The 274,952-nt window shown below is 41.0% G+C and overlaps 12 protein-coding genes across 15 annotated transcripts; 7 read left to right on the top strand and 5 right to left on the bottom strand.

Annotated features, from left to right (window-relative positions):
* Window positions 1-14,026: 14,026 nt before the first annotated feature.
* On the bottom strand, window positions 14,027-48,877 carry CIB2 (calcium and integrin binding family member 2). Of its 2 annotated transcripts, XM_054516283.1 has the most exons (7): window positions 48,498-48,877; window positions 38,934-38,968; window positions 29,305-29,416; window positions 21,948-22,095; window positions 21,664-21,859; window positions 20,904-20,963; window positions 14,027-15,171 (listed from the first exon to the last, which is right to left on the bottom strand). In XM_054516283.1, exons 1-7 carry the CDS (start codon window positions 48,546-48,548, stop codon window positions 15,150-15,152), a joined length of 624 nt encoding a protein of 207 aa, XP_054372258.1. In that variant the 5' UTR covers window positions 48,549-48,877; the 3' UTR covers window positions 14,027-15,149. The 2 variants fall into 2 exon arrangements, with proteins under 2 accessions (XP_054372258.1, XP_036245651.1); XM_036389758.2 differs by lacking the exon at window positions 20,904-20,963.
* Window positions 48,878-54,310: 5,433 nt separating this feature from the next.
* IDH3A (isocitrate dehydrogenase (NAD(+)) 3 catalytic subunit alpha) lies at window positions 54,311-67,132 on the top strand. Its single transcript, XM_036389757.2, has 11 exons — window positions 54,311-54,438; window positions 56,555-56,617; window positions 58,325-58,408; window positions 59,544-59,658; window positions 60,190-60,377; window positions 61,198-61,331; window positions 61,918-62,020; window positions 62,107-62,171; window positions 64,274-64,358; window positions 64,847-64,999; window positions 66,892-67,132. The coding sequence occupies exons 1-11, from the start codon at window positions 54,412-54,414 to the stop codon at window positions 66,973-66,975; spliced, it is 1,101 nt and encodes a 366-aa protein (XP_036245650.1). The 5' UTR covers window positions 54,311-54,411; the 3' UTR covers window positions 66,976-67,132.
* A 200-nt stretch (window positions 67,133-67,332) lies between these two features.
* Window positions 67,333-102,561, bottom strand: ACSBG1 (acyl-CoA synthetase bubblegum family member 1). The gene is given in 15 exon segments (XM_036389756.1): window positions 67,333-69,727; window positions 70,796-71,042; window positions 72,040-72,179; window positions 73,956-74,173; window positions 74,736-74,969; window positions 75,581-75,762; window positions 76,246-76,422; window positions 78,795-78,944; window positions 81,392-81,472; window positions 83,251-83,371; window positions 84,184-84,272; window positions 84,913-84,948; window positions 84,950-85,131; window positions 93,529-93,611; window positions 102,414-102,561. Coding segments are annotated over 15 exon segments (2,097 nt in total). The 5' UTR covers window positions 102,494-102,561; the 3' UTR covers window positions 67,333-69,650.
* A 6,917-nt stretch (window positions 102,562-109,478) lies between these two features.
* DNAJA4 (DnaJ heat shock protein family (Hsp40) member A4) lies at window positions 109,479-115,980 on the top strand. The gene is made up of 8 exons (XM_036389332.1): window positions 109,479-109,605; window positions 109,693-109,833; window positions 111,757-111,937; window positions 112,826-112,930; window positions 113,666-113,893; window positions 113,983-114,213; window positions 114,704-114,804; window positions 114,889-115,980. Exons 2-8 carry the CDS (start codon window positions 109,702-109,704, stop codon window positions 115,105-115,107), a joined length of 1,197 nt encoding a protein of 398 aa, XP_036245225.1. The 5' UTR covers window positions 109,479-109,605; window positions 109,693-109,701; the 3' UTR covers window positions 115,108-115,980.
* A 363-nt stretch (window positions 115,981-116,343) lies between these two features.
* SKIC8 (SKI8 subunit of superkiller complex) lies at window positions 116,344-123,530 on the bottom strand. The gene is made up of 10 exons (XM_036389333.2): window positions 123,426-123,530; window positions 123,282-123,309; window positions 122,819-122,924; window positions 121,856-122,028; window positions 120,650-120,798; window positions 120,236-120,329; window positions 119,385-119,478; window positions 118,655-118,747; window positions 117,979-118,057; window positions 116,344-116,614 (listed from the first exon to the last, which is right to left on the bottom strand). The coding sequence occupies exons 1-10, from the start codon at window positions 123,435-123,437 to the stop codon at window positions 116,525-116,527; spliced, it is 918 nt and encodes a 305-aa protein (XP_036245226.1). The 5' UTR covers window positions 123,438-123,530; the 3' UTR covers window positions 116,344-116,524.
* A 25,049-nt stretch (window positions 123,531-148,579) lies between these two features.
* CRABP1 (cellular retinoic acid binding protein 1) lies at window positions 148,580-161,813 on the top strand. Its single transcript, XM_036389587.2, has 4 exons — window positions 148,580-148,727; window positions 149,186-149,364; window positions 152,038-152,151; window positions 161,485-161,813. The coding sequence occupies exons 1-4, from the start codon at window positions 148,658-148,660 to the stop codon at window positions 161,533-161,535; spliced, it is 414 nt and encodes a 137-aa protein (XP_036245480.2). The 5' UTR covers window positions 148,580-148,657; the 3' UTR covers window positions 161,536-161,813.
* Window positions 161,814-182,364: 20,551 nt separating this feature from the next.
* Window positions 182,365-205,770, top strand: IREB2 (iron responsive element binding protein 2). The gene is made up of 22 exons (XM_036389470.2): window positions 182,365-182,447; window positions 183,053-183,142; window positions 186,365-186,530; window positions 187,652-187,789; window positions 189,835-190,056; window positions 191,618-191,687; window positions 192,629-192,812; window positions 193,388-193,527; window positions 193,888-194,059; window positions 195,106-195,206; window positions 195,646-195,762; window positions 196,888-197,047; window positions 197,850-197,985; window positions 198,548-198,632; window positions 199,236-199,392; window positions 199,674-199,798; window positions 200,098-200,202; window positions 200,473-200,615; window positions 201,045-201,192; window positions 201,282-201,404; window positions 201,928-202,113; window positions 202,650-205,770. Exons 1-22 carry the CDS (start codon window positions 182,429-182,431, stop codon window positions 202,758-202,760), a joined length of 2,898 nt encoding a protein of 965 aa, XP_036245363.1. The 5' UTR covers window positions 182,365-182,428; the 3' UTR covers window positions 202,761-205,770.
* A 1,972-nt stretch (window positions 205,771-207,742) lies between these two features.
* Window positions 207,743-212,750, top strand: HYKK (hydroxylysine kinase). The gene is made up of 6 exons (XM_036389292.2): window positions 207,743-207,930; window positions 208,039-208,118; window positions 208,404-208,741; window positions 209,449-209,591; window positions 211,420-211,603; window positions 212,213-212,750. Exons 3-6 carry the CDS (start codon window positions 208,411-208,413, stop codon window positions 212,674-212,676), a joined length of 1,122 nt encoding a protein of 373 aa, XP_036245185.1. The 5' UTR covers window positions 207,743-207,930; window positions 208,039-208,118; window positions 208,404-208,410; the 3' UTR covers window positions 212,677-212,750.
* A 548-nt stretch (window positions 212,751-213,298) lies between these two features.
* On the top strand, window positions 213,299-221,884 carry PSMA4 (proteasome 20S subunit alpha 4). Of its 2 annotated transcripts, XM_036389394.1 has the most exons (9): window positions 213,299-213,418; window positions 213,626-213,703; window positions 213,912-213,954; window positions 214,740-214,902; window positions 216,261-216,338; window positions 216,568-216,656; window positions 217,487-217,617; window positions 217,833-217,956; window positions 218,410-221,884. In XM_036389394.1, exons 2-9 carry the CDS (start codon window positions 213,701-213,703, stop codon window positions 218,562-218,564), a joined length of 786 nt encoding a protein of 261 aa, XP_036245287.1. In that variant the 5' UTR covers window positions 213,299-213,418; window positions 213,626-213,700; the 3' UTR covers window positions 218,565-221,884. The 2 variants fall into 2 exon arrangements, with proteins under 2 accessions (XP_036245287.1, XP_036245286.1); XM_036389393.2 differs by lacking the exons at window positions 213,299-213,418; window positions 213,626-213,703; window positions 213,912-213,954 and having other exon boundaries at window positions 214,522-214,902.
* Window positions 221,885-224,729: 2,845 nt separating this feature from the next.
* CHRNA5 (cholinergic receptor nicotinic alpha 5 subunit) lies at window positions 224,730-241,727 on the top strand. Of its 2 annotated transcripts, none has more exons than XM_036389536.1 (6): window positions 224,730-224,872; window positions 233,655-233,806; window positions 234,095-234,139; window positions 235,384-235,493; window positions 236,410-237,232; window positions 239,216-241,727. In XM_036389536.1, exons 1-6 carry the CDS (start codon window positions 224,767-224,769, stop codon window positions 239,375-239,377), a joined length of 1,398 nt encoding a protein of 465 aa, XP_036245429.1. In that variant the 5' UTR covers window positions 224,730-224,766; the 3' UTR covers window positions 239,378-241,727. The 2 variants fall into 2 exon arrangements, with proteins under 2 accessions (XP_036245429.1, XP_036245427.1); XM_036389534.1 differs by having other exon boundaries at window positions 236,410-237,241.
* Window positions 241,721-251,062, bottom strand: CHRNA3 (cholinergic receptor nicotinic alpha 3 subunit). The gene is made up of 6 exons (XM_036389533.2): window positions 250,574-251,062; window positions 247,838-247,977; window positions 247,726-247,770; window positions 246,466-246,575; window positions 244,367-245,378; window positions 241,721-242,919 (listed from the first exon to the last, which is right to left on the bottom strand). Exons 1-6 carry the CDS (start codon window positions 250,731-250,733, stop codon window positions 242,791-242,793), a joined length of 1,596 nt encoding a protein of 531 aa, XP_036245426.1. The 5' UTR covers window positions 250,734-251,062; the 3' UTR covers window positions 241,721-242,790.
* A 5,005-nt stretch (window positions 251,063-256,067) lies between these two features.
* Window positions 256,068-269,278, bottom strand: CHRNB4 (cholinergic receptor nicotinic beta 4 subunit). The gene is made up of 6 exons (XM_036389609.2): window positions 269,071-269,278; window positions 264,336-264,481; window positions 262,556-262,600; window positions 262,321-262,430; window positions 258,901-259,873; window positions 256,068-256,854 (listed from the first exon to the last, which is right to left on the bottom strand). The coding sequence occupies exons 1-6, from the start codon at window positions 269,123-269,125 to the stop codon at window positions 256,714-256,716; spliced, it is 1,470 nt and encodes a 489-aa protein (XP_036245502.1). The 5' UTR covers window positions 269,126-269,278; the 3' UTR covers window positions 256,068-256,713.
* Between the last annotated feature and the right edge of the window lie 5,674 nt (window positions 269,279-274,952).

Below are 274,952 nucleotides of genomic sequence, written 5' to 3'. Positions count from 1 at the left end.
AGGAAATCGGCCGCTGCTGACGTGGGACGGCGCTCCTCGCTCCGCGCGTCCCGGGCTCCCGTGCTCCGGCACTTTTCTGACCGAATCAAATACGGTTTTCCAAATCATACCTTGGCCTATGATCAGATTAAAACCCTTCTCTTGTAGTCTCCTGTAGTTTCCTATTCTGAATCCTATCCCTGCCCGGCATCGCAGCAGCAGCCAAAGGAGTGCGAAAATTATATGGAAAATGAAGGCACATCAGTGGGTAAAAAGCTGTATTTTACAGGGATTAGGCTTGTGAATGACTACAGACCAAACTCTTTTTTTTTTCTTTTTTTTTTTTTTTTTTTCCCTGAAACGCCTAGCACGCTTTGGGCTCTAGGGAACTTCTGGTGTTAATAATAAGGAACTTCTAACATAGGAAACGACTGTGAAGACATCAGGCTACCACAGGGAGGTACACAGAACTTCATTTCTCAGGGGTGTTTGGAGCACAGTATATGCGTGTTTCCTTTAAACATGCCTAATGCTCTGGCACTAATACAGAAAACAGTCTGATGTGGCATAAGCATCCAAAAATGGGAGGAGACTGTTCCATGGTTAATGACACACAGCTTTTCATTCTCACCCTTAAATACAGCAAGGAAGGTTTGCTGTCAAAATAGTTGTTGAAGCTGATATGTGCTATGGTGTTTTTATCAGTACAATGCTATTTATGAAATAGCATCTGGCTGAATTTTGACAGTTTGGAAGTTCCCATTATCCAGAAATCCTAAATTCTCCAGAGCTTCTCACTCTGTCCTCATTTCTAAATGCCTTCATGAATTTCTCATTAAAAAGTAACAGTCTCATCAGAAAATATTTTCATTCTATGGTAAAGCATATAAAGGATATAAAGCACCTGAGTATTTTTATGGTTGTCCACGAGTTCTACTTGGATGTTGGCACAAGGAACTGCAGCATTCCTCCCCTGTGGCTGTCACCTCTTGACCAGAAATGTGCCAAGTGAGGAGATAGCCAGTGTACTGCTGGCAGGAAAACATGAGTAATTTGTTACAGAAAATGAGGTGTGGAAGTTCCCTGCCCAGTCAACTCACATGACATAAGTGGGATCTACTGAAAGATTACACATTCCAAATTAAGGCTAGACATTTTTCTTTTGGGATTCTTTTAGTAAATGTGGACAGTAAGAAGGGTTGATCCTGCTTTAATACAGGTCAATAATGTTTCTTCCACATGTAGTGCTCAGTCTCTTCTTCCCCAAATACAAAGTATTCATCATGCTCTTTGTTGCCAAGTGTCATTTGCCAGAGCGTGAGTTACACAGGGGAAACACTGATTCCCTTTGGAAGCTGCCGCTTTCTTATCTCAGCCATTTAGACAAGTTGAAGTGCCCAGCACTTATCCCTGATCTGTTACATTATCTCATCAGTGTACTGAAGTGTGGCCTTGTTCTCTGTGAGCTGAGCACCCATGACTCCTGCTGGCTATCAGTGATTACATCCTGCAGCAAATCAAAGAATCACAGGATCCCAAATCCTCAAAACTTTTGCTGTCAGTACTTCTCTTTTAAAATTTTCTGTTTAGCTTCCTTACTACTCTCATAGCAGGAGAATCCCCTAATTTCACAGCTGATTCATGTAAGCATACAGTTCCCCTTGTTGGGAAATAAGTTCCTTATTTCATGTATGCACTTTTTCACAAACAGATCCAGATGTGGACTGGCAAATAACAGCAACTTATCTCTAAGTTGTTGTTGTGAATTAAATGAAAACAATACATTTACCTGCTTTTTCCTTTCATGTCCAGGATGCATAGATGACATTCTGTTGCTAACAAATGTCTAGAAAACAACCAAAAATAGCATATCACGAGGCAAGATTTCCCTCCTGGCCAGGGGCCAGGGTCAATGAAGCTTTTGGTGTGCACAAAACTCCTAAGCATAATGCAACAGGCAAGGCAATGTTACACACAGTGGGACAGTCATTATACTCCTAAAAGGACAACAAAGCTTGTCAAACATGAAAATACTCGAAATTCCCTTTTATTCTGCTGAGGTTTTCTCTCCTAAAAGTTAACTAGTATTTTAGTTATAGCACTTTTGGCATACAAGGCAAAAAACTCCACATAAAAAATAGAAATGTATTTACTCTCAAGAAGTTGAGACTGGTCTAACTTGTAATAAATGTAGTGACTTTATCTTATAATGAATATGGGCATTCATGGTTCCTGAGTAAGTCCACAGTTATTCTTGAAAAAAGGTAAATACCCAAGAAAAAGGAAGTCTGTCATCAATATGGAGGCAGAGATGATACAGCTTGTGTCTGTGCCAGGCTCATGCTGTCATGTTTACAGAATTGCAGGAAACATGCATAAATAAAACAGCATATCTGTACTGTGCTTTTGATTAAAGGGTGATCATAGCTCCAAAATTAGAGTGGCTGAGAGCATACACTGCTTCTTTCCACAATGCCTATATAACTTACATCAAAGTTACAAGAGTTATAACATATCAATATAACCTGATAGATTTATATAACTTGATATCAAAATAACCTAAATCATTACTTTTTATATATCTATATAACCTGAATTATAGCTTTTTATACCTGTATAACCTCAATCATAAATTGTACACCTATATAACCTGATATAAATAACTTTCTGTACAATGCAATGGTTAGTATAAAATTAACTCAGTTGCTTAATGCTGAATAGAAAAAAAAAATTGATAAAAAACTCACCAGGTGGATAGCTTTAGAGATAGATAAGTACAGTACTAAGGAGAAATTGCCAAATGTAAAGCAAATTAGCCACAAAACAAAGAATTTAGGCCCGTTCAGACCAGACAGACCTAGGAACACCATAACTGCTCATGCTCTGCAGGCAAAGTTGAGAAGTTCAGATGGGAAGAAGACCTTGGAAGCATTCATCAAAGACCCCCAAACTGGGGAGGAGCAAGCACAGTGCAAAATCTTATACCCATGAGATCATACTATATAAACTAGCTCCTGTGTGTATGTGATGAAGTTTTAGTGACACAGTAAGACTAAGAAATACTGACTGTATAAATATGCCACAGCATTTGGCAAGGGTGGCTGAGTTAGGTGGAGATATCCTCCTCACCACCAGCACTGCATTAAACAAATACCTGCTCTATAGACATTGGTCTATGGGGATTTATTTCCAGCCTATCCTTTGGGCATCACAGAAAGCAAAAATTACTGTCTCTTGTCTGATATCTTCTGACAAATAGGGATTCCATTAGAGATGAATCGCAGAGTTTTTCAGAGCTCACACAGAACATCCATTGGTCTTTTCTTTCCAGAGAAATGGAACTACAGACAACTGCCCCTCTCCATTCCTGTCCCACACAGTGTCAGCCCAAACCTGCATGCTGAGATGTGGGCTAAACTGTTACTTTTACTCCATTTTAACAAACACTTTGCAGGTTCCTGCAAAATGTTATCTATGACTGTCACTGCCAAGGTCAGTAATGTCACCCTGCTATAGCCTATGTACAGTACTTGCATATTCTATCACACATTATTTTGAAGGCTGAATGGTTTTGGCCTAGTATTATTTAAATTATTTGGAGGTGGAGAATGAGAAAAACTTTCCTAAGCTTTTTCTTTAACCAATAAACAGGCAAAGTATTTTTTCAAATGACTGTTTCTGATGCAGTCTGACATGTCATTCTACATCCCCCTGCCTCTCAGTCACCACACAGTCCATGAAGAACATCACAGTACTCACAGACTCTTTCCTTCTATGCAAGCAAGTCAGCCAAACAATTACATGGGCTGTTTTAAGTGCTAGCAATGTCTCATTTTCCAGCATTATTCTTTAAGCACTAGATGGTGCTCCATTCCTCTTGCACATTCACCATTTGTGTTCCCCTCTCAAAATGGAAAAAGATACAAGCTGTGGATAAGCAGGGAAGCTTAGCTGCACTTTCTGATTCAGTAGGAAAGATCCTATTTAACTTCAGTTAACTGTCTCATCTAACACCAGTTGACTACATGACAACATTAATACATGAGTTTACTCTTTTTTTGCTGTAATTGCACTGCATTTTAGCAAGTACTCTTCACTATGAAAAAGCAACAATATGCAATTCAGTGAATGGCAGTATTGATTTCTAGCTGGAAATCTGTAATCTGACATGTGAAGATATCCAGGCAAGTTGGTAGTTGTGTAGAAGAGAAAGAGTCAAACTAGACCCCTTATGAATAGAAAAGCAGGAATTACTTAACTGTGGCAAGAAGCTGAGCAATCCATATGCACATAGCCCTTGGCCTGTCAGCATCCATGTGGATCCCATGAAGAACTGCTACAGGGCTTGGCAGGTATGCTGAAGAGGAAAAGCAGAATTTTGAGTACTGTTATAGAGATTAAATGATTAATGGGTAAGAGATATAACCAAAGCTAATGACACAATTAATAAAACACTATTATTTCAGCAGCATACAGTGTAACTTACTTCCATTTATATAGATGTTTTCTTCATATTATTACATAAATGGATTTACTTCCATGTCATACTTCATTCCTTTGGAGAACCAAATATAAACATACAATGGGAGCTTACAGAAGTGTCCAGTAAAAAGAAAGATTCTGTGATCACCTGAATTTACTAGGTGATACTAGGTGATGCTAAATAGCAGTTATACAGCCCATTAGTGTCTTAAGTTGTGTTTACTTTCAGCACAACATTTCAGAGGCCCAGCCAGTTTTCTCACCTTTTTCCTGACTTTCTAACTCATTTCCTGGGACACTGTAGCCTGGCTTACACCCTTCCATTGTATTAACTGCAACCATGTAACTGCATATTTTCAGTAGCTCCTAAACTTCCTTCTTTCCATGTACAGTAGTTGTGGACCACTTCCCTCCCTCCATTTACACTGTAATAGAAACCTCTTCAATGAGAGGAAAGCTCATAGCTGAAGCTTAGTGCTGATATCAGATAACTGCTGTCATGGGAATATTGAGAAACTTTCACTGTCTTGTTCCAGTTGTTTTTCCCAGGAATTGCAGGTAGGAACAAGCCCAGACAATGTGTGTGCCTCAGTGAATGGTTCTGTACTTACAGCTACAGTTTACACACAACCCCCAGTGCCACCAGCACCCACTGTTTTAATTCTTATCCAAACATGCTCTTCTTATTTCTCACCATTTTACCTTTAGTTTGAATGTCCATCTCACTGAAAGCTGATTCCTCTCCCCAGTCTTTAGATATTTAACTGAGGCTTAATGCTGCAGTGGCAAATTCCATATAATCCACAGATGGAAGGTATATTGTGAGTGAGAAATCCATTCCCTCCAGTTTCCATCTAGTGTCAATGGGAAAGCAGCAGATGATGGAGAGAAAATTATTGCAGTGTTTGAACTTAAATGAAATGAATTCCAGCCTAAATTCTTTGGACTTTTGGTGTAGACCATGAACTGCTTAACATACTTAGAGGTGTGAGCTTAAAGTAACATCAAACAGTCACATCAGCTCTTTGCAAATAAGCTTTCTTCAAATCCTTCTAATTCTTGAATTCTTAACTGTATAACAAGTCTATTCATCACTTTTCAATAAATGAACCAAATATTCTAGTAAAGGTAATTGTATTTGTCAAAGATGAATGGGATTAAAAAACCCTGCAGATGGTTAACTGAAAGACACGTATTTTTAAAAATTGAAAAAGCTATAACAGATATAATCTGAACTAAAAATAGAGAGATTCAGCCAGACTATTTGGTCTAGAATCCAGGCTACATTTGTCACATGAAAATTATTTTGCAGGAAATATCTATTGCTATTTGTTTCCGTTCAAGACAAACATTACCAGAGCAGCTTTTCCTGTGGTTTTCTGTTTTGGAACTCCTGGTTTTGGCTTTGTAGAAAGACAGGAAGCAAATGGACAACTGAGGAAATACAGCTTCAAGAGTAAGTCACACCATTTAAACCTGGAGCCAAACTCATCCAAGTCCTGCCCCACTGAGGCAGATACTGAATAGCAGTGTTATCTCAGAAAAGGTGAGGAGAAAATTATGCCCTCATATCTAGAGAATTCTCTCCTGTATCCAATGTTACCAGAATCACGTATGCCAAGTTTGCAATTGTACTTGTCTGAAAACACTGTCCATGTGTGCTCAGTCTGAGGACTGTCAGTTTATACCACCAGCACTGCATTCTGTTGTCTTTTGGGGTACTGAGGAAGGTTTCACAAAGGTGAGGGAATGGACACCGATCCTATTCAAAGCAATTAACAGCTCTAGCAATCACTTTTGTTTGGAAACTTCAGAGGCCTTCACCAAGTTAACCTCAAGCATTTACCAGAACAGCTCCCCAGTCACAAGACTGCTGTGTACTGACATAACCCAGTTATTTCCTGCATGCAACCTCTACACAAAGAAGCAGAGCTTTTGGTGAGAAAAGGAGTATCTCAAGTATTGTATTCTGCCAAGAAAGTAGAAAGAGAGAGGGCTAACAGAAGGGTGTTAGAAGAAATGAAAGTAAGGAGTAATGAGGACAACCAAGATGGCTTATTTACTGTCAGTGCACTGAGTGTCAACCCAGACTCTTCAGTCCCAAATGAGACACAATTCCTGAAGGAGTGCTAAATTTACCTGAGGAAAAAGGGTAGGATATGGGCAGTTCTAGTGGAGAGCTCTAATACCAAGTGGATCAAGAGACAAGAAACATCTGTTAAGAATAAAACTAAGGGATCCACTGAACAATGCAGCCTGACATGGAAGCAGAAGCAGCTCTGGCCTGGTAGTTCTGCTACAATGTTTTGGCAGGGTAATTGTACCTAATTGTACAGGTACACAGTTTGCACCTGTACTGCACAGGTTGTGCTGCTGTGGCTGTACTGCTGGGACTGAGGATACCCTCAGCACTAAGGCTTTCTGCTGGTATTTTACACCAAGGTTTGATAGTTGTTATTTCTCTGTTCAGACCTCCTCAAGGTACTGTTAGACACTTGTGTTTACAGCTGAATAAACAAGCTTCCGTAAAAGAACAGAAATAACACCCCAAAACGACCATTTTTGGGGACAAACTTAATTACACTTTATTACACTTAATTACACTAATCTTAAAGCAGACAAAATAATCATACTTAAAATGGAATAACTCTTTAACTAAGAAAATACTCTTTCTCATAGTGTCTAGATATTCTCCTGTGCTTTTTGGCAGACTTTGGATACAAACTATACATCTTGTTCTAGTTCAGTGATGGACAAAATACAACCCTTCAGAATAAAAACACCTGCAATCATGCACCCATGAAAAAAAAATACTGGGTAACACAGCAGTTTGGGCTCATCTTCCATAATCTATCTAAAATTTTGACAAAAATATCTTGTATCTTCTTGTGAACTTCAGAAAAGCTCTATTAAAAAATCTACTAGTACTCTGCACTCTGGCATTTCAACTGGATTAAAGACAGAAATGCAATGAAGAGGAATTTCTATCCTCCAGATCCCAAAGTAATGTGAGTATTCCAGAAGCACGTGTAGCTATTTCCAGTCTCTTTATTTGCTTTCACTGACCATGTGCATTCAAAGAAGCATCAGGCCAAAATTCCATTCTCAGTGGTACAAGCATTTGAATACTTTTTTTTTTTTATTTAAACAAATTCTTTTTAGCAGCTCATTATGCCCATAGATAAAAGATCATAAGTCCCTGCTATGCATCACAGACAATTGTAAATCACAGCTGACAACAACCCCCCAAACTTCTATTGTAAGCTAACAAAAATCATTAAAGAAAGAATATAAATTGTTTCATGAGTTCCAAAAAGAAATAAAAAGATAATGTAGGCAGCCAGCAACTACTCCAGTGTCACTGTTAGTAGAAAAATATAAAAGAAGGATGGGTTTAAATAGAAAGGAAATCCCATTCACAAAAATGGAATCACCTATGAACTTGATTTAAAATTATTGCCAGGATTTTCTTTTCTTCCTGCCCCTATAATGGCCTTTTAAGATAAAACATTTAGAAATTGGCTACATCAGCAGTGGAGGTGATTGAAGATCGTGCCTGGGGGCAGAATAAATCATTAGATGTCCAGGGAAATGCCCTTGACTCTCTTTTCTTTGGCAAACCCTTCATTTCACCCCCTTTTAGTGAAATATAAAAGGAATTAAAGGCCACAAAGAATCACATTTGTAGATTATTGGATCAGACATCAATTAAATAATTCCACCTGTTTTAAATCTTAGATAAATAGGATAAGGAAAGGTAGAAGGTTTTGTAGGGTTCCAAATTCAGTTACTGAGTCAAGCTTCCTGTGTTTCATCAGCATGCATAACCCCCTCAGCTTCATTTTCCTAAGTCAAGGTTTTTGCTAGGCTCTTCTCAGATATCAGGCTCAATTTTCCCTGCATTGTTATTCTCCACCCTACAACAGGGGAACTGCAGAAACTGTGGGTGTTCTACCCCATCTCTGCTGAAGATATGAATAAGAGTGAATCTCCAAAGGACACACTGATATTTTCAAAAGGATATAACAAATATCAGGTTTCTTCCCAGAAGGAATTTGGGAAGAAATATGAAGATACTGTTCAAAGTATTTTCTCTGGCTTTACCAGAACTTACTCTGTGAAATGCTTACTCATAATGCCAAGGGCAGTGGCATTAGTGGGAAGTCTGCAGCCTCTTTGTGTACAGAATGTCCTCATTTCAAGGAAGCAAATGAGAGGCAATGATAGCTGAGTTCTGTACAATTTTAAAGGAAATAAAAATAGAGTGAGAACTCTAATGCCTGTGTTCTTTATGAGAACTCCAATGTTCTTTGTTTATTGTAGTAAAGCCCAGACTTTCAAATAAAATGTGTCAGACGCAGATGAAATGGCTAAGCAAGTTTTTTTTTGCATTTTTCAGTACTCTCAGATTAGCTATTCATGTTTTAATAAGCTCTTCAAAATCAAAGGGACATACTAAAGATAATTACAATTCCTCTTCACTTATCTGTCATACAAAATTTTAATGTTTTCTTCCATTTTACATACTGTCTAATAGAGAATGAGACAGTAAAAATACTTGCAGTAAATCTGTTTTCCATCTCTGCCTGCATATTAGTATTTCTTCAGGAACAGAATAATTTCTTATTTGCAGGTTTTCTTTTTTTTTTTTTATGCATTCTATGCTTGAATAACACAAAATATTATTTAAGGACCTGATCTGAAGCCTGCCTACTGAAGTGAGTAGGAGTCCTGTGGAGATCTGGCCCTCAAGGATATCTGCCTACTACAGAATTATCACAGTGAGAGAAAAACTCCTCCAAGCCAATCTGGGAGAGCGTGTGGCATTAATAACCCACTGTTTCACTTGGTGAGTTCCTCAGAATGAAAATACCTCAACACACATTAACGTCTCTGGATACCAATTATTGCCTCTGCTTTTTCAGTGAGAGGAGATAACTGGAAATGAAAAAATTACTGAGAATTAGTCATGTGGGACTAGGTCATTTCACTAGGAATATTTACAAGTAAATTCTGCAGAAAGCCAAATTTTAAAGACGTGTAGTAAGAGGGATTAGTGAATGCAAATTCTAATGCTACTGTCATTATGAGGATGGGCGAAATTACCATAAGGAATTTTTATATAATTCCTTATCATATTTGGTCGTAACATTAGAAGAACAATAGTTATTAAAATGGCCATACAAGAGATGAAAAATTTTAAACATATGAAAGGCCTCACTGAATTTCCAGGAATTGAATTTATTTCTGTGAACATATACATCAATTAACCTATTTGTTTAGGCAGAACAGTAACAGTCTTTCAGTTTCAAACTTCTTCTAGAGGGAATTCTCTCTGAATCTACAGCTTTTTGTATGCAGAACTTTTCATCTGTATAAAGAAAAAAAAAGCATCATCATTTTCAGGAAACCCAAAATACCATTTTGGTTAAAATATCAATATTCTTTTTCCTCTCAGGGCCTACTAGTCCACAATGACAGTGGCCACAGTGCCAAACCAGACAAAGCTGAAGCATTTGGAGCACACTCTCATGCACCTGGAGTGACTCTTGGGGTGTCCTGTGCAGGGCCAGGAGCTGGACTCAATGATCCTGACAGGTCAACTCAGCATCTTCTGTGATCCTCTGATTCTATAAGCAGATGTCTAAGTAAGAGATCATTTCCTTTCAGCTGGGATGGGGGGAAATCTGGTGAATATCAATTTATTTCTAAGTGCCATTGAAGTAACCCTGAATATTAGATTGCTAATAAAAGGTTACTAATGATCCACATGAATTCACTGTCTGTGAAGTGCTGCCTCCAGAGTGATGTGAGAAACAGCCCATAACACCCATAACCAAGGGGATTAGATGCCTACAAAAAAGCTGGATCTGACTTCTGGACAGATGAATACTTTCCCAGACTAAACTGTAAACCATTTCCACCAAGTAAACAGAGTTCTACATGAGGGACCAGACCAAAGTCTTCAATTACCACCCCTTCAGCCAGCAGCTACCAATTCCCAGAGCTTGTCAGTGTGCAGAGCACAGGGCAAGCCTGATCCCTGTTGAATGGCCCAAGCTGTGATTAAGCCCACAGCAACGAGTTGCCTTGCTCCTGGCAGGCTGCCACAGCCACTGATTTCAGTGAAGAAAAGTTACAGTTAGAAAAGGAGGAGGCTGGCCTGGTGCCCACAGCCCTCTTCAGCAGAGTTAAACCACTCTGGCCTACATTTGCAGGCACATGTGGCCCCAAGCTGCCTGAGCAGGAACTGGAGAGCAGGGTACAGATGGTGCCTTGTGCTGCAGGGCTCGTGAGCATGCACCCAACAGCCATGGAGCCTGTACCTGCAGAATGGCACAAGGCATTCAGGGCTTTGTGCATGAAAATATCTTAGCAGATCCTGACTGGAAAGAGCAGAGGGAAGGACTCTTCCACATTGCAACTGCAGAGCACCCAGGGCTGGCACAGCTGGGCTCCTCACTGCTCTTGCCAACATCAGGCAGTCAAAAGGAAAAGACAGTGGGGAATTTCACCTGGAGTTCAGATTGGAAAATGTCTTACAGACAAGGATGGCAGAACTTAGAGTTAAATAAAGGCACTGTTATCTTAAATGCTGATGCTCTTTGAATTCTACCAAGAACAGTCTCCTCCTTCTCTCCACCAAAGAGAATGTGATAGTCACTCAGTGTCACTAACATCTCTACAAGACACCCAAAACTGCAAAATTATACAGACAAAAGAGGAGAACATCTGTTCATGGGTTCTGTACTTCTGTCTCAGACACTCATCTTCCTAAGGACATGAACAATGATAATTTTATTATCTTTAATGTCTTCCTCATCAAATTTCACTCCATTGTCTGTCCCAGACAAGGTGTACTGGGCAATAACATTATAAACTCTTCTTAATCTTGCTGTTATTTCAGCCCAAATTGATTTACTGGGGATTCTGAGCTCACAAGCGTAATATTTCCCATCCACAACAAAAACTCTACTCTACTTTATATTCTGTTATTTTAGAATATAATCTTAACCAATTCAAATTTTTAGAATATGAGTTGTTTACAGTTTCAGCAAGAAAGTCCCTCTTTAATTTTTAATGTACATTTCAATTTTCAGGGACTTTATTAAAACACATTTTTTTTGATATGCTGTTGAGAAACACAAAACTTTCTCTGTAATTATGTACAGTTTTAAAATCAGTAATTAATCACAGTTTCATATTTTTGTTTGTGGCATCACAGATTCTATAGAGTATCCCCTATTTGAGGACATTTAAACTGTTAAATGGAGTTATGACTCGTTATGGTGGCATGGTGCCACCTTGTGAGGTTTCATCGTAAGTGCCTCTAACATGCACAAGGAGATAAAAATTAGTCCTAGGGAGAAAAGGAAAGGAGACTGTTCCTCTGTGACTGCAATAAATTGCAAGAGATTCCAACAGTGAGCTTGTTGACAAAGAAGAGCATGTGGTTATGGGTTAAGAAAAGAGCATTCAGCATATTAAGGTTACATTAAAGGGCATGAGAGGGCACAAAGAACTGCAGCAAAACCTCAAGTACTTTCCCCAACCCAGATCCAATTACAGACACGAGTTAATTCCACTGAAGTCAGCAGTTACTGGAGATTAATGTGGAAGTAATGCAAATCAGATTTTGGCCTGCAGGCTGTTGCAAATCTTGGCTTACAGTATTTCCTTAAAACAACCATCACTTAAAATAACCAAGTTATTTCTTACTTTTTGATAGTTTTATTTACTTTCACAACTCTTTTTTTGTCCCCAAGATGCTTTAACTGTATATAAATGAGAGATCACCCACACAGCTGTTTTGATTGAGGTTTTAGGTAATAGTTTTCATTTTTCTTTGTCCATTTTTGAAAAAATATAGTAATGTCTGTTTATTTTTAACACTTTTCTGCAATTCAAAATGTATATCCTCTTACTTTTGGGCCAAATCCAAAACTGTTTTAATCTAAACCTCTTTTACTGTTCCAGTTTCTTTCCACGTGCCCTGATAGTTCTTTTAGAGTAAGGCTGGTTGAGGAAACACTTGCTAGAGAATCTGCTAGATTGTGCCAATAATTGTACAACTGCCAAAGTCCAGCAGGTTTGGTACCTTTTGACAGGATTAAATTTGCATCCCACTGAACTACTCACTCAACAATCTTGCTGTAAGAAAACTGCTAGTTGCAAGACATCCAGCTACAGTTAACTGTGAAAGCACCAACACAAAGCTCTTCAGAAATCTATCCCTCACCTTTGCCATCAGGTGCTGGAAATACTCACCCACCACTAGGCAGTGCTGAAGGATTGAGTGCACAGACCGCTCTCAAACGCCAGGGACACACAACGTTGCTCTGGTTTTTGTTACAGGCCATGAATGTAAGTCAAAAAAATAAAGGCAGTTAGGACAGCTGCACACATCTGTATCTGTAGTATTTTGCTAGAACACATCTCTATGAACAGGAACATTTCTCCACAATGTGCCCCTGATTTATTTTTCTCTTTGTTTCTCAGCTCAGGTGGATGACTCCAAGGTCAAACGTCTGGCTGCAAGCTCCCATGTCTCCTAAGGGCTTTGTGGCATTTAGGTCAGAGAGGACCCAGGGAAACAAGACACTGAGCACTTCCAAGGCCACTCATCCTTTAAGAGCAGAGTATGATATAACCCAAGAATGACACACAGTGTCAGGAAAACAGGAATTTTAGCTAATAACAATCATAACACACAGAAGAATGTTGATGCCAAAAGGAACTGAGCTATGTCATCAGCACCAGATCCTTTTTATCTGGATAATCCGATCCCAAATCTTGCAACCTAGTATTTTACAAATACATCCTAATCATATCTTCCTACACACCTCACAAGGCTTCCAAGATTAAATGCCTGGTCTTGAAATAAATTTTTATAAATTAGGCTGATCCTTCAATTAAGAGGAAGTAACTTTAACATAATCTCTCTTAATGCCAATGTCTTGCAAATATTTTGAATCAGCTGATACACCTAACTTAATCTGCTCAAAATGAAAAACAGGCTTGAATCTCTTTTTACTCAATCAGAACTTAATATGAAAATTAATTTCTCTTAACTTTAACTTGGGTAAGGGAATTCAGGTTTTAATTTCTTTATCTAAACAGAAATCAGTAGGAGGAAGCATTAAAATGCTATAAACATCAATGACCATGATAGCTCTAAGATATGTATTACAAATAAATGTAAAAATTACTGTCATTTCCACTGTACAATCTTGGACATGTCTGTCCGGTATACTTTGAATATCCGAAATTTCCATTGAAACTTTTAATGTACACACATGCTGCTAGATAAATATTTCTTCTTTATTCATAGTGTGTAAATCTGAACAGCAAGCTACCCTGCAAGCTCACCACACAGAAGAGTTTCTGAGGTAGACAGGCATCACCACCCCTACAGAAATGATAAACAGGTTAGGTTCTCTATTTTAACAGTTTTCTATATAACACATTTCATTCTTTGAGAGATTTAACTTTACAGTAATTGGAATAATGATCAGAAAGGAAATTAGTATGTGGTCAGCCTAAAAATTCTCAAAGCACAACAGAATGCTTCAAAAGTTTTAATTGTGATGACCTTGATACAGAAGCCATGTAAGTGACAGAGCCCTTCTATTGACTGTTAGAACAATAATTAATACACATATGATTGTCTTCAGGTCCCAGTACCTAAACAATACTGGAAGTAAAAATTTAAAAAAAAAATTAAAAACCCCAAAACAACAACAACAACAAGAAAACCCAACAAAAAGATCTAGCTGATTTCCAGCTGGAGAGGAAAGGAAAAGATAGAACTGCATTCATGCATTTTATGGGAGAGATTGCATAGCTTGTTTCAAAAGAAAATATCTTTTCATGTCCTTAATAGTAGTTCTGTGCTTCTTCAACTTCTTCAGGAGTTACAGATGACCATGTTCCTCCATTCAAGAACATTATCAGCCCACAGAATGAGTAAAATGCAGGAGCCCCTTTGAGAATAAGGACACAGTTTTAACATTTATCTTGGGAAGAAATGAATCATGTACACAATTATCATATACAAAAGGCAAATATTTCAAGTTTTATAAGGACACAACAATCCATAAAATATTGGTTGAAGGTAAGGACCAAACCCAGCAGTTGCCATTTTAGTGGCTGAAAGGCAAACCTGGGCTGTGGCTGTCTTCAACACTGGGAGCTTGATCTTGACTGCAGTTCTTTCACCTCAGGTAATTTCCATGCAAGATCCCAGCTGTACAACACAGTGATAGAGGCATCTCATTATTTAAGGCCCGTGCTTTCTTTCAAATACTCTTGGAAAACACACCAAAGTTAATCTCTCAGTTTTTTTTGATTTTGGGTTTTTTCACTATTAAGAGCAGTATTAAATATTCATAAATATAAAAACTCTGTGGAAATACCTTTAATAATACTCTGATTCTGACTGTTAAAAAAAAGAGGGAAAAAAAGAAATACCACAATCCAACAACCAATCATCTTCGCCAGAGTGCTTGGCCAGCAGAGAAGATAAAAATGTGTCTGTTCCAAATATCCCGTAGATCACATGATGCTTCTGTCTCTTTGTGGACCAGAATTCTTTCTGTACTTTCTGCTGAGTTCTAGGAAGCCCTCACTAGAGGACAAAAATCCCTGGAGTGCCTGAGATTCAGAAAGGTTGGACTGCCAGAACATCTTCAGATTCTTATGTGGAAAGTACTGCAAAAGAAAGAAAAAGATTAAGACATACAAACACATTTGTCACTATGCAAAAAATTTTTCTTTAAGCACAAAAAGGAAGGTGTGTGAAAAAAAAATGACTTCCTTCTTTTGTGCTTTGAGAAGATTCAAATTTCATGGGAGAAAATTCCATCTTCTGAAAATAGCTCAGGGGCCAAGCTCAATACTGGATTAAATCAAGTCTAAATTGCCCAATTTATTGGCTGCAGAGCTGATGCCTTGGGAAGGCTGACCTATGTTGAGGTGTGTGGTTTTGATTGTAATTCAGTCCTAGTAGTCAGTTTTAGAACGCCCCTTATTTTGTATTGCTATGGCATATTTTATTATTAATGGATTGTTCCTTTCCCCCTGTGTTGTTGGTTTTTGCCCTACTTGTCCATCTCCCCAAAGACCTGCCCTTTTGTTCCCTGTTCCTCCTCCCATTGAATGTCAATCCCTCCCCAAGCCTGCCCCTTTCTCTAGAAACTTCCCTATCAGTTTTGTATCCTTCGAGGCCCCATTGGTTTAAGTTATTCTCCTCCCCTGTAGTCCCCTATTGGTTTAAACATTGTATTCCCTGCCTTGTGTTCCACCCCCAGTTTCTCCCAGTTGGTTAAAGATTGTATCCTCCCTCCCCTGGCACCTCTGCTCATTTATAAGTTGAGGTATGACTTTGAGTCAGTGTCTTTCTGTCCCTGACCCTCCAGGGAATAAACTCCTTTGAAAACATACACAAGACCTCTTCGTGTTCCTTGTCCCTGCCCTCAGTGCAGTCCTATCCCCAACACAGTCCACCTGTGCCCTAGAGCAGCTGTGCCCTAGAGCAGCTGTGCCCTAGAGCTGCACCCCAAGATTCCACAGCTCCATGGGGGCAGCCCACTCTCGCTGTCGGTGTCAGGAGCCAGTCAGGCTGAGGAAATCCGGCACCACGGCAGACCTAGGCCAGAGGCTAGCTAAAGGATAAAGTAGGGATTTACTAAAAGATCTCAAAAGATCCACCTTGAGCAGTACAAAAGCCCAGCCAGGGCTACACTAAAGATGAACCAAAATGGACAACTGGCCACAAGGTCTCTCACTTTTATAAGTCCTGCTCCATTTGCATATTGGGGTTAATTGTCCAGTTATAGCTCTAGGTTATGGAGTCCCATCCTCCTTGTTTTTCTCTCTTCAGTCAAAATTGTTTATGCTCTTGGGCCTGAGATTTGGATTGGTTGTCCTTGGCCCCAACCTAGAGAAGGAATTGTTTTATCTCCCTACTCTGTGAAGAGAGCTTACCATCCCATAATATGAAGCTCAGAACTACACACTAAAGTAGTAGAGAATCTGAAAAACAGAAAAACTAAAGCCTAAGGCATCAGAGCAGAGCTAAGTGTTTCCCGATGGTACTTTTGCTATGGCACAGTATTTGGGTCCTAACCAAGACAAATTAGGCAGGTAATTTTGTTTTTCTTGTTGAGCCAAAGAGATTCTGGTGGTTAGCCTCTATTTGTTCTTTAATACAGGCAAGCAGCATGGCTTACAACTGCCACCAGGCTTCAGAAGAGCTCCCAAGCATCTCAGCAGGACAGGGAGAGACAATTTTAAGAGGGTATGCTGAAACTCCTGACTGACTGAAAAGAGATTATTATGTATTTTTGTATGTAAATTCTGTAAGTTTGTTGCCTACACTGAAAGAAAACCTTTTTGGAAGATTTGAGAGGCTGCAGACTTTCTGGATGCACACTCTTTGGATTTTGTTTTACCAAAAGAATACTCCAACTTAATTACAGCTATTAGATTTGAATCAGAAATTCACTAAAGGAAGCTTGTGGCATGTATTTGGAGGAGATAACATTTCATATTCACCATGGTCGCTAGGAATCTTGTCTCCAGGAGTTTATTCAGTCTGGGTGACAATAAAAGATATGCTGTATAGCAGCCTGGCACACCAGCCTAAGCACTGTGACACAAAGCAGATAGTGATGCAAATATTTTACTGGCACTAAGGTTTTTTAAATAAAAGAATTATAAATATCTTGTTCACAATTCAAGAAATGTCTAGAGACTGTATAAATCCAAGCTGTTGAAAATTTAACTCCCATGCAGGTAATATCTAGGAGCTAAAAATCCATCACATTGTATGTGAAAACATTTGAGGCATGATTCCCCAAAAAAAATCCACCCAAATCCACCTAACTGGAAATCAATTTATTAGAAAAATTTCTGGTTTTATCAGAGTGTCATTTTGGCCTTTGAAGATTCAGCTGTTTACTAAGAAGCACCTAAAATACTCTGAAAAAATACTGGCAAAAATTATTCCCTTCCACTGTTTCTTTGTTAAGCATCTCTTGCCAATTAGTCACTAGCTCTAAAATTAGTCCTTAAGAACCAATTAATCTGCATGTTGGGACAGTCTTATGAGAGATGCATTTCCTATAAGAGAGCTTCCTTTACTTCAGCATTTGGTTGGATTGGGGTCACAGAATCAACTAGTGTCTGGGCAAAGGCCCACAACAGTTTCAGAAATACTGCATTTCCAATGTTTAATGTGTTGTTTCCCTGTCTGGTTCTGGCAGTTCCCAGGTATTACTAATGCCATATTCCTCTCAAACCCCATTATCTATTGTTACAGCAGGCTTCACCCTCAGGCATTCAAATAAGCTGAAACTTCCAGGATGATTTATAAAACAATTTCCTGTGGAAAACGTAACCAGTCTTGTAGAACAGAACACTTAGCTAGTGCCAGCTCAATCTGCCAATGCTTCCATTAAACTACAAGCAGCTTCTTAATGATAACAATTTTTAGTGAAATAAAACTATTGGGATCCAATTTTCTGAACTAGTAACTGTCATTATCATTTACAGCTTAGTTCAGCTTCTGGGATAACAGCCAACTACATAGATGTTCCCTGGTTAATGATTAACAGTGTTTTCTTCCAGTCTGGAAAAAATTCCTCAATGACAGCAGTGCAAATCAAGCAACAGACTTTACTGCATCTTCATTTGCCTGACAGCAGCACAAAGCTGGCAAAGGCTGTCTGTAGGAGATTAAACCTACACAGGGTCATTAAATAAAGGTTTGAGAAAGGAGTGATGAGATAAGGAAAATAAGTCAACCTAGAGTGGATGAACTTCAGCTCATAGCAGGTCAAAGCCTGGATCATGGTGTCAAAGTTAATACCTGCTGTGTATGTTAAGTAGGCGTGATAATGTGACAGCTTAAAAAAACCCCAACATGTGCTTCATAACCTGAGTGCATATTGCTACTAGAATCTGGCCTTCAAAGGTTTTCCACAGAGTAAAGAAGATATTCTTCCTCAGTAACTTCAAATCTTATGCTGCTGCTGCTGATCATTTGCAGCTGAATGAAAGTTCTCAAAGTTTGTCACAAGTCAGGTAAGCACTGGCCCCGCGTTAGAGAGCAGAGAGAAAAAAGTGTTCTATGGCTTTGTACAGATCACCTGCTCAAGCAATGGCAGAGCCAGGGGTAAAACCTAACTGCCTGGAATCCTACATTCCCCCTTTTATGATATGAAGAGGTGGGGACAAAAGGAAAAGAACAGAGTAAATCCTTTATTACAGATAAAAATCATCTGGGGCCTGTCAAGTTATTCAGCATTTTCAGAAGGCTCTCATACCACATTGCCAGGATGGTATTCTGGGATCAGATGTTCAGAATTACTGACTGCCCATGGCTTCACAGCAAAATCCCTACAAACTGCAGTTACCCAGCATCTGCAATTGCTCACTGGCAATCATTTTCAATGTGGCTATTGCTTTGGTTCCTAGGTGTTCCATTTTCACAGTTGCTGAGCACCTGGAAGTGTAAATCATTAGACTCTTGGGCTTCCTTGAATTTAAATTCTGGAATGCATTCAACTGTGCACAAAAAGTGGAGATAAGCAAAAGAAAATGAAATTGTGACTGCCTCTGGACATTGATGGATTGGTATTTCTTCCACGCGTCTGCTTAAGATTTCGAATGGCCAATTTATTTTAGATGAAAGCATGTTTTTATATATTTTTGTAATAGTAAGAAGCTAGTTCAGTTTTCCACTGGCATAGATGGTTGGTCATCTGCTATTCAGACACTTCCTGTGCTTTGCATGCTCTGTAGTAGATTACCCAGTGAAGCTGCACAGCCCTGCCTGCCCATAGCCCAAGGCTATCATTTAAGACAACCATTACAGCTGAAAACTCAGAAGAAAATGAGAGGCTAGAGACAGAGCTGGAGATGAATTCACAAAGATGCAAGAAAGCATTGTTTCAGTAAATGAATAGGTAATGTTTCCAAGACTGTTATGGCAAAAAGAACTGGGCTTTTTGTGGTGAGAGATCAGCTACAGGAATTGCATTCTTGTCCATGTCACAAAGTCTGTCACATGCTGGCAGGCACTGGCTCCTGCCAGAGCATTCTTGTTTAGGTTCAGTCCCAGTCAGACTTTGATGAAGCTATTGTGGCATTAAACTTAATGAATTCCATTCCAAAAGTCAAATCTCTCTTTAGAATGCAGTATTTACCCAGTATTTAAAAAATTAGAATAAGTTCCTCAGAACAGGAAGTTCAGTATTAACAAGTATGCCAGCCTGTGATGCAGTGCATACAGGAAAAATAGAACTAACAATGTCCTAAAAAAATAAAATACCTTTACAGACAAAAAGAACAGTAAACCACAGTAAGGCAGAGGTATCAAATCTTGCATGTAAATCAGTTTGGATAAAAGTAGTCTTATGACCCTGTCACTTTCTTTTCCTGCAGCTGTTAACTCTTAAAATTAAAATAGAAACCAAACTAGAGAACCTACACATTCTCAGCTCTGAGGCTTTTTTCCATTACATTCTCATTTTCCAATATAGCTTCAAAGACACATGTTGCTGAATCATAAGAAACATCAGATTCTTCAGAGGATTCTAATATCTTCTTTACATATATTTCCAGCTAAGAAATTGTTTTCTTTGTACTGTTTTCCCCACAGAAGCTGCTTTTATATAGCAACTGCCTGGGCAGAGGCTCTAAACCAGTGTTTTGGTTAGGAGGTGGAAGGAGACCCTTCTATATATCACCAGGAGCTCTTAGGCTTGAGGACTTCAGAGATGAATCCCATGACCCAGCTAAACTCCTGAACCTGAATGGAGGGGCAAGTCACGATTCCTCTGGAAGCCAGGGACGCCAAACATCAACCTTAAATATGCACATTGCCATCTTAAACCTGAAGGAGATATCTTGTCACAGACACAGATCCAAGTACATGTGTTTAAACTGAGCAACTGGACACTCAGTCTTTCAATACTTGGTAGCCTCGTCCTTTGATTTTATGGGTACTCTGCAATTTCTCTCACCTAATCTATAATACACATCCCACTTCATCCCACCTTTTACTCATCATCTTGCCCTGCTAAATAGCCAGCACTCAGTGATTTTCACTCATTTCCTCATCTTCCCAAAACATCACCTAACTGGAAAAGAAAAATAATTGTGACAGTCATTCCAATGGCTACACTGGCAAACATTCCTCTCTGCAACTTTCTCAGGAAATGACTGGACTGCACAGCATCCTCAGCTTGGAATTCTCAGTCAGCAGTTTGCAAGCCTCTACAACACAGCAGTAAAATCAGTCATGGCACAGGAAACTTCTGAAACTGCAGTTTCTACTGCATCTTCAGATCTGCCTTCAATTCTTCACATTTGATCACTGTTCTCTACCAGATTTGTAGGAGCAGCACAGCCTTTTGATTGATTAAAGGAAACCCTACCTGATCCCAGCAGCTTCTAGGATGGCAGTATAAAGATGATGTTTTCTTAGCTGGAAGTATCTGTAAACAAAATATTAGAATACCTACTGAGCTGAGCCTCACCATAATGATAATACATGTCTTGTTCTAAAGGGTTTCTGTTGATACACTTGATTAGTCAAGGAATACCTGAAATGTATAAAAGACATTCACATTGAATGTCTCCTCTCCAGAAGCTGATGTTTCTCAAGGTTCACTGGAATCATGTGCTTCTGCTTTATTGTTGAATCGCTTTTAACCGCTTTCCTCAGAAGTTTCATTCATGAAAGAAATACTATTCTGTGTTCTGCAGGACACTTTACAGTTCTTCAAAAAACACTTTCACAGCAAAGAAATCAATGTCTTTCTATGTATATTTGTAACATGTATACAGTATTTACACACATTCCTATGCAGACAGCTGGGATCCTTGCTATAGGCTTAATCCTGGCTTTAGGCTGAATTTGAGCTCATAATGGATCAAAGTATTTTCCTGAACTGCACCAAGACGGGTAGAGGAGCAGGAAAGGTGATAATTAAAAGTCATTGAGCTCTTAGTCTTAAATTAGGAGAGAACTGGAATATGCCCTGGAAAAGTAAACTGAGTTAGGTAAGAAGTCATCCCCTAGTGCGTTCTCTAGGAAAATACCTACATATGACACTTCTTGTATTAGACTGCACAGTGATATCCTAAAACATACCTGCAAGTATGCAAGAGACTCTGTTTTTCTTAAAATAATACCTGAGAAAGTCTGGTGCTTTGGAAATCATGTTTTCAAAATCTGCAAATCCTAATTTCCCATCACCATCCATGTCAGCTTCTTCTATCACCTTCTCACAAACCAGAGTGATTTCCTCCGCTGTCAGCTCTTCCCGGGTCAGCTTATTGAGGGTTTTTTCCAAGTCTGCTTTACAAATGAAGTTATCTGTGTTAAAATCTAAACAATAGAAGAACCAAAGATCACCAAGTGTACCACTCATTTACTCCAAACACGAAAAGCACACCAGAGCCCCTCCACACAGTACCATAAATCTTAAAGGCATAGATTGCTTTCAGCTCTCGGGGAGCCATTTCACTGAGCACGGAGAACATATCCACAAAGTCATTGAAGCTCAAGCTCCCCTCTCCATCTTCTGAGAAAGATGACACAATCCTTTCTTTGAAGGGATTCTCCTGTGAAAGACACACATAGACTGGAATTTGGAAGATGAAAAAATCTGCAGACTCCTTGATAGTGAATATTTAATTGCATAGTTGGCTCTTTAAAGACATTTTTTTTCTCCCCAAAAATGCATCAAAAAACTTACATTTGTATGCTTTAGCAGGAAGTTTCAGCAGTCCTTGCTGCTGCATAGTACCACTTCTGGCCTTTTACTTTCACTGACACATGTCAATGTCCAGCCTGTGGTTTGACTAAAAATTCCAGAAATGAAATATAATCACCACTGGAGATGATCCAGAAATCATTTCTAGCACCTTAGAATAAGACAATATTCTAAAACCATAAACACACAAGCAAGCATAAGAAAACCTGCTTTATCGCTATGAAATCCAAAACAAATGTTTTTACAGTAAAAACCCATTGTCTTTCTCAGAGCTTACAAAACCCCAACACTAATTTGTAGCTGTATCAATAAAACTTGGAAAATCAGTTCAATTTAGTTGAATATGAACAGAACACAAACATCACTTAGGCTGTGAGCAGCATCTCGTGAAACCTGTTATACAGATCTCATCTGAAGCCAAGACACTGATTAACATACTGATCCATAAATATATACAGCTGTGCTGGTGGCATATCAGGTTCACTATTTTTAATATGCATGCAGCATTTTGTTTGGCTTTTAAAGGAGCAGTACTGTGAAAGCTCAGAAGTTCAATCATATCTCCTTTTAATTTCTTTTTTTCCCCAGTAAATTTAATTACCTAACAGGTATTCATAAACCATCCTGTTATTTTAAATGAAATTTCAAAAACTAGCTATATTTGAGAGACAAATGACCAGAAAATGTTGTTTTTCAGTTTATTTGAATTTTTTCTTGATAATTCACACATAGAACATAAACATCTATAGAAGGCATTTTTGGCATAACTGTGGTGACTAAAACAGTAATGACCAGGCGGTTTGTATGGACAGATGAAGTAGGGACCACAGGGCCTTAGGCTCAAATGCCAGCCCAATAAAGTAGTCAATACTAAATACAAATTCTCCTGCAGGGTTGGATGACTGAAGGAATCCACAACTGGGAACAGGCCTACAGATTTCAAAGGATAGGAGATTAATGAGTTCACTGTTCAGATGAAGACAAAACCAGGGCAGATAAAACCAAATTAAATAGAATAGAAAAGAGGGATTCCTGAAAATAAAAAGCAGCCTCAAAAAACAAAAGGGTCACATCTCTCCAGAGCATGAGAATGAAAAATAACACCCCAGACCCAGGCAGATGGCTGAGAGAACCTCACTGTAAAAGGATATGGAGCGATCACTCCTGTCTCATGAATGATGTGTAGGTACAGCAGGTGTGCATCTGTGGGTACTGCTCAGGTTAAAGTACCTCACTTAAATGCCTGGAAATAGCCCTGGAGATATTAATGGAATACACATTTACCTGTTTGTGGGATTTCCCTGTGGTTATACACATACACCTGTTTGTGGGATATGCACACACAGACATGCACAGAGGAACAATTGTTCTATTGTTTCAAACTGCCAGTTTATAAATAGACCAAAGTAAGATTCATTTGGGCTGAAATATATGAAAAGGCCCACTTTCTTCCTAAAAGCACACCAAAAAATAGTGTGTTATATGTTTAATAATTGAGAATGCCAAACATCAGAATGGGCATCAAAACACATTAGAAATTTATTTTTCATTTCTAAAATTTTGTATAGCTTTCTTTGGAACAAACCTGACGAGAAGTAAGTGTCATGGTAACAGTAGTAAAACTGACATCTTAGAGGCAGCATTGGGTAACAAACCAGGAGCAGACAGATGCAAATATCCTTATCAGCAGTGAATATCAAACCCAGGACTTTGTGCTTTAGAAAGGCTGGGGCAGGATCTCACTGACTCAATAAGCATATTGCAGTTGCATAAGATGAGTTATTTATTTGGCATGTCAGAGGTCTTGAAAATACAGATCAATTAAGAATGAATTCAATGAACCTAAGCATACTTCTTAAGTAACTCTTTGCCAAATGGATCGCTAAAACCAAAATGAAAAATAAAATCTTTCCTCATATTGATTTCTTTCCTTTAACTTTCTCATATTATGTGACTTCAGGCAGTATATCTGTGGCTTACACAATGGAAAGTATTAGCTTACCTTCACAGATACTTTTCACATCCTTTCTGTAATTTCATTACCTCTACTCTAAAGAGCACAGATTAGGGTTCCATCATATTTAAAGGAAGAGCCATGGGGGAAGGGAGTAAAGGGGAAAATTATATTGTTTTTTCCTAGATTGCTTTCCCATAAGCACTAATTGTTGAAAAAAATATTCCTTTTAAAACTAGAAACTTACACTTGTCTTAAAAAGCTTTTTCTGTAATCTCATGATAAAAATGAGAGGGGAGACAGAAACAATAAAGAATCGCTAGAACCGAAAACCAACTCTGCTGTTTTGCAGATTGATGTTGTTGCTGTAGTGGCTCGAGAGAATCCTAAATGTGCAATCCATCTTTGCAAAGAACGCTTCTTTTACTCAGATAATTGTGTTTCTGTGCATTTTAAAACCTTACACAGCATCTATTCCAAAATTCATACCTTTAACAGCTTACAATAAAACACAACCATTAGTTTTCTAACAAACTGTTTGAGGGTTTACTCCTGGCATTGAGTCACCTGTTACATTCTTCTGTCCTCTGGTTTCCATCCCAGACTCTAGGAAAGTACTCTGGTGGCCTTTTGCCTTATCTGCTTTGTAGTTTGAAGAATTAATTTCAAGCATCCAATCCTATTCCCAAAGGCTGACTTCATTTTGGAGATAAGAGGTCGCAAATGAAGTTCAAAGATAGGTCAAGTTAATTAAGTTGGAGATACCGGAGAGTCATTACAAAATGCGGCTTAATTTTTATATCCACAGAAACACAATGATGACTTTCCCTTTTGTATTTGAACATAAGTCCCCTTTTGTATTTGAACATATATTTAAAAGCACAAAGCAGTCTATTTTGCAGACTATTGCAAGTTAGAATCCTTTTGGATGCTTTAATCAGGACTTTTTCAGCAATGGGAAAAACTAGCCTTTCTCAAATTTCAGGATTATTCCAAAACAGAGGGGGAAAAATTGCTATCAGACAAACATTAATATAAAAGTAGCTAAATTGTTAATTACAAAAGCTCCTTAGGAAAGACTGGTGCTTCAAAAGGGAAGCATAAGTGCGACAGCAAATTGTCCCTGGAGCAGAAAAAAGCATGTTTCTTTGCAGGGCTTTTTTCTTAATTTTCTTCTTCCTCAAAATCAATAACCTGGGTTTTATGTTTCTATGATTATATTAATGTCATCAAACTTCTCTGCAGTGCCTGCAGGGTACTATTTAAGAAATTCCTGCAGAAACCAAGGCTAAGACAGAGCTAAATTGGTACATTTATGTCTTAATGGAAAAGACCATTTTGTTCTGTCAGAAAGCAGAAGCATATTAAGTTCAACAATTACTCTTTACTGAAGTCACAACAACCAAAAAACCAAAGATTGAAGCTGTATACAGAATTGCTTAAATATTACAGAACCTACCAGCACCTCGTGGGAAGATAAGGCATTGTGACAAGAACTGATTCCTAACTATGACAGGGAAGTGTACAGACAAGGCTGCAGGGGAGGTGCAGGCCTGGGGTTTGATGCAGAGAAAACGGCCCTCTCCTAGGACACTTGATAAAGAGACTTCAGAGAAGCAAGGAGAGTGGTTGGAGTCAAGCTTTGCTCCTCCAAAGGGAGTAAAACATCCCCTCATAACCAGGAACAACTAACACAATGCAGCAAGGATGTTGAGATGAGCTGGAGGCAAAAACCGGCCAGAGCAGGGCTGGGGCTTGGGAAGATCACCCTGCCCTGGCATTACCCATTGCCCTTTACACAGAAGGCCCAGGTGTCATTGCTCAGTAAGCTCTGAACCTGAAGACTTGCTGAAATCCCATCTAAAACCTCCTCCCCAGTGCAGCTTACAACAAGGATCAGTGAAGTTCCTGTGTGAGCCAAAACGCAGGAGGCAAAAGACGGTAAAGTGAGTGAAACAAAAGTGGTTCCCCTCCAGCAGCCCTGTGCTGCCCAGCTCTGGAGAGAAGGATTGCTCTGCACTGCAGTGCCCACAGAGAGCTCACAATCTAGCAAAGAGGCAATCTGGGATGTGGGTAGGGACACCCACCACTGCTACCAACCACAGGGGTCTCTGACACCAGGTTACATTCCCATTGCAGCTCTGGGGCAATGACAGTGATAATGTGACTGAAATCAGTTTTAATTTGAAAATTAAACTTTTGCTTTCTCCCTGGTCCCACGCTGAGCAGTCCATACCATGGCTACAGTTTTGCTATGTTAGTTACTGCCATCTCACAGGTGTCCAGATGCCCCAAAGTTCATTTATTAGACTGGTGCCTGTGTAACCAAGATTGCGAAAATTAGAGAACAGAGACTGCAATGAAACTGATGGAGGAAAGTAGCTCTGTTAACTTCACTGTAATGGTAGACCTAATCACCTGAAAGTACCTTCCCCTTCTTTATTTATTTATTTCTTGTCCTAACTTTCAACTTTTCAGAATCAGGAGTTAGTGAATAATTCATTATCAATTAAAGAGAATGACCATCAGCATTTTTTTCCCTTGAAACACAAAACACCTGGCTCAAAGCTTTAATGCATGAGGTAAAGATCTTTCTTTATATTAGCAGAATCTAATTTAGAAAAGTGCATTATTGATTCTATCCGTTTGTCAGAACCTGCAGTGGCATTGAGCTCAACATTGCCAGTAACTAGAAATGTAATGTGTATATGAAAAAAGCCAGGTGCATTGAAATTAGCACTAATTTTATTAGAATTCAATAGACATTTAGGTCATTTATTTCTATTTTAAAAAGTAAACGTTGTCTTTGTCTTCACCTTGATGAAAATTTACCTAAGAAAACACCATCATGATTTGTTAGGCAGTCTGGTCAAGTTGCAAAGGTCAAAGATTTTTTTCTTAGTGTATGAGCTGAAGCTAGTACCTAGGTCGCTTCAAAAATAAACTCTTGATGAAAGCCTCTCTCCCCCTCACCCCCACCTGCACAGGTGCCCACAAGATGCTTCATGAGCAAGATGGACCCCAGTTTACAACAAAGATCCCAGGCATTTTAACACCTTTTAGTGTCAATGCTTTGAAAGACTTATGGAATATCACCTAGTCTCCTCCTGCTGGGATTTTACTGGAAACAAGCTCAGTAGCTATTGAAAGCACTTTTCTCTGTGAGCTCCCAGAATTCCTGAAATAAAATGAGTGGTTTGCAATCAGTATTTCTAAGGTTCTTCCACAGACTTATAAGACCTGAGAGAGAATTTGTATAAAATTCAACACTGAGTTTGTCCTATTACTTTCATAAAGTCAAGTTCCATTACCTAGAGACATCTTCTAAAGCAGGGTGAGAAAGCCTCTCAGACTTGTGGTGCCAGTAGATAGATTATGATCCATATATGATCCACACATGATTATGATCCATACATGGAAGCCTCTTGGAAGTCTGTCATTACCACCTAAGTTTGCTAAGCTAGCATGATACACTCCTGAATATCAATCTAAATATGATCCTGTATAAAATTCTGGTTTGTATGTCAGCTTCAGTACCAGGCCTTCCATCTCAAAAGTTCTCATAGAATGAGCTGTTCCTTAAGTGTTCAATCCTCTGTCACTGAAGCCAAAAAGACTCTGTGTGATCATAATTTCTCACTTCCTTTTCTAAGCTTAGCCTTGATTGGTCACAAAGCAACTCTCAGCTGTCTGGCAGCTAAAGTCTGAGGAGTCAAAGAACTGTGCCAAAGGATTCATGTTGTGCTATCAAGATCTCAGAGATGATAACATAAACCCTAAGGAATACTGATGCCATTAGAAAAAGCATAAATATATTTTGCTGAAGAAGCCCATGCTTACTGTGAAAAAGAATTCTAAATTATTTCTCAGCTTCTTCAGAAACCCAGGCTGTCCATAGGCATCTGCTAAATCAGAGTCTGAAGAATAATTGAAGGATAAAATTTTTCCCAAGGTTTTCTATTGAATTAAAGGCTTGCATGTGTTTATTGTTTCCATTTATATGAAATGCTGGTCGAATACTTTTTAACACACATGCTTTAACAAAAAATGGTTCTTGTTCAATAAATTATATTATCCCAGAATCAAACATACAGCAAGTGTGGTAGTAAAGGAACAAAGAGTTCTGTGACCTTCAACTTGAAATCTAATTCAAATGTTTTTCACTTCATGTTGACTTAGCATTCTCTACAACTGAATGTCTAAAGCATGGCTTCTGCTTGTAAAATACCAGATATTTGAAAAAAAATACAATACTAAGGAAGAATTTCTAGATCATTAAAATTAAGTGGAAAGCCATCAATTACAAGGTTTTTATAGCATTGCTCTTAAAAAGCTTAATAATGCTTCATGCAACTATCAGATTGAGCACACAATTGTTTCCACATTATAGTAATTTATAGACATCAGTCAACTAGCTTACATGAAAAATAGACTGTGTGACAAAAAACAACATAATTCAATGAACTGTTTAAAAATAAATGCTAAAAGTCCACATTTGTCCCATTAAAACCATAAATTATTGAATTGTTGAACTGAGAATAAAAACAAATAGTGTCTCAATTTTTTTTGCACTTATTGCCTTATACCCACTGCTTCTCTCATTTGCAGTTACATGGACTGTTTCTCCACTTCCTACCATGTAATGTCCCCATGAAAATGAAAACTCCTGATAATTAAGAAAAATAATATTTATTGTGCTTAGGTAGCTGAGAAAAAAAGGCAAAACCTTTACTTTTTATTAGCAATATTCTGCACATTGATAGCAAAATTCCTACACTGAGATAAGAACTTCAGATTTCTAACCAGCTCTTCATACAGAGATTCCTGTGGATACGTGGCTTCTGCAGGGCATATACACAAAAAGCAAAGATTGCTAAATTTATTTCCTATTCATTTCCTTTAACATCTACCCTAACTATCTCTGCAAGAAAGACATTCACCTGAATATTTTCCAGGGTCTGGAGCTGGTTTCACCCTTGAACAATAACAGGAAGGGGAAGACCTTAGCATGCCACAGCACTTCTGGATATCAATTTTTGAAAAAGGTCTGGCAGATGAGCTAGAGAAGTTAAGATACAGTTTACAAGCAGTCAAAAGTGATACCTTCAGCTCAGGCATGTTTATTATAAGCTGCATAGGTAGTTTAACATCTGGGTCCTTTGTATAGTCCATGGGCACAACATTTGGTGCCATTTCATAGTATCGGCCGTGCAACCTGTAAACAAACAGAAACAAACAGCCAATAATCAATTTGAAATAACCAATTCCATTCAGACAGTAATCACATACAAATTTGTCTTGCAGCTCTAATCATTGGTTTTAGTGCACAAGTCTGAGCCCACCAAATTGCCATCTTCCTGAAAACAAGAGGGCTTTGATGCAGCATCCAGCAGCCACATGTTTCCCGAGGTCTGTAGCTGAGCAGAGTTTCACACTGTGTGTATGCAACATTTAGGCACTGCCAGGTACGTGCACAGAAGGCCTGAACCAAGGCATGTACTGCAAAATGCAATTGTTATCATATGTGGAAGTTAAGTTTTACACCTAAACTTTTGCTTAGGACAGCAAGTGCCCCTTTGTCATGTCCTATGTATTAACACAGTGTATTCTGATCTCTCAGTAGGGCATATGTACTACTTGTATACATTATAAAGCTGTATCTTGTGACTTACTTTCCTTTTAACAAAAAGTCCTGCTTGCTCACTAGGCATACTAACAATTACCTATAGAGATTACTGTGTTTTAACAGCAGAATGTAAACAAAACAGTAATACAGGAAGAAATGCCTCAGCAACCCCTTCATTTCCCCAGCTTTACCTGCAGCAGATCCGCACCCAACTGAACTACTTCAGGTTCCTGTGTGTAAATAAACTCAAAAACTAGGGGAAAATAATCTACAGGCATCTGTTTTCTCGTTATTATGATGGGCCACAAAGAACACACAGAATGACACACAGAAACACATTTTTTCTGCATTATAGGAAACTGATGTCCTTATCCTGCACAGCAATATTTTATGCCATACCAGAAATTGGATATCCACTATCTCAGCACATTTCAGCTGCTTACCACAGCTCACCCTGACATTTCATAAATACTGTGTAATTCAAGATGCAATAGCCATTTCCCTCTCTAGCAATTGATCTCTCTGTTGTAAACAGCAGCTAAAAAGATGCTTCTAAATACAACAGAAAAAGCAACTTAAATGCACTTAAAAAGAAAAACTTAAAACAAAAATTTCAAGTCCAATGTCCATCTATGGGTTACCTACTTTTTTAAAAGCTGGAATACTGAAATGGCGTTCTAGTCTTCAAGAAAATGAAGCACTCCTTATTGGCAAAACTTGACCATTGTGGACAACATTCAGAAATTCAGGAGCTGACGATCCCTACTTATTTTAACTGTCAAGATTTCCTTCTTTACTTTGGCTAATATTAGACTTGCCTCTTTATAACATGCAGTATCAATGCAAAGTAAACCTACCACATCTTGCTGACAGAATTCACTATCTTGTCCACAGAAACTGCAATCTATTTATACTGAAGTTCAGCCATACCTTTTGGCAGCTGAAAGAAGGATACAGCTCCCAACTCTAGACTGACAGAAATGTCTGGAAGGCGGGTGCTGGACACAGAAACAAGCAGGTAACTAACTGCAGATTTCAGGGCAGCTCTCATACCCTGTTTTCCTCCCAACTAACTCTCCTGTTAATTCACCAAATCAGTCAAAGATCTGTGGATGTAAGAACTTTCTATCTGAGTGGATTTCACACTAAAGCATCCAAATGAGTCTGTAGGAAGTGGCTCTGATCTAACTCCTGCAAACTAAATTACAGCAATAAAACACATCTTCCACATGCTTTTATCTGCAAGGATCCAGCAACTCTATTTGTCATAGCCTTATCACATGGCATCATTAGCATTTAAGACCATGAAAAGGGCCATAAGATTTCCCTATACCAAACATGTAGTATATTGCACTTACTCCATTATCCTTCAAAATAATAAACAAAGAACCCCAACCAATAGAACAACCACAAAAGACAGTAACACCTTTTCCTTCTGTAAGATCTTGATGCTGGAAAGTTCTTCAGGGACACTAGGTACTGTTTTATAATCAACTGGATTGCCAGTGTCAAATACTGGATTTTGCAGAAAAAAACACAGACCTGCTTCAGCATCTCAAGAAAACCACCTGTCATAAGGAACACAGTCCTCTTTGCTGAAGGTCCACCAAAACTCCCGTTCAGTTGAATAACCTATGTTGCATTGGGAGAATACTTTTTGGCAAGGAAACAATACATGTCTGATCAATTACTCTGTAACATGATGTAAAGCTCAGTAGACATCAGGGTTCTTTACACCCATAGTCCTCCTGCCTGTATGCAGTAATTCACTACACCTTGCAGTGTTGAGCACTATGACAAATCAGTAATCACTTCCCAAATGCTGCTCTCATTACTGACTGTTCTCTCACATCTCTCAAAAACATTAATTTCTAACTACAAACAGAGAAGAAACAAAGCTCTGGTAAAGGCTCTGATATTTCTCCTGTTTTGGAGAAGCAGAAGGTTTTTCAGGTGACCTGAATACATCAGAGCAGTTGTGACCTAGAGGAAATAAATGCTTTTTGTCCTTTTACTCAGCATGCCCTTCACAAAAGTATGTCTGAAAACAACCTCAAACCTCTTTATCTGTCCTAGACACAGAAACACTTATGTCTTGTCAGGGAGGTAATGGAAGGTTTGCAGTGCTGTCTGAACAGACAGATTTGGAAAAGCTGCCATTATCATACAAAGACCATCCTGTACATTCAGAAGCCCAAGACCAGCCTCACTGTCTTTGTAGCAATAACTACTACAGCTGTATTTCCTTTAAAAGTTTCTTCTGCATGCATGCAGAAACATTTTCCTATTCCTGGATGTGCTCTCTTTGTCAGCAGGATTCCTTACTAACATTGCATGGAAGTAGAAATGAAAAATTGGCATTGTCTTCCCTTCCACAAATGAGAGTAGGAGGGAATGTGGTGATAAATTTAATGGCAGATTTCATTAACTGATGATGCTCTGTCCCCACAGGTACTGGTATATGTTTATACTTCATGTACAACATTCAAGGACCAAGGCTGTGATTCTGTATCATTTTAATCCAGTCTAAACCCAGACTGCTGATCTGCCCTTGCAGAAATGTGAAGCCCACCAGCTACTCATGTCCCTTGTATAAGCACTAACATTTAAGAATCTGCAGTGAGGTTCAGGAAACTGATGTGTTTGAAAATAAAGACGTTTTCACAGTTAGCTCCTTGAGGTTACTGAAGCAGTTGTGACAGCAGCAGAAGAAAATGGGGGTTTAATTCTTCTATTAAGGCAGAATAAGACTTACCCCTGTAGACAGCAGTAGTTTTAAAATCAGCTGCCCATCAACCAATGAAAACCAAAAGTGCTGTGTTCAGAAAAAAGCTCACAACACAGTTTTGTCCCCACAGCCTACTTTTGATTGATGATAACTTTCATTTTACTACTTTGGGTCTTTCACATGGCAAAAGGTAGGTCAGAGTCTGTTCCCACTTCTCAAGGGTGAAGCATCCCAGAGTCAGCAAGGATGACGCTGTGGGAATTCGCTGGATATAGTTTGGGATGTCTCCTACAACAGAGCCTCCTGCTCTACCTGAATAGATTCAAAAAAAGAGATTTCAAAGCTTACACCCTGCAGCAACCATTTAAATTCACTATTGAGCTTTGGGAGGGAGTCAGACTGTAGCCAAGGTCACCAGTGGGTGTGTTAAAACACAGAGCAGCCCTTGCTTAGCCTGGTGTACATTCATCTCCAGCATTAAATGTAGTGACAACACATTACAGCTGGCTGAGCTGCCCTTTTAACAGGAACTCTGCACTGAAGGAATGCTGAAAACAAAAGATAAAAGCTTGCAATGGCTCATTGATTAGAAATAAGCAGAGGCCTTAAAGTGGCCTTTAGAAATGAATAAACATCTTCCCAGTTTGGGTCCCACAGCAATAGTCACTTGATTTATGCTGTAAGGGGCAAACATTTTTATTCAGCAATAGATATCCTATTTATTCCTGAGTAAAAGGGATGCATTCAAAGACTTGTACATTACACTCAAGACCATCTCAAGGAGTAAATTCTAGATTGCTCAGCAGTGTTCTGCACTGTCAGAAAAAAAATAGCAAATGGCTTAACTAGAGCAATGAAAGCAGGCAGTGAGTGCTGATGGACAGTCCCACCATGGGTTCCCAGGAGCCATGGCATGACCTGACTATACACTCATTGTACAGGATGGAACAACCTGTGCCTGCAGCAAGACCAGAAGTGCACAGCTGCTGTTCAGTTGTACTTTTGGTTATTCACTCTGGAGTCCCATACTGTTGTTATCAGATTTCTAAAGTCCATACCTCCTTGGCGTATTCTTACAGCTGCAGATCTTCACAGCACAGACTCCTTCTTCTGCATGTTGTTCTCTCTCAGTTCAAGGCTCCTCCAAGGCTCTCCCTGACTGGCTAACCCTCCCCCTTTTATCCCAGTTATCTTCATTGGTCACAGCTGCAGCTCAATTAAGGACATCGCAGCTGCAGCCCATCAAGGACAACCGGGACCTCCTGGGCAAAGCCTCTATACAGATATTCAGGTACAATACATTTCCTCTACTATAATTCACCACAATCAGAGCTATAGGCTCCTGTCCAGATGCCAGAGCTGAATGGAACAGCTGGAGAAGGACTTTGTGTAATACACAGAGAAGAATTCACCACTCCAGAGACCAGCAGGAGAATTGACAAGTCAACATACAGCCCTGGAAAGAGCCAGGTCTCATCAATCAGCCCTTCCAAGCACCTGAGATGGCTGGAAGTAAAAGAAGCAGCAGCATTGAAGATGAGACTGCACAGAAAGCAGGACAGAATGCAGGACAGAATGCAGGACAGAATGCAGGACAGAATGCAGGACAGAATGCACTGATGGGAACTGATTTACAACCCTTGCTACAGAGGCTGTAGCCCTGTACTGATGCAAATCAGTGAACTGCACGTGCTCTCTTGTCCTGCAGTCCTCTAATGGACAGCTGGGGAACAGAGCCAGACAGACCAAAACCTGCAGGTCTGCCACACAGGGAGAAAAAGTTGCTGTAGCTCAAAAAGAAGGAGATTCTTTAATCTGGGGCCTTCAGGGCAACTGAAATAGCACTTGGAGGATCTCAGATTTATGCCATACTTGCACAAACTGTTTTTGCAACAATAAATGTTAAATGTTACACATGGTAATGGAGGCATAAATCCCCGCGCTGCACCAATTCCTCAGTGAATTATTGCTCCAAAGATTGCAAGAGGTTAGAACAGTCTATTAGAGAACGTGGTATACCATGTGAAGCTGAAACCAAAACGACAGGAAACATGATACAAGGAAATTCAGTCAGAAACTGAAACCACAACTCACTGAATTGCCACAGTTTGACAAACAGATAAAGAACAAAGGACAGTGAGAAACACAAGCAGAAAGAGTTGAAAGTTGAAGGAATTCTGCTACTGATATGCCTTTCCCCTTTTATGATTTCCAGTTGAAGTTATTTTCATTGTATCAATAAAATAGAATAACTGGGCACTGAAATCAGATTTATAAGAAGGCAGCATAGTAAGATGAGAAAAAGTGGATAGATGAGTCTTCTGCTAGTTTTTAGTTAGCATGTAAAGTATTTATTCATCTTTGCAATGCAAAATGAAGCAGCACAAATTAATTTAAGAGAATACTACAAAAATATCCTCCCAAATAATCTACAGTAAAATTAAAAAAATATTGTGAGAAATGTTTTTGGCAGACAATTTATAATACATTTATTCTAAATCCAGTTATAGTTATGAAAACTCTGACTTCCAATATATGTACCCCACTGTTCCCAGACCTACATGATGCATAGTGAGTATAGATAAGAACACTTTATAAAGTTTTTCCTTCCTTGAAGTGCCACTCAAACCCCTGCTCACAGGCATCTTTCTGCTGGTGATTCCAAGAATCACAGAGTGACTGAGATTGCGAGGAACTCCTGAGATGAATTGGTGCAACCTCCTGCCCAGCAAGGGCACCTGGAGCAGGCTGCCACATCCAGGTGGCTTTTGAGGATCTGCAAGGCTGGAGATTCCAAAACTTGTCTGGGCAGCCTGTTCCAGTGCTTGGTCACCCTCCCAGTGCTTTCCTGTGTTCAGCCAGAACCTCCTGTGTTTCTGTCTGTACCCACTGCCCCTTTTCCTGGCACGGGCCTCTGTCTCCTTCACAGCCTCCAGATCTCAGCTCTCTCAGCCTTTCCTCCTATGAGAGAGTCCTCAGTCCCCTATCCATCCCAATGGCCCTTTGCCAGGTGCTGGAGCAGCTGTACTGGGGAGCCCAGAACTGGACACACTACAGCAGCACTCTGGACTCCATGCAGATCAACACTGACAGGGATTCTCTCCTCTCAATCTGACTTAAATATAATACAGGAAAATTTTATGGTACAGAAATGCAGGGACTGCCTAAAGTCCTTTTTTTTTTTTCTTTTTCATTCATAGAAGATTCAGAAACATTTTTAACAACAAGAATGGTAACATAATTATCAAGAAGATCAAGAGTAGCTTCAGGATATATGTTCTTTGTGTATATAGTTTCTTGCCTAAAACTCAGGAAGATTCCTAAGGGTATAGAGCTACTAATTTCATTCTTTTGGCTGATGCCTTTTCCTCCAAAGCTGACAATAGGGCAATTCCCCTTTCTGCAAATAAAACTTCAAACTCTTGAAAAGAAAAACAGGAGTTGTTTTCTAACTCCTCCCTCCATTTGTGTAGCAACTTGCTCCACAGCAAGCTGCCTCCCAAGCAGTTTGCTGCATTTGCTCCCTTATAAGGAAGCTTTCCAGACACTTGAAGGGGCCACTGCTTAATTCTCTAGCAGATTTCTGATTTAAAATCCAACATTCAGCTGGATTGGCTAGAAGGGCTCCTGCCACCTCCCCTTTCACCCATCAAGAACACGCCATGAAACAGGCAGAGAGGAGAAGGCAACAGAAGAACTATTTTTCTTTTACCAAAAGGTTCATACGTTTGCTGATGTCCCAAATGGTGCCAGCTTGGTCATTTAGTGCCATATTCCCCTGGCAGTTGTCTAACTAGGTTGAGTTACTCTCAAGTAATACAACTTGAATTGACAATTTCTATGCTTTTTGGCTAGGACAGACATCCAAAACACCTGCATCTGAGTGCTTGTATGGGTGCCAAACTGCACCAGTCTACAGGGAGAAGCAGAAACAGATGGGCTGATGAACAGTTAAGCATTATTGCTAGAGTGAAAGCTTGTCTGCCAGAAAATCAGATTTGTAAAACTGACAAAGAGAAATAATGCCTTATGAGAGACAACTCAACCATTTGTTCCCACTTACAATCACAAGAGAGGCACGTTATACAAACAGATTCATTGCTATAACTAAAGTGGTTTTTCCAACTTTTCTTCAGATCATTTTTTTTTCTTTTTATTCCTGTTCCTCTCTACAGGATGTTTTCCAGGATAACAAATCTTTTTTAAATTGTGATGCCCAAAACTGGACAGTCTATTCCTACTGAGGTCGCAGTACTGCTAACTGGAATTCTCCCATTTTATAAACACTGCTGAGGCCAATACATTTTAGAAATGCATTTCTCTGTTTTTGCAAGAGCATTGTGGGGCTGGTGTTGTTAAAATGATGCTCACTTTGCTCAGATCACAACCCCCCAGCCCATTATTTTGATACACTCCATTCTGCACTTGCAAATTTTTTCTCAGTTCTTAGGACTTGAGTGTGTGAATTTTCTTTTGCTCACTTTGACTCCAGTAATTTCTCTAACATACTGAGTACTGTTGAAAAAGCTCATCTCGATCTTCATAGCATCTGCAACTCACTTCACCTCAATGTTTCTTACCATTCTCACGATTTTCTATATTCAGGAGTATTTTGACCAAGAGTTCAGTGCACTTACACAAGTAGAAAAGGACTACTACAAATTGGAATATGTAGAAGTCTTTACCAAAACAAAGACACGTTGCAGCTGCTTCTTTTCTCTGACTTACAAAAGCAGATACTCACAGGAAGATTTGCTTTTAACAAATCTGCAGTGGCTACCTCTGAGCATATATTAAGTTCTAGGCACTTAGAGATTGATTGTCTACCAGTGTGTTCTGGCATCTCTCCATGCAGAAAAGTTGTGTCCTGAAGCTACACACAGTGGTCTAAATTTCCACATTCTTCTTAAGAAAACTGGGGCATGTTTTCAAAGCCCTAACACCACCAAAGCAACCAGTAACAGCTCTAAAAATTTGTCAGCTGTTCTATTAATATTTTAGATAATGTTTTGAGTCTGTGATAACATAAATATGTCTACAATAACCAACATTCTTTAATATGTTCTTGCCCTGGGCCCATGACTGAATGCTCATAGCTGTGATCAGCACTTCCAAAAATTAACCATCTTTAATCAAGACTTAGGAGTGTATTTAGGTTTTCTGGTGATAAACAGCTACCAAACAGCAGTAGTGAGCTATGGTTTCTATTTTTCTCTTTCACCAGGCACACTTGCCTCTGCTGCAGTCTTACTTTATATTTTTTCCTAGATCCATTTTCAGCATTTTGTGTTAAACTTTTCTTCACTTTAAATTAATAAGTTATACTATTTTCTAATAATTTGCACATTATCCACAGTCAGATTACTAATCAAAAAATGTATCTTCAACCCCTCTGACCACAGCCTGTATTTATGTTGACACCAAAGCCTTGCACTCTAAAGTCAGTATGTAAGTCAATCTAACAGATTACTGGTAGGGAAATGCTCTCTTCATTTTCAGTTGCATTTGCTTGCTGTGTCTCTCATGCCAGCTTTGGCTCTCATCTGATCCTTCAGAGAGCTGATTCAGCTTATTATACCAGCAGAAAATAGATTTACTGTTGTTTGGGGTTTTGATGGGCTACTTTCCCTGTAGGGACAGATAAAAACACTTAGCCCATTTCACCTAATTGCAGTCTCACACTGGTTTACATCAGTTTATAGCAATCTAAATGGAAGCTGCCACATTCATTCCTTCATCCCCACCTACACAACAGTCATTAACAGCCATGCAAATGGATGGTGAGACAGACAGGGCTTTCTTTTTCTTCTTTCTATAAGGATGCTCCTTGTTGGATCATCTCACTGAAGTTGGCAGCTGCACAAGAAATTCAGTCAGCCTAAAGAGGACTCAACTTGCATTTCCTCCATATCAGCCCTGTGAGCATCCTGCAGGTAAATAAGTGCCCAGCAGTACCTGGGCACTTAAATGAGCCAGTACCTGGCTGCTTAAATCAGTAAGTACTAATTAACCAGGGAGTCATAACCCATTTTATTCCTGCTCACTAAAACTTCACCTCAGACATGTAGAAACACCTCTGCATTCTACACTGATTGCATGATGTGCCCTCACTGGTATCACTGAGCAGAAAAGCAGCAAATCCCTTTCATACAAGTCACTGGCTCAACCCTAAAACAGTCTATGATACTCACTTTAAGCTAATCACCACCTTATGACAATTATACATTATAAGTGTATCCTAAATCCAATCCTACTCTATTCTATACAATTAATGCCTGCAGAATAACAGGCTTTATCTGGTTTCCTCACAAGTCAGATAAAAACACTTAGCCCCTTCCACATGGATCACAAAGGAGAAATTTAAAAGAGTTTACTTACCGAAGGATTTCCTTCCGAGTGAAGAATGTGCAGTCCTGTTAAAGAAACAAAATATATCATTGTACTACAGAAATATTGAAAACAACTGCAAAGAGTTATTTCTCAACCCTTTGGAAGGAAACTCAGATCTGACAGAGAAACATTAAAGATGCTGTTTGGGTGCCATCTACATTTGACTCAGAAAGGAATATACAGTGTAAAATAGCAGAAATATTTCAAGGATAGGCCTATCAGTAAGAAGAAAGATAGTGATAGTGTGATAGTTCAGGAGGAAGAACCAGGTTGCTGAGATATTTCTCCAATGCTGAGATATTTCTCCAATGCTGAGATATTTCTCCAATTTCTGGAATGACCAGACTAGAAACAATAAAATCTAAAATAGAAGGTATATGCCAAAAGTATTCATTAAAAGAATATGGAAAACTACAAACAATAATCTGTTGTTGATGACAAAAACTGTCTTCTTACTTTAAGTATCCCCCTGCTGGAGACAACTGGAGACAATTCTTTATTTTAATAATAAAATTATGTGGTTATTTATCAGTTATTAACCCTTTTTGCTAACAATCAGTTTGCATTGTGGTCACTTTGCTGAAGGCTGCAAACTCCTCTCTTTTAGGAGCATGGATAAATGCATAGCCCCTGCCCTGAACAGCAGCAAACCATTCAGCTCTCCCTGTGCTATCACAGAACTAGAAATAACTAAAATGCAAAAGTAGAGCTTGCTGGACTTGAGAGAAGAGCATACAAGCATTCACTTGCATTCTAAATGGCTCTGTGATGTGACTGAATTGACATTGGTTTAATTCATTCAATAAATACCACTTCTATACTAGAATTCCAACACTTCACCAAAGAACCAGAATATGAGCAGTGGCAGAGTTTGCATTTCATGTCTTTCTACTTCAGTCACAAAAAAAAATATAACTCCAGGTGCTGTGAGGAAACAATAATCAGTCCCATCCCATTCAAAAACAATCCCTTAATCTCCACTCTTACCTAGTATGCATTTAATGGAAATTCTGCCCTGCATCCAAGACTAGGAACACTAGTGGTAATGAAATATTTGATAATCAGTTGAGAACACCATTCATCCATCGATTCAGAGAATATGTAAGTTGATCTTCAAGCCAGCTCCTGAGGGTGTATATATAGGGGACAAGCACCAACACAGAAAATTCTTCCTGATTACCCACTTCTCTCACAGGCCCATGTGATGTGGCAGGGCATTTGCCTAACCATTCAGCTCTTTGTAATTTCCCCCCCTTTAATGGTAAGATACTTAGAATATATCATCTTTGAAAATCAGCTTGTGACAAGACAACAGTATCAGACTTGATAAGTCATCCTTAAAGGGTACATACAGGTACTTTGTCTCTACAAGTCCTGCTCTTCAGTCAACCAGGGAAAAAGTATTTCTTTCTCAAGCTGAGACTCACTGGGGCTAAGTGCCTGCTTCTTCCAAGGAGGGGAGAAGCAAAGGATCCCTGCTGGCAGAAGCAAACAGCCCGTCTCGGGTGTCCAGGAACGCGATCGCTCCCGCAGGTATCAATTATTGACCTGCCTTGCTCTCCTCCATATGAGGTGCCCAGAGCAGCAGCTCTTCCTCCAGTGGATTGTGCAGTTACAAAGCCCAGGAGGAAGCACCTTGGGAGCTGCTGACACTGATGTCACATTGTCTGCAACTGCACAAAGTGACATTGGAGCCAGCTGCTCAAGTCTTCCTTAATTCCACACAATCAACACAGTCAAACTGTCACTTAAGGATGCTTCATTTACTAAGAAAGGGCAGGTGTAATCTCACAAATAACTGTAATGCCCTCAGCAGCAATCATCTGTAATTATACAGGCTGGGGAAAAAAGCAGCCACTTAACTAGAAAGCTGACAGGAAAGCCATATACAAATGGAGACAAATATTAAAAGGAAAAGTTACCCTTTACCTTGCAGAAGTCCTGAAAAAATGCTATTGGAAGACAAATTAGGTCAGATAATGAACCATTTTTGCTGACAGTCCACACATTTTTTATATTTTATTCTGAGTTGCATCATGATGTTGACAATAAACCCTGCTGCCTGCCTGTTTTTTGATCAACAAGTTTTTTACTAATGTAACCTAAACCTAAATCCCCAGAGGTTTTGCTACTGAAACCCTCTATAGCAGAAGCAGTTGCAACTATCTATCTGACCACTGTTACTGACAGCTCTATATCCATTACACCTGCCAATTGCATGGAATTGTCAGGGATGAAGGTTGCAAACAAAATTTAATGGTCTCACTCTTAAGAGAGATCTTAAAGCTACTCAGGTCAAAGCACCACAAACTCACTGTGACCTGGCCTATAGTCTTGATCCACCAGATGATACCAGCTATGAAACAATTTACCATAAAAAAGCCTGTCTGGTGTCAAATGGCAAGTGCAAAACCACAGCTCCATGTGACCTCTGATAGGGAAGTCCAGCCATCCCTCTTGCTTCCCCCACCCTTTTATTTCTGCCTGTTCCTTTATGCAGACTTCACCGTGATGAACAGAATAACTGCATCAGAGAACTCTGAAGGAAGGAACTAATGTGTTTGCAAATGAACCTAGCAATAATGGACACATTTTCAGCTTGGATCATTTTCTTCTAGTGACTTAGAACATAGCGTTGGCAGTGCTGGTACAAGAGACAAAGGTGAAACAAGTATCTATTGATGGCAGGAAAGGGGTGCAGGACTGGGCTAATTTTCCTTTTTTTTTGAAATCACAGCCCTCAGTTGGATTAAAATCATGATGGAAAAAAGGTCTAAATAACATAATTACATTTTATAGTTGCTGGAACTTCAGCAATTTAATTCCAATTTAATTAAAGACTTTTGGCCAAAGAAACACGGAGGTGAATCATCCAATTTTCTTCTGGCTACTTCATTCATACAGAAAAATACATAATGAAGGACAATAAATAGTAAATTAACATGTTAAATTCACTCTCTCATAAGGAAAGGTGAAGGTGGCTCTGGAAAGCATTTGTCATTAATGCACATGATAACTTTGATTTTCCTGCAAGCCAGAGATATCACGGAACACATTTGCTATTTTGTGGATTGTATTTGAGTTTACTAAGAGCACAAAAAGCAACCTGTCCTGTCTGGACACTAAGATGTCTGGGAGTCCTACTAGAAAAGCAGAAACTGAATACAAAACAAATATTACCAGAGTTTTCATAATTCTTATCAGTTCAACATTACAGCAAGAATTTATCCTGGGAATTATTGCCTTTATAGCTAGTGCTTCACAATGGCCTGAAAAACTTCTGCTAACAGCAGGCCCTCAGGGGCTTTAGCTTCTTGAGAACAGAGGCTTTGCCTTGACAGCTCACTGATTCCAGCCCCTGAGAACAAGCATGCACCTTTTCCAAGATCAACTCTCCTGCTCAGTCTGTCCTCATGCCCTTAATAATCCAGTAAATTACAAGTCCAACATGGGATCACTGATGGTTGTTTGGAGGTAAGATACCACTAAAACAAATCTGCAATTATCTACTTAGCATCTTGTGACAATGTGAATAAAACCAAGCAAACAGAAAATAAATTTCCCATTGATTTCCATGAGATCATGATCTTGTATAATGGGACTTGATTCTCAAATTTAGCATTTAGATGGCTTAACTACTTCTTAAAATACTTTGCAGATAGAAGAGGCAGACAGCTGGTGTATTTAGGTTCCATGGGTAGCTTGGCTCATGGCTGGTAATTGGACTTTCTGCAAGTCACTCAGCATTGCTTGTAAAGTGCAGTTAACAGTCTCTGCTCTTAAAACTTATTTTTTATAGCAGAGCAGCATGCACATGCTGTTAGTTTCATTCTTTTATTTCCTATGTCAGATGAATGCAGATTTATGACAGAACAGACTGAAATACAGTGATCCACCACCTTGTCCAGTCATCTGCAGGACTTGACTGCAAACTCCTTGGTTGGTTCTGCTTTGTATTGAGTTCTACAGTGATCTGAACAAAGCAAAAAAGGAGAGAGAGATGCTCTGACAATGCTGCTACTTAGCTGTCTGTAGAGTGTCCATCCAGCACACCAGGAGGTGTGGCTCCACTCAGCCCATGCCAGTTCCTGAGAGCAGCACACAGCTTATGAATGGCAACAGAGTCCAGTGAATGGGAGGTTACCAATCACCACTCCCAGAAACAAGTACTGTGCATATAGTACAGCTCTGGAACAAAGCTAACCTCAGGGCAGGATGCAAAACATTCCTCTACAGAACAAAAACTGGAGAAATGAACAACAGAATGGAAGAATAGAAATCTACAAATATGCTGTGAAACAGTATTTCTGAAAGCCATTAAATGCATATGTCTCTTCTAAGAAAATACATATATATTCTGCTTTGTATAGGTATAGTTTCATAAGGTCAGGTTTACTTTGATCCTGGAACAGCTTAATTGGGAACTTTTATAAATACAAAAATAATATTAATCAGTCTTCTAAAATCACTGCAAATTTAAAAAGCCCAGCTTCAAAGATAATGCAGACACTGTAGAGCATAGCTATCCCAGAGAGCAGCTCTTAAAAAATGCTGGCTATTAGATACTGCAGCACCTTAAAAGGTAATAGTTAAAGCAAATTACTGAAGAGGTTTCATTTTTAAAATTGCAAATGACATTTTGTACTGTGCCAAAGTACAAAATGTGTGTAAGAGCATTTAATCAAAACATCATCAAAATATCATCCTGTGAAGCAACCAAAAATCTGGTACCAGACAGAACAAATGAACTCTTATATAAGATCTATTATTAACTGTTCTAGCAATGTTTTACAAATGCAGTACTTTTGTTCTACATTCCACACGATTAAGACTGGCATGGAGTTGTGCAAGACTGAGTCTGCAAGATATTTATGTATTTTCATCACTGTTAGTGTATATAGAGTTAACAGAGTCAATGAGTTAAAAATGCTGTTTGCCTCAGAACACCAATGAAAATTTTACCACACAGCTCATCCTTACTTGTCATCATATATACTTCACAATTACACTCCAACCAACCAAACCACCCACTGAGTTCCAGAAGGAAAAAATCTGCATCTGTAAGAACCTGTTTACATATTCATATGGCAACAGGGGAGTAAAAACAAGTCAGACATTAGCAAGGACTGAAAAAAAGGAAACTGCCAACAAAAGTAATTTTGCTCAATCTACAGATGCACCAAATGGTAACATGAAACAAGAACCTGAGCAAAGGATATTTTCACAAAAAACTTGCTCCATTATTATGCTACTTTTACTTGCACAATAACAGCAATACTGTATCAAATGAAAAATACTTTTTACAGAAGATCCTGGGGAACCTATGAATGCACTTCTTGTATTCTTGCAAAGGATTAATTTTCCAAGACCCTGGATGAAGTCTGGATGGCTTTTTAAAAGACAGCTTGATGAACCTGTTTTACTTTACAAATGGTGTTTCTTGAGAGATCATAACAAAACTTGTTTAATCTGGTTTTGCATAATGCTCATGAAATATAGTTGAATTGCACTTTAAGGTCAATTTTGATAAAAGGAAAAAAGTGAGCTCTGGAATAGAGAAATTCTTGTGTAAAAGAAGAAAGTCATTACTTCACTGTACTATATTGTATTGCAATATTGCCTATAAGACTGCTAGACTGCATTAAATAATGCAGAGTAAATACCATTAATGAACAAATACAAATGGCTTGCAATAAAACCAGTAATATGCTTTATAATCTCCAGGTTCTAGAAGGGAAATAAAACAAACAAACAAACAAACAAACGGATCACTGAATTTGTACTGAATTACATCTCTTGATTCAAGTAATCCCAGAAAAGGAAATGAGATTGACTGAACAGTGTAGGAGTTTGTCCACAACCCAAGTACAGTTTCTCTGCATTTCCTACTCAATACAATTGTTTTACAGTTAGAAATGCTGTGCATCGAGGTCAATAAATGGCTCTGAATGAATAAATAAGTTGTTTTACAGCATACTTGTATTTTCCAGTGCTTCAAGCATCTGTACACACTCAAAACACCCTAAAATTTCAGTTAATTTTCTTTTCTCAATATGAGACTTGACCTTTAAAATCTTAATTTTTAAATGTTCTTTTATTGCAATGAAACCCATCTTTCTTGCCTATCAATACTTGCCTTTTCCCTCACCAGGACCTTGGTTAGATTTCACATCTTCTGTATTAAAAAGCCCTCAACAACCAAAAGCCCCATTCACAAAAAAACCCCCAAAAAACTAAAACCCACAGGCAGAAGTCTAAGGGCATAAGAATCATAAATCCCCAGTAAAATTCCTTTTCTTAGAAGGCCAGTATTTTAAATTATGTGAATCTCTATGAGCAACCCAGTGCTAGCAAAAGCCTAATTTGCAAAACATTTCACTAATCTTTTGAAAATATAAAGAGCTGCCAACAAGAACACTATCATAATAACAGGTAATATGATCTTAATAGCAGGTGTTAGGACAAGGTGTTAGCCTGGAAAGCTGAAAATTTATTTTCTTTACTTTGCCTCTACCTACTTGAATTTAAAAAACAAACAAACCAACCAACCTACCTGAATGGTTAAGTATTATCAAGTTCTATCACAGGTCTCTTGTACAAAGAGTTTCAACTGGCTACCAGTCTTAATGAAGAGCATCTAAAAATTGTCCATTGAAAACACTGAGGTGTATATATCCTGTGGGTGACCACAGATACAATTCTTGGATATAAAGTCAAAAGTTCTGCTAACAACTGGCTTTTCAATATGACAATTTACATGCCAAAAAGGTGCATACATCGGCTTTTCAGAAAGTTTTGGATAAATCAAACAATTTGATTTCTTTTATTTCATTAATATCACACTAATGACCTGAGATTTATGTATGCCAGCTTTTCAAGCAGGTGATTTTTCTGCAGCTTAATCTTCACTCTAAAGCTGAAGCCACTTGCATAGGTTTTACCATACTTTAGGCACATGAACTTCTCACTTTTTCACCTCATAGTGTATTTTATGGAACAAGCACATAAAACACAATGAATTTTTTTTAAATTATAAACATTTTCCACCTGAAACAATATTAGGTGCTATGAGCTCAAAGCAATTTGTACGAAAGACAGAAATAATAGAAGGTACAACCAGATAATACAATGTCCAGAAACAGATCTCAATAAGGAAATTGTAAGTCTAACCATGAGGTGAGTGAGGTTTTGAACAGTCTACCAATAGGAACTGTGAGGAAGTAAAAAAGTAAAAAAAAAAGAACAACCAAGATATATTTTACAAAAAAGATTGACACTTTTCCGTCTGAAGGCTGATACTATGAACACTGTACTACTGTTCATAGTATCACTGGACCACTGTTGTAAGGAGTACAGAACTAACTCACAGACACATAAATTCACAAGAAACTGCTTTAGGGGAAAAAAAAAAGACTCAATGATCAATTTATAAAAGCAATTTATATGTAGATGTCTTCCTGGCCACTGGGGTACAGATGTGCACAACAGACTGTTGCAAAGTGGACTGTGGTACACAGTGTTTTACTTTGGTCCATGGTTTAGAGGCCCTGGTAACTCAGCTGCTGGCTCAAGACATGAAAAACCTGCATGAAAAAAATTAAGGAAACATTGGCCCATTCTTCCTTTTGCTATTCTGAAGAAATTCCACAAATGAGAAGATGGCAGGTAAGACGGCAAATTCCAAGCCAAACAGCTCCAGGTACAAAGTGCCATCTCCCCCAGGATGGTGTGGAGAGGCAAGAGCTCTCTGTGTGGGTGGCTCCAGCAGTCAGCCCAGGATCTTTTTGTTTAAAAGATTCGAGAGAGATGCAAAACTAATAAATCAGAGGCAAAGCACCATCAAAATTATGTCTTTATCTGATTCTTCACAGCATGAGGCTAATGCTCCTTCCTGACAAATTCTGCAGGCTAGTTATTGTCCTGAAACCTGTTATTTTATGGTACTTGCCAAACGTAGTCAAAAATTGTCTAGCTCTACACTAATGAACTGCAAGTCTGCCTGTAACAGAGAAATCCCAAAGGCGACTCAATCCACTGGGCCAAACTCCTGCCAGGCTTTGAGATCAATTACCCAGCATTATGAAAGGCAGGGGCTGCAAAAGCCATTAGAGAGAGGCAATTTCTACATGAAGAGCACTGAATTAGGGATGACATTTCAGCTCTTGCATTTGCCAGTTTATGTCAAGAGGATAACATTAATTACATTTGGATTTTGTTTTGTTTCACTGCAGTTGTGCTCTGTTTTGTGTTCACTTCTATTGTTAGTAGGAAGACTTGTGCTTTACAGATCTTTGATTTCTCTCTCGCTTCTCCAGCAGGGATGCAAAAAAGCTTTTTTGGATCTTGGACTGTTAAGTCTAAGATCATTAATTTAGATTAATACATTACAGACTGCTGGGGAGAAGTGTGACAAAGTGGAAATTAAGAAGGTCCACTGTCACATTTCCTACAATGACAAAAAACCCCACTAGGTATTTATAAAAGCATTTAGTTTATGCCTTACTTTCAGTGTGGGATAACGGTTGAAAGCATTTTATCATTTACACCTGGCCTCACTCCATGGCTCAATATTTACACCTCTGACAAGTCCACGTTAGCAATGACTTGAAATAAAATTAGTGACTAAAATAATAGATTCTACTTCAATAGTTTTAATCAAAGATCACAAAGGTAAAATGTTATTAAGTTACCCAGTCCCTTAAGGGTCAGCATCTGTCCCTTGGTTATCACAAGATAAACTAAATCTTGATTTCCTGTGCTGCTAATTCAATGTCTATCACTTCATGTAGGAGAACAGAGCAATGCAGCCAGCCCTGTCTGCCTCTCTTAATAAGGGGTCAGCTGCCTCTTCTTGAGCACACTTCTACTCAATGCTTTGCTTCACTGTATTTTCAGAAACTTGTTCAAGATGCCCACTGTGCAGACAGCTTCCTGAAATCCATTTCAGTGAGATTTGCAGTGTGATGAAACATGACTAAAAATAGTGGATCCTTTTTTTTCTTTTTACCCTATTTAAAAGCAGTTTATGCAATGTTAAGTAAATAAACAAGTACCAAATTACCCCTGACATGAAATGCCCACTTACTTACGATAAGGTAAGAAACTGCTTTCCAGGAGTGGATACAAGTATAGCAACACCTATTCTGGAATTACACTAAGCATATTTCTCTGACTTATCCTTAGGAGAAGTGAATTTAGACAAAATCTATTTCATTCATTTCTGCTCTATTGTCAGCAAAAGGCATTAGGGAGAGAAGGGCTACACTATTGTCAAGCTAGTCACAATCTTTATTCTGCTTCCTAGTTCAGACACTGAGGATGTGACCGTTCTCCCTCTATACAGAGAGGGAATTAAATGAATATATTCAACAACCCAGCCTTAGAATATTACTACAGCTGCTGGAAGGAACAGTAAAATATATACATGCAGGTTAGAAAGAAAGTCTTCAATTATATTGGAAAAAACCACTCCCCAAACCAAACAAAAACCCAAATCATAAACATACGTAGATTAGTCCCTTTCATCCCCGAATGCAAACCAAGATATCTTACCTGGTAGGCATCTAGCTGTTCATCAGTAAATATTGTTTGCTTATTGCCCATCTTAAATGAGGAATTCTTCCTCTCGGCAAATGCATCCCATTAGAAGTAGCTGGATTCCTCTGTATTGTAGGCATTTAGAGCACGTATACTCCGTGAGTGTGCTGAAAAAATCCCAGAGCCTGCATTGAACTGGTTTGGATTGCACCTGCCCAGTGAGGAAGGACACAGTCTGGGAAATCTTTCCAAAGGCTTGACTGGAGTGTGCCAGGAAGGAAAGTGTTAAAATCACAGGCAGGTGTCGTGCAAAACCAGGGATACCAATCTGCCCCTTTTCAGATGCTTTTCTAAGAGGCATACGGAGCTTTTATAACCCAAGCCCCGAGCAGCCGCTCCCAGCAGAACGCAGCTCTCCTGCCTCGGGGTCTCGCTCAGGGCGCTCCTCACGGCACCTCCAGGTTTTGGAGCAGCTCTGCGTCAGCCGGTGGCGCTGGCCAGCGCAGCCGTGTTGCCGGGCTCCCCAGCCAGCCTGGGAACAGCGGAGCGCACGGGCAGAGCCCAGGCGGCTCCGAGAGCTGCCCTGCCTGCCCCGGGCTGCCCGGGGAGCGCGGCGCGGCCCCACCGAGTCCTCACGGCCCCGCTGCCGCGGGAAACACTCGTGTCTGCCCCGTGCCCAGCGAGGATGCGAGTTCACCCCCAAGGCACCAAACTGCCGGTTACAGCACTGAGCACAAGGACTCCTTCGCACAGGAACTACATTTTAAAAAGTCAGCAAGATTAAAGTAGTTAAACAGACGCCATCCTCCCTCCTTAGGCTCAAGCAAGCACAGCTGGGAAGGAAAAACCTCTACCACAGCCTAAAGCAACAGCAGAAAGTGCCAGTAGAGGGCTCTACCTCTGGTGTGTTTTAGCGCACCACAACCCTACTGACGGGAAAGTAAAAAAAATAAAAGAGTATCTATGAGAAGCAGACAGACAAAATCATATTATCTAACATCTGCAGAATGATAAGCTCTTATAACAACAGCAGGAAGAAGTCTGAGTGAGAAAGGATGGCAACGGGAAAGAAGGACCCATTATAAGCTCACTTTCCATTCAGGAACATTGGAACAGAACAGGCTAAAATTTCCAACTTCTCTATTTGTAGTCTGCCAATGGTCATTATTCCCTCATCAAGACAGCAAGTTTAATAAAAACACTCAGAGAATTATCGTGTGCTTTTCACTACAGCTTCTAATGATCCTGGCCTGATAGCAGGATTGGATAATAGGAGTTCACTTTACCTTGGCATGTAACAACATTTAAAAGTAATAGTGAAAGCTTGTAGATACAAGTAAAATATTGTATACATACTAAAAACATCCTATGAATTGTGTTGGATATGTAGTAAAAACATTCTAAAAAGTGCTGAACCACAGATTGTTGTAAGAGATAGCTTATTCAAATTATAAGATTTAGAAATGCAGGGTTTGATTAGCTGCAAACCAGCACTGCCCTGAGCAACAAAAATTACAAGGTATATCCCATATACAAAATAAATGCCTTGGGATGAGGATGTAGGCAATAAGACTTATTAGCAATAAGCAAACATCAGATTTGTAACATCAAAGAATGCATTCTAGCAATAGAGCATATTGCAGCAGAGTTTCAAAATAAGAAGGAAGAAGCTACAGTAGTAAGGAAAATACAAACAGAATGATTTACCATCAGACCAAGACAGCAGCAATCATCTGTTCAAATACCAGACAGTTGTACTGACTGTCACATGGCAAAACCAATCTCTGTTTTCCCAGCCACTAGTGCTTTTTTTCTCTTTTTCCCTGGTGTGTAGTGGCATTGGATTCCTATTCTGCTCCAAAAAGTTCTCCACAGGTAAGTCAGAATATTAAAAATTATTTTAAAAAATCTGCAAAATACAGGATTTCAATTTTTTTTAATAAAAAAAACAATCTATAAGGGCCCCTTGAGACTAAGAACTTGCACTGTTCTGAAAGTTCTTACCTGTCCTGAACTCTGAATGAGCTCCATCATTGGCTTTAGTGGTTATACATATAATTAAGCATGGTTAATATCTCTGATCTGGTGCTACTAAAATGCAAGAGATAACAGCTGCTCTCAATCAGACCAGGCCAATACTTAGGCAAGTGATTTGCATGAAATGGCATTCCATTCACAGCCACCTACTTCAAGCTGCCCATCTATGCAAATCAGATTAAGTATAAATGGCCAAATTACCTCTAATGTCATTATACAGAAGTTAATCATCAGCAGGGGTGGATATGGTTCAGTATCTTTTCATCTTGTGATTCTGTATGCTTAACAACATTCCTACAGTGAAAAGCTGACATCCCATCTCTTTGGTTTTCACCTGGTTTTATATCCCTGGCTGCTTCCCCTGTACCCTAGATGCCAAACACATCAGAAAGTCTCTATCTTTTGAATCAAAATAACAGCAGTAAAACAGCAGCAGAGCTTAATGGAAAGCATCAACCAGGTAAGGCTTACTTGTGGTTCCAGTGTAGGCCAGAGGATTCAGATAGAAGTGTTAACCAGCTAGCTCTTCTCAAGCCTATCACAGAGCTAACTACATCTCAATGCACAATTACCTTGCTGTGCCAATTGGGTAAAATTTAAAGACAGTATAATACACAAAGCCTTTTTCACTCCTATTTGTTTGTACGTGTCAAAGTTCAGATGATCTTCCAGTTTACTCTTCTGGACTTTTTCTATCTGTTCCTATTTATCAAAGATTAGCTTATTTGCCAGTTGAGTGTTAACCAAAGTTACTGCCAGCATGTTGCTGCAACAAATCTATCAGTTTTCAATGTGCACAGCAAGAACTGACCTTAAATACTACCAGCAGCACTACATTTCACTATATTTCAGTTTTTAAAAAACTGTTTGCCAAATTGAGTGGTTTTAAGCTATTAGAAATAGATAACAAACATCTTGCAATAGGTTGCAGATAAAGTTTTGTAAGGGGGACTATATCTAGAATAGTCTTGCCATGTTACTGCCCATTGTACCAGACACAATGGTTAAATAGCCCCTGCTCATTTGCTTTAGAAGTTTAAATCCCAGAGCAGGGAATACACTGTTACTCACACACCCCAGTGCAGAACTGGACAGCAAGATGTGTAGTATTGTCAGTGTAGTATTGCCAGCTGCCATGGCCTCAGCTGACCACAGCTGCAGGAGTTTGTTTCCACAGCCACAGCTCAGGCAGTGGGACGTGCCAGGCTGGCAGCTCCACACAGCCTTTGGGGCAAATTTCTCTGCTCTGAAGTGTTGCAAGCCCTGGCTGTCACAACAGGTGACTGATCTGATTTATTAGGAGAGGTGTAAGTTCAATGGCCTCCAACAGACAGGTCAGAGTACCTTAAGTTGCCTCTGTAAATTATGCAGTGAGAATGCAAAGGTGGTTTAAGTATAAACTCCAATCCTTCACCAAAGGAGGCTCAAGCTGCTCTGAACAGACCACTTTAGCACAAGAGGATCCACACAGAGTTTTAACAATCACATTGCATATCTGCTGCTTTCACTTATTGATTTGCTACAGCTTTTAGAAGGGGAGAAAGGAACCTAAGAAATTTCATGCCCATTACACCAAGTATTCCAACAACTTCCCTCTCACACAGATGTTTCCATGCAGAATAACTGTTCATAAAGAACAGTTACTCTGTTAGCAAAAACAACAGTTTTGATTCAGAGGGGCTGCCTGTACATTGATTCTGTTGTTACTTTGCACAAGTCCCTAGGGCCCAATGCAGGTGTGAGTAACTGTGATCACTGCGTGCAATGGGAGAAGTTCTATTCTCCACTGATGCTGTAAAAATCCCCCATGAGTCTTTGGGATTTGTTTTATTACTGGAAAGCTATTCAAAATTCTGTTTGCATAAAATAAAGAAAAAATAATAACACTCACCTTATACAGCTGCTGTGGAGCTAAAAAAAGGAAGTTCCTTAAAGATGCTACAGAGCCAGAAAACAATACAACTGCATGAACTATAAATAAAAAGTGAACTGTAAATACACAGTTATAAAAACCTAAAATATGTGTAAAATTACAGTTTTTGCTACTGCAATGGGTTAAAAAGTTGCTTTTCCAACACATGGTGGATGGGAGGATGCTCAGAGCTCTGTCTGAGGAATGAACAAACAGCTTGAGAAAAAGGCAAAACTCACGTCTCTCAAACAAGAGAAAGCTGCCGACTTTGCTATGAGGAGCAGGAACTTTCTAGGTAGTTTTAATGCTAAAGAAAGTAAACAAAAGGGAAAACCTTGTGTGAAAATGTCTTGGTTTTACGATCTTATCTATCTAGCTTAAAAATACCCCTCGTTAGAAAAGAGAGGTTTCTGAGTGCATTTTGTTAAGCCTAATTTATCCATAATAAATAGAAATTACCTTTGTTTTTTTTAAAGGTATTTTATGCAAGACAGTGTCTTGCCTCAGGGACAAAATAATAAATGAAATGGTTGCCTTAGCAGGCTAAATGTAATATAATGAATTTCCCCATAGGGAGTGACAATATAGTGATCACTAGGAGAAAGACAGTATTGTTGTCTCCTCACAGGCATTATTTTCATAAGCAAAATAACTACTTATGGGTTTATTATTGCCTCATGCATCCCTTCTCGGAACAGATCCAAACCAGCCACTGTTAACGCCTTATTACTGTAGCATTATTATAGTAACACCCACAAGACACAGACAAAAGGGTGTTGAAAATGTGTAAAAGAATTCTCCACAATAACGCCCCTTCCCCTACTTTTCAATCCAAGTGCAACTTAACAATGTAGATGCAGATACAGTCACAAACACAAGAAAGCAACATGAATATACCTGTTCGCTATGTATATAGTTACCAATACTGAGCCAAGTAACTGGAAAGGCTGCTAATAATCTTCTAATTCTATCACTAAAAACTGGTACGAAATTAGTCTGAGACAAACCTCAAATTTTAATGTTGCCGAGTTTAAAAAGGTAGACGTTTTTAAAAGCGGCCATTCCCAGAGGTACGAGCTCAAACTGCCTTACTAATTCTAGCCTTAGTTCTAGCTCGGTGCTTTGCTCTCCAGAAGGCCGCGGCTCTCCCGCCGCCCCCAGCGCGAGTGCCCGGCCCATGCGCCGCCCCGGGCGGGCCGGTCCCGCGGCTCCGTGAGGCGCCTCCGGGCCCCCGCCGCTCCTCCAACTGACACAGAATCAGCTTTTAAAAATAACGAAACAAGTTGTTATTATTATTAACCTCAGAAATGAGGGCAAAAAGAAGTCTTAAATTGTCGCGATTTCAACAGCTTTGTTTTTAACACTTTAAGTACATGGGCCTAGGAGGCTTCTGAAAAATCTGGCGTCTTTCTTAACAACTTTTTTCCCATAAACGACCCGCATCCTCCGGCGGCACCAGGCCGTCCGCCTCGGCGCCTCCCGCACCGGCAGCCCCCCGGCAGCACCTCCACCGGGCCGCGGGATAAGGGCCGGAGAGGAGGCTCGGACCGCCTCAGGCAGCGGCGGGCGAGAGCCGAGGGGCCGGAGAGGAGGCTCGGACCGCCTCAGGCAGCGGCGGGCGAGAGCCGAGGGGCCGGAGAGGAGGCTCGGACCGCCTCAGGCAGCGGCGGGCGAGAGCCGAGGGGCCGGAGAGGAGGCTCGGACCGCCTCAGGGGGCCGCGGGCAGGAGCCGAGGGGCCGGAGAGGAGGCTCGGACCGCCTCAGGGGGCCGCGGGCAGGAGCCGAGGAGCCGGAGAGGAGGCTCGGACCGCCTCAGGCGTCGGCGGGCAGGAGCTGAGGGGCCGCGTGGATGCCGCAGCGGCGGTCCCGGGGCGGGACTTCGCGGAGCGGGGCGGGGCCGCCGCTCCCCGCGCGCCGGTTCCGGTTTAGCGGCGGGCGCGGAGCTCTCGGGCCTTGGCAGCCGCGGTGCCCGGGAGCGTCATGGCCGCGGCCGCGTGGATGCCCACGGTAGGCAGGGGGACGGGCCGGACCCTAATCCGCGGCGCCCGACACGCGCCCGGAGCTTGGTGGCGCCTGAGGCGCGGCCGCCCGGCCGCAAGGTCGCAGTGCTGCCGGGCCCTGGCAGCGCTCCGAGGGGGAATGGCCGCGGGGCTCGGGCCGAATGGCGGCCCCGCGGCGCTCGCGGGTTCTCTCCTTCCTCCTCCCCCCTCCCCGGGACGGCGGCGGGAAGGGGCCGTGGGGGCCGTTATTCGAGCGGGCCGGGCCGGGGGGGCGCCGCACCATCCCTCGGAGCGGCCTGCGGAGAGGTCGCGCCGTAGAGGTCACAGCAGCGGCGGGACCACCGCGGCTGCGGGCAGCTCCCGATGCGCGCGGGGCAGACAGCACAGCCTGGAACGCCATTGCCGCAAAGAGCCCGCGGGACCGGGCACTGCAGAGCCGGCGGGGCAGAACTGTACCGGGCTCTGGCTGGCCACTTTCTGGTCCCCCCGCCTGTCCTCTGGGATTTCCAGCTCTGAACCATTCTGAAACGCAGGCCTTATCCCGGGGATGTCACGGAAATACGGGTTTTTGCCTTGAGTAAATGAAATTTATTTTGTACCTTTAAATAACAGCCTGCTTGAGTCAAAGTCATTGGGGCCGCCCCATTTAACCTTATCTGCTAAAGTAAGGAAGAACTCTCAAGAGCTAATCATGACACGTGACTTTAAGGTCGGAATGGATCAGTTTTCCTTGGGTGGATTCTTTGTTGGTGTTACCAATGTTGAACTTCAATATAATGTACTAGGCCCGTGATTTCTGACAAGACAGACTGTGCCCTTTCCAGGGCTACTCTGGAATGTGAATCCTGATTCTTTGTGCAGGAACTGTACCATGAGAACACCCTGTACAGTCAGCCTCACATTTTCATTTGATTGCTCTGCCTTCATCCTCAACCATAGGGCCTGCTTTGGTAAACTCTGCTTGCCTGTTGCAGTGACCTTGTACATCTCATGTGGGGCTACAAGTAAAAATAGATCTAGCTTAGATTACTTCTCCCCCAGTGTTCATTGCAATACGATAATTATATTATTTTATAATATATTAATTTATTATCGTTACAATATGAGAATTGTATTATTTCTAGTTGTTTCTCTTGGTGCCAACATAGTTTGTTCCTTTTGCAACACACCATTCTGTCAGTAAAGAAATAACAAATGCAGGTGGGACAGGAGAGGAATACAAATTGTCAAAGTCATTTCTAGCCTGATAGCTGCAGACAGCCTGCATATGTGAGTATGGCAGAATTGAAGTAGGGTGAGCAGTTAGAAGTCTTCTGGCTCTTAAGTCCCAGAGGCATCAATAATCCTAGAGAGGTTAAGATTGGGAGGCCGTGATTTTTCTGCAGAGTGGGGATTTTGTCCATGGTGCTCAGCTGGGCAAGAGCCCAAGCTTCGATACCATCCCAGTTTTGAAGCTTAATGCCAGTTCAGAATACTCAGAAAATGTAATTCTTTAACTGTGATGTGTAGACTTGTTGGTATGGTGAATTTTGTCTTCAATGTGCATTTCAGTTCCACTTTTAAAAAACCATCAGGCATGCAGAAGGCAACAGTACAACACCTACAGGTATAAAAGGTAGAAGAACAAAATTCACCACAGTTTGAATGGAAGAAGTGACACTAAAATGTAAAGTAGTTTTGGAAACATCACCTAAAATGTGTAAAGATACTGTCCAGTGAAGCGTTTGGTTTTTCACTTTGCTTTCCGCATGTCTTTGTCCTTAGCATATGATGTATTTAGTTAGAGTTGCTGCTTTCCTGCATGTTTGCTTCCAACATCATGTGTGAGAGGACTGCAGGTGGGGTGCAGGGGCCCCCAGGCAGGCCAGGAGCATGGGGCAAAGCACGGCTGTCCTGGGCTCACCTTGTGCTAAGAATACCCACAAGGCGTTGCTGCTCTGAGTGTTCGACTGCAACTTGGCAAAGCACTGGGTACTCTGGTTTCATTGGGATTTTTATACTAGTTTGAGATACGAGATTTAAAGCAATATCACTTTAAAAAGAAGATTTGCTGCAATGTTGGTAAACTTGTAAAATCCCGTTTGTGCAGTAAAAGAGCATCTTTTTGCTTTGGATTTTTGCAGGTTTCTCGATTGCTAGGTGCTTTCAAAAGCCAAAAAAAGGTGACCAGAAGTTTTGGTAATGCTGTGAGTATAATAGTCCCATTTTTTTCTTTTAAGAAGTTTCTCAATAAGCGGGTTTGGAAATTTTTAAGATCACTGTTGTTATTCTTACGTTTCCAAAAAATAAGGGTCAAACAAGTGAACATGCGTGCTCTTAATGCCATCCTGGATTTATATCAGTTAATCGTTGTCATTGGCAATTGTACATCAATGTGAGAATATAAAAGGCTCTAGCAAAAAATAGAAGTGGTGTGGAAAGTTTTCACAAAATACAGACATAAGTCAGTCTTCTGGAATTCATCTGGGAATGAGCAAATATATATTGGGCAAAGCAGAAAGATTGTTGAGAAGCTTCTCATTTTCTTTCTTTTGCAGACTTCCCTCTAGGCACTAGATTTACTTTACTGCTGCTTTTAGAACTCCTTGCATCTAAAATTCTGCCTTTTCAAGGTCCTCTTTAAACTATCTTAGACGTTGTGAATTTCCCTGTAGATGTTTTACCTTCTTCTTTGTGTATGTGTTTGAAGTGCCCATGGGCCTTCTTTTTGGTGAAGACAGGAGCAGGGCTCAGCACTCTTAAGCAGGACTTAATCTTAAAGAGGAACTGTGGCTTTTAGAGGAACTTATCTAACATGATAAGTTTTGTAGAACAGCCGGTACAAAGTTAGAAAAGAAACTGAAGGGTCACTTATACAGTATAAGAATCAGAATGTGAGGCACCCCTGGTTCTAGTGAAAACACAACAGTTTCAGGCTCAGGTGGAGCCCTGCAGTGCTGACAGACAGCACTATACTGTTCTCAAGGCATTTCATCAGTGACAGCTTGCTCAGCTGCAGTGTTCTTTTATCTGAAGCTCTGGTTTTTTTGTTGTGCACAGTGAATTTCTTTGGCTCAAAAGTTAAAAAATCAGTCTGTCAATACATACTGAAGTTCTGGCCTGTGAGTTGATTCTGCTGGGGGTTTTTCAAATAATGTATGTGAGCTGCCTTTTCTGTAGGTAATAATGAGCCCATAAAAGCTGTTGGATCTCTTTAAATAAAACAAAATGAGCTGGAGCACATACCCTTAGAACAGTGATCATAATTTATGTTTTCTTCAAAGAAGAATACATTCTTCTCCTTCTATTTTTTGAGCCTCAGCTGTGCATTCTTTTACTTGTTTGATAATGATAAAAGAAACAAAATTGAGGACATTATGAGAGGTAAATAAGTTGGTATTGTTTAAAACGGGTCTGAGATTTTTAGGAGGTCACTTGAGAAGTTTAGCTTGGCATGACCTTTTTTTTAAGTTGAATGTATCTTTTCATACGTGTAATCATTTCTAGCATGTGTCAGTATCATGCAGCATGTTGATAATATTGTAGACATATGTGGAAGAGCCATAACTAGGTAATACAACTTGCTCTCCAGATTTCCAGAGGAAAGCAAGCTATATTAATTAATTTCAAGTAGTACTGAGCAGGAATCTGCCTTTCACATTCAGCCTCTGTTGTGAAATAGGAATAGGTAGTAGGTGAATTTTTAAACATTTCTCTCAAAACATTTGTACACTCCCTTGGAAAGCAAGCCAGTCCTTCTCCTGTCCAGGACTGCTGTTCTTCATAGTGAATACTTGGTAAAGGAAAATTTATTTTGTTTTCTAATAGTTACTTGGTTCCTACAACACATGAAGATGTTTTCTATGTAGAAAACAAACATTCATTTGTTGTACTACTGATATTTCTTTACCTAGGTACAAACAGTAACTTTAATCCCAGGAGATGGCATAGGACCTGAGATTTCTGCTGCTGTCATGAAGATCTTTGATGCTGCCAAAGTAAGTCATATTTTCTTGCTATAAGCATTGCAAATTGAACTACAGCAAAAAAATATTAATTAGGCATATTTTAAAAAGCTTAAAATCTCTTTTAAGAGATTAAGTCATATTTAAGCTATTAAAACTTCTTTCCAATAGAAAGAGTTTGAAGCGTCAGCTAATAAATGACAGGAATGTGATAGCAAGGCACGCCTTGAAAGTGACACAGCTGACAGAGGAGTAAAGACTTGAGAGCAAATGCTGTGTTTGATTTTTGGAAACACGAACTCGGTGTCATGTGAAATCACCTTGTTGATGTAGTAATCCTGAGCAACTGACAGAGGATGTTCTTTCATTTATTATGACTCAAGTGCAGGTCAAAAGTGTGTGTGAAAGGATTGGCTCATTTTAGCAATCCAGTTGCTGTGCTGCCAAACACATTCACTTCAGCGAGATGAAAACTTACTGTATCCAACAACTTTCCCCTACCTATCTGAGAAACTTCACTAGAGCTTGTCAAGTTTCCTTGAAAGGAAATAGAGCTCTTCAGGCAAGATGCCTGTTAAATTGTTCCACATTAGTAACAGTATCCAGGCATATTCCCTTTGTATTACAACTATCCAACATGGATTTGAAAACGTGAAGTTTCTTTATTGATGTATCTTTTCTTTTGTGGTCGTTCCTGATGAAATGAACGGGTGGCAGCCTGTCTCCACTTAGAGTCCTGTGGTGAATGCAAATTCAGAAAGCATTGTGGAGCATGTGCAGATTTTCAGTGAGATAACAGATACATATCTATGTCATACACAGTCTTCCAGTCAGTGGGGATCATGAGTCCTCAATGAATTCAGCTTTAAAATGTTGTCCCTTGTATACAAGGAACTCAATAGCTCTGAAACCTTTAAAAAATAGCACTTGTGTATATGACATCTAGGGTGCCATTGTGGTATTCACATTTATGATGATTTGCTCACACTATTTAATTTCCACTTACTTAATTACATTTTTCAAAAATTACTTTAGTTCAAACCCTCACTCACCAGAGAAAATACTGTTTAGAAAGGCCTGGTCAAAATTCCTTACACACCTTCTTGTGATAGTTAAAACTTGAAGCAAAGTTATGACATGAAAGTTACCATAGATTGTGTGTGTTTAGGCACCTATTCAGTGGGAAGAGAGGAATGTTACGGCTATCCAAGGACCAGGAGGGAAGTGGATGATACCCCCAGAAGCCAAAGAATCCATGGATAAAAACAAAATGGGATTAAAAGGTATTTTAGGGGTTAATACACAGATATTAAATACTTTTGTGTTTCTCATGAGTTTGATGTAAAGCCAGAGTAGCACAATAAAATAGGGGAGAGCCTGGCAGGTGGTTGTCTGTAATCTTCGAGCAGTCCTCACAGGAAAGGTTCCTGCAATTTCCAAGCCGTTAGTTTGACAGTTATTGCAGTTGAAATTGGGTACATAACAACCTTTGGACTCTCTACAGAAGGCATTCCTAAGATACACAACAGTATGCAATAACTACATTACTAATGAACAGTACCTTTCTATGTTTTAATGAATACATTTTGTAAAATCTGTTCCATGTAAGGCTCACAGTTTGGCCTTTACCCCACTGATGAATGTGCCTGTGCAGTAGTTGACAGAACAGAGAATTCGCATGGCATTGCAGCATAAGGGTTAAACAGGAGTTTGGAGATCCTCTGTAGGAGTCCAACCTTACCTATAGTTTCCGCTCTCAGATCCATGGAGGGGTTTATTTTCTTGTTCATCCTCGTGTACCTTTTTTCCTCTAGGGCCTCTGAAGACCCCAATTGCTGCAGGGCACCCATCAATGAATCTGCTGCTGCGTAAAACCTTTGACCTCTACGCCAACGTGCGTCCGTGCGTGTCCATCGAGGGCTACAAGACGCCCTACACGGACGTGAACATCGTCACCATCCGCGAGAACACCGAGGGCGAGTACAGCGGCATCGAGCACGTGGTGGGTGCTGCCTCTGCTGCCGCTGTGCTTCAGCACTCTCAGGGCCTTTCTGGGTCACTGCCACCCTGAGATTGTTAAAAGTCTCTTTTCCCAGCCTGGGCGCTTGGAGAATGAGTCTGAGCTCTTCATTTCTCAGTCTCAAGGTTGTTTATTGTTTCTTATCTATAAAAAATTTTCTCCTGCCCTGCCGAGGTCAGTCCAGCAGGACAGTTCCAGGCACTCTGCCTGCCCCCAGGGTGGTGTTATGTCTTTATACTGAAAACTACGTGTACAATGCTTACAATCACTTCCAATACCCATCACCTATGTTAGACAGTGAGCTTCTACTCTAAACCAATCTGTGAGTGCCAACATCACAGCAGAAGATGGAGGCCAAGAAGAAGAAGGAGAAAGGCTGGACATGCCCAGTTCCCTCCATCTTGCCTCCTGAACCCCCATAACAGAAGCCCCAAAATCTACTTTTCCACTCCCTGATAACTTCACTAATATTCTACTTAAACTATTGTGACTTGCTGATCTTCATGTAAGGTTGGGTCATAATCAAACCCACAGGTGTTTTGGGCTCCATGCCAGGGCTTCTGAGCCCCCTGGCAGGGGTCCTGGCCGTCCTGGACAGCCAGAGGGATGTCCTGGGTTCCCACACAGAACTGATAACTTTGCCCATCTCACTGGGGTTCAGTAGGATTTTTTTTTTTTACATTTGGCACCCATAAAAAAGTTTCTCCATTGTGAAATGCATTCTGCCTCACTCAGAATTCTGCTGCTTGGTTCCAAATGGGAAGAATGAACTTGCACTGCTGATGCATTTCCTGTCTTTCAGATTGTTGATGGGGTTGTGCAAAGCATCAAGCTGATCACAGAGGAAGCCAGCAAGCGCATTGCAGAGTTTGCTTTTGAGTATGCCAGAAACAATCAGAGAAGCCACGTGACTGCTGTGCACAAGGCAAATATCATGTATGTTGACACTTACTTTGAGAAAAACAAAAAGAAAATCCGCAAAAATTTAATCATAAATAACTGCTTAAGTCTTATTCAAATGTGAAACTTCTGCTGATTACACTCGGAGTCAGTAAAACGGGAAAATTTCAAGTAAATGCCTCCTAAGAAAAATGGGCAATACTGATGCTTTGGTAATTGTGTACCAATGTTCTTATTAGCAAGTTTGTAGTAATCCTTCCTCCCAAACCTGTTATTTTAGAAACTTTTAAACAGCGAAAATTAATTTTAAAACTGAGGTTGAAAGTGGCTGGTGTCTTTTGCAGTTGCCACACCACTTAAAACTGACCTGAGTCATAACACATGTGATATTATGTAACATCACCTTCACAAATTCACTAAGCCTTTCATAAATGAATGTAAGTCCTTCTGAGAATTAATGTATGCTGTTAAAACTACTGATACAGAAATATTTTAGGAGGGATAAATAGTCACAAATCAAGTCTTTGAATTCTAATTAAACCCCTGTTGCATGCAGTTTTCTTTATCTCCAGTAATGCTTCCTTACAATAACTGCAATATTCTCTTGCTTGTCTAATTGCAGGAGAATGTCTGATGGGCTTTTCTTGAGAAAATGCAGGGAGGCAGCAGAAAACTGTAAAGATATTAAATTTAATGAAATGTATCTGGATACTGTATGTCTGAATGTGAGTATTTATGTTTTAGTTGTGATTATTTTTATTTTTTTTTTAGTTTAAATTCTTAACCTGAATGAAAATATACTTCCTTCTAGATGGTTCAAGATCCATCTCAATTTGATGTGCTTGTTATGCCAAACTTGTATGGTGACATCCTCAGGTATGGAGATTTTCCTTTAAACCCCCAACATGTAAAATACTGATACTTTCCCAACAATCACTGAGGTCATATGCAAGTCAGATCATCTTATGCACTTAGACTTCTTAACAGACATTAACTGCTTCAATTACTAATATACTAATGGGAGGGGGTTTTTGATGAGAATGTACTTTTTATTTTAAAAAATCTGTTTCTGCTTCTGGAGGCTGTGAATATTGTTCAGATGGTACAGACAGAAATTTCTCCAAATGTGTGAAGAATATAATGGCTTACATTGAAATAGAGAATGAATGCCTGGTTAGATATTGGAGAAAAACTTTCTCACCCTCAGCACTAATAAAGATTGTGTAGGGTTCTGTGGGACTATAATGTACACAGGCAGCTCATCATACATTTAAATCAGTCTGTATAGTCACTGAAGAACTAAATGTGTGGCCTCTTAATATTCTGCCAGCTCTTGCTTTATGTATTACTTTTTCTTACTGTCAAATTAAATTTTATATTTGAATAACATTAATACTAGAGGTTCTTTGTGTCTTGAAGGCAAAACCTATCAGCACACATTTTCCATCTGTAAAATTATTTGGTAAATTCCATTAAACACCTGTAAAATGAAGTGTTTAAATCTAGACTATTAAGTGTATTATGTAAAATAGTTTCTTCTCACACCTCTAAGGAGAGATTGAGAAAAGATCCTGAACTGGAATTTTTATTTACAAGTTTGACTATTCACATGTTAGAATCCATCTCCTGGTTTTGTACAGATAATAAATTTAAAGGTAACTTAAGTATAAGAAGAAATGGTTCTTAAGCTTCTCTTAAAACAGCACTCTCTCTGTGATAAGGCTGTGCATGCTAAGAAAAATCAGATTTCTGACTAATGCCTCTTGTTTTAAGAATTGGTGAGGTGTGCACAGGCCCCTCACAGCAGCTCTTACTGTGTATTAACTAAGAGAGATCAAATCAGAGGAGTGTCATCATCAATACCCTTTCAGACAGTTCATTATCAACCATTTTAAAGTTCTCATAGAAAGTCCATAAAAATTTCATCATTCTAAAAATTTTCAATAAATTTGAGTCTGTTCTTGAAGAGGACACTGCCACCACTGGGTGAGGTCTCACCTGCTGCTCTAAAAGTATGAACAAAATGCCAGGTATATTCCTTAGACTGAATAGGTAGAAGACAATCTCTTCTCTTTAAGCATTAAATATTTAGAGTGACAAATGCAGACTGTATTCAGTTTTTCCCCAGGCTCTTTGTAACTTAAGTGGTTTATTTTTAGCTTAAAATATTGTTCTGCAAAGTCATCCAAAATTTTCTCCTTGTTAGTCCTAAGCTAAGGACTAACTTAGCTTAGTTTGTAGGCAATAATTGGATGTGAATGGATGTGAAACAGAGTTTTAAGAGCTTTGTTAATCAGTGTGTTCAGCTTGGGGCTTACAGTATGATGACAACAGGCACAGTTGGTTTGTTGTTCCCCATGGTAATTCTGGTGGAAACCAAATGCAGATTGCTTATATCTGATGATCTGCTAATGGCAGACTTGTGACCTGCAGGCTGTTGAATAAAGAGGGGAAAAGCTAGTCTGGTGTCACTTGGAAAACGTTCCTTAGGCTGCACACAGTACACCACAAAACCACCAGTAATCCACCTACCTGAGCAAAATTCCTCCACATTTTTAGAAGGAATTTACATATGAAAAGTAGTTCTGGGCCCCTTCAGAGGAAGTAGGATTTTTGTATAGTTACAGGGAACTGTACATAATTAGTTTTTGAGACTTCTATACATATGCTGTGCTTCTAGTACTTCTTGTTTTGCCTGTGTCTTATCAGCTTTATTCTAGTATTTAGAATTTCCTTTTAGTTTTCCTTTATTACATTATCTTCTGCTAAGTTCTAAGAATTTTCCAATGTTCTGATGGGGTACAGGTGGCTAACAGCATCTGCTCTTTTTCCTTATTATTCTCAGACTGTACAGGTGTATAAATTAAGTTATAGTTGCAGTTGATTGATAAACAAAAATATTTTAATACCTTGCAGAGAGGAAACCATATATGGAAAAACTCATGGATTCTTTAATTTGGTGGTTGGTTTTTTTTCAGTGACTTGTGTGCTGGACTCATTGGGGGTCTTGGAGTAACACCCAGCGGAAACATTGGCGCCAACGGCGTGGCCATTTTTGAATCTGTAAGTTCTTGTTACACACAAAGGGAGATCAGTGATAGCTTTGTCTCAGCTTGAGAATCTAAACTTTTCCATGCCATACAATGTGGCTGACATTTATCTAACAAAGATCTTCCTAGAACTCTTTTTTACTGTGAAGATACTCAAGCTTTACCCTGAGAGACTGGTTTAGGTAAATATTCCATGTATGTTTTTTGCATATCCATTTTTGGCCGATACTTTATTTTCCCACTTTTTCATATGATAAATACATTCTATGAAATAGAACTTGATGGGCTCAACTTAAAGGTATTAGGTGACCTAGTTTTCCCTTTCTGACGTCTTTGAACTGAATTGTTTTGAGCCTTGGTATCTCCTTTCCACTGACTGTATCACAGCAAAGTAAGTCCTGTTTTAACATGAAGACCTGTGGCTGAGGTTGCTTGCATAATTGCCTAGGACATTTTAATCAGCCCTAATGACATAACAGATAGGTTTACTCTCATTTCTAGGTTCATGGAACAGCACCAGACATTGCAGGAAAAGACATGGCAAATCCAACTGCCCTCCTTCTGAGTGCTGTGATGATGCTGCGCCACATGGGAATGCACAAACACGCCTCCAAGATTGAGTCAGCTTGCTTCGATACAATTAAAGATGGAAAGGTAACGTGTGGGTGTGCAAATAAATGCACTGAATTAAAATCATATCCTATCAAAGCAAGAATTAACATGGAAGATTCACACCAGGGTGGGGGATGGCCTGCTGAGCTAGCCTGTTGCGTGAGCAGTGCCACTGTCCTCGGACAGTAATTCTGTTATCTTTGGTGATATTAAATAGCCCTGCAGTAATAAGGGGACAGGCTGTAGCATTCCTTTTGTCTCAGCAATGCCTGTCTTCGATTTCCACAGCTTTATGAACTCCAGAATAGTGAACTGGATGGCTGCTTTTCAAGAAGGGGATCAGAGTTTTAAGCAACTCTTAGCATTTCACTTATAAAGTTTATGAAACCTACAAAGCATATGTATTAACATCTGGATCCTGAAGTGAAGGACACTCATTTGCCTTTCCCAGGCTTCATCATCCACTTTGTTTATAGCATTTCAGTACTGACTGTAATACTTCTGTTTCTGTTTTTTCAGCTCAATTATTTTCTTCTTTCATTCTTACGGCTTTCACTCATTTTTGACTAGAAAAGAACAGTTTTTATCCAGTATTAACTTTTTTCTCTGAGAATTGTATATGTTTCTCTTTGGAAGAGAGTGTCTTCAGATTAAGGACTCAGATGGGATACTGGGGGGAGAGGGGACTTATGCTCTGAAACATGACAAATTTGTGGTCTTACCGTTATTGGTTCACTCTTCTAAATTCAGGTCCATCTCTTGAAAACATAGTTGTCAAGATTTTGAAGATTGCAGTTAAAGAGGATTAGCTAGTCATGCTGGTTCATTTATTTTAGGCAGGACCATGAGAAGCTGCTTTGTAATTAAAAGTAACAAGAATGCTGAAACCAAAAGTTGTCATCATTTTGTAAGTTTGCAGCTATCTTGCTGTATGTAGGAGCCAGTTAAAATCTAAACTTACAACTGAATAAAGAGGTGCTCCTGTAAAGTTCCCACTCACTGCTCTGGAAATGATATCCTCCATCAGCAGGTCAGTAATTCCATGGAAGATAACAGTCCAAGTTTCATGACATGGCTACTTACAATGTTACAATTATATGCTCACAATGGAGACAATCTTTTAATTGAAAAGCCCCATAATGCAATTTAAATTACAAGATCCTAAAATAGTAACCATGATTGCTTCTCTTGCTTGTTATTCCTTCCTTCCCCTCAAAAAGTTAATTAAGATGTGTGTATGGGAGGGAAACTAATAATTTTAATTATCTCCTAGAGTGCTTTAATCTAGCTAGGTTGGAGTAATGTAATGGAGTAATGCAAGTAATGTTGCCCACTTTTTAATTTTTATTTTACTGTTTTCATGATGCCAGACAGGAGTTGTACTTGATGAAAGAGATTTTGAACTATATTTCCTCTCTCTTAAATAAGTGAAGCAAATTTTGAGAATTGTTAACATGCAGCACTAAGAGTTATGTGTGCTTGTTCTGCATGGGTTTCGTTAAAAAAAGACCAAATATTTCTGAATTACTCTCAATTACTTGTCCTTGTGCTGAGCCTTCATATATGAATTTTACTTCCAAAGGAGAAACTTCTTACTGAAATGTAAATACTTAATCATTAATTACACCATTAAAGCACTTTGTAGAGCTTTGACCACACACACTTTATTCCTGTAGTTAGGATAAAACCATGTTAAAATCACATTCAAATCTGGTAATGTTATAAGTACTATATAGATACTCAGGTTTTCTCTCCCTGCACAGTCCTTTTTGACAAAGTCTCTATGGGATTCAGAACTCAAACTTGATGTATTCCTGCTCACCTTATTTACCATCCATAGACAACATATCATGAGAACATCCAGAATTGTTCAGAGACAAGACTGGCCCCATAATACATTTCAGTAACGTTATGTTTTTCTTTCTTTCTTTCAGGTCTTGACAAAAGACTTGGGAGGCAATGCCAAGTGTTCGGAATTCACAGAGGAGATCTGCCGCCGAGTACAGGACAAAGACTAAACCTCCTCCTGCTGCTGCTGAGGACTCTGGAAGGACATGTCACAGAGTACAATATATGTAACCTGATATCCACATGCATAGAGTTTGCTTATCTCCTGAGAGCAAACTTTTTAGCTGAGGCCTCTCCATTAATAAATCTAGTCCAAATGGCTACAAATGATGCTTGTGCCTGCTTTCGGTGGACTTTTCCAAGTGCTTTGTTTTATTTATTTTTTTCTATCTGGTGAACATTTTTATGTAAGTGAATTCCTTTATTGGCACTGTAACTGTCTAATATTTCAATTAGAGAGTTTTACTTTCCACATAGAAAAATGACGCAAACAAACCAGTAACGGATTAGTGAAATATAAATGCACCTTAATGTTTAAAACCTACTTTATTGATCTTGTTGAAATTAAAAAGATAGGTTTTCAGCCTAAGAGTAGCACAAGATGATCTTCATGCACAGAAACGGGTATGAAATAACTTAAAATAGCAATTTTGTGTTAGAAGCAACAAGAAAACCACTTTAATACTCTGGTGATTCATGAAATACAGCCCTGCCCACAAAAGGCATGAATTAAGAAATACTAAATTCTAGAGATTTAATCTATTTCTGTATTTAAACAAACTTACAACCATTAACAAGGGGTGAAAATTAATGCTGAAGTTATTTTCCAAATCTATATACCAAAATAATTCTTAGAAGTTTTCCTCTCTGAAACACACTTTACAATATAGTTCTAATGAGAGCAAACAATACAAAATTACTTCCACCATATACTGTGAGAGGAAAGTATTAACTTTACAAATTTACACTAAACATTTCATGACTTCGGCTGGAATGCTTTTTGTGTTGTAGTTTCTGCCCAGTCTGCTCAGTGTGTCGTGCTGTATTGACTAGTAATTTTATTCTAGAAACTGAATGTAAGAGACAAGTCCTAAATGGATTAAGACAGATCAGCGGTTTGGCTCTGGTGCCTATGTTCCAGAAATACATTTCATCCCTATTCAAGGGGATCTGAATCTATTTTTTCCTTGCTTACTAAGCTTAATGGGTGCAAAAGCAACTCGTTGCCCTCCCTTCGCCTCCCCATCAGATGCAGATTGTCACTCGAGTCATTCTGATCTGTAACTATCAAGGTATTGCTGCCATTCTTGCACCTGACAAGTAAATATGTATTTTCATACTTGTTAGTATAGCACAGGATTATCCCTCCTGCCAGAAGCAGGCTTCTTACAGCTTCATTTTATTAATAGAAAGCAACTAAGTGGAGTAATATCTAGTACGACTGTTTAGGGCTGGTTGTTTCAGAAGTAAAACAACTTTGGAGTAACAACTTCTTGTGTCACTCTCTAAAGTAAGCATCCCAGCTTTTTTATACAGTCTGACAACATGCTGGAGGAGATTTATTCCTCCCACACTCAGCTTTTTGTGAATAGGGCAACATTTCTTTCTGTGTTTTCCCAGCTGCTGCTTCCTTGTTTCCTTCAGATTAATATTGTTAAAGAAATTCTGAATTACCATTGCGCACAAAATGGGGAAGAATAAACTTTTCAAAGTCCTATTGCTCGTTTTGTTTTTATAATCCTAGGCTGCTGTTTTGTCTTATATATTGAGCTGATTATTGGTACTTGCAACAAATCTTAGGTCTGTAAGATGTGTGAGATTGGTAATGGAACGTTTATGGAAACCTTATCCTGTTCTGCATCATTTCTTTGTCTCAATAATGGGCTGTGGCCTGCCTTGCCTGTGTGAGCTACTAGAGCTGTCTACCAGAGATCACTTACAGCACACCCTTTAGACAACTTCATGCCAAGCATTTCCTTCTCATAATATGATTTATTTTGCATATGGGTAAGAAGAAATGTAGCCCATGTTTGTCAGAATTAGTGCAGTGTGAATACTGGAACATACAGATACACGCTTGACAAACACTGCTCAAAGAATAACACTGTAAACAATTTTAAAGAAGTTTCTGTAATAGCATTTTAATGTGAGAGCTCCTGTAGTTATTCCTTTGTGCCTTTCAGTCTTAGGAAGCTATTCCCCTACTTCTGATTATTTGTTTTTATGAGAAATAATAATGCTTATTCCAACATGGGCTTAAGAAGCAAACTGCTCTGTTCACAGAAGTGTGAATTCTAGGCATTACAGAAACAAGAATGTCTTCAGGTTCTGAAATGTGTTAGTGAACAAGAAAGTGTTCTCTGGGAAGGGAAAAAATATCCCAGCCCTTTTGATTTTTTAAAATTTTTTTAATAATTATCACTGGAGTGGTATGACAGTTTCATTAGGTAGTAATGCTATCTAGCTAAATATATCATGAGCTGCAGGAAACATCCTGTAGAACAAAAGAAAAAAATAAAAAATGGAAGACTGTATAAAAAACTTGTTATGTTTCAATCTAGAGGATTTAGTTATATCTGCTTTATACAACACAGAAAGATGTTTTAGTCATTAAGGTCATAAAGTAAAAGCAGTATTAGAGAATGGACACACTGTAGAAAAATGCTTCTGCAAAAAGAGGACAAATGATCAGGTGAGTATCAGGAACAATTAAATTGACAGCAGCTTTCAAGTGGTTTGGTTCAGTAGACTACAAACTTAAAGCAAAAATCTTTGTTAATGCTTTTGATGAGAAAATACTTCCTTTTGTTCACAGATCTTTCTTAATGCTTGGAGGAAACACTTTTTATTCTTTATAGAAGGAGTCTACTTCATTTCGGTATTTCTCGAGCACAGCGAGTCGCTTCAGCTTCATTGTGGGACCTTAAAAGAGGGAGAATCAATTCCAGAAATAGGAACAAAAATTCCTACTCAGTTTGAGCTTTGGTGCCTGAGTTTTTTATTGAAGAGCCTGTTGGGAAGAACATGCCTCCCTCTCAGCACAGATAAATGCTAAAAGTGAGAAGTAAGTGTGATACATGAGGTTGCCTCCACGTAAGCATGAGGACTTCAAAGGGAGCTGCAGATAAAGTGGTAACTGGCTACTGTTTTTTTGCTAAAAATACGTTTTTGGAAGCTTTTAAATGATTCCCAGTTTATTCAAAGAGCCTGGTAATGTGCTTTGGGCTCCATTATCAGGCTTTCACTATCTTGCTGCTTTTTTTTGTTTTCTTTTAAGGAGAAACTTTTGATGCCTTAAGTTTTAGCTTTTATGTTTTCCAGATCAGGACTGCTTTAGTGTATAGCTCTCGAACTCCACAGCCTATCAGCTACTGTTCTCCCACTTTATTCAGAAAAAACAGTTTCTCTCTAGGCCTGAAACCCAAGGCTACCTTATTTTCACAGGCCCTGAAACATGTAAACTACAGTGAAGTGGGGGGGAGGCAGGGGGCAAACTAGGGGAATGAGACTCCACTGCCCGAAGCTGTAACTGGACATTAACCTCCAAAATGCAAACAGACCAAACAACATGTGATGGTTGTCCATCTTGGGTGTAGTCTCTGTGACACTCCTGCACTTTTATTGAAAGGCCTTCACAAAATACATCTTGTGAAGGCCTTTCAATAAAAACCTATCCTTTCTCTTTTAACTCTGTCTAGCCTCTGTTCTAGGTAGCCATTCCAGGCATCACTTTCAGTATTATTACAGGAAGTTATTAATACTTTAATGCATATGGAATTTACCAAAATTGCTTAATTACCCCAAACAATCTGACATTTAAGAGCTCTACATGCAAATGAGCACAGATTCATAAATGTGTGCACAGCAAAACCTCCAATTTTTGTATTCCTTACCACACACTGCATAACCACTTTTTCTTCCTCTACTGAATATTCTTAGATTAGCAGCCTTTTAACTTTGTGTACCTCAAGATAAAACAGTAAGTCTTACCTAGTTCTCCCCCAGAAATGGAAAAATCTCTTGGCAGGATGATCCATTTCTGAATGCAGTGAACCCTGTTGGTAGCAGTGCTGTTGACTCTGTCGATTCCCTCCTGGATGGCTCTGTAGATCACCTCGTCTCTTGTAGCCACAATCTCGGACACTTTGGTGGCTTTACTACCACTCCTGTGGCAGAAGTCTCTGGCTTGCTCTGTGAGAATGTCAGTAGGGTCAGATGTATCTGGGTCCAGCACACTCTAAAATATCAAATGAAGTGAATCATTAAACATTCGCTCTTAAAAGGCATTAACAGGTTCTCTGACCAGGCCCTCCCCCTTGGGAAGAAGGCTCAGGATAAACACACAAACATTCTGTAAGCCTTAAAAAGCAGAAACACCTACAGATCATAAAGGGCTTTACTTTCCACTTGGCTACCAATGTAAATATTTTCGGCTTATATGCAGATGTCATGAACAGACTTAAAACGTGTGAATGAATTAGGCCACAGAGTCCATCTCTGACCTTGAATTTCTGCCATATTTTCCAAATGACTCCATTGTTACAAGGAAACATTTAGCTCATGTTCAATGGAATTATTATGGTGTAATGTAAACAGCTTGAGACAGAACTGTCCCTAGACTTCTTAAATTACTATTTCTATTGTACCTGAAGATAGAGAGTATCAGTCATAGAGGTAAACAACTTCAAAACACCTAAGTGGCATTCACTAGGTATGTTCACACAACTGAATTGCAAATGTTTCAGGAGAACAGTGATTTCTCAATTGAAGCTTATACCACAACAAGGCTATTAATTATTTTGTTCCACAGTCATCATTCTTGTGTTATAAAAATAACAAATTGCAGAGAAATGTTTCTGTTGGAAGGTTTCTGAGTTTGCCCATAACAGAAACATTTGTTGGTTTTGCTCATGTGTAAGCATAAAGATATTGTTGTTCTGTAACAAAGACTTCTCAACCTCCCAGCACTTCTTATATAAAAATTTGCATTTAAATAGAAAATAGCTCTTATTGTACATGTAGGAGAAACAGCAGTAAATATGTGGATGTTTAGCAGACCAGGTAACCCTAGGTTTAGACCCAGCAGGATTTGTCTGTAGTTGCTACATATTTTTTCCCACTGCTAGTATCTTCCTATCTAATTTTAGGTCTTTTTACAAATGGTTCAAAATTATTATTCTTTTGTTAGGTGCAGGTGTGTAACTTCACTGAAGGCAGTATTAAAACTGGTTTACCTTTAGGGTCAGGAACATTGACAAAAACTTCTTCTTATCTCCAATCACCATAGCATTACTAACAATTGGAAGTTCTTTTTTAACAGCATCTTCAATTGGAATTGGAGGCACGTTTTCACCTCCAGCTGTAATAATTAAATCTAGGTAAAAAAAGAAAGGCTATTAGTTGCATTCAAATAAATTCCAGAGATCCGGCTGATGTCTGCCTCAACCTGCTCTTCTTATTCTGACATAAAAAATATGAGGTCTTTTTTCCAAGATACTATTTTTCAAATACCACAAATCCTATTAATTATCTTCAAAACAAAAATGCTACTATTTTTCAAATGTGTCTTCAAGTTCTCAGCTGTCCCTCAGTATATTTGCTCCAGATATTTTTTACATTATCCAGTAACAGCTTATTCTCAAGGGACTGTTACATAACTGGAATTTTTCTTTGAGAGATCATCTCTTCCAAATTAGCATAGGATTCAACCACTATTCTATTATTGCTATCTCACCAAAAAGCAAGTTCATTGTTCATTGTTATCGTGATTAAAACCAATTCTTGAATCCACCAAGAGGGGTCAGACAAAAATAAGTTACTACTGGAGGAAGGCTTGATAAAAACAACATTTGTCCTGAAGTGTAATATATATATTCCATGAAATTATTACAAACTTGAGTATTCTCTAAGTAAATTGCAATTCTTTGTTTTTGTTATATTGGTGACTTCCAGTTGTGCTCAAATAATTGTCTTTGCAGCAGTTCAGAACATGCTTCAACAAATAACAGAGACAGGCTTTTATAAGTCTAACTTTTCCTTTCATTCCACCCTCCTTTTGTAATAGTCTTGTCTTTGTCTCAGATCCTCTACCAATGTCTCTGGCCCTTAGTTTTTCATTGTCCTTATTTGGACTTGGATTTCAAACTTCAGTGAAACTGGACATATGGTTATTTTATCTCAGATTGTCTACCTATCCTGTCATTTACAGTAACTGCTGTTAAGCAATCCAGCCAGATATAAGAGAAACACAAATGTTATGAATTGAGACAAGGGGTTGTTACTGCTGTGCTAAAGGAAAATGAATCAGACAAGAAAAGTTAAAATCAAGACAGCTGCATTTGGTGCAGGCTATTAATACTACCAACTTCAGTCCTGATTCCTAGCAGGACATGATGCCACCTGTGACGAATTCACTCATCTGTGTTATCTCCCTAGTGATTCATCTGAAGTTCTAAGATGATATTTACTCAATTCTTAAATCCTCCTCAGTTACATCGTGCCTGTGACCAATCCCACTGTGTGAATATGTACCATGAGGAAAGCCTCCAAGTCAGCAATGACTAGTCTCAGTCTCATGAGCCTCCAGCCAGTGTCCTGTGGTAACACCTCAGTGCATTGCTTCAGCTGGAGCTTTCCCTTCTGCTCTCCAGCTTCAGCTCTGGTCTCTGTAAACACTTAACCTAAGACACCAGAGGAAGCAACCTCTGACCTACAGCAGCAATTTCTCTGTAGCAGAGGGTGCCTCTCCTTCTCCCCTAAACATTCTAATGTGCAATTAAGACACTGGCAAGATTCAGAGGGAGACTGGACAGAGGGAGCTTAATGATATCATTCAAATCAAACATGACACATTAAACCTGTGTTAGTAGTTTATATTTCTAATTGTAATTAATACTGAGTAAAGGTGTGGGAGATGAAAAGCCTGGTTGTAGGAACTGAATTATCTCCACCTACTACAGACTAGAGGGATACCTTCCCTGAACACAGAGCACACTGTGGTTTTCTCATAGCAAAGTTTATTTTACCTTCCTGTTAGGGCAATGCTGCTGGTATTAGAGGAAAGACACTTCATTAGATGGACTACAACTGAGAGATGACTGAATAGTGCTGAACATTTACCATAAACAGAGAGCAAGGTTTTGCCTATTACCTTTAATTCTTCCAGTGACATAGAGAAAGCCATCCTTGTCTAGCTTTCCTAAATCTCCAGAATGCAGCCACCCCTCCTCATCAAAGGCTTCTTTTGTTCTGTCTTCCATATTTAAATAACCCATGAAAACAGTCCTTCCCCAGAAACAGATTTCTCCATTGCCTTCTGTATCTTTGTCCACCAGTTTCACTCTGCATCCAGGTGCTGGTTTACCACAGCTACCAGAGAAGAGCAGAAAAACCCCACAAGTATCACAGAAACATCAAACATAACACTGGTAAGGTGGCCAACATGCCAAATCCCTGAAACTGTCAAAGTATCCATGACTGCAATCATCACCATGCTGTAGCTGTCCAACGGCCAGGGAATACTCCTTCATTAGGGCAGATTTGTCAGGCTGTCTGAGCACTTTCTGGCAGTCTGTCTTGGCCTGTGCTTGCTGCTTTCCCCCCCTGTATCTGCAGGCATAAAAGCATTTTTGGTTTTGAGGTCTTGCATTCCTCCCTTGGGCAAGGGCTAGGGTTCATGTCAGATGTAGTCACTGTGTTTGGCTACAATGCTGCAACTCAGTTTCAGTGCTCCTGGCACAGTGTGCTGTGGAGTCAACCTGCTCAAATTCTGACCTGGAAATTACTCTGACTCCCAAAGTCACAACAGAGTGGCAATGCACTTGGAAAATAAAATAAGCTGCAGTATCTTTGCTGAGCTTAATAAATCCTTTTTTCATAGATAAAATGAAACAGATCAGTATTTTAAAAATAGTAACAAAAGCAAAATTACCTGTGCTGCCTGTAAATGTAAGGCCCAGACAGGCAATGTGGGCCTGTGGTCTCACTCATCCCATAGGCCTCATACAGGGTGATGTTCAGACCCAAGAAGAAATACAGTGTTTCTGTATTGAGAGGAGCAGCACCAGAAAAGTGCTTCTGACAGGAAGAGAGCCCCAGTGCACTACGGATTTTTGCAAGCACTAAGTAGTCTGCTAATCTTGTCCAGAGCTGCTTTAGATCACTGCTGAATACAAAATACACAAGTAAGTCAGAGCAACCAAGGAAGTTTTCAAAACACAATCAGGCACAGATTTTGTTTGGACATGTATTTGTCATTTGGTTTTGGGTGTTGACAGCAGCTAGAACCTAAGTAAGGTGACACATTCTTCCTTTCATTTATTTGGTGTTTCTCCTACCTTTGGATCTTTCCTACCTCCAACTCTTTAGGTATCTGAATTCAACAAATACAAAGAATCTATAAAAACATATTTTATACAACACAGCTCTTGTATACCTGATTTTTTATCAGTTAAATGTGTCTCTGAGAACCTACATCACTGAAATCTGAAATTTGCAAGATCTATCTGAGAAACTGAATGATAAGACGAGCAAAGGAATATCATGGAATGATATTTTGGAATACCATTCTGCATAAGAAATTTCTCCCACTTCACTGTAAAACAATTCATATCAATAACAATTGATAACTACACCCTCCCCCCCATACCCTATTTGCACTGTTGCCAAGCCAGATTTTACCCACTTATACAAAGAGTCTCACTGAGGCTTCATGGTTTATTACAAGCAAATTGCTACTTTCAGGTTGCTGGAAATCTCACTCATTGTACAACACACCTGTTTGAGCCGTTCAGGTTCCTCTCTAAGCTAAGTGACATAGCCCAGGAAAGCATTTTCTTCTTCATAAATCCTGACTGAGCAGAAGCATCCTTTAACTTCTCCATGATTTTCTCCCATACTCGGGGAACTCCCATGTGAGATGTTGGCTGCACTTCTTTTAGTGTGTTGATCAAGCTGCCCTGTTATAATAATGAAATAATTTCAACAAATGGCACATAGCAGAGAGAAGGAGTTTTGGTGAAGTAAAACCTGAATGTTTCATTTTGTAGAACATCACTAAATATGTAGAAGATAAAAAAGGGCTGGCTGAGCTCACTTCAGTCACCCATAGGCACTAATATGTGTCAGTCTGACACACTGGGGGAGGTACATACACAAGGAGAAAACCACACATGGTTAGTTCCTCCAGCATCCCTTTTCTCCAATAACTGCTTATCCTTCTTTTGCCTTAAAAGAACCTTATGAACATGAATTATATATTTTAATTAGAATCTAGAGCACTGGGTCACAAATACAATGAGCTTTATTTTTCCATAACTTTGACAACAATGGACTCTCAATCTTCATCCTCTACAACTTTTCAAATATCATATTCTCTCCTTGGGATGTTTTTTAAGAGAAAGAAGTGCAATCTTAATTAGATGTAATGTAAGACAAGGTACCTTTAGAGCATCTGGCTCAGCAAAGTAAACTTGCTCTCCCCATTTGATTCCAGTCCACAGGTCATAGATCTGTGCAGCTATGTGGCTGAGTGGGAGATAACTGACTATGGACTCCTGCTGGACCTCTGCAGGTTGCATACCTCCTGCTTTGCTGCAATGGGCTGATGTCCAAGTTATCTGTTTAAATAAATAATACAACACATTAGGTATGGTAGGGATTTTGGTTTGGGTTATTCTCCTTTCTTCCTCTTAACACAAACTTGTTATCCTCTTGCTATGCTAATGAAACTAAGAAAAATCTGTGCTCACGGACAGACATTGCAGTATTGACCACACAGCAGTCTGTCAGTTCCCTGGGGACACTGCCAAAAGCCAGATTACCTTTGCAGCAATACAGAAGAGCAGATAACATAAGTAAATACAGCATTTGTACTGCCTGACTGGGCTGTGAACGCTAGCAGCTGCCCATGCCCTAGTGACACACTCAGCCAGGCAGCCATGGGCTGGATGGATGACAAACAAATTGATCTGTCCCTTCCTTTCCACCTCTCCATCTTTGCAGGCTTTCTATTAAACTGGCACCTTCCACCAGTGCTGTATCTGCAAGTTAGAAAAGGAACAATAAATACTCAGTGATCAGTGAGCTCAAAGGACAATTTAGAATCAGTCACAACCTCATTGCCTGGTACTGATCATCCCCTGGCTAAGCACTCAGGAGGAAGATAGCAGCTGTACTCTATTCCTCTGGAAGCCTCTGGGATATTCACTGCAGTGGTTCCCAAGTGACACATACACACCCACCCCTCTCATGAGAGGCAGCACATACATTAATAGTTTTGAAGTTGTGCTGCTTGACTTAGTGAACCTGGATGATGTTTCCCCCTCCTTCTTCCTATTTCCCATTTGATCTCAGAAGATGCAGTTCAAGGATGCTAAATATGCATATGCATTCTTCATCATCAGAACATAGCATATGGAAGACACATAAATATACGTGATGGCGTGAGAGACAATGGAGAAGATATATGTGCACAAAAATAACAACCAAAACAAACAACACCCCCCAAAAAAACCAAACAAGAAAATGCCAAGCAACAAAAAGAAACAGCTCTTTCTCAGACAAGTCTGTAATCTAAACTGGGTAGTGCAGGATACAGAAATGAGAGTATTCAAGATGGCAGAGTACAGACATAAACAACATGTATTCCTGTTATCACAGCACATTCCTTTGTAAAAAATTAGAAGGTGCAAGTGTAGGCTTGGCCTAAGGAAATAGAGATTTTCAAGAGAGGGTTTTAAAGAGCAGTGTGCTGCCAGGCCAGGCCATCCAAGTTTAGGTGGCAGCCCTGGACAAGCAGCTAAGGGAGACTCACACAGTAGGAAGAACAGGATGTCTTTAAGATGTGTCTGTATTCATTGCTTCTACTTCAAGCTTCACAGTACACAGGCACACTCACAGCAGATCTGGGAGGGTCATGCAGGACTGATTCAGCACTGCTTTTGCACATGAACGGTGGCAAACATCTTTGACTAAAGAAGGCAGCAGCAAAGCTACAGGCATGGCATGCTTTCCACTGTTTGTCAACATAAAAATAGCCTGTTTGTGATCAGCAGCCAAGAATAGTTTGGCAGCTGGCATGGAAATGACACCAGACTCCTTTGATATAAAAGAGCATAGATTTGTAACATCAAGTCAGTCTTTTTGTCTCCCAAGTTCATTATGTTCTGCTTCCAGGTACTAGCGCACTAATTCCCTACATCTGGGTGAATTGCTGTTTCCACATTGTGCATGTCTGCAATAATTTCTGCTTTAAGGGGTGAGGTCTCAACTTAGACCATCCCTTTGCACAGATTCTCTATGTATTCAGAAAGGTTTCCTACCACCTTCCACTCCTGCTCAGACACCAAACACATATCTTTCCAAGCAAACCTCTGTGGAAAGTCCTTTTAGCAAACAACTCTGCTTTTGTCATAACTGGAAATTTTCTGTTTGCAACAACACAGGTAGGGTTACTATCAGCACCAGCACTGAGCACTGGAGCTGTATTATCCTCCAGTGACAGACACAGAAACCTGCACACAAGTCCAGGAACAAAAAGCACCAAAGTAAAAAATCCACACATCCACCTCCAATTTTAATAAAATCTGCAAAAGCAGTCCATCAGGCTGTTTTGATAGTAGCTGGCTGATGTGTATGATTTCCTCATTTCACAGTGACCTATGACATTCACTTGAGAGACTTTATGGCAATCTGTGAACTATATTTATGAATTCATGCATTAGATCTCACAAGAAATACAGTGAATAAAAATTTCATATTCATAAAGAACTGTTCAACTTTGTGAAGGGCTGTTTGAATGGAGTTTCATTCTTTACCTTGTTTGTACTTTACCAGAAACAGCTGACTGCCCTTTGCTTTGCAGTACCCTATCCATGCTGTAAAAGCAAAAGCATTTCAGGCCTCTAGGATGTACCAGCCATCTCAAACCACAGGAATAAATATCCCCACACTTTGCTGTTCCTCTGCTACAGGAGCCTAAAGTACCTACGTTGTCATGACTCAGCATGGCTCCTTTTGGCTTCCCAGTTGTTCCGGAGGTGTAGATCAGAACACAGCACTGATTTGGCTTTTGGGAGTTAATAATGTCATCCAAAGTACTGTCAGAGATGTCACCTCCCAGCTCCAGAAACTCTTCCATCTAGAACATGGACAGAAAATACAGCATACCAAATGACTTCCTACAAATTGACACGGTACTGCACCTTTCCTGTCTCAAAAATGTTAGAACATCTCAGTGCCTTGTTCTGAAAACATGTCCAAGGCAAGTTTCCCCAGACCTTGGCTATGGAAGAAATATGGTGAGTCTATCTTAGAGCTTAATGTGTGAATTGCAAACAGACTATCTAAAATTGTGCTGTCATGAATCTTTTTAATGTCTAAGAAGGAATAGTAATACTGTTCCTCCTCCAACGTGGGTACTATGAATAAGTCACAGAGGCTAAAACTCTATTACATTCTCACACTGTAAGAATGATTTTGAGTATTAAAGGAATCTGGATGCATCATTTTTAAGAGTACACTTGTGACAGCCCATCTATCATGCATTGCACACTATATAAATATAACTATAAAGCAATTGAATGAAAGCTTCTTTGCAAAAGCATCATTATCTAGATGTGTGAATGTTTGCCCAAATTATGTGCTCTTTTATAGGAAAAAATATGATGATGCTGGTCACAACTTCCATTCAAATTTGACTCACTAGAGTGAGATAAAACTTTTGTGACACTGGACTTTTGTGCCACACAAATTGGCCTAGAAGAATCCTGAACCTGCTCCTCTGTATTATATGGGTTGCTCCCCAATACTTCTGTTGCACACCCCAATATGCTCTTAAGTGTAGCATTGATTGCAATGCTAATTGGAAACTAGAGTATCACAGAATTTTTAAAGAAAATTGATAACCAAAAGGTCAGTTTCCCATTGCAATCATGTGATTCATACTGTTCTACAGAAGTGTAATATTTAAATGCAAGGTGCAGTACCTTCATTTTTCAGCAATTTCTTGGAGCTATATCTAGGACCACAAAGCAGTAATGGGGATGATGAGAAAACAGAGGTAAAAAAGGAGAGCCTCTGCTTGAGGGTAGTTAATATCTTCTTTCAGACATCTGGCATTGCCCTGGGCTACTAAGATTACAATAGTCAGTGTCTGTGGCACCTTAATCGCCTTTTCTTGGGTGGCAAGGCTGTCCCAAGGATTATTCATCAGTTTTATACTTTCTTCCAACAAACCACATCTCTGAAAAGAGAGGCACTGCACAGCTCTGTAGCAAGTCAGGGATTTGTCACATTCTATTGCTTCCCCACAAGAATGTGGCTGCTTCAATTTCACAAGCTCCTGGAAAGCCTGGTGGTGTGAAGGACGTAATTGTTTGTATGTCACTGAGCAGTTGTTCCTGCTCTCCTGACCATACTGTATTCTCACAGTGGAATGCACTGATCACTGAGAATCTGTTGCACAGGCTTTGTTTACTGAGCAGCACCTGCAACAGATGGTGTTGGCATTCCAGCATGTGTGGAAGGTACAGAAACAGTCACACCACACTCCTGACTCTGCATTTGCCTTCTGGAAACACGCACTGCTCAGCCAGCTCTGCCCCTGCCGCCGCTCATCGCACGGCACAAAAAATCCCTCTCATCAAACACCGCGTGGGCGGGGGGTTTGCTCTGCATCACACCTCAGCAACAATCATCTCTGCCTCTGGTATCTGAGCTCTCATTTTTCCTTTAGATGACATAAACTATGGCACCTGTCAGACACGCACAGCTACCCTGCTCGTCTGAGAAAATGTCCAACACGACACCTGAACACTGAACCAGTGTTTAAAAATGCAGCAATTCTTACACATTTAGATTTCAGTAAGTGCAAGTTGTTCAAGAATTAAATGCTAGCACCAAGTCTTTTTAAATAGTAAGATCATCTTTGTATTAACATTTTTATTGTACAAGATGCAAGGCATGCTCTATATCAGTATGTATAGTATTGGAACAGTAACAATTTATTATTAAGTTATATGCAAGACAAAAAAGGCACAGAAGACTTTTTTCTTGTTTGATTATCAAAATTGCAAGTATTTTAAAGTGTTTCTATGCTGTTCACTGTTCATTATATTTTTATATACTGAATACAGTGTTTTTCTCTTCAATATGTATTTTCAACAGCTGAAGCTTTTCAGCCTAAAATCTGATCTGTAGTCCAGTTAAAATACTGGATTTTTAAAAAAATTACCAAATTCACAGGCACCAGGGAGCAACTTTTTTTTTTAACCATTTGAGAATACACATTCCCACTTAAAACCTACAGGTGTTTAAATAACCCAGTCAAGTTAAAAATTAGGAGGACATGAGACAGACAGTAAAGCAAGGTAGCTCTTTTCTTAAATGTGAAGTATCAAAGGTAATTTGAACAGAAAAAGCTGATAAAGCTTTTGAATGTGTTTGCTGGAACACAGCAATGCATTCTAAAGGCAGATAATCCCAGTAAAAATGTATCAAATAAATAACAGCCCACATATTTACTGTACTACATGGGTGTGACCCCATGCATTATTTGGTTATGCCTCTGTTCTAGTATTCACTCACCGTGTACAAATTTGGATGTCTCTCTGCAATGGAGTCCTTATAAAGCACCACGGCCTTCAAGTGGGGCAACCGATTCCAGATCTGTTGCATTTTTTAAAACAAAGTTATTTATTACTCATATCTTATGTGGCCTTTTATCCACTCTAATGCTGCCAAAACTGTAATGGGTTGACAGGCACAAAAACCTCCCATTTCCCTTCACCTCCAAATAATCTCCCCTAAACTCATCACCAAACAGCTCAACTAGAGGCAGGGGGGAGGGAAGGCAACTACAGAGTCCACACAGACTACACAGTCTGCTTCAGGAAATCTAGTTTCAGTCAAAAGGTTTAAAAAATGAAAAATAGACCAGAAATGGCTCCTCAGCATCCTTTCTCATAATGCACAAAAGGGCACATAAAGGAACAGTGCAGGCCAAGCTAGAAGCTGACCCAGGCCTGTGATTACCAATAAAGTCCGACAGCAAAAAGTGATGTTCAAGTGCTAAAAAAAGTTCTACTTCCTTAAGGAAAAAAAATCAAAGGAAGCTGTATGCACATTGTAAAGATAAATAAAAATATAAAGCTGCAGGCTTACAGGCAGACAGCAGTGGCTGCTGCTTTCAGCAGCTCTTTGTGTGCTTTGCATGGCCTATAGGAAGCATCGATTTCACTGAATTCTGTGAGACCCCATGCCTCACAGACACCTTTCAATTAATCACATTTTGAACTGAATTTTGACAATACAAAAGCAGTGGCTTGATGGTAGCCAGTATGTACATATTATTAGATGTTATTATTTCAGTCTTGGGTTCCAGAAAAAAAGTTTCAAAAAAACCTTCTGCTGGATAAAGCAGTGCTGGCCAGAGCTCTCCTTTTCTACATAATGTGTATGAACCAAACCCCTTGAGTTGTTCCACTTGGATTCTTCTCCCCATGTCCACAACAGCATAGTCTGGTATTGTGTCAATGACACTGCAAGAAGGCTTATCTGACTGTGTATTTTTATAGAATACTTACAAAAATCTCTCTTCCTCCATATTGCATATATAACACAACTACAAAATACAAAGTAATTAATGAACAATTTCTATTAAATACATTTGAAAAAAACCTGCATATTTTCTCTCTTGCAGGTATGTGGTCTTGGCAGAAAGCTCCATCATGGAGGGCCCTCCTCCTTCAGCAAACAGTGCCATTTGGTGCAAGTTTGATGAATCCACAGGCTTCCCTCAACATCTGACAGACAGACAAGCCCTTCTCAAGAGCTGCCTGTGCTCCTCTCCCAAGTCACCTTGCCATCACATTGGTCTTTCCATCTGGCACAGTTGCTGAAAGGCAGGCTCAGCTGCCCAAGAGTTCTGTCAAAATTGAGACTGTTCACTTAAGGAGGATCCTGCTTGCTCACTAAGCTCTGTCTCATGTTAACCAAAGTGCAGTAAACTCAAGAGCCTATGGCTGATATTACAAGCAGGAAAAGATGATACCTTGGAAAGAGAAAATTCTGAACACTGACATCCTTAATATTTAAATGACAGACCTTTACAAACCCACATCAGCATAATCTCTTCCATTCAAGTGGATGGTGTTTTTCCAAACAGAATCAGGTGGTGACAGTAAAAGTATGGGATCAAAATGTGGGTTTTTTCAGGTAAACCTGCAGGGAACCATCCAGTGAGTTCTCTGCTGGAGCCACAGACACTGCAGAGGGTCAGAGCCAACAATGAGCTCTGACACCAGATACCAGATCTCTGAGTAACAACACACACTTCACAAAGAAAGGTTTCATGATACAGAGAGAATACATGGTATTTGGTACCAACACAGCATTGAGAAATGAAAAATTGTGCCTTTTCAGTAATCATTCAGCCACCTTGTTACCTGCATTATCTTGTCCAGCTGTTTCTGATTTTCCACAACCATGATATCAGTCTTGCTGTCATGGGCAATGTAGTGACAGGCCTCTGGAGAATTGGTTGTATATATCCCTGTGACAATTCCTCTGCATCAAAAATTTATATATATAAATATATATGAATATATAAAAATATGTATGTATGTATGTATAAGAACATACACTTATATACATACACATGCACATAGTATCAAAGGAGAATAATAATCAAAGATCAGATGAAACCTGAAGGAGTATGAAGATGTGGAAGCAAACAGCAGGACAGCTCTAATGTTTGTTTCAGATATACATGAATCTCTGATTTATGCCCATTGCAAAAAGTAATCTCTATTCAGTAGAAGATGCTGGGATTCAGTGTTTTAACTCACTTAAGGTTACACAGGAGTTAGCTCAGGAAGTGGTAAAAAAATCCTCACTTATGTCCTCTTTTTGTTCAAGCTGTACACAGATACCAATTTGGATTCCATTGGTACAGAACAGCTTAAGAAGTAAAATCCAAATTAACAGGTATCAGGACAGAAGAAATCAGGGTAGTTAATATTCATATGTTACTTCATCTGTTTGAATATATCTTACTGTAGATAATCATTAATATTGTATTATTATCATTAATATAAAACTGGGATTCTCATCTATTTCCCACATCCCACATTGATAAGATCCTGTACAACAGCTTCTGTGTGACTGTCATGCTTAAGCCTGTGGCAAACAGGATCCATTTATGAGTGTCTGAACTATTTGGGATGCAAGACTCCAGCAGGTTGCTGAAAGTGTCCATCAGTAGCAACACAACTTCCAAGATATGATACAAAATACTGACTTGATACATTCCCAGACCTAGCAAAACAGAAATCCCCAAATCCCCCTCAAAAATTAACTCCCCCCACAAAAAATCTTACCCAGCAAAAACAGCTCCAACAGCTGAGATGAACCATTCTGGAGAATTAAATCCAAGGATTGCTACGCTATGGAATCGTTCAAGACCAAGCTTAAAAATAATATACAGAAGATTATATAATATAGGCCCACTGGAGAGAAACATACACACAAATATAAACCATGAAAACTTTTGATTTTTTATCACAGTACTGACAAGGCACGTGAAAGCATGTTTTGGTATCCATAGCAAACCTGGTATTTATAAGCAATTAACAGGATGTGAATTTTCCACTACCTTCTCCTGTCTGCTTGAACTCTGCTGCCCAGAAAGTCCCAAGACCCAGAATATTTCAATATGAACAAGAGCATAATGAATACTAATATTACCCTATATTTAGATGTTTTAAAGATTGTCTTTATCTCACCAAATTCATGATAGTCGTTTTCCCCTATTTTTTTTTAATCTTAAGGCCACTGAGCTCTTCTGAGCTCTGCACCCAAGTCCCAGTGCAACACAGCACCTCTTCACTGGCAGGTCAAGGCTCCCTGACAGCAGTGTTACCTCTGACCAAAAGTCATTTTCATCATTATCATTTCAATAAAGAATATTGAATACTGATCTTCAAGTAATACAAAAACCTTCTTATATATTGTGGAGTTTGGGGTTGGGTTTTTTTTATTAATTTGTTTTTTAGGTTTTTAAAGGACACAAAAGGATTAAAGGCATTGGTTTTGTTTCCTGCACCTACCTTCAAGAAGCTCTTGGCCTGCTTTCCTAGAGAGGCAGTAATATTCTGAAAAAGTTATTTTCTCCCATTTTCCATTCTTTTTGCTGGCCAAAGCATTAAGGGATCCATATTTTTCCAGGCTTTCCTTGAACATCTGATGAACTGTTATGGGAGTCTGTGGGCATGAGTTATCTATTCTCAGTCTGACTCTGCCATCAGCAAAAGAAGTCCACAGAGATTCTGGAAGGTAAAGCACCATTGTCAGGGTAATCTGCAATTGAGAAATACCATGTGACTGTGTACCAGAAGACAGGAGGATTGAATAAAGACTCCAGGACTAAGCACAACTCTGGCACGCCCCAGCTCTTGAGAGAAGGGTTTTCCAATTTTCTTATTATCAAATATACCACGTAGAAAGAGAAATCTTTATTTCTTGTACTTCATTCTGCATCTTGACTGAAAGTGCCATACAGAATTATGCTGATGATGTGTGTTGCAGGCACACCCCCAGTTCCAGCTGAATCTGTTTGCCTGTGCTCAGCTCTGCACTCCCCCTTGTGTCAATGGAGCAGCTGGTGAATCAGAAGGCTGAAGAGATCCAAGATACGAAACCTCGGCCCTGTTCAGTATCCGAGCTCCTTGTGCATGTGACACCTCTTCCCTCCCTCCTGCCCCTCCAGCTATTCTCCCTCATCCTCTCCCTGTTCCTCACTACTTCCCACAGTTTCTCCCTTGGTCATCTGTCCCATGTTCTAATGTGTCCATTCCACTCACTCCTGTCTTGCCCTGGTTCGATGGTTCCATTTTTCATCTTCTGTTCTTGTCTTCCTCACTCTGTCTTTATACCATCCACTTTTTTTCTCTCTGTTATTTTTTTCTGCCCTTCTTTGACAGGACAAAGATGCAGAGCACCAACAAATGTCACTTGGCTCTCACCACTGGTGCCAAGGACTGGGACAGTCCCTGGCACTCACAAGAAATGTCTGCCTCAAAGATTGTCCTTGGCTCTTGCAAACCCTGCAAGAGGCTGAGTATGAACACACTGCTTAGAGGATCTAGGGGTTATAAGGTGGCAAAATTCAGGTGAACTCTCACAAGGAAAGCACAAACCCTCCCATGACTCCCCCATCAAACAGTTCCCATACTTATGAACAAAACAGTACAAGAACATTTTTAAGAATTTTTTTCCTTAGACGTACTTTCATAAATGAAGCAGTATTTTTAGCATAGGCATAAAAATGGATATATTCTACAATGAGCTGGTGAAAAAATTTCAGACCAAAGTGCTTGGGTTTGTAAGAATTAAGAGTAACAGAAACCAGTACTTTTTGTAATTCCTAATACAAGTTAATAAGCATAATTGTATTTTACTACACCTATGGAAAGCAAAAACTGTAAAGCAAGCTCTGTTAGTATCTGTGCTGTTTCCTGCTACCTCAGTGGCTGAAAAAGAGCAGTTTTGGAGTGTTCAAAAGTACAACATGCATCACACCCCTCTCCAATGCTATTCTAGTTGCTTCAGAGGTCTGGGAACTGCCTCTCTGAGCACTTGTGGCAATACAGGAACACATCAGCCATAGCTGGACCCACACCAGTGCTTTAGAACACACTTGCAGCCTGCACCAAGAGCAAACTACTGCAAGCTCACAAACATTTCATTCCATTCCTGCTCCTGGCTGGCAGATTTGCATTGTTCTCTTGACAAACAGAAGGTGCTAATGACAACAATAAGTACAAATTAAGCTGCTCTCTCATGCACCTTCATTTTCTCATGTGTAAATGGCACATAATGATTTTCAAAACATAGGGGCGGAGCTGTGCTTAGGTCCCTGGAGAAAGGGCATCATAAATCCAGACAGTTTAGAAACAAATAGCTGTGAAGGAGTTTAAGTAATAGCCAGACTTTATCAAAGTGTAAGCAGTAGCACCCAATAATTACTTTATGAGTTGAGGAGGCAAAGCAGCTGTTTCTGCACTTAACCCCAAAGCAGGTGTGAAAAGGATGAGAGGTAAGACCTGTCAGAGATAGAAGCTATTGTTAATCCAAATGTTTACTGTATGCAGTGACACACCAAAGCCCAGATGAAAAATGATACATATAGATGTTCTGGCTTCCAAAACAAAGGTATCAGGGATTGCAGGTGTGCTTGGACACAGGTAGGTGACTGCTCTGTTCAAACAAAGTCACAGCACACAGAGCTAAAATACAACATTCTGGTCGATATATTAAAAACATTCCTGAATAAAGACGTTCCTCTCTTGAAGGAAACAGAAAATATTAGCAACATTACTACAATAACATTACAGAAGTTGCATTAATAGTGTCTTTTCACTTCACATGTCAGCAAACAACAGCACAGCTCCCAGAGAATAATGAAAATCAATCAAATCCCTGAAATATCTATACATAGAAACCAAAAAATGTACTTGAAAAATGGGTTTCCTTTTGTTTTCCTTATGCAGGTTTTTCTGCTGTTAAAAAGGCATCTTTGATTCATATCAAAGACAAGGAACAGAATCACTTTCAGAGACTCTGTGCATCACCTTCTTAATACTCCAGATACAGTGTAAACAAATACAAACCTGAATGCCCATTCAGTGTCTGCTTTTGCATGTATTTGCAGGTAGAACTTAAATCTCAAAACAGTTCTGAAATCTCAATAAGCCAAATAATTCTAAAAATCTAATTTGTCATTCCCAGAGTTAGTAAAAAAAACCAGAACATGAACAATACATTCCTTTGTCAGTTTGCAGAGGGATTTTGAGCAGAGGGCTCATTCTTCATAGAAAGTGCCTGGTAAGGAATGCCTGGCTAAATCCTAAATGCATCAATTATAAATGTTGGGAGAAGCAAAACAGGTGTTCTGCCTCAGTAGCATCTGAAAGTTAAACTGCAATGTCTAGGCTGGAAATCAACTCAGTACTTCCTGAAACCAAAGTGGAGATCACAATAAAACCCCTCAATATACACTCTTAGCATTGGTATGTTATACAACTGTAGCTTCACAGAGTACAAGGACAAAACCCACTCCAGCTCAAAGCACTTGATGCCACTGAAAGTTTTCCATATGCAAGCAAAGAGTAGTTCTTTTCCTCTTTCTTCCACTTGCTCCTGCTACCTGCATTATACTTCATACTCAAAATGCTTTTTCATCCACTACTATGTGACCTTGGCTCATGTCCTTCACATGAATTCTGAAGGTCAGAGATGTTGCAAAAAGATTTCTGCTTAAAGAAGGCTATATTGTCAGATAAGAACAGAGATTTGATTCAGGTAATAAAGTCTGGACTGTCACTGTTTGAGGCTCTGGAAGGACATTTTTTTCCCTATGTCATTCTCCTCCAAGGCCAAAAAGTCCATAACCAGACTTCATTTTCCATGTTTCACTGCCTTCCCTGCTGAAGGAAGAGACAGCTCAGGGTAGTCTCATCCATTAGTTATAACAGGATCATTGTACTGCAGCCTGTCTTGGGAATTGTTCTAAGAAAAGCTGATCTAAATACCTGGGATTTCAGATGGGCAGTTTTCCTGCCAAGATGGGAACTAAAGTGTAAATTTTCAACAAGAAACTTAACAGGAGGAAAAACCTAGATAAGAACCCCTTAAAATACAAACTTGCAGTTTTCAACTGATCTTTCACAATACAATCCTAAACTTATGAACCGTTTACATGTGAATACTGTGTACAAAGTACATTTGTTATTCAAGTATTTTATACCAAGTTTGAAATTACACACAACATAGAACACATTACACATTTTGTGGTTTTTAACAGCCAGTTTATTCCTTCCACCATGTAAAATGGGAAGTTCTGACATGGTACAAGCCCAGATATGAAAAATTACTTCAAACAGACAAACAAATAACAATTTTTTTTTCCCCATGTATAATCAGTCTGGCTGAAACTGCTGGACCTCTGGGATATATGAAGGATCAAGAGAAATACACTAATCCTACAGCTTAAAGCTAATATCATTAGTGAAACCTTCTCTCTGTTCGCTACCTGACCTGCAAGTATTCTGGTGACTGCCAGAAAGGATCTGAGAATGTAAATGAATTCAGGTGTTTATGGAAGAACAGCTCTGAGAGTCATATACAATGCAAAAGACCCAAGGTCACCTTTCAGACAGATAAACAGACAGCCTGATTGTGGAATGGCCCTGCTGCATGATCTGAGCAACTCCAAGTGATATTCCATAGAAATGCCCTGCGAAGTAAGAAGTAAACCAGTAATTTAACTTCTGCTTGAAAATTAATCAGAATTAACTCACAAAACAGGGTCTTGATTATATGCCAGATGCAGCAAAACATCACTCTGCCCTAATGACAAGAGAAGGAATTCAGCTCTCTGCTGGAGGCATTCCTGTCAGTCATCATCCAAGATTCCACAGCTATGACGCCATCACATTCTGCTGAAAACAGAAATACACCATTCCTCCTCTCACCCACTATTTTTCACTTTTCTTCAAGATGACTGTGACCCTGAAAGATTAACTTCATTTTAGTAAGAGCTGGAGCTGAATAAACACTGTTTAGAGTCTGCAAGCTTGGCATCTGTGTCAAACTTCTCCTTGTGCCAATAAACAGATTAAACAAAGGTACAGAACTTTGGAATTTCAAGAGAACCTGAAAGTCTCAGCCAGCCCAAACACATAGTGATTCTTCTAATAAAACACACAAACTAGATCCTGTGGCTTGTCTTGCCACAGCTGGGGGAAGAAAAGGGTTTTCTGTTATATTACCAGTTTTCCACAATAAACAAATAATTTTACCCTCTCTAACAGAAAAGACAATAAATAGAGGAAATATTTTTAAATTAGCCAAAACACACAAAAATATTTCAATTAATGGAAACTTCTACTTTTTCCACTGCAGGAAAAGGGAACAATTATTAATTACAATAAAACATTCTCCTCCTCACATCAGTAAACCCCTGCAGTGTGGACCAGAGAAATGAGATATCCTCCAAAGAATGCCTCCATGAGCTGACATGGAGGGAGTGGTGCACCAGGACAAGTACAAAATAAGCCTCCTAACAATACTGACGCTTCTAAAACTGATTATGATGCACCAAAATGAAAGCGTGTGCAGGGTGTAATCAGGAGGAAACATCACTACAGAAACATTGCCCAGGCATGCAGGAATGGAAAGTCAAAACTCAGAATTGAAATTGGTGAGTAATGTGAAAAGTCACAAGAAGGGCTTTTACAGGTACAGTGGCAACCAGAGGGAGAACCAGTGATATTGTGGGCAACTCACTGACACGAGCCATGCAAAGGGCTGATGCTCTTAGTGCCTTCTTCACCTGGTATTTACTGGCAAGGTCAGGCTTCCTGAGCTTCCATGCCTAGTGGAAGGTGAGATGTTTTACCTACAGCAGCAGAATATCAAAGTAGGGACCACTTACACAAACTGCACACACACAAGAGTTGATGGGACCAGATGGGTTCCTTCAGAGTGGACACTGAGAAACCAGGTCAAAGCCATCCCAAGGCTGCTCTCTGTCATCTTTGAGAAAGCACAGCAATCTGGTGAGGTCCCCATCACAAGAAGAAAGGTAAATGCCACACCTGTCTTCAAAGAGCAGAAGAAAGAGGATGCAGAAAACTAAGAGCCAATCAGCCTCACCTCAGTCCATGGAAATGCTATAGAACAAAAAACTCTCCTAGAAATCATTTTGAGCTATAAAATGGTGACTGAAACCAGCTAGAATGGCCACCCTTAACTTGGCCCTGTAAATATAACCCACCTGCCTTCCACGATGAGTTGACTAGCTCTGACACAGTGAGAGCAGCAGCACATTGCTTACTCTACTTTTAACAAGGTCTTTGACAACTTCTGCATGGCCCAGCATCCTTGGAAGGTTTGAATCAGCTGCAATTGGAGGAACAGGTATATAAAATATTGACTGGACAAGTAGTCTTTAAGAAGAGTGGTCAGCAATTCTGAGTCTTCTTAGCAGTCAATATCAAGTGACATTCTTCAGGGGTTACTTGTGAGAATGACACTGTACAATGATGGCACTCTTGTCCTGGACAATAGAATGCACCCTCACCAGTGAGCAAACTTGAGGAAGTGATGGACACCACAAAAGGCAGGGAGGCCATCTGGATGGACCTCAGCACACTGGAAGAATGGGCTGACACAACCTGAAGCTTGAAAAGGGTGAAGCCAGGTCTTGCACTCTGGGAAGGACAGCCCCATGGCACAGCATGGGCCGGATGCCAGCTGGCTCAGCAGGAAAACCCCCATGGTTCTGCTGAACAGGTTGGCTGTGAGTCAGATGTCTGCCCCAATGGAGATGAAGGCTAACTACACCCCTGGCTGCACTGGCAAGATTAAGCCAGCAGACCAAGGAAAGGGATTCTTTCCCCCTGCTCAGTGGCCCTGAGGCTGCCCCTGAGACAGTGTCCAAGAGAGAGATCCTGACAAGCAAACTGGCACAAGCCCAAAAAAGGGACTCCCGGGCAGTCAGGGGTCTGGAGCACACCACATACAAGAAGCCCTGCAGGAACTGTGTTTCTCCAGGCTGGAGAAGATAAAAAATGAATCTACCTGCAGTTTGTCAAAGACTGAAGCAGGTATTACGAGGAAAACAGATTTTTCTCAGAGGCACACAGCAGAAGGACAAGAAGCAATTGACATGAGCTGCAGCAAGGAAAATTCTTGCTGGATCAAGAATTTCACAATGTAGGTGACTCAGCCTAAGAAGAGGTATTGAGAAGCTATACAATTTCCCTGGACGTTTTCAAAACTCAGCTGAACAAAGCCACAAGGCTTCCTATGAGCAGAAAGATGTCCTAGTTGCCCTCCAGTGGTCTTTTCTGACATAAATTATTTTGTTGATTCCATCAGTATAAAACCAGCATGGATGAGTTCTCTTCTAAGTTCACACTGGTTTAAAGTCAATATAATGCGTGCTGCCAACAGTAAAGGTACTCTGGATTTACATATGCATTAGAAAACCCCCAAATCCTGCTTCCACAGGAATGAGCTTCTATACATTGGTAGAAAGGAATGGGGAAAAAAATATAGAACAACCTGTGGTCCTCATTAGATAAATCTGAGGTTGCAGAATGTATCAATGATAAAGTGAGGAAGTCAGTTCTGAACAACTAGAAGACATCAGAATCTCCTCCTTTTCTCTTTATATACAATGTAGACCTCCTGCAACCAGGCACTGAACTTTCTTCTCATGAAAGATCTTCTGGGAGGAGTTTTTGAAATTCAGTCCTCACTTCACCACTCAGCATCTGCATAGCAGTATGATGTTTCCAAGTTAAACACTGCTTCCCATTTAAATGGATAACAAGTAGGGCCACAGATTCCCAAGGTCAAATAGAAGACAAAGTCTAACAAATTGCGAGCTCCTGATTCATCAACTAGAAACATATCTAAGCACCAATAAAGGAACTGCTTAATTAAAATGGATAAGGCGTGACCTGTGTTTGCAGGAAAATTATGACGGAACAGCTGAAATGGCTTCTATCCTTAGCTTTCACCTCACCTTTGGGGAGAGGCTGTGGTCACCCCTGCAGGAGTGGCTGAATGCCATGTGCATTCCTGCTGGAGCACTGCTTTACAGCCCAGCTTACTTCTCTAAACTGCAGCAACCTCTGGGAGAGAAGCAGGTAGGGAGCTGGCAGCATTAACCACTGTCCCAGATAAATGCTTAGGAAAATAGGTCAGAGCCTTCACAGGCACACAAGCACTCTGCAGAATCAGTCTCAGTGACAATCTCCATAGAGAATGTGTAGCTCGAACAGTACAGTAAGATACCTTGTAGATTTGAAAACAGGAGTTTGGTAATGCCTTTATTCATCCACATTTATTTCCTGCTCACTGAAAGCATATACCTAGCAGTTCACTTCTTGGAAAGAACCTACTGTGTATCAAAGACCTGCCTATTGAAAAGTAACTATATATCCATACAGATAAATATTTATACACAGTATAAAGTCTGCATGCAAGATTCCTACATAGATCAGATAGCTATGTGCTCACTGCTTCAGTTTTCTCCTAGAACAAATGTTTTGTTGTAATGAGCACATAGATACCAATAGCAGCCACTCCAAGGCAACAGGAAACTCTCTTAGGGCTGCAACCTTCCAAAGAATCTCAGAAAGTTCTGCTAGCAAACCTCCTTTAAGCCACATGGTAGCAGCTCAGACAAGCCATTCAGCACTGCAGCTGGATTCAATGACACCAGTGTGCACATGCTCTGATGCAACACAGAACTGACCAAAGCACAGATATTCCTTTAAAGCCTCCAGTCATTACACAGCACACCAAATCCTCCCCAGGTGACAGCTGGTGAGTAGGCTGTGATGCCAAAGGTAACACAACAATTTGCATGATTCTCAATAAGATCAAGCTATTTTTAATTTTTATCTAGTCATCATTTCAAATACAGACAAACACTGGCAGAAGCACATGCAAATTTTCAGGCAACTCCTGAAGAATTTTCAGCTGCCCTGACTCACTTCAGTTTTAATTTTGTCTTTCATTAACGCATTGAGAAATTGTCGGTCAAAACCTGCTAGAATAGACATAAAAATTACATTAAAAAAAACCAAACCAAAACAAAAAAACTAAGAAGAGCTCAAATTTCCAAGGATCATCTTTTACATATTTACCTGCTGGCTCTATGCCTTCACCCTGGGTCTCCTCCAAATGAGGCAGCAGATCCCTGCAGACAGTCTCTGCATCTGTAAAAGTTCTAAAAGCAAATAGAACTATTAAGATGTTATCCAGGAGCATTAGCAGGATCTACTACAATCAACATACAAATATGCAAAACAGATATCAAAAAGTAAACAAAAACACAGATTGCAAGCACTTTGAAATACAAGCAGGTGGAATTGGAAAGTTCAGGGCTATCAAATACATTTTGACTCTTGCACACTCCACTATGACCCAGTGCAATGGAAATGCCTCGCCCTAAGAATGACATTCTTTATTTCACACTTTTGGTTAAAACATCATGGAATGTACCAGATGAAGACACTAACTTTGAACTTCCACAAAGAGGCCATGAACCATCCAAGTATGAAGCATGAGTTACCAATCTTAACCCTGATCATAATGACACTGCTACTATAACAACACCTTGTAAATTGTCACTGTTGGTACCTGATGAAGCTCTGAAGTCAGGGCTTTTTTTTTAGTCCAGGAAGAGAAGGAAATTTTAACAATACTACTACTACTACTAATAATAATAATAATAAAGTTTCTCAACAATGTCACCAACACAACAAATTATCATTAACACATGAATGAAATTAACTTCTCCTAAAAGTAAACAGACCAAGTTTAAAGTACAAGTACAAACTCTAACCCAAAAAGTCTGTAAGGTGACAGACTGCTAAAAATTCCATGTGCAAAATACCTTAACAATAAGCATTTAGAAATTACCAAATATAGCGATGCACTACAGATTATGCAAGAATAGCAGCATAAAGATTTTTTTAATTTAGCTAGTTTCATTTCATAGAACAAATGGTGGGAATCAGAAGGCCTGAGAGGCTAAGAAGAAGCTAGAACTTCCTTCATTCTTTCTCCATACATACAACAGAAGAGTCCTGAGTGAAGCTTCCTGAGGAAGGAAGTCCTTCCCCCCACAGTGTAAGAAATTAACTCAAAATGTAGAAAAAAAAAGCTGAAACAATACCCCTCACAGCTTTCAAATAAATGCAACCTCAAAAGCAGTTTTTACACAGTGATGACAGGGAGCAAACAGCAGGACCAAATACTACATCAGGCACTATTTCCCATTTCATATTAACAACCACACTTGTAAAACACTTATATATGTGGGACACTCCTAGAATTTATTATTGTCACAAAAGCCTTGAGCAAGCTGTATCTCCCTTACAATAATGCAGCAGGCAGTGTAACTCTTCACCCCTCAGAAGTGACAACCACAGTTCTTTTCCTGCCTCAGGTACCCTCAGAGCAGGGCACAGGTCACAAAAGCAGCTGAAGGAAAACAAGGAGTCATCACTAATCTTGCCTGTGAGGATACTTCCTCTCTTGTTAATGGCATAATGGCATGAAACATGAAAGGGCTTGCCTGATAAGCAAAATGAGGATCTGAAAATAGTCACTGGCTTGGTGAAGGCAGATGCTGATGAGAAACTGAGTAATTTAAATATAAAAGGGGATTATCCCACGTTTTGAAAGGTAAGCCTGTGTTTGATATGTGGAAGAAATGGTGACTTAATGAAGTGGGATTGCAAAGATAGAACGAAAGACCAGGAAGATCTATTTGGGAATAAAACCAAAAATCCTCATCTGAAATAACTTAAGAACATATGGAAGTCTGCCATCTCAAAACACTTGATAGAATTCTTTATTCTTTTCCTATTTTAAAGAAAAACTATATTTGATGTTTAACAATCCAGTGGAACCTTTTCCTTTAAATATCTTGTGAATAAAAAAGCTTTTTATTATTTCACAAAACAAATAATCTGAAGTCTTGGTCCAAAGATAACCAAAACTTTTTTGATGAAAACAAACAGCAGAAAAGCCTTCTGAATAAAACAACTCTGATTAGTAATGTATCCAAAGAGCCTCATTTGATGCTACTCAAAACCTTAATAAACATTAGTAATGACTTTTCCCAGATGAATATCTCTTTAGATTGCTTTATTCTTACCTATTATAGGACACTGGTTCAGTTTACATTATATTCTTTTTATAGAAAAACAGCCAACCAACATTTGAACTTCTGGACTTCCTCTGGTAACGCTTCAAGGTGAAAAACTTCCATGAGGATCCCTACACATTCAGTACCTTTGTGAGTGTTAAAGTTGGTAACACTCCATGCTACACAGTTCTACCTGTCCCCATGAATCAGGCAGCTCATTTGAGAGGGAGGTTTTTTGCCCTAAAAGTACAATTAAGACATTTTCTCTTCCAACAACAACTTCTGTGTATATTCAGAACCATTGCTTCTGAGTGAAAGAATGTGGCTTTGATGACTTTACTTTAACCTTTTATTAGGAGTTATTCCTTTAAAAATTAAGTAAATATCCAAGAATGGTTATGGTATCTGGAATTGTTCTAGACTGAACTGAGCAGAATTTGGTGGGGCTGCCTGATCAAGAGTTTAGTCAGCATAAATTGCAGCAAGGAGAAAAGGCACTGCAGAACCATGGCATGGTGCCAAGATGCCCCAGCAAAACCAAAATGCTTCGGAGATCTGGACTTTGGCTCTTAAATTTTTTATTAAGACTGAGGTTCTCCATAAATTATTCAGTGTTATTAGTACAGGGCCAGCATCTTCCAAAATCCAACTACCAGTTTAAAGGTGGACTTTCTGCATCTGGTTTCTGCAAGTTTACAATTCCAAAGATAATAAGCAAAAACCTCTACAAATCACAGAGAGCTTGAATTCAACAGTAGGGGTCACTTGAACAAGTCAATTAGCACAAACTGAGATAGAGTTCCAAAACACTGACCAGCTAGAACTAACCAAAGCATATTTCTGTAGAACTCCACTAGATGGGTGTTTTTTGAATGACAGTATTTCCTGGTGTAATTTGGGCTTTAATTTCAAGGTATTGCTCCAGCAAACATGACCTCATCTGCTGCCTGAATTCAACACTCTGCTCTCACCTGAGACAGCTCAGGCTGGCTGGTTTATCCAGAGCTCTGGGGCAAAGCCCAACACTGCCCACCCCACCCACAGCTCCCACCACTCCCCTGTGCCCCCTGGATGCTATTCCACACCGAAGCTGTTCTCACACACCAGGCCAACCTGAAAAGCAAGATTCTGAACATTCTCTGTTAACAAAGGGAGAGCTTCCTTTCCCTCTGTGTTTCCATGACTGTAACAGCTCCAGTGAGATTTGTCTTTGCAACCCCGGAAGCAATGTGTGTGTGAGGTAAAATAATGACTGATGTTACTGACAGCCCTTCCTGCTGGGTGTGAGTCACCAGAGGAGAAGCATCCAAGCTGGATTTGCTGTCATAGCAATTACTGGTTTGATCTGAGTGTATTCGATAGCAACCACTGAATACAGTATCACTGCTTATTGTAACTACAGAAACTAAATGCCACAGCTAAATCTCTGCTTTTATCATTACAAAATGAGTGCTCTTTTGCTAATTGCACACTAGAAAAACTGTTTGTTCTGTTACCATAATGATGCTTAGTGATTAATGGCACTACTTACCATGATACTCATTTCCATATTTTTTCATTGTTGTTTTAAGGGACTTTGGAATTAGCCTTTCCCTTCCACAGGCTCTGTTTCCTGTTCTGGGAATTAGAATTTCTGCTTAAACCTCACACTCTAGGCCAGATACAGATATTTGCTGTCATCTAAATTGTTTCCTCATAGTAAAATCTGGTGAAAATACAAACAATAAAACTGAAGAGAGTCTACTAAGTCAGTCTTTAATATGATAATAAACCATTTTCCTCTTTGGAAAAAACATTTTCTAGAAACTCACACTTGAATAAGCCTTACAGAATACACTGAGTGTCCTGTATAATTAGGTTGTAGCTTTTCTCTCAAATTTAAAAACTATGAAATTAATGTTCTAGGATACATTTTGGCCTTGTTTCTGCAGACTGATTTCTACTACCACACACTGCACCAAGAGAATATGAACACTGTTATGCAGCCATCATATTATTATGAAATTTAAGGGGAACCTATTCATTAAACAGATTACGTATGGGAGCAAATAAAAAGACATCTCATTCTCTTGGTATTCCCATTCCCTATCCTATTCCTGTTCAACTCCTGTAATCTTGTCAATGTTAAGTTTTTACCAGTCAGCTCTCTACAGGAATTATCAAAAATTTAAAAGATCAGCCTTTATAGAGAGAGAGAGAGAGACTTTCTCTAAAGTTGCAAAAATAAGCCATTTAACAAATAATTACATACATGAATTCTTAATACATTATTCAGGACAGGGTATTCCTTTAGCTGTCAGAATATTTACTCAGAACCCTCTATGCACAAACAGCAAGCCAAAGTACTTTTACATTTGGAAATCACATTGACAACTGCTCACAAAGAAGACTCAAACATTTTTTGGTCATAAAACCAGTGGGTAGTTCAGACCACACATTCACTCAGAGGCACACTCTGAGCTTCCAGACCTGTGCTGTCAGATTCACAAGGAAGATATCATCTCCTCCTCCCTTTCTTGGTATTCCTGTTGCAGAGGCTTCTTCATTACACAGCTTTTCCACTCCCACCCTGCTCCTGGGTACTGTTGTACCACATGTGAGATCACCATGCAGCAAAATATTTTTATTAATAATTATTCTTATTCTGGTTTAATGGATGAGACATAGTCACTATTGAAGATGCTGCATTCATTATGGGATAAGCTGAGGTTGTGATGTGATGCCTCTGTTTAGAAGAACAGTAAGTTCAAGGTGCAAAGCTCTGGCTGTGGTCAACTATGTTACTGCAGCTCAGGTCCACTTAACTTCCAAAGCTTTGCACAATTTTTCTGCTTTTGCCCTCTCAAAAGAAATTATCCCGCAGACTGTCTGCAACAGAGAACACAGCCAGTAGGGAGGGAAAGCTCAGTTACAGTGGCTGCAGAGTGCATACGATTTCTCTGACCCTTACATGATTTTTCCAAAAAGCAATCCCGTTCAACTTCTCCTGGGGATGCTCTGACAGCACTGCTTCCAGACTCAGTGGCTCTCAGGAAAGCTCAGTGCTGCTCTGCTCTCACTGTGATGATCCAAAGCAGTGCAGCTCCTTCCTCTGCCTTGCTGCTCCTCTGGGCATATCACCTACAGGCTCACCAGAGACTGCATTCACATGGCAGTGGCCATGTTACTTCATACTTCTTACACAAAGTCCCCACCTTTTAATTAAACTCCCTTCTTTGCTTGCCTTGCCCAAAGAAATATTTTGTAAGACCCAGGTGTTTATCTTAGGGAGCAATGTGTGCAGATCCCCATTTGCACAAGCATTTTTTTCTCAAACACTTCTTTGTTGAACTGGTTTTCCTAACTATTAAATATCAATCCTATTTAATAAACACAAAAAATAGGCTGAAGTGGAAAATATGCCTTTTTCCAAGACAGAACTTCTTCATAAATTTTGATTTTATCTTTTACTACTTGCTTCTCTTGGGGACAACTTCGTGAATTCCTTCTCTAAACTCTTGCAGCTCGGTGGCTTGATTATTTAAGGAATCCAGTATAAAGTGGAAGATAAAACATCCTTCTTCTAATCAAGTGTCCATCTTGTGCTGTTTCAGTCTTGGTGACAAGTGTCCTAAATATTGATCTCTGTTCCAACACTGAGGAATTCCCCCCTCCAAGCTTTTGCTGCATGTTCTCCAGGCCAACCCAGCTATACACATTCCACCAGCCTTACTCTGCATTAGAGTTGCTTTGGGGAGTGTTTTGGGTCTACATCTGCACATTCTTAAAAATTTTTCATTGGGTGTTAGACATTTTCAACAGCTCATTGGGACATTTGAATTCAAGAGAGAATCATTAAGTATTCATCTGCCAACTCTTCTGGCAGCAAAAAGCAATGGCTTAAATTACCTATGGGTAACCTCTGAAAACTGTAATGATTCTGGTATTTTGCCTAGAGACTTCACAAACTAAATATCTTCATCTGGATCCCATTCATGAGAAATCCTTTCCCAAATCCCCATGTATCCTATAAGAGACCAAAATACCAAATCCAGTATTTTAAAACAGAACTCTAGGGACTGATTGTAGAAATGAGGACATTTCTACAATGTGACAAAGACAATAAATTCAGAATCACAGATCTGACCTAGAGTTCTAGACAAAGACAATAAAGTCACTCTGACTTAAATCAACATAGCACCACAGCTTTGATAGATTGGCAGCTAAAGAAATTGGCACAGAAACAGCCAAGAAAATACTCTATCTCCAGACTCTGAGGTGCTGCCAACTGTTAGCCAAGATGTTCTGAAGATGTTTTCTCATTTTTTACAACATAAGGGAAAAAAACCCCACAGTAATGACACACCACATCAGTTCTTTAGACCCTCATTTTCTGTAATGAAACATTTTTCCTATAATGAGTAGAGAGTCTCAGGAAGTCCCCATGGCCCTTTACAGGACACTGCTGTCTATTATGACTGGTCATCTTATTTACTAATTACTCTTCTATTCAAATGAGGGCAATATTAGAATACATTCCTTATTAATTCTATTTAAAAGTTCCCCTTTGCCCTTGAAGAACAGGTTAGATTTAGCTGTTAATTGGTTTCCATGCCCTCATGAGATTTAAAAACAGGGCCATAGATCAGCCCAGATATGTTCCTATTCTTGCAAAAAGGCTCAGCTGATTCAACAATTGCTTTGATTTTCCCAGTGCACAAGAAACCACTCTTTGTCAAATTACTCACACAACTTCTTCTCTCACAAAGATATATTTAAAAGCTAAACAAATGCTGAAGAAAGAACAAAATACTAGTGATAAACAGCTGAGATCTATTTTACCATATAACACAGCTGGCACACACCTTCTAGTAAAACCTATTTCTTTACTTGCAAAAAATAGCACTGAAGCATTTTATTCTTGTTAGGAATAAACATCCTCAAAAATCAGGTCATTTATTTTGGTGAGCAGAGCAGTTTTCAGCATAGCTGAGAACTTCATGGCCGAATGGGAAGAAATAAACAATGTAACGAGCCCTTTTTCTTCTGCCCCAAAAAGGCTCTATTCAGCAATTGGGAGCATACTACAACCCTGCCCTGACCTTGGGACAGATTTTCTGGCTCTGTCCTCCCCTGCGCAGCAAAAGCCCAGACCTGAAGCAGAAATCTCCCAGTGTCTGTCTCTGAATGGCTATTTGCAGGGAATGTAGCAAAGTTAGGTCACACAGAACTCATTATTTCATCTCTGCCTCATTTTTAAGGTCATACTGATTTGATTTCAGCCTTATAAAAGATCTTCCTTTCCTATTTCCATTTGATACAATTTCATTTTCTTTGTCTAGTCCTTTCTACTTGGAATCCTACTTCCAGCATACTAAAAAAGGGACAGAAGTTTGCTACCTAACTTCAAACCACACCAGGTAAACAACAGCATTTAATGCAACAGCATAAACATGGCAACATGCACTGGCATCTTCAAAACAACACAGATGTTTTATGCCAAAGACTTTGAATGCATCAACAGTATTTTGAGTTCTAGGGTCTGATATTCTTCCATCAGAAATTCAGTAAAAACCCAAATGCTAAACGTATTTCTAATACAGGAACCTTAAACTTCCTGTTCGCAGTGGATGCAAACCATTATACTTTTAAATTCCTCTTTAGCTTTTTTCTTTAATAAAGAAAATTTAAAAAAATTAAAATCTGAGTTAAGTATGTGACAAATAGAAGCATGCATGGACTAAAATAGAGGCATTATTACTAACTTAGCAAAATCCTAACTTTCATGAGTTGGAGTGTATGCATACCTATATAGATCACAAGTCAAATAATGGTTTATGATCTTTGGACAGATTAAACCAAAAAAATGACAATTCTACTACTTAACTACATTGGGATTCCAGACACAACAACAATACATTCAAAAGTTTTCAAAGATTTCTTAAACTTCTTCCTGTCCTGAAAACCTTAAGTCTTTGGATTGCTCCTCATGATTCTTATCCAGGATTACAAAGTCCAGAACAGAAGAAACCATTATGGCAGAAATTATCCCAACCAATCTTTTACCTGAAAGGATCAAACAAATCTTCCAAGAGACATAACATGCAAGTTAATCCCTAAATAAATGTGAAGTTAGATATAACTTAACAGAAGGCTAAATTCAGTCTCTGGAAATGGATATTAGTCCTTAGCAATACTGACAAACTTCTAACAATCAGAAGCTAAAATATTTTCCATGAGATGTCTTGTTCTAATCCTAAATACTTCCAAAAACTCTAGAGATGGGGAGATTGTCTCTTAGGAGATACCATTCCAGTGATAGACCAACAGGTAGAAGAAACAACATGTTCTTTTTGTGCTGCCTAGGACAGAAAGGAGGAGACAGCACCCAGCAGGATCATTTTTGTAAAAGGTAACATAAACATCAAAATACACTCCTCTAAAACTCACTTGCCCACTCCCACCTCTAAGAGTTGGGTTAGCTGGTTAAGCTCTGTTGCCTTTGACAGGAAGAAGATGGTCTGTCACAAAGATCAATTATTACCTGAGGATTACCCCCCCAAATCCAGAAGAGAAGAGGCTAAATAGCCTCTGTGCTAGAAAATAAACATTATACATGTGTATCCTATATGCCAATAAGATACAAGCAACATATTACCTACTCAATGATGCTAGTAGGTTTAAAGTCAAAGTAGGATTTAGCAAAGGAGAATAAACCTATTTATAATCTTCATTAACAATTTTCTCTTATTCTAGCCTCAAAAGATACTCCTTATTCTTCATTAGATAGTAGAGATACCAGGAAAAATTCTTGTGCATCTGCACAGTAGCACAAGAGAAGCTGGGAAAAATCAGTATATGAGTTTGTTAAAATAAATGCTCAAGCTACTTTACCCATTTTCACAGCTTCCTGAAACATTCCTTGCATTTTCAGTCTGCAGTTGTGTTGTGAGAGTCTCGCCACTGTTAGGCATGCTGACAAACCCTGCAAAGCTGGTCACAAGTATGCTGAAGAACTGTGCAGATCAGGCATAAATGAGCTACTTGGAGAACCAAAGAAACCAACAGTAACTGGTTATTTGTTAGAAAAAACCACCACGTAATGCAAGAGGAGGAGTCTACTGCTACAAAAGCTATTTCTTTCTGATTTTAACATGCTTGAAATGTCGCAGTGCCTGTGAGCTGCTTACTGTTAAACTTTCTTTTTAATTCACTTTTCTTTAATTATCCATGAGAAGAATTTTAATGAGTTCACAATGCTTTAAGATGCAAATCTTTTCTTTTGCCAAGATTTCCACAAATTCATTCACGCAAGTTGAAGCAATCCTAATTTTACTAAGTCTAGTTTCGAAAAAGAACATTCAATGAAGCTATTTTCTTAAAGAAAACACAGATTAATTACATTAGGAAATGCCTTCAAGTCAACTCAACCTATGAAACCCAGCACTGCAACAGCTAAGCACCTCCTCCAGCACCACAACTACAGCAGCACTTCCTGCACCTCACCAGAGCAGGTCTATGGTATAATATGGAAGTTTCTACACATGACTGAACAAATGACTTCAGGATGTAAGAGAGACCAGTTCAGCTATTTAGGCTACTTCTATACTGGTAAACTAAACAAAATCCAGAGAATGGCTCAAGCCACCCACTGTGAGCACCTTCCCTGGCATGGTTCTGTATGAACTGGCACTTGCCTGGGACAATGCAGGGCAGAGGCTGTCACTGGAGATGATATTAATGACCACCCTGTCTGGAGGAGGAAGAGATGCAAGCCATGCTGTGCCACGGCCTTCAGAGCCAGAGAACATCATCTAAAATGTTTTACTTAATGGTACAAAGAGAGCCATAGTGACTAGGAGTATCTAAGATAACAAATATTAACTTTGTAGAAAGTGTGGATTTTATTCCAGAGTGCCTTGCACCATATCCAAACATATAATTGTAGACAATGCAACTTGAAATGAAAGAAAACTTTTAAGTGAGGTTCTAACAGATCGATTCTCAACACCAGAAACTTGATTTGAAAATATCTGAACACAAAATGGGGGTATTTCAATGGTAAAAATTTGTCATCACATGCAGCAAAACTCTATTTGTCAGGATTGATTTAGCTCTTTCATTTTGGGATAATTCTCCAAACCCTTTGTTCAACAATTCTCTGCAGAAAGCCACAAGGTCTCTTCCTTGCAACCAACTTTCCAGTAACATAATAAAGAAAACTCTGCTGCAAGAAAACCCTCCTTTTTCTTCTTCAGGTCATCTAAAGTGTTTTAGATGCTATATGAAGGAAACCAATTAGAGAACTGCTAATCACCTTGATTGAGTAGCATCTTGGGCATTTAGTGGCTGGGTAACAGGCTGGTCTCCTGGAAGGAAATGGCTGCTCATTCTCCAAGTCTTGTACTTTCAGTGAATAAACAGACAACCTCAAATTTATGTGTCTTCTGTATACACTGCATTTATGAAGGATTTTTTTGTTTTGTTTTTCCTATTATTTTCCTTAAACTTGCTGATGGTTAACAAATTATTTTGACACAATCAAGCATTCTCCAGTGGCAGATCACTCCTCCAGTAACAAGGGCAGCTTGTTACTGCTAGAAGGGAAGCCAGACTGTGAAGTAAGGGGAATTTATCCGTGGGAATTGGTGGAGAAGAGTTGCTTTGGATTCTCTATTGTGTGACTGTAAGAGAAAACTCACATCATTGTGATAAACTGTGTTCCCTGCAACCATCAGCCACGGTCTTGTCACTTGAACAACAGGCTCGTGAATGTCAGGCTGTAATAGTTTGACACAGAACCTGCCTTTGCAGTTCTGGTACATTTCTAGGTTGACTTTCAATTTCACAAAATAAATCCTAACAAATGAGGCCAGCAACTCACATGTAACTTACTTACAGCAGAAAAAACCTTCATCTTGAAATGGTTTTTACATGTTGCACCTTACAAGATGGTACAATCCTTTTCTTTTATGCCTAAATCTACCTGCATGCAAGTTGCACAAGCCTGCACTAGACCCAGACAGAATATTTGTGCTGGGATGGGCTGCTTTTTGCAGCTACAGGATAAGATTTCTGGGCGTTGACAGGCTCACTAAGCAATAAAGGAATATAAAAGCCAAATAAATTCACATTCTTTGCTCTGCAATTAGGACTGATATCTTTCAGAAATTTGCAGCCTCAGAGTTGAAGACACTGTCACTACAATTTGCACAGTCACAAGATCCCAAACAGAAATATCAGAGAGGCCAAACCAAAGCCAAGTTGTTCCTAAGGCCCAACAGTGACCAGCAGCACTGCAAGGCAAACCAGCCTTGGTGTGGGTGGAGCATGCTTGGGACAGGATGTTTCAGGTTTAATTCACAGTAAGACTATGGAAAAAACTACCCAGGGCTCTGTACTCCCCCATCTATTTACTTGTAAGGCAAGACAGTGAATGTTTCCATGTACCATAAAACCTGTATTTACTTAAAATGAACAGAGGGGTGGGCTAATTCTGGATGCTCCTTGCTAGTCATCCCAGTTAGTTTAAGCAACTGTACGACAGGGCCCCTTTTTTAGTCATATAACTGGTAACAAATAGTGTCAAACAATACTTTTTGTGCAAACATTAAACTGGTAGTCCTATTGTTCCTCCCATCTTCCAGCACTGAATCCAAATTAAATCATCAAAAGCCTTACCTCACAACCACTACCAGCAGAACACCTCATGACCTTTATTCAAAGCCTGTTCCAAAGGCTTTGTTACATTTCTTTACCTAAATTGCACCACTTCTAATATTTTTTTATTATTTCATATCAGTTTTCCTAGAGCCTGTCAGCTTTTCAACTTGCTACTAATTGCAGCCCTCTGCCTGCTATGTTCTGTTAACTACATTACTGTGATTATCTACAGCTTTTTTTCCTACTTTCTCATAAAATTAAAAAATTAATTCAGTGTCTAAAACATTTTAGCTAAAGTAAAAAAAAAATTAAACTCCACAGATCTACTAAATGAGAGTAGTTTTCGGGGTTTATGCAAAATTCTAAATCCAAACATGCCTTCAAATATTACAATGTCAAAGCCTCCATTAAATCTTACTAAACAAGGGAGTCTAAACACACACCTTAAGGATCAACCAATTTATGCTACCTTGGGCCAAGGAGATGATGCTGAGGGCAGATTCCAGAATGAAAAGCTTCAGGCAAGCAACAGCTTTTTAAACTCACATATGCTTTTTATACTAATTTATTTCTAATGCAGGAATTCAGATTAGACAAACCTGTGACTGTTAGTTACTCATTACACACTACCCTAAAATAGCTCAAAACAAATGCCACCATTTACATTTTTCCTGGAGATACCAATCTTTTACTTTCCATCTATAGTAAAAAGATTTTTTAACAGTTTGTTGCTATAGAAAATATCCTTTTCATATCATTATTATGGGCCCAGGGCCATTAAAAGTTCATTAAATGAAACTGTCACACTTTATTGTTTAACATACATTTTTAATAAGACTAAAAATCATAGCTTAAAAATATTATTTAAAGGATATTTCCCCAAGAAGTTTGTAGAAATTGTGCTAACTTTTGAGATCTGGATGCTTGAAAGAATCCAGCTCAGCACAAAGAAAAGTCTGCTGTGATTCTAATTTCACCTTATAGAGGAAATACTGAAGCTCTTTAAGCAGATTTAGTGTGACTGAAAAGAGACAATCCCTCAGATTCTTGACTTTTTTTCCCTGGTGTTTGCAATAAAAAGGTTTTTTTGATACTTTACAAAAATCAAGGGTGCTGCAAGAAGCTGCAGTTCAGCAGATTGTTCTCTTACCTGTGTCTCCAGGATCCTGCTTTCAATGAGAAATAGCAATACAGCCAGATAAAAAAATGCAAACAAGCAGATTCAAGCAGTGCTTTATATAATGGGATTAAAAGATAAATGCATCATTCTTGTAGGATATAAAGATGCTGCATGGTCCCAAGGTCAGGGGGGAAGCAGTTTTAACTCCTGTTTTGGGCTAACCTGTTTCAGAACCAGAGTCCTCTGGTGGCTAAATGAAACAGGCTCCAGATCTAATGACTCCCCATTCCCAGTCTATTCCTGCCTCCCTGCAGAGAACAGAAATTCTCTGCTTGTTTTCCTCTTGACACCCACACGCAAATTTGATACTGGGCAAGCAAAAAGCAACAAGGTGATTCACGTTACATGTGGCAGGAGGGAAGAAAGGGAAAGAACAGTAAAAGAAATCAGTTGTTCATCTGAAAAATGGGTAAGGAACTGCTGGTTAGCAACAACCACAAACTTTAGGAGGCAAGGTGTGCACCAGAAGAAACAGAGTTGGGCACATACACCCTTGATCACCAGGCTGGTTGAGTACAGGAACCACGACTGAAATTGCTGAGAAATATGTCTGCATGTGTAAAGGCTGTATCACATTTATACTGATCATGACAAAACCATCTGCTGAGGATTCTAACTCTGTTCCATAAATAAATTATTGATAAATAGGAAGTGTCTTGCTTCACACAGCTGTAGGACTGTATTCTCCTCAGGTACCAGAATGACTGCATCACTCAGACAAGAGTGATGTAGGACATGCACATGATGGTGCAAAAAATATCCATTGGCTGGTATCTCCTGTTTTTATAATGTCAAACACCAACCCTCACTACTTTTCCCACTAATTCTTTGAATAAATAATGATTTGATTGCACCAACTGGAACCAAAGATGGAGAAAACAAATACTGCATATGAAGTTAAACATAACCTGATAGGTCTCCCTAATAAAATGAAAGTAAATGACATAGGAGGCTCAATCCTCTTAAGCAAAGATCCAAACCAGCCAAGTTTTTGGCTGTTATTACAAGTAACAAATGTTAACAGTAAGAAACCATCCACCAGTGTGAGTTCTTATTATATTTACCAGTATCTACATATACCTACAGGAGGATTTCTACTCACAGAAATTATATACTCTTTTTATGACATACTAAAGATGGAGCTCTAAAATTCATTATGTGCTTTGAAAGCTTCTCATCTACTAAAGCATTCAGCTACTACAAAGCTATAAGCTGATTTATTGTTTCTTCTTAAAAGGAAATATTATGTTCAGAACAACAGATTATAGCTAATTTATCTTTAAGGTAGAGACCATTATGAGAATGAACCTTTTCTTTGCCTTAAAAAGGAGATATTTAGTTCTTGGCCTACAAGTTTACAGAATAACTTACTATAAATATTTCTAGAGAAGAGTTTCTGGATTTACTTGTCAATATAATTTCACAATTGCAAAACATAGTTCAGCTGCTGATAATGATGCTTGGAGAAAATAATAATTACCAACACTGATTTCTTTCTTGTGGTTTTGAACTGTTCCTTTCATTGATATTTTCTGTTGATTTCCTGTAATTAGCTCCCCCTTCTTCAGTAAATTTACATGCTGAATATAAGTAGATTGTATTAAGTCAATCTTCTAATAGTATTTACCTGAAATACAGTAGGAAGTTCATTATAGTGGCACCAGAGCTCTAAATGATGACAAATTTTCATTCAGATCCCTCCCTCTTTTTTTTTTTTTCCATTTCCCACTGTTAGACAACACAACAGGGCCCTTTCCTTCAGTCATCCTGACTCTTTACCTGGGCTGTGCTTGGCAGGGCAGGGCACTAGAACCTTTGGGCTATCATAATCACAGGAGATGCTCTGCTTTCATAAAACTCTTCCCAGGAATAAGGAACTGTTTCCTGGAATAAGAAAGCAGCTTGTAAACATTCCTACTCAACTCAAGTTTGAGCAAAATCTGTTCTCAGTTCATGCAGCTTTTCTGTATTTTTCACTTGGGATTTTTCAGTATTAAGTTGCCATCTTCTAGGAAAACATGCAATTGCTCAGATCCACACAAGTACCAGTTATCTCCTTTCCCCTGAGCAGTAAATAATTATTTGAGGACCTTTGGTCACCTGGAGGAAGATGGAAACTATCCCAGCTTCCAAGTCTGCTCCAGGCAGGCTGGCTTGAGGAAAAGGCAAATAACAGATACAGAGCAGGGGTACAACATTAGCCCAATTAATTAAAAATTGAAAAAATACTGAGGAACAAGGCATCAGGAAAGCCTTCTATTAATTAACCAGAAAAAGGTCTAACACACAGCATGGGGCAGGTTGTACCAGGGTGCTCGCCAGCCTCTCACAGGGTAGGGAGAGAAACGGGCGCCCACTGAGGCGGCTGCCATGAGGGGCCCTCAGGAGGGACCCCTCACCCCCACCAGGCCCACAGTATTTTAGATTTGTCTAAAGCTGACAGTGGTAGAAGCTTTCTAATTTAGACTCAACAGACTGTGTCCACAATACAAAGATATAAAATTTCGGGTAGTTTTTTACTGAGACAGCCGCCATGAGGGGCCCCTCACCCCTGCCGGGCCCACGGTGCTTTAGGTTTGTCTAGAGCTGACACAGGTCGAAGCTTTCTAAATTCGACTCAACAGACTGTGTCTACAACACAAAGATATAAAATTTCAGGTTGTTTTTAATATATTTTAGCTCCATAAAATAGCCACATTTTAACCATAATGGAAAGCACATCTAAAGCTTCCATATAATAAAATTATTATTTTGGAACTTTTATTGAAAAATAGTATTACCTAGAAATCTAAAAGCAATAAAGAAGAGGAAAGAATCGACGTGCATTACCACATTAGCATAGATAATAATTTACAGCTTCCATGCGATGCTAACTCCTGGTACCCCATTGCCCGAGTACAGTTTGTATGAGCTGTACTCAGGGAATACCGGGCACGGCTCCGGGGGAGCCTCAGCCGTACAGCCCGAGCGACTGAACTCAGCGGGGCCACTCAGCCAGAGCACCCCAATTTAAATACGGAGCGCCAGACCCGGGCCCGGCCCAAGGCTCCTCCCACCGCGCGCCCCGCCGGTGACGTCACGCGCCGCCGTTCTAGACCGTTCCAGCCCCGTGACGTCACGCGCGGCGTCATTCCAGAAGATTCGGCCGGGGCTCCTATAAAGGCTGCGGAAGAGGCGGAGCTGCCGGATCGGGGAGCGGGCGGTGGTAGTGGCGGCGTTTTGTGCAGCGGAGTAACCGCAGCGGTGAGCGCGGCCTATGGGCCCTCGGTAGGGCGCTGGGCGGGATAAGCTGAGGGTAACCCGAGGGTAACGTGCCGCGTCCTCCCACAGGCACCCACCATGGTGAAGGAGACGGAGTACTACGACATCCTGCAGGTGAAGCCCAATGCCTCCTCCGAGGAGATCAAGCGCGCCTACCGCAAGCTGGCGCTGAAGTACCACCCCGACAAGAACCCCAGTGAGGGCGAGCGGGTACGTGGGGTCGGGGCCGGGGCTCGGCCGAGGCCTGTGGGCCACCACCTACCCACCGTGAGGCAGCCGTGCTCCAGGCGATACCTACGGGCCTTGCGTGGGGCAGGCCCCGTCCGGCTCTCCGGCGGGCCGGGGCCGAGCCGGGCTCACCGCGGGCCCCGTCCGGCTCTCCGGCGGGCCGGGGCCGAGCCGGGCTCACCGCGGGCCCCGTCCGGCTCTCCGGCGGGCCGGGGCCGAGCCGGGCTCACCGCGGGCCCCGTCCGGCTCTCCGGCGGGCCGGGGCCGAGCCGGGCTCACCGCGGGCCCCGTCCGGCTCTCCGGCGGGCCGGGGCCGAGCCGGGCTCACCGCGGGCCCCGTCCGGCTCTCCGGCGGGCCGGGGCCGAGCCGGGCTCACCGCGGGCCCCGTCCGGCTCTCCGGCGGGCCGGGGCCGAGCCGGGCTCATCACTTGGCGCCGCCAGGCCGCGCAATGGGCGGCCCTGCCGGGAGAACCGGAGGCTGGCGCAGGGCCGGCCGCGGAAGCACCGCGGGTCCCCCACAGACAGGCCGTTGTTACAGCCAGTGTGCACTAAGTCCCAGCTCAAATTCTGCTTTTCCTCTCCTGGAGCGCAGTGTCCGCATGTGAAGGCTCCCCTTCTTCCAGGTCTCTGTTCAGATCTATGAGTCTGGTAGCAGGCCTGTGGCAAAGGGGATGCAGCGTTTCTTTTTTTTTGGATGTGGCATATACTAGTTTCCCTGTAGTTACGGTGGAAGATCGTCCTTAGAGGAGCTGGTTAAAACAGGCAAAGCTGGAAGGCTTTCTAGTGTGCCAGTGGCCGCTGTTCTGTCAGACGTTTAAAAGGCTGGTAGTGGATCCGGCTGCCAGCACTGTTGTGCTGGATGGGTTTTCTTCAGAAAAAAATCCTAATGCAGATGTCCAAGGTAACTATACCCGGGAAATCACTGGGCTGTGCGTGGGTGGACTGCTTACAAGAGAGCTAGTTTACATGCTATCAGCACAGACCCGCTCAGCTGCCTGTGTTGACTTGGATGATAAACGAGCACCACAATTGGAGAACTAAGGAAAACGTGAATGATGGAATTGTTTCTCTAAAAGCTGGCTTACTAATACATTAATATAGGAATAGAAGGTCCATATTTACCTTATGTTAGTCTCTAGAATACTAATTTACAGAACTTAAACAGTGGCATAGTCAAAGGCAATCTTTTCTGCTGTTAGTTTTTTAGTCAACCTTTTCTGCTTTTATTTTGAGCCTGCTTTTTTTGCTTACACCACTTTACATGGCCATGAGTAAATGAAATTTTAAAATTGAAGTGGTCATTCTAGTAATAGCAAGTTCTTTTTAAAAATTCAGTTGGTAATCTTAGTAATAGGAAATTCTTCATAGCTATTTAAGAAAATTCCTTAATTGTTTTGATTTGTATCTAAGTCCTTGTGTTTGTGATGAGTAAGCAACACCCTTGTCTGGTCTCATAAATCTCTGCTGTAGCTGGATGTACCAGCTCAGCAGGCATGGAGGATCCCTGTGTAGCTCTAGGCTGACTAGCACTGCTGTGGCCATGAGCAGTTGGGCACCTGCAGGACTTCAGGGACAGCACCATATTCCTTTCTAAGTGGATTTGTTAGAGGTTATAATGGTTATTGCAACTACCACAATCAGCAAAATGTAGTTGTTGTATACTTGTAAGGTGGATGTGACTGAATTAAGCCCACTTAAAACATGGGAGGAGGGGGGAGAGGGAGGAAAGGGGTGGTTTTCCTGGACAAAAGTGTACTATTATAGTCTGTTACCTAGGGAGTTTCCTTTGGAAACAAATGCTACAAGAGGGTGTTGTAGTGGCTCGATCTGTAGATGGAGTTGTATATGAGAGGGCTACTTTTCCTTTTGGTCATAGTTGTTCAGAGCTTCTTTTTTCTTTTTAGTTTAAACTTATATCCCAGGCATATGAAGTTCTGTCGGACCCAAAGAAAAGGGACCTCTATGACCAGGGTGGGGAGCAGGCTATTAAAGAAGGAGGCCTGAGTGGCGGCAGCTTCTCTTCACCCATGGACATCTTTGACATGTTCTTTGGTGGTGGAGGCCGAATGAATAGAGAGAGAAGAGGTACACAGTTCTAAACAAGTTCTAGAAACTCTAACCATGCACTTAAGCATAAAACACCTGTGCTATGGTACTGCTGTTCTGCTGAGTGCACATAGTGTGGATATTACTTGTTGCAACAATAGAATAAGTAAACTATGATTTTTCTAGTTACTCTAGCATTAAGAGTCTAATAAAGTAGATAACGTGGCTTAGCCATAGCCATCTTTCTGCTAAGTTCTATTTATTTTTTGTTGAAGGGGGAATGGGTAGTCTGTAGGGGAGGGGGAAACATCAATAAGTCAGCAGTTGATTTAGACCTGTTTAAGTTACCTTTTTTCCAAATCTGTGCCTCACTTGCTCATGTTTTTGGGCAATTTGCTTCAAAGGACACCATCAACTTAAACTTCAGTAATTTTAAATCCCATTAAAATACTGGGAGAAATTACATGAAACTGAGTACAGTGTGCTACCAAAAGCATGATATGATTTTTGTCTTTTCCAAGCCCAATGCCTGTTAAAGGAGCAAGTAGTAACTTGCTGTAAAATCACTGAAATTATGCTATGAAGTGGCATGGAAATTCATAGGCAGGCATAAATAGCAACTTCTAAATTGACAGATCTGAAGCTGGTAGTGTCCTTGCATCTTGCTGTTTCAGTTAAGCTTATAAAATTAGGAGTAGGGATAGGGTGGCTTTGATGATGCTTTGCTTAATTACAGCTCAACCTTTATGTTCGGAAATAAATGGGTGGAGCTTAGCCGAAGCTGATGGAATTGCACATGCTTTTAAGGGGGCTGAATTGTGTTCAAAGTTTGGAATGAACTCTGCATTTCTTCAGTAAGACTGTGCATGAACATTTGTCTTCACAGGAGCTGAACAAGTATTAATATTTTCCTTTTTTTTTCTGAAGGCAAAAATGTGGTGCACCAGTTAGGTGTATCTCTTGAAGACCTCTATAATGGCATTACAAGGAAACTGGCACTGCAAAAGAATGTTATTTGTGCAAAGTGTGAAGGTAAAAAACCACAAGTAGTGGTTTCAAATCCCTCTTCAAGTTGTTTGTGTGGCTTGTCTGAGGCTGAGAAGAAAGTCTGAAGGCTTTCTTACTTTTCTGTGTCTTTATTCTTTGCCTGATCCCTGGAAGTCTGCCAGGGTGTTTAATTCTTACTTACGCTTATTCAAAAGTAAGTCTCTCGACAGTGTTACAAAGTGATTGTTCTAATTGCAAACTAAAACTCACTGAGTTGCAGTTAGGGGGACCTAAATTAAAATTATCTTCACCCAGAACTTGGATGTAAATGTTTATTCTGTAAAACTTCTTAATTGCTGCAGGTGGAAGACTAGCTTGTGTTACGCTACTAATTTTACAGTTACTAAGTACTCCCTAGACTGGTCCTCTTTGAGGTAAATTGTAATAAGGTCTTATATCTTAGTACTCTGTTAAATATTTCATAAGCAGATTCTTTTCCAAGTATTAATGGAATGTTTATGTCTTGAATTTGGTATGCTGACAGCTCCTTGGAAACCAGGAGTTACTGGGGGGGGGTGGGCAGAGGCTAATACAATTAGCTGGATAAACATTTTGTTTGTAGAAACCTCCAGCTTGTGAGGTATGTTTTGTGATGGCAGCTAAATTCCATTACTGAACTACTCTTAAGTTACCCTAAACATGCTCTTGAAGTCAGTGAGTTCCAGCCTGACTACTGTAGTTTTTTTGAGACTGAGATGCAATTTAATTCTTTTGTCAAAGGTTATGGCGGAAAGAGAGGGGCAGTAGAAAAATGTCCTGTGTGTAAAGGAAGAGGGATGCAAGTTATAGTTCAGCAGATTGGACCTGGCATGGTGCAGCAAATCCAAACTGTGTGCCCAGAATGCAAAGGCCAAGGTGAAAGAATAAATCCAAAAGACAGATGTGACAACTGCAATGGCTGTAAGGTTGTAAGAGAGAAAAAGATCATAGAAGTTCATGTTGATAAAGGTAAGAACTGTATATTTGTATTGGTTCCCAAATAATAGTCAATAATAGTCTATAGTTCTGCAGAGAATAAATGGGTTTCTTTTCTTCAGGTATGAAAGATGGTCAGAAGATAGTATTTCATGGAGAAGGTGACCAGGAGCCTGATTTGGAACCTGGTGATGTTATAATTGTGCTTGACCAAAAGGACCACAGTGTCTTTCAGAGACGAGGGCATGACTTAATCACAAAAATGAGAATTCAACTCTCAGAGGCTTTATGTGGTTTCAGAAAGACAATTGAAACTCTGGACAACAGAGTTCTTGTCATATCTACTAGGCCAGGTAGGTCATTAAGAGTACTAATACTATGTAAACTACTTGGTTTAATTATACCTGGACTGGAGTTTTGGGGGGAGATTGTTCTATTTGGGTTGGTTTTTTTTCTAACCAGATGATGCAACAGGTTCATGAGGCAGTCACTTAATTTAGTTGTTGTTGTTATTCTTTCTAAAACATGCAGAGTTATACCTAAAGCTGTCAAATACCTCTTAATAAACTTCAGCCTCAGCTGGTGGATATCCAGGAAGATCTGAAAGAGGAAAGAATCTTAATTCTACTAAATTATCTGTTTATTCAGCCTGAAGGCTGTGCCAAGAAAAGCTGATTTCTCTTATAGCAGGGGAAATAGTCTAAATGGCCTTAGTTGTGTGCAGCTTGGGTTTAGGTCTTTGCTGTGAACTGATTACAATCTCCCTGAGGTGCCATGAGAACACAGTGGCTGTGAAATGCCTATCCCATCACAGCAGCCCACTTACAGCTCTTGCCTCCATAGGTGAAGTGATAAAACACGGTGACCTAAAATGTATCTACAACGAAGGGATGCCTGTCTACAAATCTCCAATGGACAAAGGCAGCCTGATCATACAATTTTTGGTAAGCTGCATGCTTTTCTGTAGCCAATATACTCATGTTTGCACATGAATAAATGCTCATTTTAAAAAATATGTAAAATTGTAGGTCCAGTTTCCAGAGCACTACTGGCTTCCAAGGGAGAAACTGTCTCTGCTGGAGGCTCTGCTTCCTTCACGAGAAGATGTTATGGTTACAGATGAGATGGATCAGGTAGACCTTGAAGATTTTGATCCAAATGAGCAAACCTACCGTAACAGTGCAGGAGAAGCCTATGAAGAAGATGAGGAGGGTCCAAGAACAGGAGTACAATGTCAGGCATCTTAAAGCAAGGTGGAGCGGATGTCATCTAAGATGTAAATTTTCACAATGAAAACTGCATGGCTGTAATAGCCACTGCTTGTGGTTTTTGTGTTCAGCAAATTGAGTTGCTGCGCTGTCAGTATCACCTTTTTGTAACTAATTTATATTGTGTTCTTGTAGTCTTTCTATATAAAGCAAATGTCATACAGCTGAGAACCAAGTTGGTATGCATTTTCCTTGCTGTGAAGGTTCTCAATTTATTCACCTGTGCTATTTCTATAAGACTTTGGCAATATCAGTAGAGGCTAAGTGGAGTGTCTTATGTAAATACTTTCATACTGGAAAATTAATTTCATAGAATAAAAACATAGCAGAATAACTTCTAATAAATAGTACTTCACCTTTTCTCCTGCTTCTCTTGTACTTTCTAAGCCATTCTGGAAGCCCCTTTATTTAAACAAGTTCTTCTAAGCTCAGGCTCCTGTCATCTAGTCTAGATTCTTTGTGTTAGTTGCACCACTCATACCTGTCTCATTTTGTATTTCAGAAGCATTTTGTGCATGCCCTCCTCTCTGCCTCATAGCCCTCTTCTGTGTTTTGTGGGTTTACAGTAGCATTCCTTCAGCTGCTTCTCTTGTGTGTGACCTAAAGTTACAAGCTGTCCTCTAATGTGTTACATACAAGCAAATACTTGCAAATAAAAGTTTGACCTTTCAGAAGCTCAAGCTTTGTATTTCAGCCTTCCCTAGAAAGGGTTTTTACTTCCTAGGCATTGTATACTTGTGCCTTAACTAAAATGAATAAACCAAAACCACTTGCACTGGGTATACTGCTGCTGTTTTGTAACATACATGGTATCACAGTACAGGATCCCATTAAAGCCTTTTTTCCATTTTACCTATTTGCTGGTAGTTGTTTGTAATAAGTCAGGGTTAGAAACAAGTGGTCCCCTTTAGTGAAATGAAACCATGATGTGTGATCTGTGTCCATGTACCACACAATTGTTGAAACAGGTGTTCAGCTTAAGTGATCCTCTTGCACTCAGTAGCAGCAGGACAAGCTGGGCTGTCATTTCCCATGTCTATAACACAGCCTCAGTCATTTTCCTTCTGCTAAAATAAGCTGCTGTAATACTTAGGCCACGGTTTCCAGCTCTGGTCTATTTATGTTTAAAGGCAGGGGTGATTAACTGAGCAGTTACTTCACCCATGACTACCTATTTCCAAAAATACTTTTTTCCCAAGAATTAGACACAAGGACTTAGAGCTGTAGCTTTTATTTTAAAAAAGTAAGACTTTCTCTTGTGCTGAGCAAAATCAAAATTACATCTGGTTTTGCAGATCAGTATGAATGCTTTTATCATACTAAAAAATTACATAGGACAGTAGCAGTCCCTTGAAACTGCTACAAGAGATTTACTGAAGCATCTGAGTCAAGACATTTAAACTGGACAGTCATAAATATGAATTTCTTGGTCATCACCAACAGACACAATTTTGGACCCACTTCCGTTGTATTTCACTCCCCAAACCTGTAAATAAGACATGCAAATTTATCCAGAGAGGACAAAGAAAAAGAATCTTTACAGCAGTAATATTTATTACAAGGAGTAGAGGAAAGATTATTGAAAAGTCCCCTAATTAGAACTGGTGTAGTTGTGGCTTCTGCTTCAGCAGCAGCTGCGGCCGCCGGAGCAGAGCAGGACACTGCCCTCTAGGAGCCTGCCGAGCTCCTACAGCCACTCCCACTGACTGTGCCTCGCCCTGGCCAGAGATACTCGGGCAGGGCTCTAAAGTGCTTGCCCCAGTTGGCATAAATAACCCAAGCATTTTCACTCCTGCCCACCCTGCAGCCCTTTCTGAAAACAGTACTGTACAGTGCAGGAAAGGAAGAGAGACTGAAGAACGACTGGCTTTATCCTTGAGCTCTTTCAGAGAACCATTTATCTACCAGTACAAAACTTAGAAGAATTCAGGTCACTGTGATCTAAGACAGTTACACAAGCTCTTACCTGACACCCATCTCCATCAGAATGACATCAGGAAGGATGAAGGCTACCCAGCACGTTAATGTGAAATGCAGAATGGGTGTGTTTTGGGTAATCTTGTACACTATTTTGCATTAGTACCCAAACCCAGCATTCCCAGTAACTAACAGATCTCTGTTTGCCACAGACTGAGATCATACACAATAGCTAAAACCACAGGGGAAAGCAAGTCCCACTTGGTACTTCAATATTAAAACCCCCACAACATATAGGTAACTGAAAAGAAGGTTACCAGCAAGAACGTACTACAGAAGAAAACATTCAAATAAAATCTGAATTAATATCCTTTGTTTCTTGTTCAGTGGTCCATTAAAATAAAACATCAGTCTATTTGTCACCTAACATTTGGACAAAGAGTAAATGGGTAGAAACCTAACTCCTTCCCTCACAGGTAGCTATCACTGAACAATACATTTAAAACCCACAGTATTACAGACACTGAAGGATGAAAAACTCCCAAGTTTTCAGGCTGCTTTCAAGCATCTGTTTAAGTAATTCTGTCCTTTTAAATAAGTATTTCCACCCTTACACATGCTGTGTTAGTCACAGAAATAAGTAAAACCAGAGACAAAGGTAACAGAGTCTGCTGAGGCTTAGGCCACTCAGGATTGCCTTTTTTGGGCCTAAAAAATGTTAATGACTTGGAAGAGATCAGCATATACACCTGGGAGTACTAGTTCAATATTAAGTGCTAAATAACCACAACTTCTAAAATTTCCAATTTCATTATAGCAGGCTAAAGCTGCATTACTGCAAGGCTGGAGCTGCAGCACCAAGGTGAAGCACAAATGTGCTCAACTACACAAGCTCTCCTGGGAACGTGGTGACTCAGGGAATAGCAGCCATACCTGATCTTGGTGGTCAAAGAAAGTGTGGACACAGGTCCTTGTTCCAGCATCCCAGACCTTCACACTTTTATCAGATGAACTGAAAGAAAAATAACACTGATTAATGTTTTAATTAATATATTAACTAAAGTTTAATGCAAACATTAAAGGGTCCCAGATGGTAGACATAAGAAACCCTCTCACCCATCAAATACAGGGATGAAGTAGCAAAGGACTGCATCTTCTGCGAGGTTCCACTACCTTTAAAATAAATTTACTGTTCCAACATCTGCAATGTGAAAATGAAAACTCCCATTTTGGCCAAAAAATTCTTTGAGGCAAGTTCTTTGGATAAGGAAATTCCTGTTACATATACTTGGTCCCCTAGCTGCCTCAGCTTTTTTAAGAATTAATACTAAAATTCAAGCAGATTAATGTACTACTACTTTAAGTTGTAATTCTTGATTCAAGAGCAATTTTTCAGCTATTTAGAATCAAACTGCCTTAGGTTAGGTGTTTTTCACTTATCAGGAACTACACTGCAATGGGAAGACTTAGTAAAATGCTCTCTCTACAGCTGGTATCATATCACAGATTGGCTCGAGCCCTTAAATTTTATGTTATTTCATTACAGATCCCACTGCAATTTGTACACATTTTTTTTCAGTAATCAAAAACAATTAAAAATCCTCAATACCTGGAAACAAAATGGGTATCATCAGGACAAAATGCTACATTTAAAACCCAGGATCCGTGACCACTTAATGTGCCAGCCAAGTTTGCATGTTGCCTGTGGAAAGAACAAGTTAGCATTTGCTTTGTGAATTCCAGGGAAAAAGCAGCAGGAATATACTCTAGCTAGTGCAATCAAGAATGGTTCAGTGGAAGGTGACTTCTGGACATTTGTTCATCCAAGCTGAACTGGTGTTACAGCAGATTCTGTTTATCCATTTCAAATAGTTAACATAAAAAGAAGTCACTAAGAAGATGGACTGAAGGACAAAGAGTTTCACCAAAGCCAAAGCAATGCAGGTTTAGCGGGTGAAGACCACTGAAGCAGGGCCATTTCCTCCCCAGGGTCTTCCAAGGTATTGCAAGATGCAAGAGAAATAGGTTATAAATATAATTTCCTGTGTACAGAACAGATGTTTAGGAGAGGTGAACACAAGCTCACAGGACAGATACACAGAAGAATTAGCTTACTGCCTACAGGCAAATATGAAGAAAGTAATTTGTTTTCAATTTACAGCTTTCTTCTACCTCTACACTTTCAAAAACTATCTAAGGATGTAGTATTTTATGATTTAAGATTATTTATTACATAAAAAGTCACCAAAGGCTGAAAGGAATTCTGGAGAGCGGAGGGTTTGCTCTATGTTTCACAGTATCAGCCTCTCTAAGCAGTTGCTGTTGAGGTCCCCACTCACACGTCGTAGATTTTGATGTAGCCGTCGTCGGAGGCAGTGACGAGTAGCTGGGAGTCAGGGGAGAAGGTCAGCGAGCGGATGGGCATGGCATGGCCTGCAGGGACAGGGACACAGAGCAGGACTGGCACTCCCCACTGACACAGCGCCCAGCAAGCTACAACAGCTCTGCCTGCTCAGACACAGCAGCCTCTGAAGCCTCTTTCTCCCTAGAGGCTTCTTCGCACAATGGAAAATGGAAACAGACAGCAATTCTCAACTGTGAATGTTAAGGCATGTCTGCAACACAAAGACTATCTAGTTTCTTTCAGCTGTGCATCTCTATTAGAAATCATGTCATATTTTATAGAATGATTGCACATTTAAGTGGTTGGGGTTTGGTTACAACTGGGCAGAAACTGCATGAACATTAAAAGCCCATTTATCTGTTAGAAAAAAAAAAAGCATGTGTTCTACAACATAAAATGTTCAGTTACTTTTTAGACCAGCAAAAAATTGTTTTAGAACAAATAACACAAAGAAAAATCATGTGCAGGGCAGCACACATTTGGCTTGGCTTCATTCCCTTGTACTTTTCTGCAATACAAGGAGCTCCAATTTAAGAATTCAGTTAAGCATTACTGACTGTATCTTTTAAAAAAGGCATTTATGATGCAAGCCTGAGTTTACAGTTTGCCTCTAATATTTTAAGTGGTTTAGGTTAGAGCACACTAAGTAACTAAATACTGTCTAATGGACAAATATGTCAACTCACTTTTGCCATGGTTGTTGTAGCTTATTCTGTCTTGCATTATATCCTTTAATTTTGTCAGAAATGAGGTCAGAATTAGGTACTGCAAATAACCAAACCATACCTTCTAGCGTATGCAGAAGTTTTCCAGTTGCAATATCAAAAATATTGATAATTCCATCTATTGCTCCACTGGCCAAGTACTTTCCATCTGGACTCTGTAATAAAACACAAAAAGTGTGATTCAACATCTGTGTGTATTTATGCTGTGTAAGCCCTGACATTCCCTTGGCAACTTTTCACAAATAGTCATCTATGCGGGATACCTGGGCTCCAAAAATCCTGAAGGCTATAAACAAGATCCAAATATATTTTCCAGATGTGCAGGGGGAAATGTCACACAATTTGTATTTGGAACTATGGCTGTCACCTAGTATTATTGCAGAGATAAACTGATGGATGGAAACAAAAATACCTATTTACAACATATTACAGCAATAGCAATCTCTCATAAGCAATTATCAATTGTGCTTCTTACATATGCAATGCTAAGGATGAACTTTCCTCTGGTGTCTAGAGAATATTCTTTCTTTCCAGTTTCAACACCGAAAATATTTACTTTCCCCACGTGACTTCCTGTTGCAAGGTACTGGGAATCAGGTGAAAAAGCCAGGGACCAAGCATCAACTGTATTAAAAAATAAAAACCAGTTAGCTGGATCCTGTTCTTGGTTCTTATTCAACAGTGTCAGTCCTGTATGCATCTGTCTAGATGTGTAACCCCCTAAGAATGTACAAGCTCATCAAGTTACCCCTTCTATGTAACTAATGGAGCATATCTTGAGCTATTTATTTACATTTAGTAAAAGATTACATTTCTAGTAAGACCCTAAGCTTATGAGACCCTCACATAACAATAAATTTAGACTTTAAGACTGCATCAGTTAAGTGGAAATTCTTACTTTTTTCCCAGAACCAAAAGATTGAAACTACTGAAAAAAGCAACACAAGTATGTAGCAAAGCACAGAAGATGAAAGTACAGGAGAAATGCAGATATACAAAATGTAACACAGATAACATTCCTGCAATTGAATGTAAAAACCCATCATTTTTCAGAGCAGGGCAATGTATTTATCTGGCACAATGTAACTTACAGGTTTTTCTCCTAAAAGTTAAATATTAATTGCCTAAAACACTGCAAGATTATTCTTAAATTTGTGAGTCCCAGTGGACTCATGAAATACTTGGAATAAGACCTTGGGCCCTGAATTCCAGCTTGGAGAACATCAGCATTGTTACCATTGATAGCTGTTTTGACTTGCTTGCTCAGGATTGGACATGCTGGATAAAAAAGGATCAGATGCACGGCTCAAATTCACTGCAGTGTTAGGAAGAACATTCAGAGCTCCTTTGTACATACATTTGAATAAGCACTTGAATTATTTCTTCCAAATGTAACCCTAACCCTTTACCAATGCATGTGTAAGAGAAGCTTCTGCTTTATGCATACAGCAAAAAGCCTACTATGTGTACCTGAGAAAGCACAAGTAGTGTGTAAAAATAAATGGAAAATTGTCTGATGCTGCTTTGTGTCGAGTTCATAAAACCTTAAAGACTTCTGCAAATACAGGAAAGATTAAACCCCCCAAAGACCTTAATGCCCTCAGGCACCCCAATGCCCCAGTATTTGCCAGGAAGAGTCACACTGGTCCCCTGCAGAGCCAGCTCAGCACTGGTGTCTTACCAGGACCAGCATCTATGGACTTGATCTGCTTGCCAGTCTCTAAGTCCCAGAGGCGAATGTGGGCGTCCAGGGAGCTGGAGGCTGCAATGGCACCCGTGTGGCTGATGTCCACAGACACCACCCCCAGCTGGTGCCCCTCCAGAGTCCACTGCAGATCCAGCTTTTCATCGTTCCTTCCATGCAAGGGAAAGGAAAGGCTCGTTGGGAACAGCTGAGGGGGGCTGAACATCCCCAGCCTCACACAAAACAAACAATCCACATTCCTCCCTTTGTTCAACACATGGCAACCCGAGTTCTCCCATGAAATGTGAAGGGCTACACACAACTCTCTGTACTTAAAGAACTGACAAATCAATAATTTACCATATTCCTGTCAAGCAGGTACTTCATCCTAAATTTGGAAGACATCCCACCAAAAAATGTCCATCACACACCAGTCTGTGGGTGCTCAGAGCTGACCTGTGAGCTCAGCACAAAGTACCATGACTGACATCTTCACAGCCACCCCACCCAAGCTAAACCTACCACTGAAGTGAAGCACATCCTTCACACTGCTTTGCCTAGGAGACAATAACTTCTTTGCAAAAGCACACTTCCATAAGGATTATCAGGATCTTTTTTTCAATAAAAAAGGAAGATGTAATTTCCTCTTTCTCGCTATTCCCATTATTTCTTTCACAATACACATCTCCAAATGCACTGTCTCATCAAAAGATGCATTTCTCATTCTTTGGTTTAGAAGTACATTAAGTATTCTCTGAAAAGCATTTTCAAAAGGATTCTCTTTTTTTTTAATGAAAGCACACCAGAATGCCACCACTCAAGAGAAAGCACACACCAATGGAGATACACTTGCTCAAAGAAGGAGCCATTTTTCTAACATCCCTGCAGATTGTGGAAATTCAAGACTGCTCCACACAGACCATTTCTAAGGCCTAACACAGATTAATATGGGGCACTTACCACTTCCAGACCTTTACCAGATCATCCAAAGAGCCAGAAATCACTGTTTCAGAACCATCATTTTTATTTTTGCCCCAAGCAACCGACCAAATGGCATCATCGTGAGCTAAAAAAGAATATAAACACATTAATTAAAAAATAAGTATTTTCTCTTGATAGAAGATCACAACTGGTTTTGGTAATGCTGAACTGGCTAGCTGCAATGTTGGCAATAGACCCTGCCCTGCTCCTCAGGTCGACTGAGCGCTCTGAGAGCCTTGTCACCGTCTTGTTTGTTCCAAAATATGCAGTGCGTTGTGTGAGCAGCGTCAATGTTGAAAAAGCAGCACAGCTACCTCTGAGTTACTCAGATTTATGCCTAATATAAACATAACCAGGTCTCCTCACACGGATACCTGCCATTGTCAACTTTACACCATCCCAGAACACCAACATTGCTCAATACCCGTTAGCGTTTGCTCACCTTGCTCTTGCTTGAAGAGAATACCGTACTAGAAAGAAAAAATAATTATTATTACACATGAGCAGCCTATACACATATATATACATACACATACGCACACCTGAAGCCAGCAATTAGCTAAGCTAACGCTGTGTTTTTAATTACCTGTGTGGTCATGTCTTTCTGAAAACAATCCCGAGGGGAGCGCGCCGAGAGCAGCCGGACACAGCTCCCGCCGCCGTCGCGCCGTGATGACCTCGGAACCACCGAGAGCGCCGCTCCCCGCGCCCTCCGGCCCCGCGCCTCTGCCGCCGCCCTGTGGCCGGGAGGCACAGCCGGACACATCCCGCCGGCGGAAACGGCCCCGCGTCCTGCCCGTCAGCGCCCTCGGGGACAGCGGCACCGAGCCCCCGGCCCCGCGTCCTGCCCGTCAGCGCCCTCGGGGGCAGCGGCACCGAGCCCCCGGCCCCGCGTCCTGCCCCTCAGCGCCCTCAAGGACAGCGGCACCGAGCCCTGCCCCGCGTCCTGCCCGTCAGCGCCCTCGGGGACAGCGGCACCGAGCCCCCTGCCCCGCGTCCTGCCCGTCAGCGCCCTCGGGGACAGCGGCACCGAGCCCCCGGCCCCGCGTCCTGCCCGTCAGCGCCCTCGGGGGCAGCGGCACCGAGCCCCCGGCCCCGCGTCCTGCCCGTCAGCGCCCTCAGGGACAGCGGCACCGAGCCCCCGGCCCCGCGTCCTGCCCGTCAGCGCCCTCAGGGACAGCGGCACCGAGCCCCCTGCCCCGCGTCCTGCCCGTCAGCGCCCTCGGGGACAGCGGCACCGAGCCCCCGGCCCCGCGTCCTGCCCGTCAGCGGCGCCCTCAGGGACAGCGGCACCGAGCCCCCGGCCCCGCGTCCCGCAGTGGCGTCCCACAGTTTACATCTTCATCGCCGCCTCTCACTCATCCCCTCACACAGACCCACAGGACAGGCGGGCGCGGGGCCGGCGCCATCGCTGTGGGCAGCCCTCAGATGTTGGGTGTGTGGTAGCGGTGGCAGCGGTGCCCTGCGGTGCTGCCATGGCAGTGCTGGTGTGAGCTGTGGGGTGCGGTCAGGTCCGCCGGCCCAGCCGTATAGAAGCTCCTGAGGGAAGGCTGGGCTGGCTGCCGCTTGTCTGAGGTGTGCAGGAGGCGAGGGCCAGGCTGAGCACAGCACTGCCCGACCCCGCGCTCCTTGGGCTGCAGAACTGCCCATGGCTCTTACCACGGCACAGAAGGCTTTAACTTCACAGAATCACAGAATCACAGAGTCATTAAGGTTGGAAGGGACCTGCAAGATGATCAAATCCAGCCTAAGTTGACCACTTTGTCAACTAGGCCAGAGCATGAAGTGCCACACCTGATCATTGCTCGAACACTTCAGGGATGGTGATTCCACCACCTCCCTGGGCAGCTCATTCCAATGCCTGACCACCTTTTCTGTGAAGAAATTCTTCCTGATGTCCAGCCTGAACCTCCTTTGACACAACTTGTGGCTGTTTCTCTGGTCATTTCACTTGTTTCCTGGGAGAAGAGCCTGATCCCCACCTAGCTGCACCCTTCTGTCAGGGAGTTACAGAGAGCGAGAAGGTCCCCCCGAGCCTCCTCCGGGCTGAGCCCCCACAGGGCCCTCAGCCACTCCTTGTGCTCCAGAAAGGAAGTTTCCCTGCCAATCATCTGTGTCAGATAAAAAAAAAAAAAAGGTATGACTTTTCTTTTGGAAGCTGAAGTTTCTCAAGTTGCTGTCTCTGCTTGAGTTAAAAGTACAAAAAATGTCAGAATTTAAGTTCAGGAGAATTAATCAGATTCCCTGAGGCTTAAAACTAAAGACAAAGGATCAGTGGTCTTTCACAGCTCTTAATCAGTTTTCATATGTACGCAAAGCTCTTTGAGATCAGTAGAACTTGTCTGAGTAAGCAGAGTAACAACCAAAACAGGAATTCTGAATGTGTCTTAACACAGTTCTGCAGTCAAGAATGAAAATCTGGGTAAAACTCTTACACATGATTACAGACTTTTACATATAATTACAGAATCCTTAGTTCTCTGATTAGGTTGAGCTTTGAGAAGATTTTAAGGCATACAGCTGTAATGTCTTGAATTTCAGAAATCCTCATTTTCTCGTTTGTAGTGACGCAATGGTAAACATTCTCCAAAAGTAAAAGAAGTTATTCTATTTCTTGCCAGGGTTCTTCTACGAATTCTTTCATTTAAATCTGCACTTAAAATGTACTGTTTTCACCTTATGTTCAAATAATCAAGCTTGGTCTTGCAGTTCTGTATAGAGTACTGCAGGACTGTAACATAATCTTTGACAGACAAAGTGTTTCTAATCCCTCCAGAGGTTTCAAAGTTCTCTCTGTGCACTGGTATTTACTCTGTACAGTGAACACCTTAGGCCTTCATGGGAAAAGATTGTTCCTGTTCTCCTGTGAGAGGTCAGAGTGAGATTGTGGGTTATTTCCTGCATCACTTATGACACAAATCTGTATCTGATAGAGTGAAAGCTGATTAGATGCTGCATCAAGAGGATAATCTGAAGCAAAGTGTGGCACATGTTTGATTTACAGATAAATTGCCTCTGTGGAATAGTAACTGAGAGCAGGGTTCTATATGTCTGTCCTTGTTGTGGAGCACTGTGTCAGTATGGGTATTTCAGCCCTAATCACAACAATGTCTTGGGAGTGCCTCTGGGTTCGAATAACAGCTTTTAAAACAGTGTTACAGGGAAGAAACCTGACATATTAAAATGATCATTGTGATCACCCTCATATTGTGCTTACACATAGAAGTGAATTAGGTCATGACTTTGGATGCCACATGAACATTGCAAAAGGCACTTCCTAGCCCAAAGTTCAGTTGCAGAGAACACACTGGGAGCAGGACAATTTAAGAACACAGGCTGAGTGCCATTGTGGCCTGGTATTACAACCCCAGTTCACATCAGGGTTCACAGTTCAACACCAGCCTCACACACAAGATGGATGCCAAGTAAGCTTTGATTCATTAAGGTCCTGAAGACACATGAACTTCCATAGAACAGGAAGGCTAGATCATTAACTGGGAGCTCCAGCTCTGCAGGTACATGAGCACTGCAGCATTCAAGTACCAGACATGTCAGCTTCTCTCCCTGCTCCACACTAAATAATTCATTTCCTAGTGGGTTTGAGGAAGATGAGACTGGTATTTAAGTTATGTGGTGGTGTTTGCCAAAGTGAGTAATACAGGCATATGCATTTTTGTGGTTACTACTGTCAGGCCATCTCAGTTTAGAAAAGCGACTGTGTATTACAGCTGTGCCCGCAGAGAGCTGGATTCAATCCCAGGCTTCTTTCAGGACTGATCCATCCAAACCCAGTTTTGGGTTTGTTTTTCCATCTTAGGGTTCAGTGTAGGATTGGTCACCCACAGGTGCTGCAGGAACAAAGGGCGACTTGTGACAGAGTGTGGAGCCTGTGTGCAGATTTATATTTTTTTTAATGATTTATATATATTTTTATATGTGTGTATATATATATATATATGCATACCATCTCCCTGTTGTGGGGCAGCAGCAGCAAGAGCATCTCCATCCTCTTTCCAGGAGGTTGGCATTCACAGTCAAACATTTCACATCCTTCTGGTGTTCTGGGGACTCTGAACTGTTGTGGCAGGAGCAAAGAATCCTCTGCTTCTGTTGCTGTGTCCCGAGGAAACCATCAAGGGACTGTGTTCCTGGGAGTGAATTGGAATGGCATTTGCACTGTTTGCTCATTCATTTCAGATCTCTGACTGCTCCCAAGTCACTCAAAGTATCTACAGCTTTTTGTATAGCATGTGTCAGTATTGTAGTGCATTAGCATTGGTTGAGGCAAAAGACAAGAGCCACAGAAAATTGAGTCTTAATACAGTCTTCAGTTCCACTTTTGAAACAAGTCCAGTTCTTTACATGCAAATTTGATGAACTTACAGCTTTTGTTGGTTTTCCTCTGCTCACTTATTTCTTTGTTATATCTTTTTGTCAGCTGCTATCCCCTTTCTTTCCTTTTCTTGCAACTCCATATGCTTTTTCACTGATAGGTTTCTCTTTGATGGTCCCAAGCAGCTGAATTGGGATCTGGAGTCAAGTATAAACTTTCCTGAAGTTTGAAGAGTTTCAAACAAAAGCTTTGCTTTAAAAAAGCTCTTGTCTTATTTTGAAAAACATTCATTGTAAGGGCACTGCATGTTGCAAGTGGTGGCACCGAATCCAGCCATCATACCTATAGGATATAGAGTTGGAACTACAGTCACAACTGTAGTCCAAGGGCTGGCCAAAACAGGGAAATGATATAATGGAAAAGCTCTTCTTCAAGAATCTGAAACCAAGACCAAATATTAATGACATTCTTGCCCTATGAGTTAAGGAAGGATCGTTATCCCGTTTCACAGATGGGTGAAATCTGAAGCAAGGTGACGAATTTAGTCAGTGGTAGATCGAGGAATGGAACCCGTTTCTCAGCCTCTTGGTATGTGCTCTAGCTCAGTGTGTATCTACACACTGACATTGCTTTGAGTTTGCATTTCAATATTACATTGTTTTGCTAATGAGAAAGGAAGGATTTCAATGTATTTATTCAACAAGCAAGGAAAAGTACTTGGGACGGACACAAATGAAAAGGAGACTCAGCCTAACAGGAATGAAAACAGTACTTAGCACTTGCAGGAACGAATCTTTCTCTGGCTGGCGCTATGCAGTTCCAGCCCAAGGTGTCCTGGTCGCCTTCTGGTCAGGGGAAAGCTTAGCCTGGAGAGCACTTTCCTTCAGAAGGGATCAGGTTCCTTTGGAGTGGATAAGGTGGACAGTGAGAGTAGAGTGAATGAGCAACTGCTTTTAGGAAGAAAAGAAGAAAATAAAACAGTTAATTAAACAAATAAATCCTAAAAACTAGACCCTCTTCCCCACAGAAGGAACCTCATCCCCACTGTCATCTGCAGAGAAGCCAGAATGGTCAGATGTAATTACAGGCCTTTTAACCTCCTGCTTATGGTATGTATAGGCCAAAGAGAACCTTTCAGAGTACAGTTGTTTTGAAAAGAATAATGAAATAAGCAAAAAAAAAAAAAAAAGAGCAGAAGTAATTGTTCTTCATGAGAGATTTTCTAATGAAAAATTGGTCTGTGCTTGATGATAACTGAACCCAGATGGTTTTTTCTAGCTCTCTTCTCTTTCTCCCGGTGAGAAGACTTCAGTTCTTCATTCATTTATTTACTTTATCAGAATTATAATATTTTATTCTTTATTTTATTCTCTCACACAGTTTTCTTTTTTTAAGGAGCAAGAGGTGGATCAGAGAGAATTTCTCAGAGATATATAGAATATATAGTTGCATATAGAATGCAACTGCGATAAAAGAAACATCTGGTGCTCATTTGTCAGGATTGAAATAAGGCCCTTTAAAACATTGTGCATGTAGTTGGGACTGACTTACAGAAGGCACAAAGTTTCAACCCATACATCAAGTCTAGCAGTAAAACTTTTTTCTCCAGGATGATGAATTTCACATGTTTTACCAAAATTAATGCATGTCCCTTGCTATTGTAGTTTCAGATATATATGACAGCTAGGGATGACTGATGACCTTATGCACCAAAACTGAACCACTTGAGCTCTAGGAAGACACTTTTGGCTGTCAATTAATAATTGGCTGTTTAGTTGTGAGCTAAGTATTGACCACATAATCTAAGGCTCTCTTCTAAGTCTGGCTGTGTCCTTTTTACTTTGGTATCCATACATAATGTGTGATAGAAGGCTCTTCTACTCAGGCCCCAAGTGCCAGTGAATGTCTGCAGTCACTGCCTGTGTCAAGTGTGATGCTGCTCTCACAAAGCAGCAGGAGGAAGGCATGGAGGATGCTCTGCACTTCTCCACCCAGAATGCTGGCTCTGCCTTGCATCTGGGTCACTTGAGCTTATGATGAGTGGTAGTAAAGACAAGAGAAAGCACCTTTTTTTTTTTTCTTTTTCTGATCCATACAGATAATGGCTTGAATAGGCTGATGAACTGGGAGACAGAGAGGAGGGAAGGGTTTTCCTTCATCTGCTGTGTAACATTCTCTGCCTGACCAAGCTGTTTACAATTCACTAAGGATGAAATGAAGGCACCATGGATCCAGTCTCTGGATGTGTTATTTGCTTCACTGTAAAATGCTATTAACTTTATTCTTCTTAGAGACTCTCTTTCGAAATTGATAATCCACTTAGCTGCTAAAATTGGCTTTTAGACAATTTTTTTTCTGGAATGGGGATCCAGAAACTGGCCTGGCAATGTGGCTCCTTTGTTACATCAAGAGTCTTTTTTATATGATAAACTTTTACAGGATCAAATGTTGAGGACACAACTCTGGCTTTTTAGAATAATTAGTAAGAAAAACCAGGAAGAAAATCCTTCATTTGTTGGCAGTAGATGCTAAGACTGTTCATAATAATTACCTCCAATACTCTCAAAAACTTTCAGTTGTGTTTACTAATTATTTGTTCTTACGTATTTTTGTGTCACCATTTGGAATATATTTACATAAAGAGGTACTTAGATCTTCAGTGCTTGGTGTCCATTTGCATGGCTTGCTGGCAGATGGACTGTATGGATACACTTGGCTCAACCAGACAATTACTTTGCCACTTATCTTCATGTCACTGCCCTGCTTTGTTATTGCAGCCTTCAATGCCACTTCTGTCTTCATCAACACTGTCTCATTCATGCTGTTTGCTTTGATGACTTTGCTGGGCAACCTCTTTCGTGTCCTTGTCTCCTTGTGAGAGAGGCTTTTTCTTCTTCAGTTTGCCTGTCTGGCTCACCAACCCCTGTGAATCAAATTGATGGTATTAACCTTACACAGAGGAGTTGTGCTGCAGGATAAATGCCAGTGCTCTGCAAGCTCTGGCTCCATGGGAGTCAGAGGGAGAAGGACTAAGTATGGCACATCATAAAGCATTATGATTATGTTCAGCTACCTCTGGATGAGATGCTTGACTCAAACCATACAAGTTGGTTAAATCACTGTGTTGTTGCTGGCTGTGAGAGCCCATTTTACAGTGGTGATTCAACATTCTGCTCCTGCACAGCAAGACCATGTGTTCATGTCTGATGGATTTTACTGGGTCCTGAACACATGTTCAAATCTCTACTGAATAGGTTCCATAAATACCTCATATAAAAATGCTAGACACTTTTGTGAGTTCCCATCATAAGTACTTCATTCACATTTGACATTGTATCAGTGATGGGTGTTTCATAGAATGAAAAAAAATTTCAGACATGTAATGAGGTGATTGTTTGACTGCTTTGGTCCGCCTATGTTTAGTGATGTGTTACTGACATTAGCAGAAACATGGCATGAGGAAATAAGAGATTTTGTATGTAAGGTAATTGTCTTCTGGGTTTCAAGCTTTCTAAGTCAGACATAGAACCAAAAAAAAAAAAAAAGAGAGGAAAAACAATTCCTGATTTCTGTGAACTTCAGATTAATTGCATGACTGGAGAATTGTTGCTGAGATCACATAACACTGTACTAGAAATTGGATGCTGTGATACCAGGAAATCTTCATTTCTTTGTGTTTTCTGGGGCAAGAAAACCTTCCCTTTTACACTTCTGATATTTGAGTTAATTTATGCAGTGGCACCTGGAACCCTGTGCTTTTTGATTTTTCAGGTTTGGTGGTTTGGAAATGCTATCTAAAATGCAAGTGTCCCTTCGAAACTGAGGTTGCAAATTCTCAAAAACCATGTTGGGAAACTGCTGAGGAAAGGCTTGCTTGCAGAGATTGATGCATTGAAAATACTGAGAGTGCAATTTTCCCTGTGGTGTCTTGGCCCTTGAGGGTAGACTCAGAGGTACTAAGAGTGAGGAACCCCTAAATGTGTTCATCATATGACATTTGACAAGTGCTAGTGAAGTGGCTTTTTTGGTGCACAGGAGTCAGTGCTTTCCATGCTCAGCTGAAAGAGAACAACGAATTTAAGCAGCTGCACTGAGCTCTGTTAGCATCTGTGACCCACTTAGCTGCAGCTCTTGGTGCTGCCTAATGGAGGGAAGTCATGCACATCTCAGTAATGACACCTAGGCCAGAGCTGATCCTGCATGAAAACAATTACACACTGACCCCTGCACTTCCGAGGTCAGGAAGGGAGTGAGCTTTTAGGCCCTTGCAAGGCACCACCAGATTCCATAAAGTGCAGTCAGTAGCTCTCATTTATTAGTCTCAGTTAGTGTGTTGTTGAAAGGCAGAGATTTAGCAGGTTATTGTTTGAAGTGCTACAGTCAGCATAGGAATTACTGGGATATTTTGAATTTGAGTGCCACCACTGGATGTTCCTGTGACATGCAGTGATCACAGCAGGGGTGAATGGGACTCGTCCAAGCCCCTAACTGGCAGCAAAAGCTCTATCACAGGGCTTTGAACACCAAGCAAGGTGGTAGTAAAAATATGTGAGTGTTGGCCAGCATAGCATTGACTAGTCAGTCTAGTGCAAACAGACAACACAAACACAGTGTTAGAAAGTAGAGAACTAGAGTTTTGGCCCAGACAAGGGACAGCAGTGGTCCTGTCTGGACTGACAGAAAGTGGAGGGGTTTGTCTGGCTCTTTTGTACTCTGGCACTGCTGAACTGGGTACACACAAATGTGCTCCAGTCCTGATCCAGCACAGTATTTAAGCATACACTAAGTGTTTTAGCATTGAAATACAAATATTTGGAATCATGATGTTTAAGTTGCTGGTTCCCAGTCTTAATTACAGGAGATGAAGATAATAGAAGCCTTCTCCCATCTCCTCAGTGAAGATTGTCTCAGTGAAGGTTGTTGCACAAGTCATGAAGAATTTGTTTTAAGGAAATATTTTAGACTGATGTTTTGCCTAGGTCAGATTTGTCAGTTCCTGAGATGGGATTGCTCCTAGTAGAGTCTCCATACATTTTGATAAAAGATGTGTGTGCTATGGGGCCCTCTCTGAGAAGAGTCATTTTTCAATATAAAAGGTGCTCTATCAAACATCAGAAGAAATGGAAAATTCAGCTTCACAGCTGGTGGTCTAAACATTGGCACATGATCCTCTGCAGCAGTTTTAGATTTTGAAAAGCAGCTTTTCCAGCACGTGTTTAGAATTGGAATAATTTACAATGTGAAGAAAAAACAAATTACAGATTTCTAGTGTAAGTATGAAGGACCAGTCGTCTCTTGTTTCCTTATACTGCTTCCTGCGCCAGGTTTTGTTTTCTGAGAAACCAAGCAAGGCTCAGGAAAAGGCCTCATCTGGGAGAGAAGTGCACAAAAGCTAAAGGACACTCAGTAACGTGAGCTGGACTCTGATACCCTTTGGAGCCCCAAGCTCTGCATAGCCAGAATCTGCTCATCCTCTTGAGCCCGTGTGTGGCAGGGTGGTAAACCTGGCTCCTGTTTGTCCCCAGGGCAATGGCAGCTGTTGGCCAGTGATGCTGCATTGTGTATTCACCTCTTCTGAGCAAATCACAGCAAGAACAGCCTCTTTTCCAGAGATGGGAAGTTCTTGGGTTTATTGCATGTGGTAATAAAAACATATTATAGTAACTGCTGATAAGGTGCTGATTTAAAGACATGCAGACTGTATGTCATGGTCTCAGTGGACAGTTTTACCCTAGAGAGACTGAACAAAAGCAAAAGTGTTTTTGATTGCCTTGAGTAATAATCATCTTGAATTTGAGAGCTAGATTTCTGCCAAATGGGCAAATCCAGTTTTCAGCAGTGAGTTTGCCTTTGAGGATTTACATTGTCTAGCTCCTGCAAGAAAATATCAGCTTGCTAAGTAAACACAATCCCCTTTGCTTTGCCATCTCTGCATTGCTGTCTGCATAAATTCATTTTGTTATTGCTAGTCTGTTGGGTTTTTTTCTTTTTGTATGAATCAGGTCACTTTCCAGTCTCCTTGCATTAGAGCATGGTAGCAATATCCAATGTGACAGTTCCCCAAATGTTTCAGTGGTTTCAAGAGGGAGGTGTGAGGCAGCAGAGGAAGGCTCTGCCCCTGAAGGAGTTTAATCTATTGGAAAACAGAGTCTCAAGTCCTTCCAGGCTCTTCATTGACTGATTTTTCAGCAAACTGCTGAAAACTCAATTGGACTATGTTTTAATTGGTAAAGAGATCTGGGAGGCAGTGCATAAGCAAAGGAGAAAACGAGCAGGGAGAGCTGAGATACACAGCAAGTTAGAGTGGAAAAGACCATCCTGAACTTTTTCAGACTGCAACATTGTGCAAGAAGAAAGGAAACAGCCCCTGTCTACTTCTTTCTTTACCTGCTTCTCTGTGGTGAAATCCAGCTAGTGCAAGCCTTGTAAACCTCTTTGCTGAGGCAAGAGGAGACAAACTGGGCAGTATGGGCAGGTACTGGGCTCCAGGGAACCAGAACTTTGCCACATTTATTGGTGGAGAGGAAGGTAGGAGGGAAAGGCAGAGGAGTGCTCTCTGCTACATGATATTGCTGCTTCTTGCTCTCCATGAACTGATGGTGCTGCATACATGGTGGCTGGGGAATGTGTTTACCCCTTTTCCAGAGTTTCCTTCATCTCCCTCTACTCTTTCAGGTAATTACTTACAAAAGATGAGAAATCCCTGTGTTTCCTAGAGGATCCTGCCCTAATGCAATCTAATCAAGACAACAAATTTTTTTTGTATCATGCCAAACTCCTCACGTGAACAGCTATAACCTTTCCTTTTTAGAGTGGCTATATTTTGTTTTCATCTCTGATGAAACCAATCTCCATGTCCTGTGTTCTGAAACATTATCTGTGTACTGAATTCTGATCAGAAGTGTTTTATCCTGTCATTGCAATGCATTCAAGGCAAACACACATAGTCAGAAAAATTATTGCCATAGGCATAGTGCTTGTGGTTTATAGTAAATAGTACTGATACTCTCTTGAAAAATTGTTATAATGAAAAACATTGATATGAGAGGTCCAGAAATGTGGAAGTGGCATCCCTTTGTATCCTCTGTGAGGCTGTATGTGATAAAGGATTCATGTGGAGAGTAAATAAAGTCTGCACCACAAGACAGTAAACATTGCAAAAAAAAAGAACTCTAAGCATATACCTGAAAAAGGAAGAACAGACTTGAGGATTCAGAATGAATCCAAGGACCCCAGTCTAGTAGGTGATTGTAGATTTCTTCTGAAGGTCTCTGTAAAGGGCAGCGTCCCCTTGATGCTTCTGATTCCCCACTATTTCAAGGGAGATACATCCTGTGTGTAGCTCTAGTTGTTCAGTTGTGTTTGTAGGTAGAAGTGACCTTGTAAAATTAGTGCAAAATTAATAACAGCTTGTAATTATCAAAGCATATTTATTGAAATAAATCTCTTCTCTTACATATCTCTGAGTAATGTAATTTCCCCCTATAATTTCAGTTGGAATCACTATACCTGTTCTTGTGAGGTCTTTTTTCATTAAGGCCTCACAACCAGCTGAAGTTCAAGCTAGCCAAAAAGAACTCATTATCTTCCCTATGTTTTTCCCAGTCACTGAGGAAAACACAATAATTCAATGTATTTCTCAGGTCTGTTTCTAGACTTAGACTTCATTTTTGACTTGCCTCATTCCTGTGTTTTTATCAGAGATTTTCTCCGTAACGTCTCTATGATAATGAGAGCCACAGGGCTAAACTTTCATCCTGGGACTTGAGTCTCTGCTGCTGTAATATACTTTTCTTTCTCTTGATGATTTGGATTGTTCTATCCACAATTCTCCTATCACAATTCTGACTCATGTGCACAGACTCACTTGCTTTTGTAACTGTATCTTGCTAAGCATAAGCTCCTTGTCTTCACTCTCAAGACTGTTCCTAGCTACAAACGCTGGCCCTTTCATCATCTGGCACTCAGTACAATGGGTTCTGCAATAATCCTGTAACAATGGCCTGGAGTCTGCTTCTCTTTTTCTCATGCAAGAGTCCATTACTCCTGAAGCAGCCTCTTTGGTTTCACTGGGCACACTTGAGAGATTGCAGACAGCCCAGCCTGAGTCTGTCGGGTAGGAAGATCTGCTCTGAATTATTATTATTAAATAATAAATAATCTCCAGATGAAATAATTGGATCCATGTCAAAATCAGTATCCTTTGAAACAGTCAAGTAACAAGAACAGATGTATCAGCATGTTAGCATGCATTAGAAGTGAGGTAAATAGATGCCTGTGCATGAATGCCCCAACTGTTGTAACATCCATCAGCTCATGGTTTGTAACAACCAGGGTAAGAAAACTAATTAGCATAATTAAATAAACTCAAATGCAATCAGAACTATAATACTGCACCATTAGCAAGTTTAGAAAGTTTTCTGAGACAGTTATAGTGCCTTGCTCAACCAATAAGTTGATTTATTGCTCTTTGATCTTTCAGTGCCCAGGGCTACCCTCTTTGCAGTTAATAGCAGTCATTCTTGGTAATGATGAAACTGTTTTAGAATAAGCATTAATGGAGACTTAATTAAATATCATTAAATAAACTAGAAATATCTCTTGTGGTCACAGAGAAACATGCAGTCACAGAGAGATGATTTGATTTAACGGTGTCAGTGAACAAAACAGCTCCTTTCAAGTCCAAGATTTAGACTTTCCTAGAGTAGCAGCTGAGATTCAGTGCCATGATGAAGAATAGCACTTCTCTGTTTTGTTTGTCTCTTTGTCTAGTGTGTCTTTCCAAAGAGGTCCTTCTGTGTGTATTATGCTTTATCAGAAAGTTAGCACTTGACTGCTTTGGAGTGGATAATAACTAAAAACTTGGAGATTAATATAGTTTATTTTTAAAATGTTGTAGGGTGAAAAACATGTTTTATGTAGACTCTGATGTAAAAAAGTATTCTAAAACTCTGAAAGTGGCATAAATAAGTAGTTTCCTGCTTTTCCTTATCTTTCCCTAGGAGTAGATTCCCCCATTTTCAATTGCTTTAGGAGTGTATTCATATCAATGTGTCTTTCTAAGCTTTTGAAAAATTTTATTTGTGTATGAATGTGACATGCATTTAATGGAAGTGATAGCAAAAGGCTGGATTTTCATAATGTTCCAGATAAAACAGTGCCTTTTCTTAAAAGCTTGTGTAACAGTGAAGTCACCAGTTCACAGAACAGGTAAGGTTGGAAAGCACTAGAATGGTCCAACCTCCCTGCTCAGGCAGGGTCATTCTAGAGAATATTGTACAGGATTGCATTCAGATGGATTTTTAATATCTCCAGTGAGGGACATCAATCTGTCTCATAGATAAAGTTTTATTATTCTGTTGTGCACTGTTCTGTGTGTTAGGGAGAAATGGTGAGGAGGTGCTGTTTACAAAAGTGTTTATATGTGAAAGACATAAATTTGGGGTTTTGTCAGATGAAGTTCTTAGATATCAGTACAGTGACATCCATTCTGATATGAGTTAATCTTCATAGAACTGATCCAAGTGGTAGAGAAATAATGATTTCCTAAAGCAGCAGATCATATTAGCATCTGCAGGGAAAGTCTGTGTTTCTGCCACTTCTTCATGCAGAGCTTTATGCCACAGCGGTTCCTCTACAAGTGTGAAGTGCAGTAGTCTCATCTTTTTTTTCTATTTTTGCCTGACCCAGAGGCTTATTCTGACATTGTACTTTCATGTGAAGATGGGGATATAACAAGGAGTTTTAAATTTTAATTTCCAATTTTTTTTTCTTACTAAATCCAACTCTGACATCTCACTTAAAAGTGTGAGCTTGCTTTCATGCTATTGCTGAAAATAGGCACCCTAGTGAGATATAGCTGGCAGAAAACCAAATCAATTTAAAGCAATGAATTTAAAACTGAAGTAGGTGCAGCAGGGAGTCCTCTTGCAAGTCTGTGGTTTTGTTACTACTTCTCTTATTTTTTTAATGTTTTTCTCTGTACTGTTTATTTGGTAAAGATATAAAAGGGATGTGGACCACCTGAATGCTGTGACACTGCTCCTGCATGCTCATGGGTGACCACAGTGAACATGCATAGTCCTGGCTAAGATTTTCCCTCCCATCTCCAAACTGAAACTAACCCTACAGGGCTGAGCTGCCTCCAGAGAGGATTTGAGCAAAGCACCAGAATTTACTGGAGCCAACAGTTCCCAGAGTAAATGAGTTGTAAAGAACATCAGAATAATGCCCTCTCTGCTTCTCTACATTTACAGGAATTTACAAGAAAATCACAGACAGGTATGATTTGTTTTCTTAGTTTGTGTCACCTCTAAATTGTATCAGCTTTGTGCAAGCATAATAGTCAGATAGGCAGTAATAAAGCATTTAATTCCCACAGTAGCATTCTTTTAGGTTGCAGACAAAGGGACGTGATTTTTCTTCATAATCTTCTGATAAGATTCCAAATATCAGTTATTTCTTTTTGTCCCACAAGTGAAACAATTAGCCTGGGGGAGATGCCAAGAACTTAAAAACTATTTCAATGTGTTGGTTTGTACGCCTGATGGCTTTGTGAAGTTATTGTTTCCAATACTCCCATCATCTTTCTACACATGCACATATTCCTCATATTCTCATCACTACAGCATTACATGGTGTCTAGAGGTCACAGAGTCAGTCCAGCACAGCTACTCCAAAACAAGCAGTGGTATGAGTAAATGACCTTCTTTTTTCTATTGTTGTCAGTGCCCAAGGCCAGGAAATGAAAGGTTTTAACTTATTCTGAAATGAGGGTTGCTGATGTGCTGCTGCTGGGCCTGTGACAAGCAGAAATAAACAGGCTTCTGGATATAATAGTCAGGACTGTCATGCACTTAATTACTGCTATATGAGCTCTAGCTGACCTCACACACTATTTACATTGCATTTTTGGTACACATTTAGAATCAGGACACCATGCTCTAGATCTTTTTTTCCAGTTTACTGGTGGGTTTTTTCTGAAGAGCTAAAATCTGTGCCCAAAAATTAAAAAAAAATTAAAAATCAAGTTTTACAGATCCTGCAAGGTACTGAGGGCTTTTAGTTCTTGCCTCAGGAGGCATACATTGGGTACAACTTCAGTTAGAATCCCACATAGGTAGTCAGCTGTCAGTCTGTCTTTTCAGTCTATCACTTATCCTTCCTGCTCCCATCTCACTTTTCATTGCTATTGTGAGTCTGTTTGTATTTAACACGGTGGCCTACCTACTCTTCTTGTCACATGTAATTAGTGTCACAGCATCCACGGGAAGGAATGACATTTTGGAGCTGACTGAACAGACTGCTTCCCTCATCAAGATCATACAATATTACTGGTCAAATACTTCACCTATTCCTTGCCTACCGTTTTCCAAGGTTGAGGACTCCATGTGAAAGGTGTGCCAGCTGAGCTGGGCACAGAGGTCATTTCAGATGTGGCAGAGAATGGCTTAAGCCATTAATACATTACATGTATTTGTGGGGTTTCCTCCTGCCCAGAGTGACATGTGGTGGGGCACACTGTATCTAGCCAGTGTCACACCCCTCACTGCATGTGAGTATGGTATAACCAAGCCTTTAGAACTGTCAGATAAAACAGAATTTGAAACCTTTAGCCAGCAGCAAACTATGTTTTCACAGTCTAAAAACCATGAGAAGCACATTAGAGATTGTTGTGAAAATATATTCTGTCTAATCACAGCTACAGGCAGTGTCTTTCAGAAGCAAGAAATAAATCATCAGAATGAAGGTCCTATTTAACAGCAGAAAGTCAGGAGTTTATATGGTGTTTACCTTCAAAGGGATGGTAAACTTTTTTTTCATTCTTATAATTTTTCTTATGAGTGAAGTGTTTCATTATTAAGTCCATGATGTTTAGCCCACATCCTAAAGGCAAATACTGCTTCTAGATCTGGGACATCTCAAAATCATAAGCAGCAAGGTATTGTTATTGTTCTTTTGCAGGGAGGTTTGTTTGTTTGAAAAGACCAACAAACCTGTCATGTATATAACATTGGACAAAGATAACTGTAGCTGCTGTCACAATCTGTCCCTGTGTGCTGGTCTGGAGAGTGTGAGTCCATTGTGACTGAAACAAGGTGCTGAATCCTATCCAGTTCTTAGTTCCCTCCTTTGATCAAGGCTTCTGCTCCTCAGTTTCTTGCTTTGCAGGTACAGCTCCCATATGTGGCACTTGGAAGCAGAGGTATTTGGTGTCCCATAGGCTGCTTAGGCATTCTGCCACCTCTGCCACACCTGTGCTGCGCCTATGCCAGAGTCCACTGAAACCTGTAATGGATCAAGTCCTTACTGGACAGTGAGTTCCAATTCCTGGAGCACAAGAAGCTCCTGAATACAGTTTAATTGCCTTGATATTATTCACTTCTCCTGCTGTTTTAGATCACAGACAGCCCTCCCAGTAAGCTTGCTTCTGATACTGGAACATCTCTTTGTTCACAAAAGTAGCCTCCATTACTCTTTAAGTTGGTTGGTCTGTATTCATTACTGCAATTTCAGAAACAAATCCAAAAAAACATTAGAGAGACCCCATTCAAAGTCAGTGATATTATGACAGAACCCCTCCTGTTCCAGAATGGAAGATGCATTCATCTTAGTGGCTTTCTGTCATAGCTCATTAAGCAAAATCAAAATTAATCAATACACCGCAATTTCTTCATTTCCAGCTGGGATAATCTGAAGTTGTGTCTCTGACATATGGGCTCCATTTCTCTTTAGAGATTCTGCTTAGGCTTGTATAGAGATTTAACAGCTTGGGTTCCAGATATGCACATTGATTTGTTTCTACCAAGAAAATAGCATTCACCATTGTTTATAAATGGAAAAATGTAGGCAGAATCACATCTGTAGTATATGACATAATGGGGACTTTAATCTCGGGAGGGCTTCTTAAATGCAACATTAACAGTGCATAGTTGAAAAAGATGAGTGTTGTCTGTGGTCATCGGCCCTTTTATGATTTAGGTCTGGTTGTTTACATGGAACTATTAAATCTTTTTCTTTAGTTGAAGACTATTGCTTTAAAAATGTGCATGTAATGACATTTTTGCTTTTATAAACTATCTGCCCAGTCACAAACACTTTAAATGTTATAAAAACCAATGCCTTTCTTTTTCTTTTCTAAAGGGATAATCTCTTGTATGGCTGGAAAGCCATACCCATCCCAACAGTCTGGTGGCAGAAATTGAGTTCAGATGAGGAGAGTGCTCTTTAGTCAGTGACCCACAGTAATTAATGGTAAAAAGGAAGTGTTTAACTTTTTGCTCTAGAAATTTGTGGTTGGGCATTGCTGTTTAGGTTTCTGGCATGGAAAGATGTTGCTGTTCTTTGCAAAATAAACCAATACTACATTAAAATAAAAATTTTAATATCCCTGCAGTTTCACTGTGGTCCCTTTTTCTGTCAGCTCTTCTGAAAAGTAAAGAGATTGCATCAGCACAACCAAGTGTAAAGTTTAGCAATTCCCTTTTAACAGTGTACCTTGTGTAATGAACTTTCTATTTGTCAGCTTTTCTGAAAACACCCTCCTGGAATTCAACTGTAGTATTTCACCTAGCCTTACTTTGAGAGTTGATGTCTCGAAATTACTTGCCATAACATCCTGTCCCTCTGCCATGTCTCTGCTGTTCACATTATTGATGGGAGATGCTCGTAGGAAGCCGCTCCAGGCTGAGTGCATCTGGGATACAGATGGAGGAGCTGGGACACGGAGCGTGCTCTGCACTAGGTGGTGCTGCTGGCAGGAACTGCAGCCTCCTCCGGGAACCAGCGCACTTACTGCCACCACCTTGGAAATAAGACGGGTTCAAACAGGTTTTCAAATGTAGAGAATTGATTTCCTAGATAATTCGCTTTTTAATGGCCTCTTGTGAGGGAGGGGCTCTTGGGAAAAGTGAGACAAATGCTGTAGAAAGTGACTTATTTGTACTAATGGGCAGCATGAATATGGTCTGCTGTTACTGGGAGGCTGAAGCTCATCCTAATATGCCCCTATGTCTTGGCTAGAATTTCTGTTTTTCAAGGATGTATTATAGAAGGATCTCGTAGATCCTAAATCCTAAACTTAGAAGCCTAATTACAGCATCTTCTTTTGAGAAATTTGTTCACACTTTCCAAATTTGATTGCTTTTGGCTATTCATTGAAGTATATAGTGAGGGACATAAGTAAAAATATTGCAATTCCTAGGAATGCTGAGTACCCTCTCTTTTGACTGACATTAGTTCAAATTATTTTTAATTCTGAGGACTGAGGTTCTTTTATTTCGATGCCTCATGATATAGTTTGCTACAAATTTCATCATCCAAGTTTGAAAACTGTGGCCATAATCACTTAGGTCCCAAGAGATGACCCCTCTAATTTTAATAGGCGAGGAAGTGGCTTGAGTTATCTTGATGCTTTCCAGATAATGTTTAGACAAAGAATGTCTGCATTATTCTTTTTCAGTCTGAAATCTGCAGATCTAGTACTAGGGAGGAAGCCTGAAAAACAATGACCTCCTTGTCAGGGACTCTGGTTTCGGTTGGGAACGGTCACTTGGCCTGTTCAGTTAATAAGCCCCAGAAACCTTCTGAATTAGAAAGAGCAAAGGATGTTAGTTTAGAAGGTCAGAGGGTTAACAATAGAAAGAGCAGTTGTACTCAAGGTCATTTTCTGAGCAAAGTTTAGCAGGACAAAACAAAGCTGGGAGAAGAATTGATAGGAGTTAGAACACCTACAGCTTACATATTTCTGGATCTCATCTTCTCATAGTATAAATTGTCGTGTCTTCTTTGAAACTAGTACAGTTATAGCTGTTTGTATTGGTAAGAACTAGCTCAAATGCTTAGACTTATTTTTGCTTCAAAATAAGCTGATGAAAAGCCTTTCAAAGACATTTGGAATTTTAAATTGAATTAATGGATAAGATCCTTATTTCCTGGTTCTAATTTATGTGGAATGCTAAATACTCTGTTTTGCTAGGAAAAGGAAAATGAAGTTTCTTCATCTTCTTTTTGTCTGCCAGATGTAGTGGAAAGCTTTTGAATTTAGCACGTACACAAAGGTCAGGGCACCAGAGTAAAACCTCTGGTTGTGCAAATGGCACGGCCTCTATAGCTTCAGGACATGGCCCTGTTGGGAGTTCAGTCCAGACCTAAATGAGAATATATTCCTTTGAATTCACTCATTCTTCTTCTGGACATTTGGAAAAAATGCCATGGTCCTCTATCCCTGGAGACGAAGGTCCTTTAAGAATCTCTAATGACCACACATCAGCTCGGTCCATCTGCCCGACTAAGTCAGTCTTAATAGACCTGCATTGTCTTCAGAGAGCTGCCACAGTTTGATTACTTTTCTATTGACAGCTATGGCTTTATTAATGCCTTTTGTTCAAGAAAAGGAGACTTGCTGGGTTCCTGACAGCCTCTATGAAAATCCCTGGTTTCAAATGTCGTGGTAACCCCTTTATGAAAAAGAAACAACTCTTCTGCATTAGTCATTATAGGGAGCATTTCCAATTTAACAACTTCAGCAATGTCATGGGCTGAAATAGCAAAGCAAGGCTGTGACACCCAGAGCACTGCTCTCACTTTTCTAGCATTGTTCAGATTTTTGTAGTGACCACATGGGGAAACTACCAGACATAGCTCAAAGGAAAGGTTGGGTTTTGAGACTGCTTTATCACATGTACCCTTTGCCTGACTGAAGCGCACATTTGGAGACATCAAATAAATACATCCTATGAGCTATTTCCTTAAAAGATTCTGATAGGAGAACAGGATCTATGCTCCTGACTGTTGGACATACCTATGAAGGACTCTTTGGCTTGGAGCCGACTTGATTTTATCTCCTAGAGGTTTATGTAGACCAATGTATCCCAACTTCAGGAGCCTAGGACACTCCTGCCTCAGATCCTCTTCTCTCCTGGCTTAGTCCTTGTCTTAGGTTGCCTGTGAGCAGGTGCAGTAACTCCACTGCTTAAAGAGATGTTTGTTATCTTGTCTGAAGTGAAAGTATTGTGCTGAAGTATTGTGAAGTATTGTGCCAAAATTAGTCAAATCAGTCTGAATAGCTTCCTTCAGCTAAAGAAAAGGAAAGTTGAGGAAAGAGAAAGGAACGCTAATGTCTTATTTACTAGTTTGTGAAAAAAACCTATTGGGACTTTCCACGACCTTCATTTAGAGAGCCATCCTTGACTAAGAGTTCCACAAAAAAACCCATTTAAACATGTGTAATGCACTCACAGAGGACGACTTTCACCTCAGGCCATAGATTCTGAAATCAATAAATCCTTGGTTTAGTTTTTTCTTTCTGAATAGCATTGTTGGCTCAATAAAACAGAAAGCTCTGTTTAATCATGTGAATAGATTTTTTTGCTTCCTGTTCATACAATACTGTATTTTAAAATTGGCAGATTGTTAATGTTGCTTCTAAGCTGTCACTTTCTGCCATGTTGCTTTGTCTGAACCAGAGGGGCTTGGGGATTGATGATTCCCATTCAGCTGCCAAGCCACAGGCAGAATCTGACTTCCAGGAGGCAGGAATTGTTCAAGGCAGCTGGTGGTAGCTGGGCAGTTTGGACAGAAGGTAATGTCACTAACATTCCTCACACTCTTGGTCAATGGTCAAATTTGATATGTTACAAATGCTCAAATGTATGTTAAAAGGTCCAGCTACTGAAAATCTATATTGGATATTGGTTATTCAGTATGGCCCTTCTACAAAATTATTTAACAGTTTGTAAGTCGTTTTCCAAAACTGTTTCCAAAAATTCTGAACTAGTTTATATTACAGACAGAACAATAGTCTGAGGTGGAGTGATCTTGATTTTCCTCTTTCCTGATATTTGTGGCTTTATTCTGGTGCCTGCCCAGGAAAACACATTCATGAGCACCTTTAAAGCACAGTTCATGGTGATTGTGTTACTACATTGCTACCACGCATTGCTGGATCAGGATCAAGTTGCTCAGCAGTCTGCAGAATTAATGCCCAAGTGAAACCACAGTCAAACTCCCTTTGTTTTCAGAATCAGAGAAGCAAGCAAATTCTACTTTGGTTAAGGAAACAATTCTCAATTTTATCGTATCCTTGTAGCACATCAGAAGATAGAGCAGGTGGCCAGCTTAAAGCCTGATTGTGGGAAAGAACAGAGATCAACTAGTTCCCCATGAAAGGGAATATTACAGGGAAGGAATTAAGATCATCATATCTATTTTTCTTACTGAACATAAAACTGGCAAAAACTGTACTGTTTGGCCCTAACAATGCAAGAATTCATTTACTTTCCCATGAGTTAGGTCTCAAAAGTGAAAAGGATAGCTTGACATTGGAAGTCTCTCTAGCATTTCAGTTTGGGAATAATCAGTATTCTTTCAACTTAATAAGAATGCAGTAGAATATACGGTGCAACACTGCAGAAATGCTGTTGATGTTGCACACATCATATTACATTTCACCTATTGTCATGCTAGAGGCCCATTGTAAATTAATTTGGCAGATAAATTTACGATGGCAATTTGCCTTCCAGTTGTACAATTTATTCATGTCAGAAATAATTTATTATATTGTCCCTTAAACCAATCTTTTTTTTTTTCTTTTTTTTTTTTTTTTCTTCCTAGGGTACCACCTTAGTAAATAAAATCTATTGTTTACACTGAGCCTTGTGTGACTTCACAGTGGTCAGTGAATAACCTCAAGGGGATAGTTTTGGTCACATTACTGGTCACTTATTTGTATAGATGATGGAGTACCCTGGTCCCATCTGTACATATATTACTTTCCTTTGTCTTAGAGGCACTGCTGGAAAGATTAATTAGGTCCATCTGTAGGAAAGGATCAGCCTTAAGGGATTCAGGTAAATAAAATAAATGCCAAGGGGAAAAAGTGCTGAGAGGCATGTTTTGAAAATCAAACTGGTTTTCATAACATTAATGGGGAAATTACATACAGAAGGAGATTGAAAGAAAAGTAAAACTGTCATTTAGTCTGGGTTTTTTCAGCATGACCTGATAAACATCTCCTATTGCTGCTGTGGTAGGAAAAAGGATCTATGAAGTGGGCTAAATTAAAAGTCCATGGGCAACATTCTCAGCTAATATAAATCAGTATAACTTTCTGATCTTCACTTTATAACAGTAGAGACTTGAGTCATGTCTGCCAGAGTGATGTTATTTCTGTCCTTCATTTGAGGGATCCAATATGCAGTAAACTGATCCTAATTCACATTCTGTCTTAATTTTTTTATTATAGCAGTGCTACATACCTTATGGGTTCTTACATCACACCTCTGTTTTCCTTTCCTTTAAGCTTCTTTCCATATTTTCTTCCTTGTTTTTCCTTCCCTCTCCTTCAAGCAGTTCAGCATGCAAATGAGTCTCATAGCATTGAGCTAACTGATATGATCACAGCTTGTAAAATAGAAACTCAGCTCTTACTGACTTTTATAACGTTTATTAGTTTATATATAATAAATTGGTGTAACTGGTGCATAAACCATGTGAAATTTGTTGCCATTTAAGTTACACCTCACTCTGTTGCCTGCCAGCCTAAGTGGGGATTTGTGTTCTGCCATGCAATGGGATTACAATCCACAATGTTTTCATGAAACACCACATGGAAAAACAGGAAGATAATTTTTCTCACTAAGCTTTAGCTGTCTTAAGGGACATAAATACTAGAGATGTTTTGCTTTTAAACTTTTGTTGGAGCAAAGTTAGGTTCCTTTTTACTTTGGAGTTTAACTCATTGTGACTTCTAAATTAATTAGTAAAGCCAGAGAAACATGAAGGCTTATTTTTGAGAACAAGAAGAAAACCATAAATTATTTCAAAGAAAAGAGAAGCAGCATGCAGAAAGGATACAAAAAGAAGTGTAACTCAGAGATTAAGGGGGGAACAACTGTTGGTTATCAGTTCAACTACCATGTGTACATGAAGAACTATGGGGGAGAGGGAAGTCATTGGCTCTGGAAATGCACAAGCTTGTCTCCTGCCTGTGCTGCAAGAGTGGACCCTCACTCTCAGAGGGGAGCAACTTCTTGTGGAGTTGAACTTTGAAGTCTAATTCTGAATAGTTGCTAAGTCTGCATTACGCAGTGCTGGGAGGAAACTGCCTCTCTGTATGAATAAGGTCTGAATGTGTACACATTGCCACAGAGAGGCAGTTAGACACTCTAGAGTGTAACTGGGCTTTTGTTTTAGAAACTGCATTGTGTAGGTAGAGCAGTGCTCATGGTATTTAGGTAAGATTGTAACGTAAATAAAAATGTAATTTAATATCTCTATATTTAGGATAAATAGCTCCATGTGTTGCCATTGCAGAATAGAGCCTTTATTGACTGAAGGCAGTTCTTCCTTTCCAGCCTGATCCATGAAGGGTATTTTGAAGGCTCCCTCTTGGTCCTCATGGAACAGGTCAATGGCCACAGTGCAACACCTAGAATGCGTGTCCTGCATCTTAGAGACACTCTCTCAGGTCACATCTGCTGGAATAGTTCCTGTTTGTATCAGCAGGTCAGCAAACAAAAGATTTGTTTGATTTCCTTTAAACAAGAAATTGTCCTTCCTTAAAATCTTCTGAGCCGATTTATTTTCTCATGTAGAGATAGGAGTTCCCATCTGGTTTCTGCTGCTCATACTCATTGTCATAGGTAGCTAAGGACTTCGTCCTGCAAAGAGTGAGCCATAACACTTCCCCTGGGCTCCAGGTGTGCACATTCTGCAGGATTCTGGAAGCAAAGCATGTAGCATGTTTTCAGTTGTGCAGTTGGGAAGTTGAAACTGAGGGTCTGAGCAGGGTTTTCTTCAGTGTTTGTTCCTCAGTGTATGTGTTTGTTGGGCCTGCAGCCTTACATTTGAAATCTTAAACCTACTTGCAATAGGAAATTGTTTGTGTGTCTTTTTTTTTTTTTTCAGAAGTGTTTTTCTTTGAGGGGATTTGAAATTTTAAACAAAGTATTTCAGATGGAGATGAATTTATTGTCATTTACGAAAACAACTGAAGGATGCTTTGTGCTCTGGTTTTTGTTTTGGGTTTGTATTGCTCTGTTTCTCTTTTTAGACAAACCCTGTTATTGAAAACATATATTCCTCTCTGAAATGTTCATTTCCTGGAAAAACCCCAGATTTTTCATTAAAATATTTCCGTTAAAGAGCTATGCCAGGTCTCCAGGGTGTTCTTCTGGAAAGGCAGAAACACAAATCAGTAGAAAAAGAGTGACAATCAACAGACAAATACTTGGTTCTGCTCTATGGTTCTTACTCAGGTGAAATTCATCCTGGAATAAAAAATGAGAGAAAATTTCAGCATATATAGAATCCTGCCTAACATACTAAAGTAACTCCCAGAACTATTCATTTTCCAGGAGCAAACACATTTTATACATAATTCAAGTAACCTTCGTGTTCATTTTACAGAATCTAACAAGTGAAGAATGATTGTGAATGTACCGTGAAGTTTGTTCAGCAAAGGTTTTCCTATAATTAAAATACATCTGGCTCTGTTCTGTGTGGGAAATCACAGGCCTTTGAATGTTTTGACTATTTCCTTATGCACAATAGCAGCAGAAAAACTCCATATGCCTTAACCTGTCAAATTCTGTTCTATTTTATCATGTGGATAAATCAGCTGCGATAAGGAACTTTAATCTAGCATCTTTGACCTGAAACTGAGGGATCCAAAGCAAAGACAATGGAAATGGTCATGGAAAGGCTCAGAACAGCACTCTAATCTTCAGCACACTGGTGCTGATTTAAGGAAGTGGGGAAGTGCTTTAGGCGCTGTGTATCTCTTTGTCCTTCACCCTTCTCGAAGGGAAGGCTCGGCTCAGGGCAGTGACAGCTTCCTTACAGCAGTTCCCTGTCCTGGGACGTGTTCTGCTCCCTGCCACCCCTTGGACCCGCTGGCTGTCGCAGTGAGCAGTGCAGGGGGCAGGCTGGCAGCGGGAAGGGCCGTGCGTGCAGGGCTCGGGTGAGGTGTGATGGGCTGCTGTGCCTCGGCCCCGCCGTGCTGGGCTCAGCCCAGGTGAGCCTGGAGAGACCGGCGCCTGGCTGGATAGCCCTCGGCCTTCCCTGCCTGCTTCTGGGGCTTTTCATCAGGTCCTCACTGTACACCTCATTTGTCGCACAAGTGGCAATCGGGCTCTCGTTCTTGGGCAGCCCCAGGAGGGGCAGCTGTGGAGCCTGCAAGGCAGGCGGCAAACGGTGATGGACGGAGAGGGCAGGAAGGATGGATGGATGGATGGATGGATGGATGGATGGATGGATGGATGGATGGATGGATGGATGGATGGATGGATGGATGGCCATGACTGGGAGGGGGCCGGCTCTCTGGCGGTGTGATGCTGGCCCGAGGGAAGGGGTGGGGGGCCGGGTGGGTGTGCCCGGCTCTCCCTGCCGCTGCCGCCGCGGTCCGCCCCACTCACAAGGTGCCTGAGCCGGAGAGCGAGCAGCAGCGCCGCGTCCCCGCCGCCCTCCGCAGCGCCCGACCCGCCATGCCCAACTTCGCCGGCACTTGGAAGATGAAGAGCAGCGAGAATTTCGACGAGCTGCTCAAGGCGCTGGGTGAGTGGCGGGGGAGCCGGGCAGCGGGCCGTGTCCCGCGGGAGGGGACACGGGGCGGCAGCTGCGGCCGCGCTCCGGTGCCCGGTGTCTCCGGGAGAGCTCCGCGCGTCGGCCGCAGGCAGGAGAGTCTCCCGCCGGTGCGGGGCATGGCTCAGAGCCCTACCCGCGAAGGGGCGGTCGAGGCACGGAGCCGTCCCCGCCTCGCCGGCGGTCCTGCCCGAGGAGTTGGGCTGCCGCTGGCCCGGCGTTCTGCCGCGGGGATCGCTGCGAGAGCCCGCGTGTGCCGCCGGCCGTGCGGAGCCTGCCCGAGCGCCGCCGCTGCCCAGCGCCGCAGCTGTGCCGGGGGCTAGGCGCGGTGCCCCGCCGCTCGCCCCGCTCCCTGATCTGTATGATGCTGGGCGAGGTCGGTCCAGGGCACCGCTGGCGACTTCAAGCTGTTTCTTCCCCGCTTCGCCCAGGTGTCAATGCCATGCTCAGGAAAGTGGCCGTGGCAGCCGCCTCCAAACCCCATGTGGAGATCCGCCAGGACGGGGACCAGTTCTACATCAAAACTTCCACTACTGTCCGCACCACTGAGATCAACTTCAAAATCGGGGAGAGCTTTGAGGAGGAAACGGTGGATGGACGGAAGTGCAGGGTAGGAGGAGAGCTGGGGCATGTGCATGTGTGTGGGGGGTGTGTGTGTTACCAGGTTCTTTTTAGATGGGACAAACACATCTGCCGCTCGTGTCCCCGGACAGTGGCATTGCTGCCCTCCACCCTCTTCTTGAAGCACTCTTGGGGGTTCTTGATGGTCACCACTTCCCTTGTCCCTCTTTTGGGATAAAACTGAAATCTCAAGACAACAGGACATGAAAGGTCCCGAAAGCAGAGTTCAGGTATCTGGTTTCCAGCTTGTCAGGGTTTAGTTCTCTTTTTGCTTTCCTCTCCCCTGAAGACCTGAGCTGCAGTGAAAGCTCTCCCCAGCTTCTGTCCCTGACACAAACATGGGAAATGGTGGAGCAAGAGAGACCTCAAGAGTCAGGATTTAGTGCACAAATCTGACATAGCTTTTGTCTTAGATTGAATCAGATGAGTTCTCAAGCAGGACCACTTGAGAGTTGGTCCTTGGTTGGTTGAGGTTGAAATTCTCTTTCACACTCTTGCCATGTGCATATGTCCAGTTTACTGATAGATAACTCTTTAACAGTGTAAGACAGGCCTTTCAGTGTTACACCAGACACAGTCACACCATCTTCTTGGGCAGAAGTGCATTAGACGCATTCCCTGGAGTGTTTTGGGCTTGATTCTGTGTGTGAGACCCTGCTCCTCTACCTCTGTAACCACTTCTGTGGCTGTGGAGGGGGATTTAAGTCGGCAGCATCTGACACCAGGTTCTTGCTGGTGTAGATATGTGGGATCTGAGATTTGGGGAGCTGGGCTGTGGTCATAGCTGCCCTTTGAAAACCATTATTGAAGGCATGGGTTAGTTATGCTTTCTTCAGACAGTTTACTCTCATAATTATAAAGGAGTATGTATAAGTGTACATAAAACTCTTATAAAAGAAGTACAAATAAAGATTATCAGAAGGTAGTCTCAAATGAGGATCCAGTTTCAAAAGTATCCAGTGTTGGTAAAATAATCTACTTTCCAAAACATGATCTCTCCTAATTCTTGGGTCAGCTTTTGAGACCGTCTTTATCACTAAAAATTCAGAGCTGTCTTCAGTGCAATTGTGTCAACATAAACTTATGAAACAAGAAGCAGATTCTGGGAATCGGTGAATATTTAGAACATCCACTTGCTCTCTAGGATGAGTTATCATATATTTAACAGTTTGTCCAGGAAATGTTGCAGGCTTTGTTAATTTATCTTGTTCGACAAAAGTGTCTTCATACATAATGCATACACAATAAATGTGACCCGCTTTCTAGAGGAGGATTTATTGCTGAAGATGGAAAAAAATAATGAGGCTGTAAGCTATGAAAGTTGGAAAAACCTGAAAGAAATGGGTTTTGTGACGAAGTAAATTTTTTCCATGTGTTGTGAAATTATTTATAGTCCACTCTCAGGAATAAGTTGTACTGCTGTGTGTATATAACCAAGATGTGGCCACAGAGCAGAAACTGACAGATAATAAAATAATACTCCAGAATGTAGTTTGCAGTATCTGGCAAAACTGCTGACTGGTGATAGATTTTGATATACTTTATGGGGTGGAGGGTTTTGGACTGCCAACTAACTTGATCCATTGTTTGTGCAGACAAAGACGGCATCATATAGGGTTGTACTTCAAGGCACAGCTTCTATAAGTGCCATTTGAGATGGCTTGTTGGTTTATAAAATCTATTGTTTTGAAAAATATTTTAAAAGTAAACAGCTAATTTTTAATCAAAGTAAAGGGTTTTTGCCTTGGAAAGTCTTGGAAGTGTTAACTTGAATTTAGGCATAGATACGCACACGTGCATATGTACATGTATATAATCACAGACTAATAAATGTCTCCCCTGTGTAGTTATAAAGTGATTACTTGAACATTTATTACAGGGCATCCTTCTGCACAGCTGTTCCATTGCACTGTGGAGTTCAGTGCTCAAGTGAAAAGCAACAGTCAGGGCTTGCCTGTTTGTAAAAGTTTAACAAAATCATGTCGTTTTGGGGTCTTTTATTTTTCAGTGGTTTCATAGTTGTTATTCAAATGCTTTGAAAAATGCCCAAGGGTATTTCAATCCTCAGACTCACAACCTTAAAAAAGTAATGTCACAAACACTTGAATTCTGACAACATTTTTTAAAATTTAGCTGTGATTTATTCTAGTTTGTTAGCTCAATATCTTTAATACACAGTTAACTTGGCACAGTGCCATAGAGCAGGAAAGATTGTAAGTGACAAATACTGCATTATTTATGACTACAACTTGATATATACAATTGTTTATGCTTTTACTCTTAGGGGACTCTGTAGTGATAAATAACATGTCAGATCAAATCATTTTTACAAAGATGATTGGGAATGTAGACGCTGCATTTGCATGCTCCTAAATTACACTTTCCAACATCAAGCATTTGATGGAAACTGAGTGTCTTCACACTGAAAAGACACATTGGCAATTACTTTGTTACTAATATATTCCTCTTTCCAAAATGCCCCATCACACCTTAATTTTTATTTCACCACTTTCCACTGATTACTTTTTTTCCTCTGCCTTTGACTATCTATGTGTTGCTCCTTTAGTGGAGCAATTATTCTCACTACTGCTCATTGTTGTTTCTGTCTCATGCTGCTGGGGAATATAATTAATGTATTTCCTAATGGTTTTCTTGCCTGCAGAGTTTGGCCACTTGGGAGAATGAAAACAAGATCTACTGCAAACAAACTCTTATTGAGGGAGAAGGTCCCAAAACATACTGGACTAGAGAATTAGCTAATGATGAACTGATTTTGGTAAGAACCTTGAACTCCCTCAATATGTGCACCATATTATCAGGTTTTTTTGTTACCATATAGTATGAGTTATTATTTTTCCTTACTTAAATCCATCTGGAAGACTACCATTGTTATAATCCTCTACCTTACAATTAATACATTGCTTTTTTTCCCCTTTCTTTTTTATTTTTTTTAAAGCAAATGGATATATATGCATGTTCTGACTTGCATTTGATTGTTAAAACTTTCACCATACTACTACTGGTAGAATAATCACAAGTTGGCCACTTCTGCTCTGTAAATTCACAATTCACATCATCAAAGAATTTGCTTGATTTATTGCAGATTTTCTCTGGTAAAAGTGAGATCAAGGCATTTGACCTCATTTCTGGAGAATCTTCTTTTTAGGCATGTGCATAATACTTCTTCTTATCTATGGTCACATGGCATATAGCAGGAAAGATATGGATGTTGTTAGTATGCTCTAATCCCTCCTGTTCATGAAAAATATGTCATTTCCTCCCATATCTCTGCCATCTTCCCCACTTCCCTGATCTGAGTCAGACTGAGAATTACTTTCATGGGTTTCTTAGAAATAGAGATTTGCACATTTGCTGTCAGCCAATATCCCCCCAGTGGTGTGTAAGCTTCCATCTGGCAGCAGGGTGACCGTGGGCATTCAGAGCAGCACCTCTGCAACCGCCTGGCCGTGCCCAGCCTCAGTCACACACGGTTTGTTTATTCAGATTGTGCTTTGTTAATTCAATTAATACTCTAACTTCTGTTCGAGTCCTCTTTGCTGCACCTTTCCTCAGCAGTCGCTCCAGATTAATTTACCAGTATCCACATCTGAGTAAAGACACAGTAGCACAGTTCAGCTCGAGTTCAGAATCATTTTATTGCACATGTTCTAACTAGTGAATTCTGGATAAATAGTTGATTAGACTGTTATGCCTCATCAGTTTGGACATGGAAGACAGGCTCCTGGAGTGGTGGGTAAGAAAACATCAAAGCAGGGAGGTTTTATTTCTAACTATCACACTAACTAAAACTCTGCACTTTAAAAAACAAACAGCCTTCCAAGTATTTCTCTAAAGCAGATGGAGTTCTGTTTTTAAGATTGTATCTGAAACAAAAACAGGACCCAAACCTAACCAAGCATAAACAAAAAGCTTCTAAGGTGTTAATATTATTCCAGACATCTTGGAACTGTTCACCCACATGAGGATGTGTGCTGTTAGTGAAATCACACTGGTTTCTAATGAATGAATACTCCAGTGCTGCATAATTTCTTCTGACTCAACCACTGGAATGCTTTATTTTATCACAAAACTTTAGGAGGCAAAGTACTTTGATCTCTTCTTTGCATCTTTAGATGAAATGCAGTGGACAAAATATATTCTGTAACTAAAAGTTATTCCTAGAACTTTTCCAGCTTTCTAACAATACATTTCTGTAGTTTATTATTTAAGCAACAAGCTAGCAGCTGTTAAATAAGGTGCACTGCTCTGAGCAAAGCAAGAAAGCCGCTTATAATACAATTGCCTCCTGCTAGCAGCAATGTGAACTTACCCTGCTGGGGAGGAATAATGAACCTGGATAAGAAACTAGAGGGATTCAAAGATTTAAAGCCATCTAACCTTTTTTCTTGTTAAATACAGTCTGTTGAACTTTTGTGAATTAATTATTTTTCCAATTAGGATATAAATTAGAACAACTTGCTTCTTATAAAAATATTTCCTTTTATAGGAACTCAGAACTCTCAATATGTTGGTTTCCTGGTTAATTTCCTTACCATTAGAATATACATATTTCTTTTAATCTGTGTATGTGTAGATTCAACTTCCAGTCATTGCATATTGTGTATAAAAGAACCTAAATAATATGCCTAGAATTTGTAATTGCAAATACTTCTCTTAACACCACTGATCAAGCCACCTCTCAGAAGAACTTTTGTGGTTGTGAAGCTAAACCACTGGAAGACCTCGAGTCCTTCAATGTAAAGAAAGCTTTCATTGAATCATTATTTGAGTGCTTTTTAAGCCTGTCCAATTTACACATTTCCCTCCTAAACTAAGAAAACCCGAATGGCATGTACTGTTCTGCTAGCAATCTAGCACCTGATGTTACAGTGATTTCCTCTCCTTACTCCTATCTAAAATGGTCCTGATTTATTTGCAAGGGCTTTGTTAACACTTTTCTGGTTTCCATTTCCCCAGACTGATCCCCTTCCCATCTCAGGCGAGCTGGAATTACATTCATTGGCTGTAATGTGTGATTTTACTGTGGCCATTATGAAAATTTGGTATTTGTTTCCAAGTGATCCAGATCATTCTCTCTTCACTTTTACTATTCAATATGATACACAGTTTCATTCTCCTCTTGACCTCTTTTGCTTTATAAAGTATTATGACAATAATTCATCCTCAGGACAAGCATTTTCAAGCCCTCATGGCATTTGATGGGACTGAATGCACAGATCTTTTAAATATGTGGGTTGATGTTCAAGATCTGACAGCCGAAAACTCAGTAATGAGGTGTTTCTGGGAGTAATGGTGGTGTGAGACCTCTGGTCCTTTGCAGAAGCTGAAATGGCCCTTCTGGGGAAAAAAAAGAAAAGAAAAGAAAAAAAAAAGTTGAAAATTAAACCTTCTGGGAGGCAACAAAAGGTTCTACTGGTTGGAGAGAGACAGAAGAGGAGAAGCTACATTTTCTTGTCTGTGGTCCCTCATTTTAAAGCCCCAGAACATTCCTTCAGAGAATTGTGCTTTAGAAGGGAAACTATTTGAAGGGGTTGGCTGAGGTGTGTTCAGCAGCTGTAAAAGGGAACAAGGTAAGAATAAGAGCCCTTAGTGAGAAGACTCTATTGATCTCGTGCCCATCCACTATGTTTGGGTTTTTCATCACTCCAGTGAACAAAGATTCGACATTAGATTATTTTATTTTATGCTTGGCAAATTTCCTTGGATCTGAGTCTGCAAACCCCCACTTATATCTTACTTCTTCAAAACCAAGATTGCAATGAGAAGAAGAGATCTCTGTATTCTTGTTCTTTTACAACCCTTCGTCAGTCATCAACCACTTTAAAATGTTTGTGTGTTACAGATGAAACTTAAATTGATTTCTTTCTTCTCCCACCCTCAGAGCTTTCTTAGGGATCTTTAGGACCTGAAATTAATTCTCATTCACTTTTGCTGTCCATATTGCTTCAAATATTTAACAATTCCCATCTTCACACTTCTCAAATCTCCCTGCTTACGCAAGAAATGTTATCTGTTCATTTGCTCTCTCTGATATGCTTCAGTAAGGCTCTGCTTCTGTTTCTCTATCCAAAAAATTCTTTCAAGAAGTCTTGAGACTCCTTATTTGCTATTAGATGCAGTTGCAGAAGAAATCAAGAAAAGTCTTACCCAGTTTGAAAGAAGTTTCAAGAAAGAATGTAAACTGTGTTAGACTTAAGCATGAATTGAAGAAAGGCTTGGGGTGACAGGCAGGGGGTAAGAAATTAGTTTTACTCTGTTAGCATTGGCTCCATAAATGTTGGATCTTTGCCACATAATTTTGATCTAAAATGCTGCATTACTTAGGGGATCTATTTGATTATAGTATTTTCCTAGTGTAAGACTATATTTTTCTCTCCAACACAGCATTATTAAATAAAATGCATTTATTAGCCCACATAATAAAAAAAAATCAGTGTTTAATTGCCATGACTACCACAGAGCTAAAATAGAAACCATATTACTCTATAATTATCAATCTTTCTTGCATCCTGGCAGAAGAATTCCTTGTTCTTCAAAGATAGTTCCTTGGAGTAAAATGATGGTCTTGCAAGTCACATCATGTCCTCTGGTACACAGATGCTGAGAACACACTATTTAGTTAGCAAAGGTTTTCTTTGCCTTCAGTTGCCTTCAGTTCTCCTTAGCTCCTTGCAGCATGGAGAATAAAATGGCTCATATTAGTAGATAAATAGTATTGGGCTCATACAATGACAGATGTAGGCCTGAAGTCCTGTTAGAAAAAAAATTCTTTCAGCTAAGGAAGGGGAGGATCAAGTTCTGCATTATAAAAAGATGGTCTGAAAACTAGAACATTGATCTAAAACTAGAACACTGCAACATCTTTTATCAGAGCTGTTTATTCAAATCTCATCTGATGCACTTGCTGGGATTTCAGCTCTGCACTTTTAAAATTACTGAACAATGTAGATAAAAATTACATGGAATGTGCAAGCAATGGAGGGTGGAAAGGGTAGTTCCCCACCGAAGTCTACATTTATTTGTCTTGACTGCATCTTTATATTGTATTGTACTTTGGGATTGTAATGCATACACAGAATCAGGATATCTGTATTTACAACTCTACATTCATAAACTATACTTGGATTAGCATTTGAGCAATCAAGATCGGAATATAACACAAAAAATATATATTTCTTTTATTTGTTTGAAAATTATGGCCTGGAATGAAGTGCCTTTTCTTCCCTTTATTGTACTCACAATGTTTTTGTTGTGGCTGTGTGTTTTCGTCAGGGACATTAATGAGCTATCAATCACTTATGTAAGTCAGCAGAACAAAAGATCTGCTCTTTGCAAAGTTGAAGGATACTGCTTACAAATATCAGCTATTCAAATGAGATACATTTAAATTCAAACCTTAGGTGCATTGCTGCTTTCACAGCTGCTCATGCCTCTATCGATTTAAGTTTAATTTGTAACACACAAACGTTCTAAAGTGGATGATTACTGAAGAGGGGCTTTAAAAACAGCCTCTGAGCACATTTTACACAGTTCACCTATCACACAGGGGTTCTCAGAATCAATTGTAGCAAGGGTCAAAGATCAGAACATTGGTGGGGGTTCAAGCATGGTTTCTATTCTACATTCCCTCCTCAGAAAAATCATGCCACCGTTGATTAAAACTAGTGAACTGTGGAGCCTAGATGAGCGAGCGAACATTTTTAAAATTATTTTGCTGACTTCTGAAATTTTTAATACTATGTGAGAAGGGTCAATGCAGATTTGGAAAGAGATTTTGCAGCAGAATGGTGAAATGTGTGATGTGCCTAAGCCTTGTATCAAACCGTGTCAAACTACTTAAGTGTTTCACTTTTCCATAACTTTTGGAGAGTGATCTTAAATAAAATCAATTCTCAAAAGAAGGGTCTAGTCATATCAAGCTCAGAATGAGGGGGTTGCTGCTGTTCCCATTAGAGCAGCCTTGACAGAAGTTCAGAAACCTCTAATAATGCATGCATGTGTGTTGCATGGGCCTAATGCTTTAATTTACTCTTTGCCATGAGCAGATTTACAAGGGGGCTTAGGGATCTACAGCCCCTGCTCATTACTACAGCCCTGTCTGGAACACATCCCAAACAAAAAAAGAAGCCAAAGCCCTTTGCATTTTGGCTGCACCCGATCCTGAATGCATCCTTTTGTAATATCACTTGTAGCTTAGATGTTCTCTGTGCCCTGGCTTTCAGCTACACCTGGGACATACCATTGTCTCAGACCTGTGTCATTCATTTGCTGTATAATATAGCAGTGCTCAAACACAAATACTGACATTTAGGCCCCTTGAGAACTTGCCTAATTCTGCATGGTGCTATCAGTTGATATCCTGAGGAACATGAGGTTTTGAATGGGTGATTTGCTATTAATAGACAAGTTTGAAAGTGGGGGCCGCACATTCAGTGACTATGGCCTTGTAAGGATCAACCTCTTTCTTAAAATTTTGTGGGAGTCAGGAGGAGAATGGAAATAGGCAACATGCCTTTGTTGTGTAGATTTATATCTTTATTTTAGATAACATGGAAGTGTGCACATGGACAAAGCCTTTTCTGAGGACTCATTTAAGTAATACTTCTGTTCTCCATCAGTTTGCTGATGGATTCTGTCTTCCTTTTGTAAGTTGCCTCTGCATTTTGATCAGTCATGAGCAGATAAAGGGATTTTTGCATACACTGACAGAAGTGATCTTTCCCAGGTGATTGTTTCAAAGACACTCTTCCTTATACTGTGTGCTCCACTTACCACAAAGCGTCCTCAGCAAATATTTATAAAGAAGGCCTTCAAAAAGGAGATTTGCTCCTACAGAAATATATTACTGCCCTGTAATTCTCTTTTAATCTCTCATGATGTCAGTGGTCATCAGATTTTGAGTGAACTGAGAGAGGTCAATTTATTGGATTATCCCCTGCAGAGGGCTTTGTTTGCAGTGTGCTTTTGGACTCTTAGCTACAGATTATGACAAGCTAAGTGAAGAAAACAATTCTGTAATTTGCAGTCATTGCACATTTAAAATCCTATTTTAGATTTAGATAGAAGCCTTGCCTTGTAGGATTTTATGAGATAAGTGGGACCTTTCCAAGCTGATGAGAAGGTGGTGTTTGAAAATCCTGCATCTTCCTGTTACAGCTGAATTACATTTTGGTAGCATTGCACTTTTTTCAGTTGCTCTGATGAAACTACAAGACCAAATAGCCAGGATTGCTGATTCTCTTTATATTTGGAAGTTCTACTGCTTTGGGTCATGGAAATCTTTAAAGTCTGCCTATTGGGACAGGAACTATCACTTCTTTTGAGTCTAGAATTAAAACCATAGACACTAAACTGCTTTATCCTACCATTGAATACCAGGATTTAACTGTGAAGAGCAGAGGAATAGCACCCTTTGGATTTGGATCCTCCCCTGACCTTGGGCCCAGCTGTACATTAGACATTTCTGTGAGTTACCACAAGAAAAAGAATGCAGCAAGTTTGAACATATTCCTCCTTGCTTGCTTTAGTAACACTGAGAGGAGTTTTATGAACAAATGATAGTGAGTCATGATAAGATAGGAAAACACCTTTTGTGAAAGTCCACATTGAAACCTGTACATTACTGTGATAATAAAGCCCTTTATGTGCTTCAATTACGTTGCTAATCATCTAAATGTGTATAAAGTATGAAATCCAAGTGCTAAAAAATGCAGTTTCTTCCTGAAACAGGTCAGAGGCCACATAACCTAAGCTGGGTCTTCAAGGAAAGGATGTCTAGGTCGTTTGAGAAGTGCACAGTGATGTTGTAACTGTGCTTTGCCTTATTTCTATCTCTTTGCAATCCATATTCAAAGACATTATTGTGTTAATTTATAGTGGTTTTACAGACTCTGAGAATGGTGGGTTGTGGAGTCCTTGTGTGTAGCAACTGATTTTTAAAATTTGGATTCCCTGAAAATGCCCATATTTTCTGCACTTCATTTTTGTCCACAGTAATTTGAATGTAGTCCTTTGCCTGAAATTTTCAGAAGTCCAGAAGTCTAGCTGGAGCTGGATGCTGGAAGTACAAAGTGAGGAGCCTGTGTCCTGTGTCACAAACACGCTGTGACTCTCTGTGGTGCTGCTACTCACCCATACTACTGAGCTTTTCCAGAAAGTCTTATGTCTTTTTTCTTCCTCCACAAGTTTTAGTCTTTGTTTCCACACTCCATCCTGTAAAGCTTCCAAGGAAGCTGCCAGTCAGCCTACACTGATGTCTTAGGAGCAAGCTCTGCCCAGGAGCACAATCTTAGAACTGGGCACTGCAATTTCAGAAGCTCGGATCTACAGTGGCTCCCTTGCAGTATGAATCACATCTATTTCCATCTACTCTTGCCTGCAGTGTTCCTTCTCAATAGAACTGCTGAGCTGTTCTGGGAATAACTGCTGTTGCTTAGCTTTAGGGGAAGGAGTTTCTCTCTTAACTTGCCTGGAAGAGCAGACATAAATTTGTCAGGGAGGTTAGATGAGTTTTGGCTGCAGCCTTTCTCATTAAATTGACTGATGTGACATCCATCCCCACCTCACGACGTGGCTGCATGGCTGTGCAGCTCCAGCTCTCACACTGGGGCTGTGCCAGCTCTGGAAGAACACTACACAGGAATTGTTTTACTACTGTTTATGATTTGTGTTGAAGTAGCAGCAGGGCACCCAAGGCTCCCTGTGCTTAGCAGTGCCTGAGTGTGAAAGACAATCACTGTTGCAGGGATCTTACAGTCTCCACACAAAACCTTGAGCCCTGGATGGTCTTGACTCTTACTTCCTCTCTCTGGCAAAACTCCTGCTGAAATAATTTTGCCTTTGTGGATAATTTGGAAATGTTGAAGGAAGCCATAATAAGGGTATTTGCAGCTGGTGCTGTGAACATTAGAGAACTACCCACATCTTTTAATGTTCATTTTCAGATGTATTAATGTAAAATCTAAAAATATATATTAAGCACTGATATGATATTAATATGCATAAAAACAAAGTCTGTATCTCCAAAATACTAACAGACTTGTGTCCCCAACAAAGTGAACAAAGTATAAGCCAGAGTCAGTTTTAAAGCCAAGTCTTTTCAAATTATTGGCCAAAACAGGTGTAGAAAGCATTAAGACAAATAGCCCAGCTGAATTTTCATAATGCACTGGGGTAGTTCTTAATGCATGCTTTTCAGTGAGACCTTGGCAGTGACCACAGCCAGACATCCCAACTGAGACCTTGTTAGTGCTGAGCTCAAAACCTTCTGTCTGCATAGCTGAATGTGAAGAAGTTTTTTGCAGTCTCTATTTCCTCACTCTTGCCCCTATTGTCTCCTTCTTGCTTCATTGCTCAAAGTTTAGCCCGCCAGACCTGAAATTACATACAAACACTTGGGGATTCAGGTGGCTTTCTCAGACAGCCCCACAATCACTGTCCTGCCTACATGTTCTGATAACTGTAGGGCATTCCAGATCCTTCTCATGGCTAACAAACTCACTGGTTAAGGGCACAGTGTCCTGAAGGAAGGTTGTCATTGACACTGCCCGCACTCCAGCCTGGAAGAGAGGCTTTGGTATCCCAGGAGGAGCTGTCAGCTGCTTGCAGCAGCACTCTGTTTACAGGTGTACATTCTCCTGCTCTCCATCTTTCCTCCACTGACTTCATTTGCCTGCTTGGATTTATATCTGCAAATATCAAAGAATACCTTTGGAACATGCCATCTGAATTCCACCCTCAGCATTTCTAGTTCAAAGTGCCGCAACTGTTTCTAAATATAACAACAGTACATTCCAAATTCACTTTATTTTCTCATGTTTATTTATCAATTCATGCCAAGAAACTACAGAAAAAGAGAATTTATGCATCATTTATCATTCTGACAAAATCCACCCTGCCTTGAAAAACAGGTCATTTACATTGCATTCCTCTTTCAAAATGATTTCTTTCTTTACTCTCATCTGTCAAAAGACATAAGAAAAAGTATTTCTGCTGTGGAACTAGTTACTTTAGTAAAAATAACACTTTGAAATGGTGTTAAATATTTGCTGGTTCTATCTCTTTTGATTGATTTTTATTTCTTTTCCAGACCTTTGGTGCTGATGATGTTGTGTGCACAAGAATTTATGTAAGAGAATAAAAGCATCAATTTACTTGTCATCTGGGATGAAGTGGAGAACTGTGAAAACCCCCAGTGCAACGAGTATCTGTGTGTGCTGTTACTAAGGCAGTGTTGTATGTGATCATGTGTGCTAGATCTGAACCCAGATCCTCTGTTAAGTGTATTTTGCTTTCAGTTTTCATTTCAGACACTATTCCTCTCCACGTTTATGCCATCAATTTTCATGTCTGCTTTGTATTTTGTAGTTGTCACTTGCTATGGTTTCCTCGGTTATTAAACGTATTGGGCATAACTCACAGCGGTTTGGGGGTGTTTTTAATTGAAAACCCAGCAGTGCTTTGGTTAGGACTGAAGCACTTTTTACCCCCTGCTGAAGTCAGTGTGGAGTTTCCCTGCTGTTGGCAGGTCCTGTGCTCTCAGGGAACACCTCCTAGGGCAACACCAAGGGATGGAGAGCAAGTGGATGGCAAGGCCTTTCAAAGGCCTTGAACCCAGAGCTCTGCTTCTTTCCTTCTTTCTGTCTTCTCTCCTTCTTCCCCCTCTCTCTCTCTTGTCCTCTCTTCCTCCCTGTTCAGGAATAATTCATGTATGCTGTGATTGCTGGGACTGGGGTTAAGCTGAACCAGACAAGACAAGGTGAGATCTTTCCCCTTTCCTGCTACAGGACAAATAACATTGTGATCATGACTAATACTCATTGTCATCACACCCAAGCACCTCAGGCCTGATCAGAGAGCCAGAAGAATCGGACAGACTTCCTTTGTTTTGGTCATAAAAATATAAAGCTGAGGAATGCTGCTTTTCTCCTACCTTCTCACCTGTGACAAAGAGAATTTCCAATGGCTTCATTCCCCCTCCATGTTACAATTCTCACTTCTGGTGATTCAACCTTTAATTCTTTGAGCAACTAAGTGTTTCACAAACCAGGGCCATAGTTCAAGAATTAAAAACCCACCACATTTAATGTATTTATTCTGGCTCAGAGTTCTGGCTGCAGCACTATCAAGTATTAGATTCAAGCTGAGCAGACATTCCACTAATGAACCAGATAATCTTCAGTTCTTCAGCCTTGGAAGTGTCTGGAGATTGAGACTAGGAGCACTACTTATTTCACTGCAATATCCAATATTATCTGACCAGCTTTTATCTTTTCAAGAGTAATTTTTCTGCTCCATGTCACACAGTAATATAAGATTTTTAAGAGGTCCAGTGTTAGCAGAATATATGCCCTGTTCACTGGATTCTGCTCACTACTCACAAGAGGAAAATAGGACCAAAACTTGCTCATCTTGGGACATTCATGAAAAATTACTCTGTCTCTTCATCCCTCACGTAGCTATGCAGAGAAACCCCCTTTGATAGGATTGCTGAACTGCCATGAAGAAATCAGCCAGCTGTTCTGTTTATTGCAATGTGGCCTACAGAAGCACAAGAGGAGAGAAACATACAATGTTTTCTGTCTCCTCTGCTCTGACAGGTCATGCTTGCTTTCTCTGCCATCAGCACTCAAGATACCATATTGCAGCTGAAAGGAGCAATCTGAAAGGAGGTTTCTTTTCTTCCACACTCTAACCTTAAGCCAAATCCTGTTTCTGAGACCTTGGTTCTATTGGTATCAATTAAATAGAGTGCATGCTGGCCAACACTGAGGCAGGGGCTAAAATTAGTTCATTGAGGTTTGGAAGAAGATAGAAAATAAAGATAGATCCCTGTCTTCCTCCCTCTTGTTTTCATTCTTACGCTACCCCCCTGTAAGAACAAAACCAAGAGGGACGAAGACAGGGATCTATCTTTATTTTCTATCATCTTTTAAGATTCAAATTAAAATAGTTGGTGTTTTGTTATAAACAAGTTCCACTTCAGGAGTATCTGGGTCTGCTTATACAATCAGCTGTGCCAAAGGGACTCCACAAAAAAGTGCCAGGCTTTGAGCTCGCTCAAAGCTGCTCAGGGATGCAGACAAGACTGTCTTGCCACATCAAGGCTGAGCAGTCAATAACACTGTGTTGCAGGGCATGTTGGCACAAGTCATATCCCAGAGCACCAGGAGCCCACCAACACCACAAAGGCTTTGCCTCCACCACCAAAAAGTTGTGTGGTGGATGTAGAGGATGGTATAAGCTGAAGAGGCAAGTAGTAGAGACAAAGCCAGTGAGTAGCAGGGCTGTTTTGCCATTCCAAGAAAAAATGCCACTCTTAGCAATTACCTTTTCCACCTGTGTCTAAAACAGCCCTAATGCACAGCTTGTGAGGGTTCAGCAAGGTATTGGCATGGGCCTCAAACTGTCTAAAGCCAGTGAGTGCATTTGATAGAAGCAGCGATTTCTATGTTTCATTTCTAGGAAGGCTCAAGCTAAGCTGTTGTGCTGCTCAAGCAAATGTCCTTCAGAAAACTTTCCCAAAGTTTCCCAAAAACTGGAAAATCCCAAGGCAGGTTTCCATCCAGTTGGCAACTACTATTCAAGTAGTAAAGCATGAGCTATGTAACAAGCTTGTAGGAGTTATGATTAAAAACAGGGTCTGGAGATGTGAGCAACCCTGAATAACTTTGGAATTTTCTTCTTACAGGCTTGAAGCTGCTCTCCTAAGCTTCATTTGCAGTCTGGCATGACAGAAGTTCCTTTCTTTAATAATTTCAGTGTGGAAGCTTTACCACTTGATTGACTTTTGTGAAGTTATAATAAACTTACTAGTGCATGGGTAAATTCCTATGAACAGAGACTAGAATTGGTCCAAGGTGTTAGTTTTATGGCTCATTATTGAAAGTGCAAAGGCCAAATTGCATTTTGTGAGTCCTCTTGGATTTAAAAGCCTTCAAATCTAGGCAGTAAAGGATTTGGAGTGAATTTATTGGCCAAAAGCCTTGCAGTTGTCTCCTGCTTTTTTTTTTTTCATTGCTGAGATTAAGCTCCTTTGGGAACACGGATGTTGAATAATGCCATGGCAGCCAACAGAGACAGTGTTATCCAATTTTTGTGTAAAAAGTAATGAATTCACATGCACACACACACGCCTAGATGAGGTGATGGAAGCAGAGTAGAGTTACTGTATCGTGTTGCATCCACAAAAATTAAGTTTCATGATGTCTGAGTGTTGAATGGCTGCTTAGCAGAACGGGGTTCTGAAAGCTTCAGATTGCTGCTCTCTGCACACAGGAGGGAGGGACTTTTGTAGGCAAAGGTGCCTATAAAACCAAAGGACAATGGAGCACCTAAGGGTTACATAAGTGGTTTGCTGATTAGTTGATAGCATGTAGATGTCTGAAAAAGGCCCCAGGGATTTCACAGATATTGTCTTCCAGATTCCAGACACTGTCTGTGGCTCATTCAGTTGCTCAAGCAGGGACAGAGCCTGGCTCACAGTTACATGTATCAGTGGGCAAGCAGAAGCTTCCCCTCATGCTTCTGTGTTCTAAGCAACACTTGTGTCACTTGGGCTGGAAACCCTCTGTGGTTCTAAGCACTGACTGGTGACAAACACGGCCCACCTCCATCTGGATGGCTGCTGATTGACCACTGGATGCATAAACACCAACCCCCCATCTGCTGTCTTGCACATCCCTGTGCCCTACAAGCCAAACTCCTGAGCTCTGCAGGATGATGCTGATGGCCAAAGGACTTCTGACTGTAGAAATGAGTGCATGAGGGAACTTTCCTTGTGAGTATTACATACTGCTGTTTATGTTTGAGAGCATTTCTCCACACAAAGGCAGCAGAATACAGCCAGTTAAGAAGGTGAAAAGTCTTCCTCCTTGCAGTTTAAAGGCTTTGTCTTGCCATTGTCTGAACAGTCCTTGAATGGATACAGTACAAGGGAGTATTCAGTATTATGCCTAAACATAACTTTCTACAGCTGTTTTAGATATCCTCTGTATCCAAGACATCTGCACAAAGCAGGATCTTCAGGGGAGCTGTACCTTTTTTTGGAAGGACAGCAGGAGACCAGGGACAAAGCCTGAGGACATCACAACTGGGGTGGCTCTGACTGGGCAAGAGACTGCCAGCCCCTGTCCCTGCAGGCTTGGGACTGAGCACTGCCCAGGCCATGCTGATAAGCAACTGCTACAGCGAGACAAAGAAAGGGTTCTAGGGGTATCTGCAGCAACGTGGCACATGGGGAACATCTCACAACAACAATTCTAGCCCACATGAGTGGAACACTAGGATCCAGTGGCCACGTTCTCTGCCCTAAGGCAAGAAGAGTTCATTTTGGGATTTTCCTTTCATTTTCTATACTTTATTCTTAAGCTGCTTTCATAAAACATTGTTTTTCTTCAGGAAAAATAAACATCCTAACCAGTAAACAGATCAGACCGTGAAGTTGGAATCAAAATAATCCACAGTGGGAGACTCAAAATACGAAAAAAGTTCTTAGCAGGAATGTGACACTGCATTGAATAGTTCAGTTCACAGATATCTGTCTCACCAGCTCTTCTTTGTGGATCAGAGCTGTCCCACTGTGTGCTCTATGCTCTGAGGACCTAGTGCTGCTTTAGCTCAAGTGATCGCTTCTTGCACACTGAGTGCAAAGAGAACATTTCTGCAAAGAGAACAGGACGCCCCAAATCCCACATGGCTACAGAATTCAGAGTCTTTGAATATTTTTAAAATACATGCTCTCTGAGCACTGCCATCTCAGAAGTGGGACAATCTGATGCTCTGCCAACATGATTTGTGGCAGGCACACAGTTCTTTGGCCGTGTTCTCAGAACAAAGAGCAACAAGGCAGCTAAACTCTTTTGCAAGCTTAAGGAAGATTTGCCATTAGAATTTGCTGTATGGTCACATACTGCAGCCAGAAAAGATGGTGAGGCTTGAAATGGTTTCTGCAGCAGACAATACCACAGTCTTCTGCCAGATACTGCTCTCTCCTGCAAAAACCAGTGGCTCATGAGGAGAGGCAGTTCAGTTTCTCAAGCAGAAAGGATGTGACAGCCTAGGTGACTGTCTGAACTACAGATTTCTTAAAAGCCCTGCAGATAAGTATCTCAACGTTCATCTTCAAGGATGTTCATGTGGAGCTGGAGGACTGATTTCATCATAAGTCTGATGAGTTCACAGAAAGTTTTCAAGGTGCTGAAGCTTTCATTCTAAGTAGCTGCTGGTGCTGGGAGATAAAGGTGCAATTGGAGTTGTAGTGTTCTTACAGAAATGCAGATAGGAATTGCTGTAATGGGTCAGTGTAACGGTCCTCTCTCCTCCAGAATTTAGTGCCTAAGACTCTTCCCTGAGATTTCTGGGAGCCTACATATCAAAGTTAGACAGATCTTTTGAGCACTAATATATAGTCCATGTCAGTGCTGAGATTCTGCTGCTTTTAAGATACTGATGATTGCTGAAACTATTGCTTTCCATTTCTCTTGCTGTAGCTGGGAGATTTTTAAATTGTTCCATATGTGGAAGTTTGTGTAGAACTGACACTATGCCATAATGATGTGTGGTGAGTCTGGAACATCTAAATAACAATATTAATTTGTATGATCCTCCGTAGGGTGTGCCAGGACATCAGCAATGACTGCAGTGAGAAAGCCTGTCTCTGAAGTAAGCACCTAATAACTCTTTTTGCAGGAGTTTTTAACACTGAGGTTAGGCATGTGGCAAGGCTAGAGACTGGGAACATATTGCAGTTATTACGGAGCTTGAAGTCCAAGTTCCTTTTAAGAAACGTCACTAGTAATGTGTTTTAATCAGAAGTATTTTAGTGAAGTAAATTGGAAGCATCTGGACCTGACTGGTATCCTGTTCTTTCAAGTGTGATTTACTCCATAATTCTTTTAATGAACTGGATATCAGTACTATCTGATGAACAGGAAGAATAAACAGCAAGGATCTGTAATGTTTTCCATTACAGGTTATACATTTCCAGTACAGGTTATACAGAAATGTTGCTGTTGTTGATTTTGTTGCAGCAACAAAATAAATCTTCCCTACAGGTCATAGGGCAGCTATGGGAATGGTCAGAGTGCTGTAAAAGGATCTTTTTCAGGGATAGAGCTTTCTTCCTTGCCATTGTTTAAGTAATAGGAGAATTAGTTAATCCACTGGTTTGCTGCCAATGTTTCATCCTGCTGGAAAAATATCTAAGAATGTACTCCAGGACTTGGGATGGGGGAAACCTTGCAATGTTTCTCCTGACCTCATAGGTCAGGGTCCCAAGTGGTATGGGCACAAAACTGTGTTTTCAAGAAAGGGAAGGAGGAGGCAAGAGAGGTGTAGTGTGTGTTTGTCTGTGTGTGAAATAGCCATCATGCCACAGGACCTGATTTTCACACAGCTCTAGTAGCCCTAGCTAATGATGAACACAGTGCTTGCTTGCTTTTCTTTCAGTTTATTGGAAAGTGACCCATTTTGTTCAAAAGTTATTCACTTCTCTCTGACTGAAAGATAGAGAGATGGCATGGCTGAAAGACCTCCTCCCAGTCTTGAGAAGCCAGGCTGAAATACAATGAGACATGTACAGGTGACACAGTTTTAGTGACAGAAGGAACACTGGACACTCCTGCAGGTAGGGTGAATGGTGCTATGAAATGAATCATTCCATATCTTCCCAAAGCCTTTTGATTTTGCCATGGGGGTTGATACTGTGGCACACAAAATTTTTCATGTGAACACAAATAGCTCTTTCCCCTCTCACCAGAGCTGGTACTTAGTAGGTTAGTATGTCAGTGGGGAACATTCTGCATTGTATATCAAAGTCTAATAAATCTCAAATATAATACTTGGAACCATAGAAGGATCTCAGCATAAAGCCCTGTGTCTGTTCCAAGATAGGGAGGAGGAGAGAAAGAGAATTTATAACTTTTTCTATAACTTTTTTCCTTCTTGATTTTGGCTGAGAAACAAGATTTAAGAAAGGGTTTGGATACTTGGCCATACTTAAAAGCCTGGGAAGAGCTTCTTTGTAGGCTTTTTAACTTACAAGCATTTGAACAAATTGCTGTATAGCTCCCTAAACTGTTTGACATTTGCTCTTGTTAGGGCAAATTACGGTTACATCTACTTCTGACCCGGATATTTTTTGAAAGCCTAAGTTGCTTTCTACTAAGTTTGAACAATTGCATGTGCTAAATGCTTGTAATAAGTGCAGTGGCCTGTTAAATTAAGCCTGAATTTATTCAGAATATGTTAATTTTATGAATACTTTTGAATAAGTAATTATCATTTTGCCTGAAGCCTGTCATTTGGATGCTGCAATAATTAGGGTGCCCATTAGCCAGATTTCATCATCTAATAACACAAAGTAAATACAGAGGGAAATTGAGGAGAAAAAGTTGAAGAAGAAGATATTGGGATAAGAATTTAAAATATATTTCTCTATAAGCAAGACAGGAGTTAACTGTTAAGTTTCTGGAGCTGATTCAAGAGAGCCCCGGTGCCAGCGTTCCTCTGGCAGGCAGCAGCCGTCACAGCTGGGTGGCTGGAGGCAGAGGCAGCCCGTGGGGATGGCAGGGGGCCACCACTCTTTGTCCTGGAAACAGCACCAGCCTCTAATGGCAGCCCCACAACATCCAGCTGGTGAAGAGAACAGTTCACATAGCTGGTCCTAAACAGGAGATCAAGGAAAAGATAAGAACCTACAAACACCACGGTGCTCAGCAGCTGGGAATAGTGTGAATCTCCCCCTCACTCAGCAGTCCTGGAGGCACATAATCACCCTGTTACACTGCACTCTTGGCAGCAATTTTAAACTTATTCCTATGAAATCACATTGTTGCTTTGCAAGAATTTTATTACCATAGTTACCCACATATATGTAAAGGTGCTTATTAAAATGAGTTTTCTCTCTGTAGTTTGGACAGATGTTCCCAGTGGAGTCCACTGAGTTTCTGCACTGTCCAGAGTTTAAGAGAAGATGGAAGGAGCTAGCTGGCTTTGGAGGGTTATCCATGGCAACAAAATGTGAGAAGGGCTCATGGAGCAACAGGGATGCAATACACAAAGCCAGTGCCATTCAGCAGCCTGAAATTCACTTTTGGTCAAGGAAGCAGCTCTTGCTCCTCCTCTGCCCCGGCCTGAACAGAGTCAAGATGTGCCCTTCAGACTGAGTCAAGGAATAAGGCTCAGGAATGGAGGAAATGACAGGAAGGTGAATGGTCAGGAATTGCAGCCATGAACAGAAGGCGTTTGTGTGGAATACACTTTTATCCCTTCAAAATAGATGCAAGGGTGTCCTTACATTTAAGGATGTCTTACACAGCTTTTCCACTCCACCTAGCTGAGGTTTCAGTCCTGCAAGTTGTGTTCAGTGCTGCTGACCTGACAGGAAGATGGTTCCTTGCTCAAAGCTGCCCAAGCACACACACACTTCAGCACTAGGAGATCTCAGTGCAAGGCTGCTCAGGGAAACTATGGTGTAGGCATCAAGGATTTCTTTCAAAGTCCATTTGGAGAGTGCCAGCTGCATTTCTAACTCTAAAAATAGCAACAGTGCTTTTTCTTATATGTGACTTTAAGGCATCATTTGTCCTATATTGGTATAACTACTGTCTTCTCATGCATAGTGTTGCAAGAATAGCCAGAAGGCATTCAGCCTGCATGAGCCTTCACCAGAGATGTTTTCTCCACAACACATGGCAAAGTCCTGTATTGTTTCTGGGAATCTTTGTAGCTTGGATGCATTATTCTGCTGTCTTGTCTTCCATGTGCATGATAAACTGGGCATTCTTGTCTATTGTTTTACGAAACTGTGGCTAAGAAAATGAAATGGCCTTTTATTTTATTTAGGCAGCAAAGTGATTTATGAAAAAACACATCCACTTCCCTGATGGAAAGTCCATGTGTGCTTTAGGCCCCCAAATGGACTGGGCTGAGGCGATGCCTTTGCCATAGTTGTTACCATTGGTATTACTGGAGTGCACAGGAGGACAGAGCCCCTCTACTGCCCCCAACTCCACTGTGCTATATGCTGAACAAAGATGGTTTGAGGCCCTCCTAAGCTTCAGCCTTTGTAAACACTCCGGGACAATAGTCCTGGGGACAGAAAGACACACCCCTCTTCCCCATGGGGTTCAAATGATCCACACAGAGGTTGCATCTCTTGAATTTCAGCAGTGAGCTGGACGGAAGGGAGGGGGATTTAAGCAGCACAGAAAGAAATCATTCACACAGCCTTGCTTCAGTGCCTCCCCTCTCAGCTCTCCCCAGAGCAAAGCCTTTCTCCAGAGCCACACCATTTTCACTTCACCAGGTTTTTGGCCTCAGTCTGTGTCTGGGAAACATTGCCCCATCTGTTGGGGGGTTGTGTGTCTCAGGCAACTCTCACTTGCATGAAATGAAGCTGTGCTCAGCTTTATCTGCAGTTACAGCTGGGTGCATCCACCTTAGTTGGGCAGCCATTGGCTGAGGTTGGCTGAGCCTCTTGGCTTCATCTGGTGAGAGGTAAATGACTGAAAGGATGAAAACAGGTTTTTTAATTGCCAAGTCACTTGAATCAATAGGGAACTCTGCATGCTACTATGTGTGGTCTCCATGGACCCCATATGAAAGATGAAGGCAGCTGTGACCGTGCTTCATCACCCTTGCCTCAATCAATAGCTACCAGCTTTTTAAGGTCCCAAAAGGTGTGAGTAAATCTCTGCTGCACAAAGTTAGCGTTTCCTAGCATATAGCCCATTGTCCTGACTGAAAGGATCTAAAAGCCCTTATTCTGTGAGGGTTAATGACCAGATGTCCCTGCAAGGAGCCCCATCAGCCCTGGGCCTCAGTGCCAGAAATTACTACAGCTGATTTCAGTTCCCTTTGCATCCATGTTGCAGCTTGGGTGGCAGCGTGAAGCATTTCACTTGGGTAAAGGAGCCTGTGGGTGCAGGGATAATCCCAGTGATGTCCTGGGAGAGGACTGGAAAGAGACTGGTGGTATTCTATTATGTTGCTCCTAGTCTATGAGAGGATGCTTCAGAGGGATGCAAACTCAAACCCTTCCACACCTGAGGGTGTGCAAGTGCATGGTTCAAGTCCATAAGTGTAGCACTTTCTCTGCAGCAGTCCCTCTTATGGAGTGAGTGCTTGTGTAAATGTGACAGTGCCAGTAAAGTCTTAATCAGACTGTCCCCTTGTAATAGCAAGGCTTTAATAATGCCTGAACAGGACAATTGCACTGTCTGTGTAAAAACAATAAGGACAAGTTTATGGACTGCAGCAGTAGATGCTTCAGCACCTTTAACAGGAAGGGAATGGGCACTGTACTTTGGAGAAATAAACAAAGAAAAAGTTGCCTCATAGGGTGTAGGTATATGACACATTTAGGAGACTAATATTGATCCATCATTCTCAAAGGGCCATTTCAATGTCACCATTTTCATGCAGAAATCTAGCAGTACATTCTTTAACTTAAAAGAGCTCTCAGAGTAGCTGCCTTTCTTGTACTTTTCTTTCACTCTGTCTCATTGTTGATCCCAGAGCTCTGGAGGCTGTGAGGATGCTTCACTTCAAGGAAAACACTGACACTGGTATCCTGCTCTCCACATGGTGTATTATTGACAGTACAACTGGATAGGAAATTTAGTTAGCACTGTATAACCAGGGTATGTGGTAATTACTGGAGCATCATTATTAGTCTTATGGCATGTTTTTAAAGTTATTAATTAAAGCTTTTATCTTCCTTTGCACATTTAGAATTTTGAAAAAAATATTCGATACCATTAATAAATCTTTAGTCCTTGTAGCCAGCAGCAGCGTAGCTTTTGGAGAAAGAAAAGCCCTGGAAGTGTTCCTTCCAGGCAGTTGTGCCTTGCAGGTGAGCCTGTGTGTAAGGACAGATCATTAAGGACTTGCTGCTCTGGGATGGAGGCAGAAATAAACTTACATATGCACGGAATATGGAGCACAGATCAATCCAGCCTTGATTCAGTCTGAGTGCAAGATTAGTTTCTTTTGAAATGCCATCAGAAAGCATTTGCTCAAAATGTAGGTCACAGCAACAAAGGCTGTGGGAGGGATTGACTGAAGGCAAAAGGAGTGAAGCTGAAATTGCCTATGTTCAACAGCTGTCTAAGTCTAAGCCAGATGTTTGCAACATTAAATATTCTGTGGCAACAGAGGTTTGTAGCAATGTAGACCCTATAGTGGAAAGAAATTGAATTGTGCATTTCTGTAAGTCCACACAGTGACTTCATAACTCTCTTACTTGTGCTATTGCTAAAAGTCTCTGCTTCTCTTCATGCTAAAAGTGTGCCAAACACTCATTTTCACAGCTAGCTCATGTTATGTTTTTTCTAGTGCCTTACTTCCTTGCCCTGAATAAAATAATTGTTCTTTGAGCTCAGTACCTGAACCAAACATTGAAAGAGATTAAGATGACCAGCCAGTACCTGAACCAAACATTGAAAGAGATTAAGATGATCAGCAGATGATGGGAAACAGAAAATGCAGCTAGACTCACTCCACATAAACAAATATTTTGAGGTGCACTGCTCAGGCAAACTGATTAGTTTGCCAGCTGTAGGTAGAGCTACAGAGGAAATTAAAAAGGTGGAGTATGCTGAAAACTGCAGAGGGAAAGAAACTGCAGCAGGGTACACTGATTCATAATGCAGCAGGGGAAGAATGAGGTTTAGACATGAATCTGCTGGGTTTTAGGATTCTTGCTTCTTTGAGAGACAGTCTGTCTGTGAGACACTTTCTATACTGTCATGCCAGCAGTGGAGCGGAAACTTCTTTTTTTAACAGGCAGGAGGAGGGGGGAAAGCCCTGCATAAAGCCCAAGCTCCCATAAGTGGAAAATATCATATGTACCTTTTTAAAATCCTTCAGGATGCAGCTGCAGATAATGAAGACAAATGATTCCTTCAAAATAAAGATAATAATGGAAACAGGCTATGCCTAGAATTCACCTCAGCTTTAGATTCTGATGGCGACAACGGTAAGAGTATAAAGGAGCCTATTAATACAGTAAGAGCCAGAAACAGACAAAAACTGCAAGGATGAAGGGTTACTTAAAATCTCCAAGAGATGTATACAAAAGAGTCTGAGGCAGGAAATCATCACTGAGATCATGAAAGCATGAACAGTCATGATGAATAAAGAAATGCTTTATGACCTACCTTTATTTGCAGATAGAAGGAGTAGCATCTCTAGTGCGCTCTGCAAAATTAGATATTTCAGCAAACAGCATTAAGTGGAAAACAGTAAGAATGTTTTCAGAAACACATTTCTTTTTGTCAAGAAACGTCAGTCAGGCCCCAAACTTCTCCTATCAGCAAGGAAGATTAACTATGAAAACTCAGTAGGTTTAGGGTGGTATTTCTACTGAAAAAGCAGCCAATTACAGAAAACATCCCAGTAATTTTGGCACTCAACAGTATTACAAGAGACACAGGAAAGTTTGTTCCAAATTCCTCTTCCTGTTTATGTGATGCCATGAGCTTCATTCAGATGATATAGAAAATGCCTGCTTTTGGTAAGAGCTTTTTGGCAGCCTGGAGATTCTCCTAATCCCTGAAAGTGATGAAAAGGTGTGAGAGAAAGAAATCTAAACTATATGCACTTCTAAAACAGAATACTGGTCACCTTATCAGTTCACACTTAATGCTATCTGATAACACAGCACGGCTGGAGTGTCTTTTTGTGTTACTTCCTCTGATTTTTAAGAAAATTTGGGACATAATTTAAATTAAACTAAATAGAAAAAAAAAAAACAACATATTTTCAGCCAAAAAGGGAACTGAGAAAATTCAAGGATGGGGTGAACCATCTGGGGAAGTAGGAAGCCTGGTTCATTTCTGTGGAACTCCTCACAGCATTCCTGGATGATTCCTGCCTGAGCCCTGGTGAACCCTGAGCAGCAGGGCAGGCCTGTTCTATGTACAAAACATACCAAGCTGTCACTAAGGTCTGGTAAGAACAAGGCTGTAGGTGTAAGGGACACGCACCATTGGAATAGCTGTACTTAGAGATCAGTGCTGAAAGAGCAGCTGGCAGCTTGTATTAATAGGGTTTAATCTGTTATCCAAGGAGAAGGTCCATATATCACAGGAGCCTGTGACCTCCCAGAGGGAGACCGACTGCTAACTTCACTAGGATGGCTTAGAAATTAGGCCCTTCAAGGCCTCTCCTCTACTGATTCATCATTTTAATCATTTACTTTTGAGAATCTATTTCACACCTGACCTTCGAACCTCAGCCTGCACCTTTTTAAATTTGCCCTGTTAGCTCTCTTAGACTTTCACACATTTGCAAAAACCCCCAGAGTCACAGTATCACCCATCTTTAGAAAACCTGCCTGTACCCAGCGGTCTCTGACACGCAGGGCAGTGCTGTGGAGGCAGAAGGGCTGTGCCACCGCTCCTGATGGTCACTGGTACTCTGAGCTCCCTGCCAGCTCTCAGATGCTGAGGCCATAGCAGCAGGAGCAGTCTCTGTTCCATGTGCACGGTCCATATTACAGTGGGCTCTGGGACTGGAGGCAGCAGTACATTTCTGCTAAACAGAAAAATACTGCTACTAAGAGAAGAAAGACTTTCAACTGTGATTAACATTTTATTGCCTGGGCGGTAGGTATCAAAGGGCTTTTTGGCTCTTTTGGAGCCACTTCAGTCCAGTTGGATTAAGATCAGCACAGCTGTTCCCCAACTGACTTTAAAAATGCTTCCAGTAAATGCCACTTCCTGCTGTTGCTGTCCCTCCTTCTGGAAGCTGCATCATCCTGCTTAGCTTAGCTCAAATGCCTGCTCTTCTACTCCCTCCTGCCCCTCCTCTTCCTCCTCCTTCCCTGTGTGTTTGCTTTAGACCCAACAGTCTCCATCCCCATATCCCCTGCACTTCCCAGCAACAACCTTCAGCACAACAGTGATGAGTGGGATGGTGGGGGTTACTAGTAAGGAAATGGAATTGCCCACAAGAGCAAGTGGGGCTGTGAGTGTGAGAGATGCCAGGTTACTCCTGCTCTGCTCTCCCCTCTGCACTGGGCTTGGGCACCAGGACTGGATGTTCTCCTTGGCTCTGCCTGCACTGATAGACAGGTGAACTCTGCTGCAGCCAGCCAACCCCCTGTGTGCCAGGGAGGTGCTCAGCAGAGGCAGGACAGCTATTTCCTTGGACATGCCATGTGGAGATGAAACTTTCAGATAGTGAGGACTGTAAAACCAGCAATAACAGGTGTTTCTACTTCTGCTGTGGACAAAGGGGTGCAGAAATCTCTGGTAGCAAAGTAGGGATGAAGAGGGGCAGGAAGACTCTAACTGCACTTGGAAGAGAGTGCAAATCGAAAAGAAAATAGTTCAGAGTGTCTGTGCAGAAGAAGCCAGGCCAGCAGAACTGGAGCAGTTTCTCTTCTGTTAAAGAACTGCAGATGGATGATCCCAGTGGGATGCTGAACAACAGAGTGACAGAAGTAGGGTTCAGAGTTGTCTAAGCTCCCTTGATATCTCTCTAATGCGCTGCTGTGCTCTAGCCTGGATTTCACTCCATCCCTAGGATGCAGATGCCATCTGCAGGAGCCACTCGATCCAGACTCCTACAAGCTACAATAGCTGTGAAGATCTAATTCTAATAGTCAAAGAGATGACAGAAGAGAGACTCCATCTGCCTCCCTGCCTGCACCCCAGGAAGGAAGCACAGCCCCTTTTTGTGGAGAGAATTGCCATGGTGGGTGGCATGAAAACCACCTCTCTCTGCCAGGGTCCAGGGGTGAGGGAGATTAGTTTGCTCAGGCACCCTGCCTATTTTAGGTGTAAGTTGAAAGTCTCTCCTTGTACAGCTGAGGGCTTCCCACCTCCAGAAGAAGTGTGTTTGACAGTATTTAGGCAGAAAGGTTGGGGTTGTCTGCTCCTACAGCAGATTTCTATCCCAGTATGCCTCATAGGTCTGTGGGACCCGTACCCAGTGCTGACTTGAGGACCATTTTCTCAGACAGAGGATACAATTCCTAGCTCACACTGTTGGCAGTTTGTAGGAAGGAGGGGTATGGTTTTCAGTGGTCATTAGCTTCAGGAGTTGGGGATTATCTTGCTAAAAGCCTCAAACACTTCACTATATTAAGAAGTCCTGAGTACACCTCCACCACCTCTCTGTCCTTTGGGTCACAATGACTGAGCTCAAAGCACAACTTGCTGCAAGCCACATCCCAGGTCTCCAGAAGACAAACACAGGAAGTGGCTTGTCCTGCTGTGGAACTTTCCATGGATGACTGAGGACTGTCAGTGTGGATGAGCTGTCATCATATTAGAAGCAGTTAATAGCAATCAGCAGTTAAAAGGAGTTTTAACACCATCCATACTTCCCTTATGCACTAGGGAATTGCAGTGCCTGGTGCTGAAGGGTGTTACTTAATGATTGTTCTTGCCAACTGTCACTAAATCCCCCAAATTTCTTTCTTGTGGACGTATGCAGCGTGTTCCTGCTGCCATCCCTCTCTGAGGGATGCACCCAACAGTGGTGCCCAGCATTCCACCTCTACTCCAAACCTCATCTCCGCGTCACCTTCATCCCTGCAGGTGTGAGAAAAGCCCCTAGTGGTACTTGCCTAATGGAGCTTTCTCCTGCAATGAGTGAGGAAAGAAAGCAATTTGGCTCCCCAGGGCGTGTATGAGCACATGGCAGGTGACCACTACCTTCCTGAGAAGGAAAACAATTGCTCCCAGAGGCCAGCAGTGCCTGAGCTTGCAAAAAATCCTGAAGTAAGAAAGCTGAACTGTGCCTCCCATCTCCCTTTCCAGCAGCGTTGAGGAAAGAAGGCAACAGATGCCATCCATTTAAAACAAGCATGTCAGTAACAACCACAGCCTGAACCAAACCAGATGTGATCTCTAGGGCTGTTAAGCCTGATACTGCACAGACTGCTCTAAGAGCTGGGCAGTGTAGCTTGAGGCTCCCCAGTTGCTTGTTGCACTTCCTGAAATGAAGACCTCAGGCTCACAACTCAGAGTTCAATTGATCTGCCATCAGCACAAAAGAGTCCTTCTTCTTCCTGACATCTCTGGGAAAAGACTTTGCACTTACTTAGACTCTGTTGAGTAACTAGAAAAGGCAATTTTTCAAGCTCCCTAATGATACAGGAGGCCCAACAGTGCTGCAACCTGAAAATAGGTGCCTGGTTTCAGATTAGCAAAGGTTCACCACCCTATTCCTCTATTACATGATGTAATTGGAAGTAAGCATGTTTACTGAATTTCACTTTTGGTACTAATGAACTCTTCACAGCAAGGCTGTTCTCCCAAACACAGTTTCTGCAGGATCTTGTACACAAGCACTTCTCTCACATGTGAAAATCATCTTGAACACCTTTCCTCCACCTGGAGAATAAAATGTACTGAGCTCAAGTAATAAATTTTGAAAAGCAGCTTCCATGATACTTGAACCTGTTCGTACACCCAACCTTAGAACAGTTCATGTGCTATCTTTAGATATTCATGAGACAGCATTATCATCTGATTTACTAAGAGTCTGCTGAATGCTAGGGAGGGACTTTTAGAGAGGTGTTAGAGTTGTGTACTTCTGTTTAAATGCAGCTCTAGTAAGAAAAGACTGATTTTTTAATTTGTGTCAGCATTTTACTTGAAAAATTATGACAGCAACTTGAATTGCCAGCAGTGAATCAATTAGTAAACACCAGTCTGAGATAACAAATATTCCAGGTATGAGAAATTCTAGGTAGTGTTATTTCTTAGTGGAACCTTAGCATGAGTAAGGAACCTGACTTTTAGTGTCTTTCATGACATGTGCTCAGACAGCACAGCCTTGTTGCCATACCCCTGTGTCAAGAAGAAAGGCTTTTTCCTCTGGCAGTTATGAATCTACCTACTTTGACATAAGGGACAAAAAAGCAAAGCTTACATTCATATTCTTGAAGATAACATGGTAGCACTGAGGATACTGTATTAAAAAAAATTAATCTACAGAAACAAATATTGTATCTCAGGCCATATGGTGTCAAAACTAAATATTCAGTCATGTTCTTACTGAAGTATCCAGTCTGCCACGTTCTCAGTTTACAGCCTAATTCCTGTGGCTTTGCTGCTGTGGCACAAGACACAGGAGAATGTGACCACTTGATTTTCTTCTTACAAATTGTGCAATCTGAATTTTACATACGCTTCCTTTCAGTTTCTTACTGAAATGTGACAATGTCAAAACATCTTTGTGATCTTTTCAATCAGCTGCCCCAACTCTGACTATGCATAGATTGCTGTGTGTCTTACCCGCTCTGTACCTTCACCTATGGATTTTAGACTCGATTGGACTGACCTAAATTTCTTAAGTAAATATTCTAAAGAGGTTTCCCAAATTTTCTTTCTAAACCTCATGCATTCATTCAGTTGCAATAAAACCAGGCTGCTGTGTTATTTTTTCCATCGATGGGTAGTTATGAACAGTTTTATTCCCTTCTTCTAAAGATCTCTCACTGCCTCACAAGAACAGTGTAAGGTTTAGTGCAGCTGAGCTTCAAGTACAGCAGTCATATGGAAGCCAGGATTAGAAGCGATTTTATTCAAAGGGCTGTACTTCAAACTCCTGAATCAACCTGCTTCTCCTGCAGAGGAATGGATGCTGTGGATGCTGTCTGGTTGTCACTGCTATTGCCTTTCATCTGTCTTTATTGGGAAAACGGAGGAAGACAAAAGAAGGGCACAACTAGAAAAGTGTCTTGCACTGCACTGGGTTCTCTCTGGCTTGCTGTGGTCTCTTCTGTGTGACAGTGCTGTGGAACACAGACCTGAGAGCAATATTTAGCTCAGCTTTTTCCACAGCAAAACTGCTTTCTCTGTTTGAAGCCTGAAATATGGTGAACAGCAGTATTGAAATTCTCTCTATGGAGTGACTGCCTTTCACACAAGTAGCACAACGTAATTCCCTCTACTCACATTCTCTTCTTCACTAAGACACTGCTTAGCCTGCTTCTGTCAGCTCTAATTACAAACCAGCAATACCCATCCCCGCTTTCTTCTGGATAAGCTCTCCCTTGAATTTGACTTATTTCAGGATGTTGGATGCCAGCTGGGAAATGGAAAATACATTCTGGAAACTGCAAAACCATCTTTCTTCCTAGACAGTTACACATTTCCTTAAGGGACTTAATTCTAGAAGAATCACATAAAAATAGCAGAACAGTGCAGTAGCTCAGGTGGTAATAAGCAAAAAGAAAGAAAATTTTCAGTATAAATTGAAAGCCAAACATTGTGTTAAAACCAAATATATATGCAATTTGCCTTCCAGTAATCTGTCTGGTGTGTAGGAAGGGCACAAACCTCTAAATATTTGGGGTTAAAGGATTTTACATGTGAGCAAGAAATACTCCATGCTCCCTAAAATTCCTTTCCCTGGATGTACCTGACACACTGAGGTCAGCCAGCAAAGGGAGATAACCACCAGCTGTTTATTCACTGGCATCCTGAGGACTGAGCCCTGCAAGACTGGGGTGTCTTTGGCAAAGGAAAACAACCAGTGAGTGATGGTGCAGCACACCCCTGGAGATGCTTCTTGTCAGAATTTGTCACGAGACAGAGCTCCAGCATTTGTCTGCCAACACTTCACTTGCTTGTCACCACAGCTGCCAGCACCAGCCCCAGACACTCCTGCTCGGTTTCCATGGAGCTCACGTGTGGCCAGCATGAGAAGCAGCCTCGTGTGCTGGGGCGAGGGTCTGGGCTGGGTTCTGTCATGGGAAAGGACTGCAGTGATCCAGCAGGGGTAAACTACCCCTGAGATGTCACACATGAGTGATCTCTTCAAAGACATTCAGCTTTGGGCACCCTGAACGTGCTTTACACAGCGAAATTTGGGGAGCCTCTCTAGACACATCCTGGCCACATTCTCCACCACCTTTCCACCCATCCCATTCCCTCTTCCTGCAGTCTTGTCAGAGATAGGTCAGGCATCATTGCAACATGGAACGGGGAAAAAGTGGCCAGAATTGGGGTTGCTCATGCAGTTTTGAGCATAACTATTGCAATCAGTGTGTCAAGTCCCTCTGTCACTATTCAGGAAGGCAATGACAGTTTAGGTCAAAAGAGACACAGACATAAAGAAAAATGGAGTGATTAGAGGCTGAGATGGAGACATCTTTTTGGTAATCTTCTTTTCTGCCTGAGCCTGGTGATGAGTTCTGGCTGCATTAGTGTCTAAACCCCAGGTATTATCTATGTCTTACAGCCTGGAGAAATGACTACTGCTTGACTCATTCACCACTGGGAGTGTGGCCTCATGTACTACTACTGCTGTGCTAAAGATGAAGACAAAAATAAAATTCCACCATCCAGCAAAGAAAAAAAGCCCCTTATTTAAGAGAAAGAAAAGAAGAAAGATACGCAAAGGAAAAATTCCTGTGAAGGAATCTAGCATCAGAGACTAAAAGCCAGAGCCAGGTCAGGCCCAGCTGTAGAAGACTGAGCACACGCCTTTCTGCCCTCAGTGAGGGCTGTGGTAATGTTCCTGCCCTGCACTAGGACCCAGCTCATGGAGATTTCTAACGGCGTGCCCTGAGACAGGTGTGATAGCACGTGTTTACTTCCTTGAGGACAACACTTTGCCTTCGGAGCAGTGCGAGGCGAGAGCGTCATGAGCTGTGCCGTGTTCCGAGGGCTTCTGCTGGGCCTGCAGGGCTCCGCTGGGCCCGCTGCCCGACAGCGCCGGCTGCCCTGCCCTTAGTGCCCGCTGCCCACAGCCCCGGCTGCCCTGCCCTGCCCTTAGTGCCCTCTGCCCACAGCCCCGGCTGCCCTGCCCTGCCCTTAGTGCCCGCTGCCCACAGCCCCGGCTGCCCTGCCCTGCCCTTAGTGCCCTCTGCCCACAGCCCCGGCTGCCCTGCCCTGCCCTTAGTGCCCGCTGCCCACAGCCCCAGCTGCCCTGCCCTGCCCTTAGTGCCCTCTGCCCACAGCCCCGGCTGCCCTGCCCTGCCCTTAGTGCCCGCTGCCCACAGCCCCAGCTGCCCTGCCCTGCCCTTAGTGCCCTCTGCCCACAGCCCCGGCTGCCCTGCCCTGCCCTTAGTGCCCGCTGCCCACAGCCCCGGCTGCCCTGCCTGCCCTTAGTGCCCGCTGCCCACAGCCCCGGCTGCCCTGCCCTTAGTGCAGCTGCGGGCAGCGCCCGAGCTGCTGAAGCAGCTGCGGAGGGGCCACGGGGGCTGGAGCAGCTCCCCTGTGGAGCCGGGCTGGGAAAGCCGCGGCCGTGGAGCCCGGGAAAGAGAAGGTTGTGTGGGAGCTCGCAACGCGTTCGAGTACCTGAAAGGGCCCTACAGGGAAGGTGGGCAAGAGCTATGGTGATGGGACAAGGGGCAGTGGGTACAAATTGAAAGGGGGAAATTTAGATGAGATTAGGAAGACATTCATTACTGTGAGGGTGGTGAGGCACTGGAACAGGCTGTCCAGAGACGCTGCGTATGCCTCATCCCAGAAAGCGTTCAACATCAGGTCGGATGGAGTTTAAAATGCAGCGTATGATCCTTAGGGCCCACTGCACCCCTCAGCGTCTCACGCTGCGCTGGGCTGCGGAGCCCCTACGCTGCGGAACGGCGCCCGGGGAGGGGTCAGGCCCGGCCCCGGGGGCGCCGCCCGCCCGCGCCCGGGCCCGCGCTGCGCCACCAGGCGGCGCCACCGCGCGGGCCTGCGGCCCCGTCCCCAGCATGGCCCCGCCCCCAACACGGCCTCGCCCTCAGAGTGGCCACGCCCCATCGTGGTCCCGCCCCCGGCGCATCCTGACCGGCAGCTCCGCCCGCGGGCTCGTCATTGCTATCGCGAGAGCAGGGGCTGCCCGCTCCTGGCTACTTCCGCCCTCTCCGCCAAGCCTCGCGTGATCTCGTGCCCCTTCCTCCCGGGCAGCGTGCTCGCAGTCTCGCGAGAGCGGGGCGTGCTGCGACTGCGGGGCGGGGCGCGGGGGTGCAGTCTCGCGAGAGCCGCGGGAGGGCGGGGCGCGGTGTAGTCTCGCGAGAGCTGCGGGGCCGCCGGCGCTCCCCGGCCCGCTCCCTCACGCTGACATGGTCGCCGGCGATGGACCCTCCCAGGACAGGTCGGTCAACTGCGGGGACGGAGCCGCCCCGCCCGCCGGGACACAGCGGCCCGGACACGGCCTCGCCCTCTTCGCCGCCGAACGGCGCTGTCCCAGGCCGCGGGAGTCCCTCCGGGGGAGAGCGGCCCCGTCCCCGCCCCGCTGTCCGCTCCCTCCCGGGGGTTATTTATTCCGAGCACCCAATGGTTGCTACGAGGTTTATTTTTATGTCTTGTTCCCTTGACGTTGGCTTGGCAGTCAATGCTTTGTGCTTCCTGCTGTATGAAAAGCCGTGTCTCTTATCTGCGCTGGTGAGGTGTCTTATCCTGTGTGTAGATGGCAGACTGAGACAACAAAGGTCAGGTGTGTTCGGGCTGTGCTGGCGACCTGCATTGACCTATATGTATTTACTATTAGCGATGCTTTTAAAGTTCGCCTTAGTCACACATCTACATCACGAGATGTCTCAATCCATTCAGAAACCTTTCCATGTTGCATCTAATTACAGTCTAGAGGAACGTTATTTCTGATGGAATCAGAAGTAAAATCTCTTTTTGTGAGTCCTCGGTCAGTGCTGAAACGACCCTTTGTTTTGTGGCTGTAACTTTGTTTGTTTCGTCCCGCAGGAAGCCCTTACCAGCCCGCCATTGAAGCTTTGGAAAGCCACCCAGAGAAAAAGTTTTACAATGTGTCGAAGCTCGGAGGCGCCAAGTATGGTACGATGCTCTCCGGGGGTGATCGGGGTGGTGCCAGCAGCCACTGCACCACTGGTGCCCTGCGGTGCCAGGAGATGCGGTTGGGAATTCCTAATGGATGTCTTTGGAGGCTGATTATATCCCAATTTCTTAGTGCTTTATGGAGTTTGCAGGGGTAATACTTGTAAGTTTTTTTTACCGAGGGAGAAAGTACAGGTGTTTCTGCAGTTTTCAACAGTATTCCAAATCAGAAGAATTACTCAGTTTTGGAAAAAAAATGAAGTGATAAAGAACTGCTATTTAATGCTTCAAAAATAAATACAGCTTTCCCTGTATTTCTGTGCAGCTTCATGGTGTTCTGGCTTCCCCTCCCCAGCAGCCTCCCATAGTGGGTGACTGTTTGCCAGAACATGGCTCCTGCTGCAGGCTGAGGTTTTGTGGTGCTCACGCTGTTGCTTAATCTCAGTTTGTCATTAGTATGCGGTGGCTGTCTGTGCCAGGGGACCTTCCTTGGGTCCCTGTGTCCCAGTGCCTTTCACAATGTTGCACGTGTGGTGGGAGGGGAGTCCACGCAGGGGAGGGAGCTTTGCTCAGTGCCAGCTGGAACAGCCTTTAGTCTTGCAGGTAATCAAAGCATGCTGGCATTGTTCTCTCCCTTTGTCTTCATGTTAAACTGAAATACTTACATGGGCTACTTAGTAGCCTTACTTAGTTATGCCTTCCTTAGTAAAGGATTTGGACTATTTTTTTTCAGTTTTGCAAGGTCTGAATTCTTCTGTATTCACAGAATTTGTAGTGTGCTTCTTGAATAAAAAAAAAAATCAGTGGATATTTCCCTTTAAGCCCATATTTGACCACAATTATTAACTTCATGTTGTTTAAAGAGAAGAGAGAGAGGGGCACAGTGTCTGCTGAAACTGTGCAAGAGCTGTGTGCTCTTGCAAATTTCCCCTGCTCGTAGTAACAAAGTCAGTCTTTCAGATAAGCACACATGGAGGAAACAGTGCTTCTGCTGGTGGGTTGGTCCAGGAGGAGCAGTGCTGTGCTAGTAACAAGACCAGGCAGTGCTACAGCAGTTTTGTGAAAAGCCTCATGACAGGAGTGGAAATAAAACAACAATAAACAACTTCCTGCTAAAATGTGCCACAAAGCTTGCAGCAGCAGTGGGTGTTCCTGAACATATTCTCAGGAGTCTAAACAGACTGCACTGAGAGGGTCTTTGTCTTTCAATAGAAACTTCTGTGCAGAAGCTGGAAGCCTCATGTCAACTTTAAGGTAGCAAAATACTAAATAACATCTAGACACAGTCTGGGACAGCACTGGTAGCAAATTGAGCATCTGGAATTGCTCACTGCATTTGTTGCTAGAACAGTTTGAGTTTTACCTTTCTGGCTGTAATTTGATATTAATTGCCAGCTGATATTAGTCAGATTACTGATGAAAATGTTAATTGGTTTAGTTATCAGTTTTCTAGTGTTTTAAGACTTATGGGGAAAATGAGAAGAGTTCAGAAGGATTTAGGGCAGACAGACATGTGGAGATTTAGAGCAGGCTCTTGCTGGGGCTGGAGCTCATGTGGGGAAACTTCCATGGTTAAGCTGTGGCAGTGTGGGAGGACAGAGATTGCACTGCCTGCCATGATGCTGTGCTTAACCTGTGAGCTGCTTTTCCCTTGTGCCCAGCCCTGCTGTCCCTTCCTGCAGCCTGGGGCATTGCTGAGCCCGGCCTCCCCTGGGCTGCAGTGCCCGGGAGGTGCCAGCCCGGCCCGTCTCTGCCCGGCCCAGCTCTGCCCGGCCCGGCTCTGCCCAGCCCGGCTCTGCCCAGCCCGGCTCTGCCCGGCCCGGCTCTGCCCGGCCCGGCTCTGCCCAGCCCGGCTCTGCCCGGCCCGGCTCTGCCCGGCCCGGCTCTGCCCGGCCCGTCTCTGCCCGGCCCGGCTCTGCCCGGCCCGGCTCTGCCCGCAGCTCCTGTGGCTCAGGCAGTCCCGGGGGGCCCTGTGATCTCATTGCTGGAGCTGTCCTGTTCCCTGGAAGCCCCAAAGTGCAGGTGGGAGCTGCTGGTGCCTCATGGAGAGAAGCAGCTGCTTCTCCAGAGCTGGTGCTAAGCAGCCCCTGGGGCAGTGAGATTTGTAACCCACAAGAAAGCAAACAAGTTCTTCTCTGGGAATCTGGCTTTTAAATCAAGGGAGTGGTGGCATGAAGGTTCATGAGACCTTTTGGATGACATCTTTATACCCAAATAGTTTATTAAGTTTATTCAAATCTTAAACTCAAAATAGCGACTTGTCTAATTGGACAACAGTGGATATTATCTCAGAAAGACAGAGAGAGAACAGAGTCAGCAAGTTCTATATTAGTAGTTTGTGAACAAACCACTGGATTAGGTTGAGGCCACCAATTTTTTTTAATTTTATTAAAGCCTGAACTTAATTGTTTCACCTTCCTTCAGCTAACTTTTCTTAGGATTTCTCACTGTTGTTACGAAGCTAGCTGCCTGCTTGAATTATGCTGAAAATAGTGGGATTGGAGGGACAAATGTCAGTCAATCTTGATAATTTTTTTTTTCTTTAGTGGTTATTTTGTTTTGTTTGCAGTTGGGGAGATTTTTCTCTTCCCTCTTATTTAATTCTCATTTCCATTTCCCCTTTTTTTCTGTGAAGGAAACTGCTGCTTGTCTGTACCTTGATTCATATCAGTAGCAAACTAACTCAAGCTGTATTTAATGAAATGTTCTTTATATTTTAGGGAGTGTGTTAGTTTTAATTGGGGTGCAGAATAGTTTCTTGTCTTTGTATCACTGTTAGTTGAAAATAATATTCTGGCATTGGTTGCTTTGGCTTGGTATCTTGAGTTACAGAAAGGCAAAATTTACAGTTAAAATGGTTTTCAGTGTTCCAGTAGTTGTTGCTTTTGTCCTGCTCTCATCAATAATCCAGGTCTATACTCCTTGCATCTCTCCCCTGCCGGGCTAACATCCCTTATTGTCACTGTCTGACCAGTGTGCACAAGCCACTGCCTTCCCCCATTAGAATCCCATAGCACAACTCATCAATGTGCACATTTTGCAACTCTCTGTTCCATATTGTGTAGGGAAGATCAAACCCAAAGGCAACTGGAAAAACAGGCTCCTGAACCTCTCATCCTTGCAAACCCTCGAAAAGTGGAATTCCTCAGAAATGTGAGCTTGTAATTTTAAAAACCTGTGTAAGCTGCAAGCTCATGGTGTCTGTCCCTTGCCTCACCCCAGATACTCTGCCTTACTCCATCCGAGTGCTGTTTGAGTCCAGTGTCCGGAACTGCGATGGCTTCTTGGTGAAAGAAACGGATGCTATGAACATCTTGGACTGGAAAACGAAACAGAACCATGTTGAAGTGCCCTTCTGTCCTGCCAGAGTTGTTCTTCAAGACTTCACGTAAGTATGTGGGTGTGTGCAAAACCCCTAGAAGAACCTGTGCAAACTCACTGAGTTTGTGTTGAATTCTTTGGCATGAGAATAAATCACACTTCCCCTCTTGATACCCAGGTAGAAACCTGTGCACTGCCCCTGCTGTGCAGTAGACTTCTCATGATAATTCTATATGATGCAAGGGTAGGAGTTGTTCCTAGGGTACTCTGGCTTCAGGACAGGTTGGCGAGGCTGAAAGTGCTGGCCTGCAAGGAGCACTTTACAGGATAAGAGCCAGAATACAAATGGAAATGGTGATGTTTTGGCTGTAGCCACATGGTTGACAGTTCACACTGTTCTGTCACTGACAGTTCTTCCTTGAGATAACTGAAGATTAGATATTGCTTACTCCACAATGACTAATCCAGGTGAATCCATGAATAATACTTATATAGAAAAAGCAGCTCTTCAGATGTTAAATTCGTTAGTTATTTGACTATGGCATAGCTGAAAGGGCAGTCCTTCAGCAATCTGCAGATATTCAATTTAAGCTGTCTTGCTGACTCTGTATATTTATTGAGATAATTAAAAAAGGAATTATGATGATAATAAAAATGAGGTAACATTTGCTTAGCAGGCAAAGCCAATAAGATTTACATGCTACTGTGTTCTATAAACATTGCCTCTGTTTTATACAGCAATACAAATATTGTGAAATGCTACAAGCTTCAGAAATAGCTCTGTCAGACAAATGATACAGGCTGAGGTGTTAAATGTATAGCACGAGCTTTGATTGCATGGCAAGGTTCTGTTGTAAAGGTAAGGAGTATCCAGAGATCGCTTCTGTACTGAAGTACCATCACACCTGAGCAGCAAAGCAAGACACAAGAGAAGTGTGGTCATCTCTGAGATGGTCCCATGTTCTTCTTTGGTACATTGCCTTCAGACACACTGTTGCTCGTTGAGAGGGTGTACCAACTCCATGACTTCAAAAATGGTCCAAGTCCTTAAACTTGAGAGAATAATAGGTGTATTTTCTGAAATAGGATATAGCTACTTCTAGACTTGGATAAAATGAAAAAGAAGTTTGTGCCACTCAGTGAGTTAGTGTCCATGATGTTTTACTATTTTGTTTTTCTGTCCGTCAGTGGAATTCCAGCAATGGTGGATTTTGCTGCCATGAGGGAAGCTGTGAGAAATGCTGGAGGAGATCCAGGGAAGGTCAATCCTGCCTGCCCAACTGATCTCACTGTTGACCATTCTCTGCAGATTGATTTCAGCAAATGGTAATGGACTTTTTTTTTTTTTATTTTTACAAGCCTTAACATTTTTGTCTGGCACTGAAGTGTGGATTCATTCAGGTGTTGTTACTATCCCATCAAATCATTTGCCATACGTGGATCCCTAAAACAAGATGTGGTGGTATATGAAAATGGGCTGGATAAAAATGGATAAGCACTCTTGAGGGAGAGAAAGAATGTTTGTGAGGCCTTAAGGGTGAAGCTGACTGATAATCCAAATTCTGGGCAAGATTTTGCTGAAATAACGGGATCTGGCATGGTTTCCAGAAAATAGCTTGTATCAAGAGAATGAGGCAGAGGGCGTTTGTTGTTTTGCTTTGCTCTGATTTTATTGTTCAAGTTAAACAGAACTTTGTTTCCAAACGTGGCTGCCTTGTCACAGCTCCAGAGAAGGGGCCTGCTATTCTACTGGGCATTTTGAAAGACTGTCATTGCTGCCCATGGCTTGTGACTGGTCCGGGTTTTTATGGGCTTTGCTTTAACACCAGATAAATGAGGCTATGGATATTTTCAGAGAGAGAAGTATACTTGGAGAAGTCTGGAAAAGTAAGGGGACTGGAAAGCTACCAGCATGGTTTTCTTTGTCTGACAGGCAGTGATGTGATGAATACAGCCTGAGGCTGTCTTTGCTAGAAACATAAATACTGCACAAGAGGAAAAACTTGGAGCTTTTGTTTAGTGTTTGCTGAAGTAAATACTAAATATTGCAGCCTCCCTTCACCTTCTCCCCTGCCTCTCAATTGTGGAGCCTTCCAAAACCCATGCAGAATTGCATAAACTGTTCAGGCTCTTTGGAAATTTTAAAAGTTCATGGAGAAAAAGCCTGTGGTCAAAGGATATGGATGTGTGAGTCATTTCTGTCAACCTTCCAAATACTCACAGGGTTTCAGTTTGCTGAGTGTCAGAAGAGCAAGAAACTGCAGATGATCTGTTGTCCTGCATATGTGTCATGTCAGTTCTGTGCTCTGTCCGTTCCTGTGTCCAGAGGGACAGCTGATTCCTTTGCAATTAGGCCAGCCTAAAATTATCAGGCAGACCAAGTGTTGGCAAGAGGTCTCCGCGTGCTGCTTTGTAATGATAAATCCGGCCTCTGGAGCATCCCTTTGGAGAGCTGTGGGGGCTCAGCAGCTGCTGGCCTGTGATAAGAAACCCTTGGCTGCAGGGTGGTTTGTGCTGCTTTTATAGAGAGCTCCCATCTGTGGGTCGCAGCCTGGCAGGCTGCAGTGGGATTTAGACAAGGTATCTGCTGAGGCCAGGCAATACCCTGCACTGGGGATAACTGAGGATCTGGCTGTGCTACTGAGGCAGAAGGAAGCAGTGGCTTTAATTGCAATTTTGTGATTTAATAATTACGGAGAGAGGTGAAAGTCATTCGTTTTTCACAATAAGCTTTTTTTGCTCTCCTGCAGAGACCCAATGTTGCACTAATAGAAGGTAGTGTGCTATGTGGACTTTATTTTAAAAAAAACCCTGGCTTTTCTCTCTTACTTCTGACTGGCTTGAATAGTGTATACAATTTATCTGTGCCTTCAAGAATTTGTATAAAAAGCCTAATTATGATCAGATTATGTTTATTCCTTGAGAAAGCTTTGCCTGCAATCATTCCTCTGTGGTTTTAATAGAACATGTACAGCACTGTCTTTAAAAAAGGAAATAAATTCAGTCTACCATTTGTATGAGACTCTACCCACAACTTCCAAGTCTAAAACTCCGAGTTCAGCCTTTAGAATGCTTTTTAGAAAGATTTCTGGTCTGTTGTGAACAAATGGAAGGAGTTGTTTGGTGTTAATCTTTCAGACAGTCCAGTTCTGTTCACTTCTTACCACACCACACTACATTACTTAACTAAGTTTATCCAGCGACAGTTTACTTTGCAACAGGGTTGTAATAAAATAATTCTCTTTTTTCAGATACTGTTCTATAATCTGTTGAAGGGATTGCAAAAAAGACAAGTGGGGGGGGGGCGCGGGGTGTGCGCACAAAGAAGCAGCTTGGCAGCGTCTCAGTGGATGCCGTGTTTGATGTTGCAGTGCAATCCAGAACGCTCCCAACCCCGGCGGGGGCGAGCAGAAGCCGCTGGCCAGGCTGTCCCCGCTGAAGCCGCCGCTGCGGAAGCCGCCCCCGTGCCGGGGCCACAGCGGCTGCCGGGGCTCGTGCGGCGCGGGCGAGGCCGGCCGCAGCCCGGGGCCCTTCCCTGCGCAGATCGAGAACACGCCCATCCTCTGCCCCTTCCACCTGCAGCCTGTGCCTGAGTAAGAAAGCGCCTTTGCTAAATTGCCTTGTACCTTTGTGTTGTGGAACGGTGCCTGTGACAGTGCCGGGAAATGGGATTTTTTTTTTTATAAACATCCTTCTGTAGTTTTCACCTATGCCATAGATAAGTTGTTTCAGTATCTAGAACTAGGTCAGATGTAGCAGATAAAAATTAGTCTACAAATTTTGCTTTTTACACTCTGCAGATGGCCACCTATTGACTCATGGCTGTGACTTTTAAATTAAATATTACCACTTCTCTCATTGCTTTACAACAACAACTAAGCATAGGAGTAATTCTCAGTTTGTTGCAAAGCAAGGCTGATTGAGTAACTCAATGAAGCATTAATTAGTCTCTAAAAGTAACTCATAGATTTTTGTAATAACTTTTCAGAAGTCTCTTGCTCTTAAAGAGCTAGGAGCTAGCCTGGACATCATCCCCCAGCCTGTACAGGATCTCGCAGTTGATCTGTCACTGATTTGAAATTCAGTAAATATCCTGCCTGTGTAGTAGCCCAGGGGAGCCTCGTGTCTGTGCCTCTCCCAGATTTCTGTGTTATTAACAGGTAGTTGTGCACTGTTCCACCCGTGCCAATTAGGTGTAATTGTTCTCCTTCAGCTGCTGCCTCTTTGTCTGATGGGCTGTTGAGATCCCTATCTGCCTGTGCTGGACAGGTGTACAATGAAAGAGCTGATCAGATCTGTATCCCACAGAGATACTGTGTGAATGCTGTGGTATTGTTGTGGATGTGGAGATGTTCCTGCTCAGTACAGGTGCAGGAGTGCAGGAGCAGTGATGTTTCCAGCAGCACTGGTGTTTGGCAGCACACCAGCAGTGGGGTTTATGCAGCTGCAGGGTGAACCCTCGGGGCTTGGTGAAGCAGGAGAGGTGCTGGCCTCCTGCAGAGAAGAAAGGGAAGGGTCATGACTTCCAAGTGAAGTACACTTCTGAGAATTGAGGACTTCCTGGTATAAAGCAAGTGTGTTCCCTTCCTTGTTCAGCTGCTCAAAGCAGAGGTTATTCCTCTTAAGCTATGGATTACAACAAGTATCAGTATCTCAATAAATAACACATACAGAGAAAAGATAGTTCATTTTATGAGACTGTACTGATGAGTACTTGTGAAGAAAAACTTGTGGCTTGGAGGGAAATACAAAAATGGAGGATAGTTAGAATTGAACTAGTGACCATCTTGGTTCTTTAATGGATGGAGTTTTGAGATGTGCAGCCTGTGAGTTAACTGCTAGGGAGCAAAAGCTTCTGTGTACTGTAGTACATGCTTGGAATAGATCTCTCCAAGTACTTTTGAGATCACACACTTTAGATGAACCATACCTAGAATAAACAGGTTCTCAGACACAGCACATATGAAATTAGCTATATCTCATTGTTTACAGAAAGTTTGCTCCAGGGAAGCAATTGTCTTTGTTCTAATAAACCTCTCCAAAGAGTCCTGCAGGCTTAAATAAGTCTTTCATCAAACAAACTAAAGCTACAACTTGTTCTTCTGTAATTTGAAATAAATTATAACAGTACTTGTAAACTTGTTTTCTTTCTAGGCCTGAGACAGTATTGAAAAATCAAGAGATGGAATTTGGCAGAAATAGAGAGAGGCTTCAATTTTTTAAGGTATGTCTGTGTACCTGCAAGCTTTGTGGTTTGGGCTTTTTTAAGAGTCATTTGTCCACCAGTATTCAGGTTTAGATGATAAATTAAATCATTGGGAAGTGTCAGGTTTTCAAATCTGAAATTAAACAAGAAAAGAAAATTGGCTTTCTAACTTGAAAAAGTTTACTCTGATTTGGTTCTTGTCAGTGGGGATTTATGAAGCACTGGTGTTTTTAATGCCTTTCATGAGCTCAGTACCTTAGGTCACAGTGAGTTTCTGGCTGAAAGGGTTCTTTATCCATAACTGTGTTAACAAAATTGCTGAAGTTGGAAGTGTTGAGTGGAGACCAGTGTTCAGACATGGCTGCTCTCAAACTGGGCAGCAGAAGTCCTGTGGTGAACATCAGCTTCTCTGCTGCTGGGCAGGGCTCTGCAACATTCCTATTTGATCCTTATCTGTTTTGGTTTTGGAATTCACTTCAATGATCTAGAACTCTTTTCATGGATGTGGACTAGAGGTTTCTTTCTGAAAGTTGCAAATTAGCTTTTACATTATTAAAGAAGGAAATGGCCAGGCTGAACCTTGTTAGAAGTTTCTGTGTCAACTCTATTAAATGTACCATCCTGAGTTTGCAAGCAGTTTCACCCTGGAGTGTCAAACCTAAACTCAGTTCTGCCATAAATATAAATTCTGCTATAGATACAAGTGCTTAGGTTTGAAAGGGGCATGAATTACTGATTCCAGTCTCCAGAGGAATTCAGTGAAAGCTTTTGTTGATGATCAAGAATGTATCCAAGGAGATGACATACCTCTGTTTGACAAAGGGACAAAAGCCACTTGGGTAAATAGCAAGGACTCTTTTATTGTGTCTTCATTTTGTCTTTTTAGTTATGTTCTAAGAATTGAATAAAGCTTTGAAAAAAAATGCAACTCTTTTATTCTCCTTTTGGAAAAATTACAGTGGAGTTCAAAAGTTTTTGAGAATGTTTCCATAATTCCACCTGAGACTGGAACAGCTCATCAAGTGAACTTGGAATATTTGTCCCGAGTGGTTTTTGATGTGAAAGATTTCCTGCATCCTGATAGCGTGGTTGGCACAGACTCGCACACAACCATGGTAAATGGCTTGGGTATCTTGGGCTGGGGTAAGTATGCTCAGAACTTCATTGCTCTTGGAAAGGCAACTAAAGCTTCACTAAAAAATATTTCTTCCCACTGGGTGTTTGTATCTCAAGCATAACAGACTGTCTTTAATTATTGTTCTGAATCTTTTTTGTCTTCAAGTAATCTTGAATAGCATTTCTTTCCATTGAGAATTGTAAAGAATCCCTTGTAATTTAAAGAGAAAACAAACAAAAACCAGCTGATATTCAAATAGGTGCTGTTTGTACAGCTGAAATTTGTGTGAAGGTTTCTTTTCTCACAGAAGATTAGTTTTAGATACAAAATATTTTCTGGTTGACTGTGATGTTTAACTTGAGCAATAGTCTTGCTTGATTTTATTTTTGATGTGCAAATGTTTAATGGAACTTGTAAATTTCTTGCTGTGTCCTTGTTGGAAATGGAGCACTGCCCTTCATTTGGGAGAGAAAAGCAGCAATGTGTTTATTGCCATGAGTCTTTAGGCTTTCTATAAAGGGGTTTATTATTTTCTGGGACCTGAGCACACGGAGTGCAGGCTGCTGAAGGTGTGACAAGCCGTGTCCCACTGTCCCTGCAGGCGTCGGGGGCATCGAGACGGAAGCGGTGATGCTGGGAATGCCGCTCACGCTCCCCCTGCCGGAGGTGGTGGGCTGTGAGCTCACAGGCACGGTCAGCCCCTTTGCCACATCCATAGACATCGTTCTCAGCATTACAAAGGTAGGAGTTCAATGCCTTTTCAAACAAAAGAGGAGACATTAATGCAAGTGCTACCAGTGTTGCTTGAGAAATGAATTAAATGAGAGGAGTGTTTTTAGTATACCTTTAATTGTGGCAGTGCAGAAAGATACAAATAATCTCTAACTATTTCTATTTGCTAGTCCTCTGAAGTGGGGTTTTTTTTCTTTCCCCTCTATAGTGATTTCCTTATAGACCCTCTTTAACTAAAAATAATTCATACTATTTATTTTTTCAAACATAGGCATCAGGGTTTCAAATGCTTGTGACTTGTGAATTGTGACAAACGCAGCTTGCACTGTACATCTTCATATACCAAGTATTGTGTGTTCTTTCCTACAGCATCTTAGACAAGCTGATGTCGCTGGAAAGTTTGTTGAGTTTTTTGGGAGTGGTGTTTCCCAACTGTCCGTAGCAGACCGAACCACAATAGCAAATATGTGTCCTGAATATGGTGCTATTCTGAGTTTTTTCCCTGTTGATAATGTGACATTGAAGCACTTAAAGCATGCAGGTAAATGTTAAACTAAAGCAAGGATTTGTTGTAATTGTGATTTTCAGTATGTATGTTTTTACTCTGCAGAAAAACCCAGTGCAAGAACTATTGAGTTTTTGCTTAAAGCTCCTTAATTCTTACGTGGTGCTTTTCTGCAGAGTTCTGATGTGGATTTAACATGTAATTAGAATTGTGCTTGAGGTTTGTGTCCAGTCTAATGCCTGATTTACCAACATGATACTGCTTTTCAGCATCCAGAGTCCTGGTTTTTGGAAGCATATGTAAGCCTATAAATATACTAAGGAAGTTCTCACTTATTTTGAAATATGTATGGAATATAACTCTTCTTGATTTGAAATGAGTCCCATAACCACCTGGAGATTCCCTACAAAATCAAAACTAGAAATAAGTGAAACTGCAGAACAAATCTGAACACATCTCTGATTTTTCCCAGTGGTTTATGTTTCCCTTTGAAGTGCATGATTGCACTGGCATCTCAAGCTCAGCAAGGAGGATGTCAGTTCCTTATCAAGCTACTGCAAACAGGAAACCACAGATGCCAAAAAAAGCTCATTCATGAGTGAGACTTTCTGAGATGAAACCTGTCAGTTTCAAATAAGAGTTAAATGCTTTCAATAGCAAATGTTTTTGTCTGATCAGTGCAGAGCAGATGAATGGGTTTGGAAGAGTAGCCAGCAGTACTGCCTATTGTCAGCTAAGCACAGGGTCTGTACTAGACAAGGAAGCCCTAACACAGAAAAGCCTTATGGACTTCAGGGACACAACTGTCAATTTAGTAAGTTACCACTGCTAGAGTTGGAATAGCTTATTTTATTCCTTGACATAAGAAGACAAGATAATTTAGGAAAAAATGTAATGATTTATAAATGTTTTAATTTGTGTGTCATTCTTGAATAGAAGTTGGGATATGGAAGTGGTGTACTTGAAAAAAAAAGTACTTTGAATATTACACTTAAAACAATCTGAGTATCTGTAAGTTGTGTGATTTATTTTATTTATGTCTTTAATGTGACTTCTCTCATGTTTGACATGACCTTCCTTAGGTTTTGATAAGGCCAAGCTTGAAGTCACTGAAGCATATCTTAAAGCTGTGAAGTTATTTAGAAATGATGAGAGTTCTTCCAGAGAGCCTGAGTATTCCCAGGTATGCTTGAAAGACATTGTTTGATTCTCATAAATAACTACTGATGATTTCACAGTCTTATCTCCCACTGTAACTTTCATTGCTTTCAGCAAAGTTGTTTTATTAACTCAGAGTTTTGAGAAAGCAGAGTTTGTAAAACATAGAGGGGGTGGGGATAAGAAGGGAACATTGCATGGTAACATTATGTCAGTACAGATACTGAATTCCAGTCATCCCAAGGACTGTGAATGGTAGAAAAGTTATGGATAATGTTAAAATATTTGGAATAAGAGGAATGGGCTCTTGAGTGAGTGGTGTTGAAAATGGAATCCCAGAGTTCTAGATGTCTGAGAGCATTCAAATTTGGAGCAAGAGTTCCTGGGTGTCTTGGGAATATATTCCATGCACTGCTGGGCTGGGGTTGGTAATGCCTGCACTTTGTGTTTCTTGGTTTCTTTAGGTAGTGCAAGTTAGTCTAAGTTCTATAATTCCATATGTCAGTGGCCCCAAGAGATCCCAAGATAGAGTGGCTGTTAATAACATGAAAAGTGACTTCCAAGCCTGCTTAAATGAAAAGGTTTGTATTGCTGATGCTTGCTTCAAAAGGTATTTCCTATCATTCACATGAATAAATATTGTGTTACCTATTCCTTGTGTACCTACTGAGCCCTCCTTATTGCTACACAACTGCTTATCCAGGGTGTTCTGGTCTTGCTTGACAGGCATCCCAAGAGTAAATCATAGGTGTGTTTGGCAGGAACGTGAGCTTCCCAAAGTCCTTAATTTCACAGTTTGGATTGCTAGGGAGAAGGAACTTTAGGTAGTCCATAGTGTGAGCTTAGCAAACATTTTCACTTTTCAGGGTGTTTTTTAAACAGTTTTATATTACTTAATTTCTGAAATAGACTTTATCCTAGGAAGACTCATCACTCCTTAAAGGAGATGCAAGAAGACTGCCAAGATTTGTAGCTGCGTGTTCTGAGTTCTTACATTAGCAAATGATTTTTCCTTACAGCTTAATTTGTCTTCACAGAGTGAATGTTTTTACTCTGAAGGTACTGGTTTTGGTTAGGGATATCCATGGGTATCTGAAGAGTGCAGCTAATAAAGGAATGTACCTTCATTTTCATTTCATTTCTCATTAATGTTCAAGACTTACAGCAGTATAGAACAGCTTCTAATGAGGCCTGTGGTCCTGTGGCTCAGTTGTGCTGGAGGGAGATCATAGCTGATGGTGGAAGAGAAAGGGTGAGGTTGAAAGGGGACTCTGGAGGGTGTTTGAGTGCTGAAGAGCACTCAGGTGAGTGTGGAAAATGCTAATGGACCTTCTCTGGTTTAGTTACCACCCTCTTACAATTAAAATCTTGGACATGCTTCTAATTCATGAACAAGTATTGTGTAGATTAGACATGTATTCCTAAGGAGATGTTCTGCCATATATGCAAGGAAGTGAGCTGTGGAACAGCCACACACAGACTGACCTTTGTTCACAACTGTTGCAAAGTTAAAGCAGTTGTGAGGGAAAAAGGCTGAGACCCTTGTACAGGCAGAGGGACATGAACTGAGAGCTGCTTTTAAAATCATGTAGGAGTTCCTAGTGGCACAGCTGAGTATTATTTCAAAACCAGTGTTCACTTGGTCTTGCTGTAATGTCATCCTTTTTGTACTGTAACAACTGCTAACTTGAATTTTTGTCATCCAGTCTGGTGTTAAAGGGTTTCAGATTGCAGCTGAGAAGCAGAATGACATTGTGCCTGTTCAGTATGAAGGAAATGAATACAAGCTGTCCCACGGCTGCGTTGTCATTGCTGCAGTCATCAGCTGTACAAACAATTGCAATCCATCTGTCATGCTTGCTGCAGGTATGTTGGGACCAGACAGCTCAGCATCTTAATGGTGCTCCCATGCTTCACAGCCCTCACCTTCACTTTTGTAGGCTCTCTTTACAGGTTTGAAACTGCAGACTTGTAGCCTTAGCTTGTAGTTCGTGGCTAGGTTATGTAGGGAAAGTTGCTTTTCCATAATACAATCTAAGTTTGTCCCCTAAAGCAGTATTAAGGAGAGCAATTATAAAATCTTTACACTTGGTAGTAAGACAGCAAGTGACCAGTTCTAGGGCTCCTGTCAGTGCACAGTGCCATAGCTGATGCAGGAGGTGGGCTTTAGCTTCAAGCCTGTCCTGGATCATGAGCTGTCATCCCCAGCCAGCACAGAAACTCTGGATTGCTGAGCAGTTCTTCTGTCATTGCTTGGGGGTATCTGCCACACCTTCACAAGCTGCAGATGGTTTTGCTGGAACAGCTCATCTGTCAGACCTTGCTCTCCTCTTTTTAAGATCCTCTGTGGCCAAGGTGAGCTTCCCCTTAGGGCTGTGTGGCCTGTCAGGGAGGCTGAATGGATTGGCACTGTGAGCTAGAACATGGTAAAGAGATTTGTCTTAGAGAAAGTAAAATGGGTGTCTACCTGCCAGGAATGGGAATAAAATCATGGTATTGTTATGCATTTATTCAGGCCAGTGAGTGCTTGAATAGTTTAATAAACTGAAAGTTGTCTAATCCTCTGGGGGTTTTTATGCTTAATTTAACTAAGGTAGAACCATACAGGTGTCCTATGAAGGGATATAAAAATCATAATCTGTGTCCTTTTTTCCTTTTTGTTTGGTAGGACTGCTGGCCAAAAAAGCTGTTGAGGCTGGCCTCGTGGTGAAGCCCTACATCAGAACAAGTTTATCACCTGGCAGTGGCATGGTCACACATTACCTCAGTTCCAGTGGAGTATTGCCATACCTCAGCAAGCTTGGGTGAGTCTGGGCAGGCTGCATGCAGGGCTTGGATGGGCTGATAAATAGGATTGCTGTTCATTTGGGGCTGGCTAATTCCTAGCTTCAGAGATTGCTCTTTTGCTTCCTTGCTGACTTAAAATTATTCTGCTTCATTGTATTCCCACTTCAAAATTTATGATATGTAGCTGTAATACATCAGAGCTGTTTTTCCAGTCACAAATTACTTCATTTTAAGTGACTTACAGGACAGGATGTACTTGATGCTGTATTTTAAAAGTGGAAGCTGGATGCAAATTTGTCAGGACAGTCTGTATTTGTCTTCTTATCATTGCTGCTGTCAGGGGTTGTTTAGTTAATGATTTTGGTTACTCTGTAGCAGTGACAGAATATTTTCAATATTCTGTAACAGTGCCCAGCTGTGGTTTGCATCAGTGACATGTAGTGCCTGTTGTTCATTTTCTAAAAAATCTTAATTATCAAGGGACAAAAAAATTTTTGGAGATTGTTAATAAAAGAAAAAGCAGTTATGTTAATGGGTTCCCCATGACCATGTGTGACTTGATTGGTTTTTCCCATGCAGGTTTGAGGTTGTTGGTTATGGGTGTTCCACCTGTGTTGGGAACACGGCCCCTTTGCCAGAAGCCATCAGGAATGCAATAAAACAGGTAAAGTTCTGGCTGGCTTGTTGAACACAGAAATATATTTCTCACCCAGTTAAGCAATCAAGAAATACAGTAATCCAGGCAAAGTACACTTCATTTTTGCTTTGGGCTTAACATGATATTGTTGGTGTATTTGCTTGTTAGAGGGAGATCATGCCAATTCATTGCTGTGTAAAATAAATGTAAGAAGTGGTATTTCTAAAATACAGTTATAAATTACAAGATAAATTCATACCATCTAATCTTGCAGAGGATGCAATGTGTAGATTTTGTACCATAAGTGGAGGGTTTTAAAGAGCCATTTGCTTGAATAATTTTAACCAGCACTTTCTAAACAGCTACAGCTTTTTCTCTTCTGAAGCAGAAGAAAAATAAATAAACGGCAGGAGAGGAATTGAATGAAGTGACAGGAGAGCACATCAGAGGGTTAAAAAAGAAAATGAGAAAGAAGGGTAGTGAGAGAGAGCAAAATGCCTTTCAGTTGTTGCGTTGGAGTAAATATTTGAAGTGCAATGCTAAAAGCACATCTGACTTAGTCAATAGAAATAGCATAAGCTGTTGAAGTACTCCAAGCTCTGGAGCAGTATGTGTGGGTCTGCCTTTCAGGGAGATCTCATTGCCTGTGGGGTGTTGTCTGGCACCAAGAACTTTGAGGGCCGCTTGTGTGACTGTGTCCGTGCCAACTACCTGGCGTCCCCTCCGCTGGTCGTGGCCTACGCCATCGCGGGCACTGTGCACATAGACTTTGACACGGAGCCCTTGGGTGAGTGTTCTCCTACAGCTTCTGCTTCTGCAGCTGCTGCACATGGGCACAGATTTCTGCACATGACTCCAGCACCCAGAGCCAATACAATTGAAGAGAAAGCGCAGCCATATTTGGTTTGCTCGTGGCTAAAGCAAAGCATTCACTTAACTGATCAAATTCTTTGCCTATCTGGTACCATCTCTGCAGGCCTGAATATATACACATCTATATTCTAACACAAGTCTCAAGTCTAATAGTTCATTCTTCCAAACTACTGTTGTGTTTAAAATCTTACTCAGGCACTGGCTTTAATGGCAAAAGTATTTACTTACGAGATATTTGGCCCACAAGACAAGAACTTCACACAGTGGAGGAAGAGCGTGTGATATCATCCATGTTTAAGGAATTGAAAGAAAAGATGGAGGTAAGAGTGGTCTGTTCTACATAATTTAAATGTTGCATTTCATTGTAGCTTTAAGATCTTGCAGTTGCATGTGGTTGGTTTGCCATTTATTTGCTAGAGTAATGGAGGACTTAACTGAAATGGGTACTTGTATTTAAAAGCAATTCCTAAGTAATACCCAGTGATGTAACCTGTAATACGTAATAGAAAATTATTTACTTAATAATAGTAATTAATAAAATCACCAGTATGTCTTTAGTTTTTGACTGTAAAAATACAATAAACTAACTTCTGTTCTTTATTAATTTTCTTTCTTGTAGAAAGGAAACAAACGATGGAATTTACTGGAAGCACCAGAGTCGACTTTATTTCCCTGGGATTTAAAATCTACTTATATTAGATGTCCTTCCTTTTTTGATAAACTTGTAAGTTGAGTGGATCTATCTACTAGATTATATGCATTGCATTTAAGTAAAGGAATAGCTATTACAGCAAAGCTTCAATGTTAAACTAACAAATTTAATTATTGCTCATATTTCTCAGTCTTTTAAATATTTGTGTCTCTGGAATGAGTGGGGCCTGTCCATCCAGGGGCCTTCCTATACTGCAGATATGTTTTATGTCTCTAGTTCCTGAAGAAACTGTTGAATGTTCCTTTGGTTCCCTTCTGTTGTTGTTCCCTCCCACCCTGCCAGGCCAAAGAAGCAGCTCCCCCCCGGGCGGTTGAGAACGCGCACGTGCTGCTGTTCCTGGGGGACTCTGTCACCACGGATCACATTTCCCCTGCTGGGAGCATTGCCAGGAGCAGTGCTGCTGCCAAGTACCTGACCAGCAAAGGGTGAGCCCTGCTGAATAATTGACCAGCATTGCCCCCTTCTCTAGAAAGGCCTGTCTGCAGAAAGGGGAGGCTGCATGTGGAAAAGCAAAATACTTAATAAATATGCTGGTAATGGTTGGAGGATTAGTAAGGTGCGTTGTTTCCTAGAGCAGTCTCCCCATAATTCTTCTGTAAGTACCACACTGCTTGCAGCACTTCATAAAAAATTGTAGAAAATTAATTTCAAATTGCGGCTTTCCTCGTGAATAACCTAGCAGTGATTTGCACATCATTCATGATTTATGATAATTACATTTGTTGGAGGCCCAGTTCTTTATATCTACCACTGAAGACTTCGATATGTTGCAATAATTATTAGAAAAAAATCATAATATCATTTTAAATCAGTTCATCTTTAACTGATTTCTTTCAATTTTCTTTTTATTTCAGACTCACACCTCGTGAATTCAACTCTTATGGGGCTCGAAGAGGTAATGATGCTGTGATGACAAGAGGTACCTTTGCAAATATCAAGCTTCTGAATAAGTTCATAGGAAAACCAGCTCCTAAAACAATTCACTTCCCATCAGGACAAACGGTAGGAATATATTTGTGTGCACAACTAGTCTGGAATGGGGAGTGCAGGTTTAGAACTCACTCAAAATGTGTCATTTTATCATTCCACAGCTAGATGTGTTTGAAGCAGCAGAGCTGTACCAGAAGGAAGGCATTCCTGTCATTATTCTAGCAGGAAAGAAGTATGGACTGGGTAGCTCAAGAGACTGGGCTGCAAAAGGGCCTTTTCTACTGGTACTGCTGGTTTGTTTGGGTTTGGGGGTGGTTTTGTTTTTTCTGGAAATTCCTAAAAACACATTGTATGATCTCTTTGTTAGAATCTTCATGGGAGAGAATCACTAGTCAGGATAGGTCAGAATTTCCTCATTATGTCATTTACTGTCTTGCATACCAGACTTTGAGACAAATCAGGCATTTGTCTATGCTGACCTCTGTTTGGTCTCCGTGGGGTGTTCAGTATCTCATTGTTGGAGGATTTCCACTAATAATGAGAATATATTCCAAGTCAGCCATTGATTCATGTCCTGTTAACCCCAGCATGGTCACTGTCTGTAACAAACTCCATTTCACACTGCATGGGCCTGCTCTGGCTTGTTTGCTTCCATCTAGCTGGGAAACTACTAAATGATGTTACCAAGGTACTTAAAGGACTCTGTGCAAAGCACTCTCTCTTCTCTTGAGCTTGAATTGTGACATGTTGGACATAATCTGTGTTTGAAGGTTCCTGCTGTGTTTCACTCTGCTTGTCTCTTTGCAGGGTGTTAAAGCTGTCCTAGCTGAGAGCTATGAGAAGGTTCACAGGAGTCAGCTGATTGGAATTGGCATTGCTCCACTTCAGTTTCGTCCTGGGGAAAATCCAAGTACTCTGGGACTCACTGGCAGAGAGCAATTTTCTATATTGTTCCCTCCAGACTTGTTGCCCAGAATGACGTTGGATATTAAGGTATCTTTGCAATATTTTAAATGTCTCTGTTGAATGTTCTGATGCAGAGAAAAAAACCTTAATTCTGATGATAGAAAGCAAAGCAAGAAAAGACAGAACTTAATTCTCTTGGAAGGTAAGCTTATAGTCCTGCCTGAAGTTTGTCATGGCTGTTGGAGTTTCCCAGAGCAGATATACACGTGTTCTTTGTACACAACTTTGTATGCAGCCTGATATTCTTGATCATTCTGAGTGGTATTTTGCCCCTCATGGGCTTGGTCTTAGGGTAGAATTGAGTTTGTCTCTCATAAGTGTGATGATTTGAGAGAGGCTTCAGCTCTCCATGCTCTGTAAACAAGCCCATCACACAATTTGTGCCATGCTCCCAGCTGCACCACAGCAAGCCTGCCTTCCATCTCTGCAGGCTTGGGGCACATCAGAGGGCTGAATTCGCTTGTGTTCAACAAAACTTGGGGTTAGAATGTTGACTGAGAAATAAGCAAGGGGAAGTGAAAGCAAAGCTTAATTGGTTTCTCTTTTTTGCTTTTGTTTTGAAGACAAGCACTGGAAAAGTATTCAGCGTGATTGCCTTGTTTGAAAACAATATGGAGATAACTTTATACAAGAATGGTGGAAGTCTAAACTTTGTGGCTCGAAGATTCTTATAGTAGCTACTGACTCTCTGGGTACCCTACATAACTGGTAACTCAGCAAATGCCTTGTGTGAACCCAGGAATCTGTACTGTGGAACTGCAAACAGTCCTAGTGTGCTCAAAGTTACTTCGTCCATGGATGTAAAAGATTGTGAATCATTGTAACTGCAACGAGATCCTTTCTGATTTTAAATAATATTCTAATGGTGCTATTAAACATTGCTAAAATCAACATGTGTATTGTGACAAGAGAGCTGTAAGTATGGAGGGGATGTTTTATCAGACCATTTTGTAAATAAACTATGCGAAATTGAAACTGATTGTGCTGAAGATTATTATGTAAGAAGATTTTCTGCAGTTGTTTCCACTCATTTTTTGCACCTGTAAATCTGTGTACTGCTGTTTGTTGGTTTAAGAGTAGCAGATGGCATGGAATTTTAAAGACCAAACAGATTTTTTACTTTCCTCAACCAGAGCTTAAAAAAGATACTGAGTTTTCAGTTTCTTGAGGTTATGGGCTGAACAAAAAGCAGTCCACATGAGGCCCATGGTATCCTGTATCTCAGATGTTGACTTCCTTACCTTTATGGGATTATATTTCCTCTGGATCCAGATTTAAACTGCTCAAACTATGAAATATGTGAAATTCTGTGTGCTTAGAAATATGGGAAATATTTCTGCATTTAAAAACAAATCTCCCAGTTGTTTCATTCATGCAGGTTAAGCCATGTTTCTTCATGCCCTTCAATTGAAGTTTGTCACATCTCCTTCAAGGGACGCACTTGTCATTTGTGACATCTGTTTTTATTGTGCTCTCTGCAATATCATCAGAGAAAGTACCTCCTTGTAATGTTTTAACCTTTAAAGCCTTTTAAAACATTTGCTAGGGCTGTTTAAATTCCTCTGCTTTAAATCCAACCTGTCTAATACATTACACGTGTCAGACGTTCAAGATGGCCACGCTGCCTTGGAGTGCTTTCTCCCGTGCTGGCAGCTCCCAGCTCTTAGAGAGCATCCCCTTCTGAGGAGGAGAAACTGAACAAACCTGGCTCTCATGGCACTGCAGTAGCTGTGGCTGGAATTGTCAGCCCCTGTTCATAGCCCATATTGGCAGGAGCTGCAGCATGGCTTGTGCTCCCACTTCACAGACCTTTGGTCCTGTCTGAGCTGTGCAAGTGAGTGCAGCTCCAGCAGGCTCTTCCTGTGCTCCTGTCTTGAAAAGCTTCATAACTCCACTTACAGTTTGTGTAGAGTTTAATGTCTGCTGGAGAACAAAACTGCAATACTTGCCTATAAATTGTCAAGATTTTGCTTTAAGGATTTTTGTTGTTGATAAATGTTGTCTTAAATATCAAAACATTCAAGAGGACTATATTAGCTTTATTTACGTGTACTTTTAATTTATAACCAGATACTGAAATAGTTGACTTGTGAACTAACAGATGAACTGTTCAAATCTTTAAATAGTATGTTTGACATTCTTTTAAAAAAGCCCCGAACCCAAAGTATCCCAAACCTCTTGCATAATTATATCAATACAGTGTATTAATTTTTTGACAGTTCAAAAGCCAAACTAATTTGATTGACATAAATTTGATATTTATTTTTCTGTTTTGTTAGACAAAGTTCACTAAAGTTTGAAGTTCTGTATAATCTGTTTTTATATTTCACTAGTTTTATGTGATTTTCTTTTAGGTAAGATGAAAACCATTCTGGTGACTCCTACCACTCCTAAGGGGGGATAAATCAATGAATATTACATTCAACTGAATGCTGAATGATTCCTATTCTGTGGTACACTTCCATTATTCTATCCAGAGTGACTGGGCAGATCCTACTTCTTGTACTACAGTGTCTAATACTATTTTATCCCAGCTCAAAGGTATATTCTTGATTTAATTCAAGGAAATGTTACTGGGGAGAAAATGGAAATTTAGTGCTGGTACATAATGGTGCCTCATGCAGATAATACAACTGCAACTCCATGCCTATTTACTAATGCTTGAAGGAAACACAGCCCCCTGCCCTTTCTCCATGCTTCAGGAGCCAGGAATCCAAGCCATGTCAAGGCAGATTGAAGAGGTGGAGTACAATTTCAGGGTATGTGACTTACCTGCAAGTTGTCATCAGTAAAGCAAGTCAGTTCTTTTTAGAGAAACAGGGGCCTTCATTACCTTAGCAGCTGCTTTGATTCTGCTGCACTAATGTCTTGTAGTCCACGAGAGAGAAGTTCTGAGCTGTGCCTGGGCACAGGGGCTGCTCAGCTGGAGGCTCCTATTATTGCTGCAGCAGGTGCAGCTCTCCACAAGGCCAAGTCTGGCATCTCCAGGGTGTGCAGGCTGGCTCCTTCCCTTGGGCCCGTTCCCTGTGGGGTGGGGGTGCCCTGTGGGACAGCTCTGCCCATGCACCATCTGCTGTGAGCCCTGGGAACAGCCCTGCTCCCTGTCCTCTGTGCAGAGTGCAGCTCAGGAGGCCAGCAGCCAAGGAAACATTTAACTCTGGACACTGCTGGGACCCTGAGGGCCATAGGTGGGCAGGAGCCCTCTGGCAGGGGCAGGGCCTGGGACAGTGAGCATTGCTGTGCTCACACACCAAACGTTCACTTAGACCTCTCTTTAGTATCCTGAAGTGTAGGAGGATGTGTACCTGTTTGAGAAGTGACTCGGTGTGTTAGATGTATTTAACCTAGACCTCCCTCCATTTGGACTTGGGGGAGAATCTTGCTGAAATTTTTGTAAATGTTTTCTCTTCTTGCTTCCCTCTTCCTCCCCATCCCAAACTACAAAGCTTTGGGATAGTGTTGATGTTTATACATTTTACAACTAAGTATAAGGACAAGAAGCTATGTATATTAATCCTATTTAAGCAACTGCAAATCATTGTCTGCTGTTTAAAGCCAACAGAACAGTCTGTTTTAAGTTCAAAGTATTGCATAGATATATCTTAAGTTCAATTGATGAAAATTGTGCATACAATGTTACCAATGTTGTAAATTATTTTTAATAAAGAAAATTGTATGACAGTTCTTGTATGTTACTGTCTATTTTCAATAGATAGTAAGGAATACTCTTAAAAGGGTCCTGTGTGTGAAGGGGCAGGGTGAATAAAGAAGGGATAATATTGTGTATTAGATCATGATGCATGTTCCATTTACTTGTTAGGAGTGAGCTTGGGCTCACAAAGCACAAAGCATGCTTAGCTGGTGTAGAAGGATGTTCTCTGGCTTAGCTGTGCTCCAGACACCACTCTGGATGTTATATCAAATGCTTTTTTAATAACTTTTTGTAGGGGGATACAGTATGGGTAAATGAAGATGGTATAGAATGTAATCTCATCCCCTAAAGAGTTGCAGCTGATATAATTTCCAAAGGTTAGGAGCAGGCCTGATGTTAACAGGCCACACCTGTAGCCAATAAGAACAGTGGTATAAAAGAGTGGATTGGGGGGCTCTGGAGTCAGATGGCTGCTGCAAGGACCAGGAGCAGTCAGTGCTTAGAGGAGCTGCCTGTGGGAGACGCTGAGGAGGTAAGAAACTCTAGTGATATGGAATCCTTGCACTATAATGATAATAGAATTCTTGCTATGTAAGACAGCAACTTTTTCTTTCCCTTCTGAAAAATGTCTCATTTAGAATCTAGATGAAATCTTGCATTAAAGCAAGCTGTTGGCCAAGGTTACAACTCTGATAAGATCCTCAGAAGTGATTTGGGGATGTCTATCACTAACCTACTTCAGCCCTCACTCTCAGCACAGGCATTAGACTGGAATTCAATGCGTGGATGCTAAGTTATTCAAGTCTATCTTTCTTCAGATAATAAGACAGGCCAAAGTACAACCTTCAAGCTCTGCCTTGCCTCACAGCCACAGTGAGCTTCCCCCAGAGTACCAGGCAGGCAGGAGAAGCACAGAAGTTTATGGGTCTTTGCTTTTGCAGTTCAATCTGGCAACTGAAGCAAGAGTAAGGAGTACAGCTCTGCAAAGTGCATTGTAATCTTGTTTGCAGAGCTCAGGAGTGCATTTCTGTAACCAGCTATGTTAAACACAGCAAGAATGCTTTCCAATGAGCTAAAGCTTCAGGGCCTCAGAATTCAGGAGAGGGAACCCTAAATATTTTACAGAGCTCTATTCTTTGTGGGAAAAACCCCTTAATTTTGTGATTTCTAGTGAGAAAGGTTGGTCAATTACTTTTATTAACATCTGTTCTGAAATTGGAGAGAAAAAAAAATTGTTTCTTGGGGAAATAGTTTTGTTTTCTAAATTCCATATTTGATTAAAATAAGCATTGGATGAAGATAATGTTTTCAATTTTGTGTCCCTAATGTTACAAACAATACTGAAATTTTGTGATAGAGGATTTTTAACTGATTTACTTAAGATGCTTTCGGTGTTGTTGTTTGGGTTTTGGGGAGAGGGGGTTTGTTGGGTGTCTTCAGCATGTCTTTCCTAAATTCCCTTTTCTTCAGGTTCCTAATTCTGTCATAGCAGGACATCAACTACAGCAGATTACCTTTTTTTCATTAGGAGTTTCAGAAGATATTTCTATATTAATCTTAAGGTTTGTCATTATTTTCATTAAGGGTCAAATTTTCTAGGACTAGACCTATTGTTCCAGTAAAAGCTTTCTCTGGGACAGCCTAAAGAACATCCTGAGCAAGATGCCTCAGGTTTGTTATATATATTTATACGTGGTCTTCAGTCTAAGCATTTGGCAGAGATTTAGATGTGGTGTGATGATAAAAGGGTTTAAAGAAAAGAATAAAACGGACGTCTTCCCTCCTGCCCGCTGCGGGCGCAGGGTTTTTTAAGTGTTTCGCCTTTGTGACAGGAAGTCGTAGCTTTCCTCCCCTCTCGTGCCGCGGGCAAACAAAGCCCACGGCCTGGGGCAGCGCTCCGGCGCCGCTGCTCGCGGCCGGGAGGCGCCGCCGGCCCCGGGCGCAGCGCGGGAGCCCCGGGCGCGCTCGGAGCGGGCGCAGCCCCGCGTTCCGCGGAGCCCGGGGCGCTCCGGAGCCAGCGGGGCAGGCAGGGGCCGGGCCCCCAGCTGCTGACGGCGGCTTCTGCAGCTCCTCGGCCTCCCCGGGCTGGGCAAAGGTTGGCGCGGCTCCCAACGAGTCCAAGGGTTGCGCTCGTCTGGGGAGGCTCGAGATTCCTGCAGCTGGGCAGGCGAGAGACGAGCGAGCGTCTGCAGGTTTGTGCTGCCTTTCTTACCACTGGAATTTGGAAGGCCGTGACCAAGCAGAAAGATTTAATCTGCTTTAACGTTATGATTTACTAAATTAATTCTTGCCTTTTGCAGGCACAAATTGAAGACCCTCTGATCAGAGATTCAGCAACTCTGCTCCTGAGGGAGACATTCCTACCTATCAACAATACCAGGTTAGGCTGCTGCTAGAAATGAGAATAAAAGCTTTCCTTTATGTCTGCTCTTCAGAACAGATTGAGTGCATCTCTCTAGCAGTCTTTCTGTGGAGGGGTTGCAGCCTAAGTATTTGATAAGCTATGATGTCAGAAACCTGAGCTGGCACAGGGGGTTGGTTTTCTTTGCTTGTTTAATAAATGAAGGAAAGTCTTCTCCAGTAGCTGAATGCATTTTGTTGCAGTAATTACTGCTTCTGGTGTCAGAATACAGATCAGATCATCCAGCTTTTCTTTTTCTCCTAGAGACACAATGTCTTCTGGAAATGACTGTCAACCCCAGACCTTGACCAAACCCACTTTTGATGAGAGAGAGGCAGCTGAATTGGTTGACAGGGTGTTTGGATTGAAGGTATCTTGGATCAGGTCACTCCCCAGCTATGATGATCAGAACTTCCATGTGCGTGTCTCAGCTGAAGGTGCTGATGAGTATGTCCTCAAAATCACCAATTCAGAAGACAGCCAGGAGCCTGACCTCATTGAAGTGCAGACCCAGGCCATGATGTTTCTCAGTGCTGAAGGCTTCCCTTCAGCTACTCCTTATCTGACAAAAGATGGTAACATAATGTCTCTGGAATCGGGAGGTGAGCCACTGTGGGCACCTGTCCTGCCCCGCTCTCACCCTTAGCTCGCCATGTGGCAGACTGTATGTATGCTAGAGGGAACTCTGGGCTTGTGTTTGAATACTAGGGATATGCATCAGGTGACCTGTATTCCAGCCATAATAGTCCAAAGTTAAAATACCAGAAGCAAAGTAACTCAGAGAGAGTAATAATTAACTGGGAAAACACTTCAGCTTAAGGAATTGGAGAAAACGTTTATCTGACGTGTCCGCACACAGGAAAAGTTAAAAATGCCTCATTGACTACATGCTGCTTGAAATTATTTGCCTTCAGAGAGGTGTAAAATACAGTTCTAGCCCATCTCTGAAGCCAGAATAAGTTGCTTTAATAGTGCTTGGAAGAAAAATTGTGTTGGCATTTAGCTTTTACTGTCACTGTAACTTCTGAACAACATTTGGGATTCCTGAGGCCTGTTCTGCTGCAAAACTTTATGTGGGTGTGTGCGGGCACTGGAGCAACCCTGCTTGGTGCTGAGTTTTTCTCAGCATAGATTTTTTTAAAGTGTGTTAAGGTTTGTACATTATTACACAACATTCTGGTAAATCAAATCTTTGCATTTTTATAAGCTACATCTGACAACTTCTACACTGGGATAGACCTTTTTTGCCTCTTGCATTAACTGTTACTCAGGACACAGCAGAGTGACTGACTGCATCTCTCCTTGTCAGGTACTGGACTTGGGAGCAAGAAGTTCATGGTCAGACTGCTGACTTACCTGCCAGGTACACCAGTAGCAAAAATCACTACCAATGCTCAGATTCTGTATGAGATTGGGAGGCTTGCTGCCAGCGTGGATAAAGTGCTCTCAGAGGTGAGTTCTCATGCTCTAGCCTCACACTTCTCTCTCAATCCATGTCTCTGCAGCATTTGCTCACGTGCTTGCTGCCAGCTTTCAGACCTGCAAAATGCAAGTTGGTGACTGCAGATGTCAGTGACTCATGGCTCAGGTGCCAGCCTCCAAGCTGGCTAAAGCCTTTCCCCCAGTACATGGCAAGTGACGTGGTACTGGTGATCCTTCTGCAATGCATTTTTGTACCACGAATAGGGAGATAAAGAGTTCTTTTTATATATGCAAAGCTCACCTGTTAATGTTTCAAACCTGGCAAATAAAGGAGAATGAACCCTAGGGTGTTCAAATTAGAAGAACAGAACACCAAGCTTGTTTTAAAGGATTTTTGTGTAGTGCTCAACTGGCTGATTATTATTTTGAATTCCTTTTGACTTGCTAACTTCTCTTCATTAGCACTATGACCATTTCACATTAGTACTCTCCCTACAGTGCCAGCAGAGATCTGTGACACTTCTCATTTGCACCACTTCCACTCAGTCTTGATGCAAACGAAGTTCTTTACTCTGTAGTTACACAGGATAATAAAGCTGATTAATCAGCCAGTACTGAGTTTGATGCATGAAAGACCTCATATTACTTATTAACCTTTCATTAACCTTTCCTTCTCATGTTCAGGCTACCAGCTTCAGACAGTTATGAAATGTGAATTGCCAGTTCTACTAAGCACATTCTTAAATTACAAGAGCATTTTCAATTGTGAAAGATAACTTACTGTTGCCTTCTGACACACTGGTCACACTCTTAAAATGTGATTAAAACAAGTTAGTCTCAAAATATGCTGTGACTGATCCTGCTAAGGAGGAAGTAGTTAATGAGAAGAAACTCTGATAGAAAAGGCTCTTTATTCCCTTAACACATGGATTATCATCCACCAAGGTGGTTTAGGCTTGGTCTTGTTCTGTACTTGTTCATGCACCATCAACTTTTGACTGTCATTTAGTGACCTTTAAGAGCCTTAATTTCAAACATAGTTATTGTAGTCTTTTTCTTAAAAGGAAGCCAGCTCTTGTGGGAAGTTGTGTTTTTTTTTAATTTGCCCTTATGCAGTGATGCAGTCTGGCCCAGAGGTCACCTTAATAAGCATTTGAGGAGCCCAAGATAAGCATGGGGTGTGTAGTGGGAGAGATGCTTTTCCTCTTTGAATGTCACTTTCCAAACCATCCCTTCCATTTGCTAGGGAGAGAGGGGTTAAGGACCTTGTATGTTTAAAGTAGTGAGGCCTGGATGTACAAAAGCAAATTTTCATAAGCATAAAGCCATGGTCAGTGTCTCCATAAACTGCTGTGCTCCGGATTTTCCACACACCAGCTGTTCCTAAGGCTTGTCCCCCAAAGGTCCCACGTTTAAAAGCACAGAGTGTGCCTGCTCCCAGCATGCTGGCAGGTTTTGTGTCTCTGGTGCTCCCACAGCTTTCTGCAGCACCAGCTGTGTAGGCTGAGCTCTGCCAGAGCGGGACTCTGGCCTTGGCAGGGGCTCAAAGTTGCTACTCTTACATCACCCTATGGACAGTTAACAGCGTTTTTACATTATTGAAATGACAAATGACTTTAGGTAACCTTTGTACCTAAAATATGGGGGGAAACCATCCAGGCTGTATGTAGATATTAAGATGCTTGCTTTAATCATTCTTCAGGTTATTCTTGATATAAAACAACAGTCCAACTCATGGTACTTTTCAGTGAGTCTTTTTAGAAACCTGTTAAAATTAATAGGGGCTTTGAATCAAGCCCTTTAATCATATAGTCTGCAATTTTTCTTATGCCTATATTATTGTGTGCTTTTTCCAAAGAAATTCCAGCATCCATCAGTAAAAAGTCTGCATCGAGGTCAGTTCATTTGGAATCTGGCAAATGTTCCTCTTCTAGATCAGTACATTTATGCCTTGGGCCAGAACAAATACCGTGCAGTGGTGGAGCAAGTTATTGAGCAGTTCAAAGGCAAAGTAATACCCAAGCTAAGCAGTTTCCGAGCCTGTGAGTATTTTATTCTCATTGTAATTATGTTGAACTGAGACACAGACATTTCATACAGGAGTATGGCTCTGTAGAGAAGGAAAACAAAAACAGCAAAAAAAGTAAATCTCTTTTCCCTAGCCTAGACATGGACACAGCAGTAAGCCAAGAGGAATGTTCTGTCCAGTCAGGGTCAGTTCTTTATTTTTCTGATGAGTTTCCTCCCAGTTAAGTTTATGATTTTCATGCTGTTATATCAGCTGACTAAATATATATGGAGTACAGTGCTACCTTTCATAAAGGCCCAAATAAGTACTTAATCCAAAATTTGGAATTCAAATGCCATTGATATTGATGATGATGTTCTATAGTTTGTGAACACGCAGTGCATTGCAGATCACAGCAGCCTGGAGCACCATCCCCTAACGCTCCCTCTTGTCCTCTGCTGTCGGTCATCTGGCAGCACAGCAGAGCTTCATGGGAAGCAGTAAAGGTGTGACAGGCAGCACTTGATGCTGCAGGGGACTAGTGTGGTTTTGTAGCCGAGTGTTAGTTTGACATGCATCTTCCCAAAGCTGTTTCAGCTGTTTAATAATTATGAAATACTGTTTCTATTTCTTCTGTGTTTAGGTATCAATCATGGAGACCTTAATGACCACAACATTCTAGTAGACTCCTGTTCTGCTTCCCTGGAGAATCCCCAGTACAGAGTGTCTGGCATCCTGGACTTCAGCGACATGAGTTATGGATATTACGTGTTTGAGGTTGCGATAGCCATCATGTACATGATGATTGAGAGCCCAGACCCTCTGAGTGTTGGGGGACATGTTCTCGCAGGGTTTGAGAGCATCCTGCCGCTCACTGCTGAGGAGAGAGGTGCCCTCTTTCTCCTGGTGAGTGGGAGGTTTGCACAGTCCCTCGTCATCGCTGCCCACACAGCTCTTCTGTACCCAGAGAACAAGGAGTACCTCACAATCACGGCAAAAACTGGCTGGAAACACTTAATGACAATGTTCGAGGTGGGCCAGGAAGCTGTGGAGAAGAAGTGGTTTGAGACTGCCCAGGTGTACACGCACCACGCACCTGCCCCGTAGGTCCGCGGCTGCTGCGGTACCGGGGCTGACACCGCACTGAATAAAGCAATAAAGGCGGCGCTGTCTGAGCTGGATGGGGCGCGTCCGGGGGCAGGGCGGGACCCCGGGAGAGAAAACCATTACCGCCCCCACGGCGGGTACAGGGGCCTGGCCATTACCGCCCTCACAGCGGGGGGAGGGTATACGTGACCATTTTGCACCCTCATGGCAGGAGCCGGGCTCTTTCCCGCCATCACGGCAGGGGTGCAGTGTGACCGTTACCGGCCCTCACGCCGGGGGTGTGCTGTGACCGTTACCGGCCCTCACGGCAGGGTTGTGCTGTGCCCATTACCGGCCCTCACGCCGGGGTGCGGTGTGACCGTTACCGGCCCTCACGCCGGGGGTGTGCTGTGACCGTTACCGGCCCTCACGGCAGGGTTGTGCTGTGCCCATTACCGGCCCTCACGCCGGGGTGCGGTGTGACCGTTACCGGCCCTCGCACGGCGGGCGGGGCCGTTTCCCGCCCCTTTCGGCGGAGCCCGGCCACCCGCACGTGACACTGCGGGCCGCACGCGCCAGCACCGCCCCCGGCGGCAGGAAAGGGTGCAGGCCCCGCCCCAGGCTGGCACGCGGCACCGCGCAGGCGCGGCGGCCATTTCCGGCGCGGCGGTGAAGGTTCGGGCGCGGCCGCAGCGCCCGGTTCTTGCCCGCCGGCTGGGCCTCGCCGCCCCCCGCCCGGCCCAGCGGTTGCCTCCGGCCCGCCGTGAGTGAGGATGGGCGGCGGGTGGGCGGTGGGGCGCGGGACGCATATCTGTGCGGCGCGGGAGGCGGTGCGGCCTTCGCGTTCTGCGTTCACCCTCGCGCTGAGGATGACTGTGCAGTGCGGGCGCGGGTGGCAGCGCCCCCTCGGGGCCGTGCTGGGTGCGCTCGGTGCCAGTTCCCGGTTCACGTGCCCTGTGCTCTCTTGCAGGCCCGGTGCCGGTTCCCGTGCCCCGTGCTCTCCTGCCGGCGCGCTGCCCTCTGCCCCTGGCGCGTCCCCAGCACCATGGTGAGTGAGCCGCCTTCCCCGAGCTTTGCTGAGCCGCGGGTGCTGCCGAGTCACGGCCCGGGCGGGGGCGGCGGTCACACTGCAGGGGCCGGGCTGTGGGCGCCAGTGACCAGCCCGAGGTCACCGAATGGCTGGGTCTGTTATATAGGGGCTTTATGGCGTTGGTGACAAGAGACTGGTGATACTTACTGAGCTATTCCTTTTACAGTCTCGAAGATATGACTCCAGAACTACCATATTTTCTCCGGAAGGTATTTTTTTAACCCGACACTTTCAAGTCAACTCTGACTGTTCTGTCTTCTCAAAACTATCAAAACACTTGCACAAAGGGGGTTGTTAGTAGCATGTTTCTCTCTGAATATGAATTACAGATATCATATTTGCCTACACCCAGTTCTGTATGGACAGCAAGGGTCCAAAGTGGACACTTTCAAATTCATTCTGATTGAAGCAATAATGAGACTGAGTCCCATTAGTGAATAGTATCATGTGCCATGTTTTTGAAATAACCATTTATCTCTTATTTGAGCATGGTTAGATTTTGTCACTGTCCCCTGAGAATGGATAATGTCCTGCGGGTGCAGTCACGCCTTTCCTTGTTATTCTTGCACATGCTGAAACAAGTATGTACAAGCCACGTTTTCTTACTTCTTAGTTGGGAAGAACCCAAGAAATCCAGTATAAAATATTTTCTTTGTTTATTTAAAATTTGTCTTGGGTTATTCTACTGCAGCACAGAGTTCTTTAATTTTTTTGGTTTTTTTAATAGAAGGGGTTTTTTTTTTACAGAAAGGTGGGTTGTTTTTTTTTTTTTATAGAAAAGTTTTTTTTCTCCAGTGGCCATGTCCAGTATTACCTTATTTTCCTTCTTTGATTCCTTCCTCCTTTTCAGCCAATTAATTTACAATTGACTGGTAAGAGACTGAAGAAGTAGATGGGACAATGAGCACTTGTCAAATTCTTGTAACTTTCAGTCACCTTGGTTGGTCTTGTTCAGTGTCATTTTTTGATGACAGGAGTTGCAATCCTTCCTCAGGTCGCCTGTACCAGGTTGAGTATGCCATGGAGGCCATTGGCCACGCAGGCACTTGCCTGGGAATTCTAGCAAACGATGGAGTCCTGCTGGCAGCAGAGCGGCGCAACATTCACAAGCTTCTCGATGAAGTGTTTTTCTCAGAGAAAATATACAAACTTAATGAGTAAGTTGAAATGGTGATTATATGTCCTGTGATGTTATTAACAGCAAAGTGCTGATTAGCACATAACCTGGTCTTATTTTATTTGAAGTGTTAATAATCTTTTTGTTTGGTGTTTTAGACAAGTATGACTATTCTGTCGTTGTTCACTTTAGTAGTTCCCCTTCTAAAGTAGAAGTATTGCTGGGTTTTTTTGTATCTCCATGAGAATTTTCTAGGTGAAATAGCCTGTTTGTTGGTACTACACCATACAAGATAATGGTACTGTAGCAGTTAAGAAAACTGGGAAGTCTCAGCTTTACAAAATACCATTGGAGGGCAGAATAAGGAGTGCATACAAAAATTACCCTGCTATTTCAGCTCCTTTTCCACATCTGTTTTTCTTTGGTGGCTCAAAAAGTCTGAGGTAACTGGGTAAAATGTGCCTTAGGCTTCTTTGCCACAGTTATAGCAAAGATGAAATGTCTGTCTATTACCATTTTCATTCTAGCTCCTGGAAGTTAAATTTGTGATGTCAGAGCAAAGAGTTGTATGGATTATGCTTTTTTGTTACAAGGGAGGTAGAGCTTCATCCTTGACAAAAGCTGCAAAGGAATACATAGTTTTCTATCCTGTCTGCCTCCCATTCCATGTTGATCTTGAAAGCACCTGGAATGGCAGGAAGTACTGGATTTTCAAGGAGGCAGTGTAACAGCACAGTGGAGTAGTCACCTAGAACGGCCCTTCCATCTTTTGGAAAATTCCTAATTTCAAAATCTTTTTTTTTTGTAGCAAAAGGTTTGTAGCATATCAGATTGAGCTAAAGAGACACTAAATTAAGATCCAACAAAACAATCAAGGATTGAAGTGCTTATTTTTGTTAGGGCCCTACCAAGACCTTGAAGTTTCACAGATGCCACGTGTCAGCCAGCGGCTCCCACTGCAGGCCTGTCACGTCTGTGTGCCTCCTTCAGTGTTGAGGTGTGCTGTGGCAGGTGGCCTCCTGAGAGGCACCTGTACACATGTGCCTAATGGCTCTTGTAAATCCCCTCAGAACTTGATCATCCTTGGCATAACCCTCTTCTCAGAACTGTATGTATAACTGACATACTGACTTGCTGACTTTGGCTGTCCACCTCTGCTCTTAGCAAATGGTTACTGATATTTTTGGTGCACCCTGAAGGTAGGAGCTGATGAACCCATTTTGTATGGCAGCTGTGTAGCTTTGATGAGAAAAGCCCAACAGCAGCTGCTCTGCTTGAACCTCTGTATGAAGATGTGAGTTGGTTGGTTGGTTGGTTGGGTTGGTTGGTTGGTTGGTTGGTTGGTTGGTTGGTTGGAGATTGACAGGAATTCAGTTAATTTGTATGCTTTTCTTGCAGGGATATGGCCTGCAGCGTTGCAGGAATAACTTCAGATGCCAATGTTCTAACAAATGAGCTGAGGCTGATTGCACAGAGGTAGGTCTGCTGACAGCTAACATGGTTTTACTCACCTGTGCTGCCACATTCAGCTCTCTATGCATTAGATCAGAATGAACATGCATTTAGTAGATCAGAAATAGGCTGAAATAGAACAGCTAGATCACAGATACTCTTAACTTGGGAACTTGTTTCCTCTTAAATGTTGTGCAGGATATGATCAGCAAAACAAGTTTTGAAAACTGTTTTTTTTCCTCTTTGATATTAGGTATTTGTTACAGTATCAAGAGCCCATTCCTTGTGAACAACTAGTAACAGCTCTGTGTGATATCAAGCAGGCTTATACACAGTTTGGAGGTAATGAAGTGTGATGAATCATTGTGTTACTAAATGTCTCAAGAACAATTCTCTTACATAATGTGAAGGATCTAAGTCTGTGGACAGTTCTACTGAATTCTCTGAAAAACTTTTACTCAGGAAAAAAATAGCCTAATTTAAGAGGGAATGGGTAGTCATGGTTACTGTTTTTTGCTTCTGAGGCTTCTACTTTTTATGGCTTGGGAAATTGATGGCTGAGATGCTGGCTCATTGCATAGAATGCCTTGGGTGCTCTTGCATTTAATGAATGCCATCAAAAGACCAGCTGAGAATTGTTTAGGCAACCTTTCAACATTTTGGGCCCATCCAGCATAATGACACAATGAATGAAAAACAAGGCTGTGTGTAGGGGTATCAGTGGCTCAAGCAACATGTTAGAAAATGATATTGTAAGTAGTGTTCCTTAGTATGTGAACTGATGATTCTGTTGTTTTATTGTTTTACATATATGTAGTGAGAATTACCTTTTAAACTACCTGGCTTTTGACATTGCTTAGTTAAATGCTTTAACAGCTAAGCTACATACTTGAAATACTACATTTTGATTTAAAGTCCTGAGATAGTAAATTACAATTTGTGGAGACACAAATGAACTGCTTTAAAGGTTAAATGGAATAAACCTCTGCTGCCTTCCCCCCCATGACTTAGAAGGAAATGCTGGCGTGCTTATCTCAAGCAACAGAAGTGCAGAACTGTGTTAAATCCTAGTTCACAGGAATAGATTGAAAAATGAAATCAAAGAAAATAATTGTAACTCGTGACCAATCTTGTTACTAAATTTAGGTTGCTAATAGCCTTCTTTTCAACAGGAAAACGTCCTTTTGGTGTTTCATTGCTCTATATTGGCTGGGATAAGCATTACGGATTTCAGCTGTACCAAAGTGATCCTAGTGGAAATTATGGAGGGTGGAAAGCCACATGCATTGGGAATAATAGTGCTGTAAGTTCTGGTTTTTTCTTCTCAAAAAGACAAGTGAAAAGGTGTAAATTGTAGTGTATTAATTAAGCTGAGTTGTTGATTATTAATGCAGGAGAGATTCACAGGTAATGGTAGGAATGCTGCTGTTAACTCATGTGTTAGTATTATCTGGCAAAACCCCACACCCTGGCTGTGTGGTTGACTGCCCAAAGTTTTAATTTCTGTGAAATTTACAGGCAGCTGTGTCAATGCTGAAGCAAGACTACAAAGAAGGGGAAATGACCTTAAAGACTGCCCTGGCATTGGCCATTAAGGTTCTAAACAAGACCATGGATGTCAGCAAGCTCTCTGCTGAGAAAGGTGAGCGTTCTCGACACAGGATGGCACCTTCTGCTTAAACAAAGGGAGTGCTGAGTGCACATATTCCAGGTGTGGCTCACTGGAGTGTTAGTTGTCACAAGAAAGTGTTTTCAGAAGATGCAGCAGTTCTCAGCCTTAGCCTGAGAGGCATTCAGCTAGCTTAGTGCAGGCTGCTGGGCCGTGTTGGCCAGCTCCAGAGGCTAGGCTGCAGCTTGGGGATTGGAATGCCTGCGTGTCTGGGAGCAGAGCCCTGAGAGGAGCTGCCCTGCTGCTGTGCTGTGCTGTGCTGTGCTGTGCTGTGCTGCAGCAGGGAGCTGGGGGTGATGCCTGCAGCCAGGCTGCCTGGCACACGGAGCTTTGGAGCCTTCTGCCTCACTGTCACTTGTAATCTCAAACCTTGCCCTGCTGATGATTGCTCTGCCTAAACGCTGCTGTCTGTTCCATGTGTTTCAGTTGAAATTGCAACACTGACAAGAGAGAACGGAAAGACAGTAATAAGGGTTCTGAAGCAAAAGGAGGTGGAACAATTGATAAAACAACATGAGGAGGAGGAAGCAAAAGCTGAACGTGAAAAGAAGGAGAAAGAACAAAAAGAGAAGGATAAATAGAATATGAAATCAAGTGTTCTCTAGATAATAAAGGACCTGCTTCAGCAAAAGATAATCTGGATTTTTGTGCTGTAGAAGCCTTGCAGCTATGCCATGGAGGACCCAGAAGTACTTTTGATGAACCAGGTCCTTAGTCATCATTTAGATAATTAGTTTACTGCTCCTTACATTGACCAATAATTGCTTTAATTCTTGAACACTCTTTCTTTCATCTTCTATTTTTTATTATGGAATAAAATTTAAGAAGAATAGTGATGGGTGTCTTTATTTCCTCAGTAATGCCTGGATATGCACAGTCTTGAGGAATTTAATTGCTTTAAACCATTAAAACAAGGTATATGCTAGTTGGTAAAGAACAAATATGGTGTTAGAATTGTTAGAATTTTGTGTGTATGTGTGGGTTTTCCTTTAAAGGTAGTGAAAAGAGCTCCTAAGTTTGAAAAGTCATTTCACAAATACAGAATTAAAGTGTGCTGGCATGCCAAGTTTTAGTTTTGGCCTATTTTGTTCTATAGCAGGCTCTGTCAAACTGATGGTCTTGCAAGCAGTAGTGTTTTAAAAATGCCCTGTAGGAAATGTGTTCAGTTTATCATAGCCTTCACAAGTGCATGTGTTTTCTAAGGAATTAATCATACAACACTAGTTATATTCACACAAACTAGAAAGACATTTTGCAAAGGCCATGTGAAAATGCTTTATCTTGTCAAAGTACAAATAGGTAAGTAAAATAGTGCATGATTTTTAGGCCATGTTGACTACTTCACATTTTATCCTGAAAGGAAATGAAGATGTTTTATGTTTAGTTGAGTGTTACTGATACTTCCCCAGTGAATTTGATTCCTTTCTCTGACACACCAGTCAAAAAAACTACCCAGTTAACCACCAATTAATTGTGCATTAATTAGGAATCAGTCCTTTTTGTCCAGCTTGCCCCTCTACTGAAGGCAAAAAAGTATGATTGTCAGATGAGCAAAAATCTCTTTTACTTCTGAAAACAAAAGTGATCAGGAGTGAACAAAAGAAATAAAAGTTACTGAAAATTGCTGTGCACCCAATTCAGATATCAAAAAAGCGAAAAGCCTGAGTGCTTAAAAGTGAGGCCTTGCTGAATTTCAAACCATAACAGCAGTGATCCAGCCCATTTGTGCCCACCCTGGATTGTATTGATCTTGTAAGGTTGGTTTGGTTTTCTTACCCCAAAGGATAACTGATGTATACAGGATTTAATATGACCATTTAAAGAAACAGGGTGAATCCATCCAGTGTTTTGTTGGTTTAATCCATCTCAGACATTCTTGACTAAAATGTACTTTGTCAACATGGCCAGAAATGACCCTTCCTCCTGACTAAACCCATTTTTGAATTCACTGCTGGAAGAGTCACTGTGGAGAACAGAGGGAAGGAATCTGACTCAAGATGTCTGTGCTGCAGCTTGTGTAGTTGTCCTGCACTCCCTCTGGCAGCCTCTGTTCAGAGAGGGGGGAGGCTGTGGGCTCTCTGCAGGACCTGCTTGGTCATTCTCTAAGCCTTGATGCAGCCCAATTGCTTTAGTCTTTAGCACTGAACTTGGACAGCACTTTGTTAATACGCAAATCTGACAGCTGATGAAAGTTCTACTGACTTATTTACACCTTGTGCAACAGTAGGTCTTCCAAATAACAATACAGGAATGCTATTTCACGTAACAAGTCCTGAGTAGTTGCAGACAACATGCAATGGGTAATATTTAATCTCCATTATAAAGGATTGTATAAATACCTCAAGCTCTATTTTATGTAAAAATTCAGTGCTCAATCTTTCTATTTTTTGATACCATGAATGCAATATATCAGCATCTTTTGCAGATTTCTGGATTGCTGATGATGGTTATACAAGTACTTGGAAAATGCTCTAAAAGCAGCAATGCCAAAATGGGAGTTTTTTCTCACTTCTCAAAGATTACTTGCAACAATATGTGATAGATTCCAGCAATGCTTTCTGTCTTCTGGGAAAGTGTTAGTGCATCTGAGATTGTGTTCATCAGTGTATATAGTTCATAAAAGGCAGTTTGTTTAGTGTAATAGTGTAAGTATTATCAGGTATCTTAGAATATAGACTTAGTAAAATATTTTTCTTAGAAGCATTCTTTTCTAAAAAAATGGGGATAACTCAAATATGCATATTTTGGTTGAAAGAATTGCCAATATCATTTTCTTGCCAAACATGGCATCATTTGCTGGTAAAGGAGAACTTTTTAGATACTGTAATAATAAAAAGTTGGAATGACTTTAATAAATGTATTGAAGCATTGTAATAAGTTTTAAAAGATCTATTTATTTAAAGGTTTTGTTTGCACAAAGTGGAAGAAATATTGTCTAATACTTCTTGAGTATAATCTTTGAACAGTAATCACCAGTTTAATTTAAAAAACCATCATCTCTCCTGAGTGCCATTAATAGCTGATTGTGAGCTGAGCCTCAGTACTGCCTTGGAATAGGCAAGTAACTCTAGCTGGCAGTCATGTCCAAGATGTACAGCCAAGTTCTCCTAACCAAAATTTAATTTGGGATTAGTTTCTGCATTTGAGCCTAGGGCAGTAAGCAGATGCTGGAGATCTTTCTTTATTAGAATCTTCCTGAGCCATCTGGACACTAATGCAAGTTTCTTTCCTGTTCTTCCTAGAAATAAGAGCAGTGTTTGACTGCATTGGCCTGTTGTATTGATTCTGGCTTTGTGTGTTAAAAAAAAAAAAAATTAAAAAAAAATCACCACCAACTGTGCCTTTTCTGGGAGTGGTTTGGGGATAAGTCGTAAGAACAGAAAAATGATTCTGGCGATACATTTGAGGTATCTTTGCTAATCAAAATGATCTTCCTGTTCTTTGTATGTTTTTTTTTTGGTGTACGTAGTGTTTACATAGAGTTTACAGTGTAATACATAAGTATTTAAAATATTTAGCTATTGCTGTGGATTTAATGTTATTTTAAAACAAGATATTCATGTGGTGCTGTGGAAGGTGACAGATTTTTCCAGTTAGGTAAAAGTATTTACTTAATATTGTTTGCATAATAGGATGTTTGTAAACTTAAAAAACTGGTTAGCTTATATCTCACTTGAGTGCATGATAGAACTTGTTAGGGCAAATATGCAAATATTCACAAATAGATTGTCCTAAGAAATTGTAATGTGGTTTGTTATTCTAAGTAGTTTAAGAGATAATGAAACTACTGCTTCTCCAATAATTACCTGTGGTGTCCCTTGCATCTGTCAGTGTTTAAAAATAGTTAGCTTGTTTTCTAGGTGACTGTATTCTGTTCAAATAAAGTCAAATTAACTTCCAAGACTGCTTCTTATATGACCTCCTTTAGGTATGCTTCTCTCTTCATCCAAATATTTTACTTGTCAGTTACAAAAGCACCTGAATTAAGAGACAACAAAAAACTCCTGATGTTAAATTTGACAGCTGCTTCTGGTTTCGTATGTATTTCCAAGGTAATTATTTATTCTTTCTCTTCATAATCTTAAATAAGGAAAATTTAAATAAAATGTATGAAAATCTAATAAAATGTGTTGTGAAAATGAATATAATTATTGAAAGGTGTTCAGTGGTTTCAGAGGCCTCAGGACTGAGATACATGGATAACACTGCTCAGTATACAAGACATGTAAGTCCAAGAAGCTGGTGCACTCAAATACTTCATACATGAGAGAAATTGTTTCGTTTTAGACTGGTGGAGATCCTAAGACTTATTTAAATGTCTTTCATTTTCTTTAAAGAGTGTTTCCTGCTATGTTCTTCTGTAGTAAAAATGATCCTAATTTTCAAGTTTTAATTGCAGTTATCTCTACTACAATATGAAAAGCCACTGAAGTTTACCCAATCTGGATCTAAGAGTACCATTCACTGGCTTTAATCTGGAGAAAATTCAGCTTCACAAAGTTTTTAGAACATTTCTCATTTTACAAATAGAATTGAGCAGCTGGCTATTTTTATCCGGGTTTAATTTGGCATTTGGCTTTCCAGTTAAACTACTCTTCAGTGCACAGTAAAAGCTGCCATCAGCCAATTTATTGCAGATTCTCAGTGTACTTTAGCAGGGACCTTCAGATGTCACCTCCTGCTGACAAGGGTCCTTTGGAAGACAGCATTACTCATGTAATTCTTTAGGCTTTCACTTATTAGTAAATAGTAAACTTAATATGCTGCTGATACTATTGACATTCTGCTCCAAGTTCAAAGCAGCAGGAAAAAACATCTACTTATTTATAACTAGTGTTTTCTAAACCAGTAATAATACAACATAATTAACATGTGCCAGATGATGCTATATAAAATATTTAGCAAAATGTTAGGCATGTAACCCAGACAGTTTAATCCTTTTATATCCCACAGCATCTGTTTTGCCTAGTTAGGACCCAGCTGCACACAAATCCACAGTTATGTAATAAAACCAGTTTCCTATGTCCTGCACGTTCTAGTGGCAGCCATGTTCAACATTGGTAACAACACACTATGGCTCTAAAATGCAGCAGCTGCACTGCTCAGAAATACAGATTTCACCTGATAATCTCATGTTAGGAACACCAGGTGCAGTGTGGTAGTGAACCAGCTTCCATCAAAACTACAGAGTTGCAATTTCAGTACAAATATTGCCCAGTAATTCTTGAAGCACTCAGAAAATAGCAGAACTAGAGTGTCACCAAAAAAAAAAAAAAAAACAGTGAGTGTTTTTGCCCTGTTTTGGGCTAAAATATATTTTTCATTTACTATAAAATCTTGAGTTGACAACTGCATATACATTAAGCATTTCAAAATAAGAGCATGCTGCATCCTTTACACAAATATTTTGACTGTAGAAGATATGCCATATACAAATGGATTCTTAATATATAAAATGACCATATTTACTGCAGAGCATTCAAATCAATACAGCCTGTCACTAGAAGTGTGCTGGAAGAAACTCCTGTGTAAGCAGCCTTTTGTGTGTGCTTGTACAGCCTGCACAGACGTGCACAACCCAAATATGGCTGCAGGAAAAGATAGTACAGAAAAACATGGGTCTAAAAATTAAGAAAGGGATTGAAATGCTCCAGTATTCTGTTTTGGTCATTGAAAAGATTCACTGTTTACACAGAGACATGCAGTTTTTCTGTAAAATCAACAACATGATTAATGCAATTGCTGTTTGGGTAGGGCTCATTTTAGAAAGGTATAAAGTTGCTAAAATTATTTGAGTTAAATAAGGACTATTCTCCTGAGGAATGCGGTGTCTAGCACTTTTCACGTACAAGCTGATAAACACAGTAAAGTCATTTAGCCCTTCCACGTCTTTTCTCTCTATGAAATACTAAACACTGTCTTAGATGTAAAAAATGTGTTATTGCCAGCTGCTTCTATTTTTTTGGCAATGTGTACACTATAAATTTCCATTAAGATGATTTAGGAAAAATCACTGATTAAATTTCACAATGTGTGTGTTGGAAGTTGTCTTTTGTAATAGATTTTATTTATCTGATACAGAAAAAAGTGGTGTTTTGTACAGAGTATTTATTATATATGTTGTATATCTGTAATATATCTAAAGATGTGGAAATATCCTACGTCTTTTTTGCTTGCATTAGTTTATCTATCTTAGATTAAAAGTTACAAAATATTCTAAATTAGAAACTTAAAAAAATCGTACTGATTTAGAAACTTACAAAAAAAAAAAACAAAAAACCCTACAGAGTGTTTCAAATGCAATGGAAATTAAATATTTTTTTTTCGCCAGAAGTCACTTACACTCGCACCCTCCCAACAGCACAGTGCAGACGCAGCCGGCGTTGCCCGGGTGGCTGTGCCGGGGTTATCGAGCGCTGGTGCTGCAGCAGCCGCAGCCGCCGCTCGGGACAGCGGCCCCGGCCGCGCACCTGCTCGGCCCCGCCAGGAGCCGCTCCCGGGCGGCGGGACGGGCACGGGGACCGAACCTGAGGGCGCAGCGCTGCCGCCTCCTCCCCGCGGTACCGCCGGCAGCTCCTCCGACCGCACCGGCTCCCGCGCGGGGCTGAGAGCGGCTCCCGAGGCCGGGGGCGGCCGGCGGCGGCGCCGGGCCCGCGCGGTCCGAGGCTCCCGCCCCCCGCGCCTCCTCACGGCCCCTGCGGGGCGGGGCCAGCGCCGCCCGGCCCCAGCGGCTCCCGGCTCCCGCCGCGGGGCTCGGAGCGAGCGGGGGCCGTGCCCTAAGCCATGGCCGGGTGCGGAGCGTGGCCGTGCTGCGGCCGCTCTCCGGCCGTGCTCCTCCTCACCTGGCTCTGCGCGCCCCTGTTCGGCCAGCCCGGAGCCTCACACGCGGGTAAGGCGGCTCGGGGCGGCCCCAGGGGGTGAGGGTCGGCCGCTGGGAAGAAGAGTGAGGGGTGAAAAGCGCTCTGGTGAGGAGCCAGGAGAGTGGCTGAGGGGAGGGCTCGGCCGGCCGGGGGTTCCGAGCCCTCCTGGCGCTGTGTGGGGCCGCCGGGGACGGAGCGGGCGGTACCGTGGCCCGGGGGTCTGCGGGCGCCGCTGCCCTGCCCGGCTGGGAGCGCGGGCAGCGGGAGCGGCCCGTGAGGGGACGGGGTGAGGCGGGATTGTGCGGGGGGAAGCTGTCGGAGATGGGGCTCTCTGCGCAGCAGCTTCGTTTTCCGCGCCGTCAACTTTTTCCCGGCCGAGGTTAAGGTAAGGCAGGTGCCGGGTGCGGTGGCGGCTGCTGAGGGAGGATCGCGGGGCTGCGCTGGCTTTAGGAGAACAAGCAGGACCTGCGGGGAGCGCTGTCAAACGGGCTCACCAGGGCTGCCCCCTCGCAGGAGAGGGGGAAAATGTCTGTGCTAAACTATAGCTTTTCAGGTGCATTATCAGTCCTGAATGCCTCACATTTCCTTACATTACATACACTTCCTAAATGTGCATATGTATAACGCTTTAAAGATCTCAGCTGCTATAGCTTTCAGGTTTTTGTCCGCTCACTTTCTGGGAGGAGGTGCAGTTGTAGGTTTGTGATGCATGCTCTGCATCTGGTACAGAGGTAAACTTGCAGAATATGTTTTAATAACTGTAATTTCGCATACGGATGTGTCTGCACATGAAAACAACCCTCTTAAGTATTTATAACACAACTGTCTTTAGTTTAGTCGTGCATCATTTCTTTGACTTCAAAAGAGGCAGTCTCATAATTCAATCAGGATTTAACTTTCCGAGTTGAAGGATGTAAAATAGCATGTGAAGCTGGAGTGTTTATAGAATTACACAAAGATTAAAGGAGCAAAATCACCTCTCTTCCGCAGATTTATTTAGAAACAGTTGTTCCAAAATGTTGCGCTGATATAATTTGTAAGTACATTCCCAAGAGTCTTGCAGAATGTCTTGAAACCATAACCACAACAATTAAAGGCAGACAGAAAATTAATGAAAGATAAATTTGAACGTTTTTTTATATTAACTGAAAATTGAAAAAGCGATTGTAAATATAGTTTATGGAAAGTTGATTGTACCAACATCTAGGTTTTATTTCAGCCTACAAATACTCAGTCTGTTATTGCTGAATGTGATTTAAAGGACTATTCTTTGTCCCAACATTTGGAAAAGTAGTGTTTTTCCTGTTCTTCATGACAGAAGATGCAAAATCATTATGTTACATTATATGATTTATAGGACTGCATGGAATTACCTGCAGTCAGGGTAAACCAGGTTTTGCCTTTTGGCACAAGCCAGCAGTTTTGACTTCACTGAGAACTGGTTTTATACAGTGTGGCTAAAGTTTCTTTTCATAACTTGTTTTTTCTAAAATAAAATGAAATTTGCTATAAGAGTGCTTATAAATTAATTTAGTGTTTCCTTCAGTTAATAGTGAACCAACATTTTATCTTGGCTAACTCTGAATTGTCAGGAGAAAATACTTGCTGATTTAAAATACAGTCAAAGTATGTTTTGTGCTTGCTCTGAATTTTCAACTAACAAGTGAGACTTGAATACCCAAATGGAGCTGAGGTTAACAACAACCTCTAGCCCAGCCCTGCTGTGCTGTGCTGCAGACCTGTGATGGTGTTTCCCTGGCACTTCATGCACCCAGGCATTTTCCACTCAGTTTAACAGATCAAATCCTTCTCCCTCCCCAACAGAAAGCTGCAAACCTTCCTGCCTGTATGGGTTTCTTGTGATTTTTCTCTTAAAATATTTTGTGCTTTCCTTAGTGGTTCTTAAGGGGATAAATGTGAGCCTTGATTCGTGGAGAAGTGCCTGTGTTGATTTGTAGAAGGAACTGTGGAAGGAAATACTTGCATAGTTTCCCACTTTTTAGAATGGTAAAACCCAGGGTTTCTGTAATATTATAGGTTTTGAAATCTCCTCATCTGGTTTTGAGCAATGTAGCTGATTTCTGTGAGCTGTAGGATTCTGTGTTCCAGTGTATCCAAGACTGGAATGGAGCTGAGTGGGCAAAACACTGCTGAGGCAGAAGGTAAGGCTGGTGCCCCAAGTCTGCAGCACCCAGGGCTGCACTGGCAGCTGGTGAGAATGAGAAGCCCTGGCCTGTTTCTTATTTCCATAAGGGAACTTTTCCATAAGTTTTACGTACATTTCAGATTTATGTTTAATTCTATGACACGTAGCCTCTACATTTATAAATGGTTTTACTTACCAGATTCTACATACTTGTTCTTCCTTGTGCTATCTGCACTTCTGTACAGCCTTTTTGCTGCTTGATTTCAGCATTCCTCGATGCTGACTTCACATCCATCTTTGGTGTCAGCAATCAGTGAAAATGATGGAATGGTTGAAAATGGTACAAAGAGAGATGCCAAAATCCTGGATCTGTTACAGGAACGTCCTCCTGCCGTCAGCAGGACAGGATTTTCCCTGACATGCAGCACCTTTTCCTGTGGCCTGGCTGTTGGGCAGGGAGGAGGATCCCAGTTCTGGCTGTGGGAGCTGAGTGGAGCACGCTGGTGTCAGTGAGCGGGGCAGGAAGGGCTGGGGCAGGCACAGGCTGCAGGTACAGCTGCAGGTCACTGTCACTGTCACTGCTGTGCCAGCCGTGTCTCTAGGGAGGTCTGAAGCTCTTTGGCACGGGGTGTGGACTTGCCCTCGAATCCATAGCACGGGCGCTCAGAAAGGAATGGTTGGTGCTTCAATTAGCTCTTAATCTAAAGACTGACTGTCAGTTCACATCTATTTCTTGGTGGGTTTACAAACTACATGGCAGTCTCTTATGGTTATTAGCCAAACTTGTACGTGTATTCAGAAATATGTGCCATAATTATACCTTGTTGCTAAGCTGTTAGGGAGTAGTTTCATTCTCCTTTACAACCATCAAGTTGTACCTTTAACATTTTAAATTTGAATTGAATGTGAGAAACACCTTCCCTACTTTCTGTGAGCAGCTCTTGTACCTCTGTGCATATTGGTAAGTACTAAGCAGTATTGCAGTTCCAAGTTCCTCACAGTTTCATGTCCAATATATGTCATTTTATTTTGCTCCTGGTTGGCTGGAGGTTGATGTGCTAGGCAAGAGAGAAGGCACAAATCTTCCCAGTAACTTTAATCCACCTTTTCCATGCTTGTCAGTGTGGTGATAGGGTTTACCTTTATTTTTTAAACAGGGGAAGAGAAGATAATTCTGGAAAGTTCAGAATGTAATCATTGGCTTTTCTGACTTCTATTCAGTAAATAGAATAAAGTTAGTATTGCTGCTTTGACTTACAGACATCCTAGTTAAGATGATTGTGATCTTTCTAAATGCTTGCTGTTAATTAAACGCTTGACTGTGATTGGATTCTGGGCAATTGCTAATGCATAGAAGGAAAAGTAGGCCAAAAAATTAAAGACCATGCAGGCAGTATGACTCATGATCCTTTTCAAAGGGTCAGAGGAATCAGTATAAAATAAAACTTCAATTTAATACATTACACCTGTCTTTTCTACCTAATGAAGTAACGATGGGAGATCATCTCAGTAAATATACTAGAGTACTGAAGGCAGGGATTCTGTATATATTCCTTCACCTTCCAGATTTCCAAGGAAATTATTAGTTGTAGTATCTAGCAGTTAGATTTGTGGATAAGTTTGTGTTATAATACCCCAGAGTTAAAGAATGTAATGTTAACTGCAAAGTATGGATATTTTGCAATGTTTACTGTCCTTAGTAGTGTGGGTTTGTTGTTTTTTGTTTTTGTTTTTGTTTTTGGTTTTTTTTTTTTTTTTTTTTTGCTGTAATGGTATATGATTAAAAATATGCATAAGTAATATATATTACTTCTGAATATCCATGTTAACATTAATTCTAATGTTAACATTACACTTCTAGAAAATGACCCTTTCCCTTTCCCCATGGGCCTCCTTTTGCACCCAGTAGTGATGTAAAGAAAACCTGAAATCATTAACACTCAATTCTGTCAATTAGAAAATGATTTGAGTTACACTGTTTAAACTAGAAAATGCTTTGAACTGTGCTGTTTAATGTATAATGATACAGTGTTACACCGCACTGCCAATCTGTCTCTTAGACTCTTCATCTAAGGAAGTGCAGAGGAATACAGAGTTCAAAGAAAGCTTGTTATTTGGAGAAGCATGGACTGTGGTGTTCCCTATTTAAAAACAAAGATTTATGAAAATATGTCTAGAATCAAGCCTGTAACACTAAGTATTTCACTGGTAATTCTTATAAAAGGAATAATGTTGCTAAATCATGTTAAGATGCTAGGAAATTTAATCCCATAATGGTACAGTAAATTACAAAAGTGTTATTCTTTTGTAAAACCCATCTTTTGTTTCTTATCTACAACATTTAAAAAGTTAGCCATTAGCAGCCCATGTGAAATTATGACTTGAGAATGTTATCAAGATAAATAGACATGTACATGTTTCATCATGCTACTCATGCATCTGAGGCCCATGTGATGTTTCACCCTATTTTCTAAATAGTTCTTCCAAAGTACTTTAATAAAAAAGTTTTTTAAACACCTATGGAGGAAATGGTGGAACCCAATTTTTAAATACAATGTTTTCTAGGTCAAGTGTTTCATTAGAATTTTTACTTAGCCTTTGTCAAAAGCGTTCTCCAGCTACTTCAGAGTTTAAAAAAATTGAATCATTAGTCTGCTTTGTGCATAAACATTTGTTTCCTTTGTGCAGAATTAAAATTTAGGCCATCCAACCTCATATGTGATTTAGGTGTGTTGTTTTGGGGTTTTTTTGTTGCTAAATGTGGACTTACACTGAGGGGCAGTGAGAAGAATTGAAGGTGCAAATAATAAAGAAAACATTGGGAGTTGTCATTGGGAGTTGCCACTGAACAGTGCAGAGAGCCACCTTTGATTTAAGCTGCAGAGGTTCCCTGGCCTCAATAGAAATGAAACCACACAAATACAGGCCAGCTTAGAACTGCCCTTCAAAGGCTACAGATCTTTTAAGTTTTTTTTAGTACTCTGAGCTGCTGGCAGGGGGAGTGTTGCCATAATCTCTTGCCATCTGATTCAGTATGAGATTGTACTCTGAGTTGTTTGTTTGCTAATCTTGCTAGTCACAGGTTTTAACCTCTTTCTGTTTTTCTCCAGCCAGCAGAGGTACTCTGCTGCCTTAAGCCACTAAAACTGTTCTACTTGTTTTCCTCTCTTTACATTTTTTCCACTTGTCACCAGCTCTTCACAATTTTTTATTGATGTTAATACAAGGAGTAACTAAGAATCACAGCCCCTTGTTGTAATCTTAAAATCATAGATACATGGAAAAGAGATATAAAACATATGCAGTCTGTGTAACAAATTATTTGAATGGCCATGTTAAATAAAATGTACAGGGTAGGGGTGATTACTTATTTTGTTTTTGCCAAGTCTTAATATACTCTTACCATTCCCAGCTCCTCATGGAGCTCTCCTTTGTTAAAGAAGTCTTTTCTAGACCAGTTTACCCCAACGTATTAATAAAGAGAATAAACTAGAAATATTGAAAAGTGTGGATACATCTGTGATCAGATAAAGAAAGAAAGAAATAATTGAACTGTATTGTTAGTAAATAATGGTCATTGTAATAGATCAGTGAGTATACTATAGGTCTGAGTATAAAATGCTTGAAAAATAATCTAAGTATATAAAGCAGTAAAGGAACATGTCCCCTTTTAGCATAGCAGAGGAGATGCTGTGTTTTAAGAGAAGCTTCATCTGGAAACAACATGTACCCTGAAGATGCTCTATTGTTGCACAGGAGGTTGTCTTACAGGAGCACAGAAATGGTGAAAGTGCAACTTTGCCTCTGCATTGCTTCAAGGTCAATTAATTGAGAGATAATACCCAGCTGCATAGTCAGTCTTAAATTCAGTTGAGAGTTGTAACTGGAGGAGGGAAATGTAATTAATGCTAATATAAAAATCAAGTATTTATGAAATATTAGGCTGAAATATACACAAAACCATTCATAATTCAGGAAATAGGGATATAGAAATAGAGAAATTAAGTTGTGTCTTCAGGAAGCATTCTTTTGGATGTCTGTAAAATGTAGGCCTTGGCAAATCTGGCTATAGTTACAAATAAGAAAAATTCCTTGGCTAATGAGGATATACTGAACCAGTTAAATATATTTTTGGCACTTGTACATTTACAAGGTAACTTGTACATGTACAACATTCTCTTGCTGGATCCTTTTTGCCAGCAATTCTTCTGTCCTGTGAGTTTTTCTGTATCTGCCTGAGCTATCTCAGTGGTACAGTCTAAGTTGCCCATCAGTTCTTTGCACATGCCACAAGTCAGAAAGATTTGTATTTTGAAACAGAAGGGTGACCTGTCTTAAAACCCAAATGTTGATTCAGCCCACAGCAAGAACCATTCAGCAGCACATTAGGGTAGGGTAAAACTTGTAGGAAAAAGTGTGGTGGTGTTCACAGGAGTCTGAGGAAGAGAGAAGAGATGAGGATCTGACTCCATGTTTCAGAATGCTTGATTTATTATTTTATGATATATATATTATATTAAAACTATACTAAAAGAATAGAAGTAAGGATTTCATCAGAAGGCTAGCTAAGAATAGAAAAAGAATGGAATGATAACAAAGGCTCTGTCTCAGACAGAGAGTCCGAGCCAGCTCACTGTGATTGGCCATTGATTAGAAACAACCACATGAGACCAATCACAGATGCACCTGTTGCATTCCACAGCAGCAGATAATCATTGGTTACATTTTGTTCCTGAGGCCTCTTGGCTTCTCAGGAGAAAAAATCCTAAGGAAAGGATTTTTCATAAAATGTGTCTGTGACAAAAAAGGGGTCCTGCTGCTCCCACTGTGCTGATCCTGTTTCTTAAGCTACATTCTGCTTTTGCTGCTACTATGACACTTCAGAGAAATCTGCTTAGTGTGTAAAATAATAATATTTCTACTGGGCTGCCCCACAGCTGCAGTGCCAAGGGCAGGGACCTGCCTTGCTGAGCTCTGCAGTGCTTTGGCTGTTTTCACCAAAGGACCTGTACATGGAGCCTTTTGCAGCACAGCAGTCACACTGCAATGAACACAAGGGAACTTAAAACTTGGGCTGCCCATCTTAGTTTGTCTGGGCTGCAGTGGCTGCAGTCACGTGGGACTGGGTTGGGTCAGTTCAAATTAATGGCTTGAGTGGTGTCAGCCAGGCCTCTGCCACAAATGCCAAGTGGTGGAAGGGTTCCTCAAACTCTGAGGTAGCTTTAGCCAGTTTGGTGGGAATGAGAACTGCTGCCCTATGCAGGTGTGACCCTACCTGGTGTACAGTGTAGTCATCCAGGCAAGTCTAAAATCCCAGTCCTCTTCAGTGTCTATGAATTGCTGATTTATTGAATGTTGATGGTAATGAACTTCAAGTAGACATTATTTATGCTGCCTCTAATTGATACTTTGTTTCCTTTAGCTTATTTCATGAGAAAGATTAGATACTACCAATGTTTTTTCTGCTTGTATCGTTCCTAGTTGATCTACTTCTGTTATGTTGACTGAATTCACCTCCTCTCCAAACAGAGTAATGTTAATCTTTTAAATCTCTCCTTGTATGGATGACTGTCTCTGGTTTTAATCTGTTTATGTCATTCTCTGGTGATTTTCTGCTTCTGATACATCTTTTTTTAGATGGATGCTGTTAGTAAGCACATGATTTCTAGAGAAGTTGTGCCATAGATTTATGTAATAGCATAATATTTTAGATCTGCATTTAAAAGAGATGGTGGTGAGCTCCTTTCTTTTGTTCATGCTGTCCCTTAAACTGATGATAACAGTTGCTAGGTCTTTTTTTAGCAATAGCTCCCTTTTAAATTTCATTGGTAAGTAGTAAAAATCTTTATCTAGAACATGTCAGTATTTTCTGGTGGTCATTCTAACTTATGTCTGGGCATTGGAGACCCTTCCATGTAAGGTGATGTGTGTAGTTTGTGCTTCTCGAGGCAGCAGCCATCTTCAGGTCTATCACAACACCTTTGAAAGCTGTTCTTACTCAAGTTATTTAGCCAGACTCTGATCTTCCCTTTTTTCCTCCCCTCTTCCCCAAAATGACCCCTTGAGAGCTATGAAGAAGAACTAGAAAGGTGCATCCCAGGCAGTGTAACATTAGAATGGGTAGAGAGTCAACTGGTAAATAGTTTGGCATGTGCATCTAAGATACAAAACAGCGTGAGGGAAAGTGCTCTACAAGTGCAGCAAAATTTATACATGGTAAATGTGCCCAAACATAGAAGAAATACATGAAACAAAGAGACTGAAGTTTCAAACTGGATTACAAGTTATGCAGTATGCTACAGGTGTGTGATGTGGATGTAGGTTGACAGAATTTCAGTCCCTCATAGATCAGCTTTCTGGTTTAGAGGAGTGCCATAGTTGCATGGCATTGGGTAAATGATGTAAGAGCTTTTTGCCTGCTGAGATTATCTTAATGTTCTTGAGTCATCAATTTTAGAAGTGTGATAATGGTTTGAGGATGCCAATAAAACCAGGTAACTTTATAAAATTCTACTTCCATGACCTTGGGCATGCTTCTAGAGAGAAGGGGATGAGATGAGAAATTGAACTCTGCATAAAAAAAGCTGTAACTGTTTGGACATAAGAATGCAGATGTACACTGCTCATTTGAATCAATGTTAATAATTATTTTTTTTTAAATACAGCTGTATCTGAACCTTCTTTTATTGCTAAAAGTGAAGATCGTTTGTTTAAGCATTTATTTGAAGACTATCAAAGATGGGTTCGTCCAGTGGAACGTTTGAATGACACAATAAAAATCAAGTTTGGCCTTGCAATCTCTCAGCTAGTAGATGTGGTATGTATAGTAAATAAGTTTTTTTTTTTCCCAGTAACTTTAAAAGGAGCATAATTTCATGTGAAATAATTGTGCCTGTTAAACACAATAGATTAAGCATCTTAAATTATTATCTGTGTAATAAAAAATGCCCTGTAGATGAATATATAATGTTCTCATATAAACATATTTAGTGATTAGGATGCTTTCAGCAGTGTGTTTTGTATTTTAAGTTACAGACCTCTGTGAACTAAAGCAGCTATTTCCTATGGATAGATTATTTTTTGTGATATATGCTTTATTTTACAGGATGAAAAAAATCAATTGATGACAACAAATGTATGGTTGAAACAGGTATGTGTAAATATTGATGAAAATTTCTGAAGCTTTATAACTGCAAATCAACATTTAGGAGAAACTTTTCTAGTTAATTGTATATTCAAAAAACTTAGCTCTTGCAAGAAATTTTATTTCACATAGTATCTTTATAGAATGGCCCTGGAAATGCTTTAAAGGATTAATTGTGACAAACCTCTTAAGAAAACCATAACAAGGTCAATAAAAATTCACCAGATTAAAAGTAATATGATATGGCATTGCATGACAATTTAATATACCAAGGTGTACATAACCAACCATAAATTGCTGCTCCAGCAGGAAAGTTTTTATTCAAAGGTTTTATTAAGAAAAGTATGGCTGGTGTATTCTTCTGTATAATATTTATGAGGTCTTTTTCCTGTGGGATACTTGAAATTATTTGATATACATTACTGTAGAATTCTAGTTTCAAAGTTAAATATGCTTGCTAGAAGGAAATACTTTTTTCTCTTAAGATTATTTGGGTTTGGGCAGGAAAAAGCCTCAGAGTCCTGTACTAAACTTAATTGCCACTATTTACTCAGGTAATGCTGCTCACAAATCATTCTTGATTTAACTTAAAAGAATCTTTGCAGATGCTGGGTATACTTACTAGCTTATGGAATTATTTTTTGTTTGGGCTAATTCCTTTCTGTTTGTTTATTTGATTTTTTTCCTTTTGCTTCCCAGTTTTTTCTTTTCAGTAACTGTAATTTTAGGCCAAGTTTTTATTTTTTAGGAAAACTTTGAGATTAGTCAGCAAATATGAGATGGCCATGTGGGCTGATGATTCTTTGTGTCCTCTTTAATAGTTTCTGCAGGTCTTCTTGAAGTTGAACCAGTTTTAAAAGTTGGAGCATGATGGGGTTTTTTTGTATAATGAAAATGTTGAAATTGTTTCTGATTAGCTTCCAGTCATTGGTATTCATCCAGAACAAGCTTTTTTTTCAAATTTAATTTATACAATCAAATTACATTATAATAGCTCTTACTTATAAATGCGTGCTCTGAAAAAGGAACATCATATCTTAAGTTCTGTACAGAAACATTGTCAAGCAGCTCTTATAACAGAAAACAAATACTGAGTTAACTACATGCCTGTTCAGCAACTTCATTGTTTTATGCAGATTTTAGTTCAGTTTGATTGTTGTTAATTGCCCTGTTATCTATTTTCATCTGGTATCACCCTGCTGAAATCCACTTCCCAATAATACTGATTTTTACATCTCACATATCCACAGGAATGGATAGATGTGAAATTGAGGTGGAATCCTGAAGACTATGCAGGAATAACATCTATCCGTGTCCCATCAGATTCTATTTGGATTCCAGATATTGTGCTGTATGACAAGTAAGGTTTGAATCTTTTCATGCAAAATGCATTTCCTTCATAAAACCTGCTTCTAGGAGGCTCATTGGATAGACATAATGTGTACATTTAGTGGGCTGAAGAACCTGTGGAAGAACTTGCCTCTGAATGCAAATAGACTTTGTTGCCATGTTAAGTGCTCAGATGTTTTGCTTTACTTCTGAATGGAATTTCTAGTCCCTTTGGAAAGGTTATTTCTGTTTTGTTGTGTGAACTTTTTTCTTTATTGGAGAAAAATATCTTGCACATTGCTGGGTATAAATAGTGTAGTGTGATGGAAGTAACTAATTATGCTGTTGTAGGTCATCTTCAGCATGGAATTAAAGTCAGGTACATTTAACTGTAAGGGGAGGGTTGGATTGGTTTTGACTTTTTTATTTTGAAAATTAACAGATTTCAGAAACAAGAACTTTTGAATTAACCTTTGTGCACAACCCAGGTGCACATATAGTGCTTTTACATTTCCAGACTTGTTGAGTCAGGAAAAAAGGCTGTGATTGTAAATTCAAGTTTGGGCACAAGTATTATTTAACTGTTTAGTGACTCTTTTTCTTCAATAATTATGGTTTGGCTGAATTTAAAAGTACTTATTCTGTCTTACTAATAGAGACACCAGAGCTGAGTCCTGCTTTTAAAGACCAGCATTTTACAATGTTTTCATAAGTCATTGGGACCCTAGAAAGTTGCACAGATCTTTTCAGGACCTGAAAATATTCTTCAGTCTTCCAAAGCTCTTTACCTAAGTTAGCTTCTGATTTGAGGGGAAAAAGTTGACTATGAAGACAATACAAAATTTTGGCTATCAAGGGATAGACAGCATAATAACAAAGCATAATTTGTTCTTTAAATACATCCCCACAGCCCATTGTAATTGCCTGTAATTTATCTCTTCTTTCAGTGCAGATGGACGTTTTGAGGGAACATCTACAAAAACTGTGGTAAAATATGATGGCACCATTGCTTGGACTCCACCAGCAAACTACAAAAGTTCTTGTACCATTGATGTAACATTCTTCCCCTTTGACCTTCAAAATTGCTCAATGAAATTTGGTTCCTGGACTTATGATGGCTCACAGGTTGATCTAATTCTTGAAGATTATGATGTTGACAAAAGAGATTTTTTTGATAACGGAGAATGGGAAATAGTGACTGCAACAGGGAGCAAAGGAAACAGGACTGATGGATGCTGCTGGTATCCTTTTGTTACATATTCATTTATAATTAGACGTTTGCCACTTTTTTACACTTTGTTTCTCATTATTCCTTGTATTGGGCTTTCATTTCTAACTGTCCTTGTCTTCTATCTTCCTTCAAATGAAGGTGAAAAAATTTCACTCTGCACTTCAGTACTGGTATCTTTGACTGTTTTTCTTCTTGTTATTGAAGAAATTATTCCATCATCTTCTAAAGTTATCCCTCTGATAGGAGAGTACCTGGTGTTCACGATGATATTTGTGACCTTGTCCATTGTGATCACGGTCTTTGCCATCAACATCCACCACCGCTCCTCGTCCACACACAACGCCATGGCGCCCTGGGTTCGCAAGATCTTCCTGCACAAGCTGCCCAAGCTGCTCTGCATGAGAAGCCATGTGGATAGGTACTTTGCTCAGAAGGAGGAAACAGCCACTGTGAATGGATCAGAATCATCCAGGAACACCTTGGAAGCAGCTCTGGATTCCATCCGTTATATTACGAGGCACGTGATGAAGGAGAATGAGGTCCGTGAGGTGGGTGTGTTAGTCCTGCTGCCCTGATTTTGTACAAGTGCAAATTAGGAAACTCAAGGGCTTTACTGGGCAGTTGCATATTAAAGATGTGCTACAGATTTCCAGCTTTTGTACTTCACTGAAAGTTGTGTAGTTATTTCCACTGGAAAAAAAGTGCAAATATGGTACAATACTGAGACTATTTGGCTGATACAGTGCAGTATTTGGGGTTTTCAAAAGTCTTTTGCTGTTTTCTATTAGTTCTTATCAATAGTTACACATTGTGAGACACTTGTCTGTGACAAGAGCATGTACTGTAACTGTTCCCTACAGCACTGCTGAGATGACAGGAGAAGGAGCTCTTTTTCACTTTAATGTTGTACCCAAAAGTCTATCTTGAAAAATGCATTTGCCTTATATTTTTCAAATAAATACTGCCAAGGCTTATCTTGCAGCTTTTGATTTCAAATAAAAACAGTTTGAATGCTGTAACTTGTATTAATTTAAATACAGGCTATAGCCATATGTTGGCCATTTTGTGCTCAGATGAAACATGGATTCAATGACTTCCTAAGTGTTCTCTTCTATCCTTACTATTATTTGTACCTAAGTTTTATCAAAAGATGTCAGAGGCTTTTTTTCAGTGTCAGAGTGCATTTGCACTCTGAATTATCCTTCATGGATGTTTACAACATTTGTGTAAGAGCATTAGAAATCTGTTTTCTTTACATGCTCTTTAATCTAGCACCATTGGTACATCAGAGATTTAAATGCTATTTCCAGTCTGATGTAGAAGTTTGTAGAAATATAGAAGTTTGTGGTGTACTGTCTGTTTCTGATGGCAAAGGCTGAGGTTCTTTCAGTCTGGGAATTGCTGTCTTCAGAAGGCTCTGGTTGCTGAGAGAGTGTTCTCCCCTAGGAGACTAGGAGTAATGTGCCTTCCTCTGATGTGCCTTCTCAGGACTTGATTCTGACAGTGTCACAAGGGATGTGGCCTAGATTTTAAATAAATGTATCTGCTGTACTGTTAAAGCAGCATCTGCATTGTATGAACAACGAAATAGAATAGTTTGCTATTAAATACATAATTTCCTGTAAATTAAGGGTTCACTGTGAGAGACAAGTAGTAAGTATTTTGTTTTCCAAGTGTAATGTTGTTACTATAAACCTTGGAAATTAATATACAGCTGACTGGGGACTCAGTTGTTTTATTATTACTGGGCTCCAGAGAATGCAAGCTTTAACTGTAAAAGTTCTTAATAAACACTAGACAGCTGGTGCTATCGTAGCCTTACATCTTAGGAAGCATTAGGCTTGGGAAACATGGATAGCTCCAGTTCAAATGCAAGACAATTGTTTGGCAGGGTTTTAATTTGCTTGCACAATTATATCTGCAATACTTGCAAAACTGTGTATAGATATGAATAATTTTATCAAAAAAGAAAAAGTAGTCTTGAAACTACTGTGAGTATTCTCCCCAGTGTATAATTCTTTGCAGCTTTCAGCAATTGTTTGTAACACAACAGCTGCTCTGTACTAACAATTTTTAAAAAAATTTTTATTTACTACTTGGGAGGCTTGGTTTTGGTTTTCTGGTTAGTTTTTTGGTTTGGGTTGGTGGTTTCGTTGTTAGGAGGTTTTTAAAACTTTTGCTTTCAACTCCTGCTTGGGAATTCCATTATGATGTCATGTGCCATGTATCCTGCAGTATGTTAGAAAATGGCAGGCCAGTCTCATCTCTATAGATGAGGATGTTTGGTGCTTCTCAGGATCAATTTCTGCATCAAAATCTACATAGCTTATCCATCTTCACAGAGGGAAGCTTGCTTCAGTTCTAACTCCCAGTATAATTATAAAACATTGCTCCAGAGGGTTTTCCCAGGGACATGGTTGGAAAAAGCCTATCTTGAAATAATGAAGAATTGCAGGATTTGGTGCTGTGTTTTTACCTGTTCTTGCACACACTGACCAACTCATGTGCTCTCTGTGTTTTAGGTTGTTGAAGACTGGAAATACATTGCTCAGGTGCTTGATCGAATGTTCTTATGGGCTTTTCTTCTGGTTTCAATAATTGGATCACTTGTGTTATTTATTCCTGTTATTCATAAATGGGCAAGTATAATAGTCCCTACCCATATAGGCAGTACAAATGCATAAAATATTTTTGGAGCTGTGTCCTACTGATCTGGCTCTAAGTTTTGCAGTACCTCTGTTTCCATGCATGTTCTTTCTAGGCATGTTTCTGGTAGAGTGAAAAAAAAAATCCAGAACTAGAAAATTAGGTTTATCTTAAAGCATGGCATTCCCAGGACACACAGAAGTCAGTCTGCTTATTGCCAGTCTACTGAGTTACTGCCAAGCCAGGTCAGAATTAAAAGAACCTTTTCTAGCCATGGTATGTATGATTTATCAAAAAAGAAGACTCTGACACCTACTGTGATAGAGAAGGATTTCAAATTTTTAATGATCATCACTGTAGTCCAATTATTAAATTACTATATAAATCGTTATACTGAATATTAAATATTTGCAGTTACACAGTAGAGTTGCTTATTTCAATTTAGTATACAAAGGTGAATTTTCATCAGTTCTCTTCAGTGTGTTGTAGAAGTCTGAAATTTCACCAGAATAATTTAAAATAATATAAGTTAAACTTCCTGTATACATAATATACAACTAAGAACAGCAATTTGGCCATGTTTGGCCTTTATAAAATTTCAGTGCAATTTGCTGCTAAATTTTAAAGCTTGTTAATTCTGTGATACCAACATGAGCATTTAATAAGCCTTAAAAAGCCTAAAGCATGTGTGTATATTGATATCTCCATCAGCTTTGGAAAGGAAGCCAAAGGCAGTTAACTCACTTCCCAAGGAGCATAAGTATTCTAAGGGGCTGGAACATTCAGATTTCTTCAGTCTTGATGAAGAATTTGATATAGTGTGAGTTTGCAGAAATGTTCATTATTTCCTGTGTCCGGATGTTTCTCAGAATTTAGATTTTAAGCACAGGCAGAAGGAATTTGTGGAGCATCTTTCCGAAGGAAATGGGTTATAAATTACTATGCTGTGGAACCAAATGGAGATGATAAATGATTTTCACATTTGTTTAATTGAACTTGAGAGCTGCCTTGGATTAGTTCTTTCACTTTAAAAACCATATGTAACTCTAAGCAGCAAGGACTTAGAGTTTTCTGAAAATCTTTTTTCCTAAGATCATTGAAAATGAACTTGCAATTTTTCAATTATTCCACTAAAATGCATTCTTTACACTGATTCCAATGCCACCTTTCTTCCTTTCTTAATAGTTTTATTTCTGGAAAAGACTCTAAAATAGTTGGGTGTTTTCCTACACTAAAGTTTTTTCAGTGGTTTTTGTAATATAATTGCATCCTGTAGGCCTAATACAGGAGCAGAGCAGGCTAGAGCAAATCTTAGGAAGTTTTTGTTTGCATGAATTACTACATGAATAATAACATGCTTAGGTGAGAAGTTTTAATGTAAACTGTGATATCTTCAATAATTTTTTTATAGTGATTAAAAATTTGAACAATGGATACATATTTCTCCCGGATCTCCTTTAGAAAATCCCTGCACTAATTATAATAATGAATAATATAAATATAATAGTGATTACTCATGTCATAATTTATATATAATTGAATATTTATTTCAAAATGTTTTAATCTGCAGGACACTCTTGGTTTTGTGTGGTTTTTAAAGGCTCCCAGGTAGGGAAATGATATCAGGCAGACCTTTTTTTTCTTACTTTTTTTTTTTTAATAATAGCAGTTAGGGAATTATTCTTCTTCAGTTACACAATTACATCTGATATTGGATATCCATTTTTCCTCTATTCCCATCATAACTTTCAAGGTGAATTTGCAAAGATTATCTGTTTTAATTAATTAATATAAGAGCTTTAACTTCTCAGTATTACTGAGGTTAAACAATGCATCAATGACTTTCTCTGTGTACAAGTTGCAGAAATACTTCAGATAGCTTGTTTCCTCTTCAAATACAACATTTCTTTTTAAAGTCTTCCATAGGGTTTGAATTACTGAAATTTACTCTTACCTATAGAGAAAGCAAGTGAGTACTACTGTAGATTTATATATATATCTTATTTTTTTTAACTCTCCATTTCATCTCTTTCCCCTTGTTAAATGATGTCTCCAGGCTGCCCAGTTACATCATGATGGGCAGCAAGCACATTGTCCAGTGGAGTCACTCTCTTTATTATAGTAGCTCACAGTTTTTGCAAATGCATGAATTTCTTTTAGGGACTTCTAGTCTGATCATGATAGATTCAGGTAACACAGCTGACACTGGAATCCTTGGGGTCTTCTGCTTATCAGGTGTGTCTGAAACAAGAGAATGTTACTATACTCAGAAGCATGGACTTTTACTTCTGTAACTTACTGCTGAATGTATTGAACTGTAGGTAATACTACCTTATATAGATCTCTGTCACTCACTCAAAATAAATGAAAAAAAGGCACAATTTTCAACAGTTTGATTCTCTTTATTTTCATAAACGTTACATCACTTGATACACTGTATTTCCACAAAGTTTTTGGTTTGGTACAGAGAGAACAGTTCGTATTTTTACAAAATATGATCTGATGACAGTGTTTTGTTGCATTCTTTATTCATGCTCTTTAAATAATCTGCAGTTACTGATTTAAAAAAAAAGAGAGAATATATATGCCTAAGCAACAATTTTAGCACACTTTACAGGACTATTTTTGTCTACCTGCCTTACCTTGGCATAAAACACTTCACTACAGCAGGATGCCTCTGTATCCAAACTATCCTATCTGAGTATTTTGATCCTTTGCATCACTTGCAGACTGTCTTATTGTGTGTTTTACTTGTACACAATTCTGAACATCAGTAGGTCTGAGCAGGTTTTTTTTTTCTGACAGCCTTCACATACGTTGCAGTCTAGGGATACACAGAGTTTGCTTTATGGCTGCTTTATTACCACCATCTATTATTTACCTATTTGTTCTCCTTTTGTACTAAACCCCTCCTCAGTCCTTTCTTGCACTGTGTGGGTCAGTTTGTACAGTAGGTGGCAATGCCTGCACTCCAGCTGTTTGGTACTTGTGCTTCCCACCCTTCTGTCCTTGAGAGGGTATTCATGGAACTCCCTGTGAACTCCTTCCAGAAGATCCTGGCATGCTCTGAGGAAGCTTGGGACCAGACTACAAAACAAACCTAACAGCCCAAAGCATTCGACTCATCGTGACTTTCCAAATACTCGTGTAATTTTCCATTTCTTTATTAACCCCTTCTTAAATCACTCCTATAAAGTTTAACATACTGCCTCCATCTTCTCCAGTGATTGCAGGAAGTAGCTGTAAAGCATAGCTTGTATCACTTTGAGATTAGCTGTCATAAAGGTTCCAAATTCCTTTTTCTGCATTTTGAACAAAGCTGCCTTGGTCAAGTGAAGGTGAAGCCAAGAGAGATCCTTGTTCTACTACATGGAAGAGACAGGAGGTGCTGGGAAAGGGATGCAGAGTTGATTGGCAGTTTTATTTGATTTGACAATGTTTTAGTTAATTTTTACATTTCATCTCCAGCCATCAGAGGTTGTAAAAACAATCCTGCTGTTCCTAGAATACATACCAGGATGAAAACCCATAGAAAAATACGATCAATTACCATGGCAACATATTTCCAATCATCCTGAATCTGAAAAGAAAAAAAAGAATAGCAAGTTGGCATGTTTATTAGGTGAATAAGTTGCATTAGCAGTAATACCGTTTCATAAAAGAAGCACAGTTTTTTCTGTATGTAGATATCCTTATGAATACACAGCTTACACATCTGTTTTCACTGACAAATTCATCTTGAAGAAGCTTTATTTGAATATGCTCTTTGGAGCAAAGCCAAAAGCTGCTGCTTCAAATCCAAAAGGTTTTTCACCAAGACACTGGACTTGAGGAGACACAGCTTCTCTATTCCAAAAATGAAAGTGTAAAACTTTACATTCTTAGATGAACACGTTTGTCCAGAAAACGTTACTGAAACAGACTGTTCCTCTGTTCCTACTGGCCTTTAGGTAGTATGTAAAAAGCAAAGATTAATTGGTATATAATTATTTGGTACTTTGTTATGTAGTACTGAAATTTGACCATTTTCATGCATGATGTAAAATGCATCTCTACCTTTCATGTAAAGAGGGAACCACATTTCAAAAAACCCCTGATTTTTCTAATTTTCTTTTTTTACAGTGAATTTTATAGCAAGAGTGATAATGAAGTATTATATATGTTATATATTATTAGTTACTCAGTGATCATTTTTAGTTACTATTGAGATTACAATTTTTTTTTTGTTTGTTTGTTTTTCTTCAAGAATGATAAGAAATTAATTTGTTGGTTTTGAAACTTGTTCTTTTTAACTTAGAACTTGTTTGTTAAGGGAAACTTAAAAACCCAAAACAACCTTTATTTTCTGTACCAACTAAATCTAAACCTAAATAGATTTCTGATTTAAGTATAAACGAAGTGAAGTTAGAATGAAGTGCTATAGTTTGGGGATGTAAAAACTGTGATGGTGTGGCTACTGCTCATAGTATGTTTGAGGAATATGGAAGAAAAAAACTTTTTCATTTTTTTTCTCCTTTATTGTATTAAAATGCAGCTTTATGAAAGATGCCAGTCCCTGTCTTGCAGCAGTTGCCTCATTTAGCTACAGCACTTTGCAGCAGCAACAGAGTGAGCACCATCATCACTGTGAGGGACATTCACTCTAGATTTCTATTGTTGATGGTAAGCTGTGGGAGGGATAATGTAACTTTCTAAAGGCCATAGGGTCAGCAAATTCCACTATTAAGATTATAACTTGGAAAATCCTAACTTAAACTCTCATGGGATGGATGCTTTGGTGTGTTCCCTTTAATGTGCCTCACTCGGTATATATATTGTCAATAAAGAGATCACTGTGCAGCAGAGCTGCTTCTCAATTATATAAGTTCAAAATTGCACATATTTGTAATACAGCTTGTGTAATTTACTTGCAAAGAATAATGGTTTCTTTTATCTTCTTTGTCTGTTTGTTTGAGATCTTTTTCTTACCAAACACTCTAATGGCAAAAGGTATCTGCAGTTTGAGTAACAGTAAAATATGTTCTTACCTCTTTTGCTTCATTCTGCATTTTCATATTTTCTGCAATGTATTTCACACTTTCAATAGCATCTCTCATTTCTGGTGACAGAACTGAAAATGAAAGCATAGGATCTACAGACTCAGAGCTTGAACTTCTAGTGAGATTGCCACTGAAATCCGAGAACTTGGTGCGCTGATACTGACAGCAGCTGCAGGCCATATCTTGACAAGCAAAGCCATCTTTGCAGCATTTGCTCTCAGAGCCGTTGATGCAATTTAAGTTTGAAAACTCAGAAGTGAATAATGGTTTTGGCTTCTGATTACTCTCTTCATCACTGGCGGGCCTTGTCATGAACATGATCCGGGGAAGTAAGTTCAGGAAAATGGTTCTCACCCACACGGGCATTGTGTGTGTCTTGGGTGTTCTGTAGTGCACATTCAGTACAAATACTGTAATGACAATCGATAGAGTTACAAATATCATGGTGAAAAGGAGGTATTCCCCAATAAGGGGAATTACCAGGGAAGTAGAAGGTATGGTTTCTGTGATAACAAGAAGGAACACTGTTAAAGAGAGAAGCACTGATATGCAGAGTGTCACCTTCTCACCACAGTCTGAGGGCAAATAGAAAACTAATACAGTCAGAAAAGAAATCAGCAGACAGGGAATAATCATATTGATAGTGTAAAATAAAGGTAAACGCCTGATGTAAAGAGAATATGTGATGTCTGGATATATCTCTTCGCAGCAGTTGTATTTGATGTCATGTTTATACCCAGGAGCTTTAATTATAGCCCATTCTCCACTCTCCCAGTAATCTTTCAGGTTCATTGTCGAGCCAATTAGAACTAAATCAATTTTGGCTTTGTCGTAAGACCAGGAACCAAACTTCATGGTGCAGTTCTGATAATCAAATGGGAAGTAGGTTACATCTATTTTACATGAACTTTTAAATATAGCTGGAGGTATCCAGGTCACATCACCCGTGTATTTTAAAAGGGCCTTTGTCTTGTCATCAACCTGGAAATCCCCAACTGCACTGTAAAGCAAGTAAAAATAGCAAAAATTAGAATTATCTACTCCAGGTAGTTTCATACATTCAGATCATATACATGAACTATTTAATCTTTTTTGGCAAAGTCAGCCATTACTTGTTTACTTGGAGCTGAATTGCTCATGCAAGACTGACTAAGTGACCATCATAAATTTGCATGGTTAAACTGAAACAAACAGCTCTATAAACTCACCAGGAGGAGCTGAAAGCAAATATTCTCCCTTATTAATAGCATGGCTTGGTGCAATCAATATTCAAAATGGTAAATAACAGTCTGACTAGATGAGTCTTGTAGGGCCTTTCCAACTGAATTATTTAATTCTATTCTATTCTAGATTGATCAAGAACATCAGAACTCAAGGGGTGATAAGAATATTACTGGTATTTCCACGTCTTCCATGGACAGAGCAGGTAGTAACTATGGAAGGAGGGATTAGGGTTGGGGTGTATCTTTGCATAAGGAGAGTATTTAGTAAGAGGTTATTTTAAGTCCCACTTTGCTAACTTATATGATCCAGTTAAGTATATGAAAAAGTAAAATTAAAGGGTAATTTGAAGTTTTAAGGCCCCAGTTAGGAAAGGATGGCATCACTATTGATCCATAGGCCTGAGTTTTGGATCTGTGTAGCTGAGTGTATTTCTATGAGAATTGCATTCTTACAGATCCATTTAGTTATGGTTTGGCTCTTTACAGTCTCAGAAACTGACATCTAAAGTAAGCTTTATCTGTGGCTTTTATTTATCAAAGGTGTCAAATTGTGAATTTGACTGCTAAAAAGCTAGAATTTGCATTCCTTTCAGTTAAAGTTGTGACTTGCAGGGGCTTGTGAAAGCGAAAAGCCAAGTTCACTTTGGCCTGCTCACTTGCAGCTCCAGATTAGAGCTGGCTCCTGCCCAGGGATGCTGACATAGCTGGCATGAAGGTGAGAACAGCAGTGGAGGGATGCAGGACACATGTGTGTTGAAAAGCAACTTTTCAGTGCATTCAGTGAACTTGCTGCTGATTTTTTTAGAGCTGGTAGCATCACCCCTCTCTCCCTGAATTAAGAAGTTAAATACGCAAGAGCCTTACTTGTTATATAAAACAATATCTGGCTTCCAGATCTGGCCAGATGGAACTCGGATGAATTCAGCACCTCCATAGTCTGCTGGATTCCACCGAAGCTTGTAATCATTCCAGATCTAATTATGGTAGAAATGAGTCCATGTTAGGTTTGTGAAGAAACTGAAATTCGGTGGACTAGATCTGAACCAAGTGCTGTCATATCACTTCTTGGGTTGATTTATTTTGGATACTACAGTGTTTAGATATTTCTTTAACAAACACATATGTGTGGTGTTTGTTCATATGCAGATTGTAGGGGGGCCTAGATATCTAGATGTTATATACGTATATGACTTAAATATATGTGGCTGTCCCAGGAATGCCTACTTAGTAGCTGGAACAAGCTGAAAGAAGGAATAAGACACTCTCTTTTCAGAGAGTGTAGGATTGTAATAATAACTTTGATCTCAAAAAACCAGGTTTCTATGGGACAGTGGAAACAAGTTCCTGGAGGCTGGTGGCACAAGTTGTGAGCATCAATTGAGGGTCAGAGAGAGCTCCAGCGTGTTATGGCTCAGGTAACTGCCTTTGTCATTAGCACTTGTTAAACCCCATTATAATGAACTTGAGTATCAAGCTAAAGGTGGGAACTAAGTTGGTTACTAGGCTGACTACAACAGTGAGCAACTGCATTTTTAAAAAGCCTTTTTAACATGAAGTACACATTTTTCATTTGTTGTGACTTTACGGGAGCTAACCAGCACCAAGTGGCGCTGTGCGCGACCTCCGAGCCGAGGTGCTTCCTTTGCGTTGTCTGCCAAGGCAGCGATTTGGAATTTCTAGAGCAAAAATCTTGTATTTAGCGACTGCAGCAAGTGTAGCAGCCTTGCTCTCCTCCTGTCTCGTCCCGTCCCGTCCCGTCCCTTCCCTCCCCGTCCCCGCTGCTCCCGTTCTGTCCCCGCCTGCCGGGCGGGGCGGCGGCCGCTGGGGGGCAGCAGCGCCCCGGGGAACGGCTCGGGCGACGCCGGCGGCGCGGAGCGAGGCAGCCGGGTCTGCTGTCGCGGCCTCCTGTGCAGGGCTGCTGTCCCGGGATCCTCCCTAATGATGCTCTCCTGGCCTCCTGTCCAGGGCGGTTGTCCCGGGATGCGTCTGTGCCCCGAAGGAGCCGAGCCTGGCGCCGACCCCGCAGGCCGGACGGCTCTTGCGGCCCCGGCGGAGCGGGGAACGCTCCCACCCCGGAGGGGCAGTGAGCTGGTGCCCTCTGGGCTGTCACTGAGCGCTACTTACGTGCTTCAGCCACAAGTTGGTTTCCATTATCTGGTTGACCTCGTCCTGGAAAAGAGAGGTGTGTCGGGAGGAGCGCCGGCCCTGCCGCGTTGCCCGGCGGGGCGGTACTCACCACCTTCACCAGCTGCGACATGGACACCTCGAACTGGATGATGACGGGGTCCGAGACGTTCTTGACGGGGCGCACGAACTGGTTGTAGCTCTCGAAGAGGGCCGCGTAGAGCCGGTGCTCGGCCTCGGAGCCGCCGCAGCCTGCGGAGGGCACGGGGTGAGCTCGGGGCCAGCCCCGTGCGGGCAGGGCTGTCCCGGTACTGCCCTGGCTGCTCCCAGCCCCGAGCGGGGCAGGGCTGTCCCGGTACGGCCCTGGCTGCTCCCAGCCCCGAGCGGGGCAGGGCTGTCCCGGTACGGCCCTGGCTGCTCCCAGCCCCGTGCGGGCAGGGCTGTCCCGGTACGGCCCTGGCTGCTCCCAGCCCCGAGCGGGGCAGGGCTGTCCCGGTACGGCCCTGGCTGCTCCCAGCCCCGTGCGGGCAGGGCTGTCCCGGTACTGCCCTGGCTGCTCCCAGCCCCGAGCGGGGCAGGGCTGTCCCGGTACGGCCCTGGCTGCTCCCAGCCCCGAGCGGGGCAGGGCTGCCCCGGTACGGCCCTGGCTGCTCCCAGCCCCGAGCGGGGCAGGGCTGTCCCGGTACGGCCCTGGCTGCTCCCAGCCCCGAGCGGGGCAGGGCTGTCCCGGTACGGCCCTGGCTGCTCCCAGCCCCGAGCGGGGCAGGGCTGTCCCGGTACTGCCCTGGCTGCTCCCAGCCCCGTGCGGGCAGGGCTGTCCCGGTACTGCCCTGGCTGCTCCCAGCCCCGAGCGGGGCAGGGCTGTCCCGGTACGGCCCTGGCTGCTCCCAGCCCCGAGCGGGGCAGGGCTGTCCCGGTACGGCCCTGGCTGCTCCCAGCCCCGAGCGGGGCAGGGCTGTCCCGGTACTGCCCTGGCTGCTCGGCAGCGCTGGGCAGAGCCCCAGCCCCTCCTGAGCGGGCAGCACTGTGCCATGGGGCATTCGCTTGGACTGCGAGGAGAGCAGTGAAAGGTGATGCTGCGGCACAGGTTTTCTAACACACGTCTGCAAATGAGTTTAAAAAAACAGTTTCGGGGAATTACTGAGGAACTTGGGATGCAAAAGCCCTTTCCCCTCACAGTCACAGTCCCCCAAACCTGGCAAAGCCACAGGGATGTGGAGCAGAGGAAAGTGTAGCCCAACAGACCAGGCCTCTGGTAAGGGGCAAGAAGCCTTGCAGTAGAAAACGAGAAGTTTGCTTTCTAGTCTGAGTCATGATTGCATGAGTACAGGGAGGATAATGAGGATAATGGCCTGCTTCTTGAAATATATTTTTAAAAGGATCAAAATTTGATTAACTGTTAGATTCAAAGACTTTTCAGCACACTCGAAGAAATCTGCTATTTACCCCTTTATTATTCTAAGTAGTTTTTATTTATAATAGATTCCTGTTGTCCTTTTGCCACTCATAAATTCAGTTCATCCTACCCTGTGGCCAACAAAAAGCTGCAAACTGAAATTCTTAAAAAACAAGGTACTTGACCTGTTTCAGGATGAGGTGTGAGAACCTGTAATTTACACTGCAATTTTACTATCAATCTAGGTAATAACCATCCTGACACTATTACAAGTCAGTGGCCTTTTATTTTTAGGGGGCTATCTCTTAAACTCTCTTCTGGACAACACATGCTCATGAATTCCAACTGAAACACCAGAAAAATCGTTTTGTCATTAATGTCATTATGCAAATTTGACAGAGGCACAAACTGAAGTCTGTCGAACATATTCTACAGTTCCTTTGAAACAGAAATATGGATATATATGAAATATGAATATTTGCAAGGACACATTTATTTTCTGCCTGTTTTTTAGTAGAAAAAGAGAGGAGGCAGAATTATCTGCAGGTGACAGACTACACAAAGCAGGTGTTACTTCTGAATCTCTGAGACCTCACCTCTCCCTAAGACAAGGGTTCCCCGCATGTTAAACTATTCAGCTAAAAGGTCTTTTGTTTGCTTTTGGTTTTGTTTGGTTGATTTTAACCCCTTGTGCCTTTTCTTGTTCACTTGGAGTACAATTTTGTTTTCAGATTAGTGAAATCATTCAAGTCAATTTGCTAACTAAAAAATGAACACTTTTTAACTGCCAGTCTTGCCCATATTACTTCTTGATATCTTCTATCTCTTAGATTGAGATTTCCTGGAATAAATACCCCCCAGTCTTTTAGGTAAATAATTTTAAATCTAGATCTTAACAACTATTATAGTCAATCCCAAACTGCCAGCCTTTTTACATGGTACCAGCACTCTAATTAAATCTAGCATCCGCTGTTTCTAGAGAAGAAACAGTGCATTCATGTGGGGTTTTTTTGTTTGACTATTTTGTGCTTTCCCTATCTGCAGAGAGATGTGCTCTTTGCAGCACATACTTAAAGCTCTTTAATGTTGTCACTTTCTTATCTTCTCTGCAATATGGGAAACCACACCTTTATGTGTGAGGTGCTTTTCCTTCATGTTAAAATGGCTTTATGTGTCCTGTTTGGCATTTTCAATCAGGACTACTTAACTACTTTGCAAGGATAAACTTAAACACCCCCCCCCCCCACTGAACAACAAGCTATGTAACAGAAAGAGCTGTACCACAATTCTGTACATTTGCTCCTTAGGTTGGAGAGCGCTTCTGCACTTCTTAAAAACAATTTGCACCAAAACCATCTCCTGCTCCCCTTTCCACCATCAAAGAATAACAGATTAAGGATCACTCTTCCCCTGCCTTCACCATCAAAGATTAACAGATTAAGGATCACTCACCTTGACAGAGAAAGCAAACAGCAGCAGCTAGAAGGAGAGTGTTCAGGCTCTCCATGGTGTTGTGAATTACTGCCTGTGGACAGAGGCTGTTGAGGATGAGCTGCACTGCCAGGACTGTAGGAGCACAGGCAGCAGGGAGGGCTCGGCTCCCCCGATGCATGAAATGCCTGCGAGCAGCAGGCGGCAGGACCCTGAGCACAGCTCTGCGCACTGAGCTCCCATTAGCTTTGCTATGCTGCCCCCTTTCAAGCTACCCAGGCTGTCAGAGCTTTGGGAACGGCAAATAAAGTGCAGGAAAAACAGATGTTATTGTAGGCAAAGAGCAGTCTTCTGGCACAGATAGTGGGTGAGAGTCCTTAAAATGGTGCATAAATGAGCTCGGTAATCTGACAACACTGAAGAGTTTTCCAGCCAGCTGCTATACAGGATCCTTATCTATCAGAAGATCATGCCAATCTGCTAGGGGAAGTTTAATTAATACAAATCTTGTAATTGAATTGTTCTGAAATGAATATCAACATTAGGAATGCCTGATTTAGCAGTGAACTGAGATCATGGGACCTGATTTCCAATTAGGCTGTTGACGTTTTTTCCCTGCTTGTGTCTCATCTCGCAAGAGGATGTGCTGGGTGCCTGACCATGTGAAAAGGATGTGCTGTTCCCAAGAGTAATTAAAGGCATGTGCAATTGGTGGGATCTGTGCCCAGAGTGGTAAACAGCAGCTGGGATCTGGCAAGAATCGGGGGGCTTAGAACAGAAATCAGACTTGACCAAACCCTTGAGAATAACTGTCTTTGGACCATTCCTATTTTGTAGATTAGAAAGGTGAAATTTGAGAAGAGGAATATGAGCACAGGATCCCAACTTCATCCCACAAGACCTTATTGTTCGTGAGAAAGGACACTAGCAGGAAGGAGGAGCTGTTTGAAGTTCCATAAAATCATGATTTGCAAAGTGAGGCATTTCCTAGGTGCCCATCAGCTTTCTTGTTAACTTACAGGTCACCTTTTGCACTGCCCTCCCTATCTGAAATGGCCAGGTGATGCAAGGCTTGTGCAGTGGCTGTTGGATGCATCTATGTGAAAGGAAGAAGAGGGGAGACAACAATATGGGATTCTGCCCCCATTTTTAGAACTGTTGGGAAGGAAGCCCTGTGGGACAAGGGCTGCAGCTATAGGTGCTTCACTGTCTGCCCTTAGGGAAGGGTAAGCAATGACCCTGTTTGGTGCTGTGTTCAGAGGTAGCAGTGGGAGAAAGAGTACCAGACTGGGTTCAGTTCTTGGCACTGAGCTTGTTTATCCTGTTAGCCCTATCTCTCGGAGCATCATCATTCACTTTGTCGCCAGACACATGCTCTTATGATAATTTCTGTAATTCTGTTAGCGTGGAGGAAATAGGCTTTACTGTCCATTTGATTTTATTTATTTTTTCTTTCCAGAGGACTCAGCTGCTTGGTCTTTTAGCTTAACCCTTTGTGGATACTTTGGTTTTGCATTTCCAGGGCATTGAGGCTAAATGGTTTGCCTTTCTGTCTCCCTGCTATAAGCAGCATTATAACTGAGAATTTTGTTTGTTCTTTTTAATCCCAACTAGAAATGAGTTAAAGCTTCAAAGATCAGACCATAATTGGTGCTCTCTAAAAGTCAATGCTTAACCTGAATAATTTGGAAACACCGATCTGCAGAGGAAGCGAAGAGCCATAGCATCAAGAGATATAGATATTTTAGCTTAATTTGCCTAGTTACTGACATTTTCAGTGGTGTTTTATGGCACAGATATTTTGTTTCTAACATCCCATGCTGTATCTCCTGGTGAAATCAGCTAGAATTGTGGTAGAATTTTTTTTAGGACTGAGGAGGGTGATATGATGAGAACATGTCACCAGACTGCATTGCAGAAGAATTTGTATGGGTAGGGGGAAGCTGATCTACCAGGAAGATCTGCAGTAGCAACCTGATGAAGCCTTTGTTCTTTAACAAACATGCTGCTATTAGAGGGGTTTTGCTAAGATTTGTTAAGATCAAACCTTAATCAATTCAGGTGAGGAAGAAAGAACATTTTCCATCTTTGGTCTAGGGTATTGATGCTCCCAGTTGTTCCCAGTTTGCTTGCTGTTGTTCCCAGTTTGCTGTGGCTGCAGGGGTGCAGAAAGAGTCCCCAGTAAACTCATCTGAGTGCAGGTGGTGAGTGGTGGTGTTGGAATTTCTACATGTTCCGATGGAAGGCAAGATTGGTTCAGGATTAAAGAATTTTGTAATGGTAGGGAATGGAGAGAAACCAAACAGAGATTTCTCCTCACTTGTAGGGAAACAAAGACTGGTTGCACAATACCACTGAAAAATTTTAGTGTAAAATACATTTTGAATGTCCACCTTTTTTTTTTTTAATGGAAAGCATTACGGTAAAACCCCTAAAAAGTAGAAATGTTGAAGTTTATTTTGTTCAGTGAACTGGGACATTATCCTATTCATATTTGCCTGCAAGAAGACATTTTTGATATTTCCTTTTCTCCTGTCTTTTAGTTTTAAAATCTTACCAAAAAATAAAAGCAGAAAACCCTGTAATTCTTTGACAAGTTAAACTGGGAGCAGTTCTATCTATTATGTAGGTGGTGCTGTCGAGAGTTAGGCAAAAATAGGATTTGCCAATTGGAAAATGCAGTTTTAGGAGGTCAGTTTTTTCAGAATTTTAGGAGTTTGGGTGAAATTTTTCATTCTGAAGTTTGCTATGGGTTAAATTAGATCTGGAAAAGCTAAACCTACAGAGGTGGTTCCCAAGAACAAAATTAGGAAAGAATATATTGCTTCATTCATGATTAAAAAGAGTAAGCTGGCCACAGTGTATGAAAAGCACCAGAGCCCACCATTTCCTGGATGAGGAGCTCTGGTTCTGCAGGGATCTCCCTGGGGCCAGGGATGTGCCTCTTGAAAGCTTTTTCTGGGTTTGTCAAGTCTGAGGACTTCATCTGCCTGGACTCTGTGATAGCTGCTAACTGAGCTGCCAAATCCTTTCTAAAACTTTTGTCCATGCTGAGGATAATTTAGCTGAAGGCTGCAGTTACAGAGCCAAGCATTATCAGTCTTTACTGCTCATAGAGATGAGGCCAGTTCTGAGATGGGAGCACCTGGGGCCTCGTTTCAGCTGCATTCAGGCAGTGAGGGGGAGGATAGGAGGGAGCTGGGTAGGAGAGTAATGGGGGTAAGAGTGGGACAGAGCCCAAAGTGCTGTTGATGCTGGCTGAAAACAACAGAAAGGGATCTGTGCTCTGCACAGGCCCTGTGTCACTCAGGGGGGCTGCAGCTGCTTTGCTGCATCCATGGCTGCTTGGCTGGGTGAGTCCCTCTCCCTCCTGCCCTGAGGGAGTGTGCAGCAGCTCTGGCAGCATCTAAGTCTGCACTGCCTCTTTCAGAGTCCCTGTTCAGCATTAGTCTGATATTTAAAGGGCCTTCACCTTTACACTGCCTGCACAGTGCTGGCAGCTTCTCTGGCTTCCCAGGTGCCTTCTCTGTAAGCAGAAAAAGCTGTTCAGCAGCTGGGGCATGTGTGCACCTGTGGCTGGGATGTAACCTAACATACAGCAGCATCTCCTTGCCTGGGGAAGGCAGCCCTCTGCTCCTGGGGCTGTCCGTGCCCCATCTCACCTCACAGCTGTGGTTACAGCTGCCTGCAGAGCAGCAGCTCTGCTCTCCAGGTCTGAAAAGGAGAAGGAAACATTTGAGGTGGGCAAATCCCGTTTGACCCATTTAAACTTTACACCACCCAGCGGTCACCATGGGAGTGACTATGGGAGTGTCCAGAATAGTTCATGTTTGGGGAGATGGCCAGGGAGCTGCCCCCCATGTGCCAGCAGGATCTGGTGATCCCAGGGTGTACCTGCATCACTGGGGCAGGCAGTCCTACAGTTATCCCTCACCTCCCTGCCCTGTCTGTGTGAGCGACACAGTGCTTAGAGGAAGGGGCACGGAAGGGAGGGTGACAGTGTGAACCCTTCCTCCTTCTGCTGTGGGGCTGAAGACAGCCTCACCCACCACACTTGTGATACTTTTCCCCATCTGTCCTGAATTGCCAAACAAATTATATTCCATTTGCCATCTGTATGGCAGTTCTCTTCTGTTAAATGGGCAGTTTTCCTTATCTCTTCCACACCCACTCCTCCCTTTCACTGCATGTGGAACACTGCATGGCTAATAAGAACTACAGCATCCCATTGGGAGATGTGAGCCCAGAGGGAGGAGCCAAGCATTCCTACCTGGATATAATCCTGAGATTCCGGAACACCAGCACAGCTTTTCTCCTCTGGATTTCCCAGAGGAACAGCAGCTGCCTCTTGCCCTCGATCTTCAGAGGAAGAGACTGCACCTTTCTACAGGATCCCTGCTCCAACAGAACCACACCTGACACTCCAGGAGGGCTGCAGCCACAATTCCAATTGTACTGCTACCAACACCCTGACCCACAGGGTGTCAGGTTGTGTTCTGACTCTGTCAGTGTTACTTTGGTTATTGCATTGTTCATTTTAGCTTTTTATTTTCTTCCCTTGTAAAGAACTGTTATTCCTGCTCCCATATATTTTGCCTGCAAGCCCCTTAGTTTAAAATTTATAGCAATTAGGAGGGAGGGGGTTTACATTTTCCATTTCAGAGGACGGTCCTGCCTTCCTTAGCACACACCTGGCTTTGCAAACCAAGACACCATATTCTCACACTGTGGGGCACCTGGCCCTGCTGAAGTGCTCAGGCCCCAGGGGACCCTCCCAGGCCTCAGGGATGGGGGGTTCAGCCACGGGTTGGGAGGGAGTGAATGCAGCCCTGCAGCTGCTCAGAGAAATTGCAAAGGTGTGAATGCACAGCTAAATCTTTGTACTTATCTGAGGCTGCCTGGGAATGGCAATCTAGGTAGAAATGTAGCTTGGTCTTGATGAAGGCAGGTAGGGCTGGAACTGTCTTCAGCTGTGGCTTGTTGAAGAACACAGGTTTAGGTGTCAACTAATTCCCCTGGGACAGGTGAGCCTCAAATCCCCTTCACAAGTAATAGTGGGTTTCAAGTTTGTTTACCAGGTGTTAGTTGTACTTACCAATGGTGATACAATTGTTGTGTGTCCTCACAGCACCCCAAGGCAAAACTGAGATTGGTCTCACTTGAAAAGTGCAAGGAGCCCACTTTTCTTTTTGCAGGTTACCTGGAACAAACTGTGGTGGGATTGTCCTGTGATGGGGGATCTAGGGCCTCAATCTGTCCTTTGCCAAAAAACTTTAAGACTCTGTGTGCTTCCCTAGCTGATTTGTTGAGGGTTATACTTAAATCCACATTAAAATCTGTCCAGAAAAACACACAGGTCTGTGTGTGGTCACCTGTCCTCTCATTCTTGCTGCCTTTCACCACTGTCTTCTCCCATTGCTTTCCTGTGCTCGTAGCCTTAGACTCATTAAAGTGTGTTTGTGCCCCAGATACATGAGCTGTTAAACCTGCAGGGAATTTGAGGACTAAATCTATATAAAGGAAAATTTTATGTTTTATTTCTATGTCATCACCAAGCAGAGTATTATATACATGTTTGTTTATCATACATTAATTTGGCCTTTGTTGATCCATCAGGTACCAGAGATGGCAAGCTGAGAAACCTTTCAGTGGCTACTTCAGAAGTGTTTCTGTTTCTCAGTTCAGATGTAAGTATCAAACCCACTTGCAAAGCTCTTTATAAATCAGACACAAATAACTTTGATGCATTTGAAGAAAGTAAATTTCACAGCAGTACCTTCTTTGTCATAGGGAAATTGCAGTATTCTAAGGAAAGAAAATAGCCTTCCTAAGGCAATGTATTTAAAATACATAATAATATGATGATGATGATGCCAGGATGACATCTTGTACAGCAAAAATCTTTCACTGTAATGTTCAGACTTCAAATAATTGAAAAAAGGGCAAGATATCACCAGAAGTACTGGACTCACTGAAAAAAAAATAGTTTTTTATTTGTTTTGGTTTTTTTCCTATCCCAGTAAGTCAAGTTCTATGTTTCTTTTCCCTACTCTAAGGGATGTAAGTGCAACTCACTTGGCACCTTTGTGGAGTTAACAAAGGGGAACTGAGAGCAGAATGAGACCAAATGTCTGTGTAAGTATTGACATTTAAAATAATAGCTAAGGGTTTATGGCAGCAGTGTGGTTTTGAAAAAGTGGTTGCAGAAATAATCCAACAGTCCCCAGGACACAAACAAGGACAAATATCCAGAGAAACAGCCTGTCCACTACCATGGCAACATACTTCCAATCTTCAATGACCTGGAAGAAAAAGCCAATTAAAGATATTAGTAATTTGTCATATTCTTTTGGTCTTCCTCTCGCTAATGCTGAGTTTTTGTTTATCAAAATAAAAGGAAACTGATCTCAAGGTTCAGGGAATAAACTGGCTTTAGGCTTGGTAAGGGATTTTTCTCGTACAACACATCTGAGCAGTGGAGAAAAATACAGTAAATATTTCTTAGCTTTCTTGGATACATCAGATACTGAGTGTGGCTGCCTGGTGTGGTGCCAGCCCTGAAGGACCCACACTATAATCCAATAAAGGAATTTTTTTTTCTTCAATTTTAGTTTGTAAATGCTATTAATCTGAGTGGGCAAAAATAGATGGTGTTTACTGCTGTTAAACAAGGTTAGCTTCAGAGTTCTTTTCTTATCAGCAGCCATCTTATTCATGGGGTTTAATGCATATTAATACTGTTGCTTTTATTAAAATGCCTTTTTGCCCTGCATGTGTTGTCTGTGAAAGTCATGGCCTTAGATTCTGTCTCAGACTGAAGTGACCAATTGGGCTGTTATTGTAAAGGGGAAATATATCAATCTTCATTTGCATCTCATGAATAATTTTTCGTCTTTCATTCATTCTGGTTACACAGGGGATGTCTTCACATCAGTGACTTTATCATCCTTGTCAGTTGAATAATGTCTGATATTAGACCATTACATATTTTTCCTTCAGTGCACACTTTTAATTCCCACTGCTGCTAATGGGAATTGAATGCTTCTGCAATAAGACCATATAAATGTATATGAACAGTTGTTATCAGACCATTGTGATGAGGCAAGGAAGCAGAGAATAAAGTTATGAATCTAGAAAAATTGTATGTAATATCAGAGGACCCTATGTGAAAAGTAGTAAGTGGATTTTCAATATATAAAATGCTCTTGAAAATTGTTCTTACTACCAAGTGAAAGATTGTAGATCCTTTAGTGTGTAATAATCCTTGCAAGAATTTCTGAGCTATTAGAAAACCTTTTCCTGCACTAAGAAGTCGGCTTCTCTTGAGTCAGTTTCAATGTTTACAAGCTCATGTCTAATGTTAATAGCTGAACTTCTTTATTTATATTGACAGTAATTTCAGTTAATAGAAAACATGAACTACTTAGCAGCATGCTCCTCTAGGGACTGCTGCAAGATCAGAAACCAGACTTTATTTAATCTGTTGGCTGAGGGAGGGGAAGAACAACAGGAATAGAGAACCTGGATCTCACTGTGGTCTGGATTAGAGAGAGGACAATGGTAAGTATGAGGATGATTTTTCCCAACTGTGGGCGCTTGTCTAAATAAAACCTGTGACCCTGAATTTTCCAAGCATTATTCACAGTGTTTCTATCAACTCTATTGTGCTAGCTACAGGCCTGTGAGCAGGGCAGGGGAATAGAGCAGCAGCAAGGCTTAAATAAAGTATTTCTCCTAACCAGTAATGAGTCTGGTATATCTATAAATAATGAAAGAAGTGTCAGCTCTGTTGAGGTTCTTAATCCTACCCATGGTGTTTGCCATATAGAGGGAGCTGTCTTAGTCTAGAGAAGGTGTTTGCAAAGGGCTTCTACCAATTTTGCTAAATTCTCCTTCTGTGCATTCATTAGGTAAATGAATGCATGAGCTGCAGGAACATTGTTTCTGGTTAGCTTGGCCTGGCCATGGATCGAATCACAGTCTTACTGATTCACAATGGTGAAAAATGGTCTATTTCTAACCTGGAACTGAATATTGTTTTCTTCCCCTGCCAATCACCACTTGAATGTGACAACAAAGCTTTTTTAAGAGTGTTTCATGACTTACTGAGCAATCAGCAAACTCTTTTTGTAGAAATAGCCATGTTATTTATCAGGAGACTATTTGCAGTTATCAAATTACTTTTCATTAGTGGCATAAATTATTTCCTCTTATGAGCTATATCTAGAATCTCTCTAAAATCTTGACAATAGCTAGAGAGTTCAAAAATGCTTTCTGAGGAATAGCATGTTACAGAGGAGGACAGAAGATGAAGTTTGGAAGGGCAGGGATTTCTCATTTTTACTTACACTCTGGTCGTTGTCATCGCTTTTCATGTGCTCTGCTATAAAACTGACTCCATCAATTGCTTCTCGCACTTCAGGAGAAAACTTCGCACCTGTTCTTAACCTAAAATCTCGATGACTGCTCACATTGTCTGGTGTCTCAGAGACTTTCATATCATATCTTTTGGCAGAAGCTGTATTCAAAAAATAGGTAGAGTTCTTGTAGAAGTCAGATTGCTCCATACAAGGATTCTCTGCTTTTGTCTTTTTGCAGTTGCATGGCTTTTGCCGTGGAGAATTATTTTCTGGGCGCTTCATGAACAGGTAGGCCGGGAGCCTTTCAAGGAAAACCAGCTTTACCCAAGGGGGCATAGTGTGAGTACTTGGAGATCTGTGGTGGACATTGAGCACACAGACACTGGTAACTATTGAGAAGGTCACCAGCACCATTGTAAACATGAGATACTTGCCAATCAGTGGAACATCTAGAGATGTTGGAGGGACAATTTTGGAGATCAGCAGCAAGAACACAGTCAAGGCAAGCAACACAGATATGCATAAAGTCATTTTTTCACCACAGTCTGAAGGCAAGTAGAATACTAGGATGGCTAAGGATGTAATTAGCACACAAGGAATGATAAGATTGATGGTATAAAAAAGTGGTTTCCTTTTAATAATGAAGTCATATGTCACATCGACATAATTGGGGTCCAGAGGGTTTACAGTCCTTCTTCCTGGGAGTGCTACAATGTCCCACTCTCCGCTTGGTGTGAAGTCGTCCATGCTCGCCGTGGAAGTCTTAAGCACCATATCAATTTCTGTGTGGTCGTAGGTCCAGGAGCGGAACTTGAGGGTGCAGTTTTGTTGGTCAAATGGGAAATGCTTCACCTCAATCTTGCAGGCACTCTTGTAAATGGCCGGTGGCAGCCAGCGAATGCTTCCGTTGTTCAATACAATGGCATTTGTGTACAGCGAGACCTCGTACGTGCCGTCCGCACTAATGAGAGGAGAAAAGAGAAAGGGGAGGAAGTGGTAAAATATTAGGAGGAAAACCAGTTCAAAACAGAAAAGGTCTGACATTCTTGATCTTGTGGGCCCCAGTTCTGAGAATCAAAGCTTAGTAATACTATTATTCTGAAATCTATGCTGTAGGGAGCTATAACTTGATAGGGAGATTAATGTATGCATTCCTCCCAGTGAGAGAGTTGATTTTTGGTCCAATACTTACAGAAAAAACCTTATAAAATTATTATTCAGTACCAAATACACACCTCTGTTTTATCCAAAGAAATCAATGTGTTTTGTAAATGTTTGCTCACATAATTAAAGCTTCCTACATCTCTGAAGGCTAAGCAAAAATAAGTTCATCCCATGTGAAAACAGAGATACCTTCGATTTGGAGTGTAGCCACTGCTAAGAACACAGAGCAACACTCCTAAATGACTTGGACAAGGAAATAAGGATGAGCTGCATTAGTTAGAAATGCAGGGAGAGTGTAGGCAGAGGAAATGTAATTATATAGCTTATTTATTGCATCACTCCAGTTAATGTTTACTTATTACAAAACCAGAACAGACAAGCCACAGCATTCTTAGTGCCCACAAATAATCTTGGCTTTGTATCTCTTCCTGAATTTCCAGCAGGGGAGTCTTCTATGTTCTGATGGGCCTTTTAACTTAGGGAGAAGATCATTATCAGTCAGAAGTATCTTCTCTTGCCCAACAGTGTGGGCCAACAAGGTTGGGCTGTTTAAGCCCTTAAGTATCCTGGGGTAGTGTTTGTTGACAAGGCATCATGGAAAATAGTTCTTTCAGTGCTAAGGGTGATTTTTTTTCCCCTAAGCAGGGAAATGCTACAAATATCTATGGCTTGGCACATGTGTCTGAATCAGTTAGGTTTGACTCTGGAAAGGGCTCACCTGGGTGAGGCAGTGAGAGCCTGGCACTGAACTGAGACCTTTGCAGCTAATTCATGCAGAGTGAAACAACCAGATGTGGAAGTGAGTGGCTACAGCCACTAATAGGGGTCATTAGTTCATTGCCAATAAGATAACTATTTTTTGAGAAATGAATTGTATCTTAGTTCTGACATACCTGTACTCCCAGAGTTACCTTTGCCATCATGCCATGCCATGTGCTGGGCAGAATCCTGGGCTGGGAGTATGTGAGTTCTGGTGCTGACTGTCCTGTCTCAGTGGTGGGAAGAGGCTGGGCTGCACTCCCAGAGCCCTCTGCACAGGCCCCAGACAGAGCTGTGGGCATGGGGACACGCTTTGTGTTTTCCTGAGCCCCTCAAACTGACTGATGCCTGTGAAACTCTGCTCCAGCAGCAGGAAGTTACATGGAGCTGTCCTTTAGCTAAAATTTAATTGAAGCTTTGTACTAATGTAGAAATCCAATACAGTGAGGCTTGTTCCTGTGCGTTTAAGAAACCTTTTGAAAATATTCCTTTCTATTTTTACAAACTATTAAACGGTATCACTTGGCCAGCAGCAAAAAGAAGCAGAGGGCAGAGGCACAATTTACCAGAACAAGCTTTGAGCAGGCAGACTATATCCTAATCCACTGGCTGAATTATTTTGTGACTCATACATTAGATTTAAGTGCTCATCAAATCTGGTTTCCAGTAGTAGGATTCCAAGGACTTAACTCAGTTATATATAAACCTCCTGGGTTTCCCATCTGTATATGTTCATAAATCATCGTGTGTTCATGAATTCATTGGTTTTCAAAGTATTATAAAAGTATAAATTTTGATAATTTAAAAAAAAAAATCATCCACTTCAAGGTTTTGCTAGAGACTTAAACCAAAGCAGAACAAAATTGTCAGTTCCTTTGTTTGAAAGAGGAACTAGGTATGATATTTTTCTCAGTACTATAAAGCAACAGGGTCAAATGTTGACAGATTTGTTGTGTATTCATAGAATGGGCTTTTTCAATGCTTTATGAAAATGGAATATAACTTGGGTTTTCTACATGAATATGAACTCCTGGAGTTATGGTATGTGTGAACTTTGTAACAGATTTCTGTCCTGGGGTCTGTGATAGAAGAAGGAGTGGGGAAGAAGAAAACAAAACTATATCTCAGCCCCTAGGATGTCTGATAAAATTCCAGATGTCTTCTTGCAACTGCACTTATACCTACAATTTATTCTTTCCATACAGTCTATTTTCATATAAATCTGTCTTAGTTGTGAGCCTTGGCATGCATCCTGTGCTGTAACTGCTCATGCTGCAGACATCTTCCAGCTCTGCTGGAATTTCTTTAACCAGAGTGCTGATGATGAAAATTATCTTTGAGCCCAGTAGCCCAGTCAGATACACTTGCTACTATCTAAAAGTGACAAAATTCAGTTTTAAAATTTTACCAGACCTGCTTCATCGTTTATGATGTTTCTTCCTTGGTTAAAATTTTGTCTGTGTAAACTGCAAGAGTTTTACTTACTTATTGTAAAGGACAATGTCTGGTAACCAGATGTGTTTTGCAGGTATTCTCAGCTTATTTATTCCTTCATAGTCAGAGGGCTTCCAAGCCAGCCGATAATCAATCCACTCCTAAGAGAAGAATTGGACAGCAGTGATGGGAGTGTCCAGAGCAGCACTAACAAAATAATCATGTGATGGAGTGAGAGCAGTTGGATTTGTGGTTTGCAAGAGCCATTTCTCTGTGGCTTTGTTACCTGGTTCAGCCAGACGTTCGTAGTCATGATCTGCTCTCGTTCGTTCTGCAGGGGAAAAAACAGAGACAAAAAGTGGCCTCTAAAATGTTTCACTTCATTGCAGTAATAAGATTTATTCAGTGGGTTTTTAAGCAGGATTTTGTCTAGTGTATTTCAAGACAGTTTCTCTGAGGTACAATGGCCAGTCTTGTACACATACTAATGATAAGTAGTAACCCCATAAATGTAGAATTCCAAATGCCTTTTAACAAGAACAGTTATGGCAGGAGTGAGTGCAGTTATTTGGAAACAATAACCACCACTTTGCTAAGCTGGTTTCCCATCCCACCCCACCCCACTTCTCTACCTTGATTTGAAACAGAACGGACAGTTGACTATCAGGGAGGCCTATATGAGGTTGTGTGAGGTTGGTGTAAGGTTTGCCATGTATACCATGTCTCTAGACAGCAGTCCAGAAGAGAAACCTCTCTGTAGAAGATCTGTCAGGAGGATTTCTGCAGGAAAATGAGTTAATTCTCTGATCCTGAAGATGCTTGAGATTGTTGGAGTCTACAGATGCCTAATTTTGTTCTGCTCAAAGAGTGAGGCTATAGAGGGATAGGGACTGAGCTGTGCTGGTCTTGGTCTTTGCCCATTCATCCACCTTGCTTAGGCTGTTGATCACCAGAGTCTCACCTCCCTTTTTATGCCCAGAATCTGCAGTCTGGGGGGACACTGTGCTCATGGTGTAGTGCAGGATGTAAGGTGTCCTGTCTGTGTCCAGATGGAGCTCCCCAGGAGAGAGAGCACTTAACTAGAATCATCTGGTATGCATGGCATTGAATCCTGAGTGTATATATATATATACATCTCTGACTATCTATATATATTATATCCAGTCTGCATGGGTGTATGAAACCTCAGCTATTTGTACAGTTTCCCTTACAGTCCAACAGAGTCTTTCTCATTTCCTCTTGAATTTCAGAATATACATTCTTTATGTCTCTAAAAGTTTGCAGCAGTCCAGTCACTAGCCCTTACACAAATTCTGACAGGAGGCAGTCATCTGTATCTTCTCTGTCTCTCTCAGGGAGAGCAGCAGAGTTGAAAGCCCAGTTCAGGAAATTATTCCCACTTATATACTGGCTCTTGTTGTCACTGCAGTTAATGCTAACCTCTCTTAGTAAAGATGTGTTTATACCTTGTAATAACTGTCAAACACATACTAACCTTGTGGATGAAAGACCCACTGAAGTAATTGTTATTGAATATGAGGAGTTGCTTTCATGAGGATTATTTTAACCATGTTAAGCTATTCCAGCCAGAACTAATGTGTGTTTTTCTTTACAACATTCCAGTGTTCTTTATTAATATGCCTGATATGTCATGTGATTTGGATGTGGCTTTGTAGCTCGTTTTCAGGCCATTGAAGCACTTCAGTAGAAGATGGATTAGCATTCCCCTGATGGTGGATAGTGTGCACTGTCCAGGATAGGTCTGACCTGGGGGAACTTACAGTAGCTGTACTGAAATCAGTGGAATGATTTTGAATTTTAGCTAGATGGAATTCTATTGGATGAAGGTCTGGCCCCAGTCCTTCAAAGCTTAGGCATAGACTGATTTTCCCATTGTAGCTCCATTGTGAGGTCTAAAACCAGTAAATTGTGTGTATGGGCTCTGCCTATTAATAGTGTTACACAAATGAGAAAAGAGCAGAGATGTAGCAATGCCAGTATAACTATTAATTCGAGTGCTGTGCAGGTAGTACTGAATGTCAAGGCATAGCCTAGTTTGAACTTACCACACTGATAAGCTGTGCCAGGGAAACCTGCAGTTCTATGGATACCAGCTGGGAGGAGTTGACAGCTGGTCGAATTAACTTATTGTACCTGTCAGGACTCAGTAGGTGGTTCATTAGTTTTTCTTCAGCATCTGCTGCCATGCTTCCTGTAAAGCATCACAAAACAGGATTATGGAAGGGACACTAAAGTGACATGAGGTAGGGCTCACAGAATATCTGTGCATCAGATCGTCTTTGGGAAATAATGACAGCTTTTGATTTTCTAAAGACTTGTGTGAACAGGAGGATACAGGGCTTGCACTGATATCTGTTCTACTGAAGTTGGCTGTTTCACAGAGCACAGATCAAAGCAGATCCCTTTCAGGGTTTTTTGCAATAAAATGTGAATCTCAAATTGGTAGATACTTTTGGGATTACACTCAGAAATAGAAGCTGGGAGCAAACCACCCTCTTGATTGCAGGGGAAGAATTATTCTATGATCCAAAGAGGGGGGTTCAGCTGTGACTTCTCTGTCTAGTGCTGTAGGAGACAGAGTTGCAGTTACAAATACAAATTTAAAGACTCTATGTAGAGAAAACCAAGGGATAAGCTTTAGGAGTCATAAAGGATTTTTAAATGACTGGGGACTCTCTAGTAGCTAGTGATGTTTCTGTTTCAAAATTTGAAAACCCTAGGCAGTATGTTAGACTTACTTTATGTGGAAGTAAAACCTGTTTTGTGGACCAGCACAAATACTGTAAATCTTTGCCAAAGCTGGAGTCCAGTGACTACAAAATACAGTATCTACAGGTTACTATCAAACAAGCCTGAACATTGCCTGTGGAGCAGAGCAGCTTCTGGCACAACCCCAGGGTCATTTATTCTGTTCTCATGTGTGCTTTTTAAAGTCACTCCAGTGGACTTTCAAACCATTGTTGACCACCTGGCCATACTGATGAGCAAGGTCCTGATGACATCCTGCTGACAGAACTGAGCCAGAGACACTGTGCTCTGTGTTGGGCAGGTCTGGGTTGTGATGCTGATGAAATTACTGTGCCAGTGAAAACAGGTTCCAATACAATGGATAGAATACCTCTTCCATACCTTCCAAAGGTCACCTAATCCAGCTCACCTAATTCACACCTAGACGTTGCAGAAATGAGGGCAGTGTCCTTAGAGCATACATGCTTCATTATTTCCCAAAGCAATTTCACACAGTAAAAAACACTGACTATGCAAGTATTTTAAATTTGTGGTACATTAATTTGTTTTGGGGTTTTTTTATGTTGTAGCATATCCATGAAATCTGGGGAAAGGCAGACACCAAAAGGTCAGGATCAAATAAGCAGCCAAAGTTCGTGTGCATGTCTAGAAGGTGCCACATTTCCTTGTGAACTGGGCTGCAAGTTGATAGGCTGATAGTGATAGGCTCTCTTTAAACTTGAAATTCTTCTGAATCCAACCTGGGTTCAGAACCTAAATACCCTAAGACCTTCTTGGTTCTGATCCAGTGAGAAAGTGGAGTGAGGTAAAAGGAAAGATTATCAAACAGAGATTTCACATCTAAGAACAACTTCTACTCAAGCTTTGTGGAAAGCTTGAGGTAAACACCAGGCTTAATTTAATTCTTGTAAGACCAGCGTAGGCTGTGGTCTGGTAGCCCAAATTCTCCACCTATACTTGACTATAACATTGTTCTTCAGAATAGGCTTTTCAAATACTTTCCAAGGCATTTGGAAAAACAAATTTGGATGAATGTATCTGTGTTTGTTGGGTCAGTTTGTTTTTTGATTTATACTTGCTTTGTATCTCCCTTCGAGTCATTATAAAAGCCCTATACCATGTGATATTTTAATATGACATTTGTTCTCAATGCAAGGTGCCTAATCAAAAGCTTATCAAGCAAGAGCTATGCTGAATCTTGCTAAGCTTCAGATTCTGGGGGTGGTTTTCTTGTGTGTAGCAATCAAGGAAAAGCTAAATTTGATACTGTGAAGAAAAGAGGGCTGTGCTCTAGGAATGAATCTTGTGGTTATAAGATAGGTTAGAAATCCTGTGGTAGTTCAAGAGAGAATCCTTGTTAAATTTTTTTTATTGTGTTCTTTGGTGGAGTTTTATGTTGGGTTTATTTATAGTAGTTTTTTTAGTAGACATTCCTACTGTTGCATATGTAAGTGATGTAAACATATGGCTATAATTCAAATATAAATAAATTGTCAGTTGGTTTGTTTCATTCAGTGGTCACTGAATACTGTTAGCAAAGATGTGAATTCTTGTTTGAATTGTTAACTGTGTTTTCACTGCATTGCTGCCTTTGTCTGTGGATATTCCAGCACGGAGAGTATTTGCTAAATGGGGAGTAAGGAGTAGGAACTGCAGAATATTTGCAGAAAGCTAATTCTGGATTTGTCATTAGTTTTTACTCTGAAACCTGCTTTTAGCAATCATAGTCGTCTGGTCTGCAAATCCAAACATGTTGTGGAGTCTGCATATCTGATGAGAACAGCTCAGATTTCCAAGTACTGACTGTTAATAAACTTTGTGTGGATTAATGGCAACCATGACTTTAGTTATAACAAATATTTATTCAACAATGAATGCCTTTGAGAAATTATTATCTGCTCTTAGTGAAGGCATTCCTTCACTAGGGATAATCCTTTATAAAATTCCAGCCTTTGTAACTTAGTAATCAGAAATAAAGGGGCTGCTGTCACCTGTATCATACACCACTAGATGTCAGCCCTGCACTGCATTAAAACCTGTTAAAACCGATCCCAGTAAATACTGGCGAGAAATGAGTGTTTGTTGTCTAATTTTTACAGTCTACTTTCCATTAACAATCTACTTATAAACCAGATGGCAACTAATGAGAACAAAATTACCAGGCATCCAGTTTCATCTTTATGTGCACTGTGTGTCAGTAGCCAGGCCTTTGAAACGTCTCTTGTTCCTCTCAGGGTGGGAAGAAATGGAAGTGCAGTTTTCCCCACAAACTGTTGGTTTTGTTGTTTTTGGTTTTTTTTTCCAAATAGCAGTAACCACCAGAGATAGTGCAGACGGTAGACTGATGCTTTTAGACAAATTATTTTAACAACAACGATCAAGCAGTCCTAATTTGGGAGTGGAGCATCTTTGTGTACTGAAAGCAGTAATAAATAAAGCCCATTGGGGTGAATCCTGAGCTCTGGAAATGATTTTGGCTTCACTGAACACGCTGCACATCTGCTCTGTGACAAGGAGAGCAATCACCACATACCTTGCAGTACACATTCCTCAGTAAGTTTGTTTTCTCTGTGGGACTATGAGCATTAAAAAAATTGCACCAAGATGCTTCCAATTTCACAGCAAAAGAAACTAAACCACTGCTGTGGAGACTTTCCTTTTTACATAGTCTAATTTAAATACATAAAATGAAATAACTAGACATCCTGTTTGATTCCAGCATAATAACAAATTAATTGGAGTGATTTCCACAGAAAAGAATAAGGAGCAGTGCTGAGAGATACAGGGAAGTTCACTGTTATTACTGTCTACATTTCAAAATGTAACATAAGACATATTTCTAGTGTTTCTCTGAACTCAGTTCTTATAATAAATGTTGAAATAATATTTGTTTAGAAGTAGCACTGTAGCATGTGTTACTATTTTAATCCTTTACTCTCTCACACATAAGTGACATACCAAGTTCCCATCTGTAATTAGTAAAGAACAAGTAAGAAGCAGCAATAAAGCAGTCCCATTATCTTTGAAATTACTTCATCATGTTGTTACTTCTCAACATACTCTGAAGCAAAAAGATTTTCATAACCTCCTAGAAGAACACATGCTGATTTGAAATATTTTTGTTCCAATGGAAGTAGCAGTGACTTTACTGTATTTTAAAGGTTTTTAATTTTTACACTGCAATTAATGCAAATAAAAAAGGAAATACTCAGGGGTTTAGAAATGTATAATTTAAAAATCTGAAGTGGGCCCTCACTCTCCTTTTGTCACAAAGCAGATGTTTCCTGAAGTTGCCTTTCAGAGATGGAAGAAACAAAACAAGTGTGGAATGAATAGACAAAAATGGGAAGTGTGTGATCTGAGGATCTTGGTTTAGTTTCAGCCAGTTTCTCTCAGAGCACTTCAGAGGAGCCTCTCCATGGGAAGAAGTTCCCATGCTAAATGCACTATTTCATGCTGCTGTCAGGCTGTTGTATTGGCTAAAACATATCCAAGAAATCCTGACAGACTGAGGGAAATGTTCTTGTATAAAAGGCATAACTATTATATTTTTTGTAGCGTATATTTACATATGACAACTTAATTTAAACTGTTTCCATTCTAAAAATTAGGAAGTGTGAACTTTGCAAAATATTGGAACTTGAGAAAATAATGGTAGAAGGATGAGATCTGTCATATTTACGGATCATGTTATGGCTCATTTTTTCACCTTCAGTACAATATGCTGCTTTTCCTATCACAGATGATCCTGGGAGCATCTAAAGGGATATTATTTAGTCATTATCACTGTCATGTCCTACAGTTATGTAATTTTATATCCAACCTGTCTGTCCATATTCGTCGTAGTGCATGTGCTGATACCAAACAAGCCCAAAACAGCACTAAAATAATCAATTTTATACATCTCTTAAAGCCAGCAGCCTCCTGAGGCAATGGTTATGAATTGTCTGTGAGCTCATGCCACTGCCCTGCCTGTTACCCCCAAAAGCTCTGACTGTTCTGAAACTGTAGGAGAAAGAAAAGGTCACTTACCGTTCAGACAAAAGGAGCCCACCACAAAGAGAACGAGGCTGTACATTTTCCTCATGGCAGTAAGAAGAAGTGGACTCCTGTTCTTCAGCTTAGACAGCTGGCAATAGGCTCTGTTGGCAGAGATGCACAGGCAAGAGATGTAGAAGCAAACCTGAATCTTGGAGGTATGAAATGCCTGGAAAGAGACAGACAGTAGGACCTGACAGAAGCGTTCTGCAAAGTGCAATTTTCGTGAGCATAGTGGTCCCTCCCCCTTTGCAGCTGTTTAAAGAGCTTTGTGAAGAGGAAAAGCAAATAAGAAGAGTGAACATAATGTGATAATGTTGAAAAAGAGGAAATGAAAGAGCAAGCTAAGGGACATGATGTGCAAAACACAACTGCTTAATTCTTGCTACTAGATAACATTTAAAAGGCTTTCTGATTAATGAGTGCAGTGGGTGAGAATAGCTGTGTGGGAAGAACTGGTTAAACTTCGTGCCATAAAACCTCTTAGTGTCAATAAATTATAGCCCCAGCAGAGGGTTATTTTCTGTGTCAAGAGAGAAAGTTTAGTACCTACTGCCAACCCTTTTTGACTCCAAGCCCACACATGTGATTTCTTTAAACTAGAGCTCCAAAAAGTTTTTGGGAGCACTGAGAGAGGAACAGAAAACTTGTTGTCATTTGCATGTGATAGGATTTTTAAAAGAAAGCTAAAGCAATATGTGGTGAAGTAGCAGTAGGGATAAAGACATTCCAGAGGAGCATTTAGAGAAATTCTGTGGAATTCATCTTTAGAGCTAAAGGGTTTAGCAGACTATAGAGTGTCATGTGTTTTGGGACTTACAATGGGAAGATTTGTGTAGAAGGAGGGGGCAAGAAGACCTTATGTGCTCTTTGCAAGCACTGTAGGACAGGCCATGGGATATATACCCCATGGGATAGAAAACAAACCAAACCAATTTTGATCCCCTGTAACATAACTTTTCTATATGTACATGTAATCAATTTTGTTTAGAGGTGCATTTATTGTATTTATGCTGTGCAAATATCTCAGATGATAAAAAGTTCTGTGGATTATATAGTGGAATTGATGGTTGATGACTTCTGTGTACTCAAAAAAATTTCTCAGCACACTGTTGCCTTATTGTTAAACATCCCAACATTAATGTGCTGGGTTTGTTGCAGATCTTAATTAGTAAATTGAGCCTTGAATCAGGGGTCACCTGATACCAGGTGCAAGTTCCAGCCTTTATTTTCAGTCTTTTTTTCTGCTTTCATCACCCCCTTTTTTTTTATTCACTATCAATTAGCTAGAATTGGTTTAAATTGGGACTGTTTAGCCTGGAGAAGAAAAGGCTCTGGAGACCTTAATGTGGCCTTTGATACTTAAAGGGGCTTATAACAAAGAGAAGGACAGATGTTTCAATAGGACTAGGGACGATGTTTTTAAACTAAAAGAAGTGGATTCAGTCTAAACATAAGGAATTAATTTTTTACAATGAGGATGTTGAAACACTGGAACTGGTTGCCCACAGAACTGGTAGATGGTAGAGGCCCCATCCAAGGAAATCAAACCAGACTGGACGAGAGTCTGAGCAATTTGGTCCAGTTGAAGATGTCCCTGCTCATTGCAGGGCAGAGTTGGACAAGATGATCTTTAAAGATCCCTTCCAACTGAAATTATTCTATGATTCTAAATAGTGTGGGACCTAAGAGGGATTGTGAATGGTTTCAGTAAGACAGAACAGTCACGGTGAGGAAATCTAGTTGACTTTAAAAAAACAGTGCAGTCCTAGTAAGTACCTGTAAATAGATTAACTGCATGAAAGTATAACACTCTTTCTGTTTTTCTGATGTTTAATCAACAGCATGTAAAAAGAGACTATAGAAAATTCTTCTCTTGCAACAGTCAAAAAACCTAGGAGGTGTGTCCCAAGTAAAGTCTTTATCCTGAGCCTTCCACTTTGTGCTTCTCACGACAGTGTGCTTGTCAGGTACCTTGTCAGAGGCTTGTACATCAGAGACCTGGCTCCACTCCTGAGCCTGCTGGGCAAGATTGTCTCTCCTAATGTACAGGGAATTGCTTTCACAGAGCTGAACCTTCACTTAATAAGGGTGTGTTTGAGCAAAGCACCAGTGTGATGGGGAAGAAAGACTGCATCTGTTTCTCTGTTGTTACATTCTGATATCTGACCTGTTTCTCCCCAAAGGCAAATCTTCCATCTGCCAACGCAGCCTCTGTGCTTTGCAGTGGCTGTAGAAGGAACAGATGTGAGGTCCCTGAAGTCACCGTGCTTGTGCCATCTTACACTGCTCGGTGTTGAGAGCTGAGTAGCAGTTCAGGGTATAGCAAAACAGCCTGGGGTTGCTTCTCCAAAGCAGTGGAGCCTCACAGAGCCAAAGGGTCACAGACCATGCGCTGATTGCTCGGGTTATCCTGCTGAAGCTGAGGTGGAAGGGAGGAATTACCACAGCTGGTTTTCACACACCTCCCTTTGCCGTCCCCTTTCAGTCGTTCATGCCGATAGAGCACTCAAGGTCTTCCTTCACCACTCGTGCTCTGCTATTGTTTTCCCCACAGTGATGCTGCAGGATTCCATTTGTTCATTAAGCTGAGGTCCCGAAATGAAATGCCTTTTTATCAGACATTAGCATATGTGCTATTGTGGATTTGCATGTTAATGCACTGTGAAAGCGTGGGAATGGCACGGCAGGGAGCCATCCCTGAACTGGCCGGGGTTGCTGCTGGTGATGCTTTGCATGCCGTAGGTATTAGAGCTCTCAGATGCATCAGGAATGCAAGACGTTCAAGTGTCCCGGGAAACTGGCAGTCCCCTTCTGGGGATTTATCGGGGTGATTTCCAGCTGCTGTTTGCATTAGGAAAGAATCAGTCAGAAATGCTGGAGATTCGATTTCAAAGTGGAAGCAACCTAGGGTAGAGCCAGCTTCCTTAATGACACAAGTACAGGTACAGGGAGTTTGCTACAAAAATAAATGCTCTGGGTGGAAGGGCACAGTTATTTTCAATTAGTTGTGATGCTGAAATGAAGTTTCAGAAAACATAGAACTGACTTAATGTTACACTAACAGAACAGCTATCACTTTCTAGTTGAAAATTACTACAGAAAATATCAACTAATGGCAATTTTTCCCCCCTAGCCCCTTTTAGGTGTGAAGGTAATAATATCTGCCAAAGTCCTGACTCATGTCATCAGCAGCAAGGCTTACATTGCTTTCTGTTTGGTTGAAAAATGGAACTTCTGCAAATACCCAGAGGGTTCTGCAGGTAAAATCCTGGTTTTCCCTACTCACCACTACCTAGATGAGCTCATTAGAACAGCTGTACTGGAGCTGACGTTTTGCATTTCTGGAATTTTTTTCATTACAAGTGCACTTACAGTCCTATTAGAAAAGTGGGATGCCTCAGTCATTCTGGTGCTGATGTTTTTGGGTTAAATTGTACTGCTGCAGCTTCATTTCACAGTGCTGTAGTGTAGCCCGATTTAAAATCTGCAAGGCAAAACAAACCTGTGGCACTGTAGTTCCAGTAACTGTCAGCTGGATGAGCTTAGCTAGGTCCTCACAACTGTTAGTAGAAATTAGTGGGAAGGGCAAGGGTATGTGAAACATTTAGTCTTCTGTAATCTAAAGCTTTGGAATTTAGGAAGCTTTTTTTGGATTAGTAGATGCTTTATACTGGAGAACTAGTTTTCATCCAGAGGCTTACTCCACAGTGATGGACTGTGTCTGTGTGGGTAATTGTGTCATAAAGTCTGTGACCCACAGCATTCATAGATGCATTTGCCTTCCCAGATGGGTTCTAACCATTTTGTACAGATATTTGTAATAAGCTGCCTTCAGGCAACACAAAACACCATCAAGATTTTGCAAAGGGCGGTGCAAAACAGCTATGGATGATACCAAATTATCAGGTAAATAACACTCCTTTAGGGTTACAAATGATGATACTCTATGTTATCCCATCAGAATCTGCTCCAAACCCCAAAAAGTTCCAGAGAATTGCCACTCATAGCATGGGATGATGTTACTAACAGGAATGACTCAGTAGCAATGGATGCAATTCCACCTTTCATGGTGAAAATGCAAATTATTATGGATAACTTAAAAGCCACCTTTCTGCTCTGGAATATGCCTGATGGCAGACAAGTCACCCCTCAAAGCCAGTGCTTTCCTTTTCTGGTTAATTTTGGAACTTGTTACCATGTATTTGTGAGCTACAGGTGTGTTGTGTTGGTAGAGTACTTAGGCAATAATACTAAGCCTCTATCACTCACTGATTACTTTCACCATTTTAACCTTCAAAGTGCACAAGTGTAACAAGTCCAGAGAGCTCTCCAAAGCAGTGCAGAAGCATCAGCTGGAGGTGGTTATGCTATTTTGGAGCTGGTATTCTTATTTTTATTAGTCTTCTTTTGCTTCCTCTTACTTGCTTTGAGATTTACTGCAGGAAAACCTGCTGAGTGCCCAATACAGGACTGGCCAACAGTCATGCATTCTTTGAAGACATTGGAAATGAAGCTGTAGCCTTTCTTGCAATGCCTGTATTTTGTATGAAGTTAATTAAAAGGAGCTAAATATTTGCACATCTTTGGCAATATCAATGTATTCTATATACAGCATAAGCATTTTTGTGTATTCTCACTTTCTGAAGTAAAAACTCTAAATGTAGATTCCAGGAGTAGGAAACAATATCTTAAGTTTATCTATCTTGCTACATTATTCTAAATAAGAATCTCTTCTTGTTTACCCGCCAAATCAGTGTAGTTGCTGTGCAGTTTCCAGCTTTGGTGTAACCACACAGTGTACTACATCTCTTGGTAAGGTCCATTTATAAGTTTTTAGTATTCACAGTGTTTTCCAGATTCAGTAGAATTGCCTTTTTTATTCCTCATCACTTTCTTTATTATCAAAGCCTAAGAATCAGTTACTAAGGATTTATTTCCAGCTTTTTTAGTATTTACACCTTTCTACTGAAATATGTGGAAAACCCTATAGCAAAAACCTACAGCAAAAACCTATTTATCATGGGTATCAAAAATTGTAATGCATATAACATTGCTGTGAAATACAACATCATTATCCCAAAAGTAAAGAGTGAGCAGCCTGTGCTAAGGCAAATGCACAGTCAACTATGCATATTGAAATTTTAGTACCATTTACTACTGTGTTTTCTGCAGTAATTGGTAAGCTATTGAGAAAAGCTCTACTGTCTGGCAAAAGTAGATGCTATGAATAAATCAAACATGATATTTTCAGGCTGTTGTGAATTTATTGTTGCAGGGCCAGACCTGCACATCTGCTTGGACTGTAGAGTGATGTGAGTTTTATCCATGAGGCTGGCAAATTTTGTACTGGCCAGACTTGTATTAGAAGGGTAACTTTTTTGGCAGTAAAATGATTTTCCTTCTCAAGATGTCTCTCTGTGCTGCAGGATGTTAATAGCAATAGATAAGTACATACCTGGTCATCTGGAAAAGCCAGCAGTGCTGTGGTGCAGAACACATTCACTGCAAAATTGGGAAGAGTTTTACTTGAATTCTAACCACTGCTCTTCAGTGAGACAGAGCTGCTCACTGCTACCTCCTTCCTTGCTTTCATGTTGGGCCCCTGCCAGGGTAGTAATGGCTCTTCTGTACACTGGGCTTTTAGGATGAGACATGGGCATTTGTGGATTAATCTCCTGTTACTGAGATCACTTGTGTGCCAGGAAAAAATAAACTGTCAACTGTTTGTGGCACAGTGCAAAGGTTTCTCTCTTGCACCCATGGTGGAGGGAATCATAACTTCTGTATCTGCACATCCCTTCAAATGGAGGAGGAGGAGGAGAAGAGTCAAGGACAGCTGTACTGTTTGAGCTTGACCTTTTTATTTAGAACTG

This window comes from Molothrus ater, chromosome 13, assembly GCF_012460135.2.
Source record: "Molothrus ater isolate BHLD 08-10-18 breed brown headed cowbird chromosome 13, BPBGC_Mater_1.1, whole genome shotgun sequence".
In the NCBI taxonomy this organism is placed as follows: domain Eukaryota; kingdom Metazoa; phylum Chordata; class Aves; order Passeriformes; family Icteridae; genus Molothrus; species Molothrus ater.
The sequence above is the reverse complement of the archived record's forward strand: the minus strand, read 5'-3'. Positions and strand labels throughout refer to the sequence as shown.

Excerpts from the sequence above, each read along its gene's own strand:
- CIB2 (XM_054516283.1), bottom strand. The coding sequence starts at position 48,548 with ATGGGCAATAAGCAAACAATATTTACTGATGAACAGCTAGATGCCTAC. Across the intron at positions 38,969-48,497 it reads AACAGCTAGATGCCTACCAG|GACTGCACATTCTTCACTCG; the intron begins GTAAGATATCTT and ends TTTCTTTAACAG. Across the intron at positions 21,860-21,947 it reads CTATGCCTTTAAGATTTATG|ATTTTAACACAGATAACTTC; the intron begins GTACTGTGTGGA and ends TCTATTGTTTAG.
- IDH3A (XM_036389757.2), top strand. The coding sequence starts at position 54,412 with ATGGCCGCGGCCGCGTGGATGCCCACG. Across the intron at positions 54,439-56,554 it reads CGGCCGCGTGGATGCCCACG|GTTTCTCGATTGCTAGGTGC; the intron begins GTAGGCAGGGGG and ends GGATTTTTGCAG. Across the intron at positions 58,409-59,543 it reads AGATCTTTGATGCTGCCAAA|GCACCTATTCAGTGGGAAGA; the intron begins GTAAGTCATATT and ends GTGTGTGTTTAG.
- DNAJA4 (XM_036389332.1), top strand. The coding sequence starts at position 109,702 with ATGGTGAAGGAGACGGAGTACTACGACATCCTGCAGGTGAAGCCCAAT. Across the intron at positions 111,938-112,825 it reads AATGAATAGAGAGAGAAGAG|GCAAAAATGTGGTGCACCAG; the intron begins GTACACAGTTCT and ends TTTTTTCTGAAG. Across the intron at positions 114,214-114,703 it reads TGTCATATCTACTAGGCCAG|GTGAAGTGATAAAACACGGT; the intron begins GTAGGTCATTAA and ends TTGCCTCCATAG.
- SKIC8 (XM_036389333.2), bottom strand. Across the intron at positions 119,479-120,235 it reads ACTTCTGCATACGCTAGAAG|GCCATGCCATGCCCATCCGC; the intron begins GTATGGTTTGGT and ends CTGTCCCTGCAG. Across the intron at positions 118,058-118,654 it reads GATACCCATTTTGTTTCCAG|TTCATCTGATAAAAGTGTGA; the intron begins GTATTGAGGATT and ends TTTTTCTTTCAG.
- CRABP1 (XM_036389587.2), top strand. The coding sequence starts at position 148,658 with ATGCCCAACTTCGCCGGCACTTGGAAGATGAAGAGCAGCGAGAATTTC. Across the intron at positions 148,728-149,185 it reads CGAGCTGCTCAAGGCGCTGG|GTGTCAATGCCATGCTCAGG; the intron begins GTGAGTGGCGGG and ends CGCTTCGCCCAG. Across the intron at positions 152,152-161,484 it reads CTAATGATGAACTGATTTTG|ACCTTTGGTGCTGATGATGT; the intron begins GTAAGAACCTTG and ends TTTCTTTTCCAG.
- IREB2 (XM_036389470.2), top strand. Across the intron at positions 192,813-193,387 it reads CTTGGGTATCTTGGGCTGGG|GCGTCGGGGGCATCGAGACG; the intron begins GTAAGTATGCTC and ends CTGTCCCTGCAG. Across the intron at positions 193,528-193,887 it reads TCGTTCTCAGCATTACAAAG|CATCTTAGACAAGCTGATGT; the intron begins GTAGGAGTTCAA and ends TCTTTCCTACAG.
- HYKK (XM_036389292.2), top strand. The coding sequence starts at position 208,411 with ATGTCTTCTGGAAATGACTGTCAACCCCAGACCTTGACCAAACCCACT. Across the intron at positions 208,742-209,448 it reads AATGTCTCTGGAATCGGGAG|GTACTGGACTTGGGAGCAAG; the intron begins GTGAGCCACTGT and ends TCTCCTTGTCAG. Across the intron at positions 211,604-212,212 it reads GCTAAGCAGTTTCCGAGCCT|GTATCAATCATGGAGACCTT; the intron begins GTGAGTATTTTA and ends TTCTGTGTTTAG.
- PSMA4 (XM_036389393.2), top strand. The coding sequence starts at position 214,646 with ATGAGCACTTGTCAAATTCTTGTAACTTTCAGTCACCTTGGTTGGTCT. Across the intron at positions 217,618-217,832 it reads GCATTGGGAATAATAGTGCT|GCAGCTGTGTCAATGCTGAA; the intron begins GTAAGTTCTGGT and ends TGAAATTTACAG. Across the intron at positions 217,957-218,409 it reads CAAGCTCTCTGCTGAGAAAG|TTGAAATTGCAACACTGACA; the intron begins GTGAGCGTTCTC and ends CATGTGTTTCAG.
- CHRNA5 (XM_036389534.1), top strand. The coding sequence starts at position 224,767 with ATGGCCGGGTGCGGAGCGTGGCCGTGCTGCGGCCGCTCTCCGGCCGTG. Across the intron at positions 224,873-233,654 it reads GCCCGGAGCCTCACACGCGG|CTGTATCTGAACCTTCTTTT; the intron begins GTAAGGCGGCTC and ends TTTTAAATACAG. Across the intron at positions 233,807-234,094 it reads TCTCTCAGCTAGTAGATGTG|GATGAAAAAAATCAATTGAT; the intron begins GTATGTATAGTA and ends TTTATTTTACAG.
- CHRNA3 (XM_036389533.2), bottom strand. The coding sequence starts at position 250,733 with ATGCATCGGGGGAGCCGAGCCCTCCCTGCTGCCTGTGCTCCTACAGTC. Across the intron at positions 247,978-250,573 it reads TGTTTGCTTTCTCTGTCAAG|GCTGCGGCGGCTCCGAGGCC; the intron begins GTGAGTGATCCT and ends TGCCCTCCGCAG. Across the intron at positions 245,379-246,465 it reads GATATTGTTTTATATAACAA|TGCAGTTGGGGATTTCCAGG; the intron begins GTAAGGCTCTTG and ends CTTGCTTTACAG.
- CHRNB4 (XM_036389609.2), bottom strand. The coding sequence starts at position 269,125 with ATGAGGAAAATGTACAGCCTCGTTCTCTTTGTGGTGGGCTCCTTTTGT. Across the intron at positions 264,482-269,070 it reads GGGCTCCTTTTGTCTGAACG|GAAGCATGGCAGCAGATGCT; the intron begins GTAAGTGACCTT and ends GATGCTTTACAG. Across the intron at positions 262,601-264,335 it reads TGGCACAGCTTATCAGTGTG|AACGAACGAGAGCAGATCAT; the intron begins GTAAGTTCAAAC and ends TTTCCCCTGCAG.